Source organism: Oncorhynchus kisutch, linkage group LG4 (genome assembly GCF_002021735.2).
Source record: "Oncorhynchus kisutch isolate 150728-3 linkage group LG4, Okis_V2, whole genome shotgun sequence".
Classification (NCBI taxonomy): Eukaryota; Metazoa; Chordata; class Actinopteri; order Salmoniformes; family Salmonidae; genus Oncorhynchus; species Oncorhynchus kisutch.
The window spans coordinates 35,670,956-35,959,313 of NC_034177.2; the positions used below are offsets into that span (position 1 = coordinate 35,670,956).

At 43.1% G+C, this 288,358-nt stretch overlaps 5 protein-coding genes, 2 long non-coding RNA genes and 1 other non-coding gene across 18 annotated transcripts in view; 4 read left to right on the forward strand and 4 right to left on the reverse strand.

Moving 5' to 3' along the window:
- The window catches only part of LOC109889479 (GTPase HRas-like), a 36,300-nt gene extending 13,013 nt beyond the window's left edge, over positions 1 to 23,287 (reverse strand). Inside the window, exon 1 of the mRNA XM_020480921.2 lies at positions 22,897 to 23,287. The gene's annotated coding sequence lies outside the window, so the exon portion shown is untranslated. The remainder of the gene's footprint in view (positions 1 to 22,896) is intronic.
- A 281-nt stretch (positions 23,288 to 23,568) lies between these two features.
- LOC109888678 (uncharacterized) lies at positions 23,569 to 28,929 on the forward strand. Its single transcript, XR_002255178.2, has 3 exons — positions 23,569 to 23,654; positions 24,151 to 24,304; positions 27,857 to 28,929. It is a non-coding gene; the product is annotated as an uncharacterized LOC109888678 (long non-coding RNA).
- Positions 28,930 to 77,169: 48,240 nt separating this feature from the next.
- Positions 77,170 to 134,365, forward strand: LOC109889480 (ras association domain-containing protein 8). Of its 9 annotated transcripts, none has more exons than XM_031822902.1 (9): positions 77,170 to 77,397; positions 81,670 to 81,777; positions 91,170 to 91,255; positions 113,184 to 113,274; positions 124,743 to 124,949; positions 125,712 to 126,673; positions 131,763 to 131,928; positions 132,121 to 132,228; positions 133,981 to 134,365. In XM_031822902.1, the coding sequence occupies exons 5-9, from the start codon at positions 124,847 to 124,849 to the stop codon at positions 134,010 to 134,012; spliced, it is 1,371 nt and encodes a 456-aa protein (XP_031678762.1). In that variant the 5' UTR covers positions 77,170 to 77,397; positions 81,670 to 81,777; positions 91,170 to 91,255; positions 113,184 to 113,274; positions 124,743 to 124,846; the 3' UTR covers positions 134,013 to 134,365. The 9 variants fall into 9 exon arrangements, with proteins under 9 accessions (XP_031678762.1, XP_031678767.1, XP_031678765.1 ...); XM_031822907.1 differs by having other exon boundaries at positions 113,184 to 113,244; XM_031822905.1 differs by lacking the exon at positions 113,184 to 113,274.
- Positions 134,366 to 134,846: 481 nt separating this feature from the next.
- On the reverse strand, positions 134,847 to 139,225 carry LOC116373988 (uncharacterized). Its single transcript, XR_004209714.1, has 2 exons — positions 138,895 to 139,225; positions 134,847 to 135,319 (listed from the first exon to the last, which is right to left on the reverse strand). It is a non-coding gene; the product is annotated as an uncharacterized LOC116373988 (long non-coding RNA).
- A 3,516-nt stretch (positions 139,226 to 142,741) lies between these two features.
- LOC109889482 (PHD and RING finger domain-containing protein 1) lies at positions 142,742 to 164,354 on the forward strand. Of its 3 annotated transcripts, none has more exons than XM_020480931.2 (19): positions 142,742 to 142,865; positions 143,851 to 144,023; positions 144,145 to 144,249; positions 144,389 to 144,585; positions 144,868 to 144,951; positions 145,199 to 145,332; positions 145,533 to 145,624; positions 145,773 to 145,945; positions 146,419 to 146,554; positions 147,092 to 147,207; positions 147,318 to 147,511; positions 147,738 to 147,866; positions 147,966 to 148,111; positions 152,524 to 154,240; positions 154,371 to 155,680; positions 155,976 to 156,052; positions 160,155 to 160,343; positions 160,738 to 160,866; positions 161,937 to 164,354. In XM_020480931.2, exons 2-19 carry the CDS (start codon positions 143,936 to 143,938, stop codon positions 162,084 to 162,086), a joined length of 5,166 nt encoding a protein of 1,721 aa, XP_020336520.1. In that variant the 5' UTR covers positions 142,742 to 142,865; positions 143,851 to 143,935; the 3' UTR covers positions 162,087 to 164,354. The 3 variants fall into 3 exon arrangements, with proteins under 3 accessions (XP_020336520.1, XP_020336521.1, XP_031678772.1); XM_020480932.2 differs by having other exon boundaries at positions 145,773 to 145,930; positions 161,937 to 164,346; XM_031822912.1 differs by lacking the exon at positions 142,742 to 142,865 and having other exon boundaries at positions 142,927 to 144,023; positions 161,937 to 164,346.
- A 1,466-nt stretch (positions 164,355 to 165,820) lies between these two features.
- On the reverse strand, positions 165,821 to 176,457 carry LOC109889483 (interferon regulatory factor 7). The gene is made up of 10 exons (XM_020480933.1): positions 176,145 to 176,457; positions 175,662 to 175,812; positions 175,327 to 175,495; positions 175,066 to 175,163; positions 174,862 to 174,922; positions 174,665 to 174,733; positions 174,299 to 174,504; positions 168,469 to 168,670; positions 167,026 to 167,141; positions 165,821 to 166,695 (listed from the first exon to the last, which is right to left on the reverse strand). The coding sequence occupies exons 1-10, from the start codon at positions 176,150 to 176,152 to the stop codon at positions 166,525 to 166,527; spliced, it is 1,251 nt and encodes a 416-aa protein (XP_020336522.1). The 5' UTR covers positions 176,153 to 176,457; the 3' UTR covers positions 165,821 to 166,524.
- An 8,883-nt stretch (positions 176,458 to 185,340) lies between these two features.
- LOC109888679 (achaete-scute homolog 1b-like) lies at positions 185,341 to 187,127 on the forward strand. The gene has a single exon (XM_020479846.2). The coding sequence runs from the start codon at positions 185,553 to 185,555 to the stop codon at positions 186,162 to 186,164; it is 612 nt and encodes a 203-aa protein (XP_020335435.1). The 5' UTR covers positions 185,341 to 185,552; the 3' UTR covers positions 186,165 to 187,127.
- A 75,494-nt stretch (positions 187,128 to 262,621) lies between these two features.
- On the reverse strand, positions 262,622 to 262,676 carry LOC116374053 (U7 small nuclear RNA). The gene has a single exon (XR_004209882.1). It is a non-coding gene; the product is annotated as a U7 small nuclear RNA (small nuclear RNA).
- Between the last annotated feature and the right edge of the window lie 25,682 nt (positions 262,677 to 288,358).

Here is a 288,358-nt window from a genome sequence, read left to right on the forward strand (position 1 = left end):
AGGGAGAGAGCTGAGGGGGTTTGACACTGGTAGAGTGCTCCTCATTGATGCCTAGTATTGCCTACCTCACAATCTGAAGCCTTTTGTTGTTGTTTTTTTATACAGCGTAAAGGTGCTGTTTCTCTGAAAGCCTGTGTGTAGCACATGCAGCTGTTGAATATACAGTACATGGTGGCACTGCAGCATTGATGGGCAGTGGAAAGGAGAGGACAGGAAAGGGGAGGCCCTGCAGTCAGAAGGTTTTAGGACTACCATGTGGGTCCAGTTAACAGGCACAGCCATTACAAACGGCTGCCCTGCCCATAAATCATTGGCTCTCACTAAACAACTGGAGTTGTATTCCTTAGTGCAAAACCTTTTGCAAACGAAAGCAAGTGCGTCTTATTGGGCAGGAATGTCCTTTTTTTGTCCTGTCTGCTTCCATATGGCCAATCGTAAATACGACCAGGCCTTATTCTCTTCCAGAACACATCCTTTCCTATTGCCATCTCACTTTATCTCTAGCCTGACGACTCACACTAAATTCTTCAGCTGCTCTGTCGTTCACTACATACTTTAGTGAAGTCGTTTGTGGTGATGAGGGGCATTGTACAAAACGTCAGCGATTGAATCGTCTCTAACCAATCAGATTATCAAAGCTAATGACAAATTTTGAAACTGGCACTTTACGCACGTGTTCTGGCTCTACCAATCGGTTTCTGGACCAATCAGACGGCCCGGAATGTGTTCACATTCGGGGAAAGATTGGGGAGGTACGTCCATGGGCGTGGCGTAGCGTTTGGCTGAAGCAAGGAGTCTGGGTAGCCAGGCAACTTTATCTCATCACTGATCTGACATGACTGGCGAGAGAGACTCAAAACAACAGGCTGTGGCAGGTAGGCGAGCGGTTAAGAGCGTTCGGCCGGTAGTCAACTTAACCCTAATGGCTCCTTCCTGTGTGTCGCTGTGGATAAAAGCGTCTGCAAAATGTAAAAATGTCTGTCTTTAGAAATGCATCCTTTTGACAGGTGAGAGCTATAAAAAAGGTGGAAATCTGCCATATCCAATCCATTCACCCATCATTGATCATGAAGGAGAGGCGGCAAGGAAAGGGAGCCATAAGTGTATTGTCCAATACACAGTGAACTGTCAGGTGGAAGGGTAAACTGTCTGTACATATCCAGTCTCTCACTGCAACAGATGGCGGAATGGAGTGTGTGAGAGGGATTCAGAGATTCCAATAGGCCAGTGAACTGGGTGGCAGTGTAGCGTGACTAAAACAGCCACACTGTTAAATTGTTGCCCCCTCCCAAAAAAAGATTAAACAAATATTCTTAAAATAACATTTTAAAAAATATATCCCCCACACACACACTACCAGTCAAAGGTTTGGACACATCTACTCATTCAAGAGTTTCTTTATTTTTACTATTTTCTACATTGTAGAATAATAGTGAAGACATCAAAGCTATGAAATAACACATATGGGATCATGTAGTATGTGAGAGACCCAATTGATATGGTTGGGATGAGTTGGACCGCAGAGTGAAGGAAAAGCAGTCAACAAGTGCACAGCATATGTGGGAACTCCTTCAGGACTGTTGGAAAGTTATTCCATGTGAAGTTGGTCTAGAGAATGCCAAGAGTGTGAAAAGCTATCAAAGGCAAAGGGTGGCTACTTTGAAGAATCTCAAATATATTTAGATTTGTTTAACACTTGTGGTTACTACATTATTCCATGTGTTATTTAATAGTTGATGTCTTCACTATTATTATACAATGCAGAACGCAGCAAAAATAAAAACCCTTGAATGAGAATGTGTCCAAACTTTTGACTAGTACTGAGATATTATATATAATTATATACACTCAGCAAAAAAAAGAAACGTCCCTTTTTCAGGACCCTGTCTTTCAAAAAGAATTCGTAAAAACAACAACTGCTCAAGTTACACCAGGACATCACCGGCAACGTCACCTACGGGCACAAACCCACTGTCGCTGGAACAGACAAGACTGGCAAAAAGTGCTCTTCTCTGACGAGTCGCTGTTTTGGCTCACCAGGGGTGATGGCCGGATACGAGTTTAACGTCAAAGGAATGAGCGTTACACTGAGGCCTGTACTCTGGAGCTGGATCGATTTGGAGGTGGACGGTCCGTCATGGTCTGGGGCGCTGTGTCACAGCATCATCGGACTGAGCACGTTGTCTTTGCAGGCAATCTCAACATTGTGCGTTACAGGGAAGACATCCTCCTCTCTCATGTGGTACTCTTCCTGCAGGCTCATCCTGACATGACCCTCCAGCATGACAATGCCACCAGCCATACTGCTCGTTCTGTGCGTGATTTCCTGCAAGACAGGAATGTCAGTGTTCTGACATGGCTAGCGAAGAGCCCGGATCTCAATCCCATTGAGCACCTCTGGGACCTGTTGGATCGGAGGGTGAGGGCTAGGGCCATCCCCACCCAGAAATGTCCGGGAACTTGCAGGTGCCTTGGTGGAAGAGTGGGGTAACATCTCACAGCTAGAACTGGCAAATCTGGTGCAGTCCATGAGGAGGAGACGCACTATAGTACTTAATGCAGCTGGTGGCCACACCAGATACTGACTGTTACTTTTGACCCCTCCTTTGTTCAGGGACACATTATTCCATTTCGGTTTGTCACATGTCTAGAACTTGTTCAGTTTATGTCTCAGTTGTTGAATCTTATGTTCATACAAATATTAACACATGTTAAGTTTGCTGAAAATAAACGCAGTTGACAGTGAGAGGATGTTTATTTTTTTGTTTATATAATAATACAAAAAAACATTGGGATGTAAAAAGTTTAGTGTAAACTTAAATGACTAAAATCAGATAAAGTGGTTAAGATAATGGAGCTATCTATCTCTATCTATCTATATCTATATCTATATATATATATATCTCTCTCATTGAGAACTAACAATCACCAAAATAAAAACTAGACAGGTAGGGAGAATCGAAAATTCAAAACATGTCATGGCATAAGGCCCCCACTGATTTTTTTTTGAATTTTTTACTCACTCGGGCATTAAACATGGCATAAGCCATAGCAAAATGTGTAGAATCATGTTTTGCAACATTTTATGGATGTAACCAGGACCTCAGCTAACCACAAGATAATTTCACTGATGCTTCTTGGCAACCGCAGAACCCCTCCCTTGGTTACACAAATGCAGAGTAATGTAAGAGAGGACGTAGATCAGTGATATAGCATCATCAGAGCTGTTGTCAGATCTGTGAAGAGACTGGGGAAAACATATAAACATTTCACTGCAAGTCAGGTGTGTGTGTGTGTGTGTGTGTGTGTGTGTGTTATATACATATCTCTCAAAAGGGCAATGAGCAGATGAGCACAGACAAGACCAAACACACTGGTGGAATCAGTTCCAGTACGACACCCAATCCACTGGCCAGCCAGCCAACCATCTAGAGGCGAAAGAAACGCACACCTATTTATGCGAGGTGCTGGCTAGCGGAATAGAATACTTAAAAAAAATAAAGGAGAGCTGCACACTCTAGGAGCTCAGATGCAAAAATATTTATGTCCAACAGTTGACAGACAAGCTTCATCAGGGTATAATGAGCCAGCCAACCCCTCCTACCTCCCACCACTGCGACCTAGCATATGGATCTGCCCCACCTTTATCTTCTACTGTACCCACACAGATCACGTACAAACAAACAAACCCTGGATCTTCTACCCCACATATGCATACTCCTGTAGTAAGTACACTACACTCACCACAACCTTCTTGACCAACCAGCCACTGTACATCCTCACTGCACTCAGAAATATCTTTATTACGCAACAGCCCCATCCTACACTAACCTCCTGTCCTGACCTGTGTGTGTGTGCGTGGGCTCGTGTGTGTGTGTGTGTGTGTCTGCCCCACCCTACCTCTACAGTTTGAGCTCCATGAAGCCCTGTTACTCCTCATGTGCTCATAAAACTGTACACACACACAAACAGCAGCTGCAGTGTTCCTAGAGGAGAGGAGTAACGAGTGACATCAACCTGGACTCTGGACAGTTTGATGAGAGCAGGATACACGACAAAATCCCCCAAAACAACCCATTTACAAGGTTAATTGCAGTGGCGGGGAGTCAAAGGCAACAGACACACACCAAGTAACTCCTATATTTGACTCTGGATGTATTAATAGATCATACAACTCCGCTTCTCTGAGCCCCTGTGTGTTTGTGTGTGTTGTCCAGACTAGGGTGACTTGTTGATGAGCAGACTGTTGGATTACGGCAGGCTTCTTTCTGACAGAGCAACTGCCCTCTGCTCTGCTTCAAAACAGCGTCTCCTGCACGGCAGCTCCAGCAGGCTCTATATCAGACTGCAACAGGGTTTCATGGAAACAGGTAGCTCTCCAGATGGGCTAGACCATCACCAATGTCAACACTCACAGGCTTGTGAAAACAACTTGATGGCTATAATTCTCTCTCTCTCTCTCACACACACACACACACACACACAGCTATAATTCGCTGACGCAACAGGAAGGGAATTACCACGACCTCAATCGTGTGGGCAAACATTTAGCTTCCTTCTTTCCATACTGTAAATAAAGTCAGTAAAAAACATACACAGAACATCCACGTAAGTGCATACATGCACGCACACTATTCTTGTCTATGCACACACAACGCACTAACATAGCCAGATACTGGGCATTTAACTGGTTATTACAGCAGAGGTGGAGGACATGTTTTGAGGCGTCTCTTGGCTGAGCCTGGTCTGGGCGACCGTAGTGTTATCTCCTGAAGCAGGAGGCTGTAACAGAATACAAATCAGTGATTCATTCTATTGTGATAGAGGTATGGTCCAGAGAGAGAAGCTGCTGCTTTCATCCATCCCTCTGAATCAATAGGGAAGATGGCTTATTGCATACAGGCCATTGTTGCCTTTTCAACATGGAGATTTATAGCGGCAGATCTATCTTACTGGGCTGTCAATCCTGACAGGCAGGTGGACACAACTACAGGGATGACGGGATAGGATGACATCACAGGAGAGGAGAGGCACAACCAATCAACAGGATGGACTGGGCAGGTAGGTCAAATCAGGGAGATGGTGGAAAATGAGTGACAATTATTCTCCTCACCTGACTCCTAACCATTCCACTCCCTTGGTGCTCCCCCCTCACCTGTTCCACGTAATAAAATAAAAAAATGTATTGAAGTAAATGTGAATAAATTATGGTTAATAAGTGATAAGCAGTAATGGGCAGTCGCTACCATCATGGGAATTGTAATTGTTTTATTCTGTGTTACAGCATTCAACCCACATAATGCAGTTCATGTCTAAAACAATTCATTGAAACAGAAATCGAAAAGTGATTATCTTTTACCGAAACCGACCTCAATAAGCACGAATTGCTCAGCACTAAAAGTACCTTGTTTCTACGCCGTATAAGGGATTGATCATGGATCGTTAAATTCTCATTATAATGAGAATAACAGTTTAACTCTGTAATGTGACATATGTAGTCATATCATTACATCACTTTGAGGCGTGCCCACATTGAGAAGAGCCAATAGCGGCAGTCTAGGCAGATATGAATTGTATTGTGGATGTTGGTAAGAGGAGCTGTCTATTACACACTTCTATGGGTGAGGGGAGACAAAGCCGTGCCATTCAATGACAATCTAGGCCACAGGTGTCAGTCATTCCATGTAGGGCCGAGTGTCTGCGGGTTTTTCCTCCTCCCTTGTACTTAATTGATGAATTAAGGTCACTAATTAGTAAGGAACTCCACACCTGGTTGTCTAGGGCTTGAAAGGGGGGGGGGGGGGGGGAAATGGAAAAACTTGCAGGCACTAGGCCCTCCATGGAATAATTGTGACATACCTGATCTAGGCCATGTCAGAGATTAATAATCCAGATGTAAATAGGGAGATGATGATTTTTTATTTTTTTTGCAGCCCTGTCTGCAGACTCCAGTACCACTTGTTGTCTGTAGGGATCTGTGCTCTTCTGTGGTGTTTGTCTAGGTACTACTGAGGGAGGACACTACCACGAGGGAGGACACTACCACACGGGATGCCCTCCCCACAGTTCCCTGTGCCAACACTACCCTCGCTCTCTTGCTCCTCTGACTGTATGGTAATTAGTGCCACAACACATTGGGTCTCTCCACCAGTCTTAATTAGCCCCTAAAGTACACGTATACTCCCAACACTACAGTACCCCAATGCTACAGTTCACAGACCGCAAATATAGTCACACACACACACAGTCCAACCCGATCACTACAGTAAACACATACAGTCTGGTATGGGCACAGTGCTGGTGATCTATATAAAGTGTGGAGAACAAGTATTTGATACACTGCCGATTTTGCAGGTTTTCCTACTTACAAAGCATGTAGAGGTCTGTAAATTTTTAAATCATAGGTACACTTCAACTGTGAGAGACAGAATCTAAAACAAAAATCCAGAAAATCACATTGTATGATTTTTAAGTAATTAATTTGCATTTTATACATCAGAAAAGCAGAACTTAATATTTGGTACAGAAACCTTTGTTTGCAATTACAGAGAGCATACGTTTCCTGTAGTTCTTCACCAGGTTTGCACACACTGCAGCAGGGATTTTGGCCCACTCCTCCATACAAACCATCTCCAGATTTCGGGGCTGTCGCTGGGCAATACGGACTTTCAGCTCCCTCCAAAGATTTTCTATTAGGTTCAGGTCTGGAGACTGGCTAGGCCACTCCAGGACCTTGAGATGCTTCTTACGGAGCCACTCCTTAGTTGCCCTGGCTGTGTGTTTTGGGTCGTTGTCATGCTGGAAGACCCAGCCACGACCCATCTTCAATGCTCTTACTGAGGGAAGGAGGTTGTTGGCCAAGATCTCGCGATACATGGCCCCATCCATCCTCCCCTCAATACGGTGCAGTCGTCCTATCATCCCCAAAGAATGATGTTTTCCACCTCCATGCTTCACGGTTGGGATGGTGTTCTTGGGGCTGTACTCATCCTTCTTCCTCCAAACAGGGCGAGTGGAGTTGAGACAGAAAATAGAGCTTTTTGGTCTAATCAGACCACATGACCGTCTCCCATTCCTCCTCTGGATCATCCAGATGGTCATTGGCAAAGTCCAGACGGGCCTGGACATGCGCTGGCTTGAGCAGGGGGACCTGGCGTGCGCTGCAGGATTTTAATCCATGATGGCGTAGTGTGTTAATAATGGTTTTCTTTGAGACTGTGGTCCCAGCTCTCTTCAGGTCATTGACAAGGTCCTGCTGTGTAGTTGTGGGCTGATCCCTCACCTTCCTCATGATCATTGATGCCCCACGAGGTGAGATCTTGCACGAAGGCCCAGACCGAGGGTGATTGACCGTCATCTTGAACTTCTTCCATTTTCTAATAATTGCGCCAACAGTTGTTGCCTTCTTACCAAGCTGCTTGCCTATTGTCCTGTAGCCCATCCCAGCCTTGTGCAGGTCTACAATTGTATCACTGATGTCCTTACACAGCTCTCTGGTCTTGGCCATTGTGGAGGTTGGAGTCTGTTTGATTGAGTGTGTGGACAGGTGTCTTTCATACAGGTAATGAGTTCAAACAGGTGCAGTTACAGGTAATGAGTGGAGAACAGGAGGGCTTCTTAACCTCTTGAACCTCTGGGGGCAGTATTTAATTTTTGGATGAAAAACGTTCCCGTTTTAAACAAGATATTTTGTCACGAAAAGATGCTCGACTATGCATATAATTGACAGCTTTGGAAAGGAAACACTGACGTTTCCAAAACTGCAAAGATATTGTCTGAGTGCCACAGAACTAATGCTACAGGCGAAACCAAGATGAAATTTCATACAGGAAGTGAGCCAGATTTTTGAGGCGCTGTGTTCCCATGTCTCCTTATATGGCTGTGAATGCGCAAGGAGAGAGCCTACACTTTGTCGTTTCCCCAAGGTGTTTGCAGCATTGTGACGTATTTGTAGGCATATCATTGGAAAATTGACCATAAGAGACTACATTTACCAGGTGTCCGCTCGGTGTCCTCCATCGAAAACTATTGCGTAATCTGAACAGAGGAGAAACCAAACTGCCACGAGTGACTTATCATCAAATAGATATGTGAAAAATACCTTGAGGCTTGATTCTAAACAACGTTTGCCATGTTTCTGTCGATATTATGGAGTTCATTTGGAAAATAAATTGCGTTGTAATGACTGAATTTTCTGTTTTTTTTCTCAGCCAAACGTGATGAACAAAACGGAGCGATTTCTCCTACACAAATAATATTTTTGGAAAAACTGAACATTTGCTATCTAACAGAGTCTCCTCATTGAAAACATCCGAAGTTCTTCAAAGATAAATGATTTTTATTTGAATGCTTTTCTTGTTTTTGTGAAAATGTTGCCTGCTGAATGCTAGGCTTAATGCTATGCTAGCTATCAATACTCTTACACAAATGCTTGTGTAGCTATGGTTGAAAAGCATTTTTTGAAAATCTGAGATAACAGTGTTGTTAACAAAAGGCTAAGCTTGTGAGCCAATATATTTATTTCATTTCATTTGCGATTTTCATGAATAGTTAACATTGCGTTATGGTAATGAGCTTGAGGCTAGAATTACACTCCCGGATACGGGATTGCTCGTCGCAACAGGTTAAAGAAAAACTAACAGGTCTGTGACAGCCGGAATTTTTACTGGTTGGTAGGTGATCAAATACTTATGTCATGCAATACAATGCAAATTAATTACTTAAAAATCATACAATGTGATTTTCTGGATTCTTGTTTTAGATTCTGTCTCTCACAGTTGAAGTGTACCTATGATAACAATGACAGACCTCTACATGCTTTGTAAGTAGGGAAACCTGCAAAATTGGCAGTGTATCAAATACTTGTTTTCCCCACTGTATATACACTGCTCAAAAAAATAAAAGGGAACACTAAAATAACACATCCTAGATCTGAATGAATGAAATATACTTCTCAAAAACTTTTTTCTTTACATAGTTGAATGTGCTGACAACAAAATCACACAAAATGTATCAATAGAAATCAAATGGAGGTCTGGATTTGGAGTCACACTAAAAATTAAGGTGGAAAACCACACTACAGGCTGATCCAACTTTGACGTAATGTCCTTAAAAGAAGTCAAAATGAGGCTCAGTAGTGTGTGTGGCCTCCACGTGCCTGTATGACCTCCCTACAACACCTGGGAATGCTCCTGGTGAGGTGGCAGATGGTCTCCTGAGGGATCTCCTCCCAGACCTGGACTAAAGCATCCGCCAGCTCCTGGACATCCGCCAACTCCTGTGGCGTTGGTGGATGGAGCGAGACATGATGTCCCAGATGTGCTCAATTGGATTCAGGTCTGGGGAACGGGCGGGCCAGTCCATAGCATCAATGACACACTCCAGCCACATTGTCTTGCATTAGGAGGAACCCAGGGCCAACCGCACCAGCATATGGTCTCACAAGGGGTCTGAGGATCTCATCTCGGTACCTAATGGCAGTCAGGCTACCTCTGGCAAGCACATGGAGGGCTGTGCGGCCCCCCAAAGAAATGCCGACTCACACCATGACTGACCCACCGCCAAACCGGTCATGCTGGAGGATGTTGCAGGCAGCAGAACATTCTCCACTGCGTCTCCAGACTGTCACATGTGCTCAGTGTAAACCTGCTTTCATCTGTGAAGAGCACATGGCGCCAGTGGCGAATTTGACAATGTTGGTGTTCTCTGGCAAATGCCAAACATCCTGCACGGTGCAGACACATGCACATTTGTGGCCTGCTGGAGGTCATTTTGCAGGGCTCTGGCAGTGCTCCTCCTTGCACAAAGGCGGAGGTAGCAGTCCTGCTGCTGGTTTGTTGCCCTCCTACGGCCTCCTCCACGTCTCCTGATGTACTTGCCTGTCTCCTGGTAGTGCCTCCATGCTCTGGACACTACGCTGACAGACACAGCAAACCTTCTTGCCACAGCTCGCATTGATGTACCATCCTGGATGAGCTGCACTACCTGAGCCACTTGTGTGGGTTGTAGACTCCGTCTCATGCTAACACTAGAGCCAGCATTCAAAAGTGACCAAAACATCAGCCAGGAAGCATAGGAACTGAGAAGTGGTCTGTGGTCACCACCTGCAGAACCACTCCTTTATTGGGGGTGTCTTGCTAATTGCCTATAATTTCCTCCTGTTGTCTATTCCATTTGCACAACAGCATGTGAAATTTATGATCAATCAGTGTTGCTTCCTAAGTGTAGTTTGATTTCACAGAAGTGTGATTGACTCGGAGTTACATTGTGTTGTTTAAGTGTTCCCTTTATTTTTTTGAGCAGTGTATATAAAGATCCCCAGCATATATATATATATATATATATATATACATACACACACACATACATATATACACACACACATACATATATACATATATATACACACACACACACACACATATATATATTTAGAAGCTTCCAAAAGCATTTGCGTTGGACCTTGCATCAGCACCTACATTAAATTCCACAGCTCCAGAGGTCAAAAATGGAGGAGCAAACATCATGTACGCACTTTCCAGTGGGGACAGATAATATAGTCTACATACTCTGTCTTCGGCCACATCCCTGTCTGATGGCCTACTCCACTAAATCTCTGCATGGCTGTGCCCTTTTGCTCAAGGAGAGGTACATGTGTAGGGTTATATATAGCCCACGGCCATCTTGAGCTGGGGGACATTAACAGTTTGTTTTGAAACCCTAGAGCTTTGCCTAGACCATGAGGGTAATCTTACATGACAGTTTATTGAGGGCGCAGGCTGGGAGCTGGGAGTCATCGACCTGAAACAGTCAGAGACATCCAACTTACCTTACTGGTATGCACTGCACCCCACGAGTTGGGCCTACATGTTGGACCTAGGAGGTAGCACTGCCTTAGCAACACATTGGGTTTATATACAGTGGGGTCTGAAATTATTGATACCGTCAATAAAGATTGCTAATTTCTGTATAAAACAAAAATACTGAGCTATATTGTATGCTCCAAACATTTTGGGGGGAAATATTATTTTAAACAAATACAAGAGAGAGATTACTTGAACCATTTTTTTTTGAGGTAGGTCAAAATTGACACTCTTAAAGAATCTTAGAGTATTCAAAAATGTAGTATTTGTCTCAATGTTCCTAGGAAGTCATGTGATTCTGTAGAGTCACATCAAGCTCGTCTCTCTACAAACTTGTTGGATGCATTTGCAGTTATTTTTGGTTGCGTTTCAGATTGTGTGCCCAATAGGAATGAATGGTACATAAGAATAGAATACTGTAGGTTTCTAAACACTTCTACATTAATGTGGACGCTACCATAATTATGGATAATCCTGAATGAATTGAGAATAAGGAAAGTTAGAGGGTCAAAGATCATATCCCCAAGAAATGCTAACCTCTCCTGTTATTGGTAATCGTGAGGTTAGGGAGGGAGTTTACTTGTTAAACAAAATCTCTTTCTCTGAGCAATTGTATTAGTATAAATTAAATAATGTAATTTCCCTTTTTAGCATACAATATAGCTCAGTATTTTAATTAGTTATTTTTATACAGTTATTATTGCTCATCTTCATCAAGGGTGTCAATAATTTCAGAACCCACTGCATAGTAGAAGTCGACCGATTAATCGGAATGGCCGATTAATTAGTGCCGATTTCAAGTTCATAGCAATCGGAAATCTGTATTTTTGGACACCGATTTGGCATATTATTATTATATATATTTTTTTTTACACCTGTATTTAATCTTTATTTAACTAGGCAAGTCAGTTAAGAACACACTCTTATTTTCAATGACGGCCTAGGAACAGTGGATTAACTGCCTTGTTCAGGGGCAGAACAAAATATTTTTACCTTGTCAGCTCAGGGATTCAATCTTGCAACCTTACAGTTAACTAGTCCAACGCTCTAACCACCTGCCTCATTGCACTCCACAAGGAGACTGCCTGTTTAAGTGAATGCAATAAGCTAAGGTAAGTTGCTAGCTAGCATTAAACTTATCTTATAAAAAACTAAATCAATCAATAAATCATAATCACTAGTTAACTACATATGGTTGATGATATTACTAGTTTATCTAGCGTGTCCTGCGTTGCATATAAATCGATGCGGTACGTATCGTTGCTCCAACGTGTACCTAACCATGAACATCAATGCCTGTCTTAAGAACAATACACAGAAGTACATATTTTTAACCTGCATATTTAGCTAAAAGAAGTCCAGGTTAGCAGGCAATATTAACCAGGTGAAATTGTGTCACTTCTCTTGCATTCATTGCACGCAGAGTCAGTGTATATGCAACAGTTTGGGTCGCCTAATTTGCCAGAATTGTACATAATTATGACATAACATTGAAGGTTGTGCAAAGTAACAGCAATATTTAGACTTATGGATGCCACCCGTTAGATAAAATACGGAACGGTTCCGTATTTCACTGAAATAATAAAATGTCTTGTTTGCGAGATGATAGTTTCCGGATTTGACAATATTAATGACCTAAGGCTCGTATTTTTGTGTGTTATGTTATAACTAAGTCTGATTTGATAGAGCAGTCTGACTGAGCGATGGGGAACCATGTTCTGAGCAAGGAACTTAAACGTTAGCTTTTTTACATGGCACATATTGCACTTTTACTTTCTTCTGCAACACTGTGTTTTTGCATTATTTAAATCAAATTGAACATGTTTCATTATTTATTTGAGGCTAAATTGATTTTATTGATGCATTATATTAAGTTAAAATAAGTGTTCATTCAGTATTGTTGTAATTGTCATTATTACAAATAAATCAAAATTATTATTATTATTATTTATTTTTTAAACGGACGATTAATTGGTATCGGCTTTTTTTTGTCCTCCAATAATCCGTATCAGCTTTGAAAAATCATTGTCTCTACTGCATAGACACAGTACGGGCGGGCAGAAAATAAATTGTATTCAGCATTGATTTGATACTAGAAGGCTACTCTTTGCCACTCAATCGAGTTTCTGATGAGAGGGAGACTACCTTTCATCCTGAAAACAAAGAATTGTCCTGCTGTCGGTCCCACCCATCCTATGTCGAGGATAAAGAACTTAAGAGCGGACTTCTGCGTCTACACATGCAGCCCCCTCTCAACTAAAGCACTTAAATTGGTTTAAGGATCCATATTGGCAGAGCCAAAAGCCCACTGCAGGGATAATAGATTTTTAATGGAGAGATGATGGTAATAGGAACCTCTCTAGGGACGGATCACAATCGAACACAGCGACCACCATGGAGCCAACCCCCCCACCTCACACACACACAAATGACTTCATCTCTGTAAATGGCATCTTTAGTGGGGCACTGGAGGAGACTTGGCTGCAATGCTACAACACAATGTAACCAAGCCTTGACACAATTTAGCTTAAGAAAATCCATCCATTTAAAGGGAGATATAACTAGCCAGGCCTTTCAGGGTTCTACACAAACTTTTTCCACAGGTGATTGTCGCACAATTTAAAATAAATGTTATTTTTATTTTACCTTTATTTAACTAGGCAAGTCAGTTAAGAACAAATTCTTATTTTCAATGACGGCCTAGGAACAGTGGGTTAACTGCCTGTTCAGGGGCAGAACGACAGATTTGTACCTTGTCAGCTCGGGGATTTGAACTTGCAACCTTCCGGTCACTAGGCTACCCTGCCGCCCCGGCTAAATACACCTGGCCTGTGTGCTATAAATGTGCATGCATTCCATATATAACCAGTGTTCTTACAGTGATTTACTGTAACAGCAAAGTAAAGACTTTAAAATCTGCAATAAATAAATATTGCACTTTATTTGAAGTGCTTTGTGTTTTTTTTGGCAAAATACCACATAAAAAATAAAAATAAAAAGTGGCAAGGTCTGATGTTTCAGGTTGACTCTCAAAATCACACTTATTATTAAAGAAAAGTCCACAACAATGCTTAAACCACATCAGGGCACCATTTGAGGTCTAGTAAAAATGAGACAGATTTTTTTGTGTAGTTAACCTTTAATTCAGGTGTGCACCAGCCAGACAGCTGTGTTTGGCTAGTGGCGTGTCTTTAGCCACATGTGGAGTTTTCAAAGCAAATGGCCACTGGATTGATGCAAATAACCATGATTATGCAAGGTTGGCATAGGCTACGTTGTAGTTACCTTTTAATTGACTGCAAAAAAACTAAAATGGTTATGCTATCACTAGCGATGCTAACGGCCACACAAGTGGTAAACATATAGCAGGGCTTGATATTCCGGTAAATTTGCCAGTAGCACACCAGGCCAAAGCTACTGGCCCCATATGAAAAGAAAATTCCATCCCAGGTCAAGATCTGACAGGAAAACAAATGATGCGCACATAACTTCATCTGCTAAATCATCTGCTATCTTCCATTTGCAAACTGAGCAACTACTGGGTTCATACAGACATCGACAAGTCAAATTCAAGGACTGTCAAGGACTTTTCCCAAGCACTTAAATTGCAATTTTCGAGGACTTACCATGATATATTTTATTGTTGTAGTAACGCCATTTTGTGGGGAAAATGATTGGCTGCACCCCTACCCCGTGATGTGAAATCAATAGATTAAGGCCTAATACATTTCAATTGACTGATTTATTGCTATAAACTAACTCAGTAAAAATATTTTACATTGTTGCATGTTATGTTTATATTTTTGTTCAGTACAGGCAGCACGCTCCCGACACAAACACACTAATGAAGCCTGTCCACATGTGGTATCTAGTCAGTCTCGCCATTTGGGATGTTGAAGAGTTATTGAGGGGTTACTGTGTCATGTTTTAAAATGAGAAAGCGACCAATTATAATTTTTGGAACACTATGGAAACACTACCAAGTTCAAGCCAACATTCAATGATTTTACAGCAACATGCGCAGCAGACTAGCACAACGCCATTCAATTGAAATGGTGGTTAACAAACAAAAGCACCTACCTCATAAAAACTGATCAGAAATTAAATCAAGAAATAATTCTATTGGAGTAGTAGAACTTCTAAATTGGCTACCACAACATCCATGAATTTTCAAGGACTAAAGAGCCTAGAGGAAATGTCTGATTTTCAAGTTAGGCTTCCATGATGGTTGAATATTTACAATGGGCAATTCAGTCAAGACTTTTATTTTTTAAACCTGGTTTGCATACCCATTCTTGCCATAGCATTTACTGGTAGATATAACTTGGATCATATTCCCTACCCCTACCACTGTCTGTCTTCGCGCCACACAACAACCAGCTGTTTGAGAGCTGCACGCGCTCTCTGCCCGACAGATTATCTATAGGCTGTGTGCAGTGTGATTATTATTTTTTTTTTTATCGACAAAAACGAACAGCGTCGGAAATCCATCCGTTTTTAAAAATAAATCAGTTATTTAGCCTAGATTATTGAGCCCTGACAAACAGGGAGGGGCATACCAGTGCAGTTGTTGCATTTTCAGAATGTTGGTTCATTGTGAAACAAAAACTAACGTGACCAGGCACATTTTCACCTGCACCGTTGCATAGGGCTGGGAGATATGGCCTAAAAATGTTCTCAATTTCTAAAAACGTATTAGGTGATTCACAGTGCATTCTGACCCCTTGACCTTTTTTAGAACACGGAACCCAAACCAGTTGCACGCGTGCAACATCGTGCATAAATGTATTCTGTCCCCCCCACACCACATGCAATCACAACACCCAGGTTAAAATATCAAAACAAACTCCGAACCAATTATATTAATTTGGGGACAGGTCGAAAAGCATGAAACATTTATGGCAATTTAGCTAGCTAGCTTGCACTTGCTAGCTAATTTGTCCTATTTAGCTAGCTTTCTGTTCCTAGCTAATTTGTCCTGGGATATAAACATTGAGTTGTTATTTTACCTGAAATGCACAAGGTCCTCTACTCAGACAATTAATCCACACATAAAACGGTCAACCGGATCGTTTATAGTCATCTCTCCTCCTTCCAGGTCTTTTCTTCTCTGGACTTTATATTGTGATTGGTAACTTGAATAAATTAGGTGCATTAACACCACTGACCTCATTAGTCTTTCAGTCACCCACATGGGTATAACCAATGAGGAGATAGCACATGGGTACCTGCTTCTATAAACCAATGAGGAGATGGGAGAGGCAGAACTTGCAGCGCGATCTGCATTACAAATAGAACTGACTTATATTTTAGCCCTTGGCAACGCAGATGCTCATTGGCGCGCACGAGCAGTGTGGGTGCAATAATTGAATAATATAGATTTCTACATTTATTTTGCAATGCTCATGCATGGTGTAGTCGGGGTATAAGGTTGTAACGTAACAAAATGTGGAAATAGTCAAGGGACCTGAATACTTTAATAATGCACTGTATACCTTGATTTTTACAAATGTATTCCAAAATAAGAGTTGTACAATTGAAAGGTCAAATACACCAGATGTTAAACAGTCAGCAACAATCTAATGAATTCAGGGCTTGTGAACTTATACCTAGGCTGAATATAAGCCTTCTACAAACTTAAGACCCACTAATAATTTATTTTGCAATAATCACTTATCTGGCTTTCAAGTCTATGAGAATACGATAAAAAACAAAACAAATCTAACTAGAACCACGCATAATGCACATTCACTAATAATGACAAACTTTTTGTAGCGAGTATTGGCTTACAGAAAATTAACACAGGCCTCATCAACAATCAAGCTTACGTGCTAGTGATTAGCCAGCTAATCTTTAGCCAACTTGGATCTATTTGCTAGCTAACCGTATCGAACCCTATCTTTAGGGATGGATAATGGGAGCACTGGATAGTGAGTAACCCCATTACATTCATGGCTCATCCATTTGAACACAATGTGAAGATAGAAGCCTGCATCTCCTATGAATAGGGTCACAGTTCAGTCAGTCAACTAATCAAGATCCTTGGAGTCAAGAACGCAGGGGGGGGGTTAATGAGTGAGAGTGCAGTGCCCTCTCTCTTCTCCCCAATAAAACGCTGTGTGTAGAAGAGAATAGAAGTGAGGGCCCTAGTCTCAAAATAGACAGCCTCTTAGCAAAATATGACCTTTTTCCTTGCTGGGTCCTCCTTTCAGATTGTTAACCAGGGATCATCTCACACACAAACACGAGACAGGACCATCAGTGGACAGAGTCGCTCTCTATTCAGCTCTATGACAATAGAAAGCAGCTGGAAGACCAACCATTCAATCCATTAGTCAACAATCCCTAACACAAAGCCACATGCCCAAGCATTAGAGGGGCCTTGTCCCTCAGGTAGCTTCGGCTACCCCTCATCAAGTGCAACAAACCACCTCAATGCCCGTTATGTGAATGGAACCCTTTCTAAATCTGACCGTGTCCATATCAATGGTTTATCTAGCTTGAGTGTAAATGAGTAGAGAACTTCCATTGGCATCATTGCTTTTTGTATTAACCTGTTACTCATGGGGTATTGATGTCATGCTTCTTGAATCATTCTTTATCAGACCACTGATTTGTCATCCACTCATTTTAGTGTACTGTACTACTAAGCACCATATTACTAGGCACCGCTAGGCTACTGTATTACTAAGCACCGCCAGGCTACTGTATTACTAATAAGCATCAACATCATAAACAAAAATAGGAAGTTATCATCAAAACACCCGATGACTGACAATGTGTGAATCTGACCTGCAATGAATGGCATGTATGATTATACAGTGTGAAAATATATAATCCATAAAGGTCTCTATAGACATCACTCCAGCGATCAATGTGCCTGCGCGTGCATTTTGGAGCAGCGTGCACTTCTGCATTCCACCCAGAAAGGAAGTCTGCCTTGTGTAGTGTATATCTACTAGGGGGCTTGGGATGTCTGAGTAGCTTACCAAGTAAGAGGGTCCAAGGCACTCTGACAGAAGCTAGTGATGACATTCCGGATCCGGTGTTATGTGCCTTTTGTTTACAAATACTAGCTAGTATGGTGTTCTATTTTGTACTTTTTACCCATCCCCCCCCCCAATTTCATGATATCCAATTGGTAGTTACAGTCTTGTCCCATAGCTGCAACTCCTGTACGGACTCAGAGAGGTGAAGGTAGAGAGCCATGCATCCACCGAAACACGACCCCCCAAGCTGCACTAGTTCTTGACACACTTCTCGCAAAACCCAGGAGCCAGCCGCATCAACGTGTCAGAGGAAAAACCATACAGCTGGCACCCTAAAGCCAGCGTGCATGCGCCTAGCGGCCACAAGGAGTCGTCGCTAGAGCGCGATGGGACAAGGACAAACTAGCCAAACCCTCCCCTAACCCGGACGACGCTGGGCCAATTGTGTGCTGCCTCATGGGTCTTCTGGTCACGGCCGGCTGCGACACAGCTTAGGATCGAACCCGGATGCAGTGCCTTAGACCACTCCGCCAGTCAGGAGGCCCAGACACTTAAGGATTTAACAAGTTACAGAGGCAAACATGTCTCTCTACGAATTGGAAGACCTTGAACGGCTCTTAATACTCAGGAGGAGAAATAAAAACAAAAAAAAGCAAGAAAATGGTATGTTCGTCCAGTGAACACTATAAGAAGGGATGAGCTTGTCCATAGCTAAGTGCTGCAGAATGGCTGGCTATGACCCTTTGGTTTTTAGCGAGTGGCAGAACAAAGTATCGCAGCAAGTTAGGAGGGAGACGTGGGAATCTTCACACGAAGCAAGGTCGGTTCCCAACTCATTGCAGCTACCAAGGCCGGAGTGCATACCGGGGACCCAAACACAGTACATATGTCTAAGTGTGGGAAGAGGCATTCCCACAGAGTAAACCTGATGTGACCATATCCATGTAGATATGCTAAATGCATATGACTAATTATATATGGTGTGAAAATTATACCAATATAGAACTTGTAATTATATGCCTCATAAAAGTGATCTGGCATCCCAATAAGAGGATTGGGGCCTATGTCCAAAGCATAGGCCACACAGTTGTTACAGTACACAATAGTATTGAACGGGAACATGAAGGCTAACGGAAAAACTAATTTTATTCAAAAAGGTTCTGCCGGCCTTGATGTACGCAATAACCTAAAGGACTACTTCCTCATACCAACTGGTTGAGTGTATTTCCAAGATGCTGCAATCACGTGGCACACTACAATAAATGTGCAAAAATGTTGGTGTGGTACGGAAAACATGGGAGCATATATGTTCTCTTCCTCTGGGTGATGTCTGTTTCTAGGTCATGTTGTGAGCGACACACTTAGCTTCGCCGTTCGGATTTTGGCCTTTATCTTATTCACACATTACTAGTCACAATAAAGAGTACAATAATGAAAGTCACTTCATCCTCGTGTCATTTAAGTTTGTCATATTCTTTTAAGGCTAGACCCACAAGACATTTACATGGCCATGTACAACCTTGTGTTATGTGTAGTGACCTTTCAACATTTTAATGAGAACTTTCCTACTATGGTAAATAGGTGAGAATGACTGTCCAGCAGTATACAATAAGGACAGACCCACAAGACATTAACCTCATCTACTTCACATAGCTCATGTGCAAAGCAGTACAAGTTTACTGAGTGACTAATTAAGAAAACAGAATTGTTTTCTGTCACAAGTGCCAATAACCAGACAAAGAAAGACATTATAGAGCAAAAGGTCTGACATTTCTTTTATTTTTTCCCCAGGTGACGATCACAAGAGGACATAATGTCAGTGTCCTAAGGATCCTCCGCTGTCATCTTCAACCAGCCACTGGAGCTGGGTGGAGTTTGATGGAGTGCCAGGGAAGAGAGCAAGGGTGCACCTGGGCGGAGCATTAGGCGTTAGTGAGAGGGTCCGGGGACGTGATGAACTAGGCCGGGGAGATGATGAATCAATGGGCGATGAATCACCTGTAGATGGGCCCTAGTCCTGTCTACAATGCAATCCCTCTCCCAACGCCTATAAGCAGCAATCTCCATTGGCCCATTTTGAGTTAAAATGCTCACACAAAATAACTGATTTCATAAACAACTAGCACACAGTGTCTGTTTTCAGATGTTTGAACGGGCCCTGCTAATCATTATGATAAAAACAGGCACAGGATATTTCCAACTTACAATTTCTCCCATCTAGAAACGAGATGATTTCACATGTTCTAACTAGGTCTGCTAAACATATGATCAAAACATCAGCTGCATGACAAGAGTACATACCATATCTGGCATATGTCTGATGATGTTTCACGCAAACACGAAGCCACACTCCTTGTCTCCTTCACCTTTTTCTAATTGCGAACATACCGGTCCCGAATCATACTCCATTTTTCTTTGATATCAGTATCCGTATTCCAATTTGTGATATCTCCCTCCAGTGGTTATCTTTTACGTTCTTGTCCAAAAACAACTGCACTGAAGGGGTGTAGAGGTTATCGTATCATCTCACCTCCTTGCAGATGCTCCTTAAAACTGGACAGGCATAATTGCATGTAGCAAATGTTGAAATAAAAGCACAAAAAAAGGATGCTTGCAAGTAGAACAATAAGTAGATTAGCAGTTGCAGCACTTCCATCTCTTCTGTGTTTATATCTGAAGGGATGCGATTTAGATACAGGGCGGGACATCCATTGCAAACCTTACTCAATACTGCCCCTCAAGTCTTTGCAAGGAATGATATGGCGCTTCTCAATTTCCAGTTAGCAAAAAACTGTGTCAAAAGCCGTAGCGTATTACAAGGAGCTACGGCTTTTGTGACAAAAAACGACATTACAGCACTGCGCTACGCTCCGTAGCTTCCGTCTCTGTAGTGTGGATTTACCTTAAATCTCTTGGTCAACCCTACATGGATAATGTCATACCCCACTGAGTGGCAGTGAGAGGGTCATCATTAGTTACTACTGCCAAAGTCATAAACCCAGCCCACTTGGGTTGACTTTAAACCTAACCTCAACCACACAGCTTACTTTATGCCTAACCTTAAATTAAGACCAAGCTGTTTTTAGGAATTTCTACTATACAGCCAATTTTTACTTTGTGGCTGTGCTATCTAGTGGAAACCCGGTGAGAGTTGCTACACTTTGGCAGGCATAGATTGGGAGTAGCAATGTTGTTGAATGAGTGTTATATTTAGCCTTGTGTGGGCTATATATAGACTACACACAATACCATGCTTCTCTTTTATTTCAATGTCAGGCTACTAAAAAATATTGTTCCGCATGTACTCAATGCCTAAACTTTGAATATAAGCTAGGCAACATAGACAAACTTCTGACATTTGTCTGGTAGGACTGATAGTAAAAAATAAAAATAAAAAAGGGCCAATCATGATATCAGTGATCTTCAGGTTGAAAAAATAAATAAATAATCAGAGCTCTAGAAAGAAGCCAGAGTTCCTGATTTGGAATTCCGGGTTGGTTGCAGGCCCCCCAGTGTCCGGTCTGGTGCGTGGAGTCACGAGCGCTGCTGGTCGGCTACTGCGTAGCAACCAATGCCAAAAGCCCTGGTCTGCCCAAGAAAGCCTTTGTAAATTACGATCACCAGAAAGCCCCCCAAAAATATTGGATGTCTGTTTTCGGATCTAAAATTTGTTTATGATCAAGTTCGATTCCCACAGTGAATTATTTAAAGTTTGTTACAAATCAATATATTTAATTAAATAGTGATCCATTCTGACTACTACATTTGTCATCATACTGGACCACATGTTGACAGACAACCCACAGGCTGGCATGCTATGAGGAGACGCCATTTAACTCTCAGGCAGGATGAAAACGACTACATCGACCATGATCCTTTGCAAGTTACGGCCACTTTCACCATAACCCTTAGCAATTTTTGGGTGCCATTCAGCAATATGGCTCACTTCAAATTCAAATACTTCCGTATTCATGCCCGCCTGGAGATTTCCATAGGAATACGTGGATGATGTCAGCGTTATCCCTATCTACTGGTTTTACGGTGCTTTCAAGACAATTGGGAACTCTGAAAAAAACAAGGTTAAATCATGAGATCTGATATTTTCAAGCCGGAATGTCAGAGCTCTAGAAAGATGCTGTAAGTTTCCGACTTGGAATTTCGAGATGGATGACTGCATAAATATATATATATATATATATATTTTTTTAAAGAGTTCCCAGTTGTCTTATATACTCACAGAAGTCTAAGATTTCCGACTTCCCAGTTGTTTTGAACGCTGCATTAATGTCTATAGTTTTTCCCAGTCGGAGCTAGTTTTTTTCCCGTGTTCCCAGTTGTCTTGAACGCGGCATAACCGACTGTCTCTAGCCTAGAAATCAGTTATTCCTGGACCATGACCAAGCACGTCGGAATGGAATCGCGTTCTTAATCAAACGCCTAGTAATGGAATGCAACTTCCGCAGTGCTCCAATTCGGTTTTCACTGTGACTGGGCGTCACCCGCGTCTGTGTGGTCTACAAACTACAGACGCAGGGCGGCTGTGGAGCCCTCATTGACTGGCCATAACATTAAAAAAAAAATGGCAACAGTTTAACACTTGAATTTCTTGACAATGAAAATGTGCTTCCATGGTTTAGTTTACATATCGGCATTAAATGATCCTCCCCTGTCCGTGAAGTTTAGGCGGCGAGCCGGGATTTAGCCTACGAACTAAATATAGCCTATATCTGAGAAAATAGTAGTAAACAAATTATATAGCAATATGTTGAGTCAATGACCACGGAAACATCAGCTTGTTTGGCAAAACGTTAGGCTACACTTCCCAATGTTGTGCTTGCCAACGAGACAGCCTAATGCAGGCGTGAATGATGTCGTAAAAACACAAAATGTCAAGGTGCGCCGCAGTGGTTGGCGAGCTCGAACAGTTGTAGCACATTTTGGTCCCCTGTATGGGTTCCCCGGTCAATGCACAAACAACGTTGAGCGACACATTTCAAGAATCATACATTTGTGTAAGAGGTGAAAAATGTGCATGGAATACTTACAATAAGCAGAGCTCTACCCTAATTATCAAGAGGGCGAGGTGGTCTACTGGAAACAATGTATTATTACTCAGTAGCTTCTGAGCGTTCCAAGCGTTGAAGTCCAGATGGTGTTTCCTCAACGAATGTCTCAATAGTTTCGACAACAGAAATGTATGTTATTCCAGACACTGCAATTTTAAGTGAAATTTATCAAAGCATTCGTTCAGTGTTGTATGCGAGGTTAGCTCACGGCGAACAATGTGCTTCGAATAGGGAGAGGAGACTGTTAGAGTCCACGCCCAGCCCTGTATGAACCGCCCCGGCGAGAACAGTTCAGTTGCCTGTTTTGACCATCGTTAGTTAGCACATTGGGCGGTTTCCGTATAACTGCAAAATATAAAGGGGCAGTGTGGGCATACAGAATTACAACTACAAATTCTGTAGTCGCCAATCTTAACGTGATTTATGCAATTTCACATTTTCGAACCATAGCCCAGTCAGATAATGTAAACCTGGGAGCTTTAGTATTACATGTTTAATATTAATATGTGGCTGAATATGTAGACTAGAATGTGTGGTAACTTGTCATCGTAGTGTTGTTATCGATCATCCAATAAAAAAAATAGACTTAGACTACATATCCCAAGGGGCAAAGCCCCTTTTTATAACCGTATCCAGGAAGTCATTTGCCGTTGTCAAGCAAATTTGTGCGTGTCTTTGCAAATGCTCTCTGAAGAATGTGCACTTCACACGTTTACGAATGTAGCTAGCTATCTAAGGTAAGATAAAATACGACATTGGGTATTGGTGGATAACCAGAATGAAAAGTTATTTGTGATTCCATTTGGACTTTTAAATTAATTTGTTATCTGCAGCCAATCAACACGTCAACACATTTGTATGATATTGAGATGTTAGCCAGCTTCTTTTCATACTCAAGCCAGCAGAGCCAACCCCTAAGTGTGAGGTATCAGCTAGCGGACTAACAAGGCTAACTAACCGAATAGCCAGATAAGCGACTTCTTCTGACAGTATACCTCAGAATGTCTTGTTTAGTAATTTATGCAACAAGTATGTAGAAGTGGCGCTAGCTAGCAATGTCAACTTTTATATGCTTTGTTTTTAGTATCTTAGATATATTCTTAAATGGTTTCAATTGCAGTTACAGTAGCCACGTCACACTCATTTACACATACCAGCCATCTCACACACATAAATATGTTGACGCTTTCACTAACATATTATTATTATTCACCTTTATTTAATTGCTTCCAGGTGTCCGTGAGTGATGATTTGTTCCCAGGACTCCGTACCTTTGGCGCGGCCAGGCACAGAGAAGGTACTGGTGACTTAGCTGAGTGGGTCTGGTCAGATGAACCCAACCCCTGCTGCTTACAAGGACTCTGACTACCTCTCTACGGAAAAGCTGGTGAGGTTCTTATTGGGAAGGGATGTGTGGCCCTTTATGGGATATGGAAGCATGCCTCTTGACTACATTTAGGGCATTAAAACAATTATATAATTGTAGTTTGCACAAAACCTATACATTCCTATATTCGTATGCTTTTAAAGAACAAGCATGTGACTCCACAAATTAGCTAATGTTCTTAAACCATTAACATGCTCCATGACCTTGATTGCTGAGTGGACATATGGGGGGGATATTCATAAAAGTGTCACAAGCATCAGAGGTTGATGAATGGCACACTGGACGCTCAGGATGTAGGCCTAAGCACAGCATTAGAGAACATAAATGACACACACCCTCTGTCTATGTACGTAGAAGTCTTCATATTTAATACCCTGATATCAACATTAAGGCTAACATCAATAAGATAACATTTATTTTGTAATCTCTCCTTGCAGTGTCTGTTTTTTAAAATGTTTTTTATCAAAATGACAAAACAAACTCATTGCCCTTTCGTCAGTGTCACTGTTGAAATTATTTGGTGGGCTAGTTTATAAACGAGGACGTGGTGTGGTTGCCTGGTGCGAAACGCTATTAGCCTCTTCAGTGAAATTGGTCTCTGGAAAGGAGGAGACAGCTGGGTGCAACTAGTGAAATCTGGCCATTAAAGCTTTTGGGGAGATTTGGATTTATCTCTGATGTCTGTGCTTCCTTGTGAGTATGCTAAGCCAAAAGGCATGTAGTGCAAACACTCCCATCTATAATCATCTGTGGTGTGCAGTCAAAAATGAGATTTTCTTTAATATGTATTTGGTCATTCCATGGTCACATCACCATGCGGCAAATTAGTTAATAGAACAATGAGAAATAGTTCCAAACCTCTTTGCCTATACAAGCTAGTTTTCTGTTTTTCCCTCCCCACTCAGACACTCTTAGCAAAATTCTTGCTTGAGAAAATTGAAAACAATCACGGTAAGGTACTTAGTTGTTACCCACCAATTATTTGATATTGAGATATAACCATCTGCATTGGACGTTTAACCTAGAACCTGACTGCCTCCTCCAGTAACAGACAGACAGACAATAGTCACAGTCACTTGGATCTTTATTACTTTTTCATGGGTCAAATTTTGAAAGTTTTCATTGCCTGTTTGACGCCAAAAGCAAGAGTAATTACCGTAAAGTGCTTTTTTAATGAAGCAGCCAGTTGAGGACTTGTGAGGCGTCTGTTTCTCAAACTAGACACTCCAATGTACTTGTCCTCTTGCTCAGTTGTGCACCAGGGCCTCCCACTCCTCTTTCTATTCTGGTTAGGGCCAGTTTGCGCTGTTCCGTGAAGGGAGTAGTGCACAGCGTTGTACGAGATCTTCAGTCTTTGGCAATTTCTCGCATGGAATAGCCTTAATTTCTCTGAAAAAAAATAGACTAAGGAGTTTCAGAAGAAAGTGCTTTGTTTCTAGCCATTTTGAGCCTGTAATCGAACCCACAAATGCTGATGCTCCAGATACTCAACTAGTCTAAAGAAGGACAGTTTTATTGATCCTTTAATCGGAACAACAGTTTTCAGCTGTGCTAACATAATTGCAAAATGGTCTTCTAATGATCAATTAGCCTTTTAAAATGATAAACTTGGAATAGCTAACACAACGTGCCATTGGAACACAGGAGTGATGGTTGCTGATAATGGGCCTCTGTGCACCTATGTAGATATTCCCTTAAAAATCAGCCATTTCCAGTTACAATAGTCATTTACAACATTAACAATGTCTACACAGTATTTCTGATCAATTTGATGTTATTTTAATGGACAAAAAATGTGCTTTTCTTTCAAATACAAGGACATTTCTAAGTGACCCAAAACTTTTGAACGGTAGTGTGTGTGTATACAGTGGGGAGAACAAGTATTTGATACACTGCCGATTTTGCAGGTTTTCCTACTTACAAAGCATGTAGAGGTCTGTCATTTTGATCATAGGTACACTTCAACTGTGAGAGACGGAATCTAAAACAAAAATCCAGAAAATCACATTGTATGATTTTTTTATTTATTATTTTTTAATTTTTTATTGCATGACATAAGTATTTGATCACCTGCAAACCAGTAAGAATTCCGGCTCTCACAGACCTGTTAGTTTTTCTTTAAGAAGCCCTCCTGTTCTCCACTAATTACCTGTATTATCTGCACCTGCTTGAACTCGTTACCTGTATAAAACACACCTGTTCACTCACTCAATCAAACAGACTCCAACCTCTCCACAATGGCCAAGACCAGAGAGCTGTGTAAGGACATCAGGGATACAAATGTAGACCTGCACAAGGCTGGGATGGGCTACAGGACAATAGGCAGGCAGCTTGGTGAGAAGGCAACAACTGTTGGCGCAATTATTAGAAAATGGAAGAAGTTCAAGATGACGGTCAATCACCCTCGGTCTGGGGCTCCATGCAAGATCTCACCTCGTGGGGCATCAATGATCATGAGGAAGGTGAGGGATCAGCCCAGAACTACACGGCAGGACCTGAAGAGAGCTGGGACCACAGTCTCAAAGAAAACCATTAGTAACACACTACGCCGTCATGGATTAAAATCCTGCAGCGCACGCAAGGTCCCCCTGCTCAAGCCAGCGCATGTCCAGGCCCGTCTGAAGTATGCCAATGACCATCTGGATGATCCAGAGGAGGAATGGGAGAAGGTCATGTGGTCTGATGAGACAAAAATATAGCTTTTTGGTCTAAACTCCACTTGCCATGTTTGGGGGAAGAAGAAGGATGAGTACAACCCCAAGAACACCATCCCAACCGTGAAGCATGGAGGTGGAAAACATCATTCTTTGGGGATGCTTTTCTGCAAAGGGGACAGCACGACTGCACCGTATTGAGGGGAGGATGGATGGGGCCATGTATCGTGAGATCTTGGCCAACAACCTCCTTCCCTCAGTAAGAGCATTGAAGATGGGTCGTGGCTGGGTCTTCCAGCATGACAACGACCCGAAACACACAGCCAGGGCAACTAAGGAGTGGCTCCGTAAGAAGCATCTCAAGGTCCAGGAGTGGCCTAGCCAGTCTCCAGACCTGAACCCAATAGAACATATTTGGAGGGAGCTGAAAGTCTGTACAGCAACAGCCCCGAAACCTGAAGGATCTGGAGAAGGTCTGTATGGAGGAGTGGGCCAAAATCCCTGCTGCTGTGGGTGCAAACCTGGGCAAGAACTACAGGAAACGTATGATCTCTGTACGTGCAAACAAAGGTTTCTGTACCAAATATTAAGTTCTGCTTTTCTGATGTATCAAATACTTATGTCATGCAATAAAATGCAAATGAATTACTTAAAAATCATACAATGTGATTTTCTGGATTTTTGTTTTAGATTCCGTCTCTCACAGTTGAAGTGTACCTATGATAAAAAAAAATACAGACCTCTACATGCTTTGTAAGTAGGAAAACCTGCAAAATCGGCAGTGTATCAAATACTTGTTCTCCCCACTGTGTGTGTGTGTGTGTGTGTGTGTGTGTGTATATCTATATATAACTATAAAAAGAAACTTGTGCTCACTGTCAACTGCGTTTATTTTCAGCAAACTTAACATGTGGAGAAACGTCATCAGTGCGTGCTCTGCAAGAAATGCAGTGGATGAAGGCGCAGCAAGAGCATGGTGAACGGATAGAGGTGATAATGGACAGCGAGGAAGAAGGAGAAGAGCCAGGTGTAGTGGGAAGAAGCGTGTTGAGGAAGAATGGCGTCAGACATGATAAGGAGGAATCTGGGCCAATAGGAGTGACATTTTGGGAGAAAGTGGGCCCCAGCCTATTGGCAGATCCATTTGTGGTTTCAGGGTGGGTGAGAAAGGAGTTGTAGGCAATTGAATCAGTGAAGTAACCTGTAGCGGACTTGTGATACTATATGTTTTTGTGTTTTTTCTGATCAGAGGGAGCAGGCGCTACCACGTTGTTTCTGGTGCAATGGTCATGTTTCAGCAGTGTGTAGAAGGGAGATTCCAAGATGTGGGATGTGTGCAGTAGTGCATGGGACAGAGTATTGTGTAATTTCGGTGGATAAAGTTGTATGTGTCAACTGTAGGGATGCCCTTGTTGCTGGGGATCTGAAGTGTCCTGGGCGACAGAGGCAGGTTGAAGTGGCCAGAGTCAGAGTAGTGCAGAGGGTGTCGTATGCTGAGGCAGTGAAGGAAGTGGAGGGGGATGAGTCAAGGGTGAGGGATCCTGAGAGGATCCCAGTGAGTAGTAGATTTGTGCCAGCACAGAGGGATAGGGTAACGAGTGAGTTATGCTTCAGTAAGGTTGGCTTCTTAGTGTTCATACTGTAGCAATGGTTATCAACTGTACCGCAGAAATGGAATGTAACTCACAGCAAATAGATGTTGTGGTGGCAGCTGCAGAGAAGGGTATACGAGATTTGACTTCAGAAGAGTTACAGGGTGTGTTGAGGGGTGGTGGCCCGTCCTCCCAGGCCATCAAAGTAGTGGAATAGTGTAGGTGGCATCTGCAGAGAGGTACCTGGGTGTATGAGTTAATGGGGTGCTGATTTTTATTTATATGAAATAGTGGTATATAGGTATAGGGTTAAATAGTGGTGTATAGGTATAGGGTTAAATAGTGGTGTGTATATAGGTGTAGGGTTAAATAGTGGTGTGTGTATAGGTATAGGGTTAAATAGTGGTGTGTATATAGGTGTAGGGTTAAATAGTGGTGTGTATATAGGTGTAGGGTTAAATAGTGGTGTGTATATAGGTGTAGGGTTAAATAGTGGTGTGTGTATATAGGTGTAGGGTTAAATAGTGGTGTGTGTATATAGGTGTAGGGTTAAATAGTGGTGTGTATATAGGTGTAGGGTTAAATAGTGGTGTGTATATAGGTATAGGGTTAAATAGTGGTGTGTATATAGGTATAGGGTTAAATAGTGGTGTGTATATAGGTGTAGGGTTAAATAGTGGTGTGTATATAGGTATAGGGTTAAATAGTGGTGTGTATATAGGTATAGGGTTAAATAGTGGTGTGTATATAGGTGTAGGGTTAAATAGTGGTGTGTGTATATAGGTGTAGGGTTAAATAGTGGTGTGTATATAGGTGTAGGGTTAAATAGTGGTGTGTATATAGGTATAGGGTTAAATAGTGGTGTGTATATAGGTGTAGGGTTAAATAGTGGTGTGTATATAGGTGTAGGGTTAAATAGTGGTGTGTATATAGGTATAGGGTTAAATAGTGGTGTGTATATAGGTATAGGGTTAAATAGTGGTGTGTATATAGGTGTAGGGTTAAATAGTGGTGTGTATATAGGTATAGGGTTAAATAGTGGTGTGTATATAGGTATAGGGTTAAATAGTGGTGTGTGTATATAGGTGTAGGGTTAAATAGTGGTGTGTATATAGGTGTAGGGTTAAATAGTGGTGTGTGTATATAGGTGTAGGGTTAAATAGTGGTGTGTATATAGGTGTAGGGTTAAATAGTGGTGTGTATATAGGTATAGGGTTAAATAGTGGTGTGTATATAGGTATAGGGTTAAATAGTGGTGTGTATATAGGTGTAGGGTTAAATAGTGGTGTGTATATAGGTATAGGGTTAAATAGTGGTGTGTATATAGGTATAGGGTTAAATAGTGGTGTGTGTATATAGGTGTAGGGTTAAATAGTGGTGTGTATATAGGTGTAGGGTTAAATAGTGGTGTGTATATAGGTGTAGGGTTAAATAGTGGTGTGTATATAGGTGTAGGGTTAAATAGTGGTGTGTATATAGGTGTAGGGTTAAATAGTGGTGTGTGTATATAGGTATAGGGTTAAATAGTGGTGTGTATATAGGTATAGGGTTAAATAGTGGTGTGTGTATATAGGTATAGGGTTAAATAGTGGTGTGTATATAGGTGTAGGGTTAAATAGTGGTGTGTGTATATAGGTGTAGGGTTAAATAGTGGTGTGTATATAGGTGTAGGGTTAAATAGTGGTGTGTGTATATAGGTATAGGGTTAAATAGTGGTGTGTATATAGGTATAGGGTTAAATAGTGGTGTGTGTATATAGGTATAGGGTTAAATAGTGGTGTGTATATAGGTGTAGGGTTAAATAGTGGTATATAGGTATAGGGTTAAATAGTGGTGTGTATATAGGTGTAGGGTTAAATAGTGGTGTGTATATAGGTGTAGGGTTAAATAGTGGTGTGTGTATATAGGTATAGGGTTAAATAGTGGTGTGTATATAGGTATAGGGTTAAATAGTGGTGTGTGTATATAGGTATAGGGTTAAATAGTGGTGTGTATATAGGTGTAGGGTTAAATAGTGGTATATAGGTATAGGGTTAAATAGTGGTGTGTATATAGGTGTAGGGTTAAATAGTGGTGTGTGTATATAGGTGTAGGGTTAAATAGTGGTGTGTGTATATAGGTGTAGGGTTAAATAGTGGTGTGTGTATATAGGTGTAGGGTTAAATAGTGGTGTGTATATAGGTGTAGGGTTAAATAGTGGTGTGTATATAGGTGTAGGGTTAAATAGTGGTGTGTATATAGGTATAGGGTTAAATAGTGGTGTGTATATAGGTGTAGGGTTAAATAGTGGTGTGTATATAGGTATAGGGTTAAATAGTGGTGTGTATATAGGTATAGGGTTAAATAGTGGTGTGTATATAGGTGTAGGGTTAAATAGTGGTGTGTGTATATAGGTGTAGGGTTAAATAGTGGTGTGTGTATATAGGTATAGGGTTAAATAGTGGTGTGTGTATATAGGTGTAGGGTTAAATAGTGGTGTGTGTATATAGGTATAGGGTTAAATAGTGGTGTGTGTGTATATAGGTATAGGGTTAAATAGTGGTGTGTGTGTATATAGGTATAGGGTTAAATAGTGGTGTGTATATATAGGTATAGGGTTAAATAGTGGTGTGTATATAGGTGTAGGGTTAAATAGTGGTGTGTATATAGGTGTAGGGTTAAATAGTGGTGTGTATATAGGTGTAGGGTTAAATAGTGGTGTGTATATAGGTGTAGGGTTAAATAGTGGTGTGTATATAGGTGTAGGGTTAAATAGTGGTGTGTATAGTGTAGGGTTAATAGTGGTGTGTAGTGGTGTATATAGGTGTAGGGTTAAATAGTGGTGTGTATATAGGTGTAGGGTTAAATAGTGGTGTGTGTGTATATAGGTGTAGGGTTAAATAGTGGTGTGTGTGTATATAGGTGTAGGGTTAAATAGTGGTGTGTGTGTATATAGGTGTAGGGTTAAATAGTGGTGTGTGTATATAGGTGTAGGGTTAAATAGTGGTGTGTGTGTATATAGGTGTAGGGTTAAATAGTGGTGTGTGTATATAGGTATAGGGTTAAATAGTGGTGTGTATATAGGTATAGGGTTAAATAGTGGTGTGTGTATATAGGTGTAGGGTTAAATAGTGGTGTGTATATAGGTGTACAGTGTCTCCTGACCCCTCCTGTCTCAGCCTCCAGTATTTATGCTGCAGTAGTTTATGTGTCGGGGGGCTGGGGTCAGTTTGTTATATCTGGAGTACTTCTCCTGTCCTATTCGGTGTCCTGTGTGAATCTAAGTGTGCGTTCTCTAATTCTCTCCTTCTCTCTTTCTTTCTCTCTCTCGGAGGACCTGAGCCCTAGGACCATGCCCCAGGACTACCTGACATGATGACTCCTTGCTGTCCCCAGTCCACCTGGCCATGCTGCTGCTCCAGTTTCAACTTCCACCTGACTGTGCTGCTGCTCTAGTTTCAACTGTTCTGCCTTATTATTATTCGACCATGCTGGTCATTTATGAACATTTGAACATCTTGGCCATGTTCTGTTATAATCTCCACCCGGCACAGCCAGAAGAGGACTGGCCACCCCACATAGCCTGGTTCCTCTCTAGGTTTCTTCCTAGGTATTGGCCTTTCTAGGGAGTTTTTCCTAGCCACCGTGCTTCTACACCTGCATTGCTTGCTGTTTGGGGTTTTAGGCTGGGTTTCTGTACAGCACTTTGAGATATCAGCTGATGTACGAAGGGCTATATAAATAAATTTGATTTGATTTGTGTAGGGTTAAATAGTGGTGTGTGTATATAGGTGTAGGGTTAAATAGTGGTGTGTATATAGGTGTAGGGTTAAATAGTGGTGTGTATATAGGTGTAGGGTTAAATAGTGGTGTGTGTATATAGGTGTAGGGTTAAATAGTGGTGTGTATATAGGTGTAGGGTTAAATAGTGGTGTGTGTATATATAGGTATAGGGTTAAATAGTGGTGTGTATATAGGTGTAGGGTTAAATAGTGGTGTGTGTATATATAGGTATAGGGTTAAATAGTGGTGTGTATATAGGTGTAGGGTTAAATAGTGGTGTGTGTATATAGGTATAGGGTTAAATAGTGGTGTGTATATAGGTGTAGGGTTAAATAGTGGTGTGTATATAGGTGTAGGGTTAAATAGTGGTGTGTATATAGGTGTAGGGTTAAATAGTGGTGTGTGTATATAGGTATAGGGTTAAATAGTGGTATATAGGTATAGGGTTAAATAGTGGTGTGTATATAGGAATAGGGTTAAATAGTGGTGTGTGTATATAGGAATAGGGTTAAATAGTGGTGTGTGTATATAGGTATAGGGTTAAATAGTGGTGTGTGTATATAGGTATAGGGTTAAATAGTGGTGTGTGTATATAGGTATAGGGTTAAATAGTGGTTTGTGTATATAGGTATAGGGTTAAATAGTGGTTTGTGTATATAGGTATAGGGTTAAATAGTGGTTTGTGTATATAGGTATAGGGTTAAATAGTGGTGTGTATATAGGTATAGGGTTAAATAGTGGTGTGTGTATATAGGTATAGGGTTAAATAGTGGTGTGTATATAGGTGTAGGGTTAAGTTTTTCCTTTTAGGAACAGGAATAATGAAGATAATTTAATGTTGGTAGGTCGTGACTGGGTTCACATTTTAGTACAGTAGGGGGAGGTGTATGCACCTTTAAGTTGGATTCGATCCGCCAACCCAATCCCAAAGAAGAAGGTGTGGTTCCGGAGTTAATTAAGCAATTAATATCTATCATGCTAGGGTTATGTATGAAAATGCTGGGCAGGCCATTATGTTGGCTACCATGGCTTTGACCCCATAGGATGACAATGCACCCATCCACAGGGCTTGAGTGGTTTTTAATGGTTTGATGAGCATGAAAACGATGTAAACCATATGCCATGTCCTTTTCAGTCACCAGATCTCAACCCAATTGAACACTTATGGGAGTTTCTGGAGTGGTGCCTCAGACAGTGTTTTTCCGCCACCATCAACAAAACACCAAATGATGGAATTTCTCATGGAAGAATGGTGTCGCATCCCTCCAATAGAGTTCCAGACACTTGTAGAATCTATGCCAAGGTACATTGAAGCTCTTCTGGCTCGTAGTGACCCAACGCCCTGTTAAGACACTTTATGTTGCCATTTCCTTTATTTTGGCAGTTACTTGTAACATACAGTGAGCTCCAAAAGTATTGGGACAATGATATATTTTGTTGGATGCATTTGCTGTTTGTTTTGGATGTTTGTTTTCAGATTATTTTGTTCCCAATAGAAATTAATGGTAAATAATGTATTGTGTCATTTTGGAGTCACTTTTATTGTAAATAAGAATATAATATGTTTCTAAACACTTCTATATTAATGTGGATGTAACCATGATTTCAGTGCTGGAGTACATAGCCAAAACAACAAAAAATGTGTCGCTATCCCAATACTTTTGGAGCTGTATTTTTGCAGTATTTGCAATTATAGGGGACTGTGTACTGTATATTTGACTGTATATGACGTGTATGTGAACAGTACTGTATGTGAATCCTTGTTTTAATCAAACATGAAGTGGGCATTATGCAATACCAACTGTAGGTGTGAAATGTACAGTGTTGACAGACTCACACATGATGTGTTCATGTTATGTGTATTGACTCATAGTATAGATAAATTAAGACAATCACAATCTACACAGACATGGTTTACTGTTAGACAGATAAAGGCCAGACAAAAAAACATACCGTGGCTGTGTGATGCACACAACCAGGGGTTGGAACCAGTTCAGGGAACTGCACAGAAAATTTGAGGAAACATATGTTTTTCAAGGAACAGAATCAGAACCGGGAACGAAAGTGATCTATTCCGGAACAGAAACATTATTTTAAAATAATGGGAATCGGTTAATATCGATATTTTACATTCCGGGAATTTATTCCTATCCCACAAAAAATTGCAACATAAGCCCAATGCAAAGCCCTCACTGTCACTCAGAAACGTATTCCAGTGTCTGCCTGCCAGCTGAAAATCTTTGTGTGTGTGTGTAGGCTACCCCCCTCCGAAACATAGGCTACTGTAGCCTACTGACGTTACAACCGTGATTCAGAAATTAGAGAAGAATGGATTAACTTTTTCAATGCTAGTTAAGGATACTGTAGTTATCACATTTCATATTGTTATTAACTACAAAAAGCTAAGACGTGTTTTTATTTTAATTCTGGTGCCGCTCTGCACACACAAGCTTGTTAGCTAGCTATCTAGCTAGCTTCTCTGGTCTAACATTAAGCCAACTCACTGAAGTTCAAAGACATTCAAAGTTCCTTCATAGAAGCTGCTCCTCCATAGGTATAATTCTGTGAGCCTAATTCCGATAATGCATAACAGCAAGAGTTCCAGCGCTTCAAGTCAAGTCTCCTCCACCTCCACCCTCGCTATTCCGCTCCATAGCAAGCTGCTCTATCCGATTAGCTATGTAATTTAATGTCGAGCAAAAAAAATGTTGATTTCAGAAGTTTATAAAGGAACCATTACTTTTTTGGGGGTTCGAACTGGTTCAGAACTTTATTTTGCTGGTCGGAACAGTAGAAACGAAAAAATAATTGTTCTGTTCAGAACGAAACGATGGCAATAATTTAGGTTCCAACCCCATGCACAAAACAGAACATGACAAATTCACACTCGGGTTTGTACTGTACCATACATAGCTCTCTCACTGAGCACAACTCCCTCCTGCTCTTCCCACTGCTTTAACAGATAAGGACAGAAAGAACCGCACCATCATGCTCACCTATGTCCTTAAGAAAAGCTCAATTGCTCAACTTGTGCGGGCATGACGGAAGTTTGTCTGCGCAGGGGTGAATCACTAGCAGCAGACTCTGTCTCTCTCTCTCCGCTAATGAATGGAGATTATAGGTCTGTTAAGGCGTGGCTGGGAGGGAGCCAGCCAGTTGTTTAAGACCCAATCGAATCAAGTCATCGGCCCTCTGTGACGTGTGAGGAACGTCTCTCTCTCTTTATCTTATCATCTTGCAGGTGCCTACTTGCCCAAGCTGGTGCAGCTGAAAATTAACAACAGTATGATAACGTCAGTGGGGTAAGCGGAAAGTCCCACTCTATAGTGCTCTGTCTCTGTCTCTCTGTCTATTGTAGTTATGTGTTGGAATTGTCTGTTAAATAAAATAAAGCATTTTCTGCTCTGAGTACTACAAACACTACTACTAGCAGCAGCTAACAGTATAAAGGCAGGTAGCCCTAGATGCTCCATTCCTATGATAGGGGACAAAGCAGGAGACCCACTGTGTGTGGGTTTCCCATCCTCCCACAAAGAGAGCTGTAATTGGAACCAGAGCTAGCGTCGTCCCATGGGGATCTCTGACGCTTCACCCTGGCCTGGCTGTCTGCATCAGGAAAGGCCCAGAAGCAGAAGGCTCTGGAGGCCCGCAATGTGGTTAAGAGCTAGGCTTTGAAGACCGAAACCACTGGGTCCTGCTGGTAGGCTATGGGATAGGAACATACACAGTACAGGTGCAGTGGCTTTATTTCCACTAAGGCAGGCCGTAGGGAGCTGTAACACTAGGGCGAGGGGAACAGCAAATCTGACTGAGGGCCTTTGTCTGTGGAGAAAGAGGATGCACCCGGCCTGTAAATCGCACAGCAGACAGACAGACAGACTGTAGCCTGTTTGCCAGATCAATTTTTGCTTTAGCCAGAACCTCTGTCATTTGCATGTATAACAGCACAAAGCACACAGATTTGGCAACCAGGCAAGGCTGACAAGGTGCTGCTGGAAAAAGCCTGTCGTTGGAGGATGAAGATGAAGCCATTGTGCATCTGGGTAAGTGTTATACAGGAAGCAGAGAATGCGAGAGGAGCAGAGGAGAGAAATATCTGTTACATGGCCTGGATGTTCTGTAGAGGGAGCGAGGGATAAGAGAGGAGAGGGAAGGTAGAGTGATACAGGATCAAAGTATATAAGAGAGGAAAGGAGCAGAGGGGAGATACTGTGTGACCCACCCTGTGAGGAACAGCCAAGGGCCGGCCGGACGTGAACAGCCTCGATAGCATTTCCTGCTCTGGGCTGCAGAGGCTGATGAGGAGAGAGTGTTTGTTAGGGAGGGTGGTGGTCGGGGACAACTGAATACTGCGCCTGCTGTCAGGAGAGAAAGTAGGGAGTGTAGAGAAAGTAGGGAGTGTGCTGTTGGGGCTAAGGTTGAGGGGACCAGCTTTTAAAAATATACTGAAGTTGGGGACAGACCAGAAGTCCTAGATAAACAAGGCTTCCAAAGGGTTTCCCATGGACCTGGGATTGGATGCGGGGGCTGGGTAAGTGTGCAGAGAGTAGGGATAGAAAGTCCAGAGGGGTTGTGGAGAATGCAGTATGCTGGCTGGGTCCTGGAGGCCTGTCGGGAGACTGTAAGGAGTGTGCTAAGGTCCAGGGGTACTCATAACAGGCTGGTGAGAGAGTGTGCAAGGGAGGGAGGGCTGGGACTGGCGGATGGAGGTGTCAAGTGGGGACCGCTTCGGGAAAAGGGCTGGTAGGATCCTTTCAGATGTGATTATTTTTCCTTATCATGAATTCCAAATTTTCGGACCAATACTATGTCTTACAACTTGCTATTTTATTATCGTTATTAATGGACAGGTGGCCTTTGGTCAAAAAGACAACCATTTTGGTCACATAGTCCTATGCTCTGAATATTTCTGCTGTGCTAGCTGGAGTATTGATAATTTGGTTGGTAGCACCTAGTCTCACGTTGCCATACCTCCAAAATCACATCGTGGTCACGCCTCCCTTGGCGGTCTTTAGAATTTTGTATTGCAAAAACTGTTTGAACGATATGCTGGCTCCCAATGGCAAGATTTTGATTGGATGTTACATTTTAAGAACCCTCCCCCCACATGCCCATAGAAGGGGTGCTGTGTGTTATGTGCATCACTGTTTTCTGTCCGGGTAGGACACATTTTGTAGAGTTGTTGCGTATGCTAGTTTCAAGTGTGGCTGACAGTCTGCAATTTATATTTATTGAAATTGAATGTGGGTTATGCTGGTAAAGTCAAAAGTCCCAAAACATTCTAAACTGTTTTGGTGACAAACACACTTTGTGCCTTGTCTCCATAGAGCCCCACACTGGATATGTCATAATATCCATAAAACCTAGCGGTCAAACTGGGAAATGGTTCCAATCGTTCTTTCACCATTAATTTCAGAAACACTTAAAATAAGGGCTGTGTTTCATGTAGGCTTACCCTGGCATGACGTTTTAAAAACCATGTAAATCTTTTGGACAAGGTGACTTTTATCAATATATTCGGCGCTATTTACTCTCAGATTAAAACATGCTAATTAGCACAAATCAGACATCACGCAAGACTACAAATCCTCGCAAGCTTCTGCACGTTGTCTCTCAATGGCAACTTTGCTAACAGGTACATTTAAATAAATGTGGTGGTAGGATAAGCCTACACAAAACACAGCCCTTATTTTAAGTGTTTCTAAAACCCCATATGGGAAAAATGAATGGTGGAAAAACTTTTGGAAACGTTTCCCTTCTTTTTAGGTTTAACGGTGGTTGGCATCCATTGTTAATTGTGCATTACCGCCACCGTCTGGATGGGGTATTGAATAAGAAAAAAACATTCTGGGAAAGGGGGAAAATGACATCATACAAAATAAAACACGTCAACTAACATGAAAAAAAAATGCAATCATACTATTTCCAATCACAGTCCAATCCAAAATACATTCCTTCACAGGCTCAGGAGCCTGTGATGGGGCTACATTCACCGACAGGATTTCTTTCACCGACAGGATTTCTTGCACCGCCTTGGCTGTGAAATCACGAAGTCCCCAAAAATGTTCAGCAGCATTCAAAATGATTCCAATTTTTGTATACTTTTTCTCCGCTTGTGCTGTACAAGTTTATGACCATTACAATAAATAATACAAAGTCCACCTTTTTACCATGTAGCATTTCACTGTCCATTGGTTAATGAGAAACCTTCACCGGTCTTGGTGGCTCTACTACAATTGCTTCTTCCCCGCTACTCGTTCCTTCTAATTTTCTCACCGCCTCCAGATAAGAGACATGCTGGACACTCCTTACCCTTGCCACCTCATTCTCCTCCACCCTAACAGGGCACTCCAAGAATTCAAGCGCATGTTCACCTCCACAGTTGCAGCATTTCCCTTCATATGGCATACAATACTCTTCCCTTCTGCACACACTTGACACATGACCAAATATTTTAGATTTATGACACTGAAGGGGTTTGTGCACAAAAGCTCTTACAGGGTATCTCATGAATCCTAACTTTATATGAGAAGGGAGAGACTTTTCATCAAAGAACAGTAGCATGGATGAAGTGAACTTCTTTTCTCCGTCCATCGTACAGGTCAATCAACGTGCACCAACCACTCCTTCGATGTCTTCAGTAATATCCTCTACCTTTATTTCTTGCGTCACCCCAGAAATAACCCCCTTGATAGGCTCCCTGCTACGAAAACCCACGCAGGAAACATTCCACTCAGATATATTTTTTGAGTCTTAACACTCGCGTCTTCTGCTCCGCAGACACACCAAAAATCTAAATAAGACCACTTGTGACTCTCACCGACTCCACACTTTGTTCCAACACATTCCAGATTTTCCTGGATACGTTAAACGGATTTCTCAAGTAGCATTCATCCAAAACCCTGACACTGACCAAAAACAAGTTCAGTGGTTTCCTATTTTCCAACATAGCTTTACTTCTCGTTTCCCGTCGTCTTCGCCACTGTAACCCACTCATTCCCACTCCGTACTATTAGCTTCACTCGACTCTCTAGCAGTTTCAAACAAAACCTCAGTTTCTGCAATCATCCTTCCGTAATCCTAGCTACCTGAACTATTTCCCTGTTTGTCCGCTAGGTTTTATGGGTGTTATGACTCATGCAATGGTACTCTATTCGTCCACATGGCTGCGCTTTACTACCACAGGTAAAATCTTGAAGATTGCCCATTATTTCGCTGTAGTAAGGACCCGAATAAACAACGTGAGTGGGAGAACCTATTTAAATGAAGTAAATGTTTAAAAAAACATTTAAAAAAAATTAAAAATTAATTAGATTTTTTACAGTCCTAGTAGTGGGCCACTTTGTAGGCTAACTCAACTGAGCTGCTAGCTAATGTTACACATTGTTTAGCTACGTGAATTAAATGTCATCAGCTAGCTAACTTTCTATTAGCTAGCGATCTTGATGTAATTATTGTAAATGAAAACAGTCTCCAAATGCTTTTGTAGAAAGCAGTCATGAAATGAAGAGGGTGAAATTGCAGCTCCAACTGTCAGAAAAGGGAGAGTGTAGGCTACTGGATAGCGCAGGTAACTTTGTGGGAGAACATTATGAAAACATTCTCCAGTTCCAGACCCGAGAGAGAAAAACCTTGAGGACCGAGAGAAAATAGCGACATAATATTCAGTGCGGTCTAATTTGAGTATAATAAAGCCGGTTTCTTTGTGATGTTTTCTGTCCTCAGATAAAGAAAGCCTGTGTTTGCAAATGAAGAGAAGGGTCCCAATGAATGTTCAAAAAGACTAATGGTGCATTTCCATACATGATTTACACCAGTGTTTTACCCATAAGGCTCAGACTTTTCGGTTTCCATCTACGCGGGCCAGCACCCTTGTGCCACTGGGCCATGTCTCTGGTGGACCTGCTCTCACTTGGGGCCAAAGCCAAGCCACTGGTACTTTGCAGTTTAATTTACATAACAAAGGCTAATTGTGAACTAACACCTTCTCACAAACCAACTGTGTATACCAGCGGTATTTTTTTATACAAAATGTTGATAACATAGGTAGGCCTACCTATATGTCATGAGTTACAGTGCCTTGTATATGGTATTCGGCCCCCTTGAACTTTGCGACCTTTTGCCACATTTCAGGCTTAAAACATAAAGATATAAAACTGTATTTTTTTGTGAAGAATCAACAACAAGTGGGGCACAATCATGAAGTGGAACGACATATATTGGATATTTCAAACTTTTATAACAAATCGAAAACTGAAAAATTGGGTGTGCAAAATTATTCAGCCCCTTTACTTTCAGTGCAGCAAACTCTCTCCAGAAGTTCAGTGCGGATCTCTGAATGATCCAATGTTGACCTAAATGACTAATGATGATAAATACAATCCACCTGTGTGTAATCAAGTCTCCGTATAAATGCACCTGCACTGTGATAGTCTCAGAGGTCCGTTAAAAGCGCAGAGAGCATCATGAAGAACGAGGAACACACCAGGCAGGTCCGAGATACTGTTGTGAAGAAGTTTAAAGCCGGATTTGGATACAAAAAGATTTCCCAAGCTTTAAACATCCCAAGGAGCACTGTGCAAGCGATAATATTGAAATGGAAGGAGTATCAGACCACTGCAAATCTACCAAGACCTGGCCGTCCCTCTAAACTTTCAGCTCATACAAGGAGAAGACTGATCAGAGATGCAGCCAAGAGGCCCATGATCACTCTGGATGAACTGCAGAGATCTACAGCTGAGGTGGGAGACTGTCCATAGGACAACAATCAGTCGTATATTGCACAAATCTGGCCTTTATGGAAGAGTGGCAAGAAGAAAGCCATTTCTTAAAGATATCCATAAAAAGTGTTGTTTAAAGTTTGCCACAAGCCACCTGGGAGACACACCAAACATGTGGAAGAAGGTGCTCTGGTCAGATGAAACCAAAATTGAACTTTTTGGCAACAATGCAAAACGTTATGTTTGGCGTAAAAGCAACACAGCTCATCACAATGAACACACCATCCCCACTGTCAAACATGGTGGTGGCAGCATCATGGTTTGGGCCTGCTTTTCTTCAGCAGGGACAGGGAAAATGGTTAAAATTGATGGGAAGATGGATGGAGCCAAATACAGGACCATTCTGGAAGAAAACCTGATGGAGTCTGCAAAAGACCTGAGACTGGGACGGAGATTTGTCTTCCAACAAGACAATGATACAAAACATAAAGCAAAATCTACAATGGAATGGTTCAAAAATAAACATATCCAGGTGTTAGAATGGCCAAGTCAAAGTCCAGACCTGAATCCAATCGAGAATCTGTGGAAAGAACTAAAAACTGCTGTTCACAAATGCTCTCCATCCACCCTCCCTGAGCTCGAGCTGTTTTGCAAGGAGGAATGGGAAAAAATTTCAGTCTCTCGATGTGCAAAACTGATAGAGACATACCCCAAGCGACTTACAGCTGTAATCGCAGCAAAAGGTGGCGCTACAAAGTATTAACTTAAGGGGGCTGAATAGTTTTGCACGCCCAATTTTTCAGTTTTTGATTTGTTAAAAAAGTTTGAAATATCCAATAAATGTCGTTCCACATCATGATTGTGTCCCACTTGTTGTTGATTCTTCACAAAAAAATACAGTTTTATATCTTTATGTTTGAAGCCTGAAATGTGGCAAAAGGTCGCAAAGTTCAAGGGGGCCGAATACTTTCGCAAGGCACTGTATATGTGTAGGCCTACTTATGTTAGCACAGGTTGTATACAAATATACAGTTAAACATCACACACAATGTATAAACCTATTACAATTGGGGCAGGCGAACCCTGCTGGAGGTCTGCTGGGTGTGCAAGATTCTGTTTCAGCCCAGCAATAACACACCTGATTAAACTTTTCAAACCCAATGAGTTGACAATCAAGTGTGCTATTTCTGGGCTGTAACAGAAGTTTGGTCACCCAGTAGAACAGGGATGAGTGGAGCAAGGCTGTGCTATCGCTGGTATGGTGTTTTTTCTTTTGTTCACCTGAAATGATGCTTTAGTAATAATAGTCTACTCCTCAATGATCTATTGTTGTTTTCATTAAGATGTCTAATCTTAACATACGAGTTATCTTATTTGTACATTTTATAGTGATGAAGGGTTGATTCTTTCAAGGGAAGTGTTTTAGCTTGTTTTAATTGTTAAACTATTTTATTCAAATGAACTAGTGTCAATTTTGATTAATCGCATATCACAATCCTGCAATAAAGAGGGGAAGGGCTTCTGTGTCTGTTTCTGTGTTGTATTCTCAAATGAACATTTCCTTTTTGTCTAGTAGTTGAACAAATTATTTTCAGATGGTCATACCAAGAATCATTTAGCTATTTGATTTTGAATTGTAAGACCTCTTGAAGTATCAAAAAATGATTTAAAAAATATTTGTTGAAAACAATGTTTGGACCTTACTGCTGTTAGCCCATACAAGTGCATTGAATAACAGATTCACTACATGGAACAACAAAAGGAAGTTTGTTATGAAGTGTCTGTTCTATATCTGAGAGAGATAAGAAAGATCAGGAAATATATACATATATTATTTTACATGTATTTAGCCACATATTTTTGGCACTAAACAGTCTAAGCCCGGTCGAAGCTGGGGAGGGGGTTCTACTAAGCTATTTAGAATAGCAAGATAAGAATTTTAAGACCCCTTCAAGTATCAAAAATAATTATATACAGCACCAGTCAGAAGTTTGGACACACCTACTCACTAAAACTCCACGGTTTTTCTTATTTTTTAAAAACTATTTTTTACTATTTTCTACATTGTAGAATAATAGTGAACACATCAAAACTATAAAATAACAGATGGAATCATGTAGTAACCAAAAAAGTGTTAAACAAATCTAAATATATTTTATATTTGCGATTCTTCAAAGTAGCCACGCTTTGGCTTGATGACCGCTTTGCACACTCTTGTAACATAACAAAATGTGTAGCAAGGGAAGGGGTCTGAATACTTTCCAAATGCACTGTAGGTGGATTGAGACGCATCCAATGCAAAAAGAAAAAAACATATCTCTAGCTTAAACTGATGCATTTTTATGGGGATTTTTTTATTATGCTAATTATATTCCTGTGGGTGAGTGGACATCGACCTTAGGGGGTTTTAAGTGCCGACATATAACATTGGTTAGTGCAAATCCAACCTTTAAAATGTAGGTACAGTATGTAAATAATATTAGTCAATAAAATCCTTATTAACATTTTGTTGGCTTTATAATCATGATAAATTGAACTATACTGAACAAAAATATGAACGCAATATGCAACAATTTCAAAGGTTTTACTGAGTTTCAGTTCATATAAGGAAATCAGTCAATTCAAATAAATTCATTAGGCCCTAATTTATGGATTGGAATATAGATATGCATCTATTGGCCACAGATACCTTTAAAAAAAGGTAGGTGCGTGGATCAGAACCAGTCAGTATCTGGTGTGACCAACATTTGTCTCATGCAGCTTAACACATCTCCTTCGCATAGAGTTGATCAGACTGTTGATTGTGGCCTGTGGAATGTTGTTCCACTCCTCTTCAATGGCTGTGTGAGGCTGTGTGAAGTTTCTGGATATTGGCGGGAACTGGAACATGCCGTCATACATGTCGATCCAGAGCATCCCAAACATGCTCAATGGGTGATATGTCTGGTGAGTATGCAGGCCATGGAACAACTGGGACATTTTCAGCCTCCATGAATTGTGTACAGATCCTTGCATTATCATGCTGAAACATGAGGCGCTGGCGGCGGATAAATGGCACGACAATGCGCCTCAGGATGTCATCACGGTATTTTTGAGTTCAAATTGGCATCGATAAAATGCAATTGTGTTTGTTGTCCATAGCTTATGCCTGCCCATACCATAACCCCACCACCATCATGGGGCACTCTGTTCACACCGTTGACATCAGCAAATCGCTCGCCCCAAAAGACACCATACACGTGGTCTGCGGTTGTAAGGTCGGTTGGACGTACTGCCAAATTCCCTAAAACGATGTTGAAGATGGCTTATGGTAGAGAAATTAACATCATTCTCCGGCAACAGCTCTGGTGGACATTCCTGCAGTCAGCATGCCAATTGCACGCTCCATCACAACTTGAGAAATCTGGCATTGTGTTGTGTGACAAAACTGCACATTTTAGAATGGCCTTTTATTGTCCCCATTACAAAGGTGCACTTGTGTAATGATCATACTGTTTAATCAGCTTCTTGATATGCCACACTTGTCAGGTGGATGTTTTTTCTTGGCAAAGGAGAAATGCTTGGGATGTAAACAAATTTGTGCACACAGGTTCCTTGACTAACCTGTACCCCCACACATTTACTCGGTACCAGGCCCCTTGTATTCTACTGTGTTACTTGTTATCTTTACTTTATTTCATTTTGGAAATATTTTCTTAACTCTATTTCTTGAACTGCACTGTTGGTTAGGGGCTTGTAAGTAAGCATTTCAAGAATTCGGCACATGTGACAAATAACAATTGGTTTGTTTGAATTTGAGAGAAATAAACTTTTTGTGCGTATGGGACATTTCTGGGATCTTTTATTTGAAACATGGGACCAACACTTTACATGTGGCATTTATATTTTTGTCCAGTGTAGCTAGTTATACCTAGGTAGCTTACACCGTTAGCTGACTTTTCTCAAAACGTACTTTAGTTGTGGCTAGCTTCTTCTTGGCCCTAATGCTAGCCTGCACAGCCAAATATCACTCCAGAAAAATATATATATATATATTGATATGGCCAGCATTGTAGACCATTTCTCCCTTCTTGCCGCAGCTTTAGCTAATCTCGAAATATCAGAAATTGGGGATAACAGTTGTGGACAACTGTAGCATTTTAGCTAAGCCTAACCCAAAACCTTTTCCTAACCTTAACCTCATTCTCATAACCAGCTACGTAATGTCACTTCTGTTCGTAGCTGGGTTAGGCTTAGCTAAAATGCTACAGGTGTCAACAAACCATCAATCTCGACAAACCATCTGTATCATCACAGGGGCTCCAGGGGATGAGCTTCAAAACATGATTCATATAGGCTATCTAAATACCTTTAAATCAATCTATTACCCTTGTGCTCGTTTTAAAAGTTGGGTACACCAGTGCTACTAGTACCAATGAACAAAGCCCTGCCGGTAGCCTTTTTCCCTCCTGATGTTCTGTTGTGACAATTCCACCCTTGCCTCTGGATCATGGCTGTGTAGGGACCTGGGAACCACGCTGTCTCACCTTCAGGTGCTGTGGATATCTCACTGCAGCCTGGCAGACCTGGATGGTGTCCCCTCCTCCTCTCTCAAGGTAGAGTTTGTAGTGGAAAACCTTTGCAGTGTACCATCATGAACTACAGTCTACAAGACCTGTTACTCCACCTGGCATCTATCCACCTCGTTCACCTGTGAAAACCTCACAGTTCAACAAAGGTTGACGTTTTATGTATTTGACTATGTAAATGTTGAGTTCCACTAAACCTGAGCCTGTGTTGGTATGTCCTCTCCCTACGCTAGGAGCTGTATGTGGCCTACAACAGAGTGTCGGACCTGAGTCAGGTGAGCATGCTGGAGAATCTACAGCTGTTGGACCTGGAAGGGAATGATGTGGATGACTTGGTGCAGGTGCAGTACCTGGGCCGGCACTCCCAACTCCGCACGCTCACCCTAGAGGGAAACACTGTCTGTATGCACCCCCACCCTAATGCCACACAGGTATTTGCACACACTCCTACACTCCTAACCCTCACCACAATCATGTGTATTATTGTATATATTACTGAATCTGGATTTTAGATACTCCAAGATGCGTGCGTATGTGTGTGTGTGTGCGTGTGTGTGTGCGTCCAGGCATGGGGGTTGTGAGTGTTTGAGTCTGGTAATGAAATTATCCAGAATGACTGTGCTAGCATGGCTCTGCATGCTGGGCTCAGGCTGTGAGTCATACTCTCCACAATGTCCCCCATATGGGCCCAGATGATAATGTCCGCATCAGGCAGAACAGGGTGGGACTGGATAGCAGGGGACAGGGAATTGGTGTTCAGAGCAAAACAGGCTTTGCTTTTGTAAGTAGGGATGGTACAAGCTGTGGTGATGGTTAGTATAAACATTGCTCAACTAGTCAGGGTGGAAAATATACTCCCTTTAGCACAGGTGTTGATATGGGAATGAGCCCATATTAAAGTGGTATATTAAGGTTTCGCTATAACGATGTGATGCAGTGTTGAAGTGGTATGAATGGATGAGTGAATGTGTTTATTTTTGACCCACCCAACCAGCAGCAGGAATTAGGAAACTGGGGCAGTGAGGGAGGGAACGCTGTCCTGAATATGCATTAGGCTTGGTCCAAGCTCTGAGAGAGGGGTCCTTGGGTTTGCTTTTTTTTCTTCTTTTCTAGACTCTATACCCTTGGTGGAGCACAGAAAGTGCAGCTCTCTCTCTTTCTTCTCTCTCCTCCCCCTCGGTCTCGCCTCTCTCTTGTCTCTTTCCCTCTCTCTCCCCTCTCTCTCTGTTGGTTGGTGAAGGGTGAGAGTACTCCGCTCTAATTTAATCTCTTAGCAGCAGCATAGTGCTTTTACTGGTCTCTCTCCCTCCTCGCTCTCCTCAGTGCTGTCTCCCAGTGCTGATAAAGGACCAGAACACTGTACAAAGTGCAGATTATTGCCATTATTAGCACTCAGAACAATTTTCTTTGTCTCCTCCTTTGAACAGAAGTTACACTCATTGTGGCTTAAAGCTCTTCTAACAGGGCTATGTTATTTTACAGTGTGTTATTCTGGTGTTAAGTGGTGTGTTTGGCGTTGAAAGGATAACTCTGAAAGGTTGGACATTCCTTGGCCTTAATCAACCATTAAAATCACAACCAAAGCACAACATTGGACCCTTTATGAAGTCACCTATCATATTTGTATCACCTAACATACTGAATCGACTGTGTAGTTCAGAGGTAGGCAACTCTACTTCTCCAGGGCTGCACTGGATGCATTTATTCAAGCCCTGTTTTAACACACCTAGCCTAATTCAACCTGTCATCTGCTTATATGGACCTTGATTAGTTGAATGAGGTGTAAGTGCTGGGCTGGAACAAAAGCCTGCACATACTGCAGCCCTCCAGGACTAGATTTTCCCCACCCTCCATGTAGTACCCTTTGACTGAGCTGGTCTTCTGCAACTGAAAGTAGTTGGAGTGGATCTGTTAGCGTTTATTTTTTTACGTGCGGGATCTCTTCCTTCAAGGTACCCTCTCGTGTTTCTTCATCCTGCCTTCTCCTTTCCCTAGTTCGAGGAGGAAAAGGGTTACTGCTACCGGTTGGCGGTAAGGGAGCTGGTCCAACCGCTGCATTACCTAGACTACATGTGTGCAGAGGAGAAGGCAGGGCCTTGCTGCACCAGCTCAATGGGGGAAGACTGGGCCCTGCTCAGAGAGTCCATCAAAGACGGCAGCTGCGTAGAGATGGCACAGGGTGTGTGTGTGTGTCTTTTTGCTTCCATAAGGCCATTAATACTACTCTGTATTGTACTCTTATATATGTTCCCTCTTCTCTGTCTGGCCATAAAGGAGAGAGCAGCCAGTGTGAGTGCCTACTCCAGACCCAGCTCTGGCCAGCGCCTAGCTAACAGCCTCTCCAGTTCCCATCCCTCCAGTCGACCGGTCAGTGCGTCAGTGCCAGGCCCCTCTCAGCAGTTGACTCCAGACCCCTTTCTAGGTCGTGACCCTTATCAGGGGCTGGATCCAGAGCCTTCTCTCCTTCCGGGTCCAGATCCGGTTCTGCTGATGCAGGTCCAGCCTCTGTGGACCCAGACGCTAGCGTTCTGACGCACGGTGAGATACTGTATTGGTGTCCTTAGCACTGAAAGCCCTACCATCTCCACATACAAGGCCCCACTTTTAGTAACTGAATATGGCCCATATAGTGAACCAGGCTTATTGTTTTGTATCCTTCTTGTGTGTTATTCAACAGTTTCTAATGTATTTGACTTTATTTTCCAAAAGTAGCATCCAAATGTATAATTAGTCAACACTGCCACCATGAGGACATGTTGTAACAGTGTCTGAAGATTCATCATCATGTCGTTTTAAATCAGCGATCATTGATTTTCTGACCCCAGAAATCAGGCATACTATGCCTTTATCCAGTTTCATAATTTCCCATGTTGTGACAATCCCATCCCTGATTAGCTATCCTCCACAGTAATTCAATGTTTTTTGTTTCTCTCCAGGTGCAGGGAAGATCTTGTTCTGTGGGAACCCTGTCCAGGCCCTCAGAGCCAGGCGACAGAAGATGAGGGTATGTTGACCCATCAGTGGGGAGAAACTGTAGATACTGAGTTCTTACTCATCTCTGGCACATTGACCACCACAGCAGAGATTTGACAGTTTTCCAGCGCCAATGGAAGGTGGCCCAGAGTGAAGGTGGAATAGTTATGTGTTGTGACAGACCATTATGGCTGGGTGACGTTGCCCCCCCGTCTCTCTAATGTGATGTCAGGATGAACAGAAGGAGATAATTATCCGAGAGAGGAGGGGAGGGTGATGCAGCGATGCAGCTGTGGCCCAGGTGACATGACAGATGGAGCTCCCTGCCAACGTCCGACGATCTGTCATCTCTACACACTCTGTCACTTTCTCTCTCTGTTCTTCACTGTATTTCTTCTTCTGCCTCCATCCATATTCTATATCTTCATCCCTCTCACCATTCCTGTCCCTCTGATTCCCCTTACCCTCCTATCTCCAACCTCATCCATCTCTCTCTCTCTCCCTATGCAGGTGCCACCCCCACCTCTGTGTAAAGCTCTGTCTTTAACTTCATAATGTCTCCCTGCCTCTCTCTCCCTACCTTTGTATGCAGACTGCGGCCCCCTCACCTGTGTCCACTCCGAGCACCCCACCCCTCCATGTTTTGGAGCACACATATGACCTTTCGGAGCAGGACGGACACCAGCGCAGCGACGTGTTCTCTGAGCTCAGGGCCTGGAGGGAACAGCATAACATGTACTGACCACTTAGTCCTGTGTCAGTCAGCCAGCCACTCTGAACGGACTTTTCACTCTTTTCTATGACTGTGTTCCAGATGTCTATTAGCCATGGAGAGGGATGGCCTCAGATACTGACCATCCTCCACAGTGATGAAGAGAAGGATGATGAAGGAAGTCTCAGCATTTTCAGTGGCGAGGAGGTGGGTGGAAAAAGAGACGGGTCGAGTCACTGGGCAAACGCTGGCTCGCCAGACTTACCTTTCCAGTCCCCCTCTTCAGGTGAGTCTCTCTCACCTCTGGTTTACAAGGCCATCAAACATGTCAAACCTATTCAGTATATAAAATATAAAACCAAGAAACCTAAATATAAATCCAAGGATTTTAACACAGAATAACTTGAAATCACACTACCACAATGCAACATCAAATGTTCTCTAGTATACTATGCTTCATTTACAGATGTGTTTCAGATAAAAGCCAAATCCCTTGAGGTGGCCTGTATCTCCCTGTCCTCTGAATCCACTCTGACGCCCTCTCCCCCTCAAAACGCCACATCAGACCTTGGTGGCCGGAGGGTGTCAGAGCTGCGAGCGAGCAGACTGAGGCTTAGTGGTGGGGTGGCTGAGGCCAGGGCTGGGACTGCTGTAAAGCCTACTGACGACCACACAGAGCTAGGGCCAATTAGAGGACACCCAGGCTTGAGGAACCAAGGGCTCCAGGAGTCTGTGAGGCCCAAAGTCCCTCTGCTTCCCCAGGATACTCACCACCTGCCACACAGGCCAGCCTTCATCCCCCTAGTCCAAGGGCTCAGAGCTTCTGTGCAGTCCAGCAACGGGCATCAACCAATCACGTCATGCAGACCACCAGAGAGGATGGCCATCATGTTTAGGGAAGAGGACCCTGGGGGCTGGATTACATCCAACAATCACCTGAAGAGTGGAACATGGGATCCAAGTGTGAACTTCCTATCTCAATGTTTTGACTCCCTCTGCTGGACAGTTAGAGAATAATTTGCATCCCTCTTTTCTTTCCCAGCTCAGAATTGTACAGTACTGACACTGATCTCACAGTGCCTTTACTGAGGACAACAGCCCTTGTAGGGTGAGGCACAGTCCCAAAATTCTATTTTTGTTTTCTCAAGGCAACGGTGTGCTTAAGGACCATGTGGACGCCTCCGAGCGGTCGGATAGGCTGTTTGGAGTGTTCATCCGACTGGATTAAAAAAAGTAATAATAATGTCCCCCCAACTTCTAAAACCAAAGTTGTGCCCCTGATCATAGCAAAAGTAATGAAGACATCACATGGAGGTTTCTAAATGAAATAGTGTATGTGCATATAATCAGACTGTGTCAGAGTGCTTTAGGCTAGTACTAACACTACTGGAGCTTTTTCAGAATATTTGGAAAAAGTTAGTTGGCCAGTGTTCCTGCTTAGAGAAATACCCCTGAGCTGCTGGATCAGGACCAGTGCTATTGTGAAGCTTACAATGGAAAGGTCAGGACCAGTGAGGAAAACTGATCCTAAATCAGTTTCTAAGGGTTCAATGTAATTTAATTGCTGTTGGTTTTGACTAGAGAAACTCTGTGACACCTTCCTCTTCATGTGGTGTCCCATGTCGACAACAGGTGAACAATTTGAACCAAGCTGACATATTTGAGCAAGCCCAATCCTGTTCCGGGAGACCGGCAATCCACACACATACACACTCACACCACAAACTGAGGGCCTGATTCCAGTCCACATGTCTGTCAGTTCTGCTTCACTGCTGTCTCAGGCAACAGGACACAAATAAAGGAGTAATAGAATAACAAAACATTGTCTGTCATCACAAACACAGACTACTGTTAGATTACTTACTACCATTGAAGATTTGTGTGGGATTAATGGATACACAGAAACAGAAAATACCATACGAAGGTGCATGTTTCAACCATGAGACTGTCCTTACATAACAAGAAGAAGCTGTTGGTTTGACTTGCCTGAATAACCTGATGCATTTTGCTGCCTCCTGTCTGAGCCCATCTGTGCAGCCATTTCCCAACATGCACCTGTGCTTTCACCAGCCATGTCTCACATGATCAGTATAGCTGGCACCCTGTTGGGCCTTCTCAACTGCAATGCCTACTTACTGCTCATTTCATTTAATTCTCTGAGGTTAACATTCTTGGCAAAGGGCAATCATCCACACTGCCTGCTAGTGATGAGAGAGAAAGACTGAGAGAGAGGGAAAGAGAGAGAGAGAGAGAGAGAGAGTGAGTGAGCGAGAGAGAGAGATCTATGCAGCAGACAGCTGGAGAGGGAGGTCCAGGTAGTAGGAGAGGGAGGTCCAGGTAGTAGGCTCATTTAACATGTTTATAATTTGACTGTGGAAAGACAGACTCCCAGCTGGTGGTGACTGACTGGAATCTGGATTGTAGAGAGCTTGGCCCTGCTCACCAGTCATTAGTCTGTAACCAACCACGTGCACTGTAAATGTAGCCTGCAGGTTGTATATCTACTCTCCCACCATTACGCCACACACTGAAGTCTACCAGCGTTATCATTAAACGAGAAAATACCTTCACCACTATACAAGGCTGCTATCTGTAACCAGCTCACCACTACATGAAGATGACAGACCACATAGTAAAGGGCCTGGTAACATACTGTCAGGGTGTGGGTACATTGGTTGGACCCTTCTGCCCCTGGGTTACTGTGAATGGAACACTATCAACCTTTTTGTTGGGAGATGATTGACACTTGGTATTACAGCAGGTGGAAGAAAGATGCTTTTTCTCTGATATCAAATTAAAAAGACGATTATACCACCACACCACTCCTCCCCAAATCTGCCTCTTGATTCCCAAGAGATATCTTTCAACAGAACATTGATTCTCTTTAGAGGGTGGAGGAAAAGTGTTTAGGCTCAAGTCCAATTTAAAAAAGTAAACAGTACTAATTACAATGTCACCCCGTTTACCAGACATCTGAAACTCAAACAAGATGCCAAGTGGATGGATGTTTATCGTATCATATTTTTTTTATTCTTTCTTAGAAGTAAACGATCTTATAGGAGTCTCTGAGAGGAGATGAGGACACCTCATTCCTAGCTTCAGTGGACATGTGGCATGCAAATATAAACCGGCGTTCTTACACTGAAAACAACATACCTATAGTGACGGCCCACACATAGAATAACTGAACACAGAATTCTGAATAACAGAATATCTATGGGCCCATACAAGTTTGGTACTAAGGGGTAACTAGCACAAGAACAATGTCTAATTGCTGACACAAAAAAGCAACATTTGGACAAAAAAATTGTATGTGGATGAAGGTCATGTTTAGGCAAATAAACTATAAAGGGAAATAAATTACTATAGTTTACACTTTTTTAGTTATTTTATGAAATGTTGTTCTTAGAAAAAAAAATTGGTCCCGGGGTACCTGCCCCCCCACCAACACACTCATCCAACATGACATTTTTCTCTCTGAACAAGTGGATTATTTATCTTAAGGCTTTCCTACTTGTACTGTATATTTCAAAAATATATATAGTGGGGCAAAAAAGTATTTAGTCAGCCACCAATTGTGCAAGTTCTCCCACTTAAAAAGATGAGAGAGGCCTGTAATTTTCATCATAGGTACACTTCAACTCTATGACAGACAAAATGAAAATAAAATCCAGAAAATCACATTGTAGGATTTTTTATGAATTTATTTGCAAATTATGATGGAAATAAGTATTTGGTCAATAACAAAAGTTTATCTCAATACTTTGTTATATACCCTTTGTTGGCAATGACAGAGGTCAAACGTTTTCTGTAAGTCTTCACAAGGTTTTCACACACTTTTGCTGGTATTTTGGCCCATTCCTCCATGCAGATCTCTAGAGCAGTGATGTTTTGGGCCTGTTGCTGGGCAACACGGACTTTCAACTCCCTCCAAAGATTTTCTATGGGGTTGAGATCTGGAGACTGGCTAGGCCACTCCAGGACCTTGAAATGCTTCTTACAAAGCCACTCCTTCGTTGCCCGGGCGGTGTGTTTGGGATCATTGTCATGCTGAAAGACCCAGCCACGTTTCATCTTCAATGCCCTTGCTGATGGAAGGAGGTTTTCACTCAAAATCTCACGATACATGGCCCCATTCATTCTTTCTTTTACACGGATCAGTCGTCCTGGTCCCTTTGCAGAAAAACAGCCCCAAAGCATGATCTTTCCACCCCTATGCTTCACAGTAGGTATGGTGTTCTTTGGATGCAACTCAGCATTCTTTGTCCTCCAAACACGACGAGTTGAGTTTTTACCAAAAAGTTATTTTGGTTTCATCTGACCATATGACATTCTCCCAATCTTCTTCTGGATCATCCAAATGCTCTCTAGCAAACTTCAGACGGGCCTGGACATGTACTGGCTTAAGCAGGGGGACACGTCTGGCACTGCAGGATTTGAGTCCCTGGCGGCGTAGTGTGTTACTGATAGTAGGCTTTGTTACTTTGGTCCCAGCTCTCTGCAGGTCATTCACTAGGTCCCCCCGTGTGGTTCTGTGATTTTTGCTCACCGTTCTTGTGATCATTTTGACCCCACGGGGTGAGATCTTGCGTGGAGCCCCAGATCGAGGGAGATTATCAGTGGTCTTGTATGTCTTCCATTTCCTAATAATTGCTCCCACAGTTGATTTCTTCAAACCAAGCTGCTTACCTATTGCAGATTCAGTCTTCCCAGCCTGGTGCAGGTCTACAATTTTGTTTCTGGTGTCCTTTGACAGCTCTTTGGTCTTGGCCATAGTGGAGTTTGGAGTGTGACTGTTTGAGATTGTGGACAGGTGTCTTTTATACTGATAACAAGTTCAAACAGGTGCCATTAATACAGGTAACGAGTGGAGGACAGAGGAGCCTCTTAAAGATGAAGTTACAGGTCTGTGAGAGCCAGAAATCTTGCTTGTTTGTAGGTGACCAAATACTTATTTTCCACCATAATTTGCAAATAAATTCATAAAAAATCCTACAATGTGATTTTCTGGATTCTTTCAAATCATTTTGTCTGTCATAGTTGAAGTGTACCTATGATGAAAATTACAGGCCTCTCTCTTCTTTTTAAGTGGGAGAACTTGCACAATTGGTGGCTGACTAAATACTTTTTTTGCCCCACTGTATATATCTAACTTTTTTGGAATATATCTACAACTTACCAGAAAATCACTTTGTCTCAAAGTTGTGATGACACAGCCAGCATATTTTGTTGAGCAAGAGCAGTGGCAGCCAGGGAAAGTGTTGAGAAAATCATTTGGTGATATCTTGGTCTTAATGTGACTACACAGTTACCCCAGGGGGCTAGTTACCCCCTAGTACCCTGCGTTGACTAATGTAAACAGTGTCAGCACAGCATACATACTAGCTATAAAAATAAGGACTCAGAAATAATTGGGTTTGGATGTGATTTACGATCTTGTCAAGTAGGTTTCAGTTAAAATCACAATCCGACAACCTCAATCATAAGAGGCAGAAGAAGAAGTGATCACAGTAGATGATTACAATATAAGTTAACAAGGCACAAAATCGCAGTCTGAGCCTGATGCCAAGCAAGAAACGTGTAATTATATAACAGACATGCATTCTCTGACAAAGACACCTTGACAAGTGTGAGCAATTAATAAGAAACCTATTCGAGGAAACTGCCTGCCTTGTTCTGTTACTTTAGGTGGAGGCATGTCAGTTTTCCTTTCTCGAAATGATAACAAAGCTCAACTGGGTCCCAGTGTTGGAACAGCTTATGGGTTCAGACATGTATAGTATGGAACAGAATCCTGCCCACAGCAGTGTTCATTTTGGCACTATTTTTTTGATTGAGTTTACTCTTAGTCAATTTGACTAAAACTGTTTTTTTTTTGTAATTTAAATAATGATTATGTCTAGTTATTGTCAAAATGACAAAAACAATGGGCCATTTTAGTCAACTAAATGCCCTTAGATTTGAGTCACATTACAAATGTTGTATTGCCCCATGAACTTACAGTAAACATAAATCACTGACTTAAGTGCAGAAATTTTGCACGACCAATTTTTCAGTTTTTTATTTGTTAAAAAAGTTAGAAATATCCAATAAATGTCGTTCCACTTCATGATTGTGTCCCACTTGTTGTTGATTCTTCACAAAAAAATACAGTTTTATATCTTTATGTTTGAAGCCTGAAATGTGGCAAAAGGTCGCAAAGTTCAAGGGGGCCGAATACTTCCACAAGGCACTGTATCTTTTTGCATAACATCCTACTCTCTTCCCAACAGCAGACAAACATACATACATGTACAGTTGAAGTCGGAAGTTTACATACACTTAGGTGGGCGTCATTAAAACTAGTTTTTCAACCACTCCACAAATTTCTTCTTAACAAACTGTAGTTTTTGCAAGTCGGTTAGGACATCTACTTTGTGCATGACACAAGTCATTTTTACAACAATTGTTTACAGACAGATTACTTCACTTAATCACAATTCTAGTGGGTCAGAAGTTTACATACACTAAATTGTGCATTTAAACAGCTTGGACAATTCCAGAAAATGTCATGGCTTTAGAAGCTTCTGATAGGCTAATTGACATAATTTGAGTCAATTGGAGGTGTACCTGTGGATGTATTTCAAGGCCTACCTTCCAACTCAGTGCCTCTTTGGTTGACATCTTGGGAAAATCTAAATAAATCAGCAAGGACCTCAGAAAAAAAATTGTAGCCCACGTTCATCTGTACAAACAGTAGTACGCAAGTATATAAACACCATGGGACCACGCAGCCATCATACCGCTCAGGAAGTAGACGTGTTCTGTCTCCTAGAGATGAATGTACTTTGGTGCGAAAAGTGGAAATCAATCCCAGAACAACAGCAAAGGACCTTGTGAAGATGCTGGAGGAAACAGGTACAAAAGTATCTATATCCACAGTCCTATATCGACATAACCTGAAATGCCACTCAGCAATGAAGATGCCACTGCTCCAAAACCGCAATAAAAAAGCCAGACTAAGGTTTGCAACTGCACATGGGGACAAATATCGTACTTTTTTGGAGAAATGTCCTCTGGTCTGATGAAACAAAAATGGATCTGTTTGGCTATAATGACCATCATGTTTGGATGAAAAAGGGGTGGCAGCATCATGTTGTGGGGGTGCTTTGCTGCAGGTGGGACTGGTGCACTTCACGAAATATATGGCATCACAAGGCAGGAAAATGATGTGGATATATTGAAGCAACATCAAGACATCAGTTAGGAAGTTAAAGCTTGATCGCAAATGGGTCTTCCAAATGAACAATGAGCCCAAGCATACTTCCAATGTTGTGGCAAAATAGCTTAAGGACAACAAAGTCAAGGTATTGGAGTGGCCATCACAAAGCCCTGACCTCAATCCTATAGAAAATGTGTGGGCAGAACTAAAAAGGCATGTGCGAGCAAGGAGGCCTACAAACCTGACTCAGTTACACCAGCTCTGTCAGGAGGAATGGGACAAAATTCACCCAACTTATTGTGGGAAGTCTGTGGAAGGCTACCCAAAAAGTTTGACCCAAGTTAAACAATTTAAAGGCAATGCTACCAAATACTAATGAAGTGTATGTAAACTTCTGACCCACTGGGAATGTGATGAAAAATAAAAGCTGAAATAAATCATTATCTCTATTATTATTATGACATTTCACATTCTTAAAATAAAGTGGTGATCCTAACTGACCTAAGACTGGGAATTCTTACTAGGATTAAATGTCAGGAATTGTGAAAAACTGACTTTAAATGTATTTGGCTAAGGTGTATGTAAACTTCCGACTACAACTGTATTGAGAATATACACCATGTACAAAACATTAAGAAGACGTTCCTAATATTGCGTTGCACCCCCGCCCAAACTTTTGCCCTCAGAACAGCCCCTTTCCGTCGGGGCATGGACTCTACAAGCTGTCAAAAGCGTTCCACAGGGATGCTGGCACATGTTGACTCCAATGCTTCCCACAGTGTCAAGTTGGCTGGATGTCCTTTGGGTGGTGGACCATTTTTGATACACATGGGAAACTGCTGAGGATGAAAAACACAGCAGGGTTGCAGTTCTTGACACACAAAAACTGGTGCGCCAAGCACCTACTACCATAACCTGTTAAAAGGCACTTAAATCCTTTGTCTTGCACATTCACCCTCTGAATGGCACATGCACAATCCATGTCTCAAGGCTTAAAAATCCTAGTTTAACCAGTCTCCTCCCCTTCATCTACACTAATTGAAGTGGATTTAACAAGTGACATCAATAAGGGATCATAGCTTTCACCTGTATTCCCCTGGTCAGTTTATGCCATGGAAAGGGCAAGTGTTAAGCAATGGCTTTTTTTTCTGGCCACTCTTCCGTAAAGCCCAGCTCTGTGGAGTGTACAGCTTAAAGTGGTCAATGGACATATACTCCAATCTCCCCTGTGGCGCTTTGCAGCTCCTTTAGGGTTATCTTTGGTCTCTTTGTTGCCTCTGATTAATGCCCATCTTGCCTGGTCTGTGCGTTTTGGTGGGCTGCCCTTTCTTGGCAGGTTTATTGTAGTGCCATATTCTTTCTATTTTTTAATTATGGATTGAAATGGTGTTCTGTGGGATGTGCAAAGTTTCAGATTTTTTTTTATAACCCAACCCTGATCTGTACTTCTCCACAACTTTGTCCCTGCCCTGTTTGGAGAGCTCCTTGGTCTTCATGGTGTCACATGCTTAGTGGTGTTGTAAACTCTGGGGCCTTTCAAACAGGTGCTGAGATCATGTGACACTTAGATTGCACACAGGTGGACTTTATTTAACTAATTATGTGACTTCTGAAGGTAATTGGTTGAACCATGATCTTATTTAGGGGCTTCATAGCAAATGCATATGCACGTACCACTTTTCAATTTTTTTTTTAATTTCTTTAAACAAGTCATTTTTTTTCATTTCACTTCACCAATTTGGACTATTTTGTGTATGTTCATTACAATGAACTCCAAATAAAATCAATTTAAATTACAGGTTGTAATGCAACAAAATAGGAAAACTCCAATGGGGATGAATCATTTTGCAAAGCACTTTATAACAATTATCCGGCCATGTAAATTCCTAATTCAATCTACATAGATATTGCACATTACATACAAAACAAAAAGACACACACAAGCACAGAGCAAGAGAGAGCGAAAGTAGCATGCTCGACTCCTGGTCTAAATCTGTAAATCTATATTACTGGGTCAGGATTAACCCAAAATAAAATGATTTACCCAGTCAGATATAGTGTAGTGGCAAGAGGGATTTGGTCAACTGTTGCCATCCATTTTCCTTTCTGTGCCACCAAATGCTTGCATATAGGCTACTGATATTGCTACCAAAACGTTTACGAACGTTGCAGATAGAAATTGCGTGAATAGAGCCGACGCTATTCCTTATTCAGCATGTCAGAGAGGCATGCTTGTTCTACATTGCATATTTCTATATTAACGTTCCAAAACGTTGCGTCCTCCTGAACGCGCCCCAGGTTGTTTGCTATAGCTAGCTAATAAGGTAACATGATTGAACAAAGTGAATGCTAAACAAATGGTTAAGGGTCCGGTCCGCAAGTAGCGTAGTTTTAGGAAGGTCTTTTTTGAAAGGTATGCGTTATGCTTTCTGGATGTAAAATGCAGCCCACCAAAGCAGGATAGAAAGAAAAAAAGTAGTGTCGGTGTCATGGGTCTTATTTTTTGAACAGTAATAGCTAGAATCAAGCGGGTTTTTTTCTGAGGAAAAGTGGGAGACTTGGTTATTATGTTGGCTACAGAACCTGGCTATGAAATGCAGTGGGGAAAGTGCGAGGGTTGAGCGAGACTATAAATTCCAAAACGTTTCTATACTCAAGGGAGAGAAAAACTACTATTATTTTTAATTTTGTGGAGCAGCTTGTGTTTTTCTTCACCACGCAAATGGTAGGCTAACTAACTAGACTGCTGGTTGTGACTGGTTAGGTACCGGGAAGCAAGAGAGGCACCTGCTTGATGTGTAAAATCGGAGGCAGAACGGAGTCTGTCTGGCGACCCGCATGATTGCGCCCTCTCAGCTCACCAGCTGATGTAGGCTAGGCTGTGTAATGCTGAACAGGTCTGTTACTTTTCTAACTGAATATAAACATTTTAACAATGTAATTTAACCAATTGAACTTTGGAAATATGGGGAAAATGCAGACTGGTTTAAGCTTGGGAAGGACAATTATTTCACAGATGTAATCATGTAGCCCAATATTGGGACTACTGTTTATCTCTCACTTGCCAGCTACTCCTTGACATCCCGCTAAGGTGCAACCTTTGGTATGCTGATGGAAGGCTACTCAGAGTCTGCGCTACAGCAAAGCCTAATCTAAGCAGACATGCCTTTGCTCATGATGATTCTTACAGGCAAAGTGACTTTATAAAAGGAATTTGCTCATGGTGCACGCCGCTTAAATGACATGTAACACATTTGGACCAATACTGTCGGACATGAAACAACGATTCTAATGTAATGACAGCACATAGGATTTTGCACCCTTTGCAGGAGCCTTTTCATTTTTAACACCAGTGGTGCAACTAGTGCTTTTTAACAGCACTGAATCAAAACAGTGGAGAGCGGGAGTGAAGCAAGTGGTCCAAACCACTCCTTTTCCGAGGATGGGGCGAAGTGGTGCAACACTTATCTATTTTAATACAGACAAGCTCAAGACATAAAAAATGTGAAAATGACAAATTAGCCAATAGATCACGATAATTTTCTGGTAAAAAGTGGTGTTTCAAAAACATTACATCCATATTTTGTTATGCGGAGTGGAACCCAAGAGCAGACTCCGATGAGGAGACTGGGATGAAGTAACCAAGGTATTTATTGACACGGGAGAGATGGAGTGCAGGTCAGGGGAAGCCTGGGCGGGTTGCTGGAAACCAGGTGCGGAGGCTGAGGCTGGAGCGAGAGGGGTTGAGACAGGGTAAGCAGGTCTGGAGGGGAATTCAAGGGAGTAGTAGAGTGGGGAATCCAGGACAGAGTAGCAGAATGACAAGACTTGGGACTGGAGACGGGGACCAGAGTCAGAGCGGGCAAAACTGTAGCGGAGGGGAAAACAGCATCAGGCAAGGAAAACAGGCACAACAGGATCTGAATAGCAACAAATGGCTAGAAACGTAAACTGACTGAGCAGAGATTATGATCTGCTGCTGCAGGAGAAGACAGGGAACTGGAGCAGACAGGTTTAATCAGGGATACATGGAAGGTAGGATGGATCCTGAGAGAGGCTGGGAGTTTCAGGCACACCGCAGAGGGGTTAATGACCCGGTCAATTTCAAAGGGACCAATGAATCGGGGGAAAGTTTCTTCAATGCCATCTTCAAAGACAGGTCCTTCGATGAAAGCTATACCTTATGACCCGGGGTGTAGTCTGGAGCTGAGGTCCGGTGATGGTTGGCTTGAGACTGGGTCCTATCAGATGCACAAAGAAGGACAGCCAGGGCCTTCCTCCAGGTATGATGACAAAGGTGCAGATGGTCCTGGACAGGGAACCACAACCTCTTGGGTGGGGAACAAGGGGGGTTGATAACCCAGAGCACACTCGAAGGGTGACATACCTGACGAGGGGTTGGTGAGGGTGTTGTGGGCATATTCAACCCAGGGTAGCTGAGCGCTCCAGGAGGAAGGGTTGGCAGAAATCACGCAGAGGAGGGCAGTCTCCATCTCTTGGTTGGCCCATTCGGTCTGGCTGTTGGTCTAGGGGTGATATCCAGTAGAAAGACTGACATTGATACCAAGAGCTGAACAGAAGGTTCTCCATACCTAGGAGATAAACTGGGGTCCTCTGTCGGAAATTATGTCGGTGGGGATGCCATGCAGACGGAACACATGGGATACTAACAGGTCTGCAGTCTCCCTGGAGGATGGGAGCTTGGAGAGGTGAATGAAGTGAGCCATTTTGGAAAACCTGTCAATAAGGGTGAGGATGACGGAGTTACCGTTAGATGGGGGAAGGCCATTGACGAAGTCCAGAGCTATGTGTGACCAGGGGCAACTGGATATGGGAAGAGGGCGGAGCAGACTGGAAGTGGGTTTAGTGGAGGTTTTGTTCCGGGCACAAACCGAACAGGCTGAGACAAACTCCCAGACATCTCTCCATGGTGGGGCCCCAAAAGTGCGACGCAGGAATGCGAGGGTCCAGTTCATACCAGGGTGACAGGTGAGGTGGGTAGAATGGCCCAACTGAAGAACATCAGAGCAAACACAATCTGAAACAAACAGAGCATTACTAGGACCGTTACCCGGGTCAGGCTCGTTCTGCTGAGCTTGGCGGATACAGGACTCGATCTCCCAGGTGACGGCGGCAACGATGCAGGTGGATGGCATCAACAAAACTAAGAAGATGATTGTGGACTTCAGGAAACAGCAGAGGGAGCACCCCCCTATCCACATCGATGGGACAGTAGTGGAGAGGGTAGTAAGTTAAGTTCCTCGGCGTACACATCACAGACAAACTGAATTGGTCCACCCACACAGACAGCATCGTGAAGAAGGCGCAGCAGCGCCTCTTCAACCTCAGGAGGCTGAAGAAATGTGGCTTGTCACCAAAAGCACTCACAAACTTCTACAGATGCACAATCTAGAGCATCCTGTCCGCCCACAACCATAAGACTCTCCAGAGGGTAGTGAGGTCTGCACAACGCATCACCAGGGGCAAACTACCTGCCCTCCAGCACACCTACACCACCCGATGTCACAGGAAGGCCATAAAGATCATCAAGGACAACAACCACCCGAGCCACTGCCTGTTCACCCCGCTATCATCCAGAAGGCGAGGTCACTACAGGTGCATCAAAGCAGGGACCGAGAGACTGAAAAATAGCTTCTATCTCAAGGCCATCAGACTGTTAAACAGCCGTCACTAACATTGAGTGGCTGCTGCCAACACACTGACTCAACTCCAGCCACTTTAATAATGGGAATTGATGGAAATTGATGTAAAATATATCACTAGCCACATTAAACAATGCTACTTAATATAATGTTTACATACCCTACATTACTCATCTCATATGTATATGTACATACTGTACTCTATATCATCTACTGCATCTTTATGTAATACATGTATCACTAGCCACTTTAAACTATGCCACTTTGTTTACCCTACATACCCTACATTACTCATCTCATATGTACAGTGGGGCAAAAAAGTATTTAGTCAGCCACCAATTGTGCAAGTTCTCCCACTTAAAAAGATGAGAGGCCTGTTATTTCCATCATAGGTACACTTAAATTATGACAGACAAAATTATTTTTAAAAATCCAGAAAATCACATTGTAGGATTTTTAATGAATTTATTTGCAAATTATGGTGGAAAATAAGTATTTGGTCAATAACAAAAGTTTATCTCAATACTTTGTTATATACCCTTTGTTGGCAATGACAGAGGTCAAATGTTTTCTCTAAGTCTTCACAAGGTTTTCACACACTTTTGCTGGTATTTAACAAAGAGAGTAAGAACAGTCGATTATGTGGAAACTGATCTTTTCCTTGTGATTTCCAGAGAAACGCAGGATGACAGGGACGATTCTCTCACCGACACGGGCGAGGAGCTGTCCATTGAGAGTGTTTGCTTCGAGGGGTGAATCGAGTGGGACAGTGTCCAGGCCCAACTGGGTAACGACACCTCGGTCCAGGAAGCTCTCGTCGGCGGACAGAGGAAAATCCTGGCTCTGCCACACAAGGTTGCCTTCAAGCAGAGGTCTGGGGAAAGATGGGCAGGCAATTTGGCTTAACAGCCCCACTACTGCCGAGCCCCCTATTTTGCTGGATGCAGGGAACAAGTGGAGACAAGTTACCAACCGGGCCACACTATAGGCAGCTTCTAGCGCTGATTCGTCATTGCCTCTCCTCTGGAGAGAGACAGGCCTGGCCGAGCTGCATGGATTCAGGATCTGCATAAGCCTGGGGATGGGATGCAGTCAGAGAAGGATGACAAGGCACTGAAGCAGATGTTATGGGACATGCAACCCTACCTACCCTCTCCCTCAATGCTCACAGAGACAGTTTTTGATGCGGATAGTGAGAGAGGAGTTCATCAAGTCCATCAGGATCATTCCTGGACACCAACTCGTCCTTGAGGGTCTCGGTGAGTGCGTTCTGGAATGGTCCATGAAGGGCCTCATTCCAGCCACTCTCAGCTGCGAGGGTGTGAAACTCACAGGCCATCTCAGCAACACTATGGGGGCCTTGACGGAGGGACAGGAGTCGTTAAGCGGCATCCTTACCGCAGACCGGGTAGTCGAAGACCTTCATCTCCTCTGTAAATCTGGAGTAGGAGAAGCAGATGGGGGACTGTTAGGAAAATTATGAACAAATCATTTTAAATGGAACTGTAACTAAGTAAACTTATACTCTCTTTTATTATTAAAAATACGAGTTCCTAAGAAGGGATTATGTGACACGGACAAGGAGTAATTAAAGTTAATGAACACCATTCCAACTAGGAAGAAAGAAATGGGTTGTGGATTAAGTAAACAGATAGGTTAACTACCTTATGGTTGAACCGACAAAATCTAAAGCTCTGGGGTGTTTTAGATAACCTAGGAATGCACTCACTGTCTTTTCTGTTAATTAGAATTGTCAGCTAAGTGGTGATCGATAATGTTGAGGGGTCAAAAGTTAATTCAGTTGTGTTGTGTGTCCTGTGTATGTGCTAGGGGGGTCAGAATGAACTTTTAAAGTTCCCTTTGTCCCGGTTGAGAGGAGGGGATTCAATTAAGCAATGAAATGACGTCATGTTATTGTATATAAACTGTTGCTCGTGGTAACGTGGCAGAACGCTCAGAGAATGTTGTTATGTATGTTACCTATTATTGAAAAGACTGGTCTCCGTCTATTTTATGCAAACAAGAATCTTACAAATTCTCATAAAATAGATTAAGGGAATTCAATTAATGAATACATTTTGGTATAATTAAATTACAGTAACAGGGACTGTCTCTCACACACCGCCGTGGCCCAGGAAAGTATTGCTGCACGGAAGCAGCCAATCAGAAAGGAAATCTTGGCCCGTTTGCTAGCATAAGACTAGGGCTGTTGCTCAAATACTAGTGAACATTGTCCCAAAAAGGCTCTGCAAGCTCCGAGGTCGCAATCGTAACGCTCGGGAGTCAGAACAAATGGCTCCCGGAGTGGAGAAGAAGGACTTGGAACTGGTTGTTAGCCCTGGGAAAAGGGTCGGCCCTGTAGGTCAGAAAGGCTCTGTGAATACTCCTTGGTGTGCTCCAGAATGGTCTTCAGGGATTGGTCATGTCGCTCGAGCAGGGCGCCTTGGCCGACGAGGGTTTGGTGGAGAGTAGCAGAGTCTGCTGGGTTCATCTCTTTTGTTGCCAGATCGTACTGTTATGCAGAGTGGAACAGGGGAACCCAAGAGCAGACTCAGACAAGGAGAATGGGATGAAGTAACCAAGGTATTTATTGACACACGGGGGAGATGTGCAGATCAGGGGAAGCTTGGGCGTGTTGCTGGAAACCAGGTGCTGAGGCTGGAGCGAGAGGGGTTGAGACAGGGTAAGCAGGTCCGGAAGGGAATTCAAGGGAGTAGTAGAGTGTGGAATCCAGGACAGAGTAGCAGGATGACGAGATGTGGGACTGGAGACAGGGGCCAGAGTCAGAGCGGGCAAAACTGTAATGGAGAGGAAAACCGCATCAGGCAAGGAAAACAGGCATGACAGAATCTGAATAGCAACAAACGGCTAGAAACGTAGACTGACTGAGCAGAGATTATGACCTGGCAGTGTGGAAGTGGCAGGGCTGAGTATTTGTAGAGGTCTTGATTATGGAACAGGTTGCAACTGGTGGGATCTGCTCTGCTCCAGTACACCCATCTCCGCCCACACAATTACACAGAGAGAGAGGGTGAGAGAGTACTGGGGGAGTGGCGGCAGATCAAGGAGACACATGATGAGCAGTAGAGGGCGTTGTAGTAGCAGATGTGACATATTTTGAAAGTGTACGGTACAGCTGCTCCGTTTGCGCCATTGCTCAGGTGCCTATGCAAGCGAGGAATTGCATTCTCTGTGACACCATCCCTGGTCCATGTAAGCCTATCTCATCTGTTCCTCTGCCCTAATCTTTGCTGTAACAATCTAAGTGTATGCTTTGCCTATGCATTAAAAACTGAGATCAAGAACATGTTCATTGATGTAGCCAACAAGTCAATGCACGTGTAGCTTAGCTTAGTGCTGCTAGAGCTGCTGGCTAGGGTTTAATATTTGCCAGATACCATTTAGCTTTGAACATTTATATGACAAAAACTGTAGGCTATTACAAGTTGCTACAATTTGATTTCACAGACAACTCACTGAAGCATTATAAAACTTTCAGTTTCTCATTGTGAAATAACTAAAGTAAGGTAACCTACATAGAACTGATTTGTTGTCATCAAATTGTGTCACGTTAGTTGTTGTTAGCACCATAGCCAATATTAAGTGATAATGCCTGAGTGTTTGGAATATATATTGGCACTGGTGTTGTTAGGCCCGATACGAAGTTGAGGTATCTATGTAGGTACCATACAGGTATCATATAGTATCTATGGTTAGCTCAACCTCTGTAAGTGTGGGCCTACATGGATTCTGATTATTTTGGGGATGTGAAGTGTTTTCCCAAGGCCGTTGTTTACTGTTGCGATGAGACCATTGGTTTCTTGGCATAGGCAGGAAAATAGACCTAAAAATGGGCAGAAGAAGAAGTGAACTTGTTGCTCGGAGAAGTTAGTGGAATGCTGTTAAAGGAAGGGGAGCGGATATGAGAACTATCTGTTGTTTTGTAGTTCAATATAAATATGCCAACTTTATGATATTAAAATGCACTTAAAGTAAAAACTTCCAAATCTAGCATCTATTTCTTACTTTCAAGAAAAGGAAATAAACGGCATACGCCAGCCTGGACACGAGTCTTCATCATCATCATCATCATCATCATCAACAACTTTTTTCATTCTCCGGACACTACCCCTTTAAGATGTCAATCAGACTGTTGTTCACACACTGGCCTGGGGTGTCACCTCTTCCGCCGAAGTCGGTCCCTCTCCTTGTTCGGGCGGAGTTTGGCGATCGACGTCACCGGCCTTCTAGCCATCGCTGATCCACTTTTCACTTTACAACTTGTAAAAAATAACCCTGAAATAAGGGACGAAGTAGTTTGACACCCGAATTGCTATAATCCGCTAAGAGACAAAATTGGTAAAACACCTGCACAAAAAAACACCTGTTAGCCAGCTACAGTAATGTTATCTAAGTAAGTCATGCTAGACAGCTTAATTTTGTGTGTGTGTGTATTTGTTTTCAATTTCTGATTGCCTCCCCCAATAACCATAATGTATCAATGTTTCTCCCATTGAAATATTTGCACAAGTATGTAAATATCAGGTTGATATTTTGATGTGTCAATGGGATCAATTCCTTCACTATGGTTAAACAGTTGTACAAGATCTGACCAATAGTGTGCAACTGCAACCCGCCATTCAGGGAGTTCCTGCATGTGGGCATTTATGCATCTGCAGGAACACCCCGCGCATCCCATTGGTTCCTGCATGATCGCCCGCCTACTGTGTACCCAAGAAACCGTGCCCGACAGGCGGTAGTGAAGCACACTGTCTAGGTGCAGGCATGGGCAATTCCAGTCCTCGGGGGCCTGATTGGTGTCACACTTTTTCCCCATCCCTAGCAAACACAGCTGATTTACACAAATTGCATTTTTAACTGAAGATCATGATTAGTTGATTATTGGAGTTAGGTGTGTTAGCTGGGGCAGGGGAAAAAGTGTGACACCAATCAGGCCCCCGAGGACTAGAGTTGCCCAGGCCTGTTTGTCCCCACCTCCCACTGGCACAGCAGGCAGGAGGCTGGGGCGATACAGTGTGCAGAGCAAGGCTTCACTAGATTCCACGCCCACTTTACTTCTCTTATTTCCCTTCTTGTTAGCCACAGCAATCCATTCCTTCTCATCTCCACTCGATGAGCCATCAGTTTCAAACAAAACATCTGCCTCCGCCATCTTCTCCATCGTTCTGGCCGCTCCTAGCTGTACTGGCACCTGCCGCCCCTCCTCTCTGACAAGGTTAAAAGGTAAGGGTGATATATTTATGTCAGCCTGTGAGACCAGCTTTAAACTGTGAAGAATGTTACCTTCATTTAGTGCAATAAAATTATGATTTAGTGTGACATCCATTTCATATACGGGTTTGTGCTTGTCTGAAAGATAAAGACTTAGATGAATGTAAACTATTTATCAGTGCATCATAGCTGTGGGAAGTAGGGGTGCTGAAGATGCTGCAGCTCCCCCTGAAAAATCTGAATTGCAAAAAAATATTAATAGCAAATGTTACACAGTACCAGTCAAAAGTTTGGACACAGCTACTCATTCCAAGGTTTTTCTTGATTTTTACTATTTTCTACATTGTAGAATAATAGTGAAGATATCAACACTATGAAATAACACACTGAATCTTGTAGTAATCAAAAAAACTGTTAAACAAATCAAAATATATTTGAGATTCTTCAAAGTAGCCACTCTTTGCCTTGATATCTTTGCACACGCTTGGCATTCTCTCAACCAGCTTCATGAGGTAGTCACCTGGAATGCATTTCAATTACCAGGTGTGCCTTGTTAAATGTTCATTTATGGAATTTATTTCCTTAATGCGTTTGAGCCAATCAATTGTGTTGTGACAAGTTAGGGTTGGTATAAAGAAAATAGCCCTATTTGGTAAAAGACCAAGTCCATATTATGACAACAACAGTTAAAATAAGCGAAGAGAAACGACAGTCCATCATTACTTTAAGACATGAAGGTCTGGAAAATGTCAAGAACTTGAAAGTTTCTTCAAGTGCTGTCGCAAAAAGCAACAAGCGCTATGATGAAACTGGCTCTCATGAGGACCGCAACATGAAAGGAAGACCCAGAGTTACCTTTAGAGAATAAGTTCATTAGAGTTGCCAGCCTCAGAAATTGGTAATTAACTGCAGTAGTGTCCCGTCATTCAGGGCAGGTGGGGCAGAGCCTGTTTTGAGCCCCACATTATTTCCCCCCCAAATAAATAAATAAACAAAAATGTGTATATATATACAGTGCCTTGCGAAAGTATTCGGCCCCCTTGAACTTTGCGACCTTTTGCCACATTTCAGGCTTCAAACATAAATATATAAAACTGTATTTTTTTGTGAAGAATCAACAACAAGTGGGACACAATCATGAAGTGGAACGACATTTATTGGATATTTCAAACTTTTTTAACAAATCAAAAACTGAAAAATTGGGCGTGCAAAATTATTCAGCCCCCTTAAGTTAATACTTTGTAGCGCCACCTTTTGCTGCGATTACAGCTGTAAGTCGCTTGGGGTATGTCTCTATAAGTTTTGCACATCGAGAGACTGACATTTTTCCCCATTCCTCCTTGCAAAACAGCTCGAGCTCAATGAGGTTGGATGGAGAGCAGTTGTGAACAGCATTTTTCAGTTCTTTCCACAGATTCTCGATTGGATTCAGGTCTGGACTTTGACTTGGCCATTCTAACACCTGGATATGTTTATTTTTGAACTATTCCATTGTAGATTTTGCTTTATGTTTTGGATCATTGTCTTGTTGGAAGACAAATCTCCGTCCCAGTCTCAGGTCTTTTGCAGACTCCATCAGGTTTTCTTCCAGAATGGTCCTGTATTTGGCTCCATCCATCTTCCCATCAATTTTAACCATCTTCCCTGTCCCTGCTGAAGAAAAGTAGGCCCAAACCATGATGCTGCCACCACCATGTTTGACAGTGGGGATGGTGTGTTCAGGGTGATGAGCTGTGTTGCTTTTACGCCAAACATAACGTTTTGCATTGTTGCCAAAAAGTTCAATTTTGGTTTCATCTGACCAGAGCACCTTCTTCCACATGTTTGGTGTGTCTCCCAGGTGGCTTGTGGCAAACTTTAAACTACACTTTTTATGGATATCTTTAAGAAATGGCTTTCTTCTTGGCACTCTTCCATAAAGGCCAGATTTGTGCAATATACGACTGATTGTTGTCCTATGGACAGAGTCTCCCACCTCAGCTGTAGATCTCTGCAGTTCATCCAGAGTGATCATGGGCCTCTTGGCTGCATCTCTGATCAGTCTTCTCCTTGTATGAGCTGAAAGTTTAGAGGGACGGCCAGGTCTTGGTAGATTTGCAGTGGTCTGATACTCCTTCCATTTCAATATTATCGCTTGCACAGTGCTCCTTGGGATGTTTAAAGCTTGGGAAATCTTTTTGTATCCAAATCCGGCTTTAAACTTCTTCACAACAGTATCTCGGACCTGCCTGGTGTGTTCCTTGTTCTTCATGATGCTCTCTGCACTTTTAACGGACCTCTGAGACTATCACAGTGCAGGTGCATTTATACGGAGACTTGATTACACACAGGTGGATTGTATTTATCATCATTAGTCATTTAGGTCAACATTGGATCATTCAGAGATCCTCACTGAACTAGTGGAGAGAGTTTGCTGCACTGAAAGTAAAGGGGCTGAATAATTTTGCACGCCCAATTTTTCAGTTTTTGATTTGTAAAAAAAGTTTGAAATATCCAATAAATGTCGTTCCACTTCATGATTGGCATCATTGGCAAATCACGTTATATGTACAGTAGCTTTGATTGGACTGATCATGTCAACGTCATACTTTCACAATCTTAGCTAGCAGTCATCATCATGAATCAAGTCTACTGGCAAATCCTTCTTAATCCTTGTCATATCAAGATAAATAAAGAAGAAAAAATATAGATAAAAATGTATCGGTGCTCATCGGCCGTTGGACATAAACATTACACAACAAGTTGGAAATCGCAAATTCAACAATGAGTTGTTTGGAAGGAATCGTTGACAGTGGCTAACTGCAAGTATTGCAACTGGGAAGTCGGGAATAACACGTCTTTGAACGGTCATTCAACTCGGAACTGTAAATCCAGAATCTTTCTCTTTGATGACAAAATTTGCCCATGGAGGACTGCCGCGCCACTTTCCTGTTCAAGCACATCACAACAAGTCCAGAAATGTCTTATGCTGCTTCATAAATTATGTAGGATGCCAGAGAGATATGTATACTGTAGCTAAGAAAGCAATTCTAAGTGTATGTTGTGTAGTAAGCTTTTAGTAGCCCTTGTGCCTCACCCTAATAATTTGGTCTATTTAATTTAATTTTGCTTAACATTATTGTTCTGACTCGGTGTTGCTGCAGCCTGTAACCTGTTTTTGAGAAATGTCATCATTTAATATTGTAAGAGGTTTCATTTTCTGCTTATATGTCCCCTTTATCCTATGGGAAAATACTGTAAGAGCATCTGCATTCTGTCGCTGTACATTTCAAAAGTACTGAACAAATAGTTATATTAACTACGTCCATCTTACCGTAGCTCACTCATTAATATCTTAATCAAAATTACGTAATGCCTCTTATCCGCTCATCGTTCCCTTATGCCATAGATTGTACATTTCAATTGTCAGTAGAAACCACATTTGTTTAAGCAAGTCAGCCATATCAGCTATGGTTTTTAAAAAGACAGAAAACGAGTCTGAATGAATTGTTTCGCTGCCAGACAAGGCTCCGCTGATAGCCAGGTGTAGCTGTGGTAAGATGTAGGCCCTAACAGTTTGTGGGCACCACTTGTCGCTGCATATAGTGCAATTAACGTATTGTTTAGTGTTGTGTAGTGTCTTTGCTGGCATGCATCTTACTTTTTTTTGTTGAGTTTGCCCCACTAAGATTTACATGCTAAAATTGACACTGATTAATTGCACCTCAGATTGCAGCCCAAATAAATGCTTCACAGAGTTCAAGTAACAGACACATCTCAACATCAACTGTTCAGAGGAGACTGCGTGAATCAGGATTTCATGGTCGAATTTCTGCAAAGAAACCACTACTAAAGGACACCAATAAGAAGAAGAGACCTGCTTGGGCCAAGAAACACGAGCAATGGACATTAGACCGGTGGAAATCTGTCCGTCCCAAATTTGAGACTTTTGGTTCCAACCGCCGTGTCTTTGTGAAACGCAGAGTAGGTGAACGGATGATCTCTGCATGTGTGGTTCCCACCGTGAAGCGTGGAGGTGTGATGTTGTGGGGGTGCTTTGCTGTTGACACTGTTGGTGATTTATTTAGAATTGTGTTAGCCATGTTTAACCAGGTTTGTGCTTAGTGGGATTATCATTTGAAGAATCTCAAATATAAAATATGTTTGTATTTGTTTTACACTTTCTTGGTTACTACATGATTCCATATGTGTTATTTAATACTTTTGATGTCTTCACAATTATTCTACAATACAGAAAATGGGAAAAATAAGTAAAAACTGTTGAATGAGAAGGTGTGTCCAAACGTTTGACTGGTACTCTACATAATCACAAGAGGAGTGCATTTAGCCTTTACTAGTATTAGTGGGCCGATATAGACATCTGTAGAGTCTGTAGAGGGATAAAAAAAAATTGCAGCGTCTCTGCTTTGGCAAAAAAAGGTTGTTGTATAATTAAGCAATAAGGCCCAAGGAGAGGTTGTATACGCAACGCGGAGTGCCTGGACAAAGCTCTAAGCCATGGCGTGTTGACCATATATCACAAACCCCCGAAGTACCTTGTTTCTATTATAAACTGGTTACCAACGTAATAAGAGCAGTACAAATAAATGTTTTGTAATACCCATGGTATATGGTCTCATATACCATGGCTGTCAGCCAATCAGCATTCGTGGCTCGAACCACCCAGTTTATAATGAAGAACAGTATCTTGCAGGATTCAATAGATGGATTTTTAAGAGTTGTTGCCCTGTCCCTTTCTCTGCCATTGTCATTCTAATGGATGTTGCAAAGTTATGGGCAAAGACGCAAAATATCATATCAAATTAACACATTTCTTGATCAAATAATATGGAAAACAACCACTTTTTGTGCAGTATTAATTTGCCATCCTTACAAACCACTTAATGTAAATGTACATTACTGTATTGTACTTAGGCTAGTCATCTAGGTTTGTACCTGTATACTTTCCATCACCATGAAGAAAAACAATGGACAATACAGCAATTGAGTACATTGAGACATCAAGTGGTTTGTGATGATGTGGTAATGTGGCTCAGTTTGTATCATGGCACTTGCAATGTTAGGGTTGTGGCTTCAATTCCCACAGGGGACCAATATGAAAAAGTATGAAAATGTGTGCACTCTCTACTGTAAGTTGCTCTGGATAAGAGTGTCTACTAAAATGGAAAAGGAATTAATAGACCATTTCAGCTTTCACATAGGAAAAGGAATTAATAGACCATTTCAGCTTTCACATAGGAAAAGGAATTAATAAACCATTTCAGCTTTCACATAGAAATAAGTTGCATTTGCAAAGTATTTCAAGAAAGAGGAAAAAATACAGTATGTCAAACAACTATTTCTATATTCCACAAGTATTATCAGATTAACTGTTTTGTACAGATAGTTATCAGACTCAAGTTACAAATTCTGGTAAACACATATACATTTAGTTATTTTTTTCCCACAAAACTAGTGCACTGGGCCTTTACTAATCCTGTATTAGCAGACTGATATAGACCCGCGGCTATGTAGTGCCTGATGTTGCTGCTTTTTCCTATGAAATCAATCATCTGCCATAGCAGTGTGAGAGTGCCAGCTGTTATAGTGTTCTGTGGGAAAACAGCAGTCCTTATAGTTGTGTGTCTACAGCCACATACGGTCTACGGTGTGGTACGGCCAAGAGCAGTCAAATCAAATCAAAGTTTAATTTTCACGTGCGCTGAATACAACAGGTACACAACAACACCTTACAGTGAAATGCTTACTTACAGGCTCTTACCAATAGTACAATAAAGGTATTAGGTGAACAATAGGTCAGTAAAGAAATAAAACAACAGTAAAAAGACAGGCTATATACAGTAGCAAGGCTATAAAAGTAGTGAGGCTATAAAAGTATCGAGGCTACATACAGACACCGGTTAGTCAGGCTGATTGAGGTATTATGTACATGTAGATATGGTTAAAGTGACTATGCATATATGATGAACAGAGAGTAGTGTAAAAGAGGGGTTGGTGGGTGGTGGGTGGTGGGACACAATGCAGATAGCCCGGTTAGCCAATGTGGGGGAGCACTGGTTGGTCGGCCCAATTGAGGTAGTATGTACATGAATGTATAGTTAAAGTGACTATGCATATATGATAAACAGAGAGTAGCTGCAGCGTAAAAGTGGTGTGAAAATTATTTCATGTACTAATTAAGTCCTACTTGGTAAGTCCTACTTGGGCTCCCAAGTGGCGCGGTGGTCTAAGGCACTGCATCTCAGTGCAGGAGGCGTCACTGCAGTCCCTGGTTTGAATCCATGGTGCATCACATTTGGCCGGGGTAGGCTCTCATTATAAATAAGAACTCTTTTTTTTGGGTATCTGTACTTTATTTTACAATTTATATTTTTTAAACTTACCTCACAGGAAGGCCAAAAATATCATCAAGGACATCAACCACCCCATTCACGACCTGTTCACCCCTCTATCATCCAGAAGGCGAGGTCAATACAAGTGCATCAAATTTGTGTCTTTTTAGACATTTTGATGTAGATGTGATTGTGTGTTTTGGATCATTGTATTGCTGCATGACCCAACTGCGCTCCAGCTTCAGCTCACAGACGGATGGCCTGACATTCTCTTGTAGTATTCTCTGATACAGAGCAGAATTCATGGTTCCTTCTATTAAGGCATGTCGTCCAGGTCCTGAGGCAGCACTGTTAGTCAACTCTTTGGACTAATGGTTAAACCCCAGATCAGCTAGATGCAGGCAAGAATGTGCAAGGTGGTATTGAATGTGTCACTGTCTGTCACCTTGATTACTCTAATTTGTCTATAGACCTGTGCACCTACATTATAAACTATCATTTGTAGGTTGTAGCAACCTCATGATGGGTATAGGGCAACTTCGAGTATCATGTAGTAGCCTAAACCTATCGATAGGTGAATGGAATATGAATGACATATAGACTTATATAGACATAAGGCCCCCAAAAACCATCCTCCCTAATCTTAAACGGCAAAGACCGCCGTTGTTGCTGTGGAATGCCATTAAAGTATTTCAGCATGAACTTAGTTAGCGCTATGTATCTTAGTCTTTTTGTTAGTAAATATCCCATCCCCCTATGTTTGTATCTTAGTCGTTTTGTTAGTAAATATCCCATCCCCCTATGTTTGTATCTTAGTCTTTTTGTTAGTAAATATCCCATCCCCCCTATGTTTGTATCTTAGTCTTTTTGTTAGTAAATATCCCATCCCCCTATGTTTGTATCTTAGTATTTTTGTTAGTAAATATCCCATCCCCCCTATGTTTGTATCTTAGTCTTTTTGTTAGTAAATATCCCATCCCCCTATGTTTGTATCTTAGTCTTTTTGTTAGTAAATATCCCATCCCCCCTATGTTTGTATCTTAGTCTTTTTGTTAGTAAATATCCCATCCCCCTATGTTTGTATCTTTCTGCTCCTCCTCATCTCCTAATGGTGGAAGTAACAGTTTACTTCTGCAATCTAAAAACTGTGGTGCAAAATAAGCCACATTTGCATCTTTCTATTTCTTTGGGAGCTGCACTTCAGTGAAACGCAAAAACATAATTTGGTATGTTCATGGTGTATTTTCCCATGATATGAATACATTCCCTCCCCCAGTGTCTATTGGGTCTTATCATATTGCTGTAATGAAACAAAAGATGTGTATCTAATTGTAGGTCTGCCCCCTCCTTGCCCTCCTTGCCCTCCTCCCCCTCCTCCTCCCTGAAATCCCCCCACACTGAATCATCTGTCCAGCTGCTTTTCCATTGGAAAACAAAAAGGCTTGTGTACCAGCTGGAGATAGCACTTTACGCACATCACTCATCCTTACACACTGTTAGCTGTGGGGTAGACCGAGTGCATTCCGTTCATGGGTATGACCCCAAGTAAACTACGCACTCCCACAGCAGTCCACTCTGTGGAAAGATCCATTGAGGTACTCCCTGTTCCCGGCACCCCAATTAGGCTACTCACTGGGTGAATCTCAATATACACTCTTCCTCTGTCCCAGTCAGAGCAGTTTGACGTGTTAGTGTACTTAATCCTGCCTGTACTCCTGCAACAGCCTAATCAGAGCTGTGACTCACATGTTCTCCTCTGATTGAAAGGCCCATAAAAACATAACTTAGGCTACTTCTGGTTCCTCCTGTCAGCTCCAGGTTATCTCTACAGTCAGTCAGTCACTATTATACTGGAACACAGTATTTACAGAACATGCTGCTCAAACACAATGTCTCATTGTTCAGTCTCTGATTATGGGGATCTATGATTTTGAAATGACTGTCATACTAGGATGTTATAAGGCTACTTTTATTAAGCTTACAATAGGCTATATCCATTCAAAGAGCATGCCAGATCCATAGCTATTAGGCTACCCTCTATTACTATTTGGCTACAGTGCAATAGGTCATTCATTGTTTATTTTGGGGATAAATCTCATTTTCAAATATGCTAGGTGATGTCTACCTGCTGCTGTAAGTAGCCTAAATATCCGTGCTAAACTGAGATCTATGGTACAGCTGTTACTAAAAGCCTAATTCAGCAGCCATTACAGGGCTATCACAGAGCAGTTCACCTCCAGTCAAAACTCTCCATTACCCACTTCAAATAAATCAATCCTAGCCATTTAGACCTGTCTGTTCTCCCTGTGGTGTGTACCCCCCTTTTGGAGAGAGCATTTTACTGCTGAAGTAGGGTCATTTAGTGAAACAGATCACGTGCTCAAGTATTGCTGAAAAGGTGAGGGACGTGTGAGTGCAAATATACAGCTATCTTTTCGGTTTAGCCCGTTTACATGTATTTCACTCTCCCTCGTCCCTACACGTTAGCTGTTGTTGGGAAATCAGGGCTATTCTGCACTGCACTTTTACAGCACTTCAGAAGCCAGTCACATTCTTATCAAACCACACGGTACACCAGCCACCTGTGACAGTGTTATCATCAGCAGACCAGTTGACAACACCAGAATGGTGTCAACAACAGATAATAAAGTGGAATATCAGCTGTTTACGAACGTAGGACCAACTGAAGCTGTAGCACTTCTCGTCAGGCTCACACAGTGGTGTAGAGTGGTGGAGAGCGCATTGATCCTCTCAGCCATGGGAAATACAGGGAGGATATGGGACTATCCTTAACCACTGATACAGGGTCAGATATTTTCCCATCCTTCTAATAGTTAGGCCTAAGGTTTGGATTGGGGGAATGGGGTATGCTGGCCTGTGGTTAATGGCAATTTCTGCCTCAAGCACAGTGAGGCTGTGGGGGTGTTAGCAGGTTAAAGGGCGTAATGGCGGGCAGGGAGCTGGACTAGAATCTGTTCCCCCCCCTTGAGCAGGGAGGGGGAGGAAAATGGGGACAGGACTTGGTCTGGTGGCCTCTTCAGTGTCTGGCCCCCTTTTGACTTCCATTCAATCCCCCTTTCTTTCTCTCTGTTTCTCTCTGTCTGTTTTTCGATTATTCTCTCTCTTTGTCTCTCTCTCTTCCTCTGTCTTTTTCATAAAATCTTCTGTCTCTTCTTATTTTTGCAGTGACAAGGGATACTCTCGCTCTCTCTCGCTCTCTCTCTCTCTCTCTCTCTCTCTCTCTCTCTCTCGCGCTCTCTCTCTCTCTCTCTCACTCTCTCTCTCTCTCGCTCTCTCGCTCTCTCTCTCTCTCTCTCTCTCTCTCTCTCTCTCGCACTCTCTCTCTCTCTCGCACTCTCTATCTCTGTGTTTTTTGTGTTAAGGGAACTGCAGTCATGTGACTTTTTTGTCTCAACACAATCACCAGTGTTTGTCATTGGTCGATTTCTTTGAAAGAGCATTGGTCTCCAGGGCGACAGAGAATGGCGGCACCACTTTACTTTTCTCTCCTGCTCCCACCCCTCCCTTCCACATCACGCTGAGTGTGTGGGGGGCTCTTATTCACTCCACTGGATCAGGTAGCAGTGTAACACTCTCTCACAGTGACAGGGCTGTTTCTCTCTCTTGCTCCTCTTTCACACCACCACAGAGACCCAGACAAACGGTTGGAGTCTACTAAACAAAGTGAGTAGTTGTTGGCTTTTTGTCCCATGTTTTGCAAGTTTGCTCTGTGTCTTTTTCTGTTGGCTGTCTTTGTCAAACTGTTGCTTTCAAGAGTGTTTTAACTCATGTGAAGTAATAGACGTTGATGTCGTTCTAAGGCAGAATGTAAAAAAAAAAAAAAGATAAAACCAGTCTGCAATTGAACTTTTTGTTTGCTTATGTGGCATTCACATTGTCTTCTGGCAACTGATGAAAAATGCTCTTACCAGTAGCTTATCTATTAAAGACATTACCATGGTAACGACAAGAGCAGAGCAATCACTTGAGTGTCTAAAGGTGAATGCAGGTCTAACATTGGCACAAATGTCTTGTCTTCATACCAGGTGAGGGTACATTTTTCAAAGCTCTCATGTAGGCTATTTACATTCTGAACATCTTTAAGGAGCCATAGAGTCATGTTGTTATTATTGCATGCTGACTAATAATCAATGAGTATGATTCATTTTCTGGCTAGATTGATGGTGGATTTCCTTTCCATGGGAAATAAAAAATGGACAGGTAATTTTGGTGTAAAGCTGCATTAGCCCTAAGTTAGTTGTCTTAATTTCAGTGAAAGTCTATGGAATTTTTATTTTATTTAAACTGATGGCGTGACATCTGTGGTCTCAAGATTTGTGTTCTTAAAATCATTGGGTCGTATTGGTCGTGCAGTAGAGAAAGCTACGATCTTGAGACTGCAGCTGTGAGCTGTCTGTGTTCCTTTGGCCTTGTCCCGACACAATCTTTGGGCTGTGTCTGTGAATTAGGCCACTTTCTCACATTTTTGCATGGCAACCGCCTTCAAGTGTTGTCCTCTTTTGGCTGTGTTTGGTATCCGTGACAACGCCAGAAGCAGAGCTCTCAGCCACTCCCACAGGTGCACTCTTGTCTTGTCTGTCTAATGGCCAGAGGATCTACTGTTACACACACACACACTGCTCGATTGACCTGGTTGTCCTGTGATACTTGACCTGCGCAGATCAGTCAGTTATCAGTTCCTACACAATAGAGCGGACATACCAGGTTCATTTCAGCATATTTTTAGTCAGGGGAGACCAGTCGGGGGAGAGGTTATACTCAGAGCTGGGTTGCTGATATTAGAGACTGTATTGCTTGTCTGTGTCTTGTATGGGAAGGCTAATGTACGGGAGGCAGACTGGCTGGATCTAGACTAGACAGGGAGGCTAATGTACGGGAAGCAGACTGGCTGGATCTAGACTAGACAGGGAGGCTAATGTACGGGAAGCAGACTGGCTGGATCTAGACAGGGAGGCTAATGTACGGGAGGCAGACTGGCTGGATCTAGACAGGGAGGCTAATGTACGGGAGGCAGACTGGCTGGATCTAGACAGGGAGGCTAATGTACCGGAGGCAGACTGGCTGGATCTAGACAGGGAGGCTAATGTACCGGAGGCAGACTGGCTGGATCTAGACAGGGATGCTAATGTACCGGAGGCAGACTGGCTGGATCTAGACAGGGAGGCTAATGTACCGGAGGCAGACTGGCTGGATCTAGACAGGGAGGCTAATGTACCGGAGGCAGACTGGCTGGATCTAGACAGGGAGGCTAATGTACCGGAGGCAGACTGGCTGGACAGTTTGGGAAACAGCTGTTCTGTGACGAGTGAATAATTGTTTATCTACTCAAGATTTTAAGTGTGTTTGTTTGTGTGTGTGTGCGCCCCCATGAGTGTGAGTGTGTGTGGGCTCACAGGAAGCTGTGGTGGAGTGTGTCATGGCTTTATCTATCCGTAGACATTAATACTTGACTAAGAAGAAACGGGGACTTGGGCCGCGTTGTTGCTCCCTGCTGCATGGTGCTTTGTATGATGTCACCCCTGGTGGTGTTAGGCAAAGCAGTGTTTCTGTAGATTCTTTAGGCTACTAGATTATTTTTATGCCAGGTTCTGATGAGCCCTTTTACACTACCACTCTCTAGAATATGAGACGTACGGCATATTGTGAGGATGATATCTATAAAATAAATGTGCAGTAGAACAATACAAGTCCATTATGTGAGTGGAGACAGTGTCATGTTCCCCAGGCTGGCGGTTTTGTGGAGAGGGAAGGGAAGGGTGAGGGTGGGACGTACACTGACTCAACCAGCCACCCCACTGCACACACAGCAAGATGAATCATTTGATCCACAGAAGAGAAAGAGAAGTGGAGTGAAAGCCATTGAGACTTATTGTTCTAACAATAGATAGCCCTTTCCCCAAACATCAGAGAGAGAGAGAGAGAATGGCACAGACAGACAGACAGGGAGACGGACGGACAGGGAGACGGACGGACAGGGAGACGGACGGACGGACAGGGAGACGGACGGACGGACAGGGAGACGGACGGACAGGGAAACGGACGGACGGACGGACAGGGAGACGGACGGACGGACAGGGAGACGGACGGACGGACAGGGAGACGGACGGACGGACGGACAGGGAGACTGACGGACAGGGAGACTGACGGACAGGGAGACTGACGGACAGACAGACAGACGGACATACAGACAGACGGACATACAGACAGACGGACATACAGACAGACAGACAGACAGATGGACAGGGGTGAGGGGGAGACAGACAGACAGACAGGGGGAGAGGGAGACAGGGGAGAGGGAGACAGGGGGAGACAGGGAAAACAGGGGGAGACAGGGAAAACAGGGGGAGACAGGGAAAACAGGGGGAGACAGGGAGACAGGGGGAGAGGGAGAACCAGACAGAGACAGGGCGTCAGTGCCTGCATTAGGGGACCTCACACACTCTCTGTTAGTCTTACTCTGTGTTTTTGTTCACCCCTGACCTCTGAACTCTAATCACCTGACTGGTCCATTTGCCCTAACCGGGAGTTCATGCCCTTCCACTACCAAAGCACATGCACCCCCACATGAGGATCTGTCTTTTTCAGCCATCTATTTCCTGTGTTTGAGGGTTACAAAATCCACTTGTCACTTAAATCTGGCTGGATTGATTGCTTTCATTTTACTCCTGCGACCCTTTCATACTCTTGCTTGTGTTGTTTTTTCTGCTGAAATGTTTGTAATGACCTGTCAAACACACCCCGTGAGTGGCTAAAATGGGCTGAATGGAATACATTATCTTTCTGTTGCATCTATAAGAATGCTAAAGCTTGGTCAAGGATTTAATGCATTGTCTTGACACTTAGATGAAAAGAAAGGTTCCCTTTTATTTTGAAAAAGTAATAATTCAATACAGTTGAAATGTTTACAAATTAGATGCGCTGAAATGAAACCACCCCCGAAAATGAACACTTGGATTATAGTGATATTATGTCTGGTCTCGCAAACAATGTAAAGTATGTATATATAGGTGTAATCTAGAGCCAAGCCTGTTGATTTTTAATCTGAGGGCATCCTGCTATTGACACACGTAGAATTTTGCAACAACAACCGCAATTAATGAAGCAGTCTAGACAGCTAGGTCTAGACAGCTCAGGTGAGTGCAGTAGGTCTAGACAGAGCAGGTGAGTGCAGTAGGTCTAGACAGAGCAGGTGTGTGCAGTAGGTCTAGACAGAGCAGGTGAGTGCAGTAGGTCTAGACAGAGCAGGTGAGTGCAGTAGGTCTAGACAGCAGGTGAGTGCAGTAGGTCTAGACAGAGCAGGTGAGTGCAGTAGGTCTAGACAGAGCAGGTGAATGCAGTAGGTCTAGACAGAGCAGGTGAGTGCAGTAGGTCTAGACAGAGCAGGTGAGTGCAGTAGGTCTAGACAGAGCAGGTGAGTGCAGTACATCTAGACAGAGCAGGTGAGTGCAGTAGGTCTAGACAGAGCAGGTGAGTGCAGTAGGTCTAGACAGAGCAGGTGAGTGCAGTAGGTCTAGACAGAGCAGGTGAGTGCAGTAGGTACAGCCCTGTTCCACCCCTTTATATTAATTAAGTAATATATGCAAATATACCCAGTATATTTATGCAAATGAGGCACATATAATTTTCTTTATTTTAACACAAAATATAAAACAATTGTGTGTGTGTGTGTGTGTGTGTGTGTGTGTGTGTGTTTATTTGATCATCTGTCTGTCCATCTCTGTCTGTTTATCCATCTTTCTCTCTCTCCCTCACTTGCTTGTCCCTCACTTGCTTGTCTTTCTGTTTCTCCCTCTGTCTGGCCTGGCGGTTTGTTATCCCACTCACCCCCACCACCAGAACTCCCACAATGCAGAGGAGCTGAGGGTTGGGGCTTGGGGTCAGTGTGTGATTTGAGCGTACTGTTGACTTAAACTGGCTTTTGTGTTCCACACTGAGGTGCTCCATGCATGACTGAGCGAGAGAGCCCTTCCCTGCACTGGCTGTGGGATGACACCAAACTGGTCTAGACTGGATGACAGCAGAGGAAGAGATACAGGCTACCAGGTTCGCTTCTCTCTTTCCTATTGTTGACCTGATATATGAACCGTTTTAATGCACAGACAAGACAATGGCCTGTTGTAGTAGTACAGATGAAATGAGGTGGGATTATTATTAGGGATGCACGATATCGGTGAACATATCGGAATCGGACGATATTATCTAAAAATGCCAACATCGGTATCGACCCGATGTCTAGTTTAACGGCGATGTTAAAAACCGATGTCAAAGCTAACGTGCATACCTATATAACGTAATAACACCACGTAAAATTTTGCGCTACACGTGCAACACAGCATTCCTAACCTAGCCCACACAATGTCTGCTGTGTGGATCGAGCAGTCAACAAGTCGAGCAGTCATTTAAAGAGTAAGAACATTTCAGCGAGACAACTCAAAGGCGAGATCATGGAATTCATTGCTCTTGAAAATCAACCATTCTCTGTCGTGGGTGATGTTGGCTTTTACCAACTGGTCGAGCACCAGTACACACTACCAAGTGCGCTGTTTTTCAGATGTTGCACTACCGGAGTTACACAGTAATAGCGTCACTGCTATTAGCTTCACGACATACTTACTATGGAACGCCGTATGGGTCATTGCATGTTAAAAAAGATACAGTGGCACTGTCTAAGCTGTACAAAAAAGTCTGCAAACAAGCAAACACTGGCCACAAACGATGTGTTTACAATACCGCATTGGTAATAAAGCATTATTTGTTCGACCGCAACTTCTGGGGTAGCTGGCTTTAGCTTGGTAACTAGCTAGCACCAATACAACCAGCCTGAAAACAATGACCAGTAGAAACTGCAGTTATTTTCATTATTCTTAGCAATGATTTAGGAATCCTTGTGAGTAAGTATTAGCTAGGTTGCCATTTGATGTTCGCCTATTGAAATTGAACTTCAGTTCATGCAAATAAATAACTAGCCAGCTACTTAACCCTGTTGCCCAAAGCGAACGTTATACGCAGCCAGCTAGCTTCATCTGGCTAGTGAGACTCGACCGAATCGGGATATGTGTTGTGAAGCTAGCCACAATAAGGATTAGGCACAATAGTGGAATTTGCGGTTTTCCTTCAAAGTAAAAGTATGTCATTGACAGTGATGCAAATGAATACAAATATTATAATTATTTTATTTTGAAGGCTAACCACAAAGTCCACTATTGTGGCTAATCCTTATTGTGGCTAGCTTCACAAAGATGGGTCGGACCACCATTAATCAAATAAGATCTGTCTTATAAATTAGGGTTATTTTAGATGATGACACCTAGCTATATAGTTAGCTAGCTACTGAAACAGATTGTCATGTTATTTGACCCAAACGGAGTTCCATAGAAATCCTGGTTGAGAATGAAATGACTGAACAAATGAACAACAAAACAGCACAGCAAGTAAGTGAAATAAATATGTTTAGATGATGTTTTCTGGTAATGGGGACATACACTTGAAGTCGGAAGTTTACATACACTTAGGTTGGAGTCATTAAAACTCGTTTTTCAACCACTACACAATTTTCTTGTTAACAAACTGTAGTTTTGGCAAGTTTGTTAGGACACCTACTTTTTAAATTTGAATTTTACCCCTTTTTCTCCCCAATTTCATGGTATCCAATTGTTAGTAGCTACTATCTTGTCTCATCGCTACAACTTCCGTACTGGCTCGGGAGAGACGAAGTTTGAAAGTCATGCGTCCTCCGATACACAACTCAACCAAGCCGCACTGCTTCTTAACACAGCGCGCATCCAACTCAGAAGCCAGCCGCACCAATGTGTCGGAGGAAACACCAAGCAAACTTCCAAAGTTGTGGCAAAATGGCTTAAGGACAACAAAGTCAAGGTATTGAAGTGGCCATCACAAAGCCCTGACCTCTGTCAGGAGGAATGGGCCAAAATTCACCCATTGTGGGAAGCTGTGGGAAGCTTGTGGAAGGCTACCCAAAACGTTTGACCCAAGTTAAACCATTTAAAGGCAATGCTACCAAATGCTAATTGAGCGTATGTGAACTTCTGACCCACTGGGAATGTGATGAAAGAAAGAAAAACTGAAATAAATTGTTCTCTCTACTATTATTCTGACATTTCACATTCTTAAATTAAAGTGGTGATCCTAACTGACCTAAGACTGAGAATTTTTACTAGGATTAAATGTCAGTAATAGTGAAGAACTGAGTTTAAATGTATTTGGCTACGGTGCATATAAACTTCCGACTTCAACTGTATGTAAATGCCAACAAAATAACAGTTTGGTTAGTGTGGTGTGTGTGTGTGTGTGTCAGTTAAGAACAAATTCTTATTTACAATGATGGCCCGGACGACGCTGGGCCAATTGTGCGCCGCCCTATAGGACTCCCAATCATGGCCAGATGTGATACAGCCGGAATTCGAACCAACAACTGTTGTGACACCTCTTGCACTGAGATGCAGTGCCTTAGACCACTGCGTCCATGTGTGTGTGTGTTAACTGTTTAACTGTACTAGAATGCTTAAAATGCCACAAAAATTTTCAATATCGGTTATCAGTATCGGTATCGTTTTTTTTACAAGGAAAATATTGGATATCGGTATCGGCCAAAAATGTCATATCGATGCATCACTAATTATTACGATTTCCTAATGAGATCATAAAGATAGACTTACATTGTTCCCTGATTGAGCCAGGTTTCAGGGCATTGAGCCAGGTTTCAAGGCATTGAGCCAGATTTCAGGTCATTGAGTCGGATTTCAGGTCATTGAGCCAGATTTCAGGTCATTGAGCCAGGTTTCAGGTCATTGAGCCAGGTTTCAAGTCATTGAGCCAGGTTTCAAGGCATTGAGCCAGGTTTCAAGTCATTGAGCCAGGTTTCAGGTCATTGAGCCAGGTTTCAGGTCATTGAGCCAGGTTTCAGGTCATTGAGCCAGGTTTCAAGGCATTGAGCCAGGTTTCAGGTCATTGAGCCAGGTTTCAGGACATTGAGGCAGGTTTCAAGGCATTGAGCCAGGTTTCAAGGCATTGAGCAAGTTTTCAGGGCATTGAGCCAGGTTTCAAGGCATTGAGCCAGGTTTCAGGGCATTGAGCCAGGTTTCAGGGCATTGAGCCAGGTTTTCTGCCTATATTTAAGAGTAAACCATGCAAAGACTTAAGAGAAAGCCATCCAGCCCATCTTAATGATACACTGAGCAGAGCTACAATGCAGGAGCAATAGTTTGACCCTGACCGTAATGATAGCTCTGCTAGGAAGGAAAAACAAAACATTACTATTACCTTGGTCTTACTTACCCTGAACATGTCTATGTCAACAAAAGTTCAAAACTCAGAGTGTGTCATTGCAATCCTGGGATGGCTTCAATTGGACAAACAATGAAGCAAACATTGGAAAAAAGGAAAAACAATATCAATGTTCTTATTGGACTGTAGTCCCTTTTTAGGTATTTTTTTTTTCTCATGTTTGCTCCTATTGAACAGGACCCTGTCTGATTCTACTTCTTGTTTGTTTTAAAGACCTGTCCCACTGGGCACAGATGTCCGTTCAATGTCCAGTTTTGATTTACATTTGGTTGAGTTGTCAACTAACGTGAATTCACAGTGAAATCAACAAACGTTTTCACCATGTTATTGGATTTTGGTTAAAAAGTGGGTGAAAAAAAGACGACATGCCCTGACGTTGATGACTTTTTGCAAATCAATTTTTTTTTCCATCGTTGATTTTCGGGGGTTGGAATGACGTGGAAACAAGGATGATTTAACCAGTTTTTGCCCAGTGCGGTGTCTATCTGTCCTGTTCCCACTTGCTGAATGAGGTTTTCTGGGAAACGGGGGAACAAGAGAGGGAGGTCTAATCTCTGAAGAGGGGGAGGGGAGACAGTTGAGCCTTAGACAATGCTATTCAAGACTGATGCAGAACAGCCCCCCCAAAAAAACTCGGCCCACTACCCTCCGCAGGACCTAATTGAGAGAGTCCCAGGAAAGACCTCATTCTCAAATCAAACAAATGTTATTGGTTGCGTACACATATTTAGCAGATGTTATGGAGGGTGTAGCTAAATGCTTGTGTTCCTAGCTCCAACAGTGCAGTAATACCTAACAATACAGAACAATGCACACAATCCAGACCATACAAATAAAGGAATGAAGAAATATAGAATATTAGAACGAGCAATGTACAATATATGATTAGAAAATGTGTGCACAGCAGTACTTATATAGAATGAGCCGTGTCTAGAATACAGTATATACAATACATATGAAGTGGGTAAAACAGTATGTAAACATTATTAAAGTGAGCAGTGTTCAATGCCTATGTACATAGGGCAGCATTGTCTAAGGTGCAGGGTCGAGTACCGGGTAGTTGCCGGCTAGTAACAGTGGCTAAAGTTTAGGGCAGGGTACTGGGCAGAGGCCGGCTAAAATACTTGAAAGTACTACTTAATTCGTTTTTGGGGGTTATCTGTACTTTACTTTTACTTTACTACATTCCTAAAGAAAATTATGTACTTTTTACTCCATACATTTTTCATGACATGCAAAAGTACATTTTTTATGTTTGTCAGGTCAGGAAAATGGTCTAATTCACACACTTATCAAGAAAACATCCCTGGTCATCCCTACCGCCTCTGATCTGGTGGACTCACTAAACACATGCTTTGTTTGTAAATGATGTCTAAGTGTTGGACTGTGCCCCTTGTTATCCGTCAATACAAATGCTGCTGTCTGGTTTTAGAAATGTTTTACTATTTTACTTTTTATACTTAAGTATATTTTAGGAATTCCATTTACTTTTGATACTTAAGTATATTTTAGGAATTCCATTTACTTTTGATACTTAAGTATATTTTAGGAATTCCATTTACTTTTTATACTTAAGTATATTTAAAACCAAATACTTTTCAACTTTTACTAAAGTAGGATTTTACTGGGTGACTCACTTTTACTTGAGTCATTTTCTATTACGGTATCTTCACTTTTACTCAAGTATGACAATTGGGTATTTTTTCTACCACTGGCTAGTGGTGACTATGTAAGAGTCTGATGGCCTGGAGATAGAAGCTGTTTTTCAGTCTCGGTCCCAGCTTTGATGCACCTGTACTGTCTCTGCCTTTTTGATGGTTGCTGGGTAAACAGGCAGTGGCTCGGGTGGCTGAAGTCCTTGATGATTTTCTTGGTGTTCCTGTGACACTGGGTACTGTAGATGTCTTGGAGGGCAGGCAGTGTGGTCCTGGTGATGAGTTGTGCTGACCACACCATCCTCTGGAGAGCCCCGTGGTTCTGGACGGTGAAGTTGCCGTACCAGGCGGTGATACATCCTGACAGGATGCTCTCAATGGTGCATCTGTAGAAGTTTGTGAGGGTTTTAGAGGCCAAGCCGAATTTCTTCAGACTCCTGACTTTGAAGAGGCACTGTTGTGCCTTCTTCACCACACTTTGTCTGTGTGTATAGACCATTTCAAGTTGTCAGTGATGTGCAAGCCGAGGAACGTGAAGTTTTTCACCCTCTCCGCTGCAGCCCCGTCGATGTAGATGGGGCGTACTCTCTCTGCTGTCTCCTGAAGTCCACAATCAACTCCTTCACAGAACCCAGCTGCACAGGGCTGGGTTCAGACCCAGGGCCCCGAGCTTATTGATGAGCCTGGAGGGCAATAAGGTGTTGACGGCTGAGCTGTAGTCGATGAACAGCATTCTTACATAGGTTATCCTCTTGTCCAGATGGGATTGGGCAGTGTGCAGTGGGATGGCAACTCCGTCATCCTTGGATCTGTTGGGATGGTATAGAAATTGTAGTGGGTCTAGGATGTCGGGTAAGGTGGAGGTGATATGATCCTTAAAACTTCTTTCGGATCATTGGGACGCTAGCGACAACATCCGGTGAAATTGCAGAGCGTGAAATATATATATTTTTTAAGTAGTAATATTAAACATTCATAAAAATACAAGTGTTGTACACCATTCTTTAGCTTAGAATCTTGGTAATCGAACCGCTTTGTCCGATTTACAATGGGCTTTATGGCGAAAGCATAGCATTTGATCATCTGAGGACAGCGCCTCAGCCACTTCCTGCATTAACATGAATTCATAACCTGCACAGGTGTCTCAAAAATAGTGCTAAAATAAATCACTTACCTCTGAAGATCTTCATCTTTTTGCAATCCAAAGGGTCCCAGTTACACAATGAATGGTCGTTTTGTTCGATAAAGTCCTTTATATCCCCAAAAAGTCAGTTTAGTTGACGCGCTTCATTCAATAATCCGCTGGTTTCTCCTCATTCAAAATGCATACAAAATGAATCCCAAACGTTACAAATATACTTCGTCCAAACAAGTCAAACAACGTTCCTAATCAATCCTCAGGCACCCTAATATGCAAATAAACAATAAAATTGAAGACGGAAAATAGTATGTCCATTCCCGGAGATAAATAACCAAGTGCGGGCCCTCACCGGAGCCCGCCACAAACATTTTCCAACCAAGCAGAGGCATAACGAAAGTCAGAAATAGCGATGAAATAAATCACTTACCTTTTTGAAGATCTTCATCTTTTTGCAATCCAAAGGTTCCCAGTTATACAATGAATGGTAGTTTTGTTCAATAACGTCCTTCTTTATATCCCAAAAATGTCAGTTCATTTGGCGCGTTTGATTCAGAAATACACCTGTTCCAACTCGCCCAACATGCCTACAAAGGAATCTAAAAAGTTGTAGACTTCGTCCAAACAATTCAAACAACATTTCTAATCCAACCTCAGGTACCCTAATATGTAAATAATCTATACAATTTAAGACAGAATAAATTGTGTTCAATACTGGAGAAAATGATAGAGGAGCGCACACTCATTCACACGCTCCAATAGACTAGAGTCCTTCTGAGGGATACTTCGAAAGAATACAATAATTCTTAATTTTTCAAAAAACAAGCATGAAACAATTTCTAAAGACTGTTGACATCTAGTGGAAGCCATGTGAACTGCAATCTGGGTCCTAATTATTAGACCTTTCCATAGAAAAGCATTGAAAAGTCCTCCCCCTAGCCTTATAAAGAGATTGAATAAGTCCGTAAACACCTCAGCCAGCTGGTCTGTACATGCTCTGAGGACGTGGCTAGGGATGCGTCTGGCGATCCGGGTTGTGGATTTAGGAATGCTCTCTAAGTCTTTTGTGTGCTGGGACTGAACAGTGAGAGGGAGGAAATGTATCTGTATTGGGTTTGAATGTGAAATTTAAGCTTTTTTAGACATCTGTTCTTGCTTTCTTTTTGCTGGATGCAAACTGGAGGGATGGAGAAGGGGGGTGGGGTGTTGAATGTCATAGAAAAGTAGGGGTGGTTGAGGGGGAGGGATGGGCTGATGGAAAACGGAGGTATAGAGGGAGAAGGCACCCTCAGGAATGCCTGGAAGGTGACAGTGAACTCTCCTAGCCTTCAGATGGTTCATTACATCACAGGGCCCACAACTAATCCAACTTGCCCTGTCCAGTTGGCTCTGTTTGACTTTTGGGATTTCCCAACTAAGTTGGCCCTAATCGTTAGGAAAAAGACTGACTCCTTGAAATTGTCCCTTTAAAAAGTTACTTCCCTCTGACACCTTCTGCTTTTCTCACCCTGGCCACTGTCAGCTGAACCTCTAGGGTACTCTCCCTTTACTGTAGAAGTGGCCTACTGTATGTTTGTGTGAGAGAGAATTACAGGCAGGATCTGTTGTGCATCTCAGCTCTTAAATGTGTCAAAAGCTTGTGTCTCAGATGTGTCTCAGATGTAAGCAAACTCACATCTATAGTTCTGGCTGAAGTAAAAAGCTGGGCCTAGCCTCGTCTAAATGGTATTACGTTTGGGACACGGGCTATTGCAAGAAAAACATAGACCAATCCTTTTGCATTTTAGTGTCAATGTGTCTGTGTTTGTGAATGTGTTTAGCTAAAGATGGTTATGAATCATATCAGGTTAGTCTGTAAATTAATCTAATGCTCAGTCTGTCTGTTGATTTCCACACAACACAATCTAATTGGTCTGGCATGGTTCCAAACCCAGCCTAAGTAGCTTAGCAGAACAAGACACGCACACACACACGGCCTCTAAGGTGCAGGGTTGAGTACTGGGTGGTAGCCGGCTAGTAACAGTGACTAAAGTTCAGGGCAGGGTACTGGCCGAAGACCAGCTACTGGTGACTATTTGACAGTCTAATGGCCTGGAGATAGAAGTTGTTTTTCAGTCTCCCGGTTTACCTCTATTTTTTCTGCTTACAAGATGGTAGAGGGGTGAACAGGCCATGGCTCAGGTGTCTGAAGTCCTTGATGATCTTCTTGGCCTTCCTGTAACACCGGGTGCTGTACAATAGATGTCCTGGAGGGCAGGACGTATGTGTGTGTTCCCAACCCAAATGGTCAGGTTTGCCCTGCACTCCCTGGGAGAGGCTCCCTCACTGTTTAAACACACACTCACCTTTACACACACACACACACACACACCTTTACACACACACACACCTTTACACACACCTTTACACACACACACACACCTTTACACACACACACACACCTTTACACACACACACACACACACACACACACACACACACACACACCTTTACACACACACACACCTTTACACACCTTTACACACACCTTTACACACACACACACACACACCTTTACACACACACACACACACACACACCTGGACATGGGACTGTGACCTCATTCCAGGAAGAGAACATCACCTGAGAGACTCATTTACATAGTCAGCTGTTCATGTGACCAGAGGCCAGAGGGAGGAAGTCTACTTCCTCAGGTAGTATGTACACAAACACACACAAATAAATACACACACATACACTATGCAGTGTACGGTGTGAATATTAAGACAGTTCAATACAGCAAATTACATTCTGAGTGTGTTATTAAGAGTGAAAGAGAAAGGCAGAGAGAGAGAGAGAGACTCCTCTACTAACCACTACCTGGAGAGGGGGAGGGGCCTGCCCTGTCAGCAGAGTGTCAGGAGAGAGAGCTAGAGGGAGAGAGCTAGAGAGAGAGAGAGCTAGAGAGAGAGAGCTAGAGAGAGAGAGAGCTAGAGAGAGAGAGAGCTAGAGAGAGAGAGCTAGAGAGAGAGAGCGAGAGAGAGAGAGAGAGAGAGAGAGAGAGAGAGAGAGAGCACGAGAGAGGCTTAGCAGTCTCAGATCTTTGCTGTGGTGAGAACATCCAGGAGAGCTGCATTCCTGAAGCAGCCAGCGAACGAGTGAGGGAGACAGATAGATAGAAACCGGAAAGGGAGAGGAAAAATAGAAACAGAGGAGTACCGACAGACAGATCGGTTTAATCTCCAGCCACCTCATCTGACTCTGACCCCTGCTGGACTTTACCTCCCCTGAAACACTCACTCACTCACTCACTCCCTCCCTCTTTTGTTGGGACTACACTTCCTGATCCCACTCTCCAGAGCTCGGAGGAGCGAGTGGAATCTACCTGAAAGAGAAAAAGCTAGAACGAGAGCGAGAGTTGAGAAGGAAGACATTTCCACACCTGGTGAGTGTGACACATTTTGTTCTGGGAAAGAGCGTGTGTGTTTCTCTGCGTGAGTGTGTGTGTTTGTATGAGGGAGTTTATGTGTTTGAATTTTTGTGAGGAAGTTTTTTAAATATTCTAATTGCATCATATTGTGTTTGAGTAAAAGCTTACCCAGAAGTGCAAGTTTGGGTAGAAAACCAAAAGATTTGACTCATGATGAAAATAATAGTGTGGTCATCCTCACAATTCAAGCCAGTCCTCCATGAAAGTAATTCAGTTTGTCTTTCTTTTCACTTGATTTGTGTCCTGGAAACGGACCTTTGTGTGTGGTTTATTCCCTTAAAAACATGTCTAGAGTAGTTACTGCTAGAACAAGGAAAACATTAGGCTATTTCAATTCTAATGGTTTCAATGTTATGGTCTCTTGTGGTCTTCGATGGTAAAAGACCCAAATGCATAAGACTGCCATGCAATTACATTATTTTATTTTATTTTAGTCTCTAGCCCATTTCTCCATCAACGTTTTGGGCTTGTAGGAAAAGTCTTCAGAGAGCTGTCACTAGTTGGACTAATACATATGCCATTTAGCAGTCGCGTTTATCCAAAGTGACTCTTACAGACATGCCAAAATAAATATTTCATATGGGTGGACCCGGTAATTGAATCCACAACCCTGGTGGCACAAACGCCATGCTCTACCAACAGAGCCACACTGGACCATACAGGACTTTTCAGGGAAAGTTTGGTTGAAGCATTAGGTTGCTAAAAGACGGACAAACTGAATTACTTTCATGGAGGACTGGAATGAATTGTGAGGATGACCACACAATTTATTTTCAAAGGAAATGTTGTGTTCTCTGAACAGGGGAGAATCAGGAGCTGCAGGTAGCCTAGTGGTTAGAGCGTTGGCCCAGTAACTGAAAGGTTGCTAGATTGAATCCCTGAGCTGACAATGTAAAATCTGTCATTCTGCCTCTGAACAAGTCAGTTAACCCACTGTTCCTAGGCCGTCATTGTAAATATGAATTTGTTCTTAACTGACTTGTCTAGTTAAATAAAGGTTGAAAAAAATCACCAGATTGACAAGGAATACATTGCATAGTAGGGAGAAGTAATACTCCAAGCTGCAGCTTCAAACTACTTGTCAAACATAGAGAACTGATACTGTATGTTGGATTGGCATAGGGTGTGGGGTGTCCATGTGTGGCATATCTTACTCATTGGTAGGAATAAGTTTGATCCAAATCAGATGCTGGGTACTATATTTACTATATATCATGAATCCTATAAATAAAACGGGGAAATTTGGGTGCAATCAATTAGCTTAATTTCACAAAGATCTAATTATATTTCAACAAAATAATGTTTCAGGAATGCTAATCATATCTGTTAATTACTCCAGAAATGACTTGAGAACAATCTGAGATGGTGTGTGTCAAAATCCTCCTCCTCCTTCGTGTGTGTATGTATGTATGTGAGTGTGTGTGTGCTCAGTGTCCCTGATCAGGCTACTGTGTCCTTAAATGTATCTGTTGGTGCTAAGCCCACTCCTCTGTAACATGGCACAACCTGGAACTGTCTGTCCAACCCGTGTGTGTACTGGTGTGTATGTGTGTGTCTGTATGTCTATTCGTGTGTGTGTGAGAAGGCATGATAAAGCCATGGGTGTCTCTTCCACAGCCTGCACGTCACCAAGCTCTTTTTATCCTCACAGATTAAAGATCGATAGATGGAGGGCTACACATGCTATAACATAACTCATTATCCTAGCCTATGTGTGTGTGTGTTTAGAGATAGCGTCTTATTATGTGTCTGTAGTTGTTGTCTTGTCCTGTGGATCGATGAGGGAGCCAGAGAGAAAAAGAGAGGTGATTTTAATTCCTGGCTTACCCTGAGACAAGCATATCGCTACATCCGCAATAACATCTGCTAAATATGTGTATGCAAAACAACAAAATGGATTTGATTTGAGTAAACAGCCATACTTCATGTGTTATCTGTGTGTGCATGTCTGTTTAAACTACCAACGGGACATTAAAAACTGTAATATCTTACAGGCTGACTACACCGCTCGCATGGCGTGCGCGAGCAATGCAAAATAAATGTAGAAATCTATATTATTCAATTATTGCACCCACACTGCTTGCGCGCGCCAATAGAAGTCAGATCTATTTGTGACGCAGATCGCGCTGCAAGTCCTGCCTCTTCCATCTCCTCATTGGTTTATAGAAGCAGCTACCCATGTGCCATCTCCTCATTGGTTATACCCACGTGGCAGTAATGCACCTAATTTATGAAAGTTGCCAATTGCAATAGAAGAAAAAGCCTGGAAGGAGGAGAGATGACTAGAAATGATTCAGTTGACCGTTTTATATGTGGATTAATTGGCGGAGTAGACGACCTTGTGCATTTCAGGTAATATAGCAACTCAATGTTTATATCCCAGGACAAATTAGCTAGCAACAGCAAGCTAGCTCAATAGGACAAATTAGCTAGCAAGTGCAATATCAAGTGCAAGCTAGCTAAATTGCCATAAATGTTTAATGCTTTTCGACCTGTAATATAATTGGTTCAGAGTTAAAAAAAATATTTTGACCTGCGTGTCGTGATCGCGTTTGGTGTTGGGGGACAAAATAAATGTATAAACAATGGCTCACGCGCGCAGCCGGTTTGGGTTCTGTGTTATGTTTCACCGAGTCGTGGCTGAACGACGACATGAAGAATATACAGCTGGCTGGTTTTACACTGTATTGGCAGGATTGAACAGCAACCTCTGGTCAGACAAGGGGTAGCGATGTATATTTGTAAACAACAGCTGGTGCACGATATCTGTCTCAAGGTTTTGCTCACCTAAGGTAGAGTATCTCATGATAAGCTGTAGACCACACTATCAACCAAGAGAATTGTCATCTGTATTTTTTGTAGCTGTCTACATACCACCACAGACTGATGTTGGAACTAAGACCGCACTTAATGAGCTGTATATCGCCATAAGCAAACAGAAAAACGCTCATCCAGAAGCGGCGCTCGTAGTGGCCGAGGACTTTAATGCAGGGAAACTTAAATACATTTTACCAAATCTCTACCAGCATGTTAAATGTGCAACCATCTCTGGATGGCATTGAGGAGTACACCACATGAGTCACTGGCTTCATTAATAAGTGCATTGATGACGTCGTCCCCACAGTGATCGTACGTACATACCCCAACCGGAAGCCATGGATTACAGGCAACATCCGCACTGAGCTAAAGGGTAGAGCTGCCGCTTTCAAGGAGCGGGACTCTAACCGGAAAGCTTACAAGAAATCCCGCTATGCTCTTCGATGAACCATCAAACAAGCAAAGTGTCAATACAGGACTAAGATCGAATCGTACTACACCGGCTCCGATGCTCGTCGGATGTGGCAGGGCTTGCAAACTATTACAGACTACAAACGGAAGCACAGGCGAGAGCTGCCCAGTGACACGAGCCTACCAGATGAGCTAAATTACTTTTATGCTCGCTTTCGAGGCAAGTAACACTGAAATGTGCATGAGAGCATCAGCTGTTCCCGATGACTGTGTGATCACGCTCTCCGCAGCCGATGTGAGTAAGACCTTTAAACAGGTCAACATTCACAAGACCACAGGGCCAGACGGATTTACCAGGATGTGTACTGCGAGCATGCGCTGACCAACTGACAGGTGTCTTCACTGATATTTTCAACCTTTCCCTGTCTGAGTCTGTAATAACAACATGTTTCAAGCAGACCCTGTGCCCAAGAACACTACGGGTAACCTGCCTAACTGACTACCGACCCGTAGCACTCACGTCTGTAGCCATGAAGTGCTTTGAATGGCTGGTCATGGCTCACATCAACACCATTTTCCCAGAAACCCTAGACCCACTCCAATTTGTATACCTCCCTAACAGATCCCCAGATGATGCAATCTCTATTGCACTCCACAGTGCCCTTTCCCACCTGGACAAGGAACACTTATGTGAGAATGCTATTCACTGTTCAACACCACAGTGCTCTCAAATCTCATCACTAAGCTAAGGACCCTGGGACTAAACACCTCCCTCTGCAACTGGATCCTGGACTTCCTGACGGGCCGTGCCCAGGTGGTATGGGTAGGTAACAACATATCCGCCACGCTGATCCTCGACACGGGGGCCCCTCAGGGGTGCGTGCTCAGTCCCTTCCTGTGCTTCCTGTTCACTCATGACTGCATGGCCAGGCACGACTCCAACACCATCATTAAGTTTGTTGATGACACAACAGTGGCAGGCCTGATCACTGTCAACGGAGAGACAGCCTATAGGGAGTTGGTCAGAGACCTGGCCGTGTTGTGCCATGACAACAACCTCTCCCTCAAAGTGCTCAACGTGATCAAGACAAAGGAGATGATTGTGGACTACAGGAAAATGAGGACCGAGCACGCCCCCATTCTCATCGACGGGGCTGTAGTGGAGCAGGTTGAGAGCTTCAAGTTCTTAAGTGGGAGAACTTGCACAATTGGTGGCTGACTAAATACTTTTTTTGCCCCACTGTACCTTTTTTTTACTCAATTTTTATACACATTTCTTAAAGCATTGTTGGTTCATTAAGGGCTTGTAAATAAGCATTTCACTGTAAGGTTTCTCAGTGTGTTTAGTGTGTGACTGTGCCAGTATGCGAGTCTGTCAGTGTGTGTGTCTGTTTGTCAGTGTGTGTGAGATGGTGTCAGTGGTAATAGATGGTTGTGGAGGGAGGGAGGGAAGTGATTGTGTGTCTGTGTGTGCTTGTGGTGTGTGTGTTTTCTAAAATGAAGCACATCATCCAGCTGGCTCCTCAGTCAGTGACATCACCTCTAAGTTCCCCTCTTATCTTAGCCTGGTTGTTTAGTTCTCGTCTGTGCACACACACACACACACACACACACACACACACACAGGATTAAACCTGCACTATGGTTAATTTCCCACAACATTGGGCTGGGTGTGTTTTGAATGGAGAGAATGGAGCATCCTCTGAGGGATGGCTGTGATGTTATTTTTAATGGCCTTTTATTACGTCAGTATACATCAATGGAGAAGCATGACCCCTTTTCTCTGCCTCTGTTATGAATTGTGTGTGTATGTGTCTAGCTGTAATGTAATGCAATCTTGGTGAGTGCAGTCAGTTTCCTCTAACTCATGATGATGGTGTACATAGTGACTGTCCTCAAGCTTGTGAAGTGGTTTTGCCTGCACGACGAGACCTAGGCTACCTACTGAAAGTGGACTCAACTCAAGGCAACAGTTTAGGAATGTTTGCATGATGGAAAGTATTGCTTGTTTCTTATGTGTTTTAGCGAGTGAGTGAGTTGTGCTTGGCTCAGGAAGGAGAGCGCACTGCGGTGATAAAAGATTGATCACGTGCACTCTTCTCACTCACTCACTTACACACACACACACACACACACACACAGACACAATATCTCTTCTCTTCTTTCTCTTTCTCTTATGCTCAATGAACAATTTGACTTTGATATGTTACCTCATCAGTCCTTTCAATAAGCCATGTTTACATTGCTTTGTAAACGTGGCCCTAACTGCGTAGCAGGAACCAATAGCATTCAGTCTGTTTGTGTTTCTGGAGTGAAATGTTTGATACCAATTGCTGCAAGTTTGCATTCAGTCATCCAGTTAGAGAGAAGTTCTAATGGAAAGTCCCGGACAGTTAGGCTGTAGTCATTTAGTCATCCAGTTAGAGAGAAGTTCTAATGGAAAGTCCCAGACAGTTAGGCTGTAGTCATTTAGTCATCCAGTTAGAGAGAAGTTCTAATGGAAAGTCCCAGACAGTTAGGCTGTAGTCATTTAGTCATCCAGTTAGAGAGAAGTTCTAATGGAAAGTCCCAGACAGTTAGGCTGTAGTCATTTAGTCATCCAGTTAGAGAGAAGTTCTAATGGAAAGTCCCGGACAGTTAGGCTGTGGTCATTTAGTCATCCAGTTAGAGAGAAGTTCTAATGGAATGTCCCGGACAGTTAGGCTGTGGTCATTTAGTCCGGCAGTGAAAGAGCAAGAACTTGGTGCCCCAGTAGCAACAAACTCGCTCACTGTCAGACTACAACCTGATAACACACACACCTCAGGATTTGTTGCTACTGACAACAGTCTACCTGGGTGACGGTGGTGTGCTTTTCCACTGCACTCTCAGCTTCACCGCTGGCCCTGTCTGTTTCTTACTGCTTCACCTCTTTCACCCTGACCTGAAGACAAGTGTGTGTGTGTGTGTTTTCTGTCAGTGTCCTTGGCACTGTTGCCAAGCTTCCGGACACCTGTGGATGTAGAGACCACGGGCTGTGTTTGTGTGCACGCACTGCAAAACATGAAATCTAAGCAAGCCTAAATATCTTATATTGAGTGATAATTCACTTATAATTAGCTTGGAAAGAAAACAAATGCTAAGTGATCTAACATTATTGGCAGATCATTTTGCTTATTTTAACCTAAAAATGTCTTAAAGATATTTGTCCTTAATATTTTAAAATCAGATACGCCAATGACGTTAGATAATTTAGATAATTAGATAATTTAATTTAAAATATTTTAAGTGAATTATCACTCAATATAAAATATTTAGGCTTGCTTAGATTTCCCTTTTTGCAGTGTGTGGTGCGTCTCGTGAGATTTATCTTGACGCAGCTTTGTCTCCTCAGCACTGTCTTGCTACCGTGGCAACGCAAACATCCCACAATCCCCTGGGAGAGTCTTGTGATGCCAGGCGGAGACATGGCGATGGGGTGTTGTGTTTGAGGAGCACACACACACACAGACAGACAGAGGCCTGAGAGAGGGGTTTAGGTGCCAAGCATAAGGCAAGCTGTGAAGGTACTAAATCTATGATTTTAAAAGAGTATATAAAGAATACAAAATGATTTGTATTATTATTAACCCATCCACCCCCCTGTTCGGAGGACACATCTTTTTTATTATTCTTTTTTATTTTCATACATTTTACATATACATTTTACATATACATTTTACATACACATTTTACATACACATTTTACATATACATTTTACATATACATTTTACATACACATTTTACATACACATTTTACATATACATTTTACATACACATTTTACATATACATTTTACATATACATTTTACATATACATTTTACATATACATTTTACATACACATTTTGCAGACACATTTTATATACAGCAATCACATAACAATAATACATTACTGAACATAAGCTCCTTAGTCCCACCCCTCAGCCACTCTCATCACATCCCATCTATCACCGTAGACCATCCTCATTTGGTTTCCATGTGCCATATATTTTTTAATTGTCCTGTCATGTTTTACATACATTTTGAACCTTTCTAATAGTATAGTATCAACAGGTTTTGAGCCAAAGATGAAAACCTTTCCTACAAGTATTATTCTATAATTTATTGACTGACTGTGGCTTTCCAAATTGCCCAACACTGCTATTTGTAAGGCTCATTTTAAGTGAAACTTGCCTCTAAGTAGAGTTGAAGATGTTGCCTTATTTATTTTAGATTTTTTTTAACCTTTATGTAAACATGGAGTCACCATTAAGACAAAATGTAATTTATTGATGGTCCCAAACTAGCCCCAGACATAGGCCATCCAATGTCAAACCACCAGCCGGCTGAAGCTAATTGGCGAAAGCAACTAGCTAGCACTAGCTAGCCTAGGCAACTTCAAGACATAAGACCTGGTTAACTGTTTAGGTTATCTAGAAGGGTGAGTGAGTGTAACTGGGTCGTTCCACGAAAAGGGTGCCTTTGATATTTTCAGTCTGTTATATTAAATGAAACACCCTTTAATATAGACCACATGGAGAATTCAATTTTATGACTAAAGGCTTGCTAAAGTGCCAAAATTCAGCATTTTGACATGTCCCTCCATCAACCCTGTGTCACTTCAATGAAGAGTTCAACCCACTTAACCATTTCTCCAAGTTTTCACCATCATAGTAACGTCCTAGTTATTTTTGTTGCTTTTTAAAATAATTTCTGAAGATGATTATTTATGTAATGTGTTTAGTGATTCATTTACGTCTGTCCATCATTTTAAGGTCAAACCCTGTAACATGAACTGAATTCTCATTTTAATATGGTGAAACTATTCCATTTTAAATAAAAACAAATTCGGAATAAACATTGAACATCTACTAGATCATAGTGTAAAAGCAGGTGAGCTGGTCCTACTCTTTTTGGTGTAAAACTGAGCGGATCGAGTCTGTTACCCGTAGATAGAAATGCTAGAACTGTTTTAGCATTTTCATTGTGTTTGTGACGCTTGCATTCAATTGCCACTCCCTGTTGCACAGAACAAGCTTCCATTCCCCCTGTCACGAGGGAATTTAAGGCTGATTTATTAAGAAATCATCAACCCTGTTACGGTCAACCCTGTTACGGTCAACCCTGTTACGGTCAACCCTGTTACGTTCAACCCTGTTACGGTCAACCCTGTTTCTTTATTTGGCATTACTATAGTAATATTTTGATTTAACCTCTTGAGATGGGAAAAGTAGTTTTTTATGAAGTTGAACATGTGCTCTTTATGTCAATGTTAAAATTAGGTGAAATCAAAGTTTTTTTGGATCAAGTTACACTTCTCAAAAGGCACCAAATTGGCGAAATGACCTAACTGTGTACTGTTTTGGCAAAGTGAATGTACAAATACTTACCACGTGCGAACACACACACAAGAGACAACCACATTAAAACACCCCCCCCCCCCCACCCCACTCCCAAGACAACTCTCGTTTGGTTTCAGTCATGGCCGCTACATTTCTTAATGACCAAGCTGAAAAAAAGAGGCCAAATCAGAAAGTTCAGCCCCCCTTTAAACCGGGATCTATTATCTGTGAACATCATAGAAGTAGGTCAAAGTTTTCTCCATGAACAGGTAACACATCTAAAAATCCGCGGAGGGCGTTTCTCTTAAACAAAAAATATATATTCAGTGTGACCTGCTACTGCTGACTATCAGGCAGTGGGACAGGCTGTTGCTGAGTGAGTGGTGGGAGGGCTGGAGGTGTGTGTGTTGAGAGAGCACTGCATCATACAGCTTAGTCCACTATTGGCTGAGTCACGTGAGCGAGGGGAGACAGATCAGCACACATGCACATCATGACAACTTTTTACCAGTTGTAGGTAGGCTATTTAACACACTTCTGTTACGGAACAGAAGTTATGGAATTCCATCGCGAGCTTCTGTTATGGGGAAAAGTCCTCAATTAAACTGACATTAAATGTGGAGAATTATGCATTTGCATCTTTTGGCCATCAAGTAGCCTTTTCATTTATACAGTACCAGTCAAAAGTTTGGACACGCCTACTCATTCAAGGGTTTTTCTTTATTTTTACTATTTTCTACATTGTATAATAATAGTGAACACATCAAAATGATGAAATAACACATTTGGAATCATGTAGTAACCTAAAAAGTGTTAAACAAATTGTTTACTAAGAATGTAAACAATACATTCTTCAAAGTAGCCACCCTTTGCCTGCCTTGATGACAGCTTTGCACTCTCTTGGCATTCTCTCAACCAACAGTCTTGAAGGAGTTCCCACATATGCTGAGCACTTGTTGGCTGCTTTTCCTTCGCTCTGCGGTCCAACTCATCCGAAACCATCTCAATAGGGTAGAGGTCGGGTGATTGTGGAGACCAGGTCATCTGATGCAGCACTCCATCACTCTCCTTCTTGGTCAAATAGTCCTTACACAGCCTGGAGGTGTGTTTTGGGTCATTGCCCTGTTGAAAAACAAATGATAGTCCCACTAAGCTCAAACCAGATGGGATGGCACATCACTACAGAATGCTGTGGTAGCCATGCTGGTTAACTGTGCCTTGAATTTTAAATTAATCACTGACAGTGTCACCAGCAAAGCATCCCCACACTATCACACCTCCTCCTCAATGCTTCACGGTGAGAACCACACATTAACTAATTTAATCATAGCAGTCAAATAAGTTAAATCGACAGTCATTGATGGAAAATGATCTGGCGATTTTAATAAGGGCAAATGATTTTCTCTCTTGCGACATATTGAAATGAGTTTATTATGTCATAGTTCGTATCCAAACTTTGCTTCTAATATCATTACAGATTACCTCGATATTCCTTCTTAATTGGCTCGATAACGTTATGGGAAAAGGTTTATTGTTTAAATGTGGCAACTCCTCTCTTGCTGTGGAAAACAAATGTTGAGCTAGTTTTCAGGCCTTTTGGGTGGGTTGGAAAGGTTAAATAGACTTGGAAACCCTGGACAGATGTAACGGCGAGAATCTGTCAAGGATCACGTAGAATTATGTGATTACAAACAGCAAATCAGGATTTGGTGAAGGCGGTGCTTTAAATGGTGCAGTGATTTTCAATCCCGTCAAACCGGATGACGGGATTGAGGCTACCCACTAGGCTACCCTGGGGCAGCAGGGTAGCCTAGTGGTTAGAGCGTTGGACTAGTAACCGGAAGGTTGCAAGCAGTTAACCCACTGTTCCTAGGCCGTCATTGAAAATAAGAATTTGTTCTTAACTGATTTGCCAAGTTAAATAAAGGTAAAATAAAATAAATAAAAATAAGCGGTTTCCACTAGATTCCACAGACACAAAGTCAAAATTGGCTAGATCTCCATTCTGCTCTGTTAACTGTGGACTGGTTGTACCACCATAGACACTTTAGCTTTGAAATATTGAAAAGTGCCTGAGCTGTGTGTGTGGAAATTAACTTTGTAAATGTATCCCAGGCATACACAAAGAAAAGCTTAACCCCCTCCCCCATGCCTCCCTCCTGGTTCGCAGGGGGTAGAGATATCTTCCCCAGAATAAATGTATCTCATCTGCCTGGCCAGTGTCAACTATGGATCCCTGACTGTGTGTGTGTAAACCAAACTGCAGGTTTATCTCAGTGTGTGCACATGCGCATGTCTGTGTGTGTGTCTGTGTGTGTTAAGAGGGGTGAAAGTGAGGTTTCTCGGGCTGGGACAGAGCGAGGCAGATGTACAATCCTGTTCCATTAAAGTGTCTAGGATACAAAGAGTTCCACCATAAATCTACATCCTCCTCTCCATCCATTCACCCCGCCACTTGGAGAGCGATAATCGTTACTCGTCCCCCAGTTTAATGAGATAGAGAGATTTGTGGCTGACACCTCCGCACCACTCTATAAATCTGTCCTAATGAGTGGCCTTAGCCCTTCTTAGCCCTACATCCACCTATAGATCCCCACGGCATGACCCACACTCATGTCAATAATACCTTCATAGCATCCATAAACATCCACGTACTCGGCTCCCCTCTCACTAAACCCCTTCTGCCCCTAAACCCATACCTTACTCCCCCCGCGACCTTACCTCTGTCCTTTCACAATCCTGTTTCAAGTACAGACCTCACCTGAAGGTCCACTCGCTCACTCACTCACTCACTCACTCACTCACTCACTCACTCACTCACTCACTCACTCACACCACACCACACACACACACATTCCTGTGTTGTGTTTGCTCCTATCCCACTATCCCATGGCCATTATTGGATGTGTGTGTTAGGTTTGCATATCCCTGAACTTAACCATGGGAGCCACATGTTAATCTATAACACCTGTTTATTACCTAATCTGTGTATTACTTTGATAAATGTTTCACTAGTGTTTAGGAGATTAAATGAAGGAGAAGAAATGAATCTGTAGGAAACTAAGACGTGTTTAGTGTCATGGGATTGAGCTTGCTGTTGGTTGACTACAGTATCCATTGCATGACCCCAGGTTAGGAACTTTGAAAACTATTTCCCTCGTGTTAGGGAGAAGAAATGGAACTAGGTCCTCATAGAAACTAAGCTGAGTTCAGTTGAATTGAAACCAGTGTTGAGTTGCTGTTGGGCAAACCGGACCAAATCTGTAACAATCATAGACGTCTCTGTTTCATAAGTTTGGACATCAGAGTAGAGCACAGTAGAGTTTAGTACAATACAGTAGTACAGTAAAGTATAGGTCATTACAGTACAGTAGAGTACAGTACAGTAAATTATACTCTACTCTAGTGTGCTTTACTATACTGTACTAAACCGTACTCTACTCTACAGTACAGTACTGTATTGTACTGAACTTTTATTTTTCTTGTACTGTACTGTACTGTGGTGTCCAAACTTGTGAAACAGATGTCTATGATTGGTTCAGATTTGGACTGACCAAATTTCAACTACTTTTCAACGTCCTTGGATGTCTAAAGTCAGTCGGTGCTCAGTGGATGGGAGGACTGGTTACAGTAAATGGAAAGTGAGGGGGTTCATGAGCAGGTGTCAGCAAGGTGACATTAACTGGATAGAGAAGGGGGGGGGTGTCCAGACTGGTTTCATACACTTGCTTTGACCACAACATGATATGAAGAGAAAGAAAACAGTTATGAGCTGACAGTGTGCCAGTAGAAGGGAGGACAGTAGCATGTGACCCAACTGTGGTTAGTGTCTGACTATTAAGTATTCCTATTGTAGCCAATTCAGTTCTGATTTGGTAACAGAACGGCACGTTTTAATCACTTAATAAATCATAAACCAAATTGCTATCAGCAAAAACACTATAACATAATTGGTAGGTCTACATTGACTTGTTACTTCTGTGAACTTTCATTATCCTCCCTCATGAGAGAGAGAAATTAGAAAATATCTTAAAGAAAGACAAGACACTTGGTAATATTTCTTAAAATTACAGATGGTAAATCATTTCCGCAAAACTAAATATAAATGTTGATATTATTTGGCACGGTCTTTTGATGTATTTCTAGTATCTATTAGGACTTTTTCTGGTAGATGTTGTCTAAGACCCCTTTTCTGTCTGTTCTACCAGAAATGAAAGCCTTTGCTTATTCTTAATATTTAGGATGGAAAATGGTTGAAAAATGTATATATTCCTTAATTTCACAATCATCTACTCGTATCTATCATTTGACACCAAATTGTCTATTCTCCTATGAACTTCACATGCTAGCGCTCATGGGGCTTTTTACACGGAAATGCCCTATTGTTAACATTGCATGGCCTCAGCCAGGTTGGGTGACTTGGGAGGTAACCTAACTGGGTGGAATGCAGAACAGAGCTCATCTGTTATAACATTCATCTAGCTGACAACTCCATGTTTTGGAGTCATATATTATTACCGTCTGTCCAGCCCTGTTAAAGTATACACACCTGCATTAGTCTGGACTGGATCCCAAAAGTCTCTCCATTTGTTGTTTGGTTTTAGGCTATAGACAACTTTTAACTTCGTGTTTGATATTTAACATTGTAACACTTTAAATGGGTATCATTTGGAACATTTTGGAGCATACTGCTGGAACATTAAATCCCCAAATGGAAAAGAAAAAATTGATTTAATTATTGATGTTAGCAAACATGGGAAGAGCCTTAAATTACTAATGAGACCAGCCCATTGGTACTGGTGGCCGAGACACACACACACACACACACACACACACACACACACACACACACACACACACACACACACACACACACACACACACACACACACACACACACACACACACACACACACAGACAAACAGACAGACATTAGAACAGGGCTTACGAATAGAGCTGTCATTAGTGCAATTTAAGGATACCATTTTTATCCTTAAGGTAGGAATAAAGAACTCTCTGTTCTTAATTTAAGTCCTAGATTTTGGGCACAAACCTAGCATCAACATGATATGATCTAGGCCAGCGATCATCAAATACATTCAGCAGCAAGACAATTTTTTTCTTGAATGGATGTCAGGGGACTGGAACATAATTACAAATCATTTGTAGACTGCAAATTGACATGTAAGCAGCCCAAACAGATATATTTGACTAAAACATAATCATTTCAAACCTTGCTTACATTTGTATATGATCACATATATTATGCGTGGGAATCACTTGGACCTGATTTGTGGGTGTTTTTACAGTCTTTTATGTCAAGAATAGTTTTTGCTCAGAAAACTTTGGGGGTCAGTTGGGAAACTCTGATCTAGGCTAATTTCCTTCTCTTCTCTGTCTGACATTCTTTCTCTACTCTCTTATTCCTTTTTCAGTTATTCAAATTCAGCCACTTCAGAATGTGTTTTATCGTGTGTGTGTGTGTGTGTGTGTGTGTGTGTGTGTGTGTGTGTGTGTGTGTGTGTGTGTGTGTGATTTCCCTTCCAGGTCTGCGGTTGTGCTGAGTCAGGTATAGAGTGTATAATTACACATATAGGTGCCCATCAGCAGTCTATGGCTGTAGCCTAGTAGCTCTGCTAACAATAATGCCTCCTGTACTCTGTAGAGCTCAATAGCCACACCAGTCACTCCTCACTTTCTCCGTTTCTCATATCAGTGGAGGGGCTGTATAGGGCTGAGGCACGATAAGTAGCATTCTATTTTTCATCTTCATTTATTTACAAAAACGTTGCCTGCTGTATACTTTACAGTAGTGAATAAAGTGTTTATCCAGTTAGGTCAGTTGTGGATGAGGTAGGTCTGAGGAACTATGAGTAAGCCTCTATTGTTGTCTTTATTAGCCACTAAAACTGGGCCTGCTACATAGTTCAGCTCTTCCCAAACTTTATTTCCTGCTGTCAAACTCCCACCTAAAACAGAGTTTTACCGCCCACCAATTAAACAGAAGCAGATGGGTTGTTCCACCTCAAAAAGCACAAGAAAGAGGATTTCGACACCCACCATCTCAGATTGTTCTTGTAGTTTTTTTCTTGTAGTTTTTTTTTTTGTAGTTAGTAACAGATACGGTTAGCATTATAGAAATATAATTTGATCACTGAGAAATTAAGATACTTGATCTCTCCCAAATTGGACATTTTAATCAATAGTATTCAGATAATATTCAATAAATATAGCATCAACATCTGGATTGGACCAAACCTCTTCCTGCCATTGAGTAAGACATGAGGAATCCCAAAGAAATGGTCAAAAGACACAACGGACCCCCCCACACCCCATGCCAATCCCACCCCAACAAACACTATACAGTATCAGCTCTCTATGTTTTGCAAGTATTATAAAGCTGTAGCTTGGAGTATTACTTCTCCATACTATGTCATGTATTCCCTGTGATGTTTTTTTCCGCTGTTCAGAGAAATGTATAATTGAAGTCACTTACATTATTTACCATAAAGTAGCATCACTATATGCTGCTGTTCATGCTATACTGCCACACTGTTTTATCCATTTTTCTGGTCTCTTGTGTTTATTAAATAGATCACACCATTCCCTTTGCAACTTTGTGCAGAACACCAATAGATTTGGCTCATTATGAAAATAAATTGTGTCGTCATCGTCACATTTCAAGATAGTCCTCCATGAAACAAATTCAGTTTGTCCTAATAGCAACCTAATGCTTAAACCCAACTAGCATTGAATAGTCCAATAAGTGGCCGATCTATGAGATGGCTATCCCTATGCAATTCTCATATGAACACTTTTCCTAAAAGCCCCAAACTTTGATGGAGAAATGAGCTAAGGACTAAAAAGTAGTTGCAATACCGTTACAATAGCAAAACACTATACAGTGTGTGTTTGGGAGTTTTACCATTTGAAGACCCTTAAAGACCACAACATTGAAACCATTAGAACTGCTGTAGCCTAATTGTTTGGTTGTTCACCAGGAATGGTCTAGCAATGACTAACCCAGGCCTTTTTTGAAGGGAATAAACCGCACACAAAGGATCCGTTTCCTGGACACAAATCAAATTGTATTAGTCACATGTGCCGAATACAACAGGTGTGAACAACAGTGAAATATTTACTTACGAGCCTCTAACCAACAATGCAGTTTAAAATAATAATAATAATAATAATACGAATAAGAATAAGAAATAAAAGTAACAAGTAATTAAAGAGCAGCAGTAAAATAACAATAGTGAGACTATATACAGGGGGGTACCGGTACAGAGTCAATGTGTTGGGGCACCGGTTATTTGAGGTAATATATGTACATGTAGGTAGAGTTATTAAATTAACTATTGATAATTGATATTAGATTGATAATAACAGAGAGTAGCAGCGGTGTAAAGTGGGGGGGGGGGGTAGTGTGGGTAGTGATTTGATTAGATGTTATGGCTTGGGGGTAGAAGCTGTTTAGCAGCCTCTTGGACCGAGACTTGGCTCTCCGGTGCCGCTTGCCATAGGGCAGCAGAGGGAAAGGTCTATGACTAGGGTGGCTGGAGTCTTTGACAATTTTTAGGGCCTTCCTCTGACACTGCCTGGTATAGAGGTCCTGGATGGCAGGAAGCTTGGCCCCCGTGATGTACTAGGCCATTCGCACTACCCTCTGTAGTGCCTTGCGGTTGGAGGCCGAGCTGTTGCCATACCAGGCAGTGATGCAACCAGTCAGGATGCTCTCGATTTATCTTTTGAGGATCAAATCAAATTAAATGTATTTATAAAGCCCTTCTTACATCAGCTGATATCTCAAAGTGCTGTACAGAAACCCAGCCTAAAACCCCAAACAGCAAGCAATGCAGGTGTAGAAGCACGGTGGCTAGGAAAATCTCCCTAGAAAGGCCAAAACCTAGCAAGAAACCTAGTAAGGAACCAGGCTATGAGGGGTGGCCAGTCCTCTTCTGGCTGTGCCGGGTGGAGAGTATAACAGAACATGGCCAAGATGTTCAAATGTTCATAAATGACCAGCATGGTAAAATAATAATAATCACAGGGGGTGCAACAGGTCAGCACATCAGGAGTAAATGTCAGTTGGTTTTTCATAGCCGATCTGAGGATCCCATTTAAAATCTTTTCAGTCTCCTGAGGGGGAATAGGTTTAGTCGTGCCCTCTTCACGACTGTTATGGTGTGCTTGGTCCATGTTAGTTTGTTGGTGATGTGGACAGAAAGGAACTTGAAGCTCTCATCCTGCTCCACTGCAGCCCTGTTGATGAGAATGAGGGCGTGCTTGGCCCTCTTTTTCCTGTAGTCCACAATCATCTCCTTTGTCTTAATCACGTTGAGGGAGAGATTGTTGTCCTTGCACAACACGGCCAGGTCTCTGACCTCCTCCCTATAGGCGGTCTCATCATCGTCGGTGATCAGACCTACCACTGTTGTGTCATCAGCAAACTTAATGATGGTGTTGGAGTCATGCCTGGCCGTGCAGTCATGAGTGATTAGGGAGTACAGGAGGGGACTGAGCACACACCACTGAGGGGCCCCTGGGTTGAGGATCAGCATGGCGGATGTGTTGTTACCTACCCTTACCACCTGGAGTGGCCAGTCAGGAAGTCCAAGATCCAATTTCAGAGGGAGGTACTTAGTCCCAGGGTCCTTAGCTTATTGATGAGCTTTGAGGGCACTATGGTGTTGAACTCTGAGCTGTAGTAAATGAATAGTATTCTCACATAGGTGTTCCTTTTGTCCGGGTGGGAAACGGCAGTGTGGAGTGCAATAGCGATTGCATCATCTGTGAATCTGTTGGGGTGGTATGCAAATTGGAGTGGGATAATGGTGTTGATATGAGCCAGGACCAGCATTTCAAAGCACTTCATGGCTGCAGACGTAAGTGCTATGGGTCGGTAGACATTTAGGCAGGCTTAAAACATGTTGGTATTACAGACTCAGACAGGGAGAGGTTGAAAATGTCAGTGAAGACACTTGCCTGTTGGTCAGCGCATGCTCGCAGTACACGTCCTGGTAATCCGTCTGGCCCTGTGGCCTTGTGAATGTTGACCTGCTTAAAGGTCTCACATCGACTGCGGAGAGCGTGATCACACGGTCGTAAAGAACTCTTGGTGCCCTCATGCATGTTTCAGTGTTATTTGCCCCGAAGCGAGCATAGAAGTAGTTTAGCTCATCTGGTAGGCTCGTGTCACTGGGCAGCTCTCGCCTGTGCTTCCCTTTGTAGTCTGTAATGGTTTGCAAGCCCTGCCACATCCGACGAGTGTCAGAGCCGGTGTAGTACAATTCGATCTTATTCCTGTATTGACGCTTTGCCTTTTTGATGGTTTGTCGGAGGGCATAGCAGGATTTCTTATAAGCTTCCGGGTTACAGTTCTGCTCCTTGAAAGCAGCAGCTCTAGCCTTTCGCTCAGTGCGGATGTTGCCTGTAATCCATGGCTTCTGGTTGGGGTATGTACGTACGGTCACCGTGGGGACGACATCATCGATGCACTTATTGATGAAGCCCATGACTGATGTGGTGTACTCCTCAATGCCGTCGGAGGAATCCTGGAACATATTCCAGTCTGTGCTAACAAAACAGTACTGTAGCTTAGCATCTGCTTCATCTGACCACTTTTTTATTGATCTAGTCACTGGTGATTCCTACTTATTTTTATTTTATTTTAAGCAGAAATCAGGAGGATATAATTATGGTCAGATTTGCCAAATGGAGGGCAAAGAGAGCATTGTATGTGTCTCTGTATGTGGAGTAAAGGTGGTCCAGAGTTTTTTTCCCCCCTCTGGTTGCACATTTAACATGCTTGTGGGAAATGAGGTAAAATAGATTTCAGTTTCCCTGCATTAAAGTCACCGGCCAGTAGAAGCGACGCTGGATGAGCGTTTTCCTGTTTGTTTATGGCTGTATACAGCTCATTGCGTGCGGATCTTAGTGCCAACATCGGTTTGTGGTGGCAAATAGACAGCTACGAAGAATATAGATGTAAACTCTCTAGGTAGATAGTGTGGTCTTCCTTTTATCATGAGATACTCTACCTCAGATGAGCAAAACATTGAGACTTCCTTAGATATCGTGCACCAGCTGTTGTTTACAAAAATACATAGTCCGCCTCCCTTTGTCTTTCCAGACGCCGCTGTTCTATCCTGCCGATACATCGTATAACCAGCCAGCTGTTTGTTGATAGTTTTGCCGTTCAGCCACAACCCTTTGAAGCAAAACATATAATAATTTTGAATGTCCCGTTGGTAGTTTAATCTTCCGCCTAGGTCAATGATTTATTCTCAAAAGATTGTACGTTTGCTAGCAGAATGGAAGGAAGTGGGGGTTTATTTGATCGCCTACGAATTCTCAGAAGGCAGACCACCCTCTGGCCCCTTTTGCTCTGCCTCCTCTTCACGCAAATCACGGGGATCTGGGCCTGTTCCCGAGAAAGCAATATATTGTTTGCGTCGGGCTCATCAGACTCGTTAAAGGAGAGAAAAACATTCTGCCAGTCCGTGGTGAGTAATCGCAGTCCTGAGGTCATAAGAGAATGTACAAACATTATGTACAAAGTAAGTAAAAAAATAAGTTACAAACAATGTAAAGATACGAACAAAAACACAATCGGTTGGGGACACATAAAACGTCAGCCTTCTTCTCCGGCTCCATTGTTGTGATTAAGTTTAAAAGAAGAACAAACTGAATTACTTTCAAGAAGGACTGGCTTGAATAGTGAAGATGACAACACAATTTATTTTCATAATGAGCCACATCTTTTGGTTTTCTACCCAAAGTTGCAAAGGAAATGTTGTGATCTATTTAATAAACACAATTGACCAGCACAATGGATAAGAGTGTGGCAGTATAGCAGGAACTACGGAATCTAGTGGCCACCTGCTACTTTATCAGTACTGTTTGGTAAATAATGCAAGTGACAGAGAAATGTCTCTGAACAGGGGAATAAAACATTACTAGATTCACAGGAAATACATGACATACTATGGAGAAGTGATATGTAACGACTGAAAAGGAATCAGCTGTGACCCACCAGTTGTCCCTGACCCACCATTTGGAAAACACTGGTCTAGTGAACATAGAGGGGTAAACTGTTGAGTTAGTTAAATCAGCCAAAAACAGTGAATTTAGTCAGGCCAGTGAGTGGATGAGGTAGGGGTGAGTCATTAGTGTGAGCAAAACCTATATTCTTCTCTTGATTAAACCACACCATAACCTCTGATTGGGCATGACTATATAAACTGTTTTGCCCAGATGTGTGCTTTTTCTGTGGTTTAGAGTGGAAACCTGCCATCAAGTCACTGTCCCACTGACTGTCTCTGACTGGTGATGACGAGAAGTCAACTCCTTTGTCAGTATTGCCATGCTTGGTAGCTAGTTAATGATCTTTGGGATTTCACCCAGACTGTGGTTTTCACATTGTGCTGTTCGGCTGCAGGACTGACACTCTGAATGTCTTGGGTGTCTGTCTCTGTCCGTCTGTCCGTTAGCCTTATTGTTGTTGGTGTTTATACTGTATGTTGCTACTGTTGGTTTATATGTATCCAACTGGGTGGTTAATCTGCATCTTTTAAACTGAGTGAGATGTTGCTCAACAATGCCTGGCTGGCATATGCCTTGTCATTTCACAGAGCCGTAGAGACACAGGTGTCCACATTATTAACTTACCACTAAAACGCTGTTGACAGGCTTTGAGAACACAGATTTATTATTAAAAAAATAATAATTATTGCAGCAAATAAACCCACAAACCTGGAGGACATAAGGCTTCAGCAAGCCAATCAGTATAATGAGTTGATATTGATGTCTTTAGCAGTGAAGTGTTCTTCTATATGAGTGGCTGAAACCACTTATTACCACAGTTTATGATGCCTCCTGCTAAGTCATTAGCATCTGAATAGTGCTACCACAGACAGACAGAGGGGATATTTTCAAAGAGGTTCTGTCGATCAGTCACATGTGTTTGGGATTTGTTCAGAGAAATATTTGCCAAATTAATGTGCTGTGAAATGCATTATTCATGAGTTGTTTCTGCGCTCCATTCGCTGGAAAACCAGGCAACTGCTCAGTCTAATTAGCAAGCTGTGTCCAACCTGGACTCAGGGGTAGATGTAACATATTAAATGTAAATCCGGGACATGCCAATTAGTATGATATGTTAAATTTTGTATGGTGTGTATTCATTTTGGATGTCTGTCATCCATTTGGTATGATATGTTACGTATTACAATTTATATGATATGTCACGAATTGCGATTCGTACAATATGTTACAAATGTGCAAAACATATGATATGTTACCAATTCCAAGTTGTTGTGAATAACGTTAGCTAGGTGGCTAACGCCAATGTTAGCTAGGTGGGTAACATTAGCTAGACTAGGGGTTAGGATTAGGGTTAGGGTTAAAGTTAAGTTTAGGAGTTGGTTACAGGGTTAAGGTTAAGGTGAGGGGAATGGTTAGCTAACATGCTAAGTAGTTGCAAAGTAGCTAAAAAGTAGTAAGTAGTTGCAAAATTGCTAATTACCAAAAATAATAAAGTTGTCCGTGATGAGATTTGAATATGTAACCTTTGGGTTGCTAGACGTTTGCGTTATACCTCCACCCATCAACCTGACCGACTAGGAAACTTACTTTCGTTATTTACTCAAGTAACCTTCTGTCTTGTGTAACCATACCAAACGTAACATACAGTATCATGCTAATTTGAGTGTCCCGAATGTACTTTTACTATGTTACGTCTAGTCTATGAGACCAGGCTGTCTAGAGAGGCCAGGGCAGCCTGGCCATCTCTGTGTAAGAGAAAAAACGTGACACACACAGCTATACAGACTGTGAATCAGGAGAAAAAACCTGCCTCTACCTCCACACACAGGGACCTTTCATGCTTTTTTTGTTTTGCTAAGACCTCCTAATAAACTAAACCTTTCGTTGAGGTTTTGTTGTTGTTCAAACCTCTTTATTACATTGTCACGGACCGTAAAGGTTAATCCGCTCGAGTCTGAGGTGTGGTCCTGTTTGAAAAGTTCTCCAGGAATTAAAGTCCTTTTTAGGCCAGCATGTGGAGGCTTGAGTTCACAGATCTTATTTCCTCCAGGGCCTGTGACCACTCCCTGTTCTCTACTGCAGTCAGTCAGTCAGTCAGTCAGTCAGTGAGTGCAGCTCTGTAGGAGGACAAAGCTACTGCTAATCACTTCTGCATGTGAACACATATGCTTAGGTATGGCCTACTGCAGCAGGCAGTTTTGTGGGATTTTTATGTCTGTGTTTAGAGTGTCAGAATGTGACAGCATCTTGTCTTTCTCCTCCTTAGACATCCAAGGAAGTTAGAAACTGCTAGGCTGCTTGTCTGGACTGTTGCAACAACAAAAAAGGTACAAGAAGACTGCACACTCAGATCTACGGTACGCTCCCATGTGATTCATTGAAACAACATTTTGTAATGTTTCTCGACTCTTGAGTCTTGAATTTTTTTTGCTGAGCCTGTGCCTTGACCTCTAGCACCTGCTCCAAACCACTGGATGTGTGTGTCACCTTTTCTTCTATACATGCTCTGTAGTGGAGACATCCGGTTATGTTGTCAGAACCCTGCTGGATGCAGATGACGATGATTTGACCTAATTGGCTGTTTTATTAGTCTTATCTGTCTCACTTGTGGAGCTGCTCTGAACGATGGAGGGACAGAAGAAGAATAGAGGGAATGGATGTTGGAGGACAAAAAAGTTTAATCAACAGTTTTATTATAGCGTTATCGCTGTCCCACATGGGGCAGAATGGTCACAAAACAGATGGCCTGACAAGACGGACAGAACCAACAAAGCCGGGAATGAGTGTCAAGCCGAACAAACAAAGCGAGCGTGAGGACGACATAAATATGTGGAGCCCATTGTGACAGACTATGTTGTTGTACATTACCGATAGGAGCAGCAATCAGTGTCTCTGGGGTGCAAAGCAAGAGGAACCCAGAGGAATATATTGTGACCATTGTAACAATGAGTCTCTCCAAAGTGCAGATGGGACCAGGGTGGTTGGTGCCAGCTGTTTACTGTCTCTGTCTCTGCCCGGAGGTGAGAGTGGCACAGCAGGCAGAGCCGTGCCCGTCGCTAGGGCACTGCCCACTGTCCAGACCGCCAGAATGACACTCATTATCACACTGTTTACTTCAGGGAGCTGGGGGTGATACTTACACTGGTACTGGCTGTTGATGTGTCAAGGACTGTGTGTGTGTTTGCCTGTGAGTGAGGATATTAGGGAGAACAGAGATTCGGTTTTAATGTTTGTGTTTCATAGAGAAAGAGAACGCATTTGAAACTCTGTGTGTGTGCATGCGTGCGTGCGTGCGTGCGTGTGTGTGTGTGTGTGTGCGTGTGTGTGTGGGTGCGTCATCTTTGAGGGTGTGTGTGCTGTACACTGGCCTTTGTTCCTCATTGTTCTCCTCTCTTCCATGTGACTACTCAGTGACAAGGGATACTCTCTCTCTCTCTCTCTCTCTCTCTCTCTCTCTCTCTCTCTCTCTCTCAGTGATTGTACAATAGTAGTTTTGGGCCTTGGTGTCAACAGTGCTTTCACTCTGAGGGGTGGGGATAGATTTGAATGAGCATGTAGCGCAGTTAGTGTGGGCACACATCCACCCATACCGCTCCTTGCTTTTCACTGCCTAAGGGGAAGGCGTTGGATCGGATTTATATCCTAAAGCACATGCGGAAAGTTTTCCCATATCCTTTATTATAAGGTGTGTCTGACGTACAGCAAGTAGGTGTGTCTTTGTGAATGTGTGTGTGCGTGTTCCCCTCTATGAACAGCTGTGGAGTACCTATGGAGGCCTCTTCATGCTCTGCTTGTCTTGGGTCCTGTGCTGTATACAGCCGACACTGTAACTCATACAGGTACAAACAGTCTTTTACACACAGACGGAAAGATATATGCTGCCTGTGTGACGGTGTGGGCTTTGATGCTGGTCACTTGAGGAAAACCTGTACTGAGTCTTTTGTGCTCTGTCGAATGTAGATGTGTGTTCCTGTCCCCCTGAGAGCTGACCCTAGTAGCTTGGCTGACAGTAAACTAGGCAAATGTCACCAATGAATGACCATCACCTCTACTGTACGGTGGAAACCTAGAATTGGTTGGCATGGACCACTGTGTGCTTGCTTGTGTGAATCTGTGTGCTTTTGCGTCAGCAGTCACGCTACCAGCAAAAAGATTGTAATCAGATTATAGATACTTTTGAAACACTGCGTACTTGTGTGAATCTGTGTGTGTTTGCGTGAGCGTGCATGTGTGTGTGAATCTTTGAATGTGTGTGTGTGTGTTTTTACAGTGATCTATCAAGTGAGTTAGTAGCCACAGGAATGTGTCTATGGTAACCATGGTTAGAGGTTATCAGGACAAGGAGCTCTCTCTTCTGAGGAGCAACACCTCATTATTCACCCTGTACAATCCTAGAACAAGCTGTGGCAAGAGTCTTAGCCTTCAGAGCACCAGACGGTGTGTCAGTGTTTGTTTCTTCCACTGGAATAATGATGAGTGTGTAGCAAGCAGCCATGTTGGAGGCTTCATGATGATGATGAGAGGCATGAAAAGAGAAGGGAAGTGAGAGAAGGGCACATGTCTGTAATCACTGTTCTGTCTCTCTGGGTGGATCTGGACTGAACTAGGAGATAATGAGCAGAGCAGCATTGAGCAACTCAGGGTGGGTTGAGGGGATGGGGTCGGGGCGGGGGATATTTCTGGGCTGCTTTTTTGTCTGTTCTCTGAGACTTTTGGGTGTGGAGGGCCTGGGTGGATATTTGTGTTTTTGAAAACCTGGAAAGTGGTGGTGGATGTGTTTCTGAACATGTGTCAGTGGTCTGTGTGGATCCTCCACAACCACATAGACGAGTGTTAGTCAGGCCTTGAAATGCCGCTGTAAGGATGTGGTGAAGTCGACCTGAAGACAGTTGGGGTTGGAGAAGCTAACAGAGGCTGCTGGACGTCTCGTTGACATACTTACATTATCCCAGGATATATGTGCACGATTCATTTTTTTTCTCCAGAAAGGTAGGGGTCATGAATAATGACGAGTGAGCAAGTTACAGAGGGTCATATCATTTCTTGGGGGTATGAACTTTCTCACTCATCCTTATTCACAATTCATTCAGGATTATCCATAATCATGGTAGCAACCACATTAATGTAGTAGTGTTTAGAAACATATTCTATTCTAATATACAATAAAAGTGTCTCCAAAATGAGCGTAACGTAACAGACCGGGAGTCAGAAAGCAGGTGCAGAAGGTGAAGTGAATAATGGACTGATGACATGAGAAGAGTACTGAATGTGGGAGAAAACAATAACACCTAAGGACTGATGACATGAGAAGAGTACTGAATGTGAGAGAAAACAATAACACCTAAGGACTGATGACATGAGAAGAGTACTGAATGTGGGAGAAAACAATAACACCTAAGGACTGATGACATGAGAAGAGTACTGAATGTGGGAGAAAACAATAACACCTAAGGACTGATGACAACTGAGGGCTAAATAAAAGGTGAGTCATCAGGGTAGTGATGAAGTTAAGGTGTACCTAATGATGGGACGCAGTCCACCAGGTACTGAAGCTGACCCCCACGACGTTGGGAGTCCAGGAGGGATCTGACGGCATAGGCAGGGCTTCCCTCAACATCCAGGGGAGGTGGAGGGGTGTTGTGGGGGACAGCATTAGCCAGGGGACCAGGAGCCATCGGCCTGAGGAGGGAAACATGAAAATAGGGTCAGATCCGGTAGTTAGTGGGGAGCTGTAATCGGTATGTTAACTCAATGACCCTCCGGAGGACATTGAAATGCCCCATAAACTCAGCTTCCGACAGGGCAAGCGGAGTGGGAGGTTCCTGGTGGAGAGTCAGACGCGATCACCAGGATGGAACCCAAGGGGGCCTCACTACAGTGGCTGTCTGCCTGGTCCTTCTGTCGGTTGACGGCACATTGGAGCCTCTCGTGGGCAGCGTTCCAAACCTCCTCTGCACGCCGGAACCACTCATCCACTGCATGGGCTTCGATCTGGCTCGGTGTCCACGGGGCCAGGGCCGGCTGGTACCCCAGGACGCACTGGTAGGGAGACAGCTCGGTGGAGGAGTGACAAAGTGAGTTCTGAGGCCCACTCCCCCTACCCGTCCAGACAGTGACTCCTAAGGAACCCCCCCAGGTCCTGGTTGGTCCTCTCCACCTGCCCATGGGACAGAGGCCAGTATCCGGATGTGAGACTGACCATGACCCCCAGCTTCTCCGTGAAGGCTCTCCCACAGTGAGAGTGAGTGGTGCTGTGATGTGCGTTATTGTGCCGGATCCCAATGGTCGCATATCCGGGGCTTGGGACAGGAAAAGGAGAGGAGAGCGGATATGAGGTTAAGTTCAGGGAGGAGGCGAGGGCCTGGTCGATGATGTTCCCAGCGGCACCGGAGTCCACTAGAGCTGTAGAGAGAACACTTGAGGCACAGGTGTGCGTATATGATGGGTTGCCAGGACTGGTGTTTAGTAAACCTAGAGACGTCGAGGGCTGGAGAGGTGGAGCAGGAGTAGACGTGACAATGACACAATACATTATTAACCACTCATTTATATTGAGCACAAAATTATCTGAAACACAACCAAAAAGAAGTGCAAATGCTTCCAACAAGTTTGTAGATTCACAAGCTTGATGTTATCATAGCATGCTAGAAATATGGGACCAAATACTGAACTTTTGACTACTTTATTTATCAGGGGTGTCAATAATTTAGGACTCCCCTATACATGTTTCAACCATTTTCCATATGAGAAATGAGGAATAAGCAAAGGCTCTTCCACTGGTCACCTGCTACTGTCCTCCCTTCCACTGGTCACCTGCTACTCACCTCCCTTCCACTGGTCACCTGCTACTCACCTCCCTTTCAACGGTCACCTGCTACTGTCCTCCCTTCCACTGGTCACCTGCTACTGTCCTCCCTTCCACTGGTCACCTGCTACTGTCCTCCCTTCCACTGGTCACCTGCTACTGTCCTCCCTTCCACTGGTCACCTGCTACTGTCCTCCCTTCCACTGGTCTCCTGCTACTGTCCTCCCTTCCATTGGTCACCTGCTACTGTCCTCCCTTCCACTGGTCACCTGCTACTGTCCTCCCTTCCACTGGTCTCCTGCTACTGTCCTCCCTTCCACGGGTCTTCCGCTACTGTCCTCCCTTCCACTGGTTACCTGCTACTGTCCTCCCTTCCACGGGTCTTCCGCTACTGTCCTCCCTTCCACGGGTCTTCCGCTACTGTCCTCCCTTCCACGGGTCTTCCGCTACTGTCCTCCCTTCCACGGGTCTTCCGCTACTGTCCTCCCTTCCACTGGTCTCCTGCTACTGTCCTCCCTTCCACTGGTCTCCTGCTACTGTCCTCCATTCCACTGGTCTCCTGCTACTGTCATCCCTTCCACTGGTCTCCTGCTACTGTCCTCCCTTCCACTGGTCTCCTGCTACTGTCCTCCCTTCCACTGGTCTCCTGCTACTGTCCTCCCTTCCACTGGTCTCCTGCTACTGTCCTCCCTTCCACTGGTCTCCTGCTACTGTCCTCCCTTCCACGGGTCTTCCGCTACTGTCCTCCCTTCCACTGGTTACCTGCTACTGTCCTCCCTTCCACGGGTCTTCCGCTACTGTCCTCCCTTCCACGGGTCTTCCGCTACTGTCCTCCCTTCCACGGGTCTTCCGCTACTGTCCTCCCTTCCACGGGTCTTCCGCTACTGTCCTCCCTTCCACTGGTCTCCTGCTACTGTCCTCCCTTCCACGGGTCTTCCGCTACTGTCCTCCCTTCCACTGGTTACCTGCTACTGTCCTCCCTTCCACGGGTCTTCCGCTACTGTCCTCCCTTCCACGGGTCTTCCGCTACTGTCCTCCCTTCCACGGGTCTTCCGCTACTGTCCTCCCTTCCACGGGTCTTCCGCTACTGTCCTCCCTTCCACTGGTCTCCTGCTACTGTCCTCCCTTCCACTGGTCTCCTGCTACTGTCCTCCCTTCCACTGGTCTCCTGCTACTGTCCTCCCTTCCACTGGTCTCCTGCTACTGTCCTCCCTTCCACTGGTCACCTGCTACTGTCCTCCCTTCCACTGGTCACCTGCTACTGTCCTCCCTTCCACTGGTCTCCTGCTACTGTCCTCCCTTCCACTGGTTACCTGCTACTGTCCTCCCTTCCACGGGTCTTCCGCTACTGTCCTCCCTTCCACTGGTCACCTGCTACTGTCCTCCCTTCCACTGGTCTCCTGCTACTGTCCTCCCTTCCACGGGTCTTCCGCTACTGTCCTCCCTTCCACTGGTCTCCTGCTACTGTCCTCCATTCCACTGGTCTCCTGCTACTGTCATCCCTTCCACTGGTCTCCTGCTACTGTCCTCCCTTCCACTGGTCTCCTGCTACTGTCCTCCCTTCCACTGGTCTCCTGCTACTGTCCTCCCTTCCACTGGTCTCCTGCTACTGTCCTCCATTCCACTGGTCTCCTGCTACTGTCATCCCTTCCACTGGTCACCTGCTACTGTCCTCCCTTCCACTGGTCTCCTGCTACTGTCCTCCCTTCCACTGGTCTCCTGCTACTGTCCTCCCTTCCACTGGTCTCCTGCTACTGTCCTCCCTTCCACTGGTCTCCTGCTACTGTCCTCCCTTCCACGGGTCTTCCGCTACTGTCCTCCCTTCCACTGGTCTCCTGCTACTGTCCTCCCTTCCACTGGTCTCCTGCTACTGTCCTCCATTCCACTGGTCTCCTGCTACTGTCATCCCTTCCACTGGTCTCCTGCTACTGTCCTCCCTTCCACTGGTCTCCTGCTACTGTCCTCCCTTCCACTGGTCTCCTGCTACTGTCCTCCCTTCCACTGGTCTCCTGCTACTGTCCTCCCTTCCACTGGTCTCCTGCTACTGTCCTCCCTTCCACGGGTCTTCCGCTACTGTCCTCCCTTCCACTGGTTACCTGCTACTGTCCTCCCTTCCACGGGTCTTCCGCTACTGTCCTCCCTTCCACGGGTCTTCCGCTACTGTCCTCCCTTCCACGGGTCTTCCGCTACTGTCCTCCCTTCCACGGGTCTTCCGCTACTGTCCTCCCTTCCACTGGTCTCCTGCTACTGTCCTCCCTTCCACGGGTCTTCCGCTACTGTCCTCCCTTCCACTGGTTACCTGCTACTGTCCTCCCTTCCACGGGTCTTCCGCTACTGTCCTCCCTTCCACGGGTCTTCCGCTACTGTCCTCCCTTCCACGGGTCTTCCGCTACTGTCCTCCCTTCCACGGGTCTTCCGCTACTGTCCTCCCTTCCACTGGTCTCCTGCTACTGTCCTCCCTTCCACTGGTCTCCTGCTACTGTCCTCCCTTCCACTGGTCTCCTGCTACTGTCCTCCCTTCCACTGGTCTCCTGCTACTGTCCTCCCTTCCACTGGTCACCTGCTACTGTCCTCCCTTCCACTGGTCACCTGCTACTGTCCTCCCTTCCACTGGTCTCCTGCTACTGTCCTCCCTTCCACTGGTTACCTGCTACTGTCCTCCCTTCCACGGGTCTTCCGCTACTGTCCTCCCTTCCACTGGTCACCTGCTACTGTCCTCCCTTCCACTGGTCTCCTGCTACTGTCCTCCCTTCCAGGGGTCTTCCGCTACTGTCCTCCCTTCCACTGGTCTCCTGCTACTGTCCTCCATTCCACTGGTCTCCTGCTACTGTCATCCCTTCCACTGGTCTCCTGCTACTGTCCTCCCTTCCACTGGTCTCCTGCTACTGTCCTCCCTTCCACTGGTCTCCTGCTACTGTCCTCCCTTCCACTGGTCTCCTGCTACTGTCCTCCATTCCACTGGTCTCCTGCTACTGTCATCCCTTCCACTGGTCACCTGCTACTGTCCTCCCTTCCACTGGTCTCCTGCTACTGTCCTCCCTTCCACTGGTCTCCTGCTACTGTCCTCCCTTCCACTGGTCTCCTGCTACTGTCCTCCCTTCCACTGGTCTCCTGCTACTGTCCTCCCTTCCACGGGTCTTCCGCTACTGTCCTCCCTTCCACTGGTTACCTGCTACTGTCCTCCCTTCCACGGGTCTTCCGCTACTGTCCTCCCTTCCACGGGTCTTCCGCTACTGTCCTCCCTTCCAAGGGTCTTCCGCTACTGTCCTCCCTTCCACGGGTCTTCCGCTACTGTCCTCCCTTCCACTGGTCTCCTGCTACTGTCCTCCCTTCCACGGGTCTTCCGCTACTGTCCTCCCTTCCACTGGTTACCTGCTACTGTCCTCCCTTCCACGGGTCTTCCGCTACTGTCCTCCCTTCCACGGGTCTTCCGCTACTGTCCTCCCTTCCACGGGTCTTCCGCTACTGTCCTCCCTTCCACGGGTCTTCCGCTACTGTCCTCCCTTCCACTGGTCTCCTGCTACTGTCCTCCCTTCCACTGGTCTCCTGCTACTGTCCTCCCTTCCACTGGTCTCCTGCTACTGTCCTCCCTTCCACTGGTCACCTGCTACTGTCCTCCCTTCCACTGGTCACCTGCTACTGTCCTCCCTTCCACTGGTCTCCTGCTACTGTCCTCCCTTCCACGGGTCTTCCGCTACTGTCCTCCCTTCCACTGGTTACCTGCTACTGTCCTCCCTTCCACGGGTCTTCCGCTACTGTCCTCCCTTCCACTGGTCACCTGCTACTGTCCTCCCTTCCACTGGTCTCCTGCTACTGTCCTCCCTTCCACGGGTCTTCCGCTACTGTCCTCCCTTCCACTGGTTACCTGCTACTGTCCTCCCTTCCACGGGTCTTCCGCTACTGTCCTCCCTTCCACGGGTCTTCCGCTACTGTCCTCCCTTCCACGGGTCTTCCGCTACTGTCCTCCCTTCCACTGGTCTCCTGCTACTGTCCTCCCTTCCACTGGTCTCCTGCTACTGTCCTCCCTTCCACTGGTCTCCTGATACTGTCCTCCCTTCCACTGGTCTCCTGCTACTGTCCTCCCTTCCACTGACACGTTGTTATGTTGAGCCCATAATGTTTTTTTTCTCTTTCTGTCATCTAGTGGTCAAGGCAAGTCCCTGACAACAGTCTTGACAGCCCCTCCCTCTCACTCTCCCCCTTTCTCTCTCTCCTCTCTCAATATTATGTCACTTCTCCCAGCTTCTCATGGGAGGTGTCTTACTGACACCTCCCATGACACCTACTCTTTTTTCTATTCAATGTATCAAGCACCGACTGACAGTGGACGTCCTTGGATGTTGAAAGTAATTGAAATTTGGTCAGTCCGCCCTGGCCAGACAAAATCTGAACCAATTACAGACGTCTATGTTTCACAAGTTTGGACAGCACATCACATTAGAGTACAGTAAAAAAATGTTTAGCTAATTCCTGGAAAATGGTTTAAAAACACATATGCCTTATTTCTCTTAGCTTCCACTTGGCACCAAATTGTATGTTCTCCTATAAACTTCACATGATAGTGCTCATGGGGCTTTTTACATGGTAATTCCCCATAGATACCACCGTTGTTCCTGTGACAAACAAACAGTGAGAATAGCCAGGCAGTAACGTGGTTGGTTTATTTCCTGTTGCTGAGGTGTGTTTTTGTGGGAGGACAGCTTGTCATGGCACACTCAACTCCTAAGCTGTCACAGGGTGTCATAGGCAGCATGGGAATCTGTCACACCCCCAACACACTAGGGCTCGTTTGGATAATAAGACTTGGTCAGGTGAGGTGCTATATAAGATTGAGCTAATGTATAGGGGTCAGGGGACAGATACCTCTGTTAATCCAAAGCGTTACCCTCTTCTTATCTAATATGTCCTCACCTTATCTCACCACCTGATGTTACAACCATCTGAAAACACTAGATAAATTAAAGGAAATCTTTGGAGGCCTATATCAACTTTTACACTTGCTTCCATCTATCGTCCAGTTCGGCAGATTCAATACAAGTGACAAGGAAAGGAAGCCATTTTGTAGAATTCAGGTGTAGTGTTTGTTCCCGTTTCCTACCTGAGTGTGTTGAGCGGTGTCTCTCTCAGGCCATTGTGATGGGTTGGTGTTGGATGCCATGTTTGATTTACTGGGTTACTGAGTATATGTTTAGAGTCCTAGTCTTCTCACAGACAAAGGAGAGTTTGTTCCAGCGTCTCTCTCTCCCTCTCTCTCACACAGGCCTGTAAGGTAGCATTCCACTGCTCTCGGCCTGACCGATACCAGAGGAAGGAAAGAGGGCTGTTATTGAAGGAGATAAGCAATGCGATAGAGATTGATGACTCATTTTATCTCATCTCGATTAGAGTGAACACACTTTGGTCTGTGTGTGAGTTTTTTATGTGCACATAGTTATTGCAGTACAGTGAAAAAATATTTTGGCCAGTCGTGACAATTCCACCATAGTGCTAGAATGCTCTTTTGGTGAGGTTGATACGCAGATGAACCCTTCCTCCCTCCCTGACTTGCATTCTAAATGAAAACAGCCTGTGTGAGTAACCGGAAGATAGATAAAAATGTGGCAATGTTGAGTTTTGACTCCTTTGTGTGGTGGTGTTGTGAATAGTTCTGTGTCCTGTTGCCAAATGAGCTCCCCTGATGCTACCCAGCTATCCCAGTGTTTAGCCTGTAAATACCACATCATGAGTAATGTTGGGGGTAGCTTGGTCACAGGAAGGGGAGCTAGTAATGGTATATAAACCGTAATAATGACGTTTGTTAAGAAAGCTGGAATTCTTGTGCTCGTCAGATGAAGTCAGTGCATTCCTGCTGGGCAGCTCCCGTATAGGTGGCGCCTGGACCACAGTCAACATTCAATGGGGAGGAGATAATAGAGGATTTGGGTTAAAACACCTCAGCGAGAGGAGGGGGAGGGGCTAGGCTAGTGGGAGGAGCTCGAACACTAGCTGTGCTGTGTGCCAGTTACACAGCAAGTGGGTCATATGATCTATTACTCATGTTGACAGAACCTTTCTAAGGATCACGCTGCCATAGTGGTGTCTTTGGCCTTACTGAGTTATCATGTGCCAAATGAGACACTTTATAGGCCTAGCCTACTACTACTGTCATAAAATTTTTAAATAAGGTCTCTGTGTGTGCTTTATTGACTTTGAGACAGGCTACGCATGTTATTGCCTTGTTATTAGTGGAGAGCAGATCAAGCATAGTCATAAATCGGCACACAGGGAAGTGGTAGGTGCTGTTCCTGTTCGTCACTGTGAAATACACTCAGGCTTAAGGTAAATCTCATCCTGTGTTAGGCTGCTCTGCTCTTCTCAGAGACAGTCTCTGAAGTTCCAGGTCTGCCAGGTCTGCCAGGTCAGCTCCTGGTGGGAGGCATCAAAGTGGAACACACACACACACACACACAGTGGCTACAGTGCATTCTGCCTGTCCACTCCCTTTGGCAATAAGCTGTCTTAATGTCTTTGAAGGAGGGAAGTGGAGAATTTAATTGGGTTACAGATCTGTGTTGACGCTCTCGGGTCCATGAGGTACCATCGGAGCTCTAACTAACCAACAGGAAACTTCAGGAACACAATACTCGGCTCTGCTCAGCTCCCCAGGAGCAGTGGGCTGGAAATATAAACCTCATTCACTACTGGTAGACTCAGTCACACATACAGGGCCTGACGTCAAAACGGCTCTGTTACGTATAGAGCCTGCAGGAGAGATACTAAACCCATAGCCTCAATAATAAACAGATGGAGAAGGAAATGGGCCACTTGTATGTGACACAGATGCCTACAGGGTGTGTTAAAGTTAGCAACAATATTATGCTGCTGTGTCTTGAGGGATGACTTTTTTTCACCCCCTTTGGCTTGATAACGTTGTGGAAGTTCGACATGTTCCGTGTAACATGTATAATATTTCGGTTGGTTGGTTGGTTGGTTGGTTGTGAGGGTGTTGTTTAATCTTATCCATGTTTCTCTTCCTTGCAGAGAGGAGTCAGTAGTACCATGCAATGCTGAACTGAGCCAATCTGAGCCAAGCCAAGCGGATCTGAACGGAAGTCCTTGTCACATCTCATAGCGTGGTGTCTCAGATGGAGCTGAAGGTGTGGGTGGATGGAGTGGTGCGCGTGGTCTGTGGCCTATCAGAGGAGACTTCCTGCCAGGATGTTGTCATCGCACTGGCTCAGGCCATTGGTCAGTATCTCAGTCTCTCTTCCTCTCTAGGGTGCAAGTTCTGTCCCTCAACATCCTTAAGGCTCTTTCCAAACCAACTGGCCCCTACCCCATAGTCACTTAACTAGATCTGAAAAGATTGGATAGGATTCAGCAATATGGTGAAAATCCCACTGATCATGGGGCAAGGTGGAACTCCTGTATTACCATATGTCTTCCACCTATCCCATCCTTTCTGACCTCAAAGAAGTGCCAAGGGGGAACGGGGCTAGGGGTTGACTTGGTATGGAGCAAGCTTCTGTCACCACACCCTCAGGCTGTACTGAAGCCGCATACTGCAGTGCCAAAAACTAAACTCCATATTTAGCAGTTTCCTTTCCTCTGTGCGTGAGCGGCTGCCAGGTCATTAGGGAGAGCTTGTCCTCATTTCAGAGTCCTCATGGAGATTTCAGTTTGTTTGAACATGTTTATATGTTGTATAAGACTTATACAACAGTCCTCTACTCATATTTTTCATTGCTAAGAGAAGTGAGAGAGAGAGAGAGAGAGTTGAGTGAAGGACTGCAGACCTAGAGTTTAGAGTCTTGTATAGCCTTTAGCCATAGCCCAGAGCTAGAGAGAGGGCAACTAGCAGTTAACTGTATATATTATGGAACTTTGGGTGTCAACATGATGCCCACTTACTGTGTATTTGTGTGATGATGTCTGGTATGTGTGGTGATTTGTGGCTCTCTGTCTCTCCCGATCTCTCCCGATCTCTTTCCCGCTCTCTTCCTGCCACAGGTCAGACAGGTCGCTATGTGCTAATCCAGAGACTGAGGGACTCAGAGAGGCAACTGTTAGCCAATGAGAAGCCCCTGGAGTCCCTGGCCAAGCTGGGCCAGCACAGCAACGATGTCCAGTTCTTCCTGCGCCGCACCGGCCCCAGTAGCAGTGATGGACCAGGGTCTGGTTCTGGTACCAGCCAGGACCGGGTCACCCCTCTTCCCCTGCCCAAACACCCCGACCCAGAGCCCCTCAAACACAACCAGCCCAAGAAGTCCCTCACCTTCAACCTGGGGCCCTCCACCTCCCCCAGAACCAAAGCCAAGCAGCTCATCAGAAAGTCTCCCCGCGACTCCCCCGAACAGAGGACCTCACCCAGCCCCATCCCTCCCCACCATGCTCCCTCCTCACACTCACACTCTCCCTCTCCTTCCCCTCCAGTGGGCCCGTCCAAAGAGGAGGTTTTCCGGCAGGTTCTACAGCAGCAGGAGAGGCTGAGGGCCATTGAGGCCCAGCTGGAAACCATGGAGAGAGACTCTCGGTCCTGGAACAGGGCCTCCCCGGCCCCCTCCCCTGTCCCAGAGGCTCGTCTCCCGGAGGAGATGGAAGCTCTGGAGCAGGCAGCCAGGAGGAACCAGGCCGAGTTGGCCCACGAGACGTTCTGGGAGGAAGAGCTGCAGGCGGAGGTGGAGAGAGAGAGGGGGATGAGGAGGAGGCTGGGGGAGCTCCATTCCAAGATGGACGACTGCGGCAGGCGACTCCACGACTTCTCATCTCGCTCCGCCCAGCTTGAGCAGCAGATCCAACGGGAGAGCCTAGGGGGCGCCGCCCAGCCTGGGAGGGCCAATCAGGCAGGGGGTGAGGAGTCCCTAGGGGCGATGAGGGCGGAGCTACAGAGCCAGGGGAGGCACAGCGAGGAGCTGGAGGGGGCGTTATCAGAGACGGACAAGGCTCTGGGGAAGGCCGAAACACTGCTGCAGGTAAGGAGAGAGGGCAGGGCCCTGGAGAGAGGGCAGGGCCCTAGAGAGAGGTGTGTAGCTTGCTCTCTCCTTCACCCACACACCTACCCAGTACCCACAAGAAGCTCAATGGGTGTAGCTCAGTGGTAGGGGGGTCAATGGTGTGGGACAAACTGATTCAAGCCTGGGAAACCAAGTGAGTCAATCAATGACATCAATCAATTAATGGTGGGCTGCAGTGATCTTTTACGTTGTGATCTGGTAGATCACAAGAACATTTGAAAAACTTTATCAAAAATGTTTGGGAACCACTGGTGTAGGAACCCTCGCTCCCTCTTGCCAGCACACTGCAGCAAACACACACGTATACACTTATCAGTGCAATGACACTCAACAACAAGTAAATATGATCTCTGACTCCAAATGGTGATGGGGAGATCTACAGTATATTTATTGGGAAAAAAACTTTCTCAAAATTAAACAATGTTTTGTACTTAAATCCAACTTGTATCTAATTGGAAGAATGTTTGCTATGAATTGTAATGTGACCCCTGTTGGGTGTCTGACTGAACTTGCTTGACTGGTATGATTGGCTGTGACAGCCTAGTTCTCATCTGGACCGATTGGATATACTCTCCCAGATACGAATCTGTACTCTCATTCGTATGACATTGACAGTGCCTCTAATTCCTTATATCCTTGTATCTTAAACGGAGAAAATGATCAAAACAGAATAAAGATCATTATTCAATTATAGTGGTGTAAAGCACTTAAGTAAAAATAGTTTAAAGTACTTTTTGGGGGGTATCTGTACTTTACTTGACTATTTATATTTTTGAAAAGTTTTACTTTTACTTCACTACATCCCTAAAGAAAATAATGTACTTTTTCTCCATACATTTTCTCCATACATTTTCTCCATACATTTTGAATGCTTAGCAGGACAGAACATGGTCCAATTCCCACACTTATCCAGAGAACATCCCTGGTCATCCCTACTGCCTCTGATCTTGCAGACTCATCAAACACAAATGCTTCATTTGTGTTGGAGTGTGCTATCTGTAAATTTGGCTATCCGTCAATTTGAAAAACAAGAAAATTGTGCTGTCTGGTTTGCTTAATATAAGGAATTTTCAATTCATACTTTTACATTTACTTTTGATACTTAAGTATATTTAAAACCAAATACTTTTAGATTTTTACTCAAGTAGTATCTTACTGGGGAACTTTCACTTTTACTTGAGTCATTTTCTATTAAGGTATCTTTACTTCTACTCAAGTATGACAATTGGGTACTTTTTCCACCACTGTTCATTTGCACAAGTGCATTTTCTTGGCTTGACTTGGACACAAGCAGGTCTGCTGGTTGCTTACAGTTGGAGGCGGTAATGTTGTTTAGAGCCGGACTGGTATATCGGTTCACTGATATTGTCGGCCGGTATCGGCCTTTTAATGTTATATCGGTATCGGCTGATAACTCCACAATAACTGATATTCAAATATAGGATGAAAAAAAAGGGAATTTCATGCTTATCTGAACACATTATTGTCACAAAGTCTGTAGCATACAGTGCCTTGCGAAAGTATTCGGCCCCCTTGAACTTTGCGACCTTTTGCCACATTTCAGGCTTCAAACATAAATATATAAAACTGTATTTTTTTGTGAAGAATCAACAACAAGTGGGACACAATCATGAAGTGGAACGACATTTATTGGATATTTCAAACTTTTTTAACAAATCAAAAACTGAAAAATTGGGCGTGCAAAATTATTCAGCCCCCTTAACTTAATACTTTGTAGCGCCACCTTTTGCTGCGATTACAGCTGTAAGTCGCTTGGGGTATGTCTCTATCAGTTTTGCACATCGAGAGACTGAAATTTTTTCCCATTCCTCCTTGCAAAACAGCTCGAGCTCAGTGAGCTGTTTTCAGTTCTTTCCACAGATTATCGATTGGATTCAGGTCTGGACTTTGACTTGGCCATTCTAACACCTGGATATGTTTATTTTTGAACCATTCCATTGTAGATTTTGCTTTATGTTTTGTATCATTGTCTTGTTGGAAGACAAATCTCCGTCCCAGTCTCAGGTCTTTTGCAGACTCCATCAGGTTTTCTTCCAGAATGGTCCTGTATTTGGCTCCATCCATCTTCCCATCAATTTTAACCATCTTCCCTGTCCCTGCTGAAGAAAAGCAGGCCCAAACCATGATGCTGCCACCACCATGTTTGACAGTGGGGATGGTGTGTTCAGGGTGATGAGCTGTGTTGCTTTTACGCCAAACATAACGTTTTGCATTGTTGCCAAAAAGTTCCATTTTTGGTTTCATCTGACCAGAGCACCTTCTTCCACATGTTTGGTGTGTCTCCCAGGTGGCTTGTGGCAAACTTTAAACAACACTTTTTATGGATATCTTTAAGAAATGGCTTTCTTCTTGCCACTCTTCCATAAAGGCCAGATTTGTGCAATATACGACTGATTGTTGTCCTATGGACAGAGTCTCCCACCTCAGCTGTAGATCTCTGCAGTTCATCCAGAGTGATCATGGGCCTCTTGGCTGCATCTCTGATCAGTCTTCTCCTTGTATGAGCTGAAGGTTTAGAGGGACGGCCAGGTCTTGGTAGATTTGCAGTGGTCTGATACTCCTTCCATTTCAATATTATCGCTTGCACAGTGCTCCTTGGGATGTTTAAAGCATGGGAAATCTTTTTGTATCCAAATCCGGCTTTAAACTTCTTCACAACAGTATCTCGGACCTGCCTGGTGTGTTCCTTGTTCTTCATGATGCTCTCTGCGCTTTTAACGGACCTCTGAGACTATCACAGTGCAGGTGCATTTATACGGAGACTTGATTACACACAGGTGGATTGTATTTATCATCATTAGTCATTTAGGTCAACATTGGATCATTCAGAGATCCTCACTGAACTTCTGGAGAGAGTTTGCTGCACTGAAAGTAAAGGGGCTGAATAATTTTGCACGCCCAATTTTTCAGTTTTTGATTTGTTAAAAAAGTTTGAAATATCCAATAAATGTCGTTCCACCTCATGATTGTGTCCCACTTGTTGTTGATTCTTCACAAAAAAATACAGTTTTATATCTTTATGTTTGAAGCCTGAAATGTGGCAAAAGGTTGCAAAGTTCAAGGGGGCCGAATACTTTCGCAAGGCACTGTAGTTAGCGGACAATTGCTCTTTTGGATGGCAATTTGTTTTATTTCCCAGCTGTAAAACAGTGTATTGGCAGATATATCAGTATCGGAAGGTTTTGCCCCCCAAAAAATAAGAAACGGAATCGGACCCCAAAAAACAGATTGGTGAGGCTCTAATGTTGTTGTTGTGGTGAGGCTGTGCCTGGTGAATAATGGCCTTACCCAGTTGGAGGGAAACACAAGCCTCATCATAATTCACATGAAACCTGATACTCGAACAGAGCCACTTTGTGGATCAGGGCTACCGTTCAGGTCAGATACACCCAGAATTGTACATTCTGTTTCAGTAGGAAGAACAGCTTTTGACAAGGTATAAGAATAGTTTTGGAAGGTTTATCCAAGAAAACAAACAGAAGGCTACACTGATTGTGCAAATACCCCCCCCTCTTATTTTATTATGTAGCTAATGATATTCTAATGTATTTCATGTGGGTTGAGTGCATTTGCTACATCCCACATTAAGAAAGGGCCATGGGCGCTCTTAGACTATTACAACCCATCTGGGGATCCATAAGTAACGGCTGTGCTACATTAGAAGGCAAGTCGATTATCTAAGTGGGAGTGTGACTTGGTCTACATCGTCATGATGACTGACTCATTTAGTCAGACAACATTTCTTATCCAGAGCAACTTACAAGAGCAATCGGGATTAAGTGCCTTGCTTAAGGGCACATCAACAGATTTTTCACCTAGTTGGCTTGGGGATTTGAACCAAGACATTTTCGGTTACTGGCCCAACGCTCTTAACCACTCCGATACCTGGCCCTATATAAATGGTCCTCCAAGGAGGAAGGACCCACTTGCTGCCTGGTACACTGCAAACACAACTGCAACCCCAGTACATGTGACTATAAACACTCTGAATCTGAATGGAGATGAGCCTGCAGGTGTCAATTGTTTCCCACAACTAATCCATCCGGCAGGGTGTAGAGCACATCTCTCTCTATCTACCCCCCGCCCCCCCCCCCCTCCGAGAGCGACTTTATAGTTGACGTTGGCAAGACAAGTGGCTTCTCTCTTCTTTTTCACTCAGTTCAATTCAAAGTTAAATTCAAATTGATGGGCATCTATACACTTAAACATACTTTACTGATTGCAACAAGCGTATGAATTGTATGTTCATGAATGTTACACCTTTGCAGGCAGCAGTGGCGAGCTGGAGTTTTATGCAGCAGGTGACTGTTTGTTAAGGATGACAAGCCACACTGGCAGCGTAGCTTAGTGGTTAGTGTTGAACTAGTAACGAAAGGTTGCAAGTTCAAATCCCCGAGCTGACAAGGAACAAATCTGTCATTCTGCCCCTGAACAGGCTGTTAACCCACTGTTCCTAGGCTCTCATTGAAAATAAGAATTTGTTCGTAAATGACTTGCCTAGTTAAATAAATCTGACATCTGAGATGAATGCTGTGGCTGTTGCTGCCCTCTGGTGGTGAGAATATGAAGTACCGCTTTTGAAAGAACTCAGCGCCAGTTAGTCTGCCTTTCTTCCTATGATTATGTAACTTGTCCAAGTAACCTTGCAAATTACATTTCATGTCTCTGCCAGTTAGCTCTATATTTGTGATTGATTTATATTCCAACTAAGCATTTCAGATTATCTGAAATACCTCACTGCTTCTTTAATTATCTGTATCTAAATACAAACATGACTGAAACTGTCCTATGTACATTTCAGAGGACAGTTTCAGCGGGGCGCCGTGGGGCCAGTAACTGAAATGTTGGTATCCTCTTTCCCTTGAGAGAAATGAAGAGAGAGATTTGCTCATTAAAGCCCATTCTCAACTTTTGACCTATACAACACCTATGCCTTTAGGATCATTAAGTGTGTCAGTGTAGGGGTTAGGGGTCTATTTGGGATTAGGTGTGACTGTTCTGGCCCCCTCTCTATGTCCCTCCTTAGGAGAAGCAGGAGGAGTTGGAGGAGCTGAACAAGGAGTTGAGGCAGTGTAACCTGCAGCAGTTCATCCAGCAGGCGGGCGTCCTGCCGACACACACACACTCACGCACAGACCTCAGCGACCAGCTAGAACTAGCTCACCTGCTACAGGAAGGATATAGGAATGGAGGTATGGATCCACACACACACACACACACACACACACACACACACACACACACACACACACACACACACACACACACACACACACACACACACACACACACACACACACACACACACACACACACACACACACACACACACACACTCACTCAGATGATTGCTCACCTTAAACCTCTATCTTTCTCTCCACCAGGCCTGAGTCTGCTCCCCTCAGAGTCGCCTCCCCGCCCCACAGCCAAGCAGTTCCTGGGACACCCCCGCAACCTGCAGAACCCGCTGGTGTCCAGCCTCAACCCTGAGGGTGTGTATGTGTGACACTCTACCTGCCGCTACCCCGCCCTGTCTCACTCCGCCTTGCCCCCCTGCCTCGGCTTGATTTTTTGGGCCATGCCTGGTAGCCACACCCCTCTTTTCTGTTACTAAGGGTGGAGGTCCCTGCATGGAGCCCCCAACCCACTCCCTGCCCCTGAAGGTTTCCCTTAACGACCTTCTTCTGTCCTCTGACTGCCTGTTTACGCCTCTAATGCTATCTGATTCCCTGATCATTCTGGTTATCTGTTAAAATGGTCCGTCTACAATCATGGTATTCAACTCTGCTTTGCTAACATCTTACTCAGTTGCACATCTCCCCTCCCTCTTCTCTTTCTGTTTCGTCCCAACCGCTCTCTCTTTCGCTTACTTCTGTCTGTCTCTCTCGATCACCACTCTCTCTAGCTGTTTATCCACTCTCCACCACTCTCTCTAGCTGTCTGTCTGTCTGTCTGTCTGTCTGTCTGTCTGTCTGTCTGTCTGTCTGTCTGTCTGTCTGTCTGTCTGTCTGTCTGTCTGTCTGTCTGTCTGTCTGTCTGTCTGTCTGTCTGTCTGTCTGTCTGTCTGTCTGTCTGTCTGTCTGTCTGTCTGTCTGTCTGTCTGTCTGTCTCTGTCTCTGTCTCTGTCTCTGTATGTTGTGGACTACCAGTAGCTCTGCCTCCTGCTGCTCCCTCCACTCCAGCTGTGCTGTAACATCCAGACGGGTGGTGCAGCTGTGAGTGCTTCATGATTCCCCACAGTATGTCGCTGTGTCCCCTGCCCCAGTCAGTCCAGCGATGCAGGGTGTCTCTCCACCCTCAGAACAACAGGCTTATTCTCTACGGACAGCTGTGTTTCAACACAACCACACTGTTACACTTTCACCACTCTATTTCTGTATAAAAGAGTGAACCTCATTTAAATAAATAAAAATACACATTTTTGCTGCTTACAATTGATAAGAGGCTCAACAACTGACCAATCGGGCTGTAGTGTAAAATATATATTTTAGATGATTGTGTCAGAGGCTTTTCTGTTTCTGTTTGGGAGATTACTTCCATATTGTCTTGTATGTTGGTGACCTTTGACTTCCAAAGAGAGAGAGAGAGAGCCTGACCTCAGAACTCTGTAAGGTATTGCACAGTCCATTCTCTCCCGTGTGAGGTCATGGGCCCTGTATGAATACTTTAAACATGCATCCTTCCTTCCTCCCTTCCGTGACGTAATCTCTGATCCAACTTGATTGGATAGTGTGAAGTAAGAGTTTCCATGATATTTCAGATGAGTGATTACTTCTAAGGACAGAGAATGGAATAATGCATTTCAGAAGTACTGAAACAGGGCCATGGCCCTGTATGTGGGATGTTGGGTTTCCTCCTAACTGGTTGGAATGGGTTTCCACTGTGTGTGTGTGTGTGTGCGCGCTCTCCCTCCTCCCTCCAGGTTGCTGAGGTATTTGGACTGTTTCTCTGGCTTTATTGGGGAAATTGAAGTAGCATGCTTGAGGTAGAAGTTGCCCCTCATCACAGATCTAGGATCAGTTGTCCCTATGACCCAATCCATTAGGTGGTTAAATAACTCAGAATCAGACTCTGAATCAATGGTTAGGGCCAACTTCTACCCACTACCAGGGCATGCTTTACTGTCTCTATCTAGCAAGCTCTCCTTCCGCCTTAAAAAGAAAATTGGTTTCGAGAAAAGTGTTTTCCTAACCAAACCAAATGAATGGAGACATCATCCCCACTTATTTTTGTGTGTCTTGCAGTCGTGACATCCAGAGAATCGTCATGGAGATAAAACAAGGGACAGCAGGGCCAAGGAGTTGTTCACTGTTCAGTTAAAGGGATAGTTCACCCAAATGATAAAATTACAGGAAACAGTGCCAGGAACACTAATCCAAAGCATGGATTGTTGTCATGCATTGTCTATACTGCTTACAGGGTATGGAAACCAATATGTAATTTTGTGATTTGGGTGAACTATCCCTTTAATGTCACCACCACATATTCTATTTAACCCCTGTTTGTCTTTATAACTACTGTCTGTCATTATTATTATCCAGATTACCACATATGCTACAGTGGATGCTGCTGAGGGGAGGACGGTTCCTAATAATGGCTGTAATGGAGTCAATGGAATGGTATCAAACACATGTGGTTGATACCATTCCATTTACTCCATTCCAGACATTATTATGAGCCGTCCTCCCCTCAGCAGCCTCCACTGACATACTATATACATACTGTATATACTACATAAATATATTTACAGCATTTGGCTACTGTATACCATATGAAGTACAATACATAGTACCTATGTATGAAATGTAAAATAATTTAGGAAACCTTTTACCTAGAGAATTATTACTTTTTCTGTGTATTTAAATATAATAAAAGACGAGGCATTATGTTTTAGATAATCTGGCTGTTGTTGGTGTGTTTTGAATTAATGAAAACATTCAATCCTCTGAAAGACATCTTTGAAGAATTGAAGAAACCACATCATATTTGCAGATGTACTTGCATATACAGGCCTGGTTTAGTGACACAATAGGATATAGCATATATAGTTGGGAATGTCCAACTCTAAATATTTCACATGCTAGTGCATAAAGCTGACACAAAACTCAAGTCGCTCTTTCTACGAGGCACATTTGTTTAATGCATTATACATATATGATAGGTATTCCTAGATGAATAATGGCTGCTATAAGGAGCTGTTTTCAATGGTTACTGCAAGTCTTCCAATGCACTGTGAGTGACAGAAAGCACAATAAATTCATTACACACAGGTGGCTCACACAGTCGGTTACAAAAATGTCTCTCTTGGTGTGGGAGGGAAGTAGTGCACACATCCTGGCACCTGCAGCTATGGGGAGGGGGGGGGGGGGGTGATTATAATACAGTAGACATAGAGTATGTGTGACCTAGCACCGTTTGCTATGGAGATTACTATGCTATGTTGACATGTCCACTCACAAAATGGCTGAACATACACATTTAATGCACGCTCATTCTCTATTCAAGTGCTTCCTCATACCATATACTCCCCATTTCCCAGGCTCCAGTCTAGACCTCTTCTCTCATCTCAACCACAGTGACTTGCTTCGGTAATTGAACATGGAAAATAAAAAGGAACTTATTCACAAAGCAAACATGACACGAGTGCATAACTAGGAACAAGTACAATCTACTTTTAACAGACTATGCAAATGATCAAAAATGCAAATGAAATCTATCCAACCCTTTATGATAAGCAGCCCTGGTCCTGATAGTGTATTTAGCAGACTAGATAGCATTGAAAGTAAAATGTCTATTCACAGTTTTCTGCTCTGTAATGTAGCTTGTTAGAGATTTCACCACTACAGTAAGTGATATCATAAACAGTGATCAAACCCACTTCTCTCTGGACCCACGTCAGATGACTCAGTCCCACCGTTCTCCCTCTCTCTGTGTTTACCTGTGTAAACACGGTGGCTGTCTGACGGAATGATTGACATGAACCACCACTGTCCTGAAACAAACTCTGCTTAGCTGCTCCACAGCTCTGTAAATATTTGTCCTTGCTACCACTTGTTAGGAATCCCAAGAAAAGCACATCAAAAGATTCCTCATCTCTTTACATACTGTATGTGCACCCATATATTTAGACCTTTTTTCCACCCTTCAGTAGTTCTCTCATGACTTTGTCAATGTCAGGCATTTCTCTACATGCCTGTTGCAACCCTTACCTCTGTGGGTTGGGGGAGTAGCTGAGGCACACACAGTACCAGTCAAAAGTCTGGACACAAACTCTTTCCAGGATTTTTCTTTATTTATGTTATTTTCTACATTGTAGAATAATAGTGAAGACATCAAAACTGAAGTAACACATGGAATCATGTAGTAACCAAATAAGTGTTAAACAAATCAAAATATATGTTATATTTGAGATTCTTCAAAGTAGCCACCCTTTGCCTTGATGACAGCTTTGCACACTCTTGGCATTATCTCAACCAGCTTGATGAGGTAGTCACATGAAATGCATTTCAATTACCAGGTGTGCCTTGTTAAAAGTTAATTTGTGAAATGTCTTTCCTTCTTGATACATTTGAGCCAATCAGCTGTGTTGTGACAAGGTGGGGTTGGTATACAGATTATAACTCTATTTGGTAAAAGACCAAGTCCATATTATGGCAAGAACAGCTGAAATAAGCAAAGAGAAACGACAGTCCATCATTACTTTAATACATGAAGGTCAGTAAATCAGGAACATTTCAAGAACTTTTGAAGTTTCTTCAAGTGCAGTTGCAAAAAGCATGATGTAACTGTCTCTCATGAGGACCACCACAGGAAAGGAAGACCCAAAGAAACCTCTGCTGCAGAGGATATGTTCATTAGAGTTACCAGCTTCAGAAATTGCAGCCCAAATAAATGCTTCACAGAGTTCAATTAACAGGCACATCTCAGCATCAATTGTTCAGAGGAGACTGCATGAATTAGGCCTTCATGGTCAAATTGCTGCAAAGAAACCACTACTAAATAACACCAATAATAAGAAGAGACTTGCTTGGGCCAAGAAACACAAGCAATGGACATTAGACCGGTGGAAATCTGTCCTTTGGTCTGACGAGTCCAAATTTGAGATATTTGAACGGATGATCTCCACATGTGTGGTTCCCACCGTGAAGCATGGAGGAGGAGGTGTGATGTTGTGGGGGTGCTTTGCTGGTGACACTGTCTGTAAAAAATTAATAAATTCAAGGCACACTTAACCAGTAAGTGTGCCACTATTTGACCAAGAAGGAGAGTGATGGAGTGCTGCATCAGATGACCTGGCCTCCACAATCACCCGACCTAAACCCAATTGAGATGGTTTGTGATGAGTTGGACCACAGAGTGAAGGAAAAGCAGCCAACAAGTGCTCAGCATATGTAGGAACTTCTTCAAGACAGTTGGAAAGTTATTCCAGGTGAAGCTGGTTGAGAGAATGCAAAGAGTGTGCAAAGCTGTCATCAAGGCAAAGGGTGGCTACTTTGAAGAAACTAAAATATATTATTATTGGTTCAACACTTTTTTGGTTACCACATGATTCCATATGTGTTATTTCATAGTTTTGATGTCTTCACTATTATTCTACAATGTAGAAAATAGTAAAAATAAAGAAAAACCCTTGAATGAGTAGGTGTGTCCAAACTTTTGACTGGTAGTGTATGTTTGTCAGAGCTACTTGAAAGGGCAGAACAGTTTTGATATTAAGATGAATTATGTGGAATTGGATTATAGTGATAAGATCAGGACATGTCTGGCATGACTGGGGATAGATAAGCCCCAAATCCCTACAATTCCCATAGTCTAGAGAGACAGGGAGACAGAGAGCAGGGTGGGGGGGCGGGAGAAGTGGGAAAAGAAAGGAGAGAGAGGGACAGTTCTCTGATCTGGTATGACTTCACTAAACCGCACCTGGGAAAGGGAGGCTCACACACACACAGACACACACTGAGCTGTTGCAGGGTCACATTGACATGAGTACACACTGGAAGTGAAACACTAAACGCTAATGTTGTGTGATAGTCTCATGGGAAGATAAGAGAGAGATGTGGGGAAAAAACAAATACCAAAACACAGACTGAGTAAAATGGATGTTTTCCTATTAGGGATTATCACACAGGAAGGCCTTCCAGTTCAGGAGCAGTTTAAACACATCCAGTTAGTCTCTAATCTTTGGAAACATCCCCTTTGTGGCCTGTACAGACAGAACAGTCACAAGGGCACTACCACTCTCACACACAAACACACACAACCTCACCCACTCAAAATCTAACCCTGAGGAAAGCAATCTGAAACAGTAGAACATTAACAGATTATGATGGGTTGGCAGGGTGCTATCCTAATGAGGGCATTATGTTTGCTCACAGATACAGTACCACTCATCATGGATCCTCTCTCACCTAATCTGTTTAGGATGTTTCAGCAAGAGGCCGGTGAAACTTTTGCCTTTTAAATATAGAAACTTTATAAAGAATGACCTTAACCAGACAGATCAATATGTATCTAGACAGGACGTGGGTTGGAAATCATGGCATGGCATTGAATGTTGTTATCACTAGAAAGAAAGGGGGCCCTGCCAAAAACAGACTTACTTGTGTAGATCTGAAAGGGTTGGATAGGTATAAGCCCTATGATGGTAGTTCCACTTTTGCCATACTGCTTATACCTATCCAATAATTTCAAATGTACAGTACATGTGTGCCTGGGTATAAGAGGTAGGGGGCTAGAGGCTGTTTGTAGCCGGTCCTGAATGTTCTAGATATAGCCCTGCTGCCTGCATGACTGCCTGTTGATGGGGTGGTGCTGTGAGCGTTTGCACGTTCACATCATGCTGAGTAAGCCACTGTTAATGAGTCTGACTTACATCACTTACATATCTACAGTATCTACTGGGAGTCATCCAGGAGGCAATAAACTCAATACTGAAACAACACACAGGCTTTTAATTGTACAGTAAGAAGGAAATAAATATACTTGAGGCCACATGATTTCAATAGAAAGTTTACTTTTTTTCCCCCCATGGGGACACATTGTCAAGCTAATTGTTTTGGAACTGAGGATACATAGTTATATACATTGATACAAGTATCTATGCTAATTAACAAAATACACATAAAAGTCAACTAAGGCAATGCCAAAGAAAAACTCACCACCAGTAGAGTCCCAGTAGATGGCATGAAAGGTCTACAGGACGGCAGGTCCATAGTAAGCTAATGATAAAGGCCTCTGACTGACAGTCTGTCCAGAGACTGTGTCCTGTGATATAATACAGTACTCAGAAAGGCCACAGGGAGGGCAGTAAAAGCTAATAGGTGTCAGATAGCACTAGATGTACAGCTTGCGGATGGATATACGTTACATTTAGAGAAAGTCTGTCTGGACAGGGCAGTTCCCACGACGGCAGGAGGGGCAGGGAAGTCTCCCTAAAACCAGGTTAGCCGCTGTCACACGCACAGTGGAATTGGGATAGGCGCAATGTACGTTAGTCAGTGGCTTACCTGATTTCAGATTTGTAAGATATCCTACTAAATGCTGACATGAGTGGCTGGGGGGGGGGGGGGGTAATAACACAATAATAGCATAGTAATAATAATAATAGCCTTATCATACATCTTATTTGACATCAACATGGCATGCAGATGTAAACTTAATTGTGGCCTTAGGAATTTGGCAAAGCAGTTGCCTACATAGTGTGAATCCAAATGCTTCAAATAACTTTGGGATTTAAAACTATATGGCAATCTCAGTTAGTTTGGCAGGCTATTCTTTGACATTTTCATCTGAATTCTCGATACATTTCAGTTGTAAAATATTTAGCATGGTTTCTCTTTTAATCTTATCAGTCAAAATTACAAATATGATCAACACTAGTGATTAATTCTACAACACAGGCCTATAACACATCATACACCCTGTGAAACATTGTATCTAGCTATTTCAAAAACATTTGGAAAATAATTCTCATTTTGAACAGAATACAAAATTTCACCAGATAAAAATATACAATATAGCCTACTCACCAATCTCCCAAGTTTGATTTTGAACAGGTCATTTGTAACAGAAAATAACTCCAATAGCTCTGATGAGTGCTCCACTTTAATGCATGCAAACACTGTAACTGTTTTCTGAAAAAGAAGGTACAATATTTCATTAAAGTTATGTGCATTTAAAGAATAGCAGTGTGGCCTAGACAAACGCAGAAGTTCAGTCCACTTGCGCTACCCCAACCATGCCATCTGCCCTGCATCTGCAACCTGAACTGCATATGCAAATCATACAGATACTGGCGTCTCGTAAAGCCAGTGGGCAGTCATATTCCCACTGTACAGGCCGTCCAATAGACAACCATCGAATTACAGCTCCAAGGGGTGTGCTTAACACCACCAATGGGTTTGGTGGATTTCCTGAGTTATAGTTGGGTTGCGGCGCGTTCATTTCTGCACGTCTTACATTAGGAATGAACCATTTCCACGACATACATGTCCTGCAATCGGCAACATTAATCAGAAAGGCTTTCACGACTAGATTCCCCCAGTGAAAAAAATCGGGCGAACTGTGATGCAACATTGGTCACTTGAGTCAAGGGAGGTGTATTTAACCAGTTTTGAGAAAGAGCGCTCTACCCGTTCTACTACTGAAAGTGGTTGAACTCTGTTCGCTTGTGATCGGTGTTGCCATGAGGAGAGTGTGGTTGTGCACGTACCAAGGATGCTGCTGCATTACAGTAGTGGAAGCCAGAACGAGAGAGCGCGAATGGCACATACTGTATGATCTATTCTAGACTAATGTGGTAATGCAATCATGAAGTATTCAAGGCGCGTTACGGAGCATCTTAAATTATTTAGATGCCCTGCAAGACGCAAAATGCCATGTCAGATACAATTGCCCGACACTCAATACCATTATTTAATACACGTTTTAAACAGATTGATACTCACATTTTTCTGATATATTATATTACCGTTTTCTTAGTACTTCCCTCCCCTGTTGACAATTCTCTTCATAATCATAATAATTGTACACATATTTCTAGCTTGAATATTCCCACATTTCCTCTAACTACTGTACTGTCTGGTCCGACCAGATCACAGTGGTCTGGTCAGTGGGGTAGTGAGAGGCAACTCAGGCGGGTTCATCAGAATACATTTCATTCACACAATTTTCTCTTAACCGTGACACTATTTGCATGATTCATTCAACCATATAATTCGGTGTATATAAAAACATATTTAAATAGTGCTGTGTGTGTCTGAAGCTTTATTGATACTGGCGCGCGGGTTCAATAACATTATCAAGTGACCTGTTTGAAGTCGAAGCCAAAGCTATCAACATCAAAGGAACATAATATTGTCTGGTCGAAAATGCCAGACCGTACCATTTACTTGATTGGATACAATCGGATACAGGGACAAATTATTACACGATACAAAGCAACAATTAAGCAGGAATGTCTTACGCTTTAGCCTATTATGTAACTGTCCCGTCCAGGTAATACGTCATTTTTACTTCAACCAGCAGAGAGCGGCAGAGCCACATAGTATGTAGGCAACCGGAATGCCCATTATTAGTCTTATGATCAGTCCGGCTACACACAGCCTACAGAACAGTTGTACGATTGGATGACTTTGCATGGGTAACCGAAAACTAGCTAGCCTAATAGGCAGCATAATGGTTAGCATAGGTAGTAGCATAGCGCAGTTTCTCAGGGCCCCGGAAGGTACGAGCAAGACGCCCCCCCCCCCACCTAACTAAAAAAACATTTATAAAGCATTTTTTCTATGCGGCAGAGAGAAAAAAAATGGCAGTTTTAGAGCTAATCTCCTGCAATTCTACACATTTTGCCATGAGGTTGTGAGAAAAAAATCAGTTTAAAGCTAATTTCCTGTCATAAAAAAAAAATGGTTTATGACATTCCCTTGAGAAAAAATTGCAGTTTTATAGCTAAATCTCCTGCTATTCCACACATTTTGCCATGAGGTTGTGAGAGAAAAAATCGGTTTAAAGTTAATTTCCTGTCATTAATTTTTTTTTGTTTATGACATTCCCTTGCGGTGGCTGCAGGGATGTGTGCTATGTCAGTGAGCTTAGTGACTGCAGTTTGAAATTGTCAAAAGACTGGGGAAAAACCTAGGGGTGAATCCTAAATCTAATTGGCCTGATCTACATCCTAATCTTATTAATCTAGGCTTGGAAGAAAGGGACATTTGTATAAAATAGTTTCAACCAAACCTGCGTTATCTGACGAAGATGCTTTCACCTATCCAACCTAGATTGGTCTGCCACTCTACATCGCCCCCTATAGCCAAAATAACACACTACACGAGAGTATACTTCGTAAATATGTGTATCAAATGGCATACATTGTATCAAATAGTTATTGAATGGATACATTTTCAGGTACACTGTATCTTTAAGAGTGTTACAGCGATTTGAGTGCATTTGGCTGGGTGTGGAGGGTAATGAGAAGGACGATGTGGTGGCTAAGAGTTCTGTGAGGAGAGAGGGGGTAGATATTCAGGTCCACCTGGTATGCAGGGAACTCAAGTCATTGAGCTGGGCAAAAGGGCTCGATCTTTGGCAAAGGGAGTGGGATGCAAGTAGTCAAAGGAGGCAATTGTATTGCATGCACCGGTCAATAAAGGAAGAAGTGGGGAGAATGTGATGTAGCAGTGAGGACGTTGTGTGGAATAGACTAGGGTTTGGCCACACAGGTTTGAATGCCACGTTCTGGATGGTAGGGAGACATGAAACAAGTCTGTGTGATGAGTGTTTATCAGAGGAAAAGGTGGAGCATGTGTTGACAGTTTGTGAACTGTGTGATAGGGAGAGATTATGTGAAAGGGTTAGGGATTTGGGTGGTGTAGTGAGGGGAGGGAAGTGTTGTCTAGGGCTCTATTTCACTTCCTTAGAGGAACAGAAATAATGAAGAGAATTTAATGTAGGTATGCTGTGATTGGCCTCACACTCCAGTACAGTAGGTGGTGGTGTATGCGATCCACCAGCCCAATCCCAAAGAAGAAGAGTGCGTTCGGCCATTTCCGTCACTCCAGCCAGCGATGTCACTCAAGAGAAATCGTGGACTGAGAAATTACGCCAAACATGTCACTCACAACTGTTTAGGGTAGGTGTAAACACACTTTGCATGTTCGAAGTATTTTTTTAATTTTTTATTTAACTAGGAAAGTCAGTTAAGAACTAAATCGTATTTACAATGACGGCCTAGGAACAGTGGGTTAACTGACTTGTTCAGCTATAGAACAACACATTTTTATCTTGTCAGTTAGGGGATTCGATCAAAGCAACCTTCATGTTACTGGCCCACGCTCTAACCACTAGGCTACCTGCCGCCCCAGTATGCCTAAATAATGAGAAATTGTTAATGTACCAACATTATAGTATAAGAATGTCACATGCACCGAAGATAACGAGCTTGCAAGTTATATTTAGACTCAAGCTAATAATGGTAACGTTAGCTAGCTAGCAGGCTAACGTTAGCAGGTTATTCTCCAAAACAATGCAGATATCTAGCTAACATGCATTGCTAGCTAGTGTTGCATAGCTAGCTAAGAATATTCCATAAATTGCACGTTTTATTTGCAAGAAGGTAAGTAGTTGGGTAACGAAGCGTATTTAAGTTTACCTAGTAACAACAGGCAACTCTTTTAGCCAGCATGTATGCACAGCAGCGCACCACCACAGTCGCGCAGCGTGTTTGTTGTTGAGGAAACTGAAGCAGCAACAGTTGTTAGCTAGTTAAGCTAAACACTTACTATAATCTTGAAAACGAGAACTTGGTATACATTTTTACCTCGTTTGTCAGTCTGCTTGTTATTTATGGCTGGCAGACTTTAACCTTTGTGTTAAATCTCTTATCAATGGACTAACTAGCTGTCCACTTCAAGTAGCACTTGACTTGTGACATGCTAGCTCTATTTTCATATACCTCCTTCACATACCGCTATTTATTTAATGAAGTGCTAATCTGATATTTCTACAAGCGTCCTTGTTTGTAGCAGGTGTCAATACTGAGTACACAGGAACGCTTTGTTTGCGGGTGGACCAGTTGAAGAGCTGTGGCACTCATTTAAATGTAATGTATTTTCCAGCTACTGACAATTCATAAGTCTCACTTAAGCAGAGCCTTTGGGATTTAGCAAGATATTGGTGCTGGAGGCTCTCTGATGTTCAGCCATGGACGAAGAGGACAGCCAGGATGAGCTGATCAACCGGAATGCTACCCACGGAAAAGGGAAAAGGCCAGCATTGTGGGCAATCTCAGGTATGGGCTCGTTTCCCCACATTTTATGAATAGCCTAATGAGTGAATCTTAGTACTATTGGAAAGAATATGAGAGATAACTTTGTAAGGCTGTACATCCACTTTTCTTTATCAACATCCAGATGAAGACTCAGATGATGGTGGGGAGGAATCTGAGGAGGTAGCTTCTGACAGTGGTGAGGAAGAACACCTCGATGGAGAAGAAGATGAGGAGGATGATAGTGATGGTGAGAGGTTATGGAGATGTAGGCCACTGTATTCATAGGAAAGAATCGGTAATGGTTCATGATACAATTTTAGTATCTTTTTATAAACCTACCACTTGAGTTTCATAACCTCTGATCATACAACATACTTGTTTCTCAGATGATGAAGAGGAGGATGCTGCGAAGGAGGTGGAGGGTGCAGTGGGGGGAGTGTCTGCTGACTTGGCAGGCCTGAGCTCAGACGAGGACACAGAGAAATGTCCCATCTGCCTCAATTCTTTCCACAGCCAGCCTGTGGCCACACCAGAGAGCTGCAAACACTACTTCTGCCTCGACTGCATCCTTGAGTGGTCCAAGGTAGGTGGGTGACATTAGAGGGGGCAAGAAGGTGGGTCAAGGGGTCAAAGCCTTTTACCCACTTCAGTCTTCGTACAGACTCAAAATTATGATATTGTTGTAAGAACTAGAAGACATTAACCTGTCAAATTGATGATCATCACTGAAACTATGGACAAGAGTCACCACACCTCAGCTTTCACTTTCAAACCTATAAACTGAGGTTTTGTTAAGTCAGACAATCATGATATGTTAGTGTGTCCAAATGTTGTGCTTCCAAGTGTGTTTTTGTTCTTCCCTCAGAATGCAAACTCCTGTCCTGTGGATAGAATTGTCTTCAATAACATCTACCTGAGAAAATGTTATGGTGGGAAAGTGCAGAAAATGGTGAGTTAAAAAAGTTCAGACTTTCTGTAGTTAAATATAAGTCTTATATTTGCCTTTGATCATGATTTCATGTTGGGGTGGGGATGTCTTTGAGCTACTACAGATGGCATGTGCATTTCTCATGAAGGGTATTTGATTTATTTTGTGGCAAAGAACATTATGGTCCAAATATGGATCCTGCATGGGAGCTGCAGACAGTCACTTTCCTCTCATTGCTCTATGTGCGTGTGGTGATGGTTGAGTGCAGATCACAGTGCAGAAGCCAGTGAAGGAGGGCCAGGAGGAGGTGATAGACCTGGAGCTGGAACAGACCAGCTGTGAGGTGTGTGGGGGGAGCGACCGTGAAGACCGACTGCTTCTCTGTGACGGCTGTGATGCAGGGTGAGACACAAGCTACACACACCACCTGATCTTTCTTGGATTTTTCATGATGAATTCCTGATTGTATGACATCGGCAAATCAGAATACATCCATCTGGTCATTAAAATGAACCCTTTTGCCTTTTTCCCCTGTTTATTTTATGATGATCTGATCATGTCCATGTTAATCCCTAACCCATCATGTCTGTGCTCCATGGAAGGTACCACATGGAGTGCCTGACCCCCCCGCTAGACGCTGTCCCTGTGGAGGAATGGTTCTGCCCAGAGTGTCAAGCCAACAACCGCCATTCAAGTAATCAGTACTATTGAGTCATTACGTCTTCCTCTGAGGAAAAAAAGTTGACAATACTCTTTGTATAAAGCCTGAGAACAGGTATTGTGCAGTACAGGTCAGTCCTTTTACCAAGATCCCAGAGCTCATCAATGTTCCTGCTCCTCAGGGGGTTCAGAGGAGCAGAGCGACGTGGAGAGTCTGAGCAGCGCCCGTCCCACAACCAGTCGCTCCCGCCCCCGCACAACGGGCCCCACCCGGGCCATCGCCCGCACCCAGCAAAGCGAGAGGGTCCGCGCCAGTGTCAATCGCCACCGCATCACCCAGGCACGCACTGCACAGGTTTGGCATGAGGCGTGTTGCTTCCAACTGGCTTCTTTGTTCTCCCTCACTCCGCTACTCACCACTAGTGTCAGCATCCCGTACTCTGTAGTACTGATATGCAGTATTGATATGAACGCTGTAAGCAAAGATTGTTTATTGAGCAGCATGATAATGTACATACAGAATGAAAAATGATGTTTTCCCTCATGGGTTGAAACGTGTATGGTGGTATTTCTATGTAGTATTGTATTACATAACATTTGATGAATGACGACTGTTATTTTGTCTCGTTTGAATGCGCTACTTGCACCAAATAACATTTGACATGCAGGAATAGAATAGAGAGTCCGAGAGAGAGGTGGCTCTTCATAGTGGCGCTGCAGGCTGCCTCTCATCAGACTGCTGTGAAGTTCATGTCAAGTAAAGCCTGTCTATAGACAAAATAGACAACCGAGAATCAGTAGAGTGATGCAGTGTACCTCTGGTCTCAGATTGCCCCCAGTTTTCTGATGCCACAGTCCACCTGGCTGGATGACACTATCAACGCAGTAGTGGCAGGACTCAACACTGCCGTGTACATACGGGACCTCACACCCCGTGCTCCATCCAGCCGACGACGCAGGACAGGTGAACACACGCACTCTCACACACACGCACTCTCACACACACGCACTCTCACACACACGCACTCTCACACACACGCACTCTCACACACGCACTCACACACGCACTCTCACACACACGCACTCTCACACACACGCACTCTCACACACACGCACTCTCACACACACGCACTCTCACACACACGCACTCTCACACACACGCACTCTCACACACACGCACTCTCACACACACGCACTCTCACACACACGCACTCTCACACACACGCACTCTCACACACACGCACTCTCACACACACGCACTCTCACACACACGCACTCTCACACACACGCACTCTCACACACACGCACTCTCACACACACGCACTCTCACACACACGCACTCTCACACACACGCACTCTCACACGCACTCTCACACGCACGCACACACACACACACACACACACACACACACACACACACACACACACACACACACACACACACACACACACACAGCCTATCTGGGTTGTTAAAATAGATGCATTTGCTCTGTGCCCACAGTGAAGCGCAGGAAAGGCAGTAGTAAGAGGTCATCGGGTGAGAAGGGCAAAGCTGCAGGCACTGGGGGGAAGAGGAGGAAACGGAGAGTGAGGAGGTCCAAGTCCAGAAGGAAAATGGTGAGACTACATTTTTAACACGTATAGCAGGAAAAGTATAGTACCTAAAACAGATTGATAGGAGTGCTCATGTTCAATCTGGCTGTGTGTATTTGCGTGTGTGTTTCTAGGTGGTGAAGAAGGAGCCTACGTCTCGTGGTCGTATAGCCCATAACCTGGGGATAGGGAAGCCCAAATGGGGCTCATCCCTTCCCTCTGTGTACCGGCCTACAGAAACCACTCTGGGCAGTATGAGAGCTGACATAGGAGCTGCTTCGCTCTCTGTCTATGGAGACCCCTTTGACTTGGACCCCTTCACTGACAGGTCTGTCTCAGGCACAACTCACAACCATAAGATAACATAGTACTTTATTCAACCAGGAAGTGGAAATCCCCAGCTAATGTCAGAACAACACTGAACATATATACAACAATCATTTTTAACAAAACCATGAATTAAAAAAGAAAAAGAAACTCGGAAAATAACAAGCAATTGTGGATTGCACTCCAACCCTGTTCTGAATGTTGATTGGTTGTTGATCCCACCCCAGGAATGAAGAGGAGGAAGAGCATGCCTCGGCCATGACATCACTGCTGGAGGCTAAGAGGCATGGCTTATCTCGCTCTGCCCTCCGCTCGCACCAGCCTGTGGCCCGACCAATCACTGCTGGCCTCTCCAGGTACCCCTTCTCATCTCCTCCCACGTTATGTTGTCACATTATGTTGTTACGTCCTTCAATATGGTACATGTGTGACCTGTGGTTGCCATGGTGTTGTAGGCGGGGCCCAAGCCTGCCCCAGGTGGCGGCGTTGGCCCCAGTGCCTGACCTTCTGGGCAGCATCCTATCAGGACAGAGCATGCTGCTGATGGACAGCTCAGACGTGGTCATCAACAGAGACGGATCCCTCAAGGCTACCAAACCAGGTGGGCTGCTAGGGTTTCTTCCTTCAGTTCCAATCCCTTGTCCTTTCTCTTTTTTTCTGCTCTTTTTTTTGTTTTCCGTATCTAATACCTGGCTATTCAAGAACTAGTGAACATCTTATTTAGGGCTGACCTCATTTAGTTGACTGGTCGATTTTTTTGGTCGATAGGCTGTTGGTCGACCAAGATTTCTTTAGTCGAGCAGTCGCACTCTGATTTGTGCCTGTCTCAATGGACTAATCCATTGCGGAGGCCACGTGGATGGTATAGTCCATCACTCTAAGACATGACACTGAAATTCAATATGGTTATATTATGTAAAAAGAATGGTGCAACGCTAATAAATGTAATATTATTTTATGGATATGGTCGCTGTCCACAGTACTGAAACATCTTCAGCGTGCCGTAGAACTGGCGCCTATCCCTATGTTGCTCTGTGCATAACACAAAATGAACCAGCATATTGGGATTGAGAACAATGCGGGGGAGGCAGCAGCAGCAGAGACGTGGAAACAGTCCTTGTCTTAAACCCTATTCAGACAGGATTAGTTTACTGGGGCTGGTCGGGTAATGTAATTATGTGCACAAGCACAACGTCATTTTAGTCCTGTCTGAATCTGCCATGTCAGTAATTTGTATATGGCAGGAGAGTAACAATTCCAGCCAGAATAATCTACATCTAGTTTGACAGGTGTTGCTCACGGTTTGAGCAAGAAAACAATAACTGATTCGATAAATTGAACGAAGTGCTGCGCATAGCGTGTGTGTGTGTGTGTGTGTGTGTGTATATATATATATATATATATAAGGGCCTACATGCATCAACTTTCACAGTGATTGCTTTTGTTCATATGTTTTGTGCATATGAATAGCATATTGCCAAATGCACCAGTAAAAAATATTACACCTATTCAATGTAACCTTTGCTGTTAATAGATCTCAAATAACCCTTGCTGTTAATAGATCTCAAAGCAGCATACAACTGACCTAAACGTGACCTAAAAGTTCACTTTCGCATCCATAGCCTTAAAATGCATCTCAAGTGCAAGTGCACTGTTTAGCTCACGTCTGAAGGCTGTGGGGCATTTAGGACGTCTACTGCAGATCGCTAAAATATCCTACGATCACACTTCCTCAATTAAAATATTATGGCAACACTGTACCAAAGATGGTTTGGTATGGTTTAGGAACTTAGGAGCCAAGCTGGAGTTATCAGTGTAACCTGTTATCGTCTCGACTTGTTGAAATATCTTCACGTCTAGAAAAACACCTCCAGGCTTCCGTCATAACTGTCATTTTATTGGAAAAAATAATTACATGGGGCAGTTTAGAAAGAACAAATCCCATCCGAATCGTCCTCTGGAATAATGGATATTCTGGGGTAATAATTACATAACCAATGTTCTCTATTAATACTAGTCCCATTGCGAATAGGGTTTAGCCTGATTGTCTAAGCAAATTGAGGAGAGGGCAAACCAACTTAATTAGGTCTATAATCAATAATCTAACAGTTAAATGTGCCTGGCTTTATAAATCATCCATATATACACTACATGACCAAAGGTATGTTGACACCTGCTCATTCCAAAATCATGGGCATTAATATGGAGTTGGTCCCCCTTTGCTGCTGTAACAGCCTCCACTCTTCTGGGAGGTCTTTCCACTAGATGTTGGAACATTGCTCTGTGCAGACCACTCAAGTTCTTCCACACCGATCTCACAAACCCTTTCTGTATGAGCCTTACTTTGTGCACGGTAACATTGTCATGCTGAAACAGAAAAAGGGCCTTCCCCAAAAGTTCCAACAAAGTTGTAAGTATAGAATTGTTGAGTATGTCATTGTAGCGTTAAGATTTCCCTTCACTGGAACTAAGGGGCCTAACCCGAACCATGAAAAACAGCCCCAGACCATTATTCCTTCTCTACCAAACTTTACAGTTATGACTATGCATTGGGGCAGGTAGCGTTCTCTTAGCATCCGCCAAACCCAGATTAGTCCGTTGGACTGCCAGATGGTGAAGCATTCATCACTCCAAAGAACGCGTTTCCACTGCTCCAGATCTTAGGCTGGTGTGCGGCTGATCAGCCATGGAAACCCATTTCATGAACCTCCCGACGAACAGTTCTTGTGATGACGTTGCTTCCAGAGGCATTTTGGAACTCTGTAGTGAGTGTTGCAACCGAGGACAGACTATTTTTAGTTGCTTCAGCACTCGTGGTCCCGTTCTGCGAGATTGTGTGGCCTACCACTTCGTTGCTGAGTTGTTGTTGTTTTTTTGTGGGTGGATCAACTTTAATATTGCGGATAGATTGTTGCTTCCATCAATGTAATTGTCTGCATCATTTCCAATCCCCCATATATTTTTTTGTATGTATACAGTTGAAGACGGAAGTTTACATACACCTTAGCCAACTACATTTAAACTCAGATTCACAATTCCTGACATTTAATCCATTAAGAATTCCCTGTCTTAGGTCAGTTAGGATCACCGCTTTATTTAAAAAATGTGAAATGTCAGAATAATAGAAGAGTGATTTATTTCAGCTTTTATTTCTTTCATCACATTCCCAGTGGGTCAGAAGTTTACATACACTCAATTAGTATTTGGTAGCATTGCCTTTAAATTGTTTAACTTGGGTCAAATGTTTCGGGTAGCCTTCCACAAGCCTCCCACAATAAGTTTTGGCCCATTCCTCCTGACAGAGCTGGTGTAACTGAGTCAGGCTTGTAGGCCTCCTTGCTCACACACGCTTTTTCAGTTCTGCCCACAAGTTTTCTATAGGATTGAGGTCAGGGCTTTGTGATGGCCACTCTAATACCTTGACTTTGTTGTCCTTAAACCATTTTGCTACAACTTTGGAAGTATGCTTGAGGTCATTGTCCATTTGGAAGACCCATTTGCGACCAAGCTTTAACTTCCTGTTGTCATGAGATGTTGCTTCAATATATCCACATCATTTTTCTGCCTCATGATGCCATCTATTTTGTGAAGTGCACAAGTCCCACCTGCAGCAAAGCACCCCCACAACATGATGCTGCCACCCTGATGCTTCACGGTTGGGATGGTGTTCTTTGGCTTGCAAGCCTCACCTTTTTTCCTCCTAACATAACAATGGTCATTATGGCCAAACAGTTATATTTTTGTTTCATCAGACCAGAGGACATTTCTCCAAAAAGTATGATCTTTGTCCCCATGTGCAGTTGCAAACCGTAGTCAGTTTTTTTTATGGTGGATTTGGAGCAGTGGCTTCTGCCTTGCTGAGCGGCCTTTCAGGTTATGTCGATATATATGACTTGTTTTAATGTGGATATAGATACTTTTGTACCTGTTTCCTCCAGCATCTTCACAACGTCCTTTGCTGCTGTTCTGGGATTGATTTGCACTTTTCGCACCAAAATACGTTCATCTCTAGGAAACAGAACGCGTCTCCTTCCTGAGCAGTATGACGGCTGCGTGGTCCCGTGGTGTTTAAACTTGCATACTATTGTTTGTACAGATGAACCTGGTACCTTCAGGCATTTGGAAATTGCTCCCAAGGATGAACTAGACTTGTGGAGTTCTACAAAATAAATTCTGATGTCTTGGCTGATTTCTTTTGATTTTCACATGATGTCAAGCAAAGAGGCACTGAGTTTGAAGGTAGGCCTTGAAATACATCCACAGGTACACCTTCAATTGATTCAAATGTTGTCAATTAGCCTATCAGAAGCTTCTAAAGCCATGACATCATTTTCTGGAATTTTCCAAGCGGTTTAACTTAAAGGCACAGTCAACTTAGTGTATGTGAACTTCTGACCCACTGGAATTGTGATTAAGTGAAATAATCTGTCTGTAAACAATTGTTGGAAAAATTACTTGTCATGCACAAAGTAGATGTCCTAACCGACTTGCCAAAACTATAGTTTGTTAACAAGAAATTTGTGGAGTGATTAAAACTCATTTTTGAACGACTCCAACCTAAGCGTATGTAAACTTCCGACTTCAACTGTAGGTAACAGAACTTTTCAGTTAGAAACTAAAATGCTTTTTCGCTGCAGTAGGGAGGAGATGGAGACAACGTGCGCCAGTCACACAGGCACACTGTCACTTTTTTTTTTAACCACGTGACCATTGGGCTCTTTCTTGAGTAATTTGTGTGTCTTAATTATTTAATCAAACAGTGTGCTTAAAGCATCAGACAAGCTCAGTGCATACATAGTTGGTTTTATTCAAACACATGGGGGGGTCTGTCTATATATGGAAAAATAAGTTTAAACATTTCGACAGGACAAAACTCGTCGACAAATATTTTTTTATAGTTGGGGACAGCCCTAGTTTTATTGCTTGTCTATCATTCATTTTGAAGTCTGTTTGATTCTGTGTTAAACAGCAGAATAAGGGTTAGTAAATGGATGTCTTGTGTTTGTATTGTAGTGGGTGTGTCATCTTCGTCCAGGCTGGGCAGCAGTAGGAGCAGCAGCTCTGGTGAATCAGTAGCCCAGAACCACTCAGGGATGTCCCCTAATCCAGAAGCAGTCAGCTCCCTCTCTCTCCCCACTAACGGAGACCTGGTGGTGGGACCCTCCTGTAGCCCCCTGAACAGGCCCTCCCTCAGCTCCCCAGGGCCCTGCTCGTCCCCTCTCACCCCCTCATCCCCTTGCCCGGCCAGCCACAGCCAGACTTCCCCGCCTCCCAGACCCAGCCCTAGTCTTGGACAGAGCCACTGGGGGGCCACTGGTGTACAACTTCCCCATAGGACCCAGAGAGAAGCCACCTCTACCTCCACTCCTACCCCAGACTCTCGGTCAAGAGGGAGGGAGACCGTGCCACCACAGCCCCAGGCTAAGAAGGCTGCACCTAAACCAGTATGGGAAGCACCAGTATCGGTGCTTCCCAGGATACCAAAGATAAAACGGGAGAGTGGTGGGCTAACGAATGGCATTGTCAGTAGGGGGGGTAGTAGTAGCCGTGCTAATAGTAATGGCTTCCCTGAGGCCTGTGTGAACAGCCTGGGTGGGAACAGGGGTAGGCAGCCAAGGGTGGATCAGCAGCAGCAGGGCAGGACAGAGGGTCAGAGACAGAGACCAGAGCAAGCAGGCTCTTCGTCTGCCTTCTCCAGCTCCTTTTCCTCTTCCTCTGATTCCCCAGCCAACCCGGCATTGGCATCCACAGTGTGCTTCCGGATCAATGCCAGTGGGAATGCGTGGCACGCCCGACAGCTTAACAACGCCTCAGCAATGTTTGCCACCGGCAACAGTCAAGAACCACTGTCCACGGAAGAAGAGGCGGCGAAGAGGAGAAGAGAGGAGCGCAGCAGCAAAATGAGGCCCCTGGCCACCTCACACACACAGGTCAAAGAGGAGGAGGGGGATATATACGACCCCTTCCACCCAACAGGCTCAGACTCCAACGCCTCAGAAAGTGAAGGAGAGAGCCATGCTGGGGGGAAACCATCCATGGCGCACAAGGAATGTACCATCTACCAGGTGAAAGCTGAGGCACTGGAAAATAGGGTGTCACTGGAGAGGGATGAGGGCTCAGGAGAAGTTCTGGATGTGAAGAGCGAGGCAGACACGGCAAAGCCTGGTCACGGCCCACACAACGCACCCAGGTCTGGGATGACTGGCACCAGCACACCCCTGTCCCAGAGCCATGTCCCTGGGAAGAAGGAGAGGAAAGAACAAGGGGGCAAGAATCGAGAGCCCCAGAGCCAGAAGACTGATCATTTCTCATCCAGCTCAGCTTCCAGCCACCACAGCAACAAGATGGTGAAGACCGAGATCAAGTCAGAGCCCCAGGACAGCCCCCCCAAGTCCTTGTCCATGTCTAAATCAAACTCCAGGCCCTCAGGCCATGGGAGGAAAACATCCAAAGGTGGGGAGTCTTCCACGGAACGGGGGTCCACCTCAAACAGCCCGGAGGCAGGCAGGAGAAGAGGAGACAAGGCCCCGGAGCAGCAAGGGAGGAAGAGGGGAGACAAGGAGGGTAGGAGAGGAGAAGAGGGGGGTGAGAGAAGGTCCAGGTGTTCAGAATCGAGGGAGAGTAGACTGCTTTGTTCTCCATCAGACAGCTCCACTTCTGAGACTTCTGAGAGGTCTCGCAAGAAGAAGAGACGGTCATGCTCGCTCTCCAAAGACAGGAGGCGCTCCAGGTACTAATGTAATTCTGTGATAATGTAAATTCTGCAGTGATTTTGTGGGCTTTTAATAATAATATAATAAATTATGAAATGTATTCTAGTATATACTGTTATTATAATAACTCTTATTATTTTGATTTAGGTCGAGGTCAGGGTCCGGCTCCAGCAGCAGAGAGCGGTCCCAGAGTAGGAAGCAGAAGATGGGGAGCAGGGAGAGGAACGACAGCAGAGGAAGTGAGAGAGAGAAGGGTCGGCCATCAAATGCCAAGAAGCGAGGTCACTCGCAGTCTCGCTCGCGGTCCAGGTCTAGGGAGAGGAGGAAAGACCACTCACGATCACAACCATCATCCTCTGGGTCAAAAAACAGGTTTGAGGTGCGGTCAAAAGACAAAAAGAGGCCGAGGTCCAGGTCGCGGTCCAGAGAGAGGAGAAAAGAAGAGGGGTCGTCACAGGGCACACACAGACCAGGGTCTTTCTCAACCACCTCCTCCAAAGAGCTAGAAGAACAGAAAGAGAAGATAAAAGAGAAAATGCTTACTCTGAAAGAGGAGAGAGAGGCTGAAGAAGACAGAAAAGAGCGAGAGATCAAACAAGAGATGCCTTCTTCTTCAGGACTCAAACCTCACTCTGTCCTCTCTGTCTGCCAGGTGAAAAAGGAGAGTGACGGCAATGAATTTAGAACAGAGAAGCACGCCTCTCTCTCAGCAAAACTGCTCAAGGAGTCGAAGCTGCTCAAAGAAATCAAAAAAGACATACTGCCTGCCTTTGATTTGTTTGAAGAATCACTGGATAGTAAACCAATCAAGGAAGAAAAAGCTCTATCAATGTTCATGGAGTTCAAGGACTTGCAAGAGCACAAGGAGATCAAAAAGGAAAAACCTCCCCCCCTCATAAATGAGGCGTGCGCCCTCCCCACCTCAGACATAACCGAACAAAAAGACCTGGTATTAAAGGAAACCAAGACTGAGCACATCTGGCCTGAGCTGCCTCAACAACTGACCTCCATCATCACTGTTCCCCCCACAGGCCAACCCAGCCCCAGCTTCTCAACACTCCGCACCAACCCTGTCCCTGCTCCTTCTCAGGCTGCAGTGACTACAGCCGGCCAGCAGGTGGCCCCATCCCTGCCTCTAGTACCAAAGGCCCTCACAGAGACCCCTCCATCTGTCCAAACCATCCCAGTGAAGGAAGAGGTAGAGGAGCATTCCGACTATGAACTTGATGACATGGACGTGGACATGATGCTGGACAGTCTGGACAATGTGAAGTGTGAGAAAGCAGAGCCAGAAGGAGAGAAATGGGAGGCTCGGGTTAAAGAGGCGAAGGAGGGCGAAGGGGAGGACGAAGAGGTGAAGACAGTCACGCCAGGTGTTAAAGCCAAACCCTCGGTGAAGAGAGTCACCTGGAACCTACAGGAACCAGATGGACCACAGCCAGAGAAGACTGGCAGTAGTGAGTATTATTGTACATTTTCAAATATTCTACCTTTTCTATTATTGTTGTTGCATTGTTGAGAGGTGAACCTCCATGTAAGCATGTCATTGTACTGTGTACACCAAGTGTTCCTGTGCATATGACAAAGAAACGTAATTAATTTGGTATACAATTTTAGCCTACCACAATCTGTATTGACCCAATCAGAGCCCTTTAATGTTTTTCTAGTCAGCTGTTTGACTCCGGTTCAGAAACTACCTCTAATTCACATAACACAGAGAGGGTCATAGGGTGTGTTTTTTCTCTGTCTCAGAGCTGGCCCTCTACAAACTGAAGCTCAAACAGGAGGGAGCTCGCAGACCTGCCTCCTCCGCCCAGGCTTCCAATCAGGTATGGCTCAGCCACCTCGTCACCTACACACCTCTTCCTTACTTCTCAGAAACATAGATGCATTCGTGCCTACTCACCTAGATAACTATTTTGTGCTTCAGGCCTCTACTGCTGTATGCTGCCTTTCTTTCCTGCTAATATGTGCACTGAACAAAAATATAAACGCAACATGTAAAGTGTTGGTTTCATGAGCTGAACTAAAAATCCCAGAAATGTCATACTCACAAAAAGCTTATTCCTCTCAAATGTTGTGCACAAATTTGTTTACATCCCTGTTAGTGAGCATTTATCTTTTGCCAAGATAATCCATCCAAGGTGTGGCATATCAAGAAGCTGATTAAACAGCATGATCATTACACAGGTGCACCTTGTGCTGGGGACAATAAAAGGCCACTTTAAATGTGCTATTTGGTCACACAGTTTTGCCACAGATGTCTCGAATTCTGATTGGCTGGGCCTGGCTGCCAAGTGGGTGGGCCCATGGCTGCACCCCAGCTCAGTCATGTGAAATCTATAGATTAGGCCCTAATGTATTTATTTGAATTGACTGATTTCCTTATTTGAACTGTAACTCAGTAAACTCTTTGAAATTGTTGCACGTTGCGTTTATATTTTTGTTCAGTGTAGATATATGATCAATGTTTTCCCTCTTTTTTTTGTTGACACTGAGCAAATTTCAGGTCTGCTGAGTTCAAATTCTGTGCAACTTCCAGCGCGCGTTTACTGTGAACACTGAGGCTGTACCCGCTTTAAGTTTGTTTTTATACTGGTCAAGTAGGCTGCTGTGGCTATTTGATGATAATGTATGTCTACCAGAGTGGCCTCCCATCAAAAACAATGGACAAAATGCATCCTATTTTAACATGGAAATAGCTGTTCTATCATTCAGCCTACAGTAGCAGCCAATGTGTGGTGTTCAATGTAGGCCTACATTCCATGAGACTTCAGAAAAAAACATGCATGGCTGGACACTAACCTGTTTATCCACTTGTCCTTCAGACAAGGATGTGACTGAAAATGTTGTTGTTTGATGCAGAAAACAACTTTACAAAATAAAATGTATTATTTCCATACCATTATTACAGAGAATCAGACACATTTTGCTACCCTCTGCCTATTGGCTACTTTGCTGTCTCAAAATACAACACTGCCCCTTTAAGACCAAAAAAAGCTCTTTACTTAACTCGCTTTTCAAAGAAGTCTAGAAATGTACATGTTTTGTGTTCTTGTAGTCAGCAATATATACAGTGCCTTGCGAAAGTATTCGGCCCCCTTGAACTTTGCGACCTTTTGCCACATTTCAGGCTTCAAACACAAAGATATAAAACTGTATTTTTTTGTGAAGAATCAACAACAAGTGGGACACAATCATGAAGTGGAACGACATTTATTGGATATTTCAAACATTTTTAACAAATCAAAAACTGAAAAATTAGGCGTGCAAAATTATTCAGCCCCTTTACTTTCAGTGCAGCAAACTCTCTCCAGAAGTTCAGTGAGGATCTCTGAATGATCCAATGTTGACCTAAATGACTAATGATGATAAATACAATCCACCTGTGTGTAATCAAGTCTCCGTATAAATGCACCTGCACTGTGATAGTCTCAGAGGTCCGTTAAAAGCGCAGAGAGCATCATGAAGAACAAGGAACACACCAGGCAGGTCCGAGATACTGTTGTGAAGAAGTTTAAAGCCGGATTTGGATACAAAAAGATTTCCCAAGCTTTAAACATCCCAAGGAGCACTGTGCAAGCGATAATATTGAAATGGAAGGAGTATCAGACCACTGCAAATCTACCAAGACCTGGCCGTCCCTCTAAACTTTCAGCTCATACAAGGAGAAGACTGATCAGAGATGCAGCCAAGAGGCCCATGATCACTCTGGATGAACTGCAGAGATCTACAGCTGAGGTGGGAGACTGTCCATAGGACAACAATCAGTCGTATATTGCACAAATCTGGCCTTTATGGAAGAGTGGCAAGAAGAAAGCCATTTCTTAAAGATATCCATAAAAAGTGTTGTTTAAAGTTTGCCACAAGCCACCTGGGAGACACACCAAACATGTGGAAGAAGGTGCTCTGGTCAGATGAAACCAAAATTGAACTTTTTGGCAACAATGCAAAACGTTATGTTTGGCGTAAAAGCAACACAGCTCATCACCCTGAACACAACATCCCCACTGTCAAACATGGTGGTGGCAGCATCATGGTTTGGGCCTGCTTTTCTTCAGCAGGGACAGGGAAGATGGTTAAAATTGATGGGAAGATGGATGGAGCCAAATACAGGACCATTCTGGAAGAAAACCTGATGGAGTCTGCAAAATACCTGAGACTGGGACGGAGATTTGTCTTCCAACAAGACAATGATCCAAAACATAAAGCAAAATCTACAATGGAATGGTTCAAGAATAAACATATCCAGGTGTTAGAATGGCCTAGTCAAAGTCCAGACCTGAATCCAATCGAGAATCTGTGGAAAGAACTGAAAACTGCTGTTCACAAATGCTCTCCATCCAACCTCACTGAGCTCGAGCTGTTTTGCAAGGAGGAATGGGAAAACATTTCAGTCTCTCGATGTGCAAAACTGATAGAGACATACCCCAAGCGACTTACAGCTGTAATCGCAGCAAAAAGGTGGCGCTACAAAGTATTAACTTAAGGGGGCTGAATAATTTTGCACGCCCAATTTTTCAGTTTTTGATTTGTTAAAAAAGTTTGAAATATCCAATAAATGTCGTTCCACTACATGATTGTGTCCCACTTGTTGTTGATTCTTCACAAAAAAATACAGTTTTATATCTTTATGTTTGAAGCCTGAAATGTGGCAAAAGGTCGCAAAGTTCAAGGGGGCCGAATACTTTCGCAAGGCACTGTAACTGGGCTAATAACTCACTAACTGACAAAGGATATGAACAAAATGTGCACACGTGGCTACATGCAGCTCTCACTTTGATCTCAAAACGAACGCATCTACTCAAGACTACAGCTGTAAAAACAGTCCAGTACAATGTAAATGGCACAGCTCAATATGTGGCAATGGCCTAGTTGCATATAGGCCTACTGCAGCTCTGATTGGTAATGCCGCCGCACTGGTCTGTGTAGACTGTAGAGAAGAGGCTGCGCAATATAAACCTACTCCGAAAGCGTTCTGCGAACAGCAACATCTCTTACATAGATCGTTTTGTTTCGATATGTTGCATGGAAAGTGGCTAATATTACGTTGAGTTGATCACAATTTCAACAGTAAAGGGAAACTCTATAAAGTTGACTGAAGTTCAATATCGTGCTTCTCTCCGTGTGTGTTAGTCTGGGGGAGCTGCATAACAGTCTCGGGTCTAGTTTAGAGGGAATTTGGTTATGATAATCAGTATGGAATTCACTATGAAATGGCACCTAGTCACAGCATCATACTGCCGGCTGGTCATATCAATAATATTAAGTAGGACGTACTGTTGATCTTTACAGATATCTGTGATTTAGTGCTCCAAAACATTCAGCACAAAATGTTTCTGTAATTAACATGCATCTCTCCTGACAGGCCACAGGGTGGCAGTCTGTCTTTTCTTTTACTCGGGGGGCGGTTGTTGTGGCTGTCAGCGTAAAGCCATTGCCGATCACATGGGTCTTTTGAGAGCTCATGTGACTGAAACTGAAACTGATAAAGCAGCGTTTCACAGTGAAATGAAAGTAGAAGCCTTACTTGGGAAATAGAAACTTTAGAACGGAGGAATGTTACACGTCAGAGGCTTTTATGTGCTGGGATTAACAGCACAATAACATATTTCCTGCTAGGTCTCGATGAGACAATAGATGTTTGAGATTTATGCCAATGTTTATTTTATTATCAAATCAAATGTTATTTGTCACATACACATGGTTAGCAGATGTTAATGCGAGTCTAGCGAAATGCTTGTAGTTTAGTTAGGTAATATTGCTGTTGTGACTTAAGAACATGAAATACAATAGTTAAAATAAAAATGTTATTATTGTACTGTAATTTACCAACACCTAAAATCTTTGTAATTCTTATGTGAACATTTAACTTGCGCACACATCTCAAATTGGGATTCACCCATAGTCAGTTAACCTTCCCACCCATAGGAGGCCGCCTTGGGTGCTACATCACTCACTGACCCCAAGGTTCAGAGCACCAAGAGGGCCAGTGTGTCTCTAGTGCTCCCCAGTGCGCTTTCCAGCTCCAACAGCCTACCACAAGTAGGGCTCTCCAAACCTGTGCAGGGGGAACCCAATGAAGCCCTAGGAGAGGATGATGCTTCCAGAAACGATCATGTGAGTCTGAGAGAAAGACCATGATGGTCTTCAAATGTATCAATGCACACTTGGGTGATATCTATGTGTATACAGTGCATTCAGAAAGTATTCACACCCATTTACCTTTTCCACATTTTGTTATGTTACAGCCTTATTCTAAAATGTATTGAAATGTCCATTGTTTTTTGCTTTGTCATTATGGGGTATTGTGTGTAGATTGATGAAGAAAAAAAACCATTTAATCAATTTTAGAATAAGGCTGTAACGTAACAGAATTTGTAAAAAGTCAAGGGGTCTGAATACTTTCTGAATGCACTATATATATGTCCTTATATACTTCTTTACAACAAATGACCAGTCCCCTTCATAGTGTAGTAGTGTATGTTGACTAATCACCGGTGTCTATCCTTAGTACATAAAGAAGCTTCACATGCAGGAGAGAGCCATAAAGGAGGTGAAACTGGCAATCAAACCCTTCTACCAGAAGAAAGACATCACGAAGGACGAGTACAAGGAAATCGTACGCAAGGCTGTCCAGAAGGTAGACCTGATAATTGGATCAAATTGTGTCATGTGGTATGCAATTCCGAATTAAAATACATTTTTACGGGAACTGGAGAACATGCACATAATAATGAAACCAAAGATGTTTATCATGGGAGTAAATCTTTAGATCAGGTGTCTTTCATTGGTTGATGTAGGGGCTTGTCTCAACCTGTGCAATATGAGAGTTTAGATTTACAAGAATAAACTGAGTCTTCCACTAATTCTTGCAGTACATGATGAAAGACAGCCTGTGGCTGTGTTTCAAACTCATAAAAGACACACCGTCATCCACTTACCCTCGCCTTATGCCCTTGGGAAGATTGGAACGTAAGCCCCTCAGCCCTCGTTTTTGATCGAGTTTGTGAGTGTACAATAATGTTCACTCCGGGGCCTGAAACACCCCATAATTCAGTTTGCGATGATTGTACATCCGCTAAGTCAGCCAAAACTTAAAACCTCAATGTCAATATGGAGAAGTCAACATACAAGTGTAAGTAAAAACGGATGTAAAAAGGTTATAAATTGTGCTACTAATGCACATGACGGCACAAACACGTCTAGTAAAAATAATTATGTTTTTGTTTTGGAAATTGTAGAAATAAAACATTTTTCTTGAGCAGTTCCAGCTAGGCAGGCTAACATTAGTTAGCTAATTCATTTGCTAGCTATCATACAGTAGGCATATATTAATAATTCTATAGTTAATATAAGTAAACATGCAATCATAATTGACTGTAGTGCATATAAAGCACCCACAAGCTACCCCGGTGGCTGAAAACACAATCATCAAGGGATGAACAAGTGATGAATTTCCGGGCAAGGGTGGTCCTTTTAAAAATCATTCCTTCCTCCCTCGCCCCTTGTTCTGCAAGTGTAAACACGTCAGATGTCATGATACGTCATCAGAAGTGTCCACTTAATTTGAGGGCTGAGAGGATAGGGTGTGTCTTTTAAGTGTTTGGAATGCAGCCCTTGTTTCACAGTGGATTAAAAATAAAATCATTGAACTGTTTGTAAATTGCTTCTCTAACTTGTATATCATTTGTTTTCCCATTGTGATTCCAGGTCTGCCACAGTAAGAGTGGAGAGATCAACCCAGTGAAAGTGGCCAACCTGGTCAAAGCCTATGTGGACAAATACAAACATGACAGGAAACACAGGAAAGGAGAGGAGGAGGCAGAAACTGATAGAACAAATGATCCAGAGACCCCATGAAATCATCCACAAGCACTCAGCCATATTCAGCCATTTTCACTAATTTAATCATTTCTGTTATCTTATGTCACAGGATTTTAGGGGACTCAAGCAAGGACTTAGAGAAAGAGTGGCTCCAAATTTGATTTGTCTTTCATAGTTTTTAGGTGCGATAAAGTTATGTTCTGTCCATGGTAATTCACAGTTTCACAAAATCATGGTAGAGGCGTTTCGTTGAAAGAAGATGTGCAAGTAACTTTTACTGCACCCAATGTTGTCTGGCACTTTGATTACCACTGACTGCCAAACATCTGTTTTGAATTGAATTTGTTTCCAGGTTCACCCGGGGCCAGACCATGTAGATGTACTTTGTTGGTCTACTCTGTATGAGGCTAACACAGAGATTCTGTCTTAAAGAGACAGCTCTCAGTCAGATCGCCTTTCAGTCAAGAGAGGCTAAGGGATAATGTGAAGCAGCTATTTCTACTGGCAAAATGTCTGAATAGAAGCAGTGGTGGCTTTTATTTTTTATCTCTTGGGCAGTAGAGGGGTATTTTTAAAAGAACACCACAATGCAGAAAAATACCAGTAGGCAATTTTTTGGGGAAAAGGAGAAACAATTATTTTAGATTTGGTGTAAATATTGATTTTGAATGATCATTATGTACGCCCTTCCAGTTGTTAGCTGCCTACCGGGAATTCACAGATGTATATTGTTCATGGTTCTGGATGAAGTTTATTGTTTTCGTGAATGTCTCTGTGCTATGGAACTGTGGATCCGATGGAGTGCTGGTTGACCATACAGTATGTGGCTCTGCACATAGTGGCTGTCCTCTTCAGTGGTGCTCAGATTGTCAACGCTCCTCTGGTCTCTATTGGCAGAATACTAACTTGAGATGAGGGCACACATCTCAGACTTCCTCAAAAAATCTCCCATTGATAATCAATGCATGTTTGTTGAGAAAGTTTGAGTTGTGAATTTTCTTAAGTTTGGACTCAGCCCAAAGTGTCTACTGGTTTTAATCCTACCTTTTCATCAGGTGTTGATTAAGACAGGAAACCAGGTGAGGTGACTGCAATCATCAGCTTTAATTGATCAATTGACCAGTCATTTGCCAATGATTAGTGAAAACCAGCAGACACTGGAGTTTATATACGTTTTGTGAATACTGCACCTTCACCTGTTTTCTCTTAGTTTAACGTTTCGTCTAGAATCAATTGGCTAGTTCTGTTGTATATTTGTAGCAGGCTAACAAGTCATAAGACAGCATATCATGCCTGTCTTGCAACCTAATCAATGTTTTTCCCATTTCTTCACACATTCACACTTGGTTATGAACTCAACTAGTTGCTCACATTTCTTCTGAAAGACTAATTCCAAAAGCTTATTTTCCAGTTTGAATAATGTGCAATAACCCTTATTCTTGACACTGGTCAGCCAGAGTTTGTTCTTTGTCACAAACAAACTAGATTTGTTTTAGTCCTTGCAAATATTGCCATACTTGTAGTTGCGAACTTGGAAATTGTTAATCAAGTAATAGTGCATAATCCTAGTCAAGGCCAGGATGTTTTTGGTAACGACCTGACAAACACTCTTAACAAGGGGCCAAAGGATTTCCTAGTCAGGTGTCATAGGTGGGAGAAACCCCTGGCCCTAGTCATACGGTATTCAATTCATGCCATCCGTAATCACTGTTTCTCATTGGTTGGAAGTGGTTCACTTCCTTCCTGCTAATGAATACTTACAACTGTACCTGAAAACGGTTGGCCTTCTCTACTTATTTTCAAAGACTCCTCTAGATCTCTTCTAAAAGTTTATTTGTAGAAAAGTGCGTTAAAGAATATCACCCTATCTTTTCAATTTTGGCGTTGGCATGTTCCCATTCTGTGTGTGTAGTAGAATGGATGTGTGTGGACCTGCCTTGGACTGGGCACCTGTCTTGTCCTACACCTATATTCACATTTCAAATCAATCCCTAGATTATATCTGCTTGGCACTTCTGTAGACCTAAAAGGATTGGATTGGTGTATCAGAGGGCCAGATGGAATTGCTACCAAATTGTGTATACTGTACCTGCAGTATCTGATCCTTTCAGATCTACTTGAAGTGTCTAGGGGTTGATTGGAATTGAGCTTACGTACTTTGTTTTTGAGAGGAGTGGGGAAAGGAGGTGCTTGAGTTAAATGTATTTGGTTTTTTCTCCTTCATTACTTGATCTCCTAGGGCAAGTGCTTCAGAGGGAACACAAAATGATCAAATAAAATAAAATACATTTTTGTCCCAATTTACTTTTTTTGTGGTGTTCATGTTTTACTAACATGCCAAATTTAAGGGTGGGCTGAAGATATATTTTGTCACTGAATGAGCAACATTTTGGAAAAGGAACCCACTAACATAATACCATAATATTTAACAGGATATTACTAATCTTTACAGAAGTAGTTAATCTCAAACTGTGATGAAATGATTATATAAGGCTGGGGGTTATATTAATTTAAGTTAAAGTCCCGTCAAATGTTAAAGCTAGAATCCTCAGTTGCTACATTCATTTTTGGACTTAAATTTATATGTACCCATTGATTCTTGAATATAACTTAAATGCCTCATGAGCTTAGTTCAACTGTTGTACCCCATCAGAACCCAATATAAGCAAACACTGTATAGCCTCATGGTTAAAACTATAATTTTGATATGGTCAGTCCAACTGTACATTCTAGCTTTAAAGCAGCCATTACACTTCTCCATAGGAATTAATTTTAAAACCTGAATTGACTGGAATTTTCACCTACTCTGCTGTAGGTTTCTCTGAGTAATGGTTTGCTCTGAGCCAGTGGAGAGGGTTCTCGCCCCCTCTTGCTGCTCTGTGCTATACTTACTGCCTTGACTGTCGTACTGGGCCTGGAGGTCCCACTCGACTGTACATATCTGGGACAATCTGTAATAAAATAATTTTATTGGTATTCATTTTGTTTCTCACCATTGAAATCCCAGGGTATTATGCATCTCAAAGCATTTATTTAAAAACGCTCGTCAGTGTTTATTCAAGGCTAAAGTCAACCCGAAGCATGACATCTAGAAAACTGACAAGTACTACTAGCAGTGAAAATCATTCCTAGATGAAAGCAAGTGGTTTGTTTTCTGCATGTTTTTTTTTGCCAAAAGGAACCCACTTGACTTGCATCATGTTTGCAACAGCACTGGTGAACATACCGTTTGTGTTAGACAAAGTAACCACTCGGAGCCTCAGGACTACCTGGCTGTCCCCAAGCCACCCTGTCATATACAGTTCTGACTGGTGTCACTGGACATGTTACTTTGTCCGGGACTTGCTGTTGACCTGCTCTCGACCTCAACACTTGAATGAATTTCTATTTAATACAAATACTTACTCCTGAGGTGTTAAACAGCTGCACCCTATATAACCGCTGGTTATTAGTTGGTCTTTGAACATTTTAAGAAGTCTTGATGATCTAGCCTTATGGCCATGTAGCCTGAATCTCCTGATGGCAGAGGCAGAAGAGGTTTGGCCACCACTCGGAGCCTAGTTCCTCTAAGTTTCTGCCTTTCTAGGGAGTTTTTCCTAGCCACCGTGCTTCTGCATTGCTTGCCCTTTGGGGTTTTAGGCTGGGTAGCACTTTGACAACTGCTAAAGTAAAAATTACTTTAATATATTTGATTGATAGCTAGGAGGGATGACATACAGTACTAAAGTAAACATTTCATAATTCACTGGGTAAAATCATGTAAACCAAAGTAAGGAAACAAGGCAAAGTTTATTGATCTTGTTTTGCAATACTATACAAAGTGCTTTTCAATGCCAGGGTGAAGTTTGCTCACTTTCAGTACAATAAAACAGATTTTTCAATACAAAAGAGAACAGACTGAAGGGTTGAGCGACCTAGACAGGTTTAAAGTGTGGCCCATAGGGACACAGGGGAATTCAGTAGAAGAGAAAATACCACAATGATACATGAACACATTACAAACACGCAGCGATTTGATGTATATTTAAAAATATATACATACACACACACACACCTCGTCAAGAGAAGGACAGCCTATACTACTGCATGACACATAATACAGATCAGAATAATCTAACACAGGGCTCTCCAACCCTGTTCCTGGAGAGCTACCATCCTGTAGGTTTTCGCTCCAACCCCAGTTGTAAATAACCTGAGTCAGCTTATCAACCAGCTAATTATTCAAGTCTGGTGCGCTAGATTTGGGTTGAGTGAAAACCTATAGGACTGTAGCTCTCCAGGAACAATGGTGTTAGATCAGGGCTCTCCAACAACATTTGTTTGACTTTCAAAGATCTACAAGTTTGAGTCGTACACAATTGCATTACATATCCACTTGCTAAGCATTTCTTTCCTGTTGGAAGATTCAATTAAGTGATACAGTAGTGAGGTACCGGTTCTAGATAAGGGCTGGTGATGTGGTACAATTGGTGGTCTAGAAGTACTGCCCCATGGCGTGCTGTGGGCCGTCGGGCCAGGTGGCATTGATGAGCTCCATCAGGCTGTTGTGGTGGGAGATCTGCAGGCTGATGTTGTCATTCTGGAGGGACGATGCCCCCTCCTCCTGGGCCACCTCGTGGAAGTAACGACAGATCAGGGGAACCACCTGGAAGAGAAGGGGAATAGGGGAGAGAGAATGAGAAACAAGAGGTGGAGAGAAGCCATTTCAAAAATAGGATATGCAGCACACTATATAGGTTTGTTCTAGGGCAGGACTCTCCAACCCGGTTCCTGGAGAGCGACCCTTCTGGGGTTGGTGTGAACCTACAGTTGTAACTAAGCGGATTCAGCTTTTCAACCAGCTAATTATTCAAATCAGGTGTTCAAGATTAGGGTTGGAGCAAAAACTTACAGGATGGTAGCTCTTCAGGAACAGAGTTGGTGAGCCATGTCTGGTTCTGTTGTCTTACTGATTTAAAGCTCATGAAAGGGTTACCTTGACAACGATGAGTTTCTTCTCCAGGGGTTTTCCATCAGGGAACTTCTCACCAAAGCACATGTGGATGGTATAGTCAGGAGAGCCTCGCCTGTTCTCCTTAAATGCTATCAGCTCTGAAAAATGTTGATGGTTGTCAAAGCACTGACAGACAGTCTTAGAGAAATGTGTACATAAACTGCAAAAAGTCCCTTTTCAGGACCCAGTCTTTCAAAGAATTCGAAAAAAATCCAAATAACTTCAGATCTTCATTGCAAAGGGTTTAAACACCATTTCCCATGCTTGTTCAATTAACCATAAACAATGAACATGCACCTGTGGAACGGTCGTTAAGACACTAACAGCTTACAGATAGTAGCCAATTAAGTCAGTTATGAAAATTTAGGACACTGAAGAGGCCTTCCTACAGACTGAAAAACACTGGCCATGAGAATCGGGCTCTTCACTGGCCATGGCAGAACACTGCCATTCCCGTCTTGCAGGAAATCACACAGAACAATCAGTATGGCTGGTGGCATTGTCATTACATTTCAGGAAGGGTACCACACGAAGGAAGAGGATGTCTTCCCTGTAACACACAGCGTTGAGATTGCAGGCAATGACAAGCTCAGTCCAATGCTGTGACACCACCCCAGACCCTGACGGACACTCAGGCCTCGGTGTTATGCTCATTCCTTTGACGATAAACGCGAATCCGACCATCACCCCTGGTGAGACAAAACCGCGACTCATCATTGAAGAGCACTTTTTGCCAGTCCTGTCTGGTCCAGCGACAGTGGATTTGTGCCCGTAGGGGACGTTGCCGGAGGACCTGCCTTACAACAGGCCTACAAGCCCTCAGTCCAGTCTCTCTCAGCCTATTGCGGACAGTCTGAGCACTGATGGAGGGATTGTGCGTTCCTGGTGTAACTCAGGCAGTTGTTGGCATCCTGTACTTGTCCCGCAGGTGTGATGTTCCGATGTACCGATCCTGTGCATGTCTTGTTACACGTATTTTGCCACTGAGAACGATCAGCTGTCCGTCCTGTCTCTCTGTAGCGCTGTCTTAGGCATCTCACAGTACGGACATTGCAATTTATTGCCCTGGCCACATCTGCAGTCCTCATTCCTCTTTGCAGCATGTTCACACAGATGAGCAGGGACCCTGGGCATCTTTCTTTTGGTGTATTTCAGAGTCAGTAGAAAGGCACCTTCAGTGTCCTAAGTTTCCATAACTGTGACCTTAATTGCCTACCGTCTGTAAGCCGTTAGTGTCTTAACGACCGTTCCACATTGAACAAGCACGGGAAACAGTTATTAAACCCTTTACAATGAAGATCTGTGAATTTATTGTTTTAAATTATCTTTGAAAGACAGGGTCCTGAAAAAGGGACGTTTCTTTTTTTGCTGAGTTTGTGTTTATATATATATAAAAAAATGTGTCGGACAGTGAGCCATATTTACCATTTTCGTACTGCTGGAAGCTCAACAGTTGTACCATTTCATTTTGAGGCATCTTCCTGGGTTCAGGGTGTGCCTCTCTGGGGTCACTAGTACTGGAGAACACGTGGCACTTGTCCTGCCGGTAACCATAGATACCAGTGTTTTGTACCTCGAGGAGAAGACCCCTTTGGACGCTTCCTAGGATGCAGTTGGTGTATTCAATCTGGTATAATTGAGGCACAAAGTTAGTCTTGGAATAAAATAAAGTTTTGCTCGTCTCCAGTGCGTCTTGTTGCCATTTATATTGCTAGAGAATGAACCAGTCAGTTTCATATAAAGACTAGTGATGCACCGATTACATTTTTGGTCAATAGCGATATTTTCCCTTGCCAAAAGACATGAATGCAATATTAAAAATTTTAGCAGCCTTTTAAGCATTCGGAACAACTTCCGGTGAAACTGGAGTGCAGGTAATTCAAATAAATCACACAAATTATGGATATTAAACATTTAGGTACATAAGTGACTTATATCAGCTGAAAGCTTAAATTCTTGTTAATCTAACTACTGTCCGATTTACAGTAGCTATCACAGTGAAAACATGGCATGCGATTGTTTGAGGATGGCGCCCCACATCAAAATATTTTTCCACCGGCACAGGTTGTCATCCAAAGGGTCCCAGCTATAACATGTAGTGTCGTTTTGTTATAAAAAAAATGATTTTATCTATCTCAAAAAGTCTTTAGTTGGCACCATCGATTTGAGTAATCCACTCGTTCAATTTGCAGAGAAATCTACCCCTAAACTTTGTTTCAACAAGTCAAAATACATTTCTATTTACTCCTCAGATACCCTAAAATATAATCAAACTTGTTGACCAATCAGGACTGCACGTCACAATTTAAACGAGTTCATTTTTTAAAACGTAGTTATTACACTATCACGCGTATTTCATATGTCACAACGATTCATATGCTACGCTGCTGGTAAAGATGTCTCGTGCCATTTTTATATTTGAGAATTAACCAATGATATTAGGCCACTCTTGGCCATGTTTAGACACCTGTGTCTTTTGACACTATATAAAACGAGTCATCCCGCAGTGTGTGTGTGATTATACCCTGATGAAGACCGCTTGGCTGTCGAAATGTTGGATATTACATTTTTGCATCTGAGCTCCTAAAGTGCGGCTCTCCTTTATTTTCAAGTTTTCTACTCCGCTAGTCAGCACCTCGCCTAAATAGGTGTGCGTTTCTTTTTCTTCTAGAAAGTTGTCTTGTGCACCTACAGTGCTGGTCATTAAAAAAAACTAGCTTGCTCATGGATGCAAACAATGTTCTTCCCCAAAAACATACCAAAATAACAATCTGTTTCAGTAGGTAGCTAGCTAACTATATAGCTAAGTGTCATCTAAAATAACCCTAATTTATAGTTCTTATTTGATTAATGGTGGCCGGACGCATCTACGTGAAGCTAGCCACAATAAATGAGCCATCTTTAAAAATAAAAATCGAAAGGGGCATGCTTATTTAACTAAGAACAGATATAGCCCTTGGTTCACTCCAGACCGGACTGCCCTTGACCAGCACAAAAACACCCTGTGGCGTACTGCACTAGCTTCGAATAGTCCCCGCGATATATGCAACTTTTCAGGGAAGTCAGGAACCAATACATAGTCAGTTTGAAAAAGATAGCCCTTGCTTTCCTAAACAGAAATTGGCATCCTGCAGCACTAATTCCAAAAAGTATTGGGACACTAAAGTCCATGGAGAATAAGAGTACCTCCTCCCAGCTGCCCACTGCACTGAGACTAGGAAACACTCACCACTGAAATCCATGATAATTTCAATAAGCATGTCCAAGCCCCCCCCCCCCCCCCCCCCCACACTTCTCCTTCACCCAAATCCAGACAGCTGATGTTCTGAAAGAGCTGCAAAATCTGGATCCATACAAATCAGCTGGGCTAGACAATCTGGACCCTCTTCCTAAAATTATCCACCGCCATTGTTGCAACCCCTATTACTAGTCTGTTCAACCTCTGAGATTCCTAAAGATTGGAAAGCGGCCGTGGTCATCCCCCTCTTCAAAGGGGGAAGACACTCGACCCAAACTGTTACAGACCAATAGCCATCCTGCCGTGCCTTTCTAAAATCTTCGAAAGACAAGTTATCAAACAGCTCACCGACTATTTCAAATCCCACAGTACCTTCTCCCCTATGCAATCTGGTTTTCAAGCCATCTTCATCGACCTGGCCAAGGCTTTCGACTGTCAATCACCGCATTCTTGTCGGCAGACAACAACAGAAATGCACGCGCTTCAACCGATCGCATCACTACTCTGGACGGTTCTGACTTGTTGACGGTTCTGAATATGTTGACAACTATAAATACCTAGGTGTCTGGCGAGACTATAAACTCTCCTTAGACTCATTAAGCATCTCCAATCCAAAATTAAATCTAGAGTCAGTTTATTATTTCACAACAAAGCCTCCTTCACTCATTCTGCCTAACATACCATTGTAAAACTGACTATCCTACCGATCCTTGACTTCGGCGACGTCATTTATAAAATAGCAGTCTATCACAGTGCCATCCGTTGTCACCAAATCCCAATATACAGTGCCTTGCGAAAGTATTCGGCCCCCTTGAACTTTGCGACCTTTTGCCACAGTTCAGGCTTCAAACATAAAGATATAAAACTGTATTTTTTTGTGAAGAATCAACAACAAGTGGGACACAATCATGAAGTGGAACGACATTTATTGGATATTTCAAACTTTTTTAACAAATCAAAAACTGAAAAATTAGGCGTGCAAAATTATTCAGCCCCCTTAAGTTAATACTTTGTAGCGCACCTTTTGCTGCGATTACAGCTGTAAGTCTCTATCAGTTTTGCACATCGAGAGACTGACATTTTTTCCCATTCCTCCTTGCAAAACAGCTCGAGCTCAGTGAGGTTGGATGGAGAGCATTTGTGATTGATTCATGATTGCGTCCCACTTGTTGTTGATTCTTCACAAAAAAATACAGTTTTATATCTTTATGTTTGAAGCCTGAAATGTGGCAAAAGGTCGCAAAATTCAAGGGGGCCGAATACTTTCGCAAGGCACTGTACATATACCACTGCGACCTTTATACTCTCGTTGGCTGGCCCTCACTACATAAAGTCTTTGCTCGGTAAAGCTCCACCTTCTCACTGGTCACCATAGCAACACCCACCCGTAGCATACACTCCGGCAGGTATATTTCACTGGTCATCCCCAAAGCAAACACCTCCTTTCCTTCCAGTTCTCTGCTGCCAATGACTGGAACGAATAGCAAAGATCACTGAAGTTGGAGACATCTCCCTCACTGAAGTTTAAGCGTCAACTGTCAGAGCAGCTTACCAATCGCTGCAGCTGTACACAGCCCAGCGAACCACCTACCTCATATTTGTTTTTCTGCACACCAGTATTTCTACTTATCTGCACATTATCTTACATCCTTATCTGCACATATCACTCCAGTTTATATTGCGCAATTGTAATTACTTCACCACTATTGGCCTATTTATTGCCTTTCCTCATTTGCACACACTGTATACAGATTTTTCTATTGTGTTCGACTGTACATTTGTAACTGTTGTTTTTGTCACACTGCATTGCTTGATCTTGGCCAGGTCGCAGTTGTAAATGTGAAATTGTTCTCAACTGGCCTACCTGGTTAAATAAAAAAAGTGGACTTTTCCATTACATTTATTTTGAAGGCTAGGTCATTGACAGTGAAGCAAATGAATACAAATTGTAGAATTATGCCATAATTAAATAGATCATGCTAAACGAAGTTGGTATGTTGTTAATTTGACAAATCTGTTGAAATCACACGATGTATTATACTTTAGAATTGCATTGGGGGCATACTTTTTTCACTGTACAGCCTTACCTATGGATTGTGGATCAATGACATGGGGTATCAGTCTACTCAGTGATACCCAGAGAACATTAGCATCGTAGCTCTTATTGCGGGCCATTTGTCAACCTGTGTGTATTGAACAATATTCCAGAGGAAAAACAATACTGAATCAAATCAAAGTTTGTCACGTGCGCCAAATACAACAGGTGTAGACCTTAGTGAAATGCTTACTTACAGGCTCTAACCAAAAGTGCGAAAAAGGTATGCGTGTGTGGGTAAGTAAAGAAATAAAACAGTAAAAAGACATTTAAAAATAAGAGTAGCAAGGCTATATACAGACACCGGTTAGTCAGGCTTAGAGGTAGTATGTACATGTAGTTAGGGTTAAAGTGACTATGCATATATGATGAACAGAGAGTAGCAGTAGGGTAAAGAGAGGGGTTGGCGGGACAATGCAGATGGTTAGACAATGTGCGGGAGCACTGGTTGGTCGGGCCAATTGAGGTAGTATGTACTGCGCGGATGTTTTGGTGTCTGATTACTCAATTCCCAACGTTGTCCTCAGAGTTGACTGTTACCCCATTTCATTGATCCCCAATCCTTAGGTAAAGCTGTACAGTGGAATATGAATGTCAATGCACACCATAGGCTGACTGGGGAGGTGATTTCACAGTCACGTGATAAGAGCTACAACGCTAATATTTGCATTAACGCTTCAAAGTTGTGTTCTGTGGGTGTCACAGAATAGACTGATGCCCCATTTTATTGCTTCACATTCCAACCTTGTTAAATGTAACATTATCTAGTCAAAATATGGCATGATTCCACCAATTGTAACCTTCTGCATCGCTTTCAACTAGGTACTTTTATTTTGAAGGCATACTGCAAATTCCACTATTGTGCCTAATCCCTATTGTGGCTAGCATCACAACACGGTCAGGTCGAGCTTCACTAGCCAGATGAAGCTAGCTGGCTGCTTAGAACGTTAGCTTTGTGCAAAGGGGTTAAGTAGCTGGCTAGCCATTTATGTTCATGAACTGAAATTTCAATAGGTAAATAGTTACTCACAAGGATTCCTAAATCATTTCTAAGAATAGTGAAAATGACTGCAGTTTCTACTGGTCATATTGGTGTTAGCTAGGTACCAAGCTAAAGCTTGCTAGCCCAGAAGTTGCAGTCAAACAAATAATGCGGTATTGTAAATACAGTTAGTGGCCAGTGTTTGCAGACTTTTGTACAGCTTTGACAGGGCTACTGATACTTGGCTTACACGTGCAAAGTCAACACACACAACATTCTATAATAGAATAATGTTATTTGACGTGTCAAATGAAAAGCTTATTCAACGCGTCAAATAGTGTTATTTGACGTGCATCTTTTTGTACACACAAAGACTCAAACTGTGTTCCATAGCATGTCGTGAAGCTATTACTGTGGAACTCCGGTAGGGCAACATCTGAACATTAGCACACTTGGTAACATTACTGTGTAACGGTTCTCAGCCAGTCGCGAAAGCCAAAATCATCCACGACAGAGCGGGTGATTGTCAAGGGCAATGAAGCCATTATGTTGGCGTTAATGGATTTTGCCTTTGAGTTGTCTCACTGAAATGTTCTTACTCTTTTAAATGACTGCCTGACTTGTTAACTACTCGAACCACACAGCAGACATTGTGGGCTAGGTTAGGAATTCGGTGTTGCATGTTTAGCGCAAAATTGTACGTGGCGTCATAGGTATGCACGTCAGCTTTGACGTCGGTTTTTCACGTCGCCGTTAAACTAGACATTGGGTCCATACCGATGTTGGCATTTTTAGCTAATAGCGTCCGATTCCGATATGTTCACCGATATAGCGTACAGCCCTAATAAAGACATATTGGAAAACCACAGGCATGTACACAGAACCACAGATAGTAGTGCAGGTGAATGGTAGGAGCACCAGGTGGGCTTCTGTACTGCACCTGTTTGTGGTCTGGCAAACCGTCAGTGCTGGGGAAGCAGAGGGGCTGGGTGTTGGGCTCGAGAGCATTACACTGGTAGTGGAGCTGAACCCTGGGGCCTGACACCTGGGTCTTTCGCATCTCGCTCCCCCTATAGGAGATGGTGATCTCCAAACCCCAGAGGGATGAGTGGGCGGCAGGCAGGTTGAGCAGGGCATCCGGATTTTCTGTTGGGAGATCAGAAAGGTCATCAAATAAGTTACATTGTACTGCATGAGTGAAAGGCACTTTATTTTCTAGTACAGAAAATACATGGTAAAATGATATTTACACAACAAGTTGGATGTATGGATTTCCTTGACTTGTGGCTGTATGGCCCTGGCATACCTTGGTAGTATGGCTGCTGTACTAGGACTGGTGGCACTGGGTGGTGTGTGTGTACCGGTATAGAATTCTCTTGAGAAGAAAGGAAGAGTTATGTCTTATGTCATTAGAAAGCTTTTTCCAGAATTTTGTATTTAAAATATTTGTTATTAACAACCCATTGTAAGGAGTTACTTTCTACAGGTGGGGAGGTGCTGTACCTGTGTGTTGGTTCAGGTCTAGGGGGTTCAAGGTTAGGTTGCTAAAGTTCAGTATATCATGCTGTTGTGGAGGGGGATAAAAATACATTCACAGATTTAACATAAGTTTGTCTTTGAAAAAAAAGAAGACTAGAATCATGGTTTCTATCAGGGCTGGGTTAAATAACCAGCTCCTGGTTCAATATAGATGTACTGTTACTATACCTCCATGCCTGGGGGTGTGTTTTCTGTAGGGATGAGAGCACAGTCAAGGCCATAGTTCTCCAGAGTGATTTCTTCTATGTGCGGGCTCTCATAGTTATCTGTTTAAAAAAAAAATATATATATATATATATATAAAAAAGCCATTAAAACAATTGGGGCAAGAGGAGACTCAAGTTGGCTACCTGAGCTAATGCATAGGCTTTAGTTCAGCAGGCTAACAGTCTTGTGGCATTTAAGTTACACAAGCCATAGTGATCTTACACTCATTGATGACCAGGTAGACTTTATGGGGGTCGTTTGAGTCCTTGGAGTGGTCTTCCACCATCTTGAAACGCCTGCACAGGCTGTTCAGTGCAGAGCGGAAGTTGGTCTTCCACTTTGCATTGTCAGTGGGATGCTCATTGATTTTCCCACTGACCACTGCCCATGCCTGTAACCAGGCAGATAATTGAACTGTCATCATAACAAGTTACTTACTAGATTATTATACATACAAAATGTAATGATTCATGCGCTGCAGTTCACAATCAAACCACAGCCTCTATTGCCTTGACTTTCTGCATAGCTCTGGCCACCTTCCACAATATATTCCTTACCCTGAATATTTTACGGTCGTCCTCGGAGCAATCCTTCCTAGAATTGTGTTTCCACGGGACTCTGAATTTATTGTTGTCAATAAAGAACAAACCAGTGTATTGCCCGGTCCGCACCTGTTCTATCAGCCAGTCAGCGAACTGAGGTTTGCAGCTGAAACATGCAGGGGAAAAGCAAATAGCCTACATACTTATAAAAAGAGGGGTAGTATATCGGCAACATTAGTGAGTGAAGTGTCATTGAAAGAGCACGTCTTTATTCCAGAGAGAGACTACCATTGCACTACCTCGCAACAATCAATGCAATATGTATTTTTTATTTTTACAGTAGTCTAAAAGCACAGTACATTCACTAAGCATAGCCGAGCTCTTGGAAATATCAATCGAACTCTATTCTACATTTATCAATTTAACTACTATAGTCCGCAGATTACCAGAAAATGATCTCTGTTTACCTGACGTACAGATATGAAAAATGTTACTTACCTTTGCATCTTTAATGCTTAGACGCGTCGGCTGTTTGACTGTGGACGTGTACTACTGTGGACGTGTACTACTATGTAAGTGTTCTAATTGTTTTCAGTTCAATGCCGGGCAGAAACGTTTTATAGGCGTCGTGATGTCATATAGTTGGACTTCCCCATTGAACAGAGATGACGAGATTAATGTATTATGTATTCTCACAGTTGGTTGTGTACCTTAACCCATTGCCCCTATGTGTATCTAACTCATTGATTAAGTGTAACAAATTGTGTTGAGCATTGAGAAACGTCGGTTTGAAAGTGAAAATTATGCTGCGACGATAGATCGCACATTCTTGATTGCATCATCTTCTTGTTCAGTCAACAAATTGTAAAGAAACAAGCAAAATGTGCAATTTTTCTGCAATCAAACTGTGTCAGGGTCATTAATATACAACACATAATAGTCTGTATCATAACCAGTCATTCAGGGCAGATGGGGCTCTGAGACCCACATTTTATTGCACAAAAAAATAAATATATAAAAAAAAAAAAAGTGAAAAAAAGTATGGGTCTCAGAGCCCCATCTGCCCTGAATGACTGGTTATGATACAGACTATTATGTGTTGTATATTAATGACCCTGACACAGTTTGATTGCAGAAAAAAAAAATATATATATATAAAATAAAAAAAAGTGGGGCTTGCATGTTATTTTGGCATTAATACGTGTCTCATATCAGTTTGCAAACATATATAAATATATATAATTGAGTTAATAAAGCTGCATACAACCAGGGTCTCATTTTTGTTTTCTTGGGTAAGGCAGCTCCAAAATGTAGGCGTTTCAGCCTAGCTCAGTGCTTTCTGTGGTGGTGGGGCGGGCCAGCAGAAAATAGGAGCATTGCACCGTGATTGGCTCAGAAATCTGTCACTCTTGGGGACCTTGCGCAATCGCCTAGCTTCAGTCCTTTAGTAATGGTTGACATCCAAAGTTTCAGCCCTTTGGGTCCTGCCATAGAGTTATATTACAAGTGCCCTTTCAAGAAGGCTCAAGGTCATTGGTCACAGAAATTACGTCAAATCACATTATATGTACAGTAGTTTGATTGGACTGATCATGTCAACATCTTACTTTCACAATCTTAGCTAGCAGTCATCATCGTGAATTAAGTCTAATGGCAATTGTTTTTTAAATCCTTGTCATGAGAAGAGAAAATATAGATGAAACGTATCGGCGCTCATCTGCCTTTGGACATAAACATTACACAACAAGTTGGAAATCGCAAATTCAACAATGAGTTGTTTGGAAGGAATCGTTGACAGTGGCTAACCGCAAGCTTTGCAACTGGGATGTCAGACTAGGAAAATACATTTTGAACTATCACCCAACTCGGAATTGTAAATATATTATCGCCGCGCACAACAAGGTGAGTCCAAAAATATCTTATATGCTGCTGCATAAATGATGTAATATGCCATGGAGATATGGTCAGCCATATCAGCTATGCTTTTTAAAAAGGCAGTAAATGAGGCTGAATTAATTGTTTCGCTGCCAGACGAGGCTCCGCTGATAGCCAGGTGTAGTAGTGGTAAGGATTCACTCCATTGTGCTGGAAAGAAGCTCTGCTGTTAGGACAGCTATATGTAGGCCCTAAATGTTTGTGGGCACCGCTTGTCATCGTTATAGTGCAATTAATGTACTGTTTAGTGTTGTGTAGTGGCTTCGCTGGCATGCATCAAAACACATTTGAGGGGGGAGTTTGCCCTACCAAGATTGTATTGCTAAAATCACCACTGATCATAACAAACATTTAGGATGTCAATCTGACTCTTATACAGAGAGATCAGCATTTATTTATATTTTGACAGCAGGCTGATAGCCTGTAGAGCACCACGCGGAAGTTAAAATGTCATACAGCACCTTGTTCTGGAGTTTTTGTTTTAAGTATTAGATAGCTATTAATTTATTTGGGATTGGGTCTTGGAAAGCAGGTAATGGTAATGCATCATAATCATCAGTAAGACTGGATTAACGCGGGACTGAATGACCCATCATGCATTTTACTCCCATCCTTCTGTATCAATCAAAAGTATTTATAAGGCCCTTTTTACATCAGCAGATGTCACAAAGTGCTGTACAGAAACCCAGCCTAAAACCCCAAACAGCAAGCAATGCAGATGTAGAAACATGGTGGCTAGGAAAAACTCCCTAGAAAGGTAGGAACCTAGGAAGAAACCTAGAGAGGAACCAGGCTCTGAGGGGTGGCCACTCCACTTCTGGCTGTGCCAGGTGGAAATTATAAGAGTACATGGCCATTTAATGCCAGATTGTTCTTCAAGATGTTCAAACATTCATAGATGACCAGTTGGGTCAAATAATAATCAGTGGTTGTAGAGGTTGCAACAGATCAGTTCCTCAGGAGCAAATGTCAGTTGGCTTTTCATAGCTGAGAATCAAGAGGTCAGAATCAAGAGGTCAAGAGCAGGTGCGGTAGAGAGAGAGAGTCAAAACAGCATGTTCGGGACAAAGTAGTACGTTCGGTGAACAGGTCAGGGTTCCCTAGCCGCAGGCAGAACGGTTGAAACTGTAGCAGCAGCATGACCAGGTAGACTGGAGACACCCAGGAGTCATCAGGCCAGGTAGTCCTGAGGCATGATCCTAGGGCTCAGGTCCTCTGGGAGGGGAGGTAGACCTGTATGTGACAACTAACATTCCATTTGACTGGTTCTAAAGGGATTTTATGCAAATAGAAATTCAATGACATGCTAGTTTTGTTTCGACACCCCTATCCCGCTAGTGGATGGATGCTAGGCTATTAGGGAGCGAGAATGCAATGAAAGCACGTGTCACTGCTTGAAGAATTCTAATTGCAGGAAGTGTGTCTCATGTTATCGCCAGCAGTGGAAATTCACAAACAAAAAAACATTTTATCCCTATGCCAACTGTGGTCCATATGGTAAATTCTGAAGGTCCTTTCATTGCATTCACATTGAACAATACCTCCTGGGATATCATCGGGATTTCAAGCATATAGAGGAAGACAAAGGCCCCTAGAACCCTGCAACTAGAAACGTTTTTATCAGAAACTGAGTGCTTGCATCAGCAATCCACATATGTTGTAGGCCTAATGACTTTAAATCATATAATCGTTCTAATTTTATATCAAAGTTGATACAATGCAGATATATTTAGTTATAAGTAAACATACATTTCACTACAGCCCTTTGAGTTTGATTCAAACATGACCTAATACATTCATTCATTCTACAAGGCACCCTTCTACTTCAGCCATGTTGCCACTTGCCTGGACAGTAGTAGTGGATTGGGTTGCAGTCCAGGGTTTGTGGGCTAACTATAACCCACAACATCTGCTATGAGTGATGTGCTCTTGGTCGAAAGATGATCCAGGGTGGCTCACCACAGATTGTTACTTATGAAACTTCACTGTAAACACAAGATTACGCATTGTTCCTATTTATAACCCCACATTTGTGACAGTGAGCTGAGTGAGAGGGGGTGGATACGCCCTCTTGATGGGAGAACCTCTAATATTGTCTCTCAGCTGGGCCTAGAATAACAGTTCCTTTTTCCAACCATTCTCTTTTAATACAACCACACTGACATATAATAGGGGGAACACCAGGATGTATAATAATCATATTTCCTCCTTATCCTAGATCAGTGTCCTCCCACCCACACATCATGAGTAGGAAGCAATGGTAGGCTGCCACACAGTGATGAAAAAGCAAAAGTCATATCACTGTCTTTTACTATTTCAGTCTCTATCACTACAACCACTGTGGCAGTCTAGTACTCTCTCTATTTGTCTCAAGCAAGCCTCTATTTAGCATAGTCTGACCTATCTTCACTGCCTCAGTGAGCCTAATCAAGGCATCACACTCTGGTTTACCTGTGGTAAATGGACTAAATGTAGTCTCATTATACCTATACAATACATGCTCCACCATGTCTGTCTCAAGAATGAGGAAGCGAAATTCACTCTACCTGAACACTTCCCTTTTGCCTCTCATTGAAATTGTTGTCGTGCCCTAATCGGTGGTTTGTCTTTTTGTAGGAGCAGGTCCCTGTGGCCAGGTGTAGGCCCCTGGACCGGCACCAGGGAACGATGTAGCTCCCTCATTCAGACGCTGAAGTGCAGTTTTCACATCCCTATTCACACACACATGCACGCATGCGGCCACACACACACACACTGTTGGTGTGTTGCACAGGCCTTTGGTGGAGAATGGAGAAGTGTGGGTAGAGATTTACTCAAGTGTGTGTCGAGGTCTAAGGATTAATTCAGAAATGTTTAGGAAAATCTCTTGAAAAAAATCTAGTTGAAATCCTCTTCTTACTTTAATTTGTGATTAGCACTTGTCATACTAGGAAGTGCATGAAAATGCGTCATACCATTAAGACAGTTTAGACACTGAATTGTGGGCAAACTTTCTTACCAGTTTCTTACCAGTATACCTAAATTATTCAGCATTTTGCAGCACAGAGAGGAGAGCATGTATTGTTGAGCAGACAATTAAGAGAGAGTTCTGTATCAAAGATCCCCGAGAAACCTGTATTTTAGGGAGTTTTGAGGGGGAAATCCAAACTGCTTCTCTTTGGAGATTGAGACCATCAGAAACAACCATTTCTCTCTATTTTTCTCTCTGTGTCTCCCTCCACACCATTCTGTCATTCTGTCTATCTGTATACCTTCCTCTCTCTATATCAGTCTGTCTCTGATTTTCTGTCTGTCTCTCCCTGTCTCCATCCTCTCTCAATTGTCTGCAATTATCAACACTATCTAAATAGACTGGTATGTTTAATATCTACTGTAACTCTGTACCCCAGAGTATAGTCAGGTCTGATACTGTATGTATAGGCTGGTTTCTTCACTATGAGTGCTTGTAAAAGGATCATAAAGAGATGTACTGTACACACCCACGTGTCCCTGTATTGGCATAATAGTGATTTGTTTGGACTTCCTGTGGGTGTGTCACGCGGGACTAGGTGTGTGTGCAGGAATCAGACGCAGAGAGAGAGTAATGGAGTAAAGTGCTTTACTATTGCACACCAAACCGATAAGCCCAATTAAATACAGGGCGCAGGACACTATACCAGACAACCCAAAACCACAGGGTGTCCAGTATAGAAAACAAAATACACCACGACCTAATATGTACACACGTAACAAAAGACAATCCCGCACAAAACAAGGGCGGGTCAAACTACTACATATAGGGAAGCTAATTAAACCAAAATACACACAGGTGAAACTAATAAGACAAAACCAACAGACAAACGAAAAAGGGATCGGTAGCGGCTAGTAGGACGGTGACGACGACCGCCGAGCACCACCCGAACAGGCAGGGGAGCCAACTTCGGCGGAAGTCGTGACAGGGTGTTTATTTTCTAATCTGTGTGAAGGTGGGTATTGCATCACCAGTTGAAACTAGTTTTATCCCCATGTCCAGGTTTGACCAGCTCCTGACCTGCCAATGATAATAGACCAACACAACTAACTGTCAGGTATATTTGATATTGTTTATATACAGTACCAGTCAAAAGTTTGAGCACACCTACTCATTCAAGGTTTTTCTTTATTTGTACTATTTTCTACATTGTAGAATAATAGTGAATACATCAAAACTATTAATTAACACATATGGAATCATGTAGTAACCCCAAAAATATGTTATATTTGAGATGCTTCAATGCAGCCACCCTTTGCCTTGATGACAGCTTTGCACATTCTCTCAACCAGCTTCACGAGGCAGTCACCTGGAATGCATTTCAATTAACAGGTGTGCCTTTATGGAATTTCTTTCCTTCTTAATGCGTTTGAGCCAATCATTTGTGTTGTGACAAGTTAGGGTTGTTATACAGAAGATAGCCCTATTTGGTAAAAGACGAAGTCCATATTATGACAAGAACAGCTCAAATAAGCCAATAGAAATGACAGTCCATAATTACTTTAAGACATGAAGGTCAGTCAATGCAAAACATTTAAAGCACTTTGAAAGTTTCCTAAAGTGCAGTCGCAAAAACCATCAAGAGCTATGATGAAAACAGGCTATCATGATGACCACCACAGGAAAGGAAGACCCAAAGTTACCTCTGCTGCAGAGGATAAGTTCATTACAGTTAACTGCACCTCAGATTGCAGCCCAAATAAATGCTTCTTAGAGTTCAAGTATCAGACACATCTCAACATCAACTGTTCAGAGGAGACTGCGTGAATCAGGCCTTCATGGTTTAATTTTGGCAAAGAAACCACTACTAAAGGACATCAATAAGAAGAAGGGACTAGAAACACGAGCAATGGAAATTAGACCGTGGAAATCTGTCCTTTGGTCTGATGAGTCCAAGTTTTTTAGATTTTTGGTTCCAACCGCCATGTCTTTGTGAGAAGCAGAGTAGGTGAATGGATTATCTCTGCATTTGTGGTTCCCACCATGAAGCATGGAGGAGGAGGTGTGATGGTGTGGGGGTGCTTTGCTGGTGACACTGTAATTTATTTAGAATTCAAGGCACACTTAACCAGTAAGGCTACCACAGAATTCTGCAGTAATGAGCCATCCCATCTGGCTTGCGCTAAGTGGGACTATCATTTGTTTTTCAATAGGACAATGACCTAAAACACACCTCCAGGCTGTGTAAGGGCTATTTGACCAAGAAGGAGAGTGGTGGAGTGCTGCATCAGATAACCTGGACTCCACAATCACCTGACCTCAACCCAATTGAGATGGTTTGGGATGAGTTGGACCGCAGAGTGAAGGAAAAGCAGTCAAGTCCTTCAAGACTGTTGGAAAATTATTCCTCATGAAGCTGGTTGAGAGAATGCCAAGAGTGTGCAAAGATGTCATCAAGGCAAAGGGTGCCTACTTTGAATAACCTTTTTTGGTTACTACTTGCTTCCATAAGCGTTATTTCATAGTTTTGATGTCTTCACTATTATTCTACAATGTAGAACATGGTACAGATAAAGAAAAACCCTGGAATGAGTAGGTGTTCCAAACTTTTGACTGGTGCTGTATACACTGCATTTACAAAACATTAAGGACATTTGTTCTTTCCATGACAGACTGACTAGGTGAATCAAGGTGAAATCTACAATCCCTTATTGATGTCACTTGTTAAATCCTCTTCAATCCATGTAGATGAAGTGGAGTAAATAATATGCCTTGAAACAATTGAGACATGGATTGTGTGTGTGCCATTCAGAGTGTAAATGGGCAAGACAAAATATTTAAGTGCCTTTGAATGGGGTATGGTATAAGGTGCCAGGCGCACCTGTTTGTATCAAGAACTGCAACGCTGCTGAGTTTTTCATGCTCAACAGTTTCCTGTATGTATCAAGGATGGCCCACCACGCAAAGGACATCCTGCCAACTTGACACAACTGTGAATTTAGGCTGTTCTCAATATTAGGAAGGTGTTCTTAATGTTTTGTAAACTCAGTATAACCAGTGAAGGCTGCTGAGGGGAGAATGGCTCATAATAATGTCCTGAACGGAGCAAATGGAATGGCATCAAACACCTGGAAACCATGTGTTTGATGTATTTGAAACCATTCCACTAATTCCGCTCCAGTCATTACCATGAGCCCATCCTCTCCAATTAAGGTGCTGCCAACCTTCTGTGGTGTAGACCTACTGCACATTAAGAAACAAATAGGCCTACTTCATGAAGCACAGCTGATGAAAACACCTCATCACTATCCCCTATTGCCACATTTAAATCAACCCTTTAGTAGTCTATTGTGTTCTTGTTGGTGCATCATTTTAACTCGGAGACAAAATAATAATCAATAGCATAATAGGAATGTGGCCTATTGAAATACGGTTCCTTTGAAAAGCCATAGCACCAATCTTGAAGCTTGTGCACTGCTGCTCTCTACTGGCCGATAGCGATATGGGAAGATACGATTGTACGGCTGGATGTCTTATTTTCATCGCCAGAGGTCACTACGTGTTTATTTTTAACGCGACTTGACAAGATATTCGAGAGGTCTCGTTGAATGTAATATTAGTTTACAATACACGACGAGAGTCGGAGAAGAGCATTGATTTCAATTTGAGACCATTTGTTGAAAATCGCTCAGTTCACTAACGTGTTTGTAAGAGCGGAAAGAATGTTACGAGTTATCATACAAAATGTTGAAATTCTATAAACAATGGAATGAGGAATAATCAAAAAGCCTATTGTCCTTTTTACACATTATGTGGAGGATTAGGTTTGTGCAGCCATTTGACCATAAATAACGTAAGGACTGTTGTTGCAACGTGCTGTCCAGTCGAATGTGGTGCTGAAAACGACAATCCAACATTGACCAAGGGGAAAATCGCCTCAAACGAAAACAAAGTTCAGGGTGGTACCTAAAGTTGTATATTTATCAATACGTCCAATGTGCGTAATAACTGCCTCGTTGAATAGGCCTAGTTATAACATATTTGTAGCCTAAATAGCCAAATCCATATTGGCGAATATACGTTTTACGAATGACAATTGAGGCTTGTATTTGAGTATTGGAATGGCACAGAATCCAACCGATCGTCAGCTGCCAATATTACCAGGCAGTAGATGCTTGAATCTCTATGCAGACAATGTGCACCTGTAGCGCACTCGTTGTGCGGTCATTGGGCACGGCAGACATACCCACAACTCATATTACCTTAAATGAATCGTGTTTCTATGCAAGGTCTATAATTCTACACAGAGACACGCTTGCCTTTTTATTTTCCTCTTAATGGCTGTAGCCTGGATACCGGAGAGAGCGTCCTTGGTATTTGGGATTTTAAAGAGCGAGAGGAGAAGGATGGAAGGGGAGAGACTGATCATTTGAAGACGTGCCAGGGGTACATTGTCAAATTCAAAAGGCATTTAAAGCACCAAACCATTCACTTTTTTCATTCTCTCCTATTTTTTTTTTCTTTCTCTCTGTCTTGCTTTCCTTTTGCCCGGTTGCAGGCCGTTTGAATCCACCACTGGGGCTTTCAAGTTGGAGACATTGGAATGTAAATGAGCCCAGCGCGTGCTCCTGGCGCAGTGAAAGCTCGGGATTGTTTATTGAGCTCCTGGAGCCACGCGCCTGGCTCGCGGAGTAGGCTAGCAGAAGAATCACACAGCGGGGCGGGGCCTCGCGGGGAAGCGTGCATCTCCAAAGGGGTGGGGTGTGGGGCGCGTGTTGAAAAGAGGAGTGCTGCCAAAGTTTGGGTCAGATCGGCTCGTGGAGTAAGCAAGCGCGGTCAAGAAAGACTTGGACACCAAAAAGCCACAGCGCTTCAGCAATAGCCACACGGTCCCCACGCGAAGGACACGAGAGCAGTGCACTGTCAACCTCGGTCTATATTTTCTTCTCTTCTTCGCTGTCAGTGAGGGTGCGCTGTTGCAAATCTCATCTGTCAGTAGGTCTGTCTCACCACCGACCAAGATGGAGACTACCACCATCACCACCACGCAACTGGCGCAGAACGCATGCCCATTTGTACTGACGGAGAGACGCACCACCATCACCCTGCACGCTCCAGCCCAGGAGTGCGCACTCCCCAATGACACCACTGCAGCCGGCTACCAAAGCAAGACCACCGTGCTGAAAAGACAGCGCTCCAGCTCCCCGGAGCTCCTGCGCTGCAAGCGGCGGCTCAGCTTTAACGGACTCGGGTACTCCATCCCTCAGCAACTCCCTGTTGCCGTGGCTCGGCGAAACGAGCGCGAGAGGAACCGAGTCAAGCAGGTCAACATGGGCTTTCAGACGCTGCGTCAGCACGTGCCCAACGGGGCAGCCAACAAGAAGATGAGCAAAGTGGAGACGCTGCGGTCCGCCGTGGAGTATATTCGAGCTCTGCAGCAGCTACTAGACGAGCATGATGCTGTGTCAGCCGCCTTCCAGTGCGGGGTACCTTCCCCTACCATCTCCAACAGCTACTCCGCCGAGCCAGAGTCACCCCACTCCACCTGTTCCTCCGACGAGGGGAGCTATGAACCCCTGAGCTCCGAGGAGCAGGAGCTGCTGGACTTTACCACCTGGTTCGACAGATACTGAGACACCGGTAGCCTAATTGTCGTTACCATCCCACAGCACCTGTGTATAGGCAGGGCACCTGTGTATAGGCAGGGGTTTCTTCTAACAGAAGTGACTCGAAAATAATGTCAAGTTATTCGATTCACTCTGCAAGGCAAGGCACCCGTGAACACTCTCTTGGCACCAACTTGCTCTCTCTCTCCCCTCACCAGGCAGCGTTTGCAGGTGGAAAGCAATAAGAAAGAGGAAAGTAAAGCAGAGTTACCGTTGCTATGCTACAAGAGAGGAGGGAGTACAACGAACTGCCCTTTGGTTCCCCTCGGAACAACAGGGGGAGATACTGTGTGCGCTCACGCATGGACAAAGCGTCGAATGACTGCAGGGTGACGTTTGGAACTACTTATTTATTGATGACTTTGAATAAGTGCATTAACAAATGAAACAGCAGCGGTGCAGTCCGCACAGTAGCCAAGAAGAGGTACACGGTTGTGGCTCAAGGACTTTGCTGTTGACACCAGTTTCAGATAAGGGCAAGACTCCTTCAACTGACTGCATCTGATGGGGAGATTGTATCGAAGATGACCCGCGACCTGAAATGAACTTTGTGGGTGTACATTGTCTGAAATTTAAATTCTTATTTTTAAATATAAAGACGTATTTTTGTTAATTGAGATAAATGCAAATGTTCTGCAACCACGAACACTGCCACTTTGCTGACAGTGAGAGCTCACGAGATGTGATAAGTATGACTGGACAACTGGACAATTGAATTGGCACATATGTCTGTGTCATGCGATTGGTCACAATATATTTGACATCCTCCCGTGAAAGATTGAAGGGTTTTACGTGGGATGGAGACCTTTATCAATGTATGCACTTGCTCTCCGTTTTTCCTAGCCTCCTAAAGTGTACATATGCGATTTTAAACAGATCTATTTTGTGTAAACAGTTTTTTTTATGAATAAAGATATCTCTATTTATATTAAATTATATGATGTTGTTGCATTATTATGTGGACACAGTTTTGAATTTATTTTCTTAGCCTTGTCAAATAGTAGGTATAGGCCTGACAGGCATACTCACAAATAATAGGCTATATGATTTGATTATTATGTAGACACACTTGAATCATATTTACAAATATATATGATGGTCTGCACTGAGCAAACAGAGACTTATTCTAAGGTTCTATTCAAAGGCCAAGTCTGACCATTTACCAAGCTGTTTTGGCACACAAGGGAGAACTGCGCAGCTGTGTGAACACTCAATAACCATTTAAAGACGTGCACCATGCCTTGCGCGTGGTCTGTATAAAGAACGAGGAGATTAATATTAGGTTTCATGCACTGCATTGTTTCCTTTTCATTCACTTTCTCTCCTCTCAATAACACGGAGGGCCTGGAGCGGAGGGTGGGAGGGAAGGCGATATAGTATATATATACTATATCGCCTCAGTATATATATATATATATATATATGTATATGGAGGGAGAGGTATATACTATTCACTTTCTTCAAAGGGGTAGTCACTTTCTTCAGAGGGAGGGAGGGTATGCGGGCGGGCGATAGAGAGAGAGAGAGATGGAGGGAGGGAGAGGTGTATATACTATTCACTTTCTTCAAAGGGCTAGGCCCTATAGTTACTTTGAAATATGGCTCAGCGAAAGTCAGGAAGACAATGCAGCGGGTCCAAAATTCTTATTGGCCGATTGAGAACAGTCTAAATAAAACCTTGGTTTGTAGACTACTTTTATCCCCGACTGTGTTTTTCAGGGCGCACACAACCCAATCAAAAAGCCCATCTCCTGCGAAATGGAGAGCACAACACCCCATTGTGCGCACCATTGTGTCTGCCTTTGCGACTCATTATGCGTAATATGAGGGAGCCTCCATTGTAAATAAACATCGATGCCAGAATCTACGAGACAGAAATAGAAATAACTCGTTTAATTTCACCGGGTATAGGCTACCTTATCTCTCGTTGGAATCATAATAAAACCCAACTGTAAGAGCTGGGATCGAGGCTGATATAATATGCAAGGCCAATATGTTTTGCGTCATTTGGGTTGAAGTCTAAAACATGCTGACTCGGGATTTACAAAACGGATACCAACATTTTGATAAGCAATGGAATGAGTCTACACTCTTAGAATAATAGCATCTGGATGCTTCATACATGGCACCCCTTATGGCTCTATATAGAACTGAACCCCATATAGAACCCTATATGGAACCCAAGGGTTCTATATGGAAATCATTTTGAAGAAAAACCCCTGGCCTCTGTTCAAAGAACCCTACAAAGGGGTTCTACACTGAACGAAAATATAAATGCAACATAAATGCAACAATCTTAAAGGTTTTACTGAGTTACAGTTCAGTCAAATGTTTCGGGTAGCCTTCCACAAGCTTCCCACAATAAGTTGGGTGAATTTTGGCCCATTCCTCCTGACAGAGCTTGTGTAACTGAATCAGATTTGTAGGCCTCCTTGCTCGCACACGCTTTTTCAGTTCTGCCCACACATTTTCTATGGGATTGAGGTCATGGCTTTGTGATGGCCACTCCAATACTTTGACTTTGTTGTCCTTAAGCCATATTGCCAAAACTTTGGAAATATGCTTGGGATCATTGTCCATTTGGAAGACTCATTTGCGACCAAGCTTTAACTTCCTGACTGATGTCTTGAGATGTTGCTTCACTATATCCACATCATTTTCCGTCCTCATGATGCCATCTATTTTGTAAAGTGCACCAGTCCCTCCTGCAACAAAGCACCCCCACAACATGATGCTGACACCCCCTATTTTTGTTTCATCAGACCAAAGAGTACAATCTTTGTCCCCATGTGCAGTTGCAAACCATAGTCTGGCTTTTGTATGGCGGTTTTGGAGCAGTGGCTTCTTCCTTGCCGAGTGGCCTTTCAGGTTATGTTGATATAGGACTCGTTTAGGCTTGTCACCAAAAACACTCAAACTTCTACAGATGCACAATTGAGAGCATCCTGTCTGGCTGTATCACCGCCTGGTACGTAAATTGCTCCGCCCACAACCGTAAGGCTCTCCAGAGGGTAGTGAGGTCTGCACAACGTATCACCGGGGGCAAACTACATGCCCTCCAGGACACCTACACCACCCGATGTCACAGGAAGGCCAAAAAGATCATCAAGGACAACAACCACCCGAGCCACTGCCTGTTCACCCCGCTATCATCCAGAAGGCGAGGTCAGTACAGGTGCATCAATGCGGGGACCGAGAGACTGAAAAACAGCTTCTATCTCAAGGCCATCAAACTGTTAAACAGCCATCACTAACATTGAGTGGCTGCTGCCAACATACTGACTCAACTCTAGCCATTTTAATAATGGAAAAATTGATGTAATAAATGTATCACTAGCCACTTTAAACAATGCCACTTTATATAATGTTTACATACCCTACATTACTCATCTCAAATGTATATACTGTACTCTATACCATCTACTGCATCTTGCCTATGCCGTTCGGCCATCGCTCATTCATATATTTTCATGTACATATTCTTATTCATTCCTTTACACTTGTGTGTATAAGATAGTTGTTGTGAAATTGTTAGGTTAGATTACTTGTTAGATATTCCATGCATAAAGTAGATGTCCTAACTGACTTGCCAAAACTATAGTTTGTTAACAACAAATGTGTGGAGTGGTTGAAAATGAGTTTTAATGACTCCAACCTAAGTGTATGTAAACTTCCAACTTCAACTGTATATCTCAAATACTCCAGTATCCCTGCACATTGTACATTTGACCCTGTATACTCCTCTCTTCTTTTCTTATTTCTTGTGTTTTCTTTATTATACAGTGCATTCGGAAAGAATTCAGACCCCTTGACTTTTCCCACATTTTGTTACATTACAGCCTTATTCTAAATTGGATTAAATAAATCAATTTCCTCATCAATCTACACGCAAAACAGATTATTTTGAAATATTTGCAAATGTAAAAAAACAACAACATAAAAATGATCATTATTTACATAGGTATTCAGACCCTTTGCTATGAGATTCAAAATTGAGTTCAGATGCATCCTGTTTCCATTGATCATCCTTTAGATGTTTCTACAACATGATTAGATTCCACCTGTTGTAAATTCAATTGATTGGACATCATTTGGAAAGGCACACCTGTCTATATAAGGTCCCACAGTTGACAGTGCATGTCAGAGCAAGAACCAAGCCATGAGGTCGAAGGAACTGTTCGTAGAGCTTCGAGGCAGGATTGTGTCGAGGAACAGATCAGACTCAGCAGGAGGGGGTTGCCCACCCACCCTCCCACACACACACACACACACACTATTGATATGCTATGTTTAATGTATATTCTTGTCATACGACACGCAATAGCAAATATAATTTCCTTGAGTAGGTCTGATTTCCTTATAAGACGGCCATGATATTTACTCGAAGTCCATGAAAAGGGAGAGAAAAATATATAGATTTATTCATGTTATTTGAACGGTGGGGTGATTTTCACCCTCGCAGTAACCACATTTCCACCCACAGATTTTATGTTATTAAAGTCATGTAAAAAAAAAATTTGCAACAGCTATGATGGAAACAGGAAGTTGCGGAACAATTTTATAAGTGCTGACAAATATGGCGGACTGAACACAGCAGTGTAGATCACCTCAAGATAAAAACGCAATATTCAATATCGGTAAGTTAGACTAATTATTAGCACTTCACAAACTGATGGGTAATAACCTTCAATCTGGATAACAGCACAAAACAAATCATAAGGCTAGAAAAATATATCGACTAAAAGTACAAAAACAAGCAACTCCCAAACATAATGGAGAGTAAAAAAGGAGAACCAATCCCGAAAAGAAACGTGACTCTTCAATGGACACAGACGATTTAAGCTTTTCACCACCAGGAATGGTAAGGGTGGACACCGAGCTGTTAAAATCAATAAATGACAAACTGGGCATAAATTAGTCAGTAAGGATATAAAGGAGTTGAAGGCAAGCCTCGAGATGAGCTGCGACATTGGAAAAATAAACAAACAAGCTAAAAGATACAGTCAATAAGATTGAAACCGACGTTAATGAACTTAAAGGAAAACATCATTCTGAGAGAAGCCTTACTTGACATACAGACTAGATCCATGAGAGAGAATCTGGTACTTACAGGTATCCAAGAGAAAGAAGGAGAAGTTCCTGAATCTGTAGTTAGAGAGTTCTTCCTTAAGCCACTTCAGATCCCACGCGACGCTGTCGACAAAATTCAACTAGAAACTTGTACACCGTTTCGGGCAGAGAGGACGGAGATATGAGAACCCAATCGTTGCCAAATTTGCTTTCTTTAAAGATAAAACAATGATTAAAACCCTGGGTAAAATACTTGATCAGTTCCTGAAGGAAATTGCAGAACGGTGCAAAGTTCTGTACCCAATCTTCAAGGAGAATAGATTAAAGGGAAGTGTGTTGCTCTCGTAGTCGATAAAGGGAATATTGATAACCAAAAGTTCCGAGACACAAAGACTACTCCATGGCTATTCTAAATATTACAAAGTTCCCATAGAGGAGTCAAATAATGGAACACCCAATGCTAGCCATGGTAGGGATTGTAATAAAAAACTATATCGAAAAGCAATAAAATACAACAATTGTTAAAGAAATATACTACTACTACACTATACCATTCTAGACAGGGAATGTTGGAAACTCATTTGTATTAGATGATCCATTTATAGTATTTCATAAACAGCATTTAGAAGAAAGGATAATTAGCGAAATAATACATCTTCAAATATAACAAACTGGAACACAGAAGTACTCAATCAACATGGTTGAGATACAACCAAGAAAACAGAGGACATAGAAGACACAGTATGTGGTTATGTGCAGATGTATTGTGATGCAAAGTGGGGTGTGTGTTTTTGTGTTCGGAAAAGTGTGTAGTTAAGTGAGTGAAAAAGCTTAGGGGTTGCAAATCCCAGAGCCCGTGTGTTTGTGAGCAGGGGTTGTGAGAGAGAGCTCCAATTTTGTGCAGATATGGGATATACATTTAAAAATGAATTATGAATATAGTTCTATTTATTTACTGTCCTATCATGATGGAACGGTCCCCAATCCTATACCTTAGACACCTACCTGAGTTTCCCATACACTAAGGTGAAGTCCTTATCTGTTTTATGGGCCTACTGCCAGTAGCCTGTACGCAGCCAAAACAGAAAGATGAATGTGGTCAGAGACCTTCTAAAGCAGCACAGCCCCCTCAAGATTCTGAGCCTGCCTGGCAGGGTTGGTCCTACAAAGCCAAAGCCCCCTGATGGGATAGTATAATATACAAGGAAATTCTCAAAGCTGCTAATGAGAACCTTGACAACCTTTTACCTAGCCAGTGGGGTGCCCCCACCCAGGCAGTAGCAGTGCTGGCAAAACTAGCTGCAGTAACCAATGGGGAGGGGGTCACACTCAGACATTTAGAGAGGGGGCATATTATTGTGACCCTGGTGGCACAAAATCATCAAAGGTCTGACTGCACAGACATGCTTGGGAATATGGTCACAGCGGGGGACCAACGTGTGTGTGTGTGTTTCAGGGGAAGGGTGGTGTTTCTGATCTCCATCACCTAGGACTTGACATTGGTTCATCAAATCTCCCCATTTGTGTCAATAGTTGCTCAATATTGCATGCCTTCTCATACAGCTGCAACTGTATATGCATTTGTAAAAAAGTAATTCTTTGAGTTGGGCTCTGGAATGGAACAACTGTTGAGCATCTGTGTATATGGTTGTTTGTGGGAGAAAGGGGTTGAGTGTGTATGACTGTTTATGTGTGTGTATGTATCCCACAAGTGTTGCTAGGGAGTGAAGATAGTTAGGGACAATATAGGATGAATCACAATTGTTTGCTAAAATAATAATTGCTCTCCAAAATGTCATTTTTGTAATGGCAATCCTGGTAACAGGTAACAATCCTTTGCATGACCTTCCTATATTATTACAAATATGAATAGTTCATTATAAGGATATTAAGAAAAACAGAAATTGTTATTTACATATACATAATGTAAATCGAGGTGAGAGTGAGTTCTGTGGGTGGCACTGTGAGCTCTTTTCAAAGGGTGGGTCCCGATCTCTCGGGGGTCCTGGAATCTGGGGGGACAGTGATGGTCTGCCGGTCACTGGGATGACAAGCCAACTTGGGTTGGGGGGGGTTTTAGCGGGTGGAATAGTTGGGATCAATTGGAGGTTTACTTAGGAGCAATGCAAATATCATGGTATAGCCACAGTTGAAGTCGGAAGTTTACATACACTTAGGTTGGAGTCGTTAAAACTCGTTCTTCAACCACTCCACAAATTTCTTGTTAACAAACTATAGTTTTGGCAAGTCGGTTAGGACATCTACTTTGTGCATGACACAAGTAATTTTTCCAACAATTGTTTACAGACAGATTATTTAGCTTATAATTCATTGTATCACAATTCCAGTGGGTCAGAAGTTTACATACACTAAGATGATTGTGCCTTTAAATAGCTTGGAAATTCCAGAAAATTATGTCATGGCTTTAGAAGCTTCTGATAGGCTAATTGACATATTTTAAGTCAATTGAAGTTGTACCTGTGGATATGTTGTTTCAAGGCCGACCTTCAAACTCTCTCTGCTTGACATCATGGGAAAATCAAAAGAAATCATCCAAGGGCTCAGACAAAAAATTGTAGACCTTCACAAGTCTGGTTCATCCTTGGGAGCAATTTCCAAATGCCTGAAGGTACCACGTTCATCTGTACAAACAATAGTACGCAACTATAAACACCATGGGACCACGCAGCCGTCATACCGCTCAGGAAGGAGACGCGTTCTATCTCCTAGAGATGCACGTACTGTGGTGTGAAAAGTGAAAATCAATCCCAGAGCAACAGCAAAGGACCTTGTGAAGATGCTGGAGGAAACAGGTACAAACGCCAAAGGAAAACAAAGTCAAGGTATTGGAGTTGTCACGATCGTCGTAATGAGCGGACCAAGGCGTAGCGTGACTGAAGTTCCACATCTTTATTACGGTGAAACTTTAAACAAAAACAATAAACCAATAACGAAATGTGAAACTAGTGGTGCACATGCACAAACACAAAACAATATCCCACAAACACAGGTGGGACAAATGGCTTCCTAAATATGATCTCCAATTTGAGGCAACGATTACCAGCTGCCTCTAATTGGGAACCATACAAAACACCAACATATAAATATTTAGCTAGAACACCCCCCTAGTCACACCCTGACCTACTACACCATAGAGAACCAAGGGCTCTCTATGGTCAGGGCGTGACAGTAACCCCCCCCCCCCCCCCCCCCAAAAGGTGCGGACTCCAGCCACAAAACCTGAAACCAAATGGGGAGGTAGGGTGGGTGACTAGTGTCAGTGGCGGCTCCGGTGCGGGTCATAGCCCTCCCCCAGACCCCGGAACCGACCATGGTGCCGGGCTAAACACTGTGCCTGGACTGGGCACTGGCGAAGAGGAAGGCTCCAGCCCTGAAGCTGGGTTGGACGCCGTGCCTGGACTGGGCATCGGTGCAGAGGAAGGCTCCGGCCATGGAGCTGGGCTGGCCTCCGTGCATGGACTGGGCACCGGCGCAGAGGAAGACTCCGGTCTTGGAGTTGGACTGGACACCGTGCCTGGACTGGGCACTGGCGCAGAGGAAGGCTCCGGCCTTGGAGCTGGCACCGGAAGTACCGGGCTGGGGAGACACACTACAGGGAGAGGTCTGGTGCATGGAGCCGGCACAGGTGGCACCGGACTGGTGACACGCACTTCAGGGTGAGTGCGGGGAGCTGGCACAGGACGTACCAGACTGGGGAGATGCACTGGAGGCCTGGTGTGTGGAGCCGGCACAGGTGGCACCAGACTGGTGACAGTCTCTTCAGGTCGTATGACGTGCAGAACACACCTACATAACATTTCTCTCATCTCTCTCTCCCAACTTCCCCATCGCCTCCCTGACGGTCTATGGCTCTTCAGGGTGAGTACGGGGAGCTGGCACAGATGGCACCAGACTGATGACCCGCTCTTCCACTCTCCGCTGCTCCGCCAACCCCCCCCTGTGACCGCGGTCCCCGGCATCGTCGCTGTCCTTCCACCTTCCTTGGTGCCTCCTTCCAAGGAAGGGTCTCACAACCTCCCATAATATCTTCCCAGGTCCAAAACTCCTTTACCTCCGTCACACGCTGCTTGGTCCTTGCTTGGTGGGATATTCTGTCACGATCGTCGTAATGAGCGGACCAAGGCGCAGCGTAACTAAAGTTCCACATCTTCATTACGGTGAAACGTTAAACAAAAACAATAACGAAACGTGAAAGTAGTGGTGCACATGCACAAACACAAAACAATATCCCACGAAGACAAGTGCAACAATTACCAGCTACCTCTAATTGGGAACCATACAAAACACCAACATAGAAATATTGAGCTAGAACACCCCCTAGTCACACCCTGACACTAGAGAGAACCAAGGGCTCTACCTATAGAAAATATGTGGGCAGAACTGAAAAAGCTTGTGCGAACAAGGAGGCCTACAAACCTGACTCAGTTACACCAGCTTTGTCAGGAGGAATGGGCCAAAATCCACCCAACTTATTGTGGGAAGCTTGTGGAAGGCTACCCGAAACATTTGACACAAGTTAAACAATTTAAAGGCAATGCAACCAAATACTAATTGAATGTACGTAAACTTCTGACCCACTGGGAATGTGATGAAAAAAATAAAAGCTAAAATAAATAATTTTCTCTCCTATTATTCTGACATTTCACATTCTTAAAATAAAGTGGTCATCCTAACTGACCTAAGACAGGGAATTTTTACTAGGATTAAATGTCAGGAAATGTGAAAAACTGAGTTTAAATGTATTTGGCTAAGGTGTATGTAAACTTCCGACTTCAACTGTATATGGACACTCAATCACTATGGTACTTTTTAATGGTGAGTTTACAAACATATATTATGATAAATAGATTTGGAACTTGCATTTCATTATGGTAAATGGTGAAATATGTATAGCCAGTTATAATTTTAATAGCTTAGAAAATAATAAGGAAAGACGATCTGTCACGGTCGTCCTCCTCTTCATCTGAAGAGGAGAGGCGAGAAGGATCGGAGGACCAAAATGCGGCGTGGTAGGTGTTCATCATTAATTTTAATAAAGAAAACACTGAACACTGAAACACTATACAAAAACAATAAACGTAATAACAACCGTGAAGCTAATGCGAACTGTGCTGAAACAAGCAATCAACATAGACAATCACCCACAAACAAACAGTGCAACCCAGGCTACCTAAGTATGATTCTCAATCAGAGACTAATGACACCTGCCTCTGATTGAGAACCATACTAGGCCGAAACATAGAAATCCCCAAATCATAGAAAAACAAACAGACTGCCCACCCCAACCATACTAAATAATGACAAAACATAGGAAATAAAGGTCAGAACGTGACACGATCAGTATTTACCTGGCTAAAAGATAAGGAATATAATACTGTATCTATTGTTTTCATCTAAAATTCTTGAATGAATTTCCTGTAGTTGTGTGGAAAAAGGACTGGGGAGGCTAAATATATTTATCCCGTGGGCAAAGAAATTCAAAAGGGGTGATGATATTAATTAACAGAAATTTTGATACGAATTTGCAAATTCCCAAACAGATCCTCAAGGTAGAGGGATGATTTTAAATATGTTATTGTACCATAAACAGATATGGATCATTAATCTATACGGTCCAAATAATGATGATCACGCTTCTTTGAAGATATATATATAGTAATTTATCAACCAAACAAGCAATAGAAGACAATTTTATTATGGTGGGAGATTTTATTATGGTTTTAAATACCTCTATGACCATAAAGGAAATCACTCTACAAACTATCATCCTCATGCACTTAAAGAAATCATAATTTTCATGGATATATTGTAATTAGTGGATATATGGAGGCTCAATCAAACTAGTTGTCTTGATTACTTTCTTATATCATTCTCTCTGGCACCAAAAGTTTTAAAAAGTGTTGATAGGGGACAGAATGTGGTCGGACCATCACATAATTGGCATATATATATATATATATATATATATATATATATATATATATATATATATATATTACTCTTATAGAATTTCCATGTGGGCGAGGATATTGGAAACGTTAAAGTCTATTGGATGATAACTTGTTTTTAACGAGGGCAGAATAATTTATAACTGACTTTTTCCGACATTACATAGGTACAGCAGATCCCCTTATTGTATGGGCCACTTTTAAATGTGCCTTTAGAGGCCATGCAATGCAATACTCATCTCTAAAACAAAAGCAATTTAGGTCAAAAGAGTTCATATTAACAAAGGAAATTGAAGGACTAACAATATGTATAGACATCAATAAAAACTACCATAGAGGAAAAACAAAAAGAAAAGGAGGAACTTATTCAAGAAAGATCCAGTGTAATAGATGATAAAAATAGAGTTAGCTGGATGGAATATGGGGAAAAATGCACCAAATTTGATTTTAATCTTCAACATAGAAATGCCACCAAAAATGATTTACTGAAACTTGTTACAAATGTCACCCATGATTCACCAAACGATATTTTGAAAGAGGACCTTTAAGAACATCTCCACTAACTGAAGTTAATTGCATTATTTTTTTTACCTATGAATAATGTAAAATGAACAGCTGTACAGAAGGACTCATGTGGAAGCCAAATTACAGAGGAGGAACTTCTTGATGCAATTAAAACCTTTAAGTCTGGGAACTCCAGGTCTAGATGGCATACCAGTTGAGGTATACCAAACCTTTTTTGAGTTTGAGTTTGAGTTTATTTTTATTTTTACAGGGACAGTGCACATTAATCAATGTTTCAGTAAAAGTGTTGGTTTTAGCCAGCCGGCTAATTTTCAAACGCAGTTTGGGCAGGTTATTAAAAACAATTACAATATAGACAATCATTGAGCAGTGAGCACACCCAGAGCAACATAGGACAAGCAAGACATAGCATGCAGACAGAGCAACATAGCACAAAAAGCTACAAGACAAACCCATAAAAGCAACAAAGTGTTTCCACACCTAACAAGCTACAGACAACATGGAAGGCAGCAATACACCGCTAGGTATTATGTTCACAAATCTGATTGACCTTTAGCCATGTCTTCATGCATTTTGTGAAAGTGTGATATGTGGTGCAGTTATGTGTGTCTGATGGCAGTGTATTTCAGACATGGGAAGCTCTCACAGAGAAAGCAGATTGACTAAAGGTGCTTTTCCTTAAGGGAACTATACAGTCACCTCTCATGGCAGACCTTGTGGATCTGCTGCCATATGTTTGGGTTTTCTGTTTAACAAACATACTGAGTGGAGGGGGAGCCAGGCCATTTAGGATCTTGAATACAAGACATGCGTTGGTGTATTGCACAAGATTTTCCCAACTCAGGAGCTCATGTTTTCTGAGGATGTAGCAGTGATGATGGCTATTGGGCTTCCTATCAAGCACTTTGAGAGCTTGTTTGTAGAGAGACTGAACAGGTTTTAATGTTGTACAGCAAGCTTGGGCCCAACTAGTCAAGTAGTATGTTAAGTGGGGGAGCATCATAGATTTGAAGTACAGTTTTTCTACCTGTGTAGTCAAACAATTTTGTGTAAATCGGAAATTAGCTAGGTTGAATTTGGTTATTTGAATGAGCTTTTTCCACCTGCTTTTTAAAAGAGAGGTTGGAATCAAGTATGATGCCAAGGTACTTAAAATCAGATACCATCTGTCTCAGTAGCACCTGTTGCCCTCTCTGTGAAGAACATGCAGACAGTTTTTTTCACATTGAGATGCAAACACGACTCACTGAGACACTTTGTAACCTGGGCCATTACAGTAGTGAGTTCTTGTGCAGCTTGTTGTTTGCTCTTTGCATGCACATATATCACTGCATCATCTGCATACATTTGAACTTCAGACCCAGTACAGACACAAGGCAGATCATTAATGTACAGGCTGAACAGGAGGGGCCCCAGTATTGACCCTTGGGGCATGCCCACATCATAGCTAAAAGTGGGCGACAGCTCTTTGCTCACTCTGACACACTGAGTTCTGCCTTCGAGGAATAATTTCATCCATCTCAAGGCATCGGGGGAAAAGTTTCGATATACTCAGAGGACCATTATTAGCATGTTTTACCCACTCCTATATAAATGGTAGATTATCGGACACTCAACAAGAAGGTCTGATTTCATTATTAGTAAAACAGGATCCAAGTGGTAAATATAAAGATCCAGTCCATTTAAACACTTCAGTGTTGTGATGCAAAAATTCTAGCAAAATGCTTAGCGCATAGAACTAAAAAGGTATTTTGGGATATTATTCATCCTAATCAGACAGGTTTTACATGGATGATACATTGGAGATAATATAAGACAAGTACTGGAAACAATAGAACGCTATGAAAGATCTGGGAAATTAGGCCTGGTTTTCATAGCTGACTTTGAAAAGGCCTTTGATAAAGTACGACTGGAGTTCATATATTTCAATTTTGGAGAATGTGTAGTAACCATAGGTGTAAAACAGTAAATAATGGCTACATCTCAGAAAGTTTTAAACTGTCAAGAGGAGTAAAACAAGGTTGTCCACTATCGGCATATCTATTTATTATTGTCATTGAAATGTTAGCTGTTGAAATCAGATCCAACATTAAATATTAAGGGATGAGAAATCCAGGGTTTAAAAACAAAGGTGTCATTCTACACTGATGATTCATGTTTTCTTTTAAATACACAATTAGAATCCCTCCACAGACTCATAGAGGATCTAGATATTTTTTCTAACCTCTCTGGATTAAAACCAAGTTATGATAAGTGTTATTACGTTCACTAAAAAAATACAGCTTTTAAATTACAGTGTAGTTTACCAATAAAATGGTCTGGCGGGGATGTGGACATATTGGGTATACATATCCCGAAAGAAAGAAATAATCTCACTCCAATACATTTTAATATAATATAATATTACGAAAATAGATAAGATCTTGCTGCCATGGACAGGAAAATACCTGTCTATTTGTGGAAAAATCACCCTCTTTAGTCATATCACAGTTTACCCATGTGCTTATTGTTTTGCCTACACCTAGCGACCTGTTTTTAAATTACAGCTGAAGTTGGAAGTTTACATACACCTTAGCCAAATACATTTAAACTCAGTTTTTCACAATTCCTGACATTTAATCCTAGTAAAAATTCCCTGTCTTAGGTCAGTTAGGATCACCACTTTATTTTAAGAATGTGAAATGTCAGAATAATAGTAGAGAGAATGATTTATTTCAGCTTTTATTTCTTTCATCACATTCCCAGTGGGTCAGAAGATTACATACACTCAATTAGCATTTTGCAGCATTGCCTTTAAATTCAGTCCCTCCTGCAGCAAATCACCCCCACAACATGATGCTGCCTCCCCCGTTCTTCACGGTTGGGATGGTGTTCCTCGGCTTGGAAGCTTCTCCCTTTTTTCCTCCAAACAGTTCTGTTTTTGTTTCATCAGACCAGAGGACATTTCTCCAAAAAGTACGATCTTTGTGCAGTTGCAGTTGCAAACCGTAGTCTGGCTTTTTTTATAGCGGTTTTGGAGTAGTGGTTTCTTCCTTGCTGAGTGGCCTTTCAGGTTATGTTGATATAGGACTCGTTTTACTGTGGAAATAGATGATTTTGTACCTGTTTTCTCCAGCATCTTCACAAGGTCCTTTGCTGTTGTTCTGGGATTGATTGGCACTTTTCACACAACAGTACATTCATCTCTAGGAGACAGAATGTGTCTCCTTCCTGAGCGGTATGATGGCTGCGTTGTCCCATGGTATTTATAGTTGCGATATATTGTTTGTACAGATGAACGTGGTACCTTTGGGCTTTTGGAAATTGCTCCCAAGGATGAACCAGACTTGTGGAGGTCTACAATTGTTTTTCTGAGGTCTTGGATGATTTCTTTTGGTTTTCCCATGATGTCAAGCAAAGAGGCACTGAGTTTGAAGGTAGGCCTTGAAATACATCCACAGGTACACCTCCAATTAACTCAAATGATGTAAATTAGCCTATCAGAAGCTTCTAAAGCCATGACATCATTTTATGGAATTTTCCAAACTGTTTAAAGGCACAGTCAACTTGGTGTATGTGAACTTCTGACTCACTGGAATTGTAATACAGTGAATTATAAGTGAAATAATCTGTCTGTAAACAAATGTTGGATACATTGCTTGTGTCATGCACAAAGTAGATGCACTAACCGACTTGCCAAAACTACAGTTTGTTCAAACCTCTTGAGTGTAGGGGGCAGTATTTTGATGTTTGTGTGCCAACAGAGTGGAGCAGACGTTTTCTCTCTCTCTCCTATTGAAGAAGCTACAGTCCGGTTGAAATATTATCGATTATATATTGTAAAAACAACCTAAGGATTGATTATAAAAAACGTTTGACATGTTTCTACGAACTTTACGGATACTATTTGGAATTTCGTCTGCCCCGTCGTGACGGCTCGAGCCTGTGGATTTCTGAACATAACGAAATTGAGGTATTTTGGATATAAAAATAATCTTTATGGAACAAAATGAACATTTATTGTGTAACTGGGAGTCTTGTGAGTGCAAACATCCGAAGATCATCAAAGATAAGCAATTCATTTTATTGCTTTTCTGACTTTCGTGACCAATCTACTTTGCTGCTAGCTGTTTGTAATGTTCTGTCTGCTGAGAGAGATGTCCTTACATAAACCCTTAGTATGCTTTCGCCGAAAAGCTTTTTTGAAATCTGACATGACAGGTGGATTAACAACAAGCTACGCTGTGTTTTGCTATATTGCACTTGTGATTTCATGAAAATTAAATATTTTTAGTAATTTAATTTGAATTTTGGCGCTCTGCAATTCAGCGGATGTTGACAAAAATGATCCCCTAACCGGATGGGTGCATCAACAAGTTTAACAAAACATTTGTGGAGTGGTTGAAAAACGAGTTTTAATAACTCCAACCTAAGTTTATGTAAACTTCCGACTTCAACTGTATACAATTAAATATATGTATTTACACCCAAAAATATTTGTGGGATTGGAAATGATACAGACGATTACATTGATAGAAGCTACAATCTCTCCGCAATGTTAAAGCTGATCTACCCCCCCCAAAATGTTTTGGTTGTTGAAATAATTGTAAAAAAAAAAATGCTGTCATGATTTGTGCGTTCGACATGGTGGGATCGTTTTTGTCAGTAAAATTAATAATGCAAGAAATGGCTGTGGAAACGCCTTTATGCACAAATATTGATTTAATAGCCAATATATCGAAGTAAACTTGGAGTCACTCTCAATGATATGGAGTGTGGTCCTCGCACTACAACTCAGGAAACCATGCAGTTAGGCTACAAATGAAATAAGTTATAATCAACTTCACAGGGTGGCGACAGTGCACAGTGATGAGTTTGATGCTCCTTCCAATAAATATTGAGGGTCTAATTCTTGTTAAATTATCGACACTTGACTGCCATTGGACAAATAAAAAAATTATTGCTCAAATCCATAATATTCCCATCATGTAGCCAAGACTAGATTACCCACACAGCCTACCCACACTGTATTTAAACACTACTGCGGTGTAGTTAGCTTTATTTGAAATATTCTGACATTGCTCGTCAATACCTCTTTTGCTTTTTGGCAAAATAATTACTTAAAACTTTAATAGCTTCCACCCCCATATCACTTGAAAGAATACAACCAAGTGTTATTGGTTCAGGTACTTCGTCTGTCCAGTCTAAGGCAACTACATTTGTATTTTTGACTTGGGTTATTTTAAACACCTTTTATTTCACTACATGTAAAAAAAAAATACTTGGATAAAACTTAATTAGCTTCAACCCCATATGACTTTCATGAATACAACCACCTGCTATTGGTTCAGGGACATTGTCTGTCCAATCTATAGAAATTACCATGGCATTGTTTGACCTTGGTTAATTTCTATAAATTTAAATTGACTTTACATAAAAATACTTCCTTAAAACTTCAAAAGCATCCACCCCATAGGACTTTCATGAAAACAATCAACTGCTATTGGTTTTTAGGGACCTTGACTTTACAATCTATCGCAATTAATTTGGTGTTTTTTTGAGTTTGGCGATTTTCTACTAATTTAATTTCATTATATGTCAAAAATACTTGATAAATATTTCAATAGCACCCACCCGATATGACTTCCATGAATACAACCAACTGTTGGTTCAGGAACCGCGTCCCTTCAATCCAGGATCCTAACTCAAGCCCAGTTTGTCTGGTCTGCATCAGCCCATGTAGCCACATCCCTTAACATGTGAAACCCAGTTCCAGAACCACCAGAGACTAGCTGTCCTCTAGAACCTTCCCTCATGGCCAGTGCCTACAGATGCTATCAGACCTCTGTCAGAACCTTTAGCTGCCAGTGGGCCAGAACCATCTGAGGCTAGCAGACCTCAGCCAAGACCCTTTTCCAGTGGCCAGAGAGCCCGTTCCCCCCTTCTTTTTGGTGACTTTTCAACTATGCAGCCCTCCTCCAGAACCACCATCAGATGCATTCCAGTGTTTGTGGAAGTTTTTGTTATTTGTAACTTTTCCTTTTGTTTTCCCTTTGATGGGTTATACTGGAGGTAAGTTGTGTTCCTTTTACACTGCACCTTTCATTTGAGTGCACTATGATTGTGTCACGACTCCTACCGAAGGTGGCCCCTCTTCCTGTTCGGGTGGCGCTCTGCGGTCGTCGTCACCGGCTTACTAGCTGCCACCGATCCCTTTTCCCTTTTCTGTTGTGTTTGTCTGATTAGTACACATGTTTCTTGTTTTGTTTAGTTGGGCTATTTAAGCCGTTAGGCCCGCCTGCTCTTTGTGCGGGCTTATTTTCGTTTCCCACTGTGTAGTAGTGCTGATTGTTTTAGATTTTCCCTCCGGACTGGTGTGGTCCTGGTTTTGGGCGATTATTTACGTGCGCCCAGTGTCTTGGAGAGTACATTTTCCCTGTGCGTATTAAAGCGCTACTCTGTATCTTCTGCCTCCTGCATCTGACTCCGCACCCACTACGCCCAGTGTCTTGGAGAGTACATTTTTCCCTGTGCGTATTAAAGCGCTACTCTGTATCCTCTGCCTCCTGCATCTGACTCCTCACCCACTACGCCCAGTGCGTTACAGATTGTTGGAATGTTTCTTGAATTGTTTGTTCAATTGTTTGTTGGATTGTTTTATATAAATGGTTTGCCCGAGTTAATTGGTATTACCATGTGCTCTCCACCTTAATCCATTACCTAAGCATGTTTGTATACATATGGTTTCCTTTACTTAGATTCCTTTGACCCATAATCGTTTTCATATATTAACATGTCATACTGACCTTTTAGTTTCAGTCATTGATTCAATTTGGGTGTATATGCCTTTGAATATTTTAGGTGATTGTTCCTTTGCTCTATTGTATATTGAACAAAACTATAAACGCAACATGCAACAATTTCAAATATTTTACTGAGTTACAGTTCATACAAGGAATTCAGTCAATTAAAATAAATGCATTAGGCCCTAATCTATGTATATCACATGAATGGGAACACAGATATGCATCTGTTGGTTATAGATACCTTAAAAACATAGTTAGGGGCGTGGATCAGAAAACCAGTCAGCATCTGGTGTCAGTCAGCATCTGGTGTCACTACCATTTGCTTCATGCAGCACAACACATCTTCCTCACATGGAGTTGATCAGGCTGCTGATTGCAGCCTGTGGAATGTTGTTCCACTCCTCTTTAATGGCTGTGCGAAGTTGCTGGATATGGGCGACAACTGGAACTTACTGTTGTAGACGTCGTTCCAGAGCATCCCAAACAAGTTCAATGGGCAGTGGTGTAAAGGACTTAAGTAAAAATAATTTAAAGTACTACTTCAGGAGTTGTTTTGGGTATCTATACTATACTTGATTATTTCTATTTTTGACAACTTTTACCTTTACTCCACTACATTCCTAAAGAAAATAATGTACTTTTTACACCATACATTTTCACTGACACCCAAAGTACTAGCTACATTTTGAATGCTTAGCAGGACATGAAAATGGTCTAATTCACGCCCTTATCAATAGAACATCCCTGGTCATCTCTACTGCCTCTGATCTGGCAGACTCAAATCAAATGCTTTGTTTGGAAATGATGAATGAAGAATTTAAGTATTGAAGTGGGCCCTTGGCTATCCGTAAATGAAAAAGCAAGACAATTGTGCTGTCTGGTTTGCTTAATATAAAGAATTTGAAATGATTTATACTTTTACTATTGATACTTAAGTATATTTTAGCGATTTAATTTACTTTTGATACTTAAGTACATTTAAAACCAAATACTTGTAGACTTTTACGCAAGTATTATTTTACTGGGTGACTCACTTTTACTTGAGTCATTTTCTTTTAAAGTATCTTTTCTTTTACTCAAGTACGACAATTCGGTACTTTTTCCATCACTGTCAACCGGGGACATGTCTGGTGAGTACGCAGGCCATGGAAGAACTGGGACACTTTCAGCTTCCTGGAATTATGTACAGATCATTGCGACATGGGACCGTGCATGTTCATGCTGAAACATGAGGGGATGGCGGAAGATGAATGGCACAACAATGGGCCTCAGGACCTCTTCATGGTATCTCTGTGCATTCAAATTGCCATCGATAAAATGCTATTGTGTTCATTGTTTGTAGCTTATACCTGCCCATACCATAACCCCACCGCCACCATGGGGCACTATGTTCACAGCGTTGACATCAGCAAACCGCTCGCCCACACAATTCCATACACGCTGTCTGCCATCTGCCCGGTTGAACCAGGATTAATCTGTGAAGAGCACACTTCTTCAGCATGCCAGTGGCCATCAAAGGTGAGCATTTGCCCAGTGAAGTCAGTTACGATGCCAAATTGCAGTCAGGTCAAGACCCTGGTGAGGATGACGAGCATGCAGATGAGCTTCCCTGAGACAGTTTCTGACAGTGTGTGCAGAAATTCTTCGGTTGTGCAAACTACAATTTCATCATATGTCCGGGGGGCTGATCTCAGATGATCCTGCAGGTGAAGAAGCTGGATGTGGTGGTCCTGGGCTGGAATGGTTACACTTGGTCTCTGGTTGTGAGACCGGTTGGACGTACTGTCAAATTTTGAAAACAATGTTTTAGGCGGGTTATGGTAGAGAAATGAACATTAAATTATCTGGCATTAGCACTGTTGGATATTCCTGCTGTCAGCACGCCAATTGCATTCTCCCTCAAAACTGGAGACAGCAGTGGCACTGTGCTGTGTGACAAAACTGCACATTTTAGACTGTCCTTTGTTCAGACTGACAGTAAGAATCCTATCCTCCATTTAAGACAGCATCTGTAAATGGAAAACACTGTTCAACTGACGACCGAAGTCAGCCTGCAGGCACCCGGCCTGCCACAAAGAGTCACTAGAGCACAATGAGCCAAGTAAAGCGCCCCCTGACAAACCCTCCCCCAACCCGGACAACGCTGGGCCAATTGTGCGCCGCCCTATGGGACTCCTGGTCAAGGCCGGTTGTGACACAGCCTGGGATGAAACCCAGGTCTGTAGTTTTGCACCAAGCACTGCGATGCATTGGCATAGACCGCTGCGCCACTCGGGAGGCCCTAAAACTGTAATATTTCCGTGGAGTATTTGCTTTCCAGTACTTTCAGTTAACCCCTATGAGTATGTCATTTTTCTATAACATGTACAACCCAACAATTAGATTTTTTAAACTTAAGATAGTAATAACATGATAGTGATTTATAATGTCATTACACATCTACGCCACCAGGTGTTGCAGCAGTTAATGTGCACCTTGGGTATCATTGAGTATTAGGACCAGACGCACCCCAAATACACTGTTCAACTGCAATTGACTGTTCCTACTATGGTCGCCATTTTACAATAAAGCAACATGTATGAATATTGCTCCCTTGATTCCTCACATGCATAATAGCCTACTTTTCTGTGGGTTATCACAATGGACCAAATAGCTATTTGATTTGAGATTTTAGTACACTTGGGGGTATCTGAAATAAATGTTTATTAGGCTATTTAATGAAACGGTTGAATTTGGCCTTACTGCATTTATCTCAATAAACACACTGAATAACACACAAATGCATGGCAAATGAGGTAACCCACATTTGAACCTGAAAGACTTGAAGTGTATGAAATATATGTCAAAGGTATTGGGAACTCATTGACGTCAGGGGAGATCCTAAGGCCACACAGTACTATTCTGCTCATTTGGGCCCAGTACGACCTTTCCTTCTGATGAGTCCTGTGCGTTTTGTGGGAGTCGTAGAGTTAAACAGGTGAAACAAGCGTGTTCATGGGAGTCTGAACTTTTCATAACAATTGGCACACTAACTATTAAGTGAATTGTGAGAATCTAATGCGAGTACCCCAATGTTTTTTTAGCTCGGTGGTTCCTTTTTAGCTCGGTGGTTCCTTGTGGTCGGGACACCATGTGGGATCCCCTGAAATGACGAAAGTAATGTATCTTTTCAAAACCAATCATGAACTGTGGCTTTTGAAGATGTAAAGTCCCCTGTTTAGGTGACCTGTGTGGTTTTGGTTTGGCTTATAAATCGATCTGTGGACACCAGAGATCAAAATGCCTTGTATTGAGTGATAGACCTGGTTCCCACGGACACAGTAGTATATTGTCTGAGCCTGTGTGAAGTAGGATGTGACATCTGAAACCATTTGAAGCTGGAATGTCCCTCCTACAATTTCATTTGTTCTTCCGACTGTCCATCAACTCCTGGCTGAACCCGACTTCACAGCCACTGATAAAGAAAATACGCAAAATACAGTATGTATTGGTTAACCACTGCGCCACCCGGGAGGCCCATAAACGAAGAATACTTAAACAAACTAACAACACAATAAAAACGACCGTGAAGCTATAAACACTAGTGCGCCACCCAGAGACTCTGGGTTTGCGCCCAGGCTCTGTCGTAACCGGCCGCGACCGGGAGGTCCGTGGGGCGACGCACAATTGGCCTAGCGTTGTCCGTGTTAGGGAGGGTTTGGCCGGTAGGGAAATCCTTGTCTCATCGCGCACCAGTGACTCCTGTGGCGGGCTGGGCGCAGTGCGCGCTAACCAAGGTTGCACGGTGTTTCCTCACAACACATTGGTGCTGCTGGCTTCCGGGTTGGATGACGCTGTGTTAAGAAGCAGTTTGGTTTGGTTGAGTTGTGTATCGGAGGACGCATGACTTTCAACCTTCGTCTCTCCCGAGCCCGTACGGGAGTTGTAGCGATGAGACAAGATAGTAGCTACTAAACAATTGGATACCACGAAAAAGGGGTAAACATACATTTTTAAAATAAAATAAAACAAGTATTCTTCGTTTAATAAAGAGGAATGTATTCTCATCACGCTGCGCCTTGGTCTCCTCGTTACGACGAACGTGACACTACACCTCAGCAACGTATAACTTATTTGACCAGAAACCTTTCTTGGAATATGCAGCATTACTAATTATTGTTCATGGCCCTCTCATGATACATTATGTCACGACTTTCGTCGAAGTCGGTCCATCTCTTTGTTCGGGCAGCGGTCGACGTCACCGGCCTTCTAGCCGTCGCCCGATCCATTTTTCATTTTCCATTTGTTTTGTCTTTGTTTTACACACCTGGTTTAAATTCCCCAATTACATGTTCATTATTTAACCCTCTGTTTTCCCCATGTTTTTTTGTGTTTGTTTATTGTAAGTTCGGTCTGATGTTTCTGGGCTTGGTGTTACTACTTGTATTTTGAGTAAAGTTCATTGTGTTACTCATCTCTGCTGTCCTGTGCCTGACTCCTCTGCACCAGCTACACCCAGGTCCTTACACATTACTACTTTACGTAGATTACATTACATATGGAAATGTGTATTTCAGTTAAGTATTACCATATAATTATAATACAAACGAATATAATTTAATTCCACCATTAATTGAGAAAATTAAAGTACACCACAATAAGAAAGTTATTTGTCATTAGAAATTAGCAATAACAATAGTTATTCTAATATGTTTATGACATTTGTATTATACAAGGAACGAACGTAATAGACCTACAACCATCCAATGTTACTTGTTAGAAAAATGTGCTGAAATTATACAAAAAGTAGTAACACTGTAGGCTATTTTTCAGTCATTTTCTTTCAATTATGCATTTGAACATAACAAGTTTAAATGCTTTTTATGTAGCTGGGACAATTCTGTTTCACAGATCAAAGGTTGCGTTTACACAAGATCAAGAGTTGGACTTGCATAATCTAAGCAGCGCCACAACCAAGAAGTAGAACACCATGGACAGAGGCAATTCAGGAGTTAATTAATTTTACCTAACCACAATGAAGAACACTGACCCATTGCGACTTCCAGCCCTGTGTGTGTGTGTAACTATCATTGTGGGTACCAGAAGTCCTCACAAGTATAGTAAAACAAGGGAAATTCAGACATTTTGCCGGTCCCCACAAGGAAAAGTGTGTGTGTATATACACTATACAAACAAAAGTATGTGGACACCTGCTCGTCGAACATCTCATTCCAAAATCATGGGCTTTAATATGGGCTCTGTGCAGACCAGTCAAGTTCTTCCACACTGATCTCAACAAACCATTTCTGTACGGACCTTGCTTTGTGTATGGGAACATTGTCATGCTGAAACAGGAAAGGGACTTCCCCAAACTGTTGCCACAAAGTTGGAAGTACAAAATCATCTAGAATGTCATTGTATGATGTAGCGTTAAGATTTCCCTTCATTGAAACTAAGGGGCCTAGCCCAAACCATGAAAAACAGCCCCAGACCATTATCCTCCTCAACCAAACTTTAGTTAGCACTATACATTGGGGCAGGTAGCGTTCTCCTGGCATCCGCCAAACCAAGATATGTCCGTTGGACTGCCAGATGGTGAAGCGTGATTCATCACTCCAGAGAACGCGATTCCACTGTTCCAGAGTCCAATGGCGGCGAGCTTTACACCCCTCCAGCCGATGCTTGGCATTGCACATGGTGAACTTAGGCTTGTGTGCAGCTGCTCGGCCAAGGAAACCCATTTCATGAAGCTCCCAACGAACAATTTTTGTGCTGATGTGGCTTCCAGAGGCAGTTTGTAACTTAGTAGTGAGTGTTGAAACCAAGGATAGACCATTTTTATGGGCTATGCGCTTCAACACTTGGCAGTCCCATTTTGTGAGCTTGTGTGGCCTTCCACTTTGCTGCAGAGCCGTTGTTGCTCCTAGACGTTTCCACTTCACAATAACGCACTTACAATTGACCTGGGCAGCTCTAATGGGCAGAAATTTGATAAACTGACTTGTTGGGAAGGTGGCATCCTATGATGGTGTCACTTTGAAAGTCACTGAGCTCTTCAGTAAGGCCATTCTACTGCCAAAATGTTGCTATGGAGATTGCATGGCTGTGTGCTCGATTTTATACACCTGTCAGCAATGGGTGTGGCTGAAATAGCCAAATCCACTCATTTGAAGGGGTGTCCACATACTTTTGTATATGGAGTGTATATATTGAGTGTATATATATAATCATTGTAGTTTTTTATAGAAAGAAGTTAAACACAGCAAATGTATATTATGAAATGGTCAATTTATTTTCAACAGGTCAAAGGAAAAAACTAAAGGTCCCAGAAACCACAAAATGACCCAGAAAGTACTCAGAAATACAAAATAAAATATAGAAATTCACATAAATACTCAGTAGGTTAGACTAGCTTGTTGGTGTGGTGGGGCTTTACATATTAGTGCGTTGGTAAGAACACATGGACATTTTGAATAGTTTAAAGGGCTATTACACAGTTTAATGGAGGTGAGGTAGTACAGCCTAGGAGAGATTCAATCAAAACAAAGGAGGATGGTGTATGGAGTCAAGCAATGGAAAATAAATCAATGTCAAATATAAACAGGTAATAAGTGAATGGCTTACTAGTGAATAAGACCAATAACAAAGCATATGGGATACACATGTAAATAAGGAATGTTGACAATAAACAAAGCACTGATGGTGACATAAAGCAATGAACAAAACATACTTTTAAACACAAACAAGGTAGAGGGAACACACACCAAACTGCCATTGTTCGGGTTGACCAACTAAGGACAAACAAGTATGAAGAAGTAATTACGGTAGATTGTACAGACCAGGTCCCTGAACCAATAGCAGATGGTTGAATTCATAGAAGTCGTATGGGGTGGATGCTAATTTTACTTAATTTATTTTTTATTTAACCTTTATTTAACTAGGCAAGTCAGTTAAGAACACATTTTTATTTACAATGACGGCGTACCAAAAGGCAAAAGGCCTCCTGTGGGGATGGGGCCTGGGACCTGGGACTAAAAGAAAAGAAAAAGAAATATAAGACAAAAAAACACTTCACGACAAGAGAGACCACACTACATAAAGAGAGACCTAAGACAACAAAATAGCAAGGCAGCAACACATGACAGCACAGCGTGGTAGCAACACAATATGACAACAACATGGTAGCAACACAACATGGTAGTAGCACAAAACATGGCATAAACATTATTGGGCACAGACAACAGCACAAAGGGCAAGAAGGTAGAGAAAACAATACATCATGCAAAGCAGCCACAACTGTCAGTAAGAGTGTCCATGATTGAGTCTTTGAATGAAGAGATTGAGATGAACACTTATGAAGCTTTAAAGTCAAGTATTTTTAAAGTAATGTCGTTTTAAATTAATTCAAAACAGTAAAAGCTAAATAATATAAAAGTAATTACTGTAGATTGTAAAGACGAGATCCCTGAAGCAATATAAGTTGGTTGTATTCATGAAAACTATTCAAGTTTTAAGAAAGTATTTTTGACATATAATGAAATCACATTCATTTAAAATAGCCGAAGTCATAAAATACAATTCACAGTCATACATTGTACAGACGAGGTCCATGAACCAATAACAGTTGGTTGAATCCAGGCAAGTGTTATGGGGTGAAAGCTATTGATGTTATAAGCAAGTATTTTTTGACAGTACCAGTCAAAAGTTTGGACACACCTACTCATTCCAGGGTTTTTCTTTATTTGGACTATTTTCTACATTGTAGAATAATAGTGAAGACATCAAAACGATGACATAACACATATGGAATCATGTAGAAACCAAACAAAGGTTTAAACAAATCTAAATATATTTTATATTTGAGATTCTTCAAAGTAGCCACGCTTTGGCTTGATGACAGCTTTGCAAACTCTTGGCATTCTCTCAACCAGCTTCATGAGGCAGTCACCTGGAATGCATTTCAATTAACAGGTGTCTCTTGTTATTAAAAGTTAATTGGTGGAATTTCTTTCATTTATGAGCCAATTAGTTGTGTTGTGACAAGGTAGGGGTGGTATACAGAAGATAGCCCTATTTGGTAAAAGACTAAGTCTATATTATGGCAAGAACAGCTGAAATAAGCAAAGAGACACGACAGTCCATCATTACTTTAAGACATGAAGGTCAGTCAATCTGGAAAATTTCAAGAACTTTGAAAGTTTCTTCAAATGCAGTCGCAATGCAGTCGCAAAAACCATCAAGCGCAATGACGAAAACTGGCTCTCATGTGGACCACCACAGGAAAGGAAGACTCAGAGTTACCTCTGCTGCAGAGGATAAGTTCATTACAGTTACCAGCCTCAAAAATTGCAGCCCAAATAAATGCTTAACAGAGTTCAAGTAACAGACATCTCAACATCAACTGTTCAGAGGAAACTGCATGAATCAGGCCTTCATGGTCAAAATGCTGCAAAATAAACCTTACTTAAGGACACCAATAATAAGAAAAGACTTGCTTGGGCCAAGAAACACAAGCAATGGACATTAAACCAGTGGAAATCTGTCCTTTGGTCTGATGAGTCCAAATTTGAGATTTCTGGTTCCAACCGCCAAGTCCTTGTGAGACACAGAGTAGGTGAACGGATGATCTCTGCATGTGTGGTTCCCACCGTGAAACATTGAGGAGGAGGTGTGATGGTGTGGGTGTGCTTTTCTTGTGAGACTGTCAGTGATTTATTTAGAATTCATGGCACACTTAACCAGCATGTCTACCACAGCATTCTGCAGCGATACACCATCCCATCTGGTTTGCACTTAGTGGGACTATCATTTATTTTTTGACAGGACAATGACCCAACACACCCCAGGCTGTGTAAGGGCTATTTGACCAAGAAGGAGAGTGATGGAGGGCTGCATCAATAACAGTTGGTTGTATTCGTGAAAATCATGTGGGGTGGACGATTTGGAAGTTTTAAGCAACTATTGTTTGACATATAATGAAGTAAAATTCATTTAAAATAGCCAAAGTCGGAAAATAGAAAAGCAATTGCTGTTAATTGTACAGATGAGGTCTATGACCAGTTGGTTGTATACATAAAAGTAATTTTGGGGGGATGCTATTGACATTATAAGGAAGTCTTTTTTAATTTAAAGGTCATTTAATTAATTGAAAACAGCCAAATGTAAAAAACTAAATAAAATAAAAACTTCTCTGCAGTCTAAACTGTTGCGTAGAGTGTTTCAGATTAGCGACACTTGCCAGACTAGGCATGCACCAGAGTTTCTGTGTCCAAACTATCGGTAAGAGTTGAAAATGAGATTGAAACACATTTTTTTTCTTTTTCGGTAAGCCTACATGAAAACTTCAGCGAAAAAAGTTAATTTTGTGTGCACTTGGTCATCACGGACTGATTTTTATCTGCAAGTCAGTTTGGTGACAGTTTCCGGTCACAACTTGCAGGCTTGTTTTCGAGTTGCTGTGCGTTTTGTTGCCAACTTGTTTTGCTACCTGACAACTTTATGGTTTTCACTTTTTAATTACCGTTCATATATTTATTTATTTTTTCCTCAACTTTTTCACTCCGGACGCTTTATCTGGACACGATTCGTCAGGACCTCCAACAGCCGAAGCTAAGTAGTAACATTAACATGATGCCTTCTAATTGCAGCCGCTGTACTCGCCTTACGGCGAGGATAGCTGTGCTGCAAGCCCAGCTTCAGACGCAATCGTTAGGCAAGGGTAATTTCAGTGTAGGAAAGGATGAAACAGCGTCTGTGGCACCAGTAAGTACAGATAGTAGTGTAAATCCCCTGGCACAGTCCCCGCAGCCGGACAACTTTCTCACGGTTTCTGGAAGGAAATGCTGTAGGAACGGGTCGGAGTCAGAGGCCGATTCTTCTCTGGTCTCTACTCCTCCCGTTACGGGGTCTGAGACGCCGAAGCTTCCCACCATTAGCTCTGACAAATTGAAAACTCTAGTCATTGGAGACTCCATTACCCGCAGTATTAGACTTAAAGCGAATCATCCAGCGATCATACACTGTTTACCCGGGGGCAGGGCTACCGACGTTAAGGCTAATCTGAAGATGGTGCTGGCTAAAGCTAAAACTGGCGAGTGTAGAGAGTATAGAGATATTGTTATCCACGTCGGCACCAACGATGTTAGGATGAAACAGTCAGAAATCACCAAGCGCAACATAGCTTCTGCGTGCATATCAGCTAGAAAGATGTGTCGGCATCGAGTAATTGTCTCTGGCCCCCTCCCAGTTAGGGGGAGTGATGAGCTCTACAGCAGAGTCTCACAACTCAATCGCTGGTTGAAAACTGTTTTCTGCCCCTCCCAAAAGTTAGAATTTGTAGATAATTGGCCCTCTTTCTGGGACTCACCCACAAACAGGACCAAGCCTGACCTGCTGAGGAGTGACGGACTCCATCCTAGCTGGAGGGGTGCTCTCATCTTATCTACCAACATAGACAGGGCTCTAACTCCTCTAGCTCCACAATGAAATAGGGTGCAGGCCAGGCAGCAGGCTGTTAGCCAGCCTGCCAGCATAGTGGAGTCTGCCATTAGCACAGTCAGTGTAGTCAGCTCAGCTATCACCATTGAGACCGTGTCTGTGCCTCGACCTAGGTTGGGCAAAACTAAACATGGCGGTGTTCGCCTTAGCAATCTCACTAGGATAAAGACCACCTCCATTCCTGTCATTACTGAAAGAGATCATGATACCTCACATCTCAAAATAGGGCTACTTAATGTTAGATCCCTTACTTCAAAGGCAATTATAGTCAATGAACTAATCACTGATCATAATCTTGATGTGATTGGCCTGACTGAAACATGGCTTAAGCCTGATGAATTTACTGTTTTAAATGAGGCCTCACCTCCTGGCTACACTAGTGACCATATCCCCCGTGCATCCCGCAAAGGCGGAGGTGTTGCTAACATTTACGATAGCAAATTTCAATTGACAAAAAAAAAAAATGACATTTTCGTCTTTTGAGCTTCTAGTCATGAAATCTATGCAGCCTACTCAATCACTTTTTATAGCTACTGTTTACAGGCCTCCTGGGCCATATACAGCGTTTCTCACTGAGTTCCCTGAATTCCTATCGGACCTTGTAGTCATAGCAGATAATATTCTAATCTTTGGTGACTTTAATATTCACATGGAAAAGTCCACAGACCCACTCCAAAAGGCTTTCGGAGCCATCATCGACTCAGTGGGTTTTGTCCAACATGTCTCTGGACCCACTCACTGTCACAGTCATACGCTGGACCTAGTTTTGTCCCATGGAATAAATGTGGTGGATCTTAATGTTTTTCCTCATAATCCTGGACTATCGGACCACCATTTTATTACGTTTGCAATTGCAACAAATAATCTGCTTAGACCCCAACCAAGGAACATCAAAAGTCGTGCTATAAATTCACAGACAACACAAAGATTCCTTGATGCCCTTCCAGACTCCCTCTGCCTACCCAAGGACGCCAGAGGACAAAAATCAGTTAACCACCTAACTGAGGATCTCAATTTAACCTTGCGCAATACCCTAGATGCAGTTGCACCCCTAAAAACAAAAAAAATGTCTCATAAGAAACTAGCTCCCTGGTACACAGAAAATCCCCGAGCTCTGAAGCAAGCTTCCAGAAAATTGGAACGGAAATGGCGCCACACCAAACTGGAAGTCTTCCGACTAGCTTGGAAGGACGGTACCGTGCAGTACCGTAGAGCCCTTACTGCTGCTCGATCATCCTATTTTTCTAACTTAATTGAGGAAAATAAGAACAATCCGAAATTCCTTTTTAATACTGTCGCAAAGCTAACTAAAAAGCAGCATTCCCCAAGAGAGGATGACTTTCACTTTAGCAGTGATAAATTCATGAACTTCTTTGAGGAAAAGATTATGATTATTAGAAAGCAAATTACGGACTCCTCTTTAAACCTGCGTATTCCTCCAAACCACAGTTGTCTTGAGTCTGCACAACTCTGCCAGGACCTAGGATCAAGTGTTTTAGTACTATATCTCTTGACACAATGGTGAAAATAATCATGGCCTCTAAACCTTCAAGCTGCATACTGGACCCTATTCCAACTAAACTACTGAAAGAGCTGCTTCCTGTGCTTGGCCCTCCTATGTTGAACATAATAAACAGCTCTCTATCCACCGGATGTGTACCAAACTCACTAAAAGTGGCAGTAATAAAGCCTCTCTTGAAAAAGCCAAACCTTGACCCAGAAAATATAAAAAACTATCGGCCTATATCGAATCTTCCATTCCTCTCAAAAATTTTAGAGAAGGCTGTTGCGCAGCAACTCACTGCCTTCCTGAAGACAAACAATGTATACGAAATGCTTCAGTCTGGTTTTAGACCCCATCATAGCACTGAGACGGCACTTGTGAAGGTGGTAAATGACATTTTAATGGCATCGGACCGAGGCTCTGCATCTGTCCTCGTGCTCCTAGACCTTAGTGCTGCTTTTGATACCATCGATCACCACATTCTTTTGCAGAGATTGGAAACCCAAATTGGTCTACACAGACATGTTCTGACCTGGTTTAGATCTTATCTGTCGGAAAGATATCAGTTTGTCTCTGTGAATGGTTTGTCCTCTGACAAATCAACTGTAAATTTCGGTGTTCCTCAAGGTTCCGTTTTAGGACCACTATTGTTTTCACTATATATTTTACCTCTTGGGGATGTTATTCGAAAGCATAATGTAAACTTTCACTGCTATGCGGATGACACACAGCTGTACATTTCAATGAAACATGGTGAAGCCCCAAAATTGCCCTCGCTAGAAGCATGTGTTTCAGACATAAGGAAGTGGATGGCTGCAAACTTTCTACTATTAAACTCGGACAAAACAGAGATGCTTGCTCTAGGTCCCAAGAAACAAAGAGATCTTCTGTTGAATCTGACAATTAATCTTAATGGTTGTACAGTCGTCTCAAATAAAACTGTGAAGGACCTCGGCGTGACTCTGGACCCTGATCTCTCTTTTGAAGAACATATCAAGACCATTTCGAGGACAGCTTTTTTCCATCTACGTAACATTGCAAAAATCAGAAACTTTCTGTCCAAAAATGATGCAGAAAAATTAATCCATGCTTTTGTCACTTCTAGGTTAGACTACTGCAATGCTCTATTTTCCGGCTACCCGGATAAAGCACGAAATAAACTTCAGTTAGTGCTAAATACGGCTGCTAGAATCCTGACTAGAACCAAGAAATTTGATCATATTACTCCAGTGCTAGCCTCTCTACACTGGCTTCCTGTCAAAGCAAGGGCTGATTTCAAGGTTTTACTGCTAACCTACAAAGCATTACATGGGCTTGCTCCTACCTATCTCTCTGATTTGGTCCTGCCGTACATACCTACACGTACGCTACGGTCACAAGACGCAGGCCTCCTAATTGTCCCTAGAATTTCTAAGCAAACAGCTGGAGGCAGGGCTTTCTCCTATAGAGCTCCATTTTTATGGAACGGTCTGCCTACCCATGTCAGAGACGCAAACTCGGTCTCAACCTTTAAGTCTTTACTGAAGACTCATCTCTTCAGTGGGTCATATGATTGAGTGTAGTCTGGCCCAGGAGTGGGAAGGTGAACGGAAAGGCTCTGGAGCAACGAACCGCCCTTGCTGTCTCTGCCTGGCCGGTTCCCCTCTTTCCACTGGGATTCTCTGCCTCTAACCCTATTACAGGGGCTGAGTCACTGGCTTGCTGGGGCTCTCTCATGCCGTCCCTGGAGGGGGTGCGTCACCTGAGTGGGTTGATTCACTGTTGTGGTCATCCTGTCTGGGTTGGCGCCCCCCCCCTTGGGTTGTGCCGTGGCGGAGATCTTTGTGGGCTATACTCAGCCTTGTCTCAGGATGGTAAGTTGGTGGTTGAAGATATCCCTCTAGTGTTGTGGGGGCTGTGCTTTGGCAAAGTGGGTGGGGTTATATCCTTCCTGTTTGGCCCTGTCCGGGGGTGTCCTCGGATGGGGCCACAGTGTCTCCTGACCCCTCCTGTCTCAGCCTCCAGTATTTATGCTGCAGTAGTTTATGTGTCGGGGGGCTGGGGTCAGTTTGTTATATCTGGAGTACTTCTCCTGTCCTATTCGGTGTCCTGTGTGAATCTAAGTGTGCATTCTCTAATTCTCTCCTTCTCTCTCTTTCTTTCTCTCTCTCGGAGGACCTGAGCCCTAGGACCATGCCCCAGGACTACCTGACATGATGACTCCTTGCTGTCCCCAGTCCACCTGGCCATGCTGCTGTTCCAGTTTCAACTGACCTGAGCCCTAGGACCATGCCCCAGGACTACCTGACATGATGACTCCTTGCTGTCCCCAGTCCACCTGGCCATGCTGCTTCTCCAGTTTCAACTTCCACCTGACTGTGCTGCTGCTCCAGTTTCAACTGTTCTGCCTTATTATTATTCGACCATGCTGGTCATTTATGAACATTTGAACATCTTGGCCATGTTCTGTTATAATCTCCACCCGGCACAGCCAGAAGAGGACTGGCCACCCCACATAGCCTGGTTCCTCTCTAGGTTTCTTCCTAGGTATTGGCCTTTCTAGGGAGTTTTTCCTAGCCACCGTGCTTCTACACCTGCATTGCTTGCTGTTTGGGGTTTTAGGCTAGGTTTCTGTACAGCACTTTGAGATATCAGCTGATGTACGAAGGGCTATATAAATAAATTTGATTTGATTTGGTGGAAACACACCACTGGTGGGAAAATGCGCATATTTTCCTTATGCGGATTTTACAATATTTGCATGAAAATCTGTCGCCAATTGGATGGAAACCTAGCCAGGGAAGAGCATATTCATTTTGGAGTAATCGAATACTGACTAATCAATCACGAAGAACCCATTCACGCAGGAGCATTCCATGGGCAAACCTTTGAAGTATTCCTCAAACATTTCCATTCCCGGCGGCACATTTACCATAAACATAATATCAGGCTAAATTGGCCCATACAACAACCCTGAGACACCGGTGGTGGAGGTTAATCTGCTGCCCTCAATAAGAAGAGATCAGCCCGCCCTCTCCTCTGCTCTCTTCTCCTCTCATCTCCTTACAAACACTGCTTGGCTAGCCTAAATGGGAACACTAATCACCAAAAGAGGCGGTAGAGAAAGTAGGGTGTATTGTTCAACTTGTCCAACAGTCGTGTTGTTCTTTAAACTTTTTTTGTTTTGGCCCTGCCGCCGCAGGCAATAACGGTATATTCATAGCTGTAGCTTACCGTGTTGCAAACACATTTGTATTTCACAATATATATTAAAAAAACTGAAAGAGCTTTGCCTGTAGCCTACCTTTTATGAGTGAGATGGCTAAAATATATTTTTTTAATCATGTGCTTTAAAAGTTAAAAGTTCAGCTTAAATTTAGTTTTGCAGTCATTGTAGCCTATCAGTCAAATAGTTTGTCTTTATGGCACATTTATTTTTCTCACAGATAACTCCTCTAGCAATTGCATTTGTTCAGAATTTCAGAACCCCACCTTCTATGTGTGGAAAATCCTGCAATATCTATACAGTGGGGGAAAAAAGTATTTAGTCAGCCAACAATTGTGCAAGTTCTCCCATTTAAAAAGATGAGAGAGGCCTGTAATTTTCATCATAGGTACACTTCAACTATGACAGACAAAATGAGAAAAAAAATCCAGAAAATCACATTGTGGGATTTTTAATGAATGTATTTGCAAATTATGGTGGAAAATAAGTATTTGGTCAATAAAAAAAGTTTATCTCAATACTTTGTTATATACCCTTTGTTGGCAATGACAGAGGTCAAACGTTTTATGTAAGTCTTCACAAGGTTTTCACACACTGTTGCTGGTATTTTAGCCCATTCCAACATGCAGATCTCCTCTAGAGCAGTGATGTTTTGGGGCTGTTGCTGGGCAAGATGGACTTTCAACTCCCTCCAAAGATTTTCTATGGGGTTGAGATCTGGAGACTGGCTAGGCCACTCCAGGACCTTGAAATGCTTCTTACGAAGCCACTCCTTCGTTGCTCGGGCGGTGTGTTTGGGACAGCCACGTTTCATCTTCAATGCCCTTGCTGATGGAAGGAGGTTTTCACTCAAAATCTCACGATACATGGCCCCATTCATTATTTTCTTTACACGGATCAGTCGTCCTGGTCCCTTTGCAGAAAAACAGCCCCAAAGCATGATGTTTCCACCCCCATGCTTCACAGTAGGTATGGTGTTCTTTGGATGCAACTCAGCATTCTTTGTCCTCCAAACACGACGAGTTGAGTTTTTACCAAAAAGTTATATTTTGGTTTCATCTGACCATATGACATTCTCCCAATCTTCTTCTGGATCATCCAAATGCTCTCTAGCAAACTTCAGACGGGCCTGGACATGTACTGGCTTAAGCATGGGGACACATCTGGCACTGCAGGATTTGAGTCCCTGGCGGCGTAGTGTGTTACTGATGGTAGGCTTTGTTACTTTGGTCCCAGCTCTCTGCAGGTCATTCACTAGGTCCCCCCGTGTGGTTCTGGGATTTTTGCTCACCGTTCTTGTGATCATTTTGACCCCACGGGGTGAGTTCTTGCGTGGAGCCCCAGATCGAGGGAGATTATCAGTTGTCTTGTATGTCTTCCATTTCCTAATAATTGCTTCCACAGTTGATTTCTTCAAACCAAGCTGCTTACCTATTGCAGATTCAGTCTTCCCAGCCTGGTGCAGGTCTACAATTTTGTTTCTGGTTTCCTTTGACAGGTCTTTGGTCTTGGCCATAGTGGAGTTTGGAGTGTGACTGTTTGAGGTTGTGGACAGGTGTCTTTTATACTGATAACAAGTTCAAACAGGTGCCATTAATACAGGTAACGAGTGGAGGACAGAGGAGCCTCATAAAGAAGAAGTTACAGGTCTGTGAGAGCCAGAAATCTTGCTTGTTTGTAGGTGACCAAATATTTATTTTCCATCATAATTTGCAAATAAATTCATTAAAAATCCTACAATGTGATTTTCTGGATTTTTTTTCTCATTTTGTCTGTCATAGTTGAAGTGTACATGTGATGAAAATGACAGGCCTCTCTCATCGTTTTAAGTGGGAGAACTTGCACAATTGGTGGCTGACTAAATACTTTTTTGCCCCACTGTAAATTAATAAATTGAAACATGTCACTTATGAGTTGTGTAAATTATTTACAAGTATTTTCCTTGCAGTGAAATTAATGTATTTCAGTATCACCCAATACTCATAGCCCTTTCCTCCAGTCAAATGACCAAATTGCCCTCTAGTGGGTGGATTGTTAGTCATATTTTTCATAATTTCATAATTATTTATTTTTAACTGCTGAACAGCCTGTGTTTCTATGTCAAATGGTTTTGTTATATTTCAGTCTTCTGTGATGTACATAAAGTGTAATATTGGGATGCAAACTCAAAATGGAATGCATTTCAACTCTATATCTGACGTGGTATGTCTTCTTTTTCTAAAGCCCATAACTGTCACATCTGCTCCTGCCACGCCCTCTAGTGCTCATCCTGTGTCTCCTTGACATGCTACTCCCCCAGTGCTCTCTCCCTCTCTGTGTGTGTGAGATTGTGTGCTGGAGTCAGATCAGATCCCCACCAGCTGCAATCTGTTCCATAATCAAGACCTATAAAATTCTCAGTCCTGCCACTTCCACACTGCCAGATTGTAATCTCTGCTCATTCTGCCCACTCTGACTCTGGTCCATGTCTCCAGTCTGTCTACTTATCAGTCCTGCTACTCTGTCTTGGATTCCCCACTCCACGCTCACTTGGACTCCCCCCTAGACCTGATTACCCTGTCCCACCACATCTCGCTCCAGCCTCAGCCTCCGCACTTGGTTTCCAGCAACCCACCGGAGTTTTCCTGTGGCCTGCACTCAATCTTCCCAGTGTTTCAAAAAATACCTTTGGTTACCTCATTCCAGTATCCTCGTCTGAGTCTGCTTTTGGGTTCACCTGTTCGGCTCCTCATGAAAATAACCATGTGTGCGTGGTATATACTTTTGTTTCAAAGTAGATTTGTTTAAGACTACCAAGAAACACTACGTGTGACCCTGATTTAGCCCAGCAGTACATTTTTATAAAATAACATTTTATTTGGCACATGCGCCGCGACACCTTAAAGTGATATGCTTACTTACAAGCCCTTAACAAACAATGCAGTTTTAAGAAAAATAAGTGATAAGTCAAAAAAAGATGAATAAAAAATAATTAAAGAGCAGCAGTAAAATAACAGTAGACGATGGTAGAAAAATGATGTATAAAATAAGTACAAATAAAGCAAAGAAACACAATAACACAATTGGTTAGGAGACCGTAAAACGGCAACAATCTCTTCCGGCGCCGTAGTACTTTAAATGGCGCCTATGATAAGTGGAGTGAGTATCTGAATAGCATCAGGTCTAGCTGTAAGAGGTCAATGCAGGGATCGGATAAGTGTCAGAGAGCAAGGCCTCCATCCAATCACATCCCAGCTTTCCACCTGTGTGCAGTTGAGAGGCGTGTTGAGGTCTACAGGTAAGCCCTTAGTAGTAATAAGTCAGCCACTGTGCTTGTAAAATGGTGAAAGTGGACTTTGTCTTGGCAAGACTAACCTGCCTGTGTTTGGTTTTTTAAGCAACATTTGATTGCCGATACTCTAAAAACGTGCACAACACACCTCTAGATTAGATGGTGAGGACTCGGGTCATTACTGCCTGACACTACTTCTTATAATTACATCATTTTGGATCTTGTTAACCATGTAACATGTGCCTATTCTTTGTCTGTTCTCTCCCTTTTAAAATAATGTTTACAAAAATGGTGTTTTCAAAAAAGTTAGTTGATAAGAAAGTTAGACCATGAGAATAATGTGCACACCTCTCTGATGGCCCCCAAAGTACCATCCCACCATTGTAGCAATTTTAGCCAACAGCAACATGCAACGCCCCTTGCAAGTCTCAAACCCTGGTCTCCAAGCCCAAAGGGAAACCTGCTAACCACTGCTCCAGTAGGTGGTAACAGGCGTACTTAGACAAGGTTCACTAAAGTATTCTGCATCAAAGATGAATTTGAAGAGAGAATTAGAGACAGTGTGAGACACATACAGAACAAAATAAAGAGACAGAGTGGTAAGATAGAGAAAGATACTGTAGATGGAGAGATGGTGCACAACCTTGGGCAGTGCTTACAGTGGTGTTCATTTTTAAGCAGGCATAGAGACATACACCACATAAAAGGAAAACAGGTGTTGGATGAATTTGCAGTTGGGTCATTTGTAACGTGTGGATGGCATTGCAACACATGCTCCGTGTCTAGCCTGCTCTGTACAAACAGGGCTGGAAGAGAAGGCAGAGAGAATGGGACATGGCTGGACAAGTGAGCAGGTGCCAATGGAAGAGTAATGAGTGTAAAGAGGCTGTTGTGAAGGTCAAAACCATCAGGAGAATTTCCTCACTTGACTAGGACAAACTTGGTGACCCGACTGAGCCAAACAATAAATTATATAACTATTTGAATCGAATTCATTAATTGAATTTAAATTGCTTATACAAGTGGGTGGGGCCAAACTGGATAGACAATTAATGGATGGATAATTAATAAAACAATATTTGTTGGTTTATTATTTAATAGTTTATTTTTAAAAGGTCAAACTTGAGGAAAGTGTGGACACTTCCTTCCCTGCTAGCCTGGATTTGGAACGATTATGGCCACAGTGTGATGAAGGTACATTGGATTCAGTGGTCCACTCACCCAATGCACTGAGCCACATTGTTCCTGTGTTTCTTAGGAATGGCTACCTGGCTCTTCCACACAAAACACACAATGGCTTTCTCCATGCCAAATGGAGCCCATCAGATTTCATTTTCTCTTTTCTCCCTCATGCAAGTTCATGTCAGAAGGCCATTCCGCCGTGTTAGAAACCCTCGTTCCCCCCGCAGCAAAAGTCTTCAATAGGCATCCTCCCATTGCACCACCCCGCCAAGTCGCCTCATTCCCCGACAATAAAGTCAGTCATTGGACTCATTGTTTTTCTTCTATCTTTTTTTTATTTATAAAAAAGGAATCTTTCTCTTTTCGAATAAGATGGAGGAAAGGAAAGGGGAAAAAACAAGTTTGAATGCTCGCAGCCCAACACTCTTAACTGACACTTCAGTGTGTGGCTGAATAGGGCCTAAACTTCAGACGACCCAGAGGAGGAGGAGGCACCCAACCACAGCCCTGAGGGGATGGGGGGGTGCTGTTGGGGGGGATGTTTGAGGTGGGGAGGGGGGCATCATTTGCATGGCCCATTGTGCTGCACAAGTTTGGGTGCTTTTTTTTCAGCGAGGGCCCTTTTGGACATTTACTTCTACTCTGGATGGCTGTGGCGGGCTGTGAATAGTCTCTGCTCCCGGCCGACACAAAGGCGCTTTTGTGCTACGGCCGCACCATATTCATCATGTAATGCCTGTAAGACAAATCTGATTGGACGTCTCTGTCACTTTGATGTGGGTCCAGAGTGCGAGTGGGACTGAGATTGCTAACTTCACTCTCTATTGCCTATTCTCCAGCATTGATACGGGAGTGGGGGGTGAGGAGGGGTGGGGGTTTGCAGTAGGGAGGGAAAGAGAGGGAGGGAGAGCGGGAGGGGGGGATGGTCTTCATTATTTGCAGGAGCAAATTCATAATAAATTCCCCCATCCCACAAAACCGGGTCGAGATGATTGACACCACTTTGCGCCAGGCCAAACAAAAGCCCTGATTTAAGCAGAATACCAAATGAATGGGGTGAGCGTGGACTCAATTCAAAAATTGTAATCTCTCCCTTTCCTTCCTCCCCACAACCATTTCTCATCTCCCCCTCTCAACCTCTCTCCCCCTTTCTCCCACTCACTCACGTATCCTCTTTTTTTCAACGCTCTGCTCTTCTGTGCTTTTGTCTGAGGCGTTCTCAGTTTACAGGGTAATTCTACTCCAGCCAAACTGATAATTGTGCGTCTGGGTTCAACTGGCTACTGCTGGACTCCTGGGATACACAGCTGATGTCTGCCCGCTACCTAATGACTGGAAGGATCCTCAGAAGCCCTGCTCACTTTAGTAGAGGGAAGAGATATGGGGCTGAGGCAGAGGATGAGGCAGAGGTAAGGGCTATGGATAGGGGGCTGCAGAAACACCTGCCCCTGCCTCTGTCTCTGCTCCAGCCCCACATTCATTCCCAGACCACCCTCTTTACTGTTACACATTCTTTCCCTCTCGCCTGGTTAACAGGAGCTGGGAATTACTGTTGGTCTTCTCTTGACAGCTTTAACGTTGTCCTTGACCCATATAGACCTGTCTGCCAGCCCATCAGGAATTGATACATCAACCACACGCCCCTGGCCTGACCTCCCCTAACGTGAGTGTACTCTCATTAACTGTCTCTCCTAGTTTACTGTTTTCTGGGGCATGTGTGGGCTCGCTCAATGTATGGAGTGGTGCTTGTAGTGGTGTGTGTGTGTGTATGGGAATACCATCCTACCTCCACACTCTACTGTTCTTATCCATGTGTTTGTAAGGCTGTGTTTATGTCTGTTTGATTATACAATATCTTATGATGGTGTTGTTGTGTTTCTGTGTGCTTCCCCAATCCTGCTCCCCCACAACCTGTTGCCAGCTAAGGAGGTGGTACAAACACACACACACACACACACACACACACACACACACACACACACACACACACACACAGGAATACCATCCTACCTCAACCCTCTATTGTTCTTATCCAAGGTGCTTCTACACCTGCATTGCTTGCTGTTTGGGGTTTTAGGCTGGGTTTCTGTACAGCACTTTGAGATATCAGCTGATGTACGAAGGGCTATATAAATCAATTTGATTTGATTTGATTTGTGCGGCTTTGTTTATTTCTGTTTGACTACACAATATATTGTGATGGTGTTGTTGTGTTTCTCCCCCACATCCTGTTTTCTCTTTCAACCTGTATCTCTGTTGAACATGTCAATGTAGTCACCATCAGGACTCTCTCTCTCTCTCCTCTCCCCCTCTCCTCTCTTCATTTCACTTCAATTTAAGGGCTTTATTGGCATGGGAAACATATCGTAACAATGAGAGACAGGAAGCAAGTTCAGGGAGTGAATACATTTAAATGAACAAAACAAGAAACACAAACAGCATACTGACATGAAAAAGCAACAATGACGACTGGGGAAGAAACCAAAGGGAGTGACATATAAAGGGCAGGTAATCAAGGAGGTGATGGAGTCCAGGTGAGTGTCATTATGTGTGTAATGCTGGTGACAGGTATGTGCCCTAACAAGCATCTTGGTGACCTAGAGGCCGGAGAGGGAGCACATGTGACACATACACTACCGTTAAAAAGTTTGCGGTCACTTAGAAATGTCCTTGTTTTTTACAATGTAGACATTTTTTATTTTACCTTTATTTAACTAGGCAAGTCAGTTAAGAACAAATTCTTATTTTCAATGACGGCCTAGGAACAGTGGGTTAACTGCCTGTTCAGGGGCAGAACGACAGATTTGTACCTTGTCAGCTCGGGGATTTGAACTTGCAAACTTGTTAATGTTGTAAATTACTATTGTAGCTGGAAACAGTGGATTTTTTATGCAATATCTACATAGGCGTACAGAGGCCCATTATCAGCAACCATCACTCCTGTGTTCCAATGGCACGCTGTGTTAGGTATCATTTTAAAAGGCTAATTGATCATTAGAAAACCCTTTAGCAATTATGTTAGCACAGCTGAAAACTGTTGTTCTGATTAAAGAAGCAATAAAACTGGCCTTCTTTAGACTAGTTGAATATCTGGAGCATCAGCATTTGTGGGTTCGATTACAGGCTCAAAATGGCCAGAAACAAAGACTTTTCTTCTGAAACTCATCTGTCTATTCTTGTTCTGAGAAATGAAGAGAAACTGAAGATCTGGTACAAAGCTGTGTACTAGTCCCTTCACAGAACAACGCAAACTGTCTCTAACCAGAATATAAAGAGGAGTGGGAGGCCCCGGTGCACAACTGAGCAAGAGGGCAAGTACATTAGAGTGTCTAGTTTGAGAAATAGATGCCTCACAAGTCCTCAACTGGAAGGCCAGCATCCCGGTGTAGCCTCTTCACTGTTGATGTTGAGACTGGTGTTTTGCGGGTACTATTTAATGAAGCTGCTAGGCTATGAGGGAGTCAAGGTTCATGGGCTGCTCCCGGGCTGCAAGCTTATCTTTGACCACCTCCGATAATCCGTGAAGGAACATGTCGAACAATGCTTCGGGGTTCCAGGCACTCTCAGCCACCAACGTGAGAAAATCCACTGCACAGTCTGCCACACTACGGGAGTCTTGACGTAGCTGGAGCAGCTTACGAGCAGCCTCTCTCACGGACAACCAAACACATTCCGAACTTCCGCCATGAACTCCTCTAGACTGAGGCAGACGGTGGACTGTTGCTCCCACACCGCAGTAGCCCAGGCGAGTGCCCTACCGGAATCAGTGTTATGATGTACACTATCCTCAAGCTGTCCGAGGGGAACGAAGAAGGCTGTAGCTCAAAAATGAGGGAGCACTGGGAGAGAGAAGCCAGGCAGGTTCCGGAATCTTCAGCGTAGCGCTCCAGCGGAGGTAAGCGGGGTCCTCGGGACACTGGGGTAGGCTGGAAGATTACAGGTGTGACCCGCTGCTCAGTGGGGAGTCCGCGGAATTGCTCCAGCAAAGTCTTGAACGCCAGGTCATGGCGTTCTGCCAGGGTATCAAGTCTCTCCATAAGACATTGCAGTAACTCCTTGTGTCGTCCAATGGTGGAGTCTTGCAGGGAAACAGCATTGTGGAGCTTGTCTGTGTCTGCTCGGTCGGTCATGGCCAGTTCGTACTATCAAGTTTCAGGGAAGACCCAGATGCAGACAGTGTCAAAGTAACAAAAGTTTATTACTAGAACAGGGGGCAGGCAAAACGACAAGTCAAGGGCAGGCAGAGGTCAGTAATCCAGGGTAGTGTGACAAGGCACAGAACAGCAGGCAGGCTCAGAGTCAGGGCAGGCAGAATGGTCAAAACTGGTCCAAAAGGTACAGAAAGGCAGAGGGTCAAGGCAGGCAGCGATCAATAATCCAGGGTAGTGTGACAAGGCACAGAACAGCAGGCAGGCTCAGAGTCAGGGCAGGCAGAATGGTCAAAACTGGGAAAACTAGAAAACAGGAACATTAGAGAATTCAGGAGCTAGGGGGAAAAAGTTTGTAGGCTTGACAAACAAAATGAACTGGAAACAGAGAACACAGGTATAAATACACAAGGGATAATGAGGGGAGATGGGAGACACCTGGTGGGGGGTGAAGACAAGCACAAAGACAGGTGAAACAGATCAGGTTGTGACAGTCTATATACAGTGTTGTAACGATGTGTAAATAGTTAAAGCACAAAAGGGAAAGTAAATTAACATAAAAATGGGTTGTATTTACAAATGGTGTTTGTTCTTCACTGGTTGTCCTTTTCTATTGGCAACAGGTCACAAATATTGCTGCTGTGATTGCACACTGTGGTATTTCACCCAATATATATGGGAGTTTATCAAAATTTGATTTGTTTTTGAATTCTTTGTGGGTGTGTGTAATCTGAGGGAAATATGTGTCTCTAATATGGTCATACATTTGGCAGCAGGTTAGAAAGTGCAGCTCAGTTTCCACCTCATTTTGTGGGCAGCCTTGTCATAATGTGCCAAGTAATTATATTTTTGTTTTCTCATGATTTGATTGGGTCTAATTGTGTTGCTGTCCTGGGGTTCTGTGGGGTCTGTTTGTGTTTGTGAACGGAGCCCCAGGACCAGCTTGCTTAGGGGACTCTTCTCCAGGTTCAACTCTCTGTAGGTTATGGTTTTGCTTTGTTATAGAAGGTTTCCTTTTAGCTCTTTTCTGGATTTTGATAATGCATTAATTATTTGGTGTTTTACGTTGTACACAGAGGATATTTTTGCAGAATTCTGCATGCGGTGTCCCAACTCTCTCTCTCTCTTCGTCTCTCTCTCTCTCTCTCTCTTCGTCTCTCTCTCTCTCTCTCTCTTCGTCTCTCTCTCTCTCTCTCTCTCTCTTCGTCTCTCTCTCTCTCTTCGTCTCTCTCTCTCTCTCTCTCTCTCTCTCCCTTCGTCTCTCTCTCTCTCTCTCTCTCTCCGTCTCTCTCTCTCTCTCTCTCTCCGTCTCTCTCTCTCTCCGTCTCTCTCTCTCTCTCTCTCTCTCTCTCTTCGTTTCTCTCTCTCTCCGTCTCTCTCTCTCTCTCTCTCTTCACCTCTCTCTCTCTCTTTGCCTCTCTCAATTTTCTACTCTTCTACTCTTCTACTCTCAGACAGACAGACAGGCAGACAGACAGACAGACACACACACCACCCCCTTCACATACAATACATCCCCCTACAACCACCACCTATTATCAGTAAAGATGGCCAATAGAGGCCTGGGCCCTCCTTCCTAAAACAAGGTAAAGGATTAGTGAGAGCCATTTAGAGGCCCCTTTTCATTTCATTAGCTTGTGACCCCTCCAGTAGATTATTTTGATCTGGCCAAAGGCTGGGTCTACTTTTAATGATCCAGACTGACCAAAGAGACGCATAATACTTAACACACCCATTGAAGGCCCCAAAGAAGAGAACGGATGAAAAGAGAAGGAGAGGGAGAAAGAGAAAGATTAAAAGTGGCATTTACCAGTCACCGGTGGTGGAGTCTGTATGGAGGGGGAACTGGTGATGGAGGAGTGGCGTTACGCCCTCAGACTTTTGTCAGAATATGGTATTGTTCTTCATTGATGGAGTGGGGGCCCCCTTCTTTTGGAGGGCAAAATTGTAGCAGTGCTTTAAGCTGATTTCAGGGAGAAAAGAGAGAGAATAAAATATAAAAAAATCCACGCACCTCCTCTTCAGATATAATAGGCATGTAATAAAAGAAAAACTTCAGGCCTTAGAAAGTTTTGTCTGAATTTGCAAAGCCTCATGGGACGTGGGTATTGTTCATGTTTGTGTGCTCTGCTCAGAGGTTAAAGTAGATACAGTGGGCCTTTGATATGTGACAGATCCATCATAGAGGACTGGACTGATGAGGAGAATGTAAACAGAACAGACAAAGCAGCCTCTCCTCCTCTCCTCTCCTCTCCTCTCCTCTCCTCTCCTCTCCTCTCCTCTCCTCTCCTCTCCTCTCCTCTCCTCTCCTCTCCTCTCCTCTCCTCTCCTCTCCTCTCCTCTCCTCTCCTCTCCTCTCCTCTCCTCTCCTCTCCTCTCAACCCACCTGTCTCTCTTCTGCTCTGTTGAACTAATTGCATGTATTTGTTCACTCTGTGGGTGTTTGCGAAGGGATCTCTTCCGTTTACCTATGGCCAATTAGTCCATATTGAACGCAAACACAATAAAATCTAAGCAGCTTGTGCTATTTAATGCCTCACAAGCATGCCACCCAATACATTTCTCATATTAACTAAACAAACGGCTAAAATGCTGCAAGGGTGGAAGGGATGGCATTAGTTGTTGCGTTGGTTGGCTTGCCCTTAGTTTTCTCTTTTCACTTTTTTTTTGGCCTCGTATTTGCTGGCAGCTAGGTCAGCCAGTTTGCTCTGTCTGGCTGGCTATGCATGTAAAGAGTGTCCCCTCTTTGTTCCAGCCTTCGGCCCAGAGCCAAGCTCCCCCTTCAAAACTTCAGCCCTCACACACACCAGATTCCCTCCTCCCTCTCAAACAACCCCATTCCCCTCTACCTACCCCAAATTGCAAATAACAAAAAAGAGAGGACAGAACTGCAAAGACAAGCATTGCTTTAAAAGCAGGTGTCCAGAACATTTCAGTGTTCGTCGATTTCAAATGTGGACCCTTTAACCCTGGTGCTTTTCTAGCTGGTGGCTGAGGTAGCCAGTCAGAAGCCTAATCAGTCTCCCTTGATAATGCTGGGAGGTTGAGGACTGTCAGTCCGCCTTTCAGACAGGGAGCAGGAAGAAGCCGTGGCAGGGGAGCCCCTGATTGATTAGTGCCTCTTTATTGAAGGGTGTGTGTGTGTATGTCAAGGCAGGGGAGTATGGGCGGGGGTGGGAGGCTTTATTTGAGTCTAGGCGACAGAGAGAGCACTATAATTATGACTTTTTCTTTCTGACAGTGGAAGCTGACAGAGAGGGTTCTTATGGCTCACTTCACTCTCTCAGCCCCCTAAAGAGAGATTATTGCTGCCCTAGGAGCCCGGGACAGGCTTGCTCATCAACAGGCCTTTAGAGAAGCCTGAGTGGAGAGAGAGGGGCCACAATACAAGGACTTTAGCGATAGATGGATGACAATTACAATTACTATTTGTGCATCCCAAATCGCACCCTGTTCCTTGCATAGTGTGCTACTTTTGATCAGAGCCCCATGGGACTTGGTAAAAAGCAGTGCACTACATATGGAATAGTCTGCCATTTGGGACACAGCCTATGTCTTCTACAGCTACCTCTACTGGAACCAAGGCAGAGAGTGTTAGAAACTACTAATACTACACACACTTAGTTACACACATTGTTGTCCTGCGTGGCCTGTGCTCCCTGGTAGGAGGTCTTCACTTTCTCTTTCTCAGTCTGTCTTTATCAGTCTGTATCTGGGTCCCCTCTGCTTTCTGTCCCCTGTCCTCTCCATCTACAGAGCCGTGTTAAACACACAGGTTGATATCCACTGGGGCGAAAGTGTGTGTGGGTGCATTGCTGTTAGGTGACAGCTCCTATCTGCCAGGTATCAGAGGAGTCTGTTTGAGGAGCTGAGCTGAGCTGAGAGAGAGAGAGAGAGAGAGAGAGAGACCATGTAGGTGGGCCACATGATTGATAAGCTCTTCTTTACTTTCCTCCTCCTATTCTGTTCCTACTGTATTACTCACTGATAACCAAGTGAATGTCTGATCACAGTCAAGGCACAGGTAGGTCACGCGTGGGCGAGTAGTTGTATTGTCTCTATTAACAATACAATAACGTCATTCTGAATTGAAAATAGTAGTTTATCCAATGGCTTATCAGTCATTACTGTGACTGCGGTGGTAAAATTGTGACTTATTTCAGGTACAATAAATCTTAGTTTGTGAGATTAACGTCTATCTGATCCCCCTGTCCCTACAGAGGCACAGTTATGCTGTTGGAAATACTAACACAATATGAACTCAACCATAATGTGAACCCTAACACAACATGAACAGGCGCAGCACAATTCTCCTAGCACAATGTGAAGAGACTGAACACACTCAGTGTGTCAGGTGAGCCCTCCAGACCTGTCGTCCTGTTTGTTCTACCCCTGCTGCCGTGTTCCTCCAGTACCTAGCCTGTCCCCTGACACGACCCATCACAATTACTGTCACTCCCAACATCTGACCTCTTTACAGAAAACATACAGTGTGTTTGAGGCTTGTTTGAAACCTGGATTGAAAGCATCTCTAGGCCTTAGTTCTGTTTAGCTCATTGTGACAAATGTGTTAGTAAAAAGGTTCTAGTGTGTAATTGGTTAATTTACGAACTCCTCTGAACCCATTTCCTTTTAATCCCTCTGGTGGCTCTGAACAGTCTCAGGTGAAATCAGGTACAGAACCAGAGTCATTTGGTCAAGTTACCAGAATATGTTTTTTTTTGTGTGTGTTTTGTGTTATGTTTGTTTCCTGCGGTTGTATTTGTTCTCAAGCAGCAGAGGGTTGTTTTTTGTGTGTTTTCAGTCAGTTGTTTCCAGCGGTTACATGTTGTTGGCCAATCGTGGGCGGTGAATGACAGAACAGGATGGGCGGCTCTGCAGCTCCGTCTCAGAAGAAGAAGCGCAATGGATTGTGTCACCTGACTCTCAGGATTAGTAAAATCAAGGGTTGGAATTTGAATACTTTGAAGTGTCTGCAGTTCCTAGATCTTATAGGTAAGGCCAGGAGTTGTTCTTGACCAGCTGACCAGAAAATAACTCCTGGCACTGTGTATACATGTACTGATGACCCCCCCACCCTCCAGTCACATGGTCCCGTCACTGAACCCTATTGGTTTTCCAACCTCTCTGCCTATATCATACCATTTGTATTTGTCCTTCTATAACCCCTCTCCTTGTCCGTTATGTTCTAAAGAGACTTGACTTCCATTTTGGTTTCAATTGTTCAGATCAGTTGATGGAATCTAAAATTTCTCACTGGACCATGGCAACAAAAATCTTTTACATTTGTCTTGACGAACTGACAGTGCTTGAGCCTCTCATTATGTTATCACGATTGTAAGACATGACTGAAAAAAAGGAACAACAGGCACAAGAGGAAATAAATCAAGAAAGAAAATAAGATGTAAGAAAGAACAGAATACATTTAAAAACAACTCCTTTAATGCTCCCTTGTCCCATCAATGTCCCGTACAACAGTAGGAGTGTAAACAGAGAGTTTGTGTGTGTGTAGGGGTGTCAGGTTGCCTATGTGGCGTGTTGCAGCAGGTTAGTAGGCCAGGTCTGCTGTATGTATCTGGTATTAATCACCCAGTTAGATAACAGCCTGTTATAGCTGGGCTTCTTTAGCTGTGGCACGAGCCCTCCTCTCCCCACTCAGTCACACAGAAGCGCGCGTGCACACACACACACACACACACACACACACACACACACACACACACACACACACACACACACACACACACACACACACACACACACACACACACACACACACACACACACACACACACTGTTTGCCCATCATGTCAACCCCCCCCAGACACACACACACACCTTCACCCTGGATAACCACCTGTGTGTTTAGTATGGCTGTGTACTTGGCGGAAGAATTCCAGCATTAGCCCATTTGTCAGAGGGTGGGGTTGGAGTGATTAGATATTCACGAGAGCTGGGATTTAAAGTCAACAATACGGCAGGTGTTGAACGCTTTTTACTGCAGACGAGTGTCTCCACTCCTGGCTCTTTATGGGTTATAAAGGATGAAGCTCTCCTTTTTCCACCATTTCTGCCCCTGTGGCTTGGGCAGAGACCAGACGGCTTGATCTGTGGGGCAGCTGAGATGAGAAGTTGGACAGGGAACACAACACCCTCAGGCCACATGACATACTGTGAAGACAGCCTTAGTAGTCCTTGTTCCTCTATGATAAGTAAACCCCTGAAGAAGTGCCTAAATCAAAGGAAACCTTCAATCCTAATTTGCTATTCTACTGTACCCGCTACAGTGTATCCACCCAGCCCTCATTTTTCTGTACTCAGTCCCATGAATTATTGTTAAGGAACAATCTTTCTTTTGTATCAGAGGTCAAGTAGCCTAACACATATTCACATCAGTGACTCCCACTATGACATGGCCTACAGTGTCTGACAAGTGTTCATTTCTGGATATGACCACGTTGAGCGTTGTTAAACTGTTTCTACCTAACCTATTTCTCACCCCTCAGCCGGTTTAGCTCATAAAACGTGTGGAGGCATGGACTGAGCCGAGTGTTCAGCACGTCCAAATCACTCAGCAGCATTTACATCTCTGGGTCTACCTGGAACAGGTCCCAGCTCCGGGGCTATAGATCACTATGCTAGCATGGTGTGGCGTCTCGCTATGCCTCAACCCCTTTAATACAATGTGCAAGTGGCTTACGTGTTCATGTCCCTGGTCTTTTGAATGGGCTTGACAATTATATGATCAAATTCATGAAAATGTCGTCATATAAGATGTATAGACTGAACAAAAATATAAACATGCAAAGTGTTGGGTCCCATGATTCATGAGCTGAAATAAAAGATCCCATGGCAACTCTAAAATGTGCAGTTTTGCCACACAACACAATATCACAGTTGTCTCAAGTTTTGATGGAGCATGCAATTGACACGCTGACAGCAGGAATGTCCACCAGAGCTGTTACCAGAGAATGTAATGTTCATTTCTTTACCATAAGATGTAGTTTTAGAGAATTTGGCAGTACGTCGAACCGGCCTCACAACCGCAGACCATGTGTATGGCGTCGTGTGGGCGAGCGGTATGCTGATGTCAACGTTGTGAACAGAGTGCCCCATGGTAGCGGTGGGGTTATGGTATGAGCAAGCATAAGCTACGGACAATGAACACAACTGCATTTCATCGATGTCAATTTTAATGCACAGAAATACTGTGATGAAATCCTGAGGCCCATTGTGAGGCCCATTTTGTTTAAGGTATATGTGACCAACAGATGCATATCTGTATTCCCAGTCATGTGAAATCCATAGATTAGGGCCTAATACATTTGTTTCAATTGACTGATTTCCTCATGTGAACTGAAATTGTTGCATGTTGCATTTATATTTTGGTTTCTATTTGGTGTAATGGGGTGTAGATATAGGTGTGTGTGTGTGTGTGTGTGCGCAAGTGAGTGTGGGGCAACCCTGTCATCCTTACAGAGTCACAGCAGTGATATCTAATCTTGTTGTAGACAGAGGAATGTGTGAAATGCTGTCTTCTCTACTGGGGGGTCTCCTCTTCATTCAAACACCACTGAAACACATCCATAGATCTACACATCTACAGACACAGTACAGATAGGCCTCACCATTACGAGAACCACCACAACTATTACTGCTACTATTACCATTCACTCAATCAGAGGTTAACTGGGGCAGAGCAATGGGCCTCAGGAACCAATTGAGTTAGTCTTTCAGATGGAAGTCTGTCCAGTGAATGGGTGCAGGGAGAATATGTGACAGACTTGTTCCCAGATCAATCATTTTCAATCCCAACTGGTTTTTAGGTTGGATCATAGAATGAGAATTAGTTCTAATTACAAAGGTTGGGTGGGAATCATTATCTCATTGATCCATTCTAGTAATAGTTCCATCACATTGGTGGGCAGAGGATTTCCAATCTGTTTTCCTCCACGGTTCTTTTACCATATTGGACAAACACAGATGGATGGATGGAGGAGGCCAGGGACCATTGTTCTGTGGTGGAATAGTTCTCTACTGATGAATACTTTACATCTGGTGCCCACTGGGAACAGTTAGGAGGGATGGCAGAAGCACCAGCAATGTGACCCAGAAATTCCCCCTTTTGTCACTACTGTATATGGGAGTAACAGGCACTGATCAAGAACATGGCTGATTCCACAGTAGACTTCACAGACAACCGTCCTCAATGACCCCAGTACCTTTAGGGTGAAATATCGTTCTGAATATGAGAATGCCGGCTATTGTAACCTACACCTCGTTTTTCCCAGACATCATTTGACTATAAGCCCACCCACACACCCTGTGTTCTGTCGTTAGTAAATAAGACGGATGCATCTTTAATAGAGACCTGGGTGATCAACCTGGATAGCAGAAAGTAGGGTAAATAGAAATATGATAAAGTAAAGGGGAACCTGTGGCTGGTGGGTCTGTGTGCTGCATGCCACAGTTTGTTCAGTGTTAAACCAATAAGATATGGCTGGTGTGATGGTGGTTGGGTTGGGCCCAGGAACAGATAGGGGCTGTGATTGGGTGTACCATGGAGTGTGACCCCAGCATTCATATCAGTGGCTCAGATTTTCAGTTAGATTGTGGTGTGTGTGTGTCTGGTGGGATGATGTTTGCTGTTTGCCTTAAGATGTGTCAGGCATAGGCAGGTGTGTGTTACAGCATGGAAAGTGTTGGCGTTTGAACTGCTCCAGTTCCAAAGTGTGTGTGTGTGTGTGTGTGTGTGTGTGTGTGTGTGTGTGTGTGTGTGTGTGTGTGTGTGTGTGTGTGTGTGTGTGTGTGTGTGTGTGTGTGTGTGTGTGTGTGTATTTGATTAGGGACATCCGGAGGTTGGCCTTTCCGCCTTTTTCTCAGCAGGTGAACAGCAGTCAGGGGGGTTCTAGGAGGACAGAGAGAGTCTGCGTAGAAAGTAGGGAGAATAAGGGTTTTGTGAACACTCAGTCCCTCTGTCCTTTTTCACCTGTCAACACAGGTAGTGGTCTTACCTGCAGTCTGACCTGGAAGGTACACTCTTCAGTCTAGAAGCACTATTTCATTTTTGATTGAACCTTTATTTAACTACGCAAGTCAATTAAGAACACATTCTTATTTTACAATGACAGCCTACTCCGGCCAAACCCTCCCCTAACCCGGACGACGCTGGAATAATTGAGCACCGCCCTATGGGACTCCCGATCACGTCTGGTTGTGATACTGCCCGGGATCTAACCAGGTTCTGTAGTGACGCCTCTAGCACTGAGATGCAGTGCCTTAGACCGCTGCGCCACTCGGGAGAAATTTCCTCACCAGTGTTGGAGTCGTTCCTCAAATAAACGAATACATGACCTATTACACATTACTTCATTCAACGGCAGCATATTTCTCTATATTTATATCTATCTAAATATATCTTGTTTATGAATAGGAGTATCGTCGGGTACTTGATTAGTAGCTAATTGAGTGATTGGTGTTGGGAGGGGGCTTTTTTACACAGCTAGCTTAGTTAGTTGGCGAGTAGGAGCGTTGGCCCAGTGTTTGGGCCAGTAACAAAAGGTTACTGGATTGAATCCCAGAGCAAAAATCTGTTGTTCTGCACCTGAGCAGTTAACCCAGTGTTCCCCGGGTGCCGTTGATGTCGATCAAGGCAGTTAACCCAGTGTTCCCTGGGTGACGTTGATGTCGATCAAGGAAGTCATCTGCACCTCTCTGATTCAGAGGGGTTGGGTTAAATGTGGAAGACACATTTCAGTTGATTGCATTCAGTTGTGCAACTGACTAGATATCCTTAAATAACTTGACTTATTACTCCCTCAGAAAAGTAATTAGTTACACCACTCATTATATTACTTTTGCGTTGCACCCCAAAAGGTTTCACATCCTCACTCAATGTAAACAATGTCAACGTTACGTTACGTCAGAGATGACACCACAGGTACCGGAGTGGTGTAGTGAAAAAAACGATTCTGGGGCAGTAATTTGATCTGGTAACCAAACCAGGTAAAACTCTGGACCTTATACGGTATGAGATGACTAATCTGTTGGAAAAAGGTTTTATATGGGCTATGATGGGACCAGAGTTTTTCTAATCAGGTCACATGGTTTAATAAACTCCTGGAAAAACTCATGGCCTCGGGGAGGATGAAAACCCTGTCAAACAGCAGCAACCGTGTACTTGTTCATATTAGTTATATTTTAAAGAAGGACTGGTGAGGTTTCCTATACACAAACACAGAGAAAGCAACATGATTGGACAACAAAACTCATAGGCTGAGAGGCACTTTGGCCCTGTTTTTAGGGATTTGCGTCAATACATTTTATTAAGCTAAATCAAAGTGACGTGGCCCTGCCACATCTGATTGAAAAGTGCTGTAACAAATGCCTCCTCACCACTCCTTTTCGAGCGTCCCTGCATTACCTAGGGCTATACACCAACATCAGTAGCCTAATTACTGGTATTTTGTCTGAAAAGAGGGGGATTCTACTGTGGATAAAGGCAGCATTTCCTCTACTACATACTCAGCTACAAGCTTGTTCAGCTCTCCCTGGGTGACAGCCTGTCCTCCTGATCCATTAAAATCAAGCCTTGGTTGTTTGGATGAGGTATGAGTTTTGTCTTGGGTTGATGCTTTTGCAGGTGCTTCAAGAGATTGGAAGTTGGGTTTCTAGCAGTGGAGAGGTGTTTCTCTCCTGGGTACAGTTTACATTTGACAATTACTGTATATTCTTGCCATTGTGTCGTCCTACCAAATCAAACGAATGGGATTACTTCCACTCTGAGAAACTCAATGTTTTAGACACTTCTGACATTTTTTTATTTCCCTCACTCTTCAAATTAGTGGTGACTCGAGGTACCCTGGAGATCCTCAAGTAACCATTGCTAGTCAATGGTTCATATTTGCACCTTCAGTTAGTTGAGGGGTTCTTGGAGGGACCTTTAATGGTTCAATATAGCAATGGGTTCCCGGAGGAACCACGGAGTGGAGTGTGGCTTAGTAGGGAAATGGCTTTAAGATATATGTATTTTTTGGGCTACCCGTTAGAGTAAATGTCATTCCTGTTCATCTGCTCTGTTATATTGTCATCACGTTAAGATTGAACACTAACAGTTTTGTATCTTCAATGAGGCTAACAGAGTTCCTCAAGAGCCTATGCAAATCCCAAAGTTGGAATAGTTACTAGTGATGGGAAACTGAGGCTTTCTGAAGGCTTCCATGCTTTACATGCATCAGCACACTGCTTTGAAGTTAGCTGCTTAGCGATTTCGACTCGTGCCTCAGAGCTCCGGTATCAAGCATAACATCAGTAATAGTTACCACTTTATTACTGTATGTAATCAGCAATGTTAGTATTATTAATATTAGAATATACAATATGCATACATATTCAAGAAACATTTTAATTTGCAGTGTAAAGACTTAACATGATGAACAGGAACGACATTTACGCTAACGGGTGACCAAAAATAACTATCTGAAAGCCACACCTCCAGTAAGCCACACCTCCAATCTTATAGGCTACCCCCTCTGCAACATATTATTAAAAAGGTTCAAAATGTAATCCCTCCAATCAGAAAAAGGTTTTCTTCACACAGGAACATTTTTCAACTGGAATGGTTCTGCCGGTGTGGCAACCCAAAAGGTTCTTCCAGGTACCTTTACTTCTAAAACAATTGTTTACTTTGCGCGAACAGAGAGGGAATAATAATCATTACAGATATTAATTTGGATCAATAACTGTAATAGGAAGGCAATGATAACAAAAGTAACGAAGTAACAACAACATATCATTAATCAGTAACTTCAATATTATTAATAAAATTGAAATTGTACTCCGTTATATTACTCTTTACCGCAAAATGTAATATTAGTGTTACCCCAACACACACACACACACACACACACACACACATGAAATCAAACATTACATTCCCGTCTTCCTCCCCAGTCTACCATTGGAGACAGAGCTCATTGTGTGTGTGTTGCTGTGTGCTCCAGGGGAGCTACTGTGTGTTTGAGCGAGAGGCGATTGGGTGATTTGTGACCCAGAGAAACAGAGTTCCAGGCTGTCGGAGCAGTGTAGGCTGCAGGGCCAGGCCAGGCAAGGGAGTAGTTGGGGCATTGGGTCTGCACTAATGTGACATACACCTAAAGGCGCAGGACAATGGGGCCCCTGCAAGAGCACTAAAAAAATAATATCCAAGAAATCTAGGGAGCATTAGGTAAATGTCAGTGCCGGGTGTATAGGTGGCAGGGAAGTCAGGTGCAGGAGAGTCAAAAATGGAGTGTAAATGTAGTCTTTTAATAAATGTCCACGGAACATGCTCCATAACACTAAAAGTACAGACATGAACAAACATGGTTATGAGGTCCCGTCACGCACCAACACAACAAATAAACAACACTGACAATAAAACAATCTCTGACAAAGACATGAGGGGAAACGGAGGGTTAAATACTCAACAGGTAATGAATGGGATTGAAAACAGGTGTGTGGGAAGACAAGACAAAACCAATGGATGATGATGGCTAGAAGACCGGTGACGTCGAACGCCGAGCACCGCCCGAACAAGGAGAGGCAACGACTTCGGCAGAAGTCGTGACAGTAAAATTTCCTTTTACAGTACGAATGCCAGGTAATTGCTGTATTTGTCATAGAAGTGAATGGTAAACACAATAAACTATTAAAGAAAACTAGAAAGAATAAGTTAACATATATTTTATAAAGTACCAGTTTAACAATTTTTTTTTTATCCAGTGGGAAATTCAAGAATGAACAAATAAAAGGATCAAGCAGTTGCTAAAACTTTGTCGTTCATTAAAAGCCTGTAGCCTGTAGCCTGTAGCCTGTAGCCTGTAGCCTGTAGCCTGTAGCCTGTAGCGGCCTGTAGCCTGTAGCGGCCTGTAGCCTGTAGCCTGTAGCCTGTAGCCTGTAGCCTGTAGCCTGTAGCCTGTAGCGGCCTGTATCACCCAGAGTGTTGTGTAACCTGCCTTCTCTCCAGGGCGTAAACACACACAGGTTCTCTCATTGTTTTTCAAAAAGCATCATGGGATTGTGTTTGTGTTACTCTGCTGCCAAGTGACATTCCCAAATGCCAAAACACATTTCCAATAGGAAGATGGAACACGGGTTTGTGTTTATTCCTCGAGTCATTCAATTATCTCCTCTTCGGTTTGTTTAACATTTCATAATCGTGATCTCATTTCTGATTTTCAGTAAATTATGCCAACGCCTCGGATGAGAGGAGAGAGGTTTGTGGTGTAGAATGAATTAAGAGGGCTTGGCTTGCTGCTTCTATGTGTGTGTGCGTATGTGGTTGTGTGTGTGTATGTGTGTGTGAGCCACAGAGTGAAGGTATCCCCGGCAAGACGAGGTGAATATATCTCTGTGTGTGTGTGTGTGTGATGGCTGCTGTGAAAGGCACCATCTGTTCCTTGTGACAGTAATGAAGTGAGGGGCATATTGGGACAAAGCCTCAGACCCATTCATCACAGCGCTGGGCGGACCCAGCATATTCCCCCTGTCTTCCAGGGATACCTTCACACGCACACACACACACACACACACACACACACACACACACACACATGCCTATGGCTCAATTTAGTCATTATTATTTATTCCCTAATGTGATTTATTGTGAATGTATTAACCTAGAAGTGCTTTAAATATTTATCCTATCGTGTGCTGTGTTTTGGTTAATTTCTTATTCACTTGTTTGAGTGACTTCCTTTACTTTTAATTGGTTAACCCCTAAGGTTGATGTCAGCTCCTCCTCTGACATCTAATTCACATAATCTAAAAATCCTTGGGATGAAGTGCAGAAGGACGTTTGAGTGCACATCAATGGTTTCCAGTATGATGACGTTACTGATGAAGCTTTCTGCACCCTCCCTAGGCGTGGCCTGCTACCCTGAGACTGCCGAGGCCACGACTACCGCATCGGAAACCTGTGATGTCAACGCCGAAACGATGAGCGCTCCATGCCAAACAACTATGGACTAACATATATGCGGCCTGTCCTTGTGTTTGTTCTGTGTTGCTTTTATCCTGTAAACCACTTTTAATACTAAGAAAATATCAAATAAGGATATTGTGTGTGTGTCAGTGTTAATGGGGTAAAAATAACCTTCTTTTTTGAGACACACACACACGATAGGTACCCATCGACCATTAGACTGGTTGTGGGTACATGCACATACCTGTAGAATTCACTCCTAACCAAATCATCTGGTCAGATACTGTCGCTCTATTGATACACAAAATCCCTCTTGCAAGCACAAGTTGGACGTGATGTTCCTATCATACAAATTGTTACTCAGAACAAACTAAGAGCTAGTTTAATGCTGTGTAGTGAATCATTCTGATGGACGTGGAAGACAGACAGAAACATGTACACAATTATAACTTGATCCTCTGCCAATGAAAGGCTTGTCATGATTCCTATTTGCATATTTATCCTCTTTCTCATGTATTGGCTACCTCATTGTCCTTCAGTGCAGAGGTCTTGTGGTGGGAACGCTATGCCATAACCAGGAAATGACAGTTGTGGTTTTGCAGTTATGACCTTGGTCACCCACTGTACTAGATTACCTGGTAAATCTACAGTCTGAAACTAACTGTTGAACCTTAACATGCAAATATCCCCTTTATAAAAGAAAGGGAGGACCCTTCTTTTTCAGGAATTCAAAGTAAATGTTGGCTCATTGCATGTGTGTAGCACTTCATTTTTGTGTACGAGTTCTGCATGGCCTCGTTCTGAATATACAGGTAACTGCCAAAATAAAGGAAACACCAACATAAAGTGTCTTAACAGGGCGTTGGGCCGCCACGAGCCAGAACAGATTCAATTTACCTTAGCATAGATTCTACAAGTTGTCTGGAACTTTGTTGGAATAATGTGACACATTATTCTGTGAGAAATTCCACAAATTGGTGTTTGGTTTCTGTTTTTGTGGACTCTACTATAGTATACTGTAGTTTTTACAGTTTACTATTAGTATAAATACAGTAGTAATAAAATTGTAGTATTTATTAATTACTGTAGCGTGTTTTGCAGACTGTAATACGGTATACTGTAGTATTTACTGTAATTTTTTTACTAAAGTGTTTTTGTTCTTTTAGCTTTGACATGGAATTGGGGGGCTTTCTCATTGAGGAAATATACTGAAGAAATAGTAAAAGATCAATAACCTGTAGGTAGGCAGGACTGAGTTCTACTGAGTTACTGAGAGTTCAGCGTTTCTGCTCTTTCCTATAATGTCTAGGGAACACCATATATGGTCTATACTTGTCATGTATGTTTCTCACTTACAGGTGGCACAAATTGGGATATGGGGGAGGGAAATGGGAAGGGTATATGCAAATTAAATATAGTAATATTTACTGTAGTTTTTAAAAAATCATGTTTTTGTGGACTGTAGTATTTTTGCAGAAATTTTTGTAGTAATTGCTTCTGTTTTTTTTAATGGATAATACTGCAGTATTTACTGTAGTCTTCAGCATTTAATAATGGCCTGCCCAGCATTTAATAATGGCCTGCCCAGCATTTAATAATGGCCTGCCCAGCATTTAATAATGGCCTGCCCAGCATTTAATAATGGCCTGCCCAGCATTTAATAATGGCCTGCCCAGCATTTAATAATGGCCTGCCCAGCATTTAATAATGGCCTGCCCAGCATTTAATAATGGCCTGCCCAACATTTAATAATGGCCTGCCCAGCATTTAATAATGGCCTGCCCAACATTTAATAATGGCCTTCCCAGCATTTAATAATGGCCTGCCCAACATTTAATAATGGCCTGCCCAGCATTTAATAATGGCCTGCCCAGCATTTAATAATGGCCTGCCCAGCATTTAATAATGGCCTGCCCAGCATTTAATAATGGCCTGCCCAACATTTAATAATGGCCTGCCCAGCATTTAATAATGGCCTGCCCAACATTTAATAATGGCCTGCCCAGCATTTAATAATGGCCTGCCCAACATTTAATAATGGCCTGCCCAGCATTTAATAATGGCCTGCCCAGCATTTAATAATGGCCTGCCCAGCATTTAATAATGGCCTGCCCAGCATTTAATAATGGCCTGCCCAGCATTTAATAATGGCCTGCCCACCCTAAACATTATTGGATGTTAAGTGCATAATTAACTCAGGCACCACACCTGTGTGGAAGCACCTGCTTTCAATATACTTTGTATTTCTCATTTACTCTAGTGTTTCCAGTATATTGTCAGTTACCTGTATGTGTATTGTGTAAATCCATGAGATTATAAATGTCTGCTGAATGACCATATTGCTATAAAATGAACCATATTTATACTGAACAAAAATGTAACATATAAAGTGTTGGTCCCATGTTTCATGAGCTGAAATAAAAGATCCCAGAAAAGTTTCATACGCACAGAAAGCTTATTTCTCTCAGATTTTGTGCTCAAATGTGTTTACATCCCTGTTAATGAGCCTTCTCCTTTGCCAAGTGAAATCCATCCATTTGTAATTTGTAATGTGTGGAATATCAAGAATCTGAATAAACAGCATGATCATTACACAGGTGCATTTTGTGCTGGGAAAAATAAAAGGCCACTCTAAAATGTGCAGTTTTGTCACGTAACACAAAGCCACAGATGGCTCAAGTTTTGAGGGAATTGACACGCTGACTGGCGGAATGTTCACCAGAGCTGTTGCCAGAGAATTGAATGTTCAGTCCTCTACCAATGTCATTTTAGAGAATTTGCCAGTACGTCCCTCCGGCCTCACAAGCGCAGACCCCGTGTAACCACTCCAGGCCAGGACCTCCATATCCGGCTTCTTCATCTGAGACCAGCCACCCGGACAGCTGATTAAACTGAGGAGTATTTCTGTCTTTAATAAAGCCCTTTCGTGAGGAAAAACTCATTCTGACTGGCTGGACATGGCGCCCCTCCCAGGCCCACCCATATGGCTGCGCCCCTGCCCATTCATGTGAAATCCATGGATTAGGGCGTAATGAATTTATTTCAGTTGACTGATTTCCTTATATGAACTGTAACTCAGTAAAATCATTGAAATTGTTGCATGTTACGTTTATATTTATGTTCAGTGTATTATTAAGCCGTCCCTCCTTCAGTCCCACCAAGACCTGTGATGTTTAAGGTCTGGAGTTTCTCCTGCTATCATAAACTCTGGGCTGTAGTTCCAATCCAAAAGCCTCCAGGTGAACGTTTGATAATGCTTACCTAACGCACCACAGTTTGAACGGCCACATGTACAGTGTTAAATGTTTGTTAAATGGTTATCTTACTATTCAAATGATTCATTATCTGTGATCTGACATTATTCAAAGCATTATTTAACAGTAGTTTCAGTCTGATAATTCTGGTCCCTTAGATAGGCCATCCTTGCTCCAATCCCCCTCCCATCATGGAGGTCTGTGCTTTGCTGTCTGGCTCTCAACCCTGGGACTGACTGATCGGTCTGATAACGATAAACCAAATCAGACCTCATCTCTGTGCAAACGATTAGGATCACTATTCAAACATTGACATCAGCTGCAAATATTTTATTCTCTGTTGTATTTATCCAGACAGGGATTTTTCTAATGCCCACCAACACCAATATTGACTCCTTCCTCTTCCTGTGTCTAATCTCAAAGCGCCTTGGCTCCTCTTGAAAACCATCATGTTGACATAATTAACAGCAATTTATCATATTTTCAGAGCCCTCTCTTGTGGTGTGTCCCCTCAATCTTAACGTACGCACGCTCGCACGCTCGCACACAAACACGCACGCACGCACGCACGCACGCACGCACACACACACACACACACACACACACACACACACACACACACACACACACACACACACACACACACTCTTATGCAGGCAAAGCACACACACATTTTGTTTGGCTTGTGTAGAGTTCAACGCTTGTTAGTTCATTTCCAGTTTCGTAACTTAATTTTGTGCCTATCCTTTCTTCTACAAAAAAAAGAGTCCCTCCGTTCGTGCACCCCCCAGCCCCCTTTAGCCATCAGTGATGTTTGTCTATACCCCCCACTGCCTGCTTTAACTCTGCCCAGCAGAAGACACAATGGAGGCCATTCTCCTCACCAGTTGCCCTTCCCTGTGTGTTGTTTGTGTGCCCTTTCTCTCTCTCTCTCTCTCTCTCTCTCTCTCTCTCTCTCTCTCTTCTCTTTCCTTTACACTATAAACACACGCTTTGTACATAACTGCCCCCCGCAGTGCTGACCCCCTCCCCAACAACCCTGACACCCAGACATATCATGTATGTGTGCTATGAATGGCTATATTGTGTGTATGTGTGCAATAAGTGTTTGCAATATGTCTGTATAAGCGTTGTCCTCTGATGTGACTGAGTGATTGTGTGTGTGTGTCTGTGTTTGTTTGAATGCGTTGGGTTACTGACTGCATAGGTTTGAATGTGTTCATGTTTTTGTATGATTGCTATGACATTTATGAGGTCATGCGTGAGTTATAGTATGTATGTACAGTGGGGCAAAAAAGTATTTAGTCAGCCACCAATTGTGCAAGTTCTCCCACTTAAAAAGATGAGAGAGGCCTGTAATTTTCATCATAGGTACACTTCAACTATGACAGACAAAATGAGAAAAAAAATCCAGAAAATCACATTGTAGGATTTTTAATGAATTTATTTGCAAATTATGGTGGAAAATAAGTGATGAATTTTTTTTGTGACTTTTTTGCCCCACTGTATGTATGTATGTATGTATGTATGTATGTATGTATGTATGTATGTATGTTTCTGCATTTAAGTGAAGGTGTATGTGTGTGTTTGTGTTGGATAGAGGAAGTCCTGTCCTGTCGTCTGGGCTCCTCTTTCTCTCCCAAACTCAGCGTGAAGTGTTGGTCAGCTTGTTCTACACAGGTTACCCCTCCCTTCCATTTGATCCCATTCTCTTCTCTCTTCTGCCATCCCCATGGAGTGAGTGGGGCAGACCAACATGGAGAGTTTTCAGGGAGGTTGGGATCTTCTGTATGCATCTCTTAGTTTCCATGGCAACTTTTAGTTTTTCTTTCCCTTGAATAAAAATGTGATTGTTTGATCAAGTGCACATTCCCCATTTTAGAATGCTATAACTTTGAATATTTGGATGTGCATCTCAACAACAAGCAACATTCAAATTAAAATAAACAGTGTGGGATGTAGAGATGGTTAACAGATAGTTAAGCACTGAGGTAACTATTTTTTTAACAGATAGTTAAGCACTGAGGTAACAATTTTTTTACATCCCCATTCTATGTAAGAATAAAGCACCTTTCTCAAAACTCAGTAAACATATACCTTTATCTCAATAGAAGCTGGTTTGTTCTCTGAGTTGTGTTTCCCTCCCTGCCTCCCTCACTCCCTCGTTTACTGGGGATGCTGGCGTGCTTCACGCTCTGTACACATGCAGTTTCTATTTTCCTGTCGTGGAACTGAGGTCTGAGCTCTACCTCTCAGAGAATTTGTGTGTTGTATTTCTGTTATTGTATGCCTGTGTGTGTGTGTGTGTGTGTGTGTGTGTGTGTGTGTGTGTGTGTGTGTGTGTGTGTGTGTGTGTGTGTGTGTGTGTGTGTGTGTGTGTGTGTGTGTGTGTGCGTGCGTGCGTGCGTGCGTGCGTGTGTGTGTGGAGAAGCCCCCTCTCAATGGCCGGGAACGGCGTCCCTTTCCTCCAGCCCAGAGGATAAGTCTACTGTTATGCTAATGTCCATGTCCTGAGACTAATAGGGCCTTTTAAAGTAGAGCATTTTCACTCCCTGCACAGCGTCCCACTAAGGGGCTTAGGGGGAATTCTGACCCAAGTTACGTGTGCATAAATGAACCTTTATTCCCTTTTTATGCACTTCTCTCTCTACGCATGTTCTGGCCTTGTACGTAAGTATGAGGAAACGCATGTGACAGCTAGCTATTCGTTTAGGTTGCATTTCATAGAAATGGAGGTGTGTCTACAGATAACCATATTCTGACCATGACTTAATTCCCTCATAATTACACCACCTTTACTCGTGAGGAAACCATGATAAGATCGAGCAACCTTTCGGTTCCAAGTGGAAAAACATCAACTAGATTTTTTCACAATAGAACTAACACCAAGCTCCAAGCACTGCAATGTATAAATTGATGAGAGCTATTGATATGACCTAGGTAAATGAGTAATCCGTTTGGATAAGGGGATTAGATATTTTTGACCTGATGATAGCTGGAGACAAATGTGAAACCATTCGTATTTCAGCAAACTGAAAAGCGTGTCAACATGACAGGTGTTTCAGACTCTTTTCCACAGTGAAGTATAAATATCTGTGTCATTATTGCACATTTTTATTGTAGGCCTATGGCATTATAATTTGCGGGGGTGAAATTGGAGACCCAAGCCGAGACTGTAGCCTATGGAAACCCATGAAAGTAGTGCCGAACCTACCGATTTAATGCTCTCTAGAATGTTTTAATTATATGCCCAGACTTTCCAGTTTTAGCCACCTTCAGTGAAACCCACATACTGTACTTAATAACTGTCACTTCACACGACAACTGGACCGTTGTCATCACAGTTCCGCGATTAGCAAGGATTAGGGTAGATTGATAGGACTATTGTTCAACCTCTATTGTACACTTTTCTAACCTTCCAATATTTAATGTATTGAAAAATGCAATATGACAACTTTCAGGAGGAATCAAACCACTGTATTTTGTATTCACCAATATACAGTAGTTACCCAGAAAGACTCACAGCTGTAATAACTGCCAAAGGTTCTTCTACAAAGCATACCCATAACATGGTGCAGCCACCAATATGCTTGAAAATATGGAGAGTGGTACTCAGTAATGTGTTTTATTGGGTTTGCCCCAAACATAGCACTTTGTATTCAGGACAAAAAAATGTAATTGCTTTGCCACATTCTGTGCAGTATTATCTTTATTGCCTTGTTGGAAACAGGATGCAGGTTTTGGAATATTTGTATTCTGTACAGCCTTCCTTCTTTTCACTCTGTCATTTATGTTAGTATTGTGGAGTAACTACAATGTTGTTGATCCATCCTCAGTTTTCTCATAAAACCATTAATTAAACTGTAACTGTCAAAGTCACCATTGACCCCATGTTGAAATTCCTGAGCGGTTTCCTTTGTGTCCACCAACTGAGTTAGGAAGGACACATGTATCTTTTTAGTGACTAGGTGTATTGATGCACCATCCAAAGTGTAGTTAAAGACTTCACCATGCTCAAAGGGGTATTCAATGTCTGCTTTTTAAAATATTTTACCCATCACCTATAGGTGGCCTTCTTTGCAAGGCCACTAAGCTCCCTGGTCTTTGTGATTGAATCTGTGTTTGAAATTCACTGCTCGACTGAGGGACCTTACAGATAATTGTATGTGCGGGGTACAGAGATGAGTCAGTCCTAAAATAAATCATGTTAAACACCATTATTGCACACAGAGTGAGCCCATGCAACTTATTATTTGACTTGTTCAGTACGTTTTTACTCCTGAACTTATTTAGGCTTGCAATAACAAAGTTGTTGACTCAAGACTCAAGCTTTTATTTTTTTCTTAATTTGTAAGAATTTCGAAAAACCTTTGACATTATGGGGTATTGTGTTTAGGCCAGTGACAGTGTTTAGGCCATTTAATTCAGGCTGTAACATAACAACATGTAGAAAAAGTCAAGGGGTGTGAATACTTTCTGAAGGCACTGTACACATAGGGGAATAGATGTTGAATTGATGTCTGTGCCCAGTGGGAACTTTGTGCGCTTGATCAGGAGTTGCTTGTTTTATGTCAGTATTCTGGCATTTACCTTTGAAAGTGATTGATTCTTTGTCTTTCTTAGTACGGCATACCATAAGATTGTGTTTAGTGAACGTGTACAATATTTATTTTTAAATCGTTTTTTTTTTTTACATTGTACAGTAAACAAGGAGACAAGACGTTGCTCCAAGCTTTTTGGCAGGAGACAGGCTAACGTAGACCAACTGCTCTCTCTGACAGTGACAAGCTGGAGACACACACACATGCACGCACGCACACACACACACACACACACACACACACACACACACACACACACACACACACACACACACACACACACACACACACACACACACACACACACACACACACACACACACACACACACACACACACCCTGAAGCCGTAAAAGGCAGTGCCAATGTTTTTATTTACGCTAAGCATAGAGGAGTAGCCAGATAGCTTCATGTTGTGCAACCTGTTACCTGTAACAACTGTTACAGAGAGCACTCTTATTCCATAACTCACGTTGGCCTTGACCTGTCATGACTAGATACTGTCCCAGCAAACATCCTGAACACCTCATGGTAATGCAGTGATGTTTCAACACACAGTCACCTGTATTCTATATTTACTGCCAACCTGATCCCCAATCAATTGTAATCAGAGTACTCTATAGGACATAAAGATTTATAACATTTATTTGACATATGTAAACTGTATCAATACTGAATACATTTTTATTTTACAATAAGGAATGTATTCAGAAACCTGTAGGGTGTGGTTTATAATGAAGCCCCTTTGGCAATAGATGATGCAGTTCAATTATAAATGACTTAGATTGATTGAAATCATAAAATTATATTTACTAAAGGACAGGTCATCAGGTGAACTTGATTTCACCTACACACCTACTCATGCAAATATTCAGACATGCTTACACGCATATGCTCCAACTTGCACACGCACGCACGCGCGCGCACACACACACACACACACACACACACACACACACACACACACACACACACACACACACACACACACACACACACACACACACACACACACACACACACACACACACACACACACACACACACACACACACACACACACACACACACACACTGAATCAGTTGGCAGTTAATGGCCTTTTCCCACAGGAAGGTTGGAGTGGGATGTGGCAAGCGGGTCTGTTCATGTCTCTGTATGTGGCCAGGTTAGGGTGGCTTGGATATGGGTGGGGTGAGAGAACAAGTGTACATGTATGAGTGTATATAACTTAGGGGAATAATTATCTTGGGGTTGGCATTCGTTGTACTGATGGTGCGTGTGTGTCTGTGTAGTGCTGTGACTTGGCCCAGGGCAGTGGTGGATGAGTATACATCCCAAATCTGGCACGGTGATGCACATGATTTCTCCTAGCCTCAGGACAGACTCCACAACACATCACAGACAGGATTAGCTTTAGAAAGTCCTGGTAAAGACATGGACATGTTCTCATAGGGAAGTCATCGTCATCTTTTTGTGTGCTAAATACTGTACATTTGCAGCTTTGTAGTAATGTACAGTGCCTTCAGAAAGTATTCACACCCCTTGACTTATTCCACATTTTGATGTGTTACAGCCTGAATTTCAAATGGATTCAATTGAGATTTTTTGTTCACTAGCCTACACACAATACCCCATAATGTAGAGTTGTGTTTTCACCTATTCGTAGCTGGGTGGAACATTTAAAAAAGCAGACATTGAATATCCCTTTCAGCATGGTGAAATTATTCAGTACACTTCGGATAGTGTATTAATACAGCCAGCCAATGCAAAGATATAGGCGTCCTTCCTAACTCAGTTGCCAGAGAAGAAGGACGACTCAGAGATTTCACCAGGAGGTCACGGGTAACTTTAACAGAGTTTAATGGTTGTGATAGATGCAAACTGAGTAGTTACTCCACAATACTAACCATATTGACAGAGTGAAAAGAAAGAAGCCTGTACAGAATAAAAATATACCAAAACATGCATCCTTTTTGCAACAAGGCACTAAAGTAATACTACAAAAAATGTGTCAATGAACTTTGTGTCCTGAATTCAAAGTGTAATGATCACCGAGCTCTCACAGTCTCACTTCGGAATTAAACATTCATCTATGTTTCTCAAACGTGAAATTTTGAAGTCGTTGCGAATGTCAAATGTCAAAGTGTTTAAGGTTAAGTTCAGGCATTAACTCCGAAATCTTAAGGTTAGGCATTAACTCCAAATGGTTACGGTAAGGGTTAAGGTTAGGCATTAACTCCAAATGGTTACGGTAAGGGTTAAGGTTAGGCATTAACTCCAAATGGTTACGGTAAGGGTTAAGGTTAGGCATTAACTCCAAATGGTTACGGTAAGGGTTAAGGTTAGGCATTAACTCCAAATGGTTACGGTAAGGGTTAAGGTTAGGCATTAACTCCAAATGGTTACGGTAAGGGTTAAGGTTAGGCATTAACTCCAAATGGTTACGGTAAGGGTTAAGGTTAGGCATTAACTCCAAATGGTTACGGTAAGGGTTAAGGTTAGGCATTAACTCCAAATGGTTACGGTAAGGGTTAAGGTTAGGCATTAACTCCAAATGGTTACGGTAAGGGTTAAGGTTAGGCATTAACTCCAAATGGTTACGGTAAGGGTTAAGGTTAGGCATTAACTCCAAATGGTTACGGTAAGGGTTAAGGTTAGGCATTAACTCCAAATGGTTACGGTAAGGGTTAAGGTTAGGCATTAACTCCAAATGGTTACGGTAAGGGTTAAGGTTAGGCATTAACTCCAAATGGTTACGGTAAGGGTTAAGGTTAGGCATTAACTCCAAATGGTTACGGTAAGGGTTAAGGTTTACAATAGGCTTAAAACAAAAATATAAAAAATTACTTTCTATTGCTGGATTTGAACTAACAAACTTTGGAATCAGAGGCAGATGCTACTTGAAGGTAACAGTGATCACTGTTGCCCATAGTGGACGGTTTCCACATCATCTCCCGATGTCCCCAGACATGGATGGACGTCGAATATGGCTGCTAGGGGTGACATGGCTGCTATCGATAGATACAGATGATCCGTCCATCCGCCTGGCCGTCCATCCATTCGTCTATCCATCCGTCTATCTATATTTTCTATCAGTCCATCTGTGGAAGACACCTCCAAGGTCTCTCCCCTTCACTCTCTGACGGAGGAATGCATGCCCTCCATTCCTAAAACAGAAGGGAGCAGGGTGATGCATTCTGACAACTCTGTCAAGCACAAGAGAGACCTGCTAGCTATCCCCACTACTTCTGGGTACACTCACATACACACAGTCTACTAAAACTCTTTAGTCTCTTTCTGTCTCTTCTGTCTCTTTTTCTCCAAAACCCAACTCTCATTCGTTCACTTTCTATTTCCTTAATATCTAATTTCTCTGCCTCCCTCTCTCTCCCTTCCTCCCCATCTTTTGCCCCTTCTCTCTCACACGTTCTCCGTCTTTCTCCCATCTCTCTCTCTCCCTACACGCACCAACCAGGCCATGGTAGTTTGGTAACAATATGAGTTCTTGGAAGCTGTAACTTTCTTAATGTGAGGTGTGTGTGAGCTCCTCCTTTTCTTATGTGACTGATCATTGCTGCGCGCACACACGCATACACACACACAAACACACGTGCACGCACCAATGCACACACACATGCATGCACGCACGCACGCACACACACACACACACACACACACACACACACACACACACACACACACACACACACACACACACACACACACACACACACACACACACAAACGCACAAACACACGCACACACACATAAACACACACACACACACCAATGTATGCATGCTCACACACAGACACATACGGACTCACACACCCAAGCATGTACACACAAACACAGACATGCACACACATGTACACTCATAGCTGCCAGCAGGTATTAATAATACATACTCTTATGGAAATCACTTATGATTTACCGTTTTTTATCGCTTTGGCACTACTTGGTGTGGAGAATTTCCAAAACTCCCTCTACAAACTCCCAACTGGTAACACTTGTAATGCAGCCAGTCTTACATGCTGACCAGACCGGACAAGTCGCGTGCGCGAGTGTCGCAAAATAAATCTAGAAATCCATGTTATTCAATTATTGCACCAACACTGCTCGCGCCACCAACGAGCGTCTGCGTTGCCAAGGGCTAAAATAGAACTCCTTTCTATTTCTGACGCAGATCGCGCTGAAAGTCCTGCCTCTCCCATCTCCTCATTGGTTTATAGAAGCAGGTACCCACGTGCCATCTCCTCATTGGTTATACCCACGTGGGTGACTGAAAGACAAACTGTTTTGCCGGTAGTCGTGGTAATACTATGAAAGTTTAGATGCCAATCCCCATATAAGTTCAACAATGAAAAAGCATGGAAGGAGGAGAGATGACTAGAAACGATTCAGTTGGCCATTTTATTTGTGGATTAATTGGCAGAGTAGAGGAGCTTGTGCATTTCAGGTAAAATAACAACTCAATGTTTATATCCCAGGACAAATTAGCTAGCATCCACAAGCTAGCTAAATAGGACAAATTAGCTAGCAAGTGCAAGCTAACTAGCTAAATATTTAATGCTTTTTGACCTGTCCCCAAATTAATGTAATTGGTTCAGAGTTTGTTTTGATATTTTAACCTGCGTGTAGTGATCGTGTTTGGTGTAGGGGGACAAAATACATTTATGCACGATGGCGCACGATGGCGCACAATGGCGCACGCGCGTAGGCGGTTTGGGTTCCGTGTTACATTCAAAACCTTTCATTGTGCATTGACTTTATTTGCAGACATCTTTCAACACACAACCATTGATCCTAAATATAAGTTTAAATCAAATCAAATCAAATCAAATTGTATTTATTTGTCACATACACATGGTTAGCAGATGTTAATGCGAGTGTAGCGAAATGCTTGTGCTTCTAGTTCCGACAATGCAGTAATAACGAACAAGTAATCTAACTAACAATTCCAAAAAAACTACTGTCTTATACACAGTGTAAGGGGATAAGGAATATGTACATAAGGATATATGAATGAGTGATGGTACAGAGCAGCATAGGCAAGATACAGTAGATGAAATCGAGTACAGTATAACATATGAGATGAGTATGTAAACAAAGTGGCATAGTTAAAGTGGCTAGTGATACATGTATTACATAAGGATGCAGTCGATGATATAGAGTACAGTATATACGTATGCATATGAGATGAATAATGTAGGGTAAGTAACATTATATAAGGTAGCATTGTTTAAAGTGGCTAGTGATATATTTACATCATTTCCCATTAATTCCCATTATTAAAGTGGCTGGAGTTGAGTCAGTGTCATTGACAGTGTGTTGGCAGCAGCCACTCAATGTTAGTGGTGGCTGTTTAACAGTCTGATGGCCTTGAGATAGAAGCTGTTTTTCAGTCTCTCGGTCCCAGCTTTGATGCACCTGTACTGACCTCGCCTTCTGGATGACAGCGGGGTGAACAGGCAGTGGCTCGGGTGGTTGATGTCCTTGATGATCTTTATGGCCTTCCTGTAGCATCGGGTGGTGTAGGTGTCCTGGAGGGCAGGTAGTTTGCCCCCGGTGATGCGTTGTGCAGACCTCACTACCCTCTGGAGAGCCTTACGGTTGAGGGCGGTGCAGTTGCCATACCAGGCGGTGATACAGCCCGCCAGGATGCTCTCGATTGTGCATCTGTAGAAGTTTGTGAGTGCTTTTGGTGACAAGCCGAATTTCTTCAGCCTCCTGAGGTTGAAGAGGCGCTGCTGCGCCTTCTTCACGATGCTGTCTGTGTGAGTGGACCAATTCAGTTTGTCTGTGATGTGTATGCCAAGGAACTTAAAACTTGCTACCCTCTCCACTATGGAGAATTACTGTGAAATATAATGAGTACATTGGTTTAATAATTAAAACACAACATAATGATGTCTTTTCAGTGTAGTTATTTTTAACGACCAGTTAATCCAATAGCAAACAATGCAATGTTTCAAAATTGTTCTTTGAATGTGAAATGGCTGCAGTATTGTAAATTACAGTACATTACACTCTCTTGACATTAGGCAGTACATTTGCACCATCCATTAAAATTGACTGAACATCAAATTGACGTAATTACTCTCCCATGTGTGATCAAAGGTGTGATCATTAACCTCTTTCACAAGCATTGATGCAAAAAAACATTTGTTTTTATCGCTTTGGTACTATTTTCAGAAGTATGTGGTAAAATGTCACAATTCTTAGTACAAAACTCAAAACAGATCATCAAAAAGGTCGTTTTTCACACAGTAACTTTTTCACCAAATCTAATGTGTTTCATCTAGAAATACATTTCATTTAAAGTAATTGCCTTTCACAATGCAATGCTCACAATACTTTTCACATGATTCTCTTCTCATTTGTTTAAATACATTTGACCATCACTTACAGTAATCCAACTGCACTTAATGCTTAATTACTTAACCGTTTGGTAAACCTATAGATTGTAAACTGGTTTGTCTACTATATATGGATTTTGAGAACTATAGTAATAAAATGTGCATTTGTAAAGTATAAACCTCTAAATGACATGTATGATACATGATAACCATTCATAATGACTGCTCATTATTTCTAATTGATTTCACATAGTGGTAACCACAATTGGTCACCATATAAAAAGGGAGGGTGTGAGATGCTTGCAATTTTTTTTCAACATGGAGCAGGATAGACAGCAAGAGAGAGGAATAAATCAAAGAGCTCAAGAACAAAGGGCCCATCAGAGAGGTCAAAGAGGTGGGCATGGGCCCCATCAAAGAGGTCAAAGAGGTGGGCACGGGCCTCCGTCAAAGAAGAAAGAGGTGGGTATGGGCCCCGTCAAAGAGGTGGACATCAGAGAGATGGAGGCAGACAGCAGGGAACTGTTGTGTCTAATGAATAATGGGCCATCGTCGTTGACCATGTGGTAAACAGACGCCTTACCATGGCAGAAACTGCCAGATTAGCTCAACCCAATCTGAAAAGATCAACTGTCAATTCGATCATGAGAACATTTCGGCAAGAAAACTGGTAAGTCTGCAGGATATACATTATGCATTATCATTACATTTACAGTAAATTACATATTGTAATGCATGTATATTTACAACATATCTTATAATATACTTACAGTGTGATCTATTGACAGTATACTCTATTCTACCCTCAGAATTGACAGAAGAACACATGGTGGTGGCCTTGTGCTGACCGACCAGCAGGACTGGACAGTGGTGGAAATGGTGAAGGCCAGGAACGACATACAGCTGCCCGAAATAAAGCAGGCCATTGAGGAGAACAATGACACCTTTGCCAGTGTGGCATCCATCAGCCTACCAACAATTGCCCGCCTTTTGAAGAGGCACCTGTTACCTATGAAACACGTGTACCTGGTGCCTTTTGAGAGAAACAACATGCTACTTCACAGTATGATATTGGATCAACACCGTAAAAATAATAAACCAAAATATATATAGCTAGAGGGTGAAGGTGCTTGATGCTGCTGTGAACCTTCACAAAAATGTCTTTGTTGATGAATCGGGCTTCAACCTGCCCAAAACCCGGTGCCGTGGGCTGAACATCATTGGCCAATGGGTGACTGTTCAAGTGCCTGGACAGCTATCTCTGAAGATGGTATGGTAGGACGTAGGCTATCTCTGAAGATGGTATGGTAGGACGTAGGCCATTACTTGGATCCTACAATGCTGCATACCTCATTGTGTTTCTCAATGAAATTGAGAAGGCTTGTCAAGGTGAAGAGGTCACTTACAGCGTATTCGGAAAGTATTCAGACCTTCTCTTTTTCCACATTTTGTTACGTTACGGCCTAATAGCAAAATTAATTAAATAAATTAAAATCCTCATCAATCTACACACAATACCCCATAATGACGAAGTGAAAACATTTTTTTTGTAATTTTGCAAATGTATAAAAAAAATGAAAACAGACATACCTAGCCTAGTGGTTAGAGCGTTGGACTAGTAATCGAAAGGTTGTAAGATCGAATCACTGAGCTGACAAGGTAAAAATCTGTCATTCTGCCCTTGAACAATGCAGTTAACCCACTGTTCCTAGGCCGTCATTGAAAATAAGAATTTGTTCCTAATTGACTTGCCAAGTTAAATAAAGGTAAAATACAATTTTTACATAAGTATTCAAACCCTTTGCTATGAGACTAAAATTGAGCTCAGGTGCATCCTGTTTCCGTTGATCATACTTGAGATGTTTCTACAACTTGAGTGATAAATTAATTTGATTGGATATGATTTGGAGAGGCACACACCTGTCTATATAAGATTTCACAGTCGAGAGTGCATGTCAGAGCCCGGCCAAACTAAGCAATCGGGAGAAGGGCCTTGGTCAGGGAGGTGACCAAGAACCCGATGGTCACTCTGACAGAGCTCCAGAGTTCCTCTGTAAAGATGGGAGAACCAAACATCTCTGCAGCACTCCACCAATCAGGCCTTTATGGTAGAGTGGCCAGACAGAAGCCACTCCTCAGGCAAAGGCAAATGACTACTGTAAAGCATGGTGGTGGCAGCATCATGCTGTGGAGATGTTTTTCTGCAGCAGGGACTGGGAGACTAGTCAGGATCGAGGGAAAGATGAACGGAGAAAAGTACAGAGAGATCCTTGATGAAAACCTGCTCCAGAGCGCACAGGACCTCAGACTGTGGTGAAGGTTCACCTTCCAACAGGACAACGACCCTAAGCACACAGCCAAGACAACGCAGGAATGGCTTCGGGACAAGTCTCTGAATATCCTTGAGTAGCCCAGCCAGAGCCCAGACTTGAACACGATCAAACATTTCGGGAGAGACCTGAACCTAGCTGTGAGGCGACGCTCCCCATCCAACCTGACCGCGCTTGAGAGGATCTGCAGAGAATAATTGGAGAAACTCCCCAAATACACGTGTTCCAAGCTTGTAGCATCATACCCAAGAAGGCTCAAGGCTGTAATCGCTGCCAAAGGTGCTTCAACAAAGTACTGATTAAAGGGTCTGAATACTTAAATGTAAATGTGATATTTCTGTTTTTTTATATTATAAATGTGCAAAAATAATTCTAAGCCTGTTTTTGCTTCGTCATTATGGGGTATAGTGTGTACATTGATATGGGTAACAATGCAAAATGTGAAAAAAGTAAATTCTCTCCAAATGTATGTGTCAATGTGTCATTGTGTGGGACAATGTCACGTTCCACCTTGCAGAGGTGGTTCAGGCATGGTTTTGGGCCCATCCCCGATTCGTTACCCTTTACCTGCCCCCATACTCTCCTTTCCTCAAACCTATTGAGGATTTCTTTTCAGCATGGAGGTGGAAGGTGTATGATCCCCATGTGCGTGCCACCCTCCTTTTGGCCATGGATGAGACATGCGACGACATCAACGCACAACAACGTCAAGCTTGGACTAGCCATACCAACAACAACAAAAATCCCACTGTGCATGAACAATGAGGACATTCACTGTGGTGTGGCTGAGAATTTATGGACTAATGCTCAAGGCAGGCTTGATGCAAATGAATGAGTGCTAAACATTATGTTTTATTTTCATTCATTTCATTTGTTTCATTTCATTTCTTACATTTGATTACAGACAATACACCTATGTTGCAATTATATCTGAGAAGTATATATATATTTTTTTATGAATTAATAACACCTTTGACTACACATGGGATATTATTGAAATTCTAGATTTTTGGTCAATTTTGTTGAGTAAGTGTATTGCCTAATGTGAAAACGGTCATTTACAGTACTGTAGCATGTTACTTTCAGCACATCCAGGGGCGATTTGAAACACATAGCTGCGTTGTTTGATATTGGATTAACTGGTTGTTAAAATGACTAAATTGAAAATATATTATGTTGTGTTTTGGTGACTAAACCAATGTCCCATTACATTTCACAGTAAACTTATATTTTGAATCAATGGTTGTGTGGTGAGAGATGTTTACAATCCAAATAAATGCACAATGACATGTTTTGAATGAAAGACTAGCTGTGTAACAAGTGTCACCAGTTTGGAGTTTTGTACTAAGAGTTGTGAAAATGTTCCTCATATTTCATCTAATTACAGGTGTACTGTAATAAATGAAACAAATTAAATTAACGAAAGAAACAATGTTTAGCCGGCACTAGTTTGCATCAAGCCGGTTTTGAACATTTAGGTTCTTATAGACATCGCAGTAAATATCCTCATTGTTTATGCAACTGGGGAAAAACCTGTTGTCTGCTACACAAATGGTATATATTACAGTACTACAGTACTATATTGACCAATGCAGTTTTACTAAAGCAGTGTGAACCCCACCCCAGCAATTTCCTTTTGGGTACATGTTTACTGTATTTGTATTTGTTACATACAGATATTTTAAAACTTACTGTGAAGTAAAGTCCTAATAGTTATAATCATAATAGGACATTTAAGCAATAAGGCCAGGGGGGGGGGGGGGGGGTATAGAATATGGCCAATGTACAACGTCTAAGGGCCGATGCAACACGGAGTGCCTGGACACAGCCCTTAGCCGTGGTATATTGGCCATTTATCACAAACCACAGAGGAGTCTTATTGCTATTATAAACTGGTTACCAACGTGATTAGAGCAGAAAAACGAAACGTTTTGTAATACCCGTGGTATACGGTTTGCTATACCATGGCTTTCAGCCAATCAGAATTCAGGGCTCAAACCACCCAATTTATAATACAGTATATATCATACTTGTCTTTTTCTTCTTTACAGACATACATTATGATGTTCTCAAAATCTGTACTAGACAAACCTGTTAAAAATCTCTAGGTTTATACCAAACGGTTTAGTGATTATCAACTGAAAGCAGTCAGATTAGGTAATAGCGAAATGCATTTTAACAAATGAGAAGAGAATAATATCAAAAGTAACATGAGCATTGTATTGTGAAAGGCAATGACTTTAGATGACCATGTATTGCAATGTGAAACATGCTTTTCTAGATGAAGCACTGATTAAGTTTGGTGAAAAAGTGACTATATGATTTTGTTTTTCAACAACTGGCTTTTTGATGATCTGTTTGGGGTTTTGTACTAAGAGTTGTGAAAATGTACCACATACTTGTAATAATTGTACCAAAGCGATAGAAAAACGATCTACTTATTTATTTTGAATTCACAGTTTACACTTTTTACCTGAAACTGTGAACTGATCCTATTTGGTCTGGACCTGTCTACTTGGGATTGACAGCACATCGTATTAACAAGGGCTGCTTTTAGTTTGCTATCAGTACTTGGAGAGGAACACTATGATAAACTAAAACTAACTAACACTATGATAAACTAAAACTAACTAACACTATGAGAAACTAAAACTAACTAACACTATGAGAAACTAAAACTAACTAACACTATGAGAAACTAAAACTAACTAACACTATGAGAAACTAAAACTAACTAACACTATGAGAAACTAAAACTAACTAACACTATGAGAAACTAAAACTAACTAACACTATGAGAAACTAAAACTAACTAACACTATGAGAAACTAAAACTAACTAACACTATGAGAAACTAAAACTAACTAACTAACACTATGAAGTTGGAAACAGGGATGCCAGAAATACAAACACAATGCAAGAGTAAACTCTTCCAACTTTGTATTGTGTTCTATGCACAGTGCTGAGTGCTCTACACTCTAAAGTATGGGTTGTCTTGGGGCGATGCACATCCTCCAGCCTGCTCTTCTCTCCTCTGTGCCCAATAAAACACAACCACGCGTCAGTGATTTACAGATCCATTCTAGCGGCCTGTGTCATCGCCTGTCTCATCAGCAGCATGACACTGGAGAAATACTAATACATCAAACTCTATATTACTGCTCTTTTCCTGTGTTTGATGATTGCATGATGAAAGGTCAATACTGTGAAGACGTTATGACTTAATTTCTCTCACTGTAAGGCAGAAGCCTGGTCACTGATCTGTATAGGTTTTATCCAACTGAGTATTATTGTCTCTCTCTTCTCCCTCCTCCCTCCTCTTCTCTCAGGATTAGTGCTGTCAGGAGAAGCTTCTGCCCTGTATTTATTACCCCGCCTGTGGGTGTGAGGAGGGAAGGAGGAGGGAAGGAGGGGAGCGTCCGTGACCCCCAGCCAGGCCCTGGTCCTGTTTTGTCTTCGCTACATTCCTCCTGCTGCAGTGAGATGGTACTAACTCACTGCCTGTGTTCCCAGAGACAGACTACCTCACATAAAACAAATACAATAGTATGTTATGGTATAAATACTTACTTTACTGTAGTATTCTTTACTGTAGTATTTACTATATTATTTACTGTAGTACACTGCAGTATTTACAATAGTTAACTATGTATAACTTTAGTATATACTATAGTATTTACCATAGTGTATTTGCAGACTGTGTAGACCATTATGCAGTATTTACCCTAGTGTTACTGACATTACTGTAGTATATTTGCTTTATTACCTTTGACATAGAAGGGGAGGCTTTCTCCTTCACGAAACCTACTGGAGAAATATTAAAAGAGCAAATGCTTGCTAGCCTAACTTCCTTGCATGAACCAGCTAAGTTAGCTAGCTAGTTAAAGTGAGCCTACTAGGATGCATCTAGGCTACATATTGAACTTCAATCGTCTCAGGCCAGTGGCACAATATATGAATTCATGGTTAGTTCAGAATCGCCGTCATAATCATTGGCCTGTACAGAGAACTAATCTCCATCCATGGCTTAGGAAAGGGCTTATTTAGCAAGCTAGCTTGCTACTGCAGGACATCAACACAAGTAGACAAGAAACAAACATGTTTGTCTGACAATGATGATGTTTTGCTTAGGATGTGATTTCATTGGAATGAAGCCATATCCAAACTGGCCTCCCTTGGAGGGCGTTTTTCTGCGCCAGGACAACCCACAGTTGAGCTCAAGGGAGGCCAAATGCTTGTTGGCATCAATCACTCAAATGCTACAGCGGAAACATGTCACACTCTTTTGTTCCAGATAGCATCAGGTACATTGACTATACATACTGAGACAGAGGGGTTTCCCTCGCTTGGATGATTTCACCGCTGAGATCCAGCCACTTGCAAATTCATAGAAAATTATTAAAACAGAGAGACGAAACATACATTATTTATATTTTTTGATTGGTCATATATATGGGGAAGCCTGGCATTCCTTGGGATCCATGAATACATGCCACTTATCAAAATAAAGGTATCTCTCTTCTCTTTCTTGTGATGTGGTTCTAGGGTTTGAGACGATGCATTAAATGCCCGATGGAGTTTTAGTGACTTTTATAGATGAAATGGAAAGACAATGTATTCCACTAGGCCATTTCCTCCAATCATGACAAACATTTCTGCGATCGAAACGTTAACAGGGAAAAGCGACAAGCAAGAGTACAGTATGAAAAAGTCACAGGAGTCACTGTCTCAGCCTCCAGTATTTATGCTGCAGTAGTTTATGTGTCGGGGGGCTGGGGTCAGTTTGTTATATCTGGAGTACTTCTCCTGTCCTATTCGGTGTCCTGTGTGAATCTAAGTGTGCGTTCTCTAATTCTCTCCTTCTCTCTTTCTTTCTCTCTCTCGGAGGACCTGAGCCCTAGGACCATGCCCCAGGACTACCTGACATGATGACTCCTTGCTGTCCCCAGTCCACCTGGCCATGCTGCTGCTCCAGTTTCAACTTCCACCTGACTGTGCTGCTGCTCTAGTTTCAACTGTTCTGCCTTATTATTATTCGACCATGCTGGTCATTTATGAACATTTGAACATCTTGGCCATGTTCTGTTATAATCTCCACCCGGCACAGCCAGAAGAGGACTGGCCACCCCACATAGCCTGGTTCCTCTCTAGGTTTCTTCCTAGGTATTGGCCTTTCTAGGGAGTTTTTCCTAGCCACCGTGCTTCTACACCTGCATTGCTTGCTGTTTGGGGTTTTAGGCTGGGTTTCTGTACAGCACTTTGAGATATCAGCTGATGTACGAAGGGCTATATAAATACATTTGATTTGATTTGATTTGAGTAAAATTGAAGCAATAAATCCATCAAGATTTAAGTGACAAGTGAATTTTGCACCCCTCAAACACAGGAAATAGATGGCTGAAAAAGACAGATCCTCAGGTGGGCGGGGCCCGCGTGTTGCTACTACTGTTTAAACTACTCAGTGTTTATGACTAATAGGGCTTAGTGCAATGAAGCACATGAACATGGTTAATCTGGGGGGGGGTTGCTGTTTCCCTGTAAAGTCTCAGGACTGTAATATGCTGTGATTGACAGCTCACCTGAGGGCTAGAGGACCAGGTATGCACCCCTCGCTCCCTCCCTCTCCCTCTTCCTCTCCCTCTCTCTCTCTCTCTCTCTCCACTTGCCCTTATTAAAGAAATACACAAATACAGTGCATTCGGAAAGTATTCAGACACCTTGAATTTTTCCACATTTTGTAACGTTACAGCCTTATTCTAAAATGGATTGAATACAAAATTATCCTTATCAATCAACACACAATACCCCATAATGGCAAAGTGAAAATAGTTTTGTAGACATTTTTGCAAATATATGAAAAATAGAAAAGAGGAATACCTTTTTTACATAAGTATTCAAACCCTTTGCTATGAGACTCGAAATTGAGCTCAGGTGCATCCTGTTTCCATTGATCATCCTTGATATGTTTCTACAACTTGATTGGCCCAGCCAGAGCCTGGACTTGAACCCGATCAAACATCTCTGGAGAGACCTTAATATAGCTGTGCAGCGACGCTCTCCATCCAACCTGACAGAGCTTGAGAGGATCTGCAGAGAAGAATGGGAGAAACTCTCCAGATACAGGTGTGCCAAGCTTGTAGCGTCATACCCAAGAAGGCTCAAGGCTGTAATTGCTGCCAAACATGCTTCAACAAAGTACTGAGTAAAGGGTCTAAATACTTACAGTACCAGTCAACATTTTGGACACATCTACTCATTGAAGTGTTTTACCAAATAGGGCTTTCTTCTGTACACAACCGCTACCTTGTCGCAACACAACTGATTGGCTCAAACGCATTAAGAAGGAAGGAAATTCTACAAATTAACTTTTAACAAGGCACACCTGTTAGTTGAAATGCATTCCAAATTACTACCTCATGAAGCTGGTTGAGAGAATGCCCAGAGTGTGCAAAGCTGTCATCAAGGCAAAGGGTGGCTATTTGAAGAAACATATTTTGATTTGTTTAACACTTGTTTATTTACTACATGATTTCATATGTGTTATTTCATAGTTTTGATGTCTTCACTCTTATTCTACAATGTAGAAAATAGTAAAAATAAAGAAGAACCCTTGAATGAGTTGGTATCCAAACTTTTGAGAAAACTGAAATATAACAAAACCGTTTGACATAGAAACACTTGATTTTCGGCATAAATAAAGAACAGTATATTCATATTAATAACCTTCCACCATTGAGGACACTACAGGGTCATTTGGTCATTTGACTGCAGAAAAGTGCTACATTACTGTTTAATGCACAATAACCGCTTCACAGTGCAGCTCATTACTGACACGTTCTCTTGCAACTTTTGCAGGACAAACAGCGTTTAAAGAAGTGCTCTACTTGCATCGGCATAACAATCAAACATTTAAACTTCTGCTGACGGTTGGCACAAATACACATACAATATATATTTGTTCACGCATCCAAGTATACTAATGAGCCCCACCAGTACATTGCCCCCACCTATCAAAAGGCAGTGATGATTGTTAGTGATGGGAGACTGAGGCTTTCTGAAGGCTTCGGTACTTTCACAAATTGTGCAAAAAGTGGTCAATTACTCAAGAGCTTCATTATCTGTTCACAATGCACATTAGTGACATCTGCTGGTCAGCAATAATAGCAGAATATCCAATATAGGTTTTTCTGTATTGTTTCATAAAACACTGTTTTAGTAGCCTATAATCAGAACACCAGGTTTGCATTTGAATCCTAACTATATTTGTAAGTACGGTGCCTAGTAGACGTTGTGTGTTAAAGCAGCATGGAATCAAATAAAGCAACGGAGCTACGGTGAAGTTAGTGGGATATCGCCTTTAGCAAAACACTTCTGATAAAGTACCTTATATTCAAAGCATTGGGTAGAGAAATGTCCCATTATACCCACACGGTACCAAACTGTACCACGTGAGTTCATATGTGTACCTTTGAAGTGTACCTTTGACCTTTTTGTACCCCAGGTAACAACACTGGAGTTGTACCCTAACCAGACCCTTATTTTTGGAGAGTACGATCATTTACAGATCCAAGAAATTAGTATGAACCTTGTAGCACTGCAGAAACATCAATGCACTCCCAACCAAGAGGTTGCACATTCAAATCCTCAAATAATTAATGTATAATCTAATTTAGGTGTAATTGACCATTGCTAGTTTTACTAGCTTTCTTGCCAAAAGGTCTGTGGCCATATCTTTTTCACGCTCACAGATCTGGTGGTGTAGCTGGACTCTAACAAGACATTTCAGATTGTTAACGACCAAGAGGTTATGTTCAAGTCCAATTCAAGGCTGAGTCACAATACAAGGTTTTGCAGTAGTTGAAATCAGAATACAGCAGCTTATTATCATTTTATAGAAATAACACCTTCAAGCTATATATATTTACTTAATGTTTACTGCAACTTTAGGCAGAGTGCAGAAATGCATTCTTGCCAATCTCCATTATGTCTGCAGATCTGGTGGTGCAGCATGAACTTTAGGTAGCTAGCAGCCAAGAGATTGTGAGGTTGACTCCCAAGTAATCAGCATACAGTTCATTAACACCTGAATTTAGCTGTAAAAATACAGTAACTAGTTGTAGATTTACCATATTTTCACTGCAACTCGACAAAAACCTCCAGGGGACAATAACACAGCATTCTACAAACGTCCTTGGGGCCGTCCCTGGAACAACCCGGGAAATAGACCAAACCTCCAGGGGACAATAACACAGCATTCTACAAACGTCCTTGGGGCCGTCCCTGGAACAACCCGGGAAATAGACCAAATCTGCAGGGGACCATGACTGTTTAAATTGAAATAATGTAAATTATGCCTTTCAAAATATTTTTTTCTTCTAAATATTATTGGACACCTGGATTTTCACGTGTTCAAATGTGTTGTATCGTATCACATGTTGAAATTGTGCATCCCAATGTTGTCACGTTTATTTCACATAAATGTCACATTAGATCATGTCCTCACAGGGGCTCACATGCTGTCACATGTGTAGTTTTATGTTATCACATGTTGCTTCACATGTTGTCACATGTTATCACATTAACTTCACATTAAAACTTGTGAAATCCATGTGGTTTTTCCATAAGGGTGGATTAATCTGATAGGTGCTGACAGTCATAGCCAGCAAAGACTCCTCTGGTTATCTGTGTGAGTATGCAAAGAAAGAGTGAGAAAGGAAAACACAGAGACAGAGAGAGAGAGATTGAAGAAGGAAGAGGTGAAGGGAGAAAGGGAGGAAGAGATAGAGCAAGAGGCTCTAGGGCAAGAGATCTGTCGATGAAGAAGACACAGATTGTGCCCTATCAGATGTGGTTTCATTGTGTGCTGTTTTTCAGTCCCATTCTATCATGTGTGTGTGCTGTTGTTCAGTCCCATTCTATCATGTTTGTGTGCTGTTGTTCAGTCCCATTCTATCATGTTTGTCTGCTGTCGTTCAGTCTCATTCTATCATATTTGTGTGCTGTCATTCAGTCCCATTCTATCATGTTTGTCTGCTGTTGTTCAGTCCAATTCTATCATGCTTGTGTGCTGTGTGAGAATAGCTGTGGGCTGGTAATGACATCAATTACAAGACATCATGGCTGATATGTGCTAAAGCACCGTGACTGACAGAGAGGGTTCAAAAGTACACCTCAAAGACCTACATGTCTCCCCGAAGCATCCACGTGTGTGTGTGTGTGTTTGTGTGTTTGTGTTTGTGTGTGTGTGTGAGAGAGTACAGTAGATCACTGATAGCTCCTGTGCCAGTTTCTGGGAGGTATGACTGCCGACAGACGAACGTCTCCAATTGTGTTTATATTAGACACACACACAGTACAGTGACGGTTAACTGTTCTCTGACTACCTCTGTGATTACACACACGGTCTGCAGGCGCTGTAAGGATGGGCACTGAGGGATGACGTGGGCAAGAGGGAGAGATAAAAAGAGTGCAGGGTGAGAGAAGAAGGGAAGAGAGAAGAAATATGAGGGATGAGACAGAGATAGAGATCTTCAGAACAGCACTTGAATCAAAACTCTGCTGTGGCCATTCACCCTGCCCCTGGGCCTTGTCCCCTCCTCTAACCGGTGTAACAAGTGGGCTGAACCAACGTGCACAAGGTGACTGCAGTCTGACATCTACCAATGCTGTGAGGACAGTCTCCTCCTCTGACAATAATCCCCTCCCCTCTCCTACCCCTGTATTTGGATAATTCATAATGGGAACACTTCTATAGTGTAGTTAGTAGAGGGTATATGTGAGGTGCTCTAGATAGTGGGCTGAACCAACGTGCATGTATTTTATGGTCATTGGGGATCCTAGGTTAACCTTTTGAATATCATACACTATTAGAAGAGGGAGACTCAAAACACCATCAATGTGTAGTAAAACTGTGAAAAGTATAGCGCACTTAAGCTGATATCTGGTGTTTGGAGGGTGTTTGAATGTAAAACCAATGGAAGTGTTCTGATACACTGAATGTAGAATGAATACAAATACGTGCAAAGTGTTGGTCCCATGTTTCATGAGCTGAAATAAAAGATCCCAGAAATGTTCCATACACACAAAAAGCTTATTTCTCTCGAAGGTTGAGCACAAATTTGTTTACATTCCTGCTCTTAATGGATCCGCCCCTTTTTTTCAATTTTCGCCTAAAATGACATACCCACATCTCACTTCCTGTAGCTCAGGAGCTGAAGCAAGGACATGCATGTTCTTGATACCATTTGAAAGGAAACACTTTTTTTTCACATTGTGGAAATGTGAAATTAATGTAGGAGAATATAACACATTAGTTCTGGTAAAAGATGATACAAAGAAAAATACATGTATTTTGTTTCTATTTTTTTGTACCATCATCTTTGAAATGAAAGAGAAAGGCCATATTGAACTATTCCAGCACAGGCACAATTTAGATTTTGGCCACTAGATGGCAGCATTGTACGGGAAATGTTTTAGACTGATCCAATGAACTATTGCATATCTATTCAAAATGTTGTATCAAGACTGCCCAAATGTGCCTAATTGGTTTATTCATACATTTTCATAATTGTGCACTCTCCTCAAACAATAGTGTGGTATTATTTCACTGTAATAGCTACTGTAAATTGGAAAGTGAGGTTAGATTAACGAGAATTTAAGATTTCTGGCTATATGTCCTGGGAATATTTTTTGTTTCTTACAACCTCATGCTAATCACATTAGCTTACGTTAAATCAACCGTCCCGAAGTCTGGACACCGATCCTGTAGAGGTTTAATGAGCATTTCTCCTTTGACAAGATAATCCATACACCTGCTCGGCATCCGACCGTAAGGAAGAGGGTAGTGCGAACAGCCCAATACATCACTGGGGCCAAGCTTCCTGCCATCCAGGACCTATATACTAGGGGGTGTCAGAGGAAGGCCCAAAAAATGGTCAAAGACTACAATCACTCATGTCTTGAAGACCCATTTGGAAGACCCATTTGCGAACAAGCTTTAACTTCCTGTCTGATGTCTTGAGATGTTGCTTCACTATATCCACATAATTGTCCTGCCTCATGATGCCATCTATTTTGTGAAGTGCACCAGGCCCTCCTGCAGCAAAGCACCACCACAACATGATGCTTCCACCCCTGTGCTTCATGGTTGTGATGGTGTTCTTCGGCTTGCAAGCATCCCCTTTTTCCTCCAAACATAACGGTGGTCATTATGGCCAAACAGTTCTATTTTTATTTCATCAGAACAGATGTACAAAAGTATTATCTTTGTCCCCATTTGCAGTTGCAAACCGTAGTCTGGCTGTTTTTATGGCAGTTTTGGAGCAGTGGCTTTCTTGCTGATCGGCTTTTCAGGTTGCATGGTCACACGGCTGCGTGGTCCCATGGTGTTTATACTTGTGTACTATTCTATGTACAGATGAACGTGGTACCTTCAGGCATTTGGAAATTGCTCCCAAGGATGAACCAGACTTGTGGAGGTCTACCATTTTCTTTCCTGAGGTCTTGGCTGATTTCTTTTGATTTTCCCAAGATGCCAAGCAAAGAGACACTTTGTTGGAAGGTAGACCTTGAAATACATTCACAGGTAGACCTCCAATTGACTCAAATGATGTCAATTGGCCTATCAGAAGCTTCTAAAGCCAATACATCATTTTCTAGAATTTTCCAAGCTGTTTAAAGGCACAGTCATCTTAGTGTATGTAAACTTCTGACCCACTGGAATTGAAATACAGTGAATTATAAGTGAAATAATGTGTCTGTGAACAATTGTTGGAAATATTACTTGTGTCATGCACAAAGTAGATGTCCTAACCGACTTGCCAAAACTATAGTTTGTTAACAAGAAATTTGTGGAGTGGTTGAAAAACGAGTTTTAATGACTCCAACCTGAGTGGATGTAAACTTCTGACTTCAACTGTAAGTTGCCTTTGTTTGCATCTTCCCTGAACTTTTTTTTAATGCAAATGAATCTAATTAGGCATTCATGTACTGTCATGTTTGGTTGTTATTATCAGCAATTTCTCTGTCTCCATGCAGAAAAACATACATACTACGTTACCAACAGGCTTGCCAATCCTATCCAAAGTCAATCAACACAATAATCATAGACTAATGCCAACTGAACAGTCAACAGTCAATCATATCATCTAACTCAACAGTACTGTGATTAAATCCATCTGAAAAACCTTCCATGCCATGTACAATCATCTGAATCTAAAGACTCAGGTCAGATTCATTAGCATAAGGGATGACTGGTGGATAACAACCTATCCCTCAACGTAACCAAGACTGAGGAGATGCACGCCCCCATTCTCATCGACTGGGCTGTAGTGGAGCAGTTTGAGAGCTTCAAGTTCCTTGGTGTCCACATCAACAACAAACTTGAATGGTCCACACCAAGACAGTCGTGGATAGAGCACGACAAAGCCTATTCCCCCTCTGGAAACTAAAAGATTTGGCATGGGTCCTGAGATCCTCATAAGGTTCTACAGCTGCAACATCGAGCGCATGGTTGCATCACTGCCTGGTAGGGCAATTGCTCGGCCTCTGACCGCAAGGCACTACAGAGGGTAGTGCGTACGGCCCAGTATATCACTGGGGCTAAGCTGCCTGCCATCCAGAACCTCTACACCAGGCGGTGTCAGAGGAAGGCCCTAAAAATGGTCAAAAACCCCAGCCACCCCAGTCATAGACTGTTCTCTCTACTACCGCATGACAAGCGGTACCAGAGTGCCAAGTCTCGGACAAAAAGGCTACTCAACAGTTTTTACTCCCAAGCCATAAGACTCCTGTACAGGTAATCAAATGGCTCCCAGGACTATTTGCATTGTGTGACCCCCCAATCTCCCCCCAACCCCTCTTTTTACGCTGCTGCTAATCTCTGTTTATCATATATGCATAGTCACTTTAACTATACATTCATGTACATACTACCTCAATCAGCTTGACTAACCGGTGTCTGTATGTAGCCTCACTACTTTTATAGCCTGTCTTTTTACTGTTGTTTTATTTCTTTACTTACCTTTTGTTCACCTAATACCTTTTTTGCACTATTGGTTAGAGCCTATAAGTAAGCATTTCACTGTAAGGTTGTATTCGTTGTATTCGGCGCACGTGACAAATAAACTTTGGTTTGATTTGATTTGGATCGTATTGAGCCCTGGGCTGATGTTTTGTGCAGAAGTGCAACTGCTAACATTAGCAGGCATTTTTTAATGAATATGAAAATGAATGCCATACTTCCGAAGAATATAAACAAGATAAATACGTGACAGATTTTTTAATCTGTCTAAAGGCGTTCCCATACCTATGTGGAATTCAGTCTTTTACGGTAATTACATGTCACAGTGTGCGACGTTACCCAATTAAAATCTTGATATCAACCTGGCCAGACTGAGTTTTGTCGTCACATACTGTGATTGGATTGCGAGGCTTTGTCAGCTTACGTAGGCTACGTCAACTGCAGCGGTGTATTTGATTGTGCATGTGTCAGCACCAGCAGCTAAATAACTAATTGGCCAACATCAGTTCAAATCAAAATCAAATCGTTCACGAGAGAAATCAAGTCAAGAACTATGTGGAACGCTGGACTGAAGGGAGTTGTAGTTTTCATTCAGCAAATATTCGACCTAGTTCAGGGTAGGAACATGGTAATTAACTCCTATGACCATAATCAAACGTGCCTGTTCTTTACAGCTCGAACAGAGAAGGATACACTTTTACACCTGCTACTTTAGGTTAGATCAGGAGTCTCCAACTTTTTCTAGCATGAGAGCTACTTTTTAAAAAATGAAACGTCGTAAGCTCAACTAATTAATGTACACAACTGAAATATTTTTCCAACTAATCTGGATCTGACAGAGACAATGGAATTGTCACGCCTTGGTCTTAGTATTTTGTGTTTTATTTAATTATTTGTTCAGGCCAGGGTGTGACAGGGGTTATTGTGTTGTCGTATTGTTTTTTTTTGTAGGCATTGGGATTGTGGTTGATTAGGGGTGTGTCGAGTGTAGGCTTGGCTGCCTGAGGCGGTTCTCAATCAGCAGTCAGGTGCTTCTTGTTGCCTCTGATTGGGAACCGTATTTAGGTAGCCTGAGTTCGCTTTGTATTTCGTGGGTGATTGTTCCTGTCTCTGTGTAGTTTCACCAGATAGGCTGTATTAGGTTTCACGTTCCGTTTGTTGTTTTGTATTTATTACGTTATTTCATGTATCGTCATTTTCTCTTCATTAAAGATCATGATTAACCACCACGCTGCATTTCGGTCCGACTCTCTTTCGACAAACGAAGAACGCTGTTACAGAATCACCCACCACATACGGACCGAGCAGCGTGGAAACAGGCAGCGAACGCAGGAAAAGCGAAAGGAGGACGTTATGGACAGCAATGGCATGGAGTATACGACGTGGGAAGAAATCGACAGGTGGGCGGCCGACCCAGAGAGAGTGCAGGAGCCCGCATGGGATTCGCTGGAGCAGTGTGAAGAAGGCTATAGGCGAATGGAGTTGGAGAAACAGACACGGCGGCGCAGAGCGAAACCCGAGAGTCACCCCAAAAAATGTATTGGGGGGGGGCTCAGAGGGAGAGTGGCTGAGTCAGGAGATGGACCTGAGCCAACTCTCCTTGTTTATCGTGAGGAGCCAAGGAGGAGACCAGAACCAGAGCCGGTGTTAGAGGTGAGCGAAGCAGAGACTGTGAAGGAGTTAATGGGGAAAGTGGAGTGGAGGAAGTTGAGGGAGTTGCTAGCTTGGTGCTATAGATATCATATTCGTCCGATGGATCGTGTCGGGGATTTGATGGCACCTGAGTTAGCGCTCCATACTCGTCCTGAGGTGCGTGTTAGTCGGCTGGTGAAGTTGGTGCCAGCCTCACGTACCAGGCCTCCTGTGCACATCCCTAGCCTTGCACATCCTGTGCCACCTCCACACACCAGTCCTCCGGTAGCAGCTCCCCGCACCAGGCTTCCTGTGCGTGTCCTCGCTCCAGTATCACCAGTGCCCGCACCACGCATCAGGCCTACAGTGCGCCTCGCCTCTCCTGCGCTGTCGGAGTCTCCCGCCTGTTCAGCACAGCCAGAGCCTTCCTTCCCTCCTGCGCTGTCGGAGTCTGCCGCCTGTTCAGCGCAGCCAGCGTTTTCCTTCTCTCCTGCGCTATCGGAGTCTCCCGCCTGTTTGAAGCAGCCTGAGCTGCCAGTCTGCAGGGTGCTGTCAGTCTGCAAGGAGCTGCCAGTCTGCAGGGAGCTGCCAGTCTGCAGGGAGCTGTCAGTCTGCAAGGAGCTGTCAGCCTGCATGGAGCAGTCAGAGCTGTCAGTCTGCAAGGAGCTGCCAGTCTGCAAGGAGCTGCCAGTCTGCAAGGAGCTGCCAGTCTGCAAGGAGCTGCCATTCTGCAAGGAGCTGTCAGCCTGCATGGAGCAGTCAGAGCTGTCAGTCTGCATGAAGCAGCCGGAGATGCCAGTCTGCAAGGAGCTGCCAGTCTGCAAGGAGCTGCCAGTCTTCAAGGAGCTGTCAGTCTGCAAGGAGCTGTCAGCCTGCATGGATCTTTTAGAGCTGTCAGTCTGCAAGGAGCTGTCAGTCTGCAAGGAGCTGCCAGTCTGCAAGGAGCTGTCAGCCTGCATGGAGCAGTCAGAGCTGTCAATCTGCATGAAGCAGCCAGAGATGTCAGTCTGCAAGGAGCTGCCAGTCTGCAAGGAGCTGCCAGTCTGCAAGGAGCTGCCAGTCTGCAGGGAGCTGTCAGTCTGCAAGGAGCTGTCAGTCTGCAAGGAGCTGCCAGTATGCAAGGAGCTGTCAGCCTGCATGGAGCAGTCAGAGATGTCAGCCTGCATGAAGCAGCCAGAACGGTCAGTCTGCAAGGAGATGTCAGTCTACAAGGAGCTGCCAGTCTGCAAGGAGCTGCCAGTCTGCAAGGAGCTGCCAGTCTGCAAGGAGCTGCCAGTCTGCAAGGAGCTGTCAGCCTGCATGGAGCAGTCAGAGCTGTCAGTCTGCAAGGAGCTGCCAGTCTGCAGGGAGCTGTCAGTCTGCAAGGAGCGGTCAGTCTGCAAGGAGCTGTCAGTCTGCAAGGAGCTGTCAGCCTGCATGGAGCAGTCAGAGCTGTCAGTCTGCAAGGAGCTGCCAGTCTGCAAGGAGCTGTCAGTCTGCAAGGAGCTGTCAGTCTGCAAGGAGCTGTCAGCCTGCATGGAGCAGTCAGAGCTGTCAGTCTGCAAGGAGCTGCCAGTCTGCAAGGAGCTGTCAGCCTGCATGGAGCAGTCAGAGCTGTCAGTCTGCATAGAGCAGCTAGATCCGCCAGTCAACCAGAATCTTCCAGATCTGCTAGTCAACCAGAATCTTCCATATCTGCTAGTCAACCTGAATCTTCCAGATCCGCCAGCCAGCCAGGATCTACCGGAGCCTACTACCTACCTGAGCTTCATCTCAGTACTGGGCTTCCTCTCAGTACTGGGCTTCCTCTCAGTACTGGGCTTCCCCTCAGTTCCGGGCTGCCCCTCAGTTCCGGGCTGCCCCTCAGTTCCGGGCTGCCCCTCAGTTCCGGGCTGCCCCTCAGTCCCGAGCTGCCCCTCAGTCCCGAGCTGCCCCTCAGTCACGAGCTGCCCCTCAGTCACGAGCTGCTCCTCAGTTCTGTGGGGTTCTGGGTGAGGACTATTAGGCCATGGTCGGCGGCGAGGGTGGATTATCCCAGGACGCGAAGGGGAGGAACTATGACATTTATGGAGTGGGGTCCACGTCCCGAGCCGGAGCCGCCACAATGGACCCTCCCTATGGTTTTGAGGTGCGTCCGGGAGTCCGCACCTTGGGGGGGGGGTTCTGTCACGCCTTGGTCTTAGTATTTTGTGTTTTATTTAATTATTTGTTCAGGCCAAGGTGTGACAGGGGTTATTGTGTTGTCGTATTGTTTTTTTCTGTAGGCATTGGGATTGTGGTTGATTAGGGGTGTGTCGAGTGTAGGCTTGGCTGCCTGAGGCGGTTCTCAATCAGCAGTCAGGTGCTCCTCGTTGCCTCTGATTGGGAACCGTATTTAGGTAGCCTGAGTTCGCTTTGTATTTCGTGGGTGATTGTTCCTGTCTCTGTGTAGTTTCACCAGATAGGCTGTATTAGGTTTCACGTTCCCTTTGTTGTTTTGTATTTATTACGTTATTTCATGTATCGCCATTTTCATGATTAACCACCACGCTGCATTTCGGTCCGACTCTCTTTCGACAAACGAAGAACGCCGTTACAGGAATATGTTCAATGTTTTGGCAATTGAATGTTCAGTATTTTTGACTTGGGAGTTTCCATAAAAAATACTTTTGTCATTATTTAATTATACATTTCATGTTAAAAGAAAAGAATAAAAACCGAAATCGAAAACCTGTCACACCCTGGTCTGTTTCACCTGTCACACCCTGGTCTGTTTCACCTGTCCCACCCTGGTCTGTTTCACCTGTCCCACCCTGGTCTGTTTCACCTGTCCCACCCTGGTCTGTTTCACCTGTCCCACCCTGGTCTGTTTCACCTGTCCCACCCTGGTCTGTTTCACCTGTCACACCCTGGTCTGTTTCACCTGTCACACCCTGGTCTGTTTCACCTGTCACACCCTGGTCTGTTTCACCTGTCGTGGGCTTGTCTCCACCCCTCACCAGGTGCCTCCCATTTTCCCCTGTGTATTTATACCTTCATTTTCTGTTTGTCTGTTGCCAGTGCGTCTTGTTTTGTCAGGTCTTACCAGCGTCTTTAGCCATTTCTCTAGTTCATGTATTCTAGTCGTCCAGGTTCCGACCTTTCTGCCTGTCCTGAGTCTACCTGCCAATTTGTCCCTGATTGACTGTGCCTTGGATTAGGAACCTCTGCCTGCCCTTTGCTTGCCCCTTTGTTTATAATAAATATTCTGAGAACCAAACTTTCCGCCTCCTGTGTCTGTATCTGGGTCATTTCCTGAGTTGTGATAGTACGAACTGGCCATAACTGACCCAGCAGACTCAGACCAGCTCCGCAATGCTGTCTCCTTCCATGGAATTATCATTGGAAGACATGAGGAGTTACTTCAAACCCTTATGAACCCCCCTTCAAACCCAAACCCAAGCCAGCAGCATACCGCCCTGCAAACCACTGCTGGCTTGCTTCTGAAGCTAGGCCCGGTTGGTCCTGGTCAGTCCCCTGGATGGGAGACCAGATGCTGCTGGAAGTGGTGTTGGAGGGCCAGTAGGAGGCACTCTTTCTGTTTCAAGCACAGCTTTTTTCCATCTACGTAACATTGCAAAAATCAGAAACTTTCTCCAAAAATGATGCAGAAAAATTAATGCTTTACTTTCCGGCTTCCCGGATAAAGCATTAAATAAACTAGAACCAAAATGTTTTTTCATATTACTCCAGTGCTATCCTCCCTACACTGGCTTCCTGTCAAGGCAAGGGCTGATTTCAAGGTTTTACTGCTAACCTACAAAGCATTACATGGGCTTGCTCCTACCTATCTCTCTGATTTGGTCCTGTCGTACATACCTACACGTACGCTACGGTTACAAGACGCAGGCCTCCTCATTGGCCCTAGAATTTCTAAGCAAACAGCTGGAGGCAGGGCTTTCTCCTATAGAGCTACATTTTTATGGAATGGTCTGCCTACCCATGTGAGAGACGCAAACTCGGTCTCAACCTTTAAGTCTTTACTGAAGACTTATCTCTTCAGTGGGTCATATGATTGAGTGTAGTCTGGCCCAGGAGTGGGAAGGTGAACGGAAAGGCTCTGGAGCAACGAACCGCCCTTGCTGTCTCTGCCTGGCCGGTTCACCTCTTTCCACTGGGATTCTCTGCCTCTAACCCTATTACAGGGGCTGAGTCACTGGCTTACTGGGGCTCTTTCATACCGTCCCTAGGAGGGGTGTGTCACTTGAGTGGATTGAATCACTGATGTGATCTTCCTGTCTGGGTTGGCGCCCCCCCTTGGGTTGTGCTGTGGCGAAGATCTTTGTGGGCTATACTCGGCCTTGTCTCTGGATGGTAAGTTGGAGGTTGAAGTTATATCCCTCTAGTGGTGTGGGGGCTGTGCTTTGGCAAAGTGGGTGGGGTTATATCCTTCCTGTTTGGCCCTGTCCGGGGGTGTCATCGGATGGGGCCACAGTATCTCCTGACCCCTCCTGTCTCAGCCTCCAGTATTTATCCTGCAGTAGTTTATGTGTCGGGGGGCTAGGGTCAGTTTGTTATATCTGGAGTACTTCTCCTGTCCTATCCGGTGTCCTGTGTGAATTTAAGTATGCTCTCTCTAATTCTCTCTTTCTTTCGGAGGACCTGAGCCCTAGGTCCATGCCTCAGGACTACCTGACATGATGACTCCTTGTTGTCCCCAGTCCACCTGGCCGTGCTGCTGCTCCAGTTTCAACTGTTCTGCCTGTGATTATTATTATTTGACCATGCTGGTCATTTATGAACATTTGAACATCTTGGCCATGTTCTGTTATAATCTCCACCTGGCACAGCCAGAAGAGGACTGGCCACCTTCTCTAGGTTTCTTCCTAGGTTTTGGCCTTTCTAGGGAGTTTTTCCTAGCCACCGTGCTTCTACACCTGCATTGCCTGCTGTTTAGGGTTTTAGAGTGGGTTTCTGTACAGCACTTTGAGATATCAGCTTATGTACAAAGGGCTATATAAATACGGTTGATTTGATTTGATTTGACTCTTTCCTCTGGTCTTAAAAATATCCCAATGCCACAGGGGGTGGCTGCCCTGTGTAGGGTGCCGTCTTTCGGATGGGACATTAAAAGGGTGTCCTGACTCTCTGAGGTCATTAAAGATCCCATGGCACTTATCGTAAGAGAAGGGGTGTTAACCCCGCTGTCCTGGCTAAATTCCCAGTCTGGCCCTCAAACCATCATGGTCACCTAATAATCCCCAGTTTACAATTGGCTTATTCATCCCCTTCCTCTCCCCTGTAACTATTCCCCAGGTCGTTGCTGTAACTGAGAACGTGTTAATAACGGATAAATAAACAATTATGGAAGGACTCCAGACCTTGGCGGGACGCCATGACCATGCTTTCACTGCATTTCTGGAGCAATTCTGCAGATGATCTACTAGGCAGCAAGCCACAACTGTAACCCCCCAGACTCTCAGTAACCCCTCTACCAGTGGCGCTTCTCCCCAGCCGACCCCGGCTTCTGGAGAACCCCGCTTACCTCCTCCAGAGTGCTACGCTGGAGATCCAGGAATGTACAAAAGGGAATAAACAAAAAGAGGAGGGACTCCCATTTAAACTATTTGGAAACTCCAGAAGAAGGAATCTAATTCTGCACTAGACAGGATTCGAAACACCATCAAATTGTTAAGGAGCTACAGAGAGAGGAAGCAACACCCAAAGAGAAGGGATCTAATTCTGCGCTACACAGGACTTGAAACACCAAAATAGTGTTTTCAACCTTTTCCAGGTTAGTGCTCCCAGCCTCTGGCAAGGTGTTGCACAACTCTTGTTTATGTGGTATTACAATACACAATGTCAGGTTTCAGAACACCTCAGGATGAACGTTTTGGTACACCTTAAATCTATTCCAATACTCCAGCAAAGGCAAGGTTTTGTCTCCTTTAAGGTGGTGGCAGCTCAGTTGCCACTAGGTTTATGTTACAAAGTACTTACTATGTATGCATATGATCATGAATGTGTGTATCTGAGTGTGCGGGTGCGTGCGTGCGTGCATTTGTGTGTGTGTGTGTGTGTGTGTGTGTGTGTGTGTGTGTGGGCACAGCCTTACTGACCAGCCCCTTAAGCTGCAGTAAGCGCTCATGAGTAGAATCTAACAGCAAAGATAAATGAGAAGAGGGGCACGGAGAGAGAGATGTTAAGAGGCAACTTTTGTGCTCCACTGCTTGTAACTGACATTCATTCGTCTGTCTGACCCAAGGCTGGGGAGGGGAAAAAAGATGCGTGTGCATTTGTACGGTGCTTGTAGATTTTATAGACAACTGCCATGGAGGAGACACGTCTACTGTAAGTTAGTTGTTGGTGACATCATGATGTATGAAGGACAGGTAATGATAAATACCATTGAGAGAGGAGAGGAGAGGAGAGGAGAGGAGAGGAGAGGAGAGGAGAGGAGAGGAGAGGAGAGGAGAGGAGAGGAGAGGAGAGGAGAGGAGAGGAGAGGAGAGGAGAGGAGAGGAGAGGAGAGGAGAGGAGAGGAGAGGAGAGGAGGAGAGGAGAGGAGAGGAGAGGAGAGGAGAGGAGAGGACGAAGTAAGTAAAGTAAAGTTCCTATTCCCCTTATGGAAAGGACGACCTTTCAGAGAGCCTCCCCTGGGCAGAATCTGTCATACCTCCATCTAATTTAGTGTGAGTTTTAACCTGAGGGGTGCTGTTTTAATTATTTTCTTACCTGCCTGATGCTCTCTTCTCATAGCATATCACACATCCTGTCTGGCTGCTACTCCACTGTATATGGGGTTAACAAACTGTCTACACCTACAGAACATATTGAATATAGGAATAAACTGTCTTGAAAAGTCATTTCACCTGACTCTGCTTTAGCCTCATCTTAGATACAATTCCGAAGCAGCAATCGATATGCAACGTCATATACACCACAGTTATCTAGCTGTGTGCTTAGTATAGATAACATGCAGTCAACTCTGGTCTTCCTGGATGATTGCCTCAGCAAAGTGACACCACGTGTGTCCGCTCCCTGCCCTGCCTAGCACTCCTCCTACAGTACAGAAGGACCTTTCCCGAGACCCCGGAGCACAAAGCATGGTAACAACCTTCAGCCTACTGTAACAAGCCTCATCTCTGATGCTGTGTATCATACACATAACATATTTATGTCCACTTAAGTACATCAACTAGATAAACTCATTTCTAAGTATATAGCATATGAGGCCATTTTCAGCACTCAAACCTGTTTTCATTGACTTTCTCCCCAGAACCAGATATCACTCATACACTGCATTCAGAGAGTTTTCATACCCCTTGACTTAGTCCACATTTTGTTGTGCTACAGCCTGAATTCAAAATGGATTAAATAGATGTTCAAATTTTTTGAAAGTTTATTGAAAATGAAATACAGAAATATCTCATTTACATAAGTATTCACAACCCTGAGTCAACAATTTGTAGAATCACCTTTGGCACCTTTTTACAGCTGTGAGTCTAATTAATTTGACATTGGTTGTTGATCATTGATAGACAACCATTCTAAGGTATTGTCAACGATTTTCAAGTAGATTTTAGTCAAATCTATAATTCGGCCACTCAGGAACATTCACCACATTCACTTGGTAAGCAACTCCAATGTAGGCCTGGCCTTGTGTTTTAGGTTATTGTCCTGCTGAAAGGTGAATTCATCTCCCAGTGTCTGCTGAAAGGTGAATTCATCTCCCAGTGTCTGGTGGAAAGCAGACTGAACCAGATTTTTCTTTTAGGATTTTGCCTGTGATTAGCTCCATTCCTTTTCTTTTTTATCCTGAAAAACTCCCCAGTACATAACTATTAAAAGCATACCCGTAACATGATGCAGCCACCACTATGCTTGAAAATATGGAGAGTTGAACTCAGTAAAGGGTTGTATTGGATTTGCCCCAAACATAACGCTTTGTATTTAGGACAAAAGGTTAAAATTGCTTTGCTACATTTTTTGCAGTATTAGTTTAGTACCTTGTTGCAAACAGGATGCATCTTTTGGAATGCATCTTTGTATTCTGTACAGGCTTCTTTCTTTTCACTTTGTCATTTAGGTTAGTGTTGTGGAGTAGCTACAACATTGTTGATCCATTCTCAGTTTTCCCCTATCAAAGCCATTAAACTCTTCAACTGTTTTAAAGTCACCATTGGCCTCATGGTGAAATCCCTAAGTGGTTTCCTTCTTCTCTGACAACTGACATAGGAAGGACGCCTGTATCGTTGTAGTGACTGGGCATATTGATACACCATCCAAAGTGTAGTTAATAACTTCACCATGCTGAAAGGGATATTCAGTGTCAGATTCTTTATTTATTTCACCCATTTACCAGTAGATGCCCTTCTTTGCGAGGCATTGGAAAACTTCCCTGGTCTTCGTGGTTGAATCTGTATCTGAAATTCACTGCTTGACTGAGGGACCTTACATATGTGTGGGGTACAGACATGAGGCAGTCCTTAAAAGATCATGTTAGGCCTCCCGGGTGGCGCAGTGGTTAAGGATGCTGTACTGCAGCGCCAGCTGTGCCATCAGAGTCCCTGGGTTCGCGCCCAGGCTCTGTTGTAACTGGCCTGTGACTGGGAGGTCTGTGGGGTGATGCACAATTGGCCTAGCGTCGTTATGTCCTTGTCTTATCGCGCACCAGCGACTCCTGATTTCACATAGAGTGACTATGTGACTTGTTAAGAACATTTTTACTCCTGAACATATTTAGGCTTGCCATAACAAAGGGGCTGAGTAGTTATTGACTCCAGACTCCAGACATTGCAGCTTTTCATTTTTAATTAATTTGTAAAACTTTTGAGATTTGACATTATGGGGTATTTTGTGTAGCCCAGTGACACAAAAAGTCAGTTTAAACCATTTTAAATTCAGGCTGTAACACAACAAAATGTGGAATAAGTCAATGGGTGTGAATACTTTCTGAAGGCACTATATCATATCTTTACAGTACCTGTGCTGTCTCATCAGGGCATGAGCAAACACACGGTGGAATCTCTGCCGCCATGGAGATAGCTGGAGCTCACCACTGACTCTTTACGATACTATGGCTGAACTTTAGTTGAAGTTGGATATATTGAGAAGTGTTGGCATTCAGTCGACAGTGGGGCCATGGTGCACACATGATATTGTGTTGCCAAAACAGAATTCCTTATGACTGAAGACTAAAGGTGAGAGTTGAATTGGAAATGTGTCTATTGTATTTCTGAAAATAACAACTTAAAAATCCCAACCGCAATGTGTTTTACAATCTTGCTTGTAATGTGACTTTTAAAGGCAATGTTACCGTGTTTGAGGAGATCGCTCATTTTGACTCAATTGGAGACTGAATACTCTATTTTCACACAGTAACATCCTCTAAGTCTAAGTTAAAGCCGCTGTACTGTGGGTATCCCAATGCTCCCTCCACAGTGGCTAACCTCTCGCCGCACACTGTAGAGTTGTCTCTAGTTGTGGAGCAGCATAGACTTTGAGTCAGTCCAACTTCTGTTGTCTTCTCCTAGGAATAACACAGCTACTGTACTCCTTGGCGGGAAGAGTTGTCAGGAAGGGAAGAGGACTACTCAGCCATACCCGGTGTACGACCAGAGAACGGGATAATTAAAAAAAAAACAGAACAATCAAAATGAAATACAAAAGTTTCCTCCTATTTTGTGCTGAATGTGTTCCTATTGGAATGTCAGGAAAGTGATACACATACACTCACGCACGTACTCACACACGCACGCACGCACACACCTCCCCCTCTGTGTGTTTTTGATGGTGCTGATGTGAAATAGTAGACAGATGGGGCTGGCAGTGACTCAACAGGCTGTTCGTCCTCAGCGTCTGTTCTTCTCTGCTTTACTTTCTCTCCACTCTTTTTCCCCTTCTCTCCCCTCTCCCCCTCCACCCCTCACCCCACTCTCTATCGCCTTGCGGCCCCATGCCTGGACCTGTCTTCATTAAACGTCAATTATATGCCACAGAACACAAAGACCATGGATGGGACACAAATGATTTTCTGACCCCAAAAGGTCACCATGCTTATGGCCGTTCAGCTCTCACGGAATAGCAGAAATCTGAGGCTAGGTATGGGGATTCCCCCTGACCAGGGGTTGGATCAAAAGGTCTGGTAACACAGAGAAACATATTCTTCTATCACATCCCTGATGGACAATTATATTTTGCTGTATGTACACATGCAATGTTATCACATGTACTGTTTGTCCATCAACAGCACGCCAGTGAAGCACACATCTCCCCAGTGCAACCTGTGTATTCTTTGGGTAGCAATATGATTTCTGTGCCCTATCCTCTGATACTTATACATGTTAATGTGGATGAGGGTTTGCGTGTATGGATGTCCTGGTATGAGTTTGTATGTGTATGAGGGGCCCCGCATTTGATCATGCATGTTGTGTATGTGTGTGTGTCTCTGTGAGTTAGTGTGTTTCTGTGTGTGTGAATATCTTGGTCACACATCTGTTCTGTCCCCTGCTCGGTGCCTGGCCTCTATACGTGGGGCCCGGGTCTCCTACCTCGGTGTGGACAGGCCAGATGGTGCGTTTTGGCTTGGGGCAGGCCACATGTTGTGTCTTTCCATTCAACTCTGCATGGCTGCAGCATCCACAGGCTTCATCACTAAATACAACTATGAAAGCACCCAGGGTGCAGAGAAACATAGAGAGGACAGGAGTGGTGGAGGGAGGGAGGGAGAGTGGGAGAGAGAGAGAGAGAGAGAGAGAGGGATAGAGAGAGAGAGAGAGAGAGAGAGAGAGAGAGAGAGAGAGAGAGAGTTTGTGAGGGAACAGGGGCTTGCGGAATGTCAATTCCCATTTTCCTCTCTCTTTCTCCACCTACTCCTGCCTGTTAGGTCATTCTCAACTCTCCTTCACCTCCATCTCGCTCCTCTCTCTCCCCTCCCTCCCCTCCTTCTACACATCGGTCTCCCCTATCCTCCCCCCTAGACTCCCTCCCAACCTTCCTTCAGAATGGATGTAAAGGTTATTTTACAATAAGAGATGAGAGAACTTTCAGTGTATATTGCACCAGATAATGCTAAACGATAACTTCTGTCATGATAAAGTTTTGAATCCTTCAGAGAAACTTGAGAGAGTGAGTGAGTGAGTGAGAAAGTGAGTGAGAGAGAGAAAGTGAGTGAGAGAGAGACAATAAGAGCCAGACAGCGAGAGAATGAAAGATAGATAAAGCGAGAGAGGGCCATCTGTCAATGTTCACCCCTCCACTGTGAAAAAAGGGGAAAAGGAACGAGTGCAGTCAGTCCATTGAAGAAGTGCAGGCCAGTGAGAAGTGTAGCCTCCAGATAAGATGTACATTATCACTGCAGCATGGTGGAACGGTAACAGAAACAGGAACAGTGAGAGGGAGTGGAATGTAAAGGAACTTCCTCCCTCTCCTCTACACTGTCTTTATATCCCAAATGGCACCCTAGTCCCTTCATGGTGCTCTATATAGGGCACATGTGTCAAACTCATTCCACGGAGGGCCGAGTGTCCGCGGGTTTTCGCTGCTTCCCTGTACTTGATTGATGAATGAAAGTCCCTAATTAGTAAGGAACTCACCTCACCTGGTTGTCTACTGTAGGTCTTAATTGAAAGGCAAACCAAAAATCCGCAAACTGTTGTCCCTCCATGGAATAAGTTTGATACCCCGGATAAAGGTTATAGGGTGACATTTGGGGACACTCATAAAAACCCACCTTAACAGCACTTTTATCTCTCCTACTCTCCTTCCTACCAGGGGCCTGATGCATGTCCCTGTCAGCGCTGGCCCAGAATAGGTGAGCAGTGACCCAGATAATCATGTTGGGACTGACCTCTCACTAAGGTGAGAGCAAACGTTTGGACAGGAGCTGCAGGAATGCCTCAGATGCTGTGGTTGAGGACTTCCTACTAATTGGCCTGTGTCCTCTCAACTGAGAAGAAGGCCTTTAATAAGATAAAGCTATGTTGACATTGGGATTAATTGGTTTAGCATTACAACACAAAAGGCATGAAAATTAAAGTTATCTCCTTGTGGTCCACTTTGCATAGGTATGGTAGTTATTTTAGTCACATAGGGTCAGTGGAGCTGATGGGGTTTTGCTATGTTGCCTTCTAAACGGTGAGAACAGTGACAGAGAGTGACAGAGCATCAAGCTGAGGGAGATTCTCATGGGAGACTGATGGTTAAGTTCAGTCTCACCCAATGACCCACATCCACCCCCTTCTGTCCCACCATGGCCCCCTGGTTCATCCCCTCGGGCCCTCCTGTTCAGCTTTTGTCTGTCCCTGTCCACCCTCTGTGTCCAGCCAGTGTGGCCTGGGCCTTGGGGTCAGGGCAGCAGCAGCCAGGGGGAAACAGGTCCTTTCTTCAGGCTGTTTGCTCAATGCCTGCCTGCATTCCCCTTCTGCCTGTGTGATCAGGCAACCAAGTTCAGCTCCAAGACAAACAGCATCATCCATTATCCCCCCCTCGTCTCCCCAGAGAGATCTAACCTAAGACCCATGTCCTCCCTACTAGTTCCCCCCAAAACCTAACTCTCTCCTTATGGCAAAGGTTCCAGTGTTCTATCCTTCACCCATACTCTGTCCGTCTCTCTCTCTCCTACAACTTTGCCTTTGACTCTCAACTTTCTTCCCATTTTCCCCTCTACTCTTTTTCATATCTCCTCTTTTCTTTCTCCTCTCCTTCCTTCCTCCCTCAATCTCTCTCTTCTCCTTTCCTCACTTCATATCTCTCTTCTTCTCTCCTCCCTTAATCCCCCTCTCCTCTCCTCCTTCCATCCCTCTCTCCTCTCCCAGTGTGGCCCCAGACACCCAGCAGTCTGGAAGCTGTCCACCCGGGCCCCGTCCCTGAGGCCCTGCTGCTCGGCCCCATGGGTAATGGCCATTGTGTGTCCTCAGTGATCCTTGACGGGGCCATATTGTGGCTCGGAGGGATGTCAGGAGCACAAAGACACAGGGCCTGCCGCATTGTCTCACACTCCAAATGAAGAAGTTCCTCCTCTGGCAAAGAACTGAGACTGGAAATGTCAGAGGATAGAGAGAGAGAGAAAGAGAGAGAGAGGGGAGAATATGAAAAGAGATTGAGAGGAGAATATGAGAAGAGATTGAGAGAGAGACAGAGAAGGGGAGGGAGACAGATGAGGAGAAGAGAGTGAGGAGGAGAAGAGAGGCAGAGAAGGAGAGGGAGACAGAGGAGAAGAGAGTGAGGAGGAGAAGAAGATAGACAGAGGAGGAGAGGGAGACAGAAGAGGAGAAGAGAGTGAGGAGGAGAAGAGTGACAGAAGGAGAGGGAGACAGAGGAGGAGAAGAGAGTGAGGAGCAGAAGAGATACAGAGAAGGAGAGGGAGAAAGAGGAGGAGAAGAGAGTGAGGAGGAGATAGAGGGAGACAGGAGGAGAAGAGAGTGAGGAGGAGAAGAGAGACAGAGAAGGAGAGTGAGGAGGAGAAGAGAGACAGAGGAGGAGAAGAGAGTGAGTAGAAGAGATATAGAGACAGAGAGGGAGACAGAGGAGGAGAGAGAGACAGAGAGACAGAGAGAGAGAGGAGGGGACAGCAAAAGGGGGATGGTGGGTGTGCTTGGAGGGGGTGTTTTTGGCTGGGGGGTAAGGGGGTAGGAGTGTGGGCAGAGGGGTTATTGTTGGAGATGAGGGGTGCGTGTTACTCATTAATGAACCAGCAGATCCAAATCCCAAATGGCATCCCTCTAACACACACACACTTGTGAGAAGGCGTACACAGAAGTTTCCACATTCACTCTCACAACCACACGCAACCACCAGCGCACACACACACACACACACACACACATTCCCATAGGGATGCAGATCATGTGAACAAGAGCAGAGCAGCAGTTTATATTCCAGTGGCATCATTTTGCCAGCTATGAAACTGATAATCAAATCAATTCAAATGTTATTTGTCACATTCGCCAAATACGACAGTTGTAGACCTTACAGTGAAATGCTTGCTTACATGCACTTAACCAACAATGCAGCTTTAAGAAAATACCTAAAAAAAGTAAGAGATAAGAAATAATTCAAGAGCAGCAGTAAATAACAAAGCGGGGCTCTGTTATACAGGGGGAACCGGTACAGAGCCAATGTGGAGGCTCTATACAGGGGGAACCGGTACAGAGCCAATGTGTGGGGGCTCTATACAGGGGGAACCGGTACAGAGTCAATGTGGAGGCTCTATACAGGGGGAACCGGTACAGAGTCAATGTGTGGGGGCTCTATACAGGGGGAACCGGTACAGAGTCAATGTGGAGGCTCTATACAGGGGGAACCGGTACAGAGTCAATGTGTGGGGGCTCTATACAGGGGGAACCGGTACAGAGTCAATGTGGAGGCTCTATACAGGGGGAACCGGTACAGAGTCAATGTGGAGGCTCTATACAGGGGGAACCGGTACAGAGCCAATGTGGAGGCTCTATACAGGGGGAACCGGTACAGAGCCAATGTGGAGGCTCTATACAGGGGGAACCGGTACAGAGCCAATGTGGAGGCTCTATACAGGGGGACCGGTACAGAGTCAATGTGGGGGCTCTATACAGGGGGAACCGGTACAGAGTCAATGTGGAGGCTCTATACAGGGGGAACCGGTACAGAGTCAATGTGGAGGCTCTATACAGGGGGAACCGGTACAGAGTCAATGTGGAGGCTCTATACAGGGGGAACCGGTACAGAGTCAATGTGGAGGCTCTATACAGGGGGAACCGGTACAGAGTCAATGTGGAGGCTCTATACAGGGGGAACCGGTACAGAGTCAATGTGGAGGCTCTATACAGGGGGCACCGGTACAGAGTCAATGTGGAGGCTCTATACAGGGGAACCGGTACAGAGTCAATGTGGAGGCTCTATACAGGGGGACCGGTACAGAGTCAATGTGGAGGCTCTATACAGGGGGAA

What these genes read in the sequence shown, in the direction of transcription:
- LOC109889480 (XM_031822902.1), top strand. Translation starts at nt 124,847, where the DNA reads ATGGAGCTGAAGGTGTGGGTGGATGGAGTGGTGCGCGTGGTCTGTGGC. An exon ending in AGGCCGAAACACTGCTGCAG is followed by an intron (nt 126,674 to 131,762) that starts GTAAGGAGAGAG and finishes GTCCCTCCTTAG; the next exon opens with GAGAAGCAGGAGGAGTTGGA. An exon ending in GTCCAGCCTCAACCCTGAGG is followed by an intron (nt 132,229 to 133,980) that starts GTGTGTATGTGT and finishes TGTGTCTTGCAG; the next exon opens with TCGTGACATCCAGAGAATCG.
- LOC109889483 (XM_020480933.1), bottom strand. An exon ending in CTACCTGGTCATCAATGAGT is followed by an intron (nt 175,164 to 175,326) that starts GTAAGATCACTA and finishes TTTTTTAAACAG; the next exon opens with ATAACTATGAGAGCCCGCAC. An exon ending in AGAAACTCATCGTTGTCAAG is followed by an intron (nt 166,696 to 167,025) that starts GTAACCCTTTCA and finishes CTTCTCTTCCAG; the next exon opens with GTGGTTCCCCTGATCTGTCG.
- LOC109889482 (XM_020480931.2), top strand. Translation starts at nt 143,936, where the DNA reads ATGGACGAAGAGGACAGCCAGGATGAGCTGATCAACCGGAATGCTACC. An exon ending in TGTGACGGCTGTGATGCAGG is followed by an intron (nt 145,333 to 145,532) that starts GTGAGACACAAG and finishes GCTCCATGGAAG; the next exon opens with GTACCACATGGAGTGCCTGA. An exon ending in CCCAGGCACGCACTGCACAG is followed by an intron (nt 145,946 to 146,418) that starts GTTTGGCATGAG and finishes CTCTGGTCTCAG; the next exon opens with ATTGCCCCCAGTTTTCTGAT.
- LOC109888679 (XM_020479846.2), top strand. Translation starts at nt 185,553, where the DNA reads ATGGAGACTACCACCATCACCACCACGCAACTGGCGCAGAACGCATGC.